Here is a 288358-nt window from a genome sequence, read left to right on the forward strand (position 1 = left end):
TTTGGTAGTAAAGCAGTGGGAGCTGGTGTCATTTGTAAAGTACCTGAATAAAGGCAGATCTTTGGCAGATTTGTAGGTAGGGGTCTGTTCAGATGGACAGCAATTGTCCCCGGCATATAATGCTTGGGATCCAGCGCGTCATAACTGAGATGAATGGGAGCATTCATCAAACTACATTTACCATGAATTGTCTTTGTTTGGTGAAGCACCGTAGTCGATTGAGTTTTCAATTGCTTTCATGGTTATATTGAACTCTCTAGTGCTCAGAAACGCGATACAATGGCGATAAACAATGTTAACAGGTTTTCTGGGCAGTAATAGAAAAGCATTTCATCATGAGGAAATGAGCTGCCGGGAGCCGTCTGTCTGAGCCATACCCCCTGATGAATCACACATGGCAGTGACGAAACCGGTAGGGAGAAGCCTAGCATGAAGACCTACGAGGTTGAGACAGAGCACAGAGGAGGGAGGTAGTTGAACAGAGAACCAGCTACCATGGTGGTAAGCCTGGGAGACTGCACAGGGTGGAGCAAAGTATTTTATTTAACAGTACTGTGCACTGAGAGCTTTTGCTTCATACTGAGGTATAAATCTTTGAAGAGTCATCATCTGAGAACTGCTGGGAGGTTACAGTGAACACATTTTGGGTATGTATTTGCATGTCGTGATTGCGTATGCTGAAGAGATCCAGTTGAGGCGCGGGAAGCCTATTGAATACCCCATCTGCTTGAGCTAATTACTGTAATGGTAGTCTAGCCAAATAGAGGAGTCCACAACTTCATGGGGTGAGAGTATTTCGTCCTACCTTGGTGGAGAACTAGAACGTTAGATATAGTGGTGCTCGCAATGGCTCAATTACGATTACGCAAAATTTTGCGTAATTTTTCACAATTACGCATTGAGTAATTGCGATTCTGTTACATACAGCATGCTATATTTTGTGAATCGTAATTACGCCTGTAATTACACAATTACGCAATATTCACATAATTTCACCCATGTACTGCGCATGCACGGCTATTAGTTAAATTTTCAATGCGAAAAATGCGTTCATATGCAGAAAAAAATTGCATTCATTAGCCAGTATACTGCACATGCGTGGCTTTTATTTACAATTTCAATGGGAAAAATGCATTCATATGTGGAAAAAATTGTGTTCATCAGTTAGTATAATGCACACGTGCGGCTATTATTCAAAATCTCAATGTGAAAAACCAGTTCATAAGTGTAAAAAACGATTGCATCCAAAATCACATTTAAATTACACGAACATGCGAAATTACAGTTAGCGATTATGTTTACATGTGAAATTTCCACAAATTTCACATTACGATGTGTAATTACGCATAGGCGTAATTCCTGCTCACCACTAGTTAGACGTGGAACGCTAGGATGATACTGTCTGAACTCGTCCTAACTGACCAGTTAGCACAAAGTAACGGCATGGCTTAACGCTCCTTGTTTGCCAGCCCTTAACTACCTAACGACCGCGTCACGCCAATGGGCGTGACCGTGGCGGCAGCCCCAGGAACGCCTAACGCCAATTGGCGTCAAGTACTGGGGCCGGCTAATCTTCTGCTTGGGGGGCGGAGCTCTGCCACGCCTTCAGTCTCTGAGCTGCAATTGCCCCTCGAGGGAAAGCCGTCTTTCTGCTGAGTACAGCGCTGCGATCTGCAGCAGCGCTGTACTGGGGACAGCCGTGTGACACGGGAGGGAGGGGTTTAAAAAAAACAGTAAATATTTTTTTGTAAAATAACAAATACTTATAATAAAAAATAAACACCGGGGGGGGGGAGTTGGTGATCAGATCCCACCAACCGAGAGCTCTGTTGGTGGGGAGAAAAAGGGAGGAGGGGGAGTCACTAGTGTGGTGTGTTGCATACCTCCCAACATTTTGAGATGAGGAAAAGTAACACTCAAGCCATACCCTTGCCACACCCCTGATCACGCCCCCACCACGCCTCTAGTCGCGCATACCATAAAAATTTCATAAGAAAAATAGGTTGTTTTATAGTTCAAACCACACTGGTCCTTTCTATCCTGGTTCATTTTCCTTCATATTAACATTTAAAAATTTTTTTTTTTTTTTTTTTTTATTATTAACTCAGATGCACACCACATGCAGAAAGCTTGTCAGCTAGAGGCTCATCAGCCTTAAGTGGCTGTGTGCCATTGCTGGGTAATGCTATCATCATCGTTCGGTTCCATTTTTTTGTAGCGCTTATAAATTTCTATATAAACTAAATAGATCGTTTAACTACCCTTTCAGTGCCCAATCCTTCCCTCTGCAGCATGACTGCACTATTTCAATTGTCCCAGCTTGCTAACCTTCAGACGATGGGCAGAGGTTCTAGCTTCCGCATGTACGTATGCACATTCAACCCTCATCCATTCAACTCTTAGGCCTAGTGCACACCAGAGCGGTTCAGCTGCGGTTTGCGATCCGCTTGCGGGTGCGTATCCGCTAGGGTAATGTATTTCAACACGTCGCTCTGCACACCAGAGCGGGAGGCATTTTGCAGAAACGCATACTCCCGGGCTGCTGCAGATTTTGGATTGCGGATGCGTTTCTGCCTCAATGTTAAGTAAAGGAAAAACGCAAACCGCTCTGAAAAACGTCTGTTCAGAGCGGATTTGCCGGCGTTTTTGTTACAGAAGCTGTTCAGTAACAGCTTTACTGTAACAATATATGAAATGTACTACACCAAAACCGCTACACAAAACCGCAAAATGCTAGCTGAAACGCTACAGAAAAATAAGAAAAAGCGTTTCAAAATCTGCTAGCATTTTGCGGATCTGCTAGCGGTTTTTGGTGTGCACCAGGCCATAGTCCACAATCTTCCCACTCAGACTCACAAACACACAAAAACATACCGAAGCGCAATATATCCTGTTACCAGTCTCCCCCGCAGATTATCCACCCGGCTCTGTCTACCTTTATCCCCAAAATGTGTGTATATTTATATTTTATTTATATACCTTTCTGTAATTTCTTGCCAGGTCTTACTGTACGGACTTGCCCATTCACATCCACCACAAACCATTTTGTCTTCCTTCGTATCTTGAACTACAGAGGTACTGCCACCACATAGCTGGTCCATTCTGCAGACCCATTCATCCAAGCTTGGGGGGGTTGATTCTTTCCACTTATCTACTATCATTTTTTGGCAACCTTGGTACCTACTTCTTTAATTAAAATACTACTTTACACCCACCCGTGTCAGCAAATCCAAAAATAGCTTCTTCTGCAGATAGATCGAAGGTATCTCCTAGTAATTCTCTACAAAAATGGCAAAAATTAACATTTTAAAATTAGTAATACAGTATATCAACTTAAAGGATGGGAATAAACTTTAGAGTCAATCAAACACATTTTTTAGTATAGAAATATATATATTTACATAGAAAGAGGGACAAAGTCCTGAAAGAGGGACAAATGAGGAGGGAAGGGGGACAGAGGGACAGGGCTCCGAAAGAGGGACAGTTGAGAGCTATGGTGTTGTGCGGCCCTGCAGCTTGGCCTTAAAGCTGCAGTGGCCAATTTAACTAAAAGTAGCCTGGTCTTTAGGGGGGTTTAGCATTGTGGTCCTCAAGAGGTTAAACAGATCAAAGCCGACAAGCAAGAGTGCTCACCACTCACACACTCATAGGCCATAGTGACTACAGGACATCAATCGATGTGGAAATTATCAGCTGTGTCTAAACAACAACAGCAACAACAACTAGGTAATCATACCATTAACTCCCACATAAGAGTACCGACTTTCAATCCGCCCATCTGAGCGCATCCCTCACCTCTGGGCTCTGGGCGTACAAAACCTATATTTACATCTCTGCTAATGGCTGAGATGAAGTCGTCTCCCCATAGAAGTGGCTATGTAAGACAGCGGTAGCTACTCTTTCTATAGAACTCATCTATATATGTAATTACACAGTTGTTCCTTGTGTGTCTGTTTTTCGCTGCAGGAAAATGATTACATTGGAGCAAACATGCACAGAAGCGGGCAGACCATCTCAGAATGTATTGTGTAAGGCTATTACTGAGAGAGGCGGCTCAGGCTGCATGTAGCGCTGTGGGCTCAGAATGGAGTGAATGTAAGCTCTCAGATCAGTGAGAGCTCTGATAATGTTATGCTTCTGTGCTGTTAGGCTGTTGCATAATAATGCCAATGCAGTCATTATCATCAACACGTCGCTCTCTTCTTCAATGTGTTAGTGAGCTGACATGTCTTAAAGAGAACCCGAGGTGGGTTCTAAGAATCCTATTAGCACACAGAGGCTGGGTCTGCATATAATGCCCAGCCTGTGTTGCCCCCCCAGGCACCCTCTACGCTCTGCTGTGCCTCCACTCTGTGTGTCGCTAGCACATCGTTTTATTTATGGGGGCACAGCAGAGCGCAGAGGGGGCCTGGGGGGGGGAGCAGTATAGCAACAGAGGCTGGGTATTATATGCAGACCCAGCCTCTGTGTGCTAATAGGATTCTTAGAACCAACCTCGGGTTCTCTTTAAGGTGCCCATACATCAGGCGACTTTGGCGGCCGATCGACTCACCAATTCGATTATCCCTGCCAAGTGCAGGCCCGATTGACGGTACGACCAATTTTGGGGCGAAATTGGTCACATTAGTCAATTGCGTCTGGTGCAAGATATCGGGCCAAAGTTGGTTGCTAGGGTGTGTGGCGGTATGGCGGCCGATTTCGGAATGAGCGACAAAATGATGAAACCCCACCACTGCTGCCGTAATGTATAAATGTGCCCCCACCTGTGTGTGCATTATAATTACCTGTCCTGTGGCAGCCTACAACGCAGTGTCGGTAACCTCCGGGCAGCCTCCGTGCATGCCACTTGCGCATAGTGTCTAACATTGGCGCATAGCGCCGTCTGACATCAGATGCTGTGTACCAGTGGGGTGTTCAGAGGCCGCCCGGGGGTAACGGACACCGCGTTGTAGGCTGCCACAGGACTGGTAATGTATAAATGCACACACGGGGGGCACATTTATCCATTGGGGGCAGCGGTGGGGCGGACACAGCTGATTCCATTATGATTTTATGCTGAAAACAGACGGGAATCGGCCTGCAGTATATGGGCAGCTTCGACGAACAGACACATTTATCTCTAAACAGATTTGATTAGAGATAAATGTGTCACTTTGTCGAATCTGCCCATAATCGCCTGATGTATAGGCACCTTACAAGGACCACTATCACAAAAAAAAACATTTTTAAAGGACAACTGTAGTGAGAAGAATATGGAGGCTGCCATATTTATTTCCAGTTAAACAATACCAGTTGCCTGGCAGCCCTGCTGGTCTATTTGGCTGCAGTAGTGTCTGAATCACAGCAGAAACAAGCATGCAGGTAACCTTGTCAGATCTGACAATAGTGTCAGAAACACCTTATATGCTGCATGCTTGTTCAGGGGCTATGTCTAGAAGCATTAGAGGCAGAGGATCAGCAGAATAGCCAGGCAATGTGTACTGTTTAAAAGGAAATAAATATGGCAGCCTCCATATCACTCTTACTTCAGGTGTCCTTTAAAGCAAACCTGTAGCGAAAATAAACTTATGAGATAATGAATTGTATGTGTAGTACAGCTAACAAGTAGAACATTAGTAGCAAAGGAAAAGAGTCCAGTACAGGAAGAGTTAAAAGACTTCACTTGTTATTTTTGCAAAACAGCTTCTCTGAGCTCTCTTTCCCAATGGGTCCAATACAGTCCTGTTTTCTGAAGCACTTAAACAGCAAAAGAGGCGCTCCAGTATGAATAAAATTGGATTAAAAACCAATACAATGAGAAAAAAACGAGGTAGCTTCTGTCACACGCCCCCTAGTGGCCGGACCGCACAATGCCTTCCAATCGGTTTCAGCACACAGACCATCCAGTCTCATGGATGCAATCCATGAGCTGAAACCGCTGGAATTTTGGCAGCAGACCAGAAGGAGGCGTGCAATCTATTAAACACAAAATACTAGGCTGCCACCATCTCTTTTTGATGGGAAGAGAAGCCCCAATCTGCCTGATACTAATACCTGCAAATAGAACAGTTAACACACACCCTGTTCTGACTAATAACAATTCTCAGTAGCGGATCTTCAGAAGCTAGAATGTGGCTGAATAGCAGGTTTGCCAAAAGATAAATTACTTTTAGAAGTATTTTATTATAAATGCAATATAAATAATTAATATGTACAGAAAATCATTAAGATCAACAACTATAGAGACAATAGTAGCGCAGTATAAGCATAAAAATGGAAGAAATAAACGGATACTTAAGGTCAGGTGCAAATATGTCCTTTCTGGGAAAACACATAAAGTTTCCGGAACAAAGTTCAAACGAATATGGCTGCTGCTCGGTCCTCAGAGCCTTCGTGAAGATGGAATTTGGAGGCCCCCTCCTCTCTGCCTGAAGCTTGGTTTTATTGAAGCTAGTTTTGGGGTAGGACCAAGCCCGCCCCCATCTGGTTGACAACCAACCACAATCCATGTCCTCAGAGAGAGATTTAGGTTTAAATTTATATACCGCTGTCATTTGGAAACGATAAATGCCACATTTGCGCTGATAACAAATTAATACATAGTGGATCCGGGGGATCATACAGAGATCAAGAATCACGTGTCTAGCCCAAGTGGTTGCACCAAAATTAATAACTCGGCTTAGGAATGAGCTAGGAATTTCGACGATATCTTAAAACATGTGCAATTTCAACTGCGTCTAAATGTGTTATTTTCGTAGAGATAGTTAGTGGCATTCTGCTACAATCTTACCAAAAAATGACTGGCTATATTTCCACTTTGTGCTGTCCATACTACAAAGTCGTGCTGTGTCACTGCCGGGATGTCTGTGGGACTGTAGTTTCTGACTAGGCCCCCTACTGTGTTTATCCTGTCCAGAAAAGAAGTCAGCAACATTTTACCATTTGGGCTTGCTGATCCCTGAAGGAACTCCTTTTGAACCAGGTAATTAAAACAAACATACTTTATCAGAGGGCCAACCTATCTCATGGAAAGAAGCTCTGCCAGCAGCTATGAGAGCCAGAGACCTCAGGCTCACAGTCTACTTTACCTAAACATAAGATTTTGATCTGGCACGTCAACAACAATCAGTGCAGCAAACCGATTGCAATGGCGTTTTCTTTTCTCACAGCTCTTCCGTGACAGCTTCCCTCAATGAAGAGATCTTTGCGTGAACAAAGAAATGCTTACTAAGCACAGGCAACGCGTTTCACGGGTCTAAGCCCTACTGCAGGTAAGTTCAAAGGGTTATTATTTCTGTTTTGTTTTATAATTTAAAAGACAGAGTTTGCTTTTAAAACTGCAACTGTGACAGTATGGTGCAATGTTATTAAAAAAAAAAAAAAAACTATAACTAAAAATAAAAATATGAGATTCTTTTCTTTGCTACTAATGTTATATTTCTTATCTACACATACAGTTCATTCACAGGCGTTTCTAGTCTTTTTGTCACACCAGGCAAGAAGTTCTGTGTCACCCTCCACCTTAAAAAAACTCCACACACTAGAGAATATAAACCATGTGCCGTATAGGGTGGATGTATAATACAGGGAGTCCCTGAGATACAAACAACCCCCCGATCCTGTCGCATTTCGTTGCACACCCTCTTCCTGCACTTCCCAAGCTTAGTGTATAAATGCAGAGTATAGTGCAGCAAAAGCTGCGCTCTCACCTCTCAGCTGGAGTCCAGTGCTGTGCTTCCTCCTGTTCACTCGCCACTTGCCCTAGTGCCCAGCATCAAGGAGAGCCAGCACTAGAGGAAGCAGAAGACAGACATGATGCTCATATAGGCACAGCACTGGACTCCAGAGGGGAGGTTAGAGCACAGCTTCTGCTGTGCTATACTCTGCCTTTACACACTGGAGTGGGGGAGAGCAGGAGGAGGACAGGAACAGATAGTGGGACAAGGGTACAGAGGGAGGCACAAAGGGGGACAGAAGGAGGCACAGTGGGAGGCACAGAGGGACGCACACAAAGCCAGATCATTTACAAGGTAACTTAGGCAGGTGCCTAGAGCTTGAAGAGAGTCTAAGGGCCTGTTTTATGCTAACCCCCAACAAATCTTGGCAAAAAAGCTAGGTGGCCATCAAGTGTGGGGCTAAAGTCGTTGCTTGCCTAGGGCACCATTTCACTTTAATCAATCTCTGGACGCACAGGGGGCAGAGGTGGCACGGGCAGACTGAAGGTGGCACAAGGAGACAGAAGGAGGCACAAAGTGAAACAAGGATGCACAGAGGGACACACAGGGGGGGCGGAGGTAGCACAGGGGGACTGAAGGTGGCACAAGGAGACAGAAGGATTAAAAACACCTGTGGGGGTGTGGCTTCATTCGGGAGGAGAGGCTTTGTTTGGGGGCAGGGCTTAGTTCAGGGGGGCTTAATCATGGAGATGGCACCCTCCAGGACCAATGGCACTCCAGACAGTGGCCTGTAATGCCTATGCCTAAAAATGCCCCTGAGTTCCTTGTATCATCATTTTTTTTCACTTCAGGTTTGCTTTAAATGCTTACATTTAAAATTTACATTTGTCCCAGGGAAATGCGCTATAAATTACATTTTTCCTATGTAGTTGTCACTTACAGAAGGTAATAAAAAATCTCACTGGTTTTGGATTAGTCCATGTCCTCATGGGGACTCTCAGGGTTTCTCTTTTTTAAAAGCACTTACTGAAAGGTAGTTGGTCAGTTCATCTACCAAAAAAAATAAAAAATGTGTAAATGAGCTGGCTGGCATCTTTTTGTAGATCCTTTCCATGGAGAGATTCAGCAAAGAATGAAGGAAATACTGTACTAAGAATCCCCCGTGAAATGTAGTAGTGAGTCCAAAACCTGTCAGATCTGTCAAATTTATACTACCTACCAGTGGCGTAGCTAAGGAGCTGTGAGCCCTGATGCAAGTTTGACAATAGGGCCCCCCAAGCACTCTATACATAACCATTTATACGGCGCACCAAAACCTGCCAATGGCAACCACAGTGTGAGAGGTGCAAGAGGGGATGGGGAACAGCTTGTTAATGGTTACTACTCATCAAAGTATCTATAGAAGTGATTATTATGAGCACAGGACCAATATAGAGCTAATACTGCAGTTGAGGGAGGGCCCTTCGGGGTCCCTCTGGCCCAAGGGCCCCGATGCGGTCGCAACCTTTGCACCCCCTATTGCTACGCCACTGCTACCTACTTTAAAGAGGCACTGTAGTGAAAATAACCTAATTAATAAAATTGCTTTATTTTAGTCAGAGTTTGCCCATTGTAAAACCTTTCCTCTCCCTGATTTACATTCTTAAATGTATCACTGGTGGTGACATCTTTAGTTCTGCCAGATAATCTGTACGGAATGTTTGTTACTGAGAGTTCTATGCAATGAGGGAGATATTCTTTCCTTGTTAGTTGGAAACAGACGTTATTTCCCACAATGCAACGGGGTTCATAAACCACAAACTGCAGTGTTCTCCCCAGAAATTTTTTCAAGCTGGGTGGCATGAAAAAGTAGCCAGGTGGGGCAAGATGAGAGAATGCAGGGCCAGTGCTTCTGTACGCAACTCTGCTCACAGCATAGGAAGAGGTGAGCGGATGACAGCCGGATGGTCACCAAAATTAGCCGGGTGGAGCACCCGGCAAAAAGGGCCTGGGGGGACACTGAACTGTCTGGACAAGCACCACAATATCAGCCAGAGTGACTTCTCTGATGCTTTATCTGAGAAAAGGTAAAGATTTCTGGTGGAAAAGGGGGTATCGGCTACTGATTGAAATGAAGTTCAATCCTTAGTTAAAGTTCCTCTTTAAGCACACCTGAACTGACAAAAAAATGTGAGGTGGCCATACCTGGGGCTTCTTCTATGCCCATAAAAACTCCATGGCCCCTCAGCTTCACCAGTCTTCTCTCCTTTGTGCAGCTTTTTCTCCAGACACACCCCGTTCCTTCCTGAAGGGCACATGCTCTGTCCACTTCAAGCAGACTCCCCCACAGCTGTGTGCAGAATATTCAGCTGGGAGTGTGATGGGAATTCTTACAATTGTTTCTGGACCACGCATGCCCATAATGCTCCCAGTAATGGCTACTGAGCACGGCCAACAGGAGGCATGATCGAAGAGGGTGTGCAGAGAGGACAGAGCATGCACCCTTCCTCCGACTGGGTTCAGTCATAGATTTGAATGAGGGGTACAGCACCAAGATGGAAGAGAGGCTGGAAAAGCTGAGGGTCCATAGTAGTATTTGGGGACAAGGCTAAGGATGCCTGAGAATGTCCAAAAATGTATTTGACTGTTGGTCAAATAATTTCACCAGGAAGACAGCGGTGGAACGAGAAAATGGAGAGAGGACCGGGGAGGCTCTGCGGGATCCAGAGCCTTCCCTCTAATCTGGTGAGTATCTAAGCCCTTTTCTTTAGGTCACGTCAGGTTTGCTTTAATTTCCCTAATACAATGTAGGGCCAGTCTGAGGCCTGCCAGGATGTTTTGGGGGCGGTAACAGAAGAAACTCACGTGGGAATAGAACCCAAGAACTCTAAAGATCTAAGTCACAACGTGTGCCCATCCACTCAACTGCGCCAGTCAATAATGAAGGTTGCTAGGATTGCATTTTTACTGTTGTTCTGATGTTCCTGTACAGAATTAGTGTCCACTTTAACACTTTAGCAGCAGCCAAACGTTTTCCTTCCACTGGAGAAGTGTGACTTCCACAGCTTGGCAGGTTCGGCAGGGTATGCAGAGTGAGCGGCAGGGAGCTTTCATAATTACCTGTCCAGACTGCTGGATCGTCTTCTTCTTCCTCCACCGTGGCAATGTAATCCTGACATGTCTTCTCTGTTCAGAGCACATGTGATTGGGATCTAGTTTTAGTATTTAGACAATGTCAGCATTACAGTGCTACCCAATGGTGGAAGAGGGGTGATAGAAGAGTCTCTTCCATCACCCCTCTTCGGGTGGCTTCTTTGATGCTGACACAGTCTCCTGGATCCCGATCACATGTTGTGTCATGTGATCAGGACCCAGAAGACCTGTTGGAAGGTCAGAGCACCGGTGGAGGAAGAGAAGAAGCTGTACGGAACAGGTAAATATAACTGCTCCCTGCCCCCCACTCATTTGGCTGCACTAGGCAGCGAGACAAGATATGCCAACAGAGGTTTACAATTCACCTGCAGCTTTCAAACAAAATAATTTTTTTGAAGCTGCTAATGGGTTTATGGGGAGGATCAAACGAGTACATACAAAAAGGATAATAATTCTGAAATATGTTCAATACAATTTGATGGATAGAGATTGCAGCTTTGATGCTATACCTTTCTCTATCCTCTCCTTCCAGATAACCCAGAGGATTCGCTTCTTATCTGGCTCCTGCATCGAGAGGTCCTCTGCAATTATCTGTGCATTAGACTTGTCATCTGTCATCCACCCCTCTCCCCTCCCCTCTAACTTGATCGGAAATTGTGGCTTCCCCAGCATCTCTAGTTCACAGGTCAGGAAGAGACGTTTCATAAACTGAAGTGACCGAGATTAATCAAACTCAGCCAGTGCTGTGACTGGCAGATATCAGATTGTGAACAAATTGGCTGCTGGCCTTAATGTGTCACCCTCAAGCTGCATGCAATAAAAGGTCAGGAGAAACCGTTAATCTGATCTGTAGAAACTCATCACTGCCACAGAATCATTCCTTTCCTCAACAGCCTATTATGGCTACTACTGAACCGCCTCATTCAGCCATTATATTGAAAAAATAATTATATATATATATATATATATATATATATATATATATATATATATATATATATATATATATATATATATATATATATATATATATACAGTGGAGGAAATAATTATTTGACCCCTCACTGATTTTGTAAGTTTGTCCAATGACAAAGAAATGAAAAGTCTCAGAACAGTATCATTTAAATGGTAGGTTTATTTTAACAGTGGCAGATAGCACATCAAAAGGAAAATCGAAAAAAATAACCTTAAATAAAAGTTAGCAACTGATTTGCATTTCATTGAGTGAAATAAGTTTTTGAACCCCTACCAACCATTAAGAATTCTGGCTCCCACAGAGTGGTTAGACACTTCAACTCAATTAGTCACCCTCATTATGGACACCTGTCTTAACTAGTCACCTGTATAAAAGACACTTGTCCACAGAATCAATCAATCAAGCAGACTCCAAACTCTCCAACATGGGAAAGACCAAAGAGCTGTCCAAGGATGTCAGAGACAAAATTGTAGACCTGCACAAGGCTGGAATGGGCTACAAAACCATTAGCAAGAAGCTGGGAGAGAAGGTGACAACTGTTGGTGCGATTGTTCGAAAATGGAAGGAGCACAAAATGACCATCAATCGACCTCGCTCTGGGGCTCCACGCAAGATCTCACCTCGTGGGGTGTCAATGGTTCTGAGAAAGGTGAAAAAGCATCCTAGAACTACACGGGAGGAGTTAGTGAATGACCTCAAATTAGCAGGGACCACAGTCACCAAGAAAACCATTGGAAACACATTACACCGCAATGGATTAAAATCCTGCAGGGCTCACAAGGTCCCCCTGCTCAAGAAGGCACATGTGCAGGCCCGTCTGAAGTTTGCCAATGAACACCTGAATGATTCTGTGAGTGACTGGGAGAAGGTGCTGTGGTCTGATGAGACCAAAATAGAGCTCTTTGGCATTAACTCAACTCGCTGTGTTTGGAGGAAGAAAAATGCTGCCTATGACCCCCAAAACACCGTCCCCACCGTCAAGCATGGGGGTGGAAACATTTTGCTTTGGGGGTGTTTTTCTTCTAAGGGCACAGGACAACTTAATCGCATTAACGGGAAAATGGACGGAGCCATGTATCGTAAAATCCTGAACGACAACCTCCTTCCCTCTGCCAGGAAACTGAAAATGGGTCGTGGATGGGTGTTCCAGCACGACAATGACCCAAAACATACAGCAAAGGCAACAAAGGAGTGGCTCAAGAAGAAGCACATTAAGGTCATGGAGTGGCCTAGTCAGTCTCCGGACCTTAATCCAATAGAAAACCTATGGAGGGAGCTCAAGCTCAAAGTTGCACAGAGACAGCCTCGAAACCTTAGGGATTTAGAGATGATCTGCAAAGAGGAGTGGACCAACATTCCTCCTAAAATGTGTGCAAACTTGGTCATCAATTACAAGAAACGTTTGACCTCTGTGCTTGCAAACAAGGGGTTTTCCACTAAGTATTAAGTCTTTTATTGTTAGAGGGTTCAAAAACTTATTTCACTCAATGAAATGCAAATCAGTTGCTATCTTTTATTGAAGGTTATTTTTTCGATTTTCCTTTTGATGTGCTATCTGCCACTGTTAAAGTAAACCTACCATTGAAATGATACTGTTCTGAGACTTTTCATTTCTTTGTCATTGGACAAACTTACAAAATCAGTGAGGGATCAAATAATTATTTCCTCCACTGTATATATATATATATATATATATATATATATATACAGGCCCCCTTGAAGTTTTTCACATTTTATCATATTACTGCCGTAAAAATGAATCGATTTCATTGGAATTCCACATGAAAGACCAACACAAAGTGGTGTACATGTGAGAAGTGGAACGAAACTCATACATGATTCCAAACATTTTTTACAAATATATAACTGCAAAGTGGGGTGTGCGTAATTATTCGGCCCCCTGAGTCAATAATTTGTAGAACCACCTTTTGCTGCAATTACAGCTGCCACTCTTTTAGGGTATGTCTCTACCAGCTTTGCATATCTAGAGACTGAAATCCTTGCCCATTCTTCTTTGCAAAACAGCTCCAGCTCAGTCAGATTAGATGGACAGCATTTGTGAACAGCAGTTTTCAGATCTTGCCACAGATTCTCGATTGGATTTAGATCTGGACTTTGACTGGGCCATTCTAACACATAGATATGTTTTGTTTTAAACCATTCCATTGTTGCCCTGGCTTTATGTTTAGGGTCATTGTCCTGCTAGAAGGTGAACCTCCGCCTCAGTCTCAAGTCTTTTGCAGTCTCCAGAAGGTTTTCTTCCAAGTTTGCCCTGTATTTGGCTCCATCCATCTCCCCATCAACTCTGACCAGCTTCCCTGTCCCTGCTGAAGAGATGCACCCCCCGATCATGATGCTGCCACCACCATATTTGACAGTGGGGATGGTGTGTTCAGAGTGATGTGCAGTGTTAGTTTTTCGCCACACATAGCGTTTTGCATTTTGGCCAAAAAGTTCCATTTTGGTCTCATCTGACCAGAGCACCTTCTTCCACATGGTTGCTGTGTCCCCCACAAGGCTTGTGGCAAACTGCAAATGGGACTTCTTATGCTTTTCTATTAACAATGGCTTTCTTCTTGACACTCTTCCATAAAGGCCAACTTTGTACAGTGCACGACTAATAGTTGTCCTATGGACATATTCCCCCACCTGAGCTGTAGATCTCTGCAACTCGTCCAGAGTCACCATGGGCCTCTTGACTGCATTTCTGATCAGCGCTCTCCTTGTTCGGCCTGTGAGTTTAGGTGGACGGCCTTGTCTTGGTAGGTTTACAGTAGGGCCGTACTCCTTCCATTTCTGAATGATCGCTTGAACAGTGCTCCGTGGGATGTTCAAGGCTTTGGAAATCTTTTTGTAGCCTAAGCCTGCTTTAAATTTCTCAATAACTTGATCCCTGACCTGTCTTGTGTGTTCTTTAGACTTCACGGTGTTGTTGCTCCCAATATTCTCTTAGACAACCTCTGAGGCCCTCACAGAGCAGCTGTATTTGTACTGACATTAGATAACACACAGGTGCACTCTATTTAGTCATTAGCACTCATCAGGCAATGTCTATAGGCAACTGACTGCACTCAGATCAAAGGGGGCCAAATAATTATGCACACACCACTTTGCAGTTATTTATTTGTAAATATTTTTTGGAATCATGTATGATTTTCGTTCCACTTCTCATGTGTACACCACTTTGTGTTGGTTTTTCATGTGGAATTCCAATAAAATTGATTCATGTTTGTGGCAGTAATATGACAAAATGTGGAAAACTTCAAGGGGGCCGAATACTTTTGCAACCCACTGTATATATATATATATATATATATATATACATATATATATATATATATATATATATATATATATATATATATATATATATACAGTATACACACACACACACACACACACACACACACATATATATATATATATATATATATATAGTGATGTGAAAAACTATTTGCCCCCTTCCTGATTTCTTATTCTTTTGCATGTTTGTCACACTTAAATGTTTCTGCTCATCAAAAACCGTAAACTATTGCAGAATTGTTGTAATTCAGCTTTATTCAAGGGTTTTCTAGCATGAACCGCCTTTTTAAGGTCATGCCACAACATCTCAATAGGATTCAGGTCAGGACTTTGACTCGGCCACTCCAAAGTCTTCATTTTGTTTTTCTTCAGCCATTCAGAGGTGGATTTGCTGGTGTGTTTCGGGTCATTGTCCTGCTGCAGCACCCAAGATCGTTTCAGCTTGAGTTGATGAACAGATGGCCGGATATTCTCCTTCAGGATTTTTTGGTAGACAGTAGAATTCATGGTTCCATCTATTACAGCAAGCCTTCCAGGTCCTGAAGCAGCAAAACAACCCCAGACCATTACACTACCACCAGCATATTTTGCTTTATGGTCCTTGACATTAATAATTTGTATTTTCCCAGTAAAATGAAACAAATCTGATTGGCTGTGGCTCCGCCCCCTTTTCTGATTTGAACTCCAGTGACCCAATGACCAACTGTACCAGGTTTGAGGCTTGTGCCATTAACAGGGCAAGCATGGCAGCAATTTTTATATTCCCCTTAAAAAACAACAGGTGAATTTTGATTAGCTTTTTTAGGCTCAACCCACTTTTCTGAATATTAATCCCAGTCACCCAGTAACCAACTGTGCAAAGTTTGAGAATCCTTCCATTAACAGTGAAGAAGGGCTGCAGTTTACATTTTCCCAGGATAATCTGTTTTTGACTCCACCCACTTTTTGTAATCTTGACACACAATGACCAAGTTTGTGAACTTTCGGTTCCTGGTATCAAAATGGTGTGGATGGAAGCATTTTAACCAGCAAAGAAATCTGATTGGCTGTTTGTGGCTCCACCCCTTTAGAGATGTTGAACCCCAGTCACTTAATGACTGACTGTAGCAGGTTTGAGGCCTCTGCCATTAACAGTGTAAGAATGGCAGCAGTTTCAATATTCCCCTTGAAAATCAATAGGTGAATTTTGATTGGCTGTTGTAGGCTCCACCTACTTTTCTGAGCATTAATCCCAGTCACTCAGTGACCAACTGTGTTAAGGTTGAGAACCCTGCCATTAACAGAGTAAGAATGGCTGCAGTTTATATTTTCCCATGTAACTTAAAGTCACTCAATGACCAAGTTTATGAGCTTAGGGGTCCTTGGCATCAATAAGTTGCAATTTCCCATTGAAATTAAACAAATCTGATTGACTGGTTGTGGCCCGCCCAGTTTTCAGAATTTAAACCCCAGTCTTCCAGTGATTGGCTGTACCAGATTTAAGGTCTCTGTCCTTAAAAGTGTAAGAAGAGCAGCAGCAATGTAACTACTCCCCTTAAAAATCAATAGGTGAGTTTTGATTGGCTGTTGTAGGCTCCACCCACTTTCCTGAGTATTAATCCCAGTCATCCAGTGACCAACTGTGTCAAGTTTGAGAACCCTGAAAAATAACGGAATGGCTGAAATCAATCTAACAAATCTGATTGGCTGTTTATGGCTCCACCCCCTTTTGGACCCCAGTCACCCAATGACTGTTTTAGATTTGAGGCCTCTGGCATTAACAGTGTCAGAATGGTAGCAATGTAAATATTCCCCTTGAAAATCAATAGATGAATTTTGATTGGATGCTGTAAGCTCCACCCACATTTGTGAATATCAATCCCAGTCACTCAGTGACCAACTATGTCAAGTTTGAGAACTCTGCCATTAACAGTGTAAGAATAGCTGCAGTTTATATTTTCCTATGTAAAAAGTTAGTTGTTTTTGGCTCCGCCCACTATTTCTAACCTTGAGATACTGTCACTCAATGACCAAGTGTATGAGCTTTGAGGTCCTTGTCATCAATAAGTTTCAATTTCCCACTGAAATTAAACAAATCTGATTGGCTGTTTGTGGCCTGCCCACTTTTCAGAACTGAAAAGGGGCGGGCCAGTGACTGACTGTGCCAGATTTGAGGCCTCTGCCATTAAGAGTGTATGAAGGGCAGCAATGTAAACAATCCCAGTCACCCAGTGACCAACTGTGCCAAGTTTGAGAACACTGCCATTAACAGTGTAAGAATGTTTGCAGTTTATATTTTCCCATGTAAAAAAATGTAGTTATTGGCGCCACCCACTTTTTCTAACCTTGACATACAATCATTCAATTACCAAGTTTATGAGCTTTCGGGTCAATAATTTGTATATTCCCATTGAAATTAAACAAATCTAATTGGCTGTGTGTGGCTCCGCCCCCTTTCTGAATTTGCACCCCAGTTACCTAGTGACCAACTGTACCAGGTTTGAGGCACCTGCTATTAACAGTGTAAGAACGGCAGGAATTTAAATATTCCCCTTGAAAATCAACAGATGAATTTTGATTAGGTGTTGTAGGCTCCACCCATTTTCCTGAATATTAATTCCAGTCACCCAGTGACCAACTATGCAAAGTTTGAGAACCCTGCCATTAACAGTGTAAGAATGTCTGCAGTTTATATTTTCCTAGTGAAATTTGTTTTTGGCTCCGCCCACTTTTTGTAACCTTGACACACAGTCACTCAATGACCAAATTTGTGAGCTTTCAGGCATCAAAAATGTGTAAATGGAAGAGGTTTATCCACCAAGGAAATATGATTGGCTGTTTATGGCTCCGCCCCTTTAGTGAATTTGGACCCCAGTTACCCAATGACCGACTGTAGCAAGTTTGAAGCCTCTGCCATTAACAGTGTAAGCATGGCTGCAGTTTAAATATTCCCCTTAAAAATCAATAGGAAAATTTTAATTGGCTGTTTTCGGCTACACCCACTTTCTTGAATCTTAATCCCATTTACCCAGTGACCAAGTGTGCCAAGTTTGACAACCCTGCAATTAACAGTCTAAGAATTGCTGCAGTGTACATTTTCCCATTAAAAATGAATGGCTGGAATTTGATTGGCTGTTTTATGCTCCACCCACTTTTCCTGGATTTGTAACCTTGGTCACCAAGTGACAAACTGTGCCAAGTGTGGGGACTCTGGCTTGATTACTGTGAGAATGGCAGCCTTTTACATTTTTCCATTGACATGAATGGGTGAAATCTGATTTGCTGTTTGTAGCTCCGCCCAGGTAAGCAGGGGTGGGGGCGCGAGAACCTTAGAGCGTATCATCCCAGCTAGCAAAGGTAGCAAGGGATCTGTATACCAAGTTTCGTTTAAATCGGTCAAGCCGTTTTCGAATGATCGCGGCACATACATACAGTACATACATACATACATACATACACATACATACACACACATCTGATTTTATATATATATATATATATATATATATATATATATATATATATATATATATATATATATATATATATATATATAAAATTTAGAAAGTAAGCCCATTTGCTTTTATCTGCAAGGCAAGCTATTCTTTCTGTGTAATTTAACTTGTATCTGTCAGATTGACCTCTTCGTCTTCCAGCATATCTTGTTCTGTAACTGCAGAATACTGGTAACTGTTTGTTCAGGAGCATTAACATGAAGCCCCTCCCCCAATTCCTCTAACCCACAGATGAGGACTTAATGCTACTACACCGAAGGCATTTTGAATCTTGTAAAAAAAAGATATAATAAATGCATAGGAAGTGATTATGTAGAGAAACAACCCTAAATTATAGTGTGTGTATGTAAAATAAAATGAAGTGTTTCCCTCTAATCTAAAGTGAAAATAAAAAAATCAGTTTAACTTACCCGGGGCTTCTTGCAGCCTTATGCAGTCATCCTGTGCCCACGACGAGTGCCTCTGGCAAGCAGCAACACCATGCGCCTCTTCACCACGCTCTCACTGCTGGGAGAATTCTGTGGATCACAAAAATCTCAAAAATCTTGCAGAGTATGAACTTTGAGCGCGGTCATTTTGATTTATTCTAGAGTTCTGTGGATGATCAGTATATGAAAATCGCTACTGCGCATGTGCAGAGCGCCCCCGGCAGCGGGAACGCAGTAGCCTCCGACTGGCCGCACCGGCCAGCTTTGAGGGGGTCGCCACTGCTTGATGGAGGGACTCTGATGGACAGTGCTGGCACAGAATGTTTCCAGGGGGCTGCAATAGGCACCAGTAAGTTAAACTGATGTTTTATTTTGACTTCAGTAACCCTTTAATTGATTAATTGAAAATGGCCGTAACTTTCTGGATGTATGACAGATAGGTAGATGGGCAGCACAGTGTTGTAGTGGTTAGCACTCTTGCCTTGAAGCGCTGGGGCCCTGGTTCAAATCCCAGCCAGGGAACTGTCTGCACAGAGTTTGTATGTTCTCCCTGTGGGTTTCCTCTGGACGATCCGGTTTCCTCCAATATCCCCAAATCTTACAGTTAAGTTCATTGGCTTACCCCAAAATTGGCATTCAGACTACAATGAATATATAACTATGGTAGGGATTAGATTGTGAGCCGCTCCAAGCATTGATTATGAAAGAAGGGGTTGCCATCAGTCTGAATTTGGCCCACAGGTTGATTGGCAGTACATCAGGGGTAAGTGCAGAGGTCTTGAAAAAAAAACGGCCAGCTGCACATTATCAATAAAAGCCTTTGAAACATATGAAATGCTTATAATTACACGTCAATACACCACAGAAACAACTGACAATAATATCTAAAAACAAAGAAGCCAAAAACTTTGTGAACATCAATTTTTATGTCAATCTCAAAACTTTTGGCCAGCACTGTAAAGCTGAGTAACTGCAAACAACTTTTATTCTTAAAACATTCCTATTCCACAAAACAGTTTTTAAAAGTGGTATGAAGTTCAGCATTTCTTCTTTTGTCCTTAAAGTGGACCTGAACTCTTGCACAGGACAGAAGGAAAACATAGAAATGCACCCTTTATGTATTTAGATAATTTAGCCTCTCTAATCCTGCCTCATCTGTGCACAAGTTGCAATTTGATCCCTTCCTTGGCATACATTTGAAAAAGTCACACGCTAATTAAGGCGTGACGTTAAAGGGATACTGTAGGGGGGTCAGGGGAAAATGAGTTGAACTTACCCGGGGCTTCTAATGGTCCCCCGCAGGCATTCTGTGTTGGCGCAGCCACTCACTGATGCTCCGGCCCCGCCTCCGGTTCACTTCTGGAATTTCAGACCTTAAAGTCTGAAAACCACTGCGCCTGTGTTGCCGTGTCCTCGATCCCGCTGATGTCATCAAGAGTGCACAGCGCAGGCCCAGTATGGTCTGTGTCTGCGCAGTACACTCCTGGTGACATCAGCGGGAGCGAGGACACGGGCGTGCAGGCGCAGTGGTTTTCTGACTTTAAAGTCAGAAATTCCAGAAGTGAACTGGAGGCGGGGCCGGAGCATCGGTGAGTGGCTGCGCCAACACAGGATGTCTGCGGGGGACCATTAGAAGCCCCGAGTAAGTTCAGCTCATTTTCCCCCGACCCCCCTACAGTATCCCTTTAAATAATGATACTACTAGCAATATAACAATTTAAGCTCAACGTTAATTAACAAAAAAAGATACAAAAACAGTAAATAACAATTTAATTGCAGTATTACATTATCTGTACATTTACCAATAATGTTGAACCTATAACCTAACTTCTCCCTACTCTCACACAGAACCCTCCCCTGGTGGTGCCTAACCCTAAGACTCCCCCCTGGTGGTGCCTAACCCTAAGACCACCCTGGTGGTGCCTAACCTTAAGACCCCCCACAGGTGCCTAACTCTAAGACCCCCAAGGTGGTACCCCCCTGATCCCCACTAACAAAAATACGATAAATGTCAATTTAATTGCAGCCGTCCGCTAAATAGCTTTCTTTATTACGATAAATGCTTCAGCTGAACTCAAGCAGAAAGTGCGCAATGGAAGACCCATTCTCACTTATTACATGATAATATATAAATACAGCAGCTACAGCATGTAATAAATTACAATGGCAGCTTTCAGAGCAGATAAACTGTACTTTGGGAACTTGTAATTTGTAAGTGGACAATAATACTTGTGCACAAAAGCAAATATGGTAATTGTATGGGTAATAAGAAGTAGGAAAAACACATTTTTATTGACTGTTAGAGCCCGTTCACACTTTTAATCTCCAAATGCCGGCGATTACTTTGCGGGAGTGATTTTCCCGCGATTAACGCAGAAAAATCACTGGACACTGCGGCGGTTTTGGAGCGATCATAATCGCGGAACGCTAATCGCCGGCAAACCGCTGCATGCGGAATTAAGAACACTTCCGATGGCTACAATATGTAGCGTTTTTTTACAAAACCGCTACCAGTTTGCCCTGAGCATGAATCGCGCTATTCACGCTCAGGTGTGAATGGGTCCTTACAGTATGTCAGAGTTGAGCCCCTGTTTGGAAAGTGCTTCTTCAGTATAGGAGCTGTCCAGGAGTTGTGGTGCTGAACTGCAGCCCTGCAGAGATTTCCCAGCACCTCCTACAGTCGCCATAAAAAGATCCCAAACTACAATACTCCTGATAACTGACTCTTAAACTGTAACAAATAACCAAAACCAATCAGCTTCCTCATCACAGCCTGAAGAGATTTATCTCTGTGTACCGAAGCAAGCTTAAACAGCAAAACTAAGATTCTTTTTTTGTAAAGGAAATCAGCGTTTCAAGCTCCACACTGCAATCACAGATAACATGCAGCTGTTGTTGCTGCTCAGATTGCTGATGTTGTCACGAATTTTCTACATGAATTCAGATAATTGAAGGGAAGTGTTTTTGTGCACAGACTGTATGACATGTCATGACTGTCTCATCCTGCTGTCTCTATGCATTATATATATATATATATATATATATATATATATATATATATATATATACATACATATATATATACAATTTGTGTCTGTGCCATAACATATAACTGTCCATAACATATGACTGTCAATAACATATACAGTGGGGTGCGAAAGTTTGGGCAAAGTTGTTAATCATCATGATTTTCCCGTATAAATCGTTGGTTGTTGCAATAAAAAATGTCAGTTAAATATACCATATAGGAGACAAACACAGTGATATCTGAGAAGTGAAATGAAGTTTATTGCATTTACAGAAAAATTAGGCAGGTGCATACATTTGGGCACTGTTGTCATTTTATTGATTCCAAAACCATTAGAACTAATTATTGGAACTCCAATTGGCTTGGTAAGCTCAGTGACCCCTGACCTACATACACAGGTGAATCCAATTATGAGAAAGAGTATTTAAGGGGGTCAATTGTAAGCTTCCCTCCTCTTTCAAATTTCTCTGAAGAGTAGCAACATGGGGGTCTCAAAACAACTCTCAAATGACCTGAAGACAAAGATTGCTCACCATCATGGTTTAGGGGAAGGATACGGAATGCTGTCTCGGAGATTTCAGCTGTCTGTTTCCACAGTTAGGAACATATTGAGGAAATGGAAGACCACAGGCTCAGTTCAAGTTAAGGCTCGATGTGGCAGACCAAGAAAAATCTTGGATAAACAGAAGAATGGTGAGAACAGTAAGAGTCAACCCACAGACCAGCACCAAAGACCTACAACATCATCTTGCTGCAGATGGAGTCACTGTGCATCATTCAACCATTCAGCGCACTTTACACGAGATGCTGTATGCATCTGCCCACAGCACAAACAGAGCCGCTTGAGGTATCCTAAAGCACATTTGGACAAGCCAGCTTCATTTTGGAATAAGGTGCTGTGGACTGTGCTGAAATAAAAATTGAGTTATTTTGGCATAAGAAGGGGCGTTATGCATGGAGGAAAAACAAGACAACATTTCAAGAAAAACAACTGCTATCTACAGTAAAATATGGTGGTGGTTCCATCATTCTTTGGGGCTGTGTGGCAAGTGCAGGGACTGGGAATCTTGTCAAAGTTGAGGGACGCATGGATTCCACTCAGTATCAGCAGATTCTGGAGACCAATGTCCAGGAATCAGTGACAAAGCTGAAGCTGCGTCAGGGCTGGATCTTTCAACAAGACAACAGGTATACTGCAGCTCACAGCACTGCTCCCTTTCTTTCCCTGCTACAGTTCACTTTGGATGCAGCAGCAGCGTGTGTACAGAGCATGGAGCAGCAGCATGTGTACAGAGCAGGGAGCAGCAGTGTGTGTGCCGAGCATGGAGCAGCAGTGTGTGTACAGAGCATGGAGTAGCTCTGGCGAACTTAACAGTGTCAGGCATGAGCACAGCCCTGTGCCCCTGCTGTGTGAATGCTTCACTTTCCCCTTCATTACCAATATCGGCTGTCCTCATTATTATCTGTATCCAAACTGCTCCTGATTGATCCCGTTGTCGGTCAGTCGGACAGGAAATAGCATTATGTGTACCCAGCATGATGTCCTACCATTATACTGTATTGTGCGTGGCTAAGAGAGACCTTTAACTACTTGCCGACTGCGTGATGCCGATGGGCGTGGCCGGCGGCAGCCCCAGGACCACCTAACGCAGATTGGCGTAAAGTCCTGGGGCTCTGTTTTGCAGGAGATTGCGCGCGCATCTCCTGCTTGGTGGGCGGAGTCGAGCTCCGCCTTTAATCTCCGAGCAGCGATTGCCGTGTAATTAACATGTACAGCGCTGCGATCTACAGCAGGGCTGTACAGGGGACAGCCGTATGAGACGGCTGTCCTCCTGGGGGACTCAGATGCGATCCGCTGTGATAGGCTGAAGGTTATCACAGCCGATCGCTGTGATAGGCAAACGGGGGGAGGGTAATTTACATAAGAAAAAAAAACATTTAATAAAAAAACACACAGTAAATATTTATTTAAAAAAAAGAAAACAAGCCTGGGGGTGATCAGACCCCACCAACAGAGAGCTCTGTTGGTGGGGGGAGAAGGGTGGGGGGAATCACTTGTGTGCTGTGTCATGCGGCTCTGTAGCTTGGCCTTAAAGCTGCAGTGGCCTATTAAACACAAAATGGCCTGGTCTTTAAGGGGGGGGGGGGGGGGTGTTAAGCCTGTGGTCCTGAAGAGGTTAAGGAATTCCCCCCCCCCCTTGAAAATCCTGGGTTTGCTGAAGGAGGAGCACGCTGGCCAGACAGGCAAGTGGTGACTGCACATTGATGAGGCTAGCAGTCTACAAAGGCTCCAGGGGAGCACTTTCAGCTTGGAGGAGGGACCTGGAACCAGCCCCGCTGTGATGCAATATTCAACCTATAAGACACACAGACATCCCCCCCCCCACTTTTTTTTTGTTTGGGTGGGGGTAAGCAAAAAATATGGCATCCACAGCACACTTACAGACCAGCACAATTCCTCTTCTTGGTGTAACAAACGTTGCATTGCTTTAAAACTGGAGAAACTGCAGGGTTGCAAAGAGAAGTGTGAAATTTTATTTCCTGCTTTGTGCAGAGCCGGTTCAACCTCAGATGGGGCCCTGGGGGAAAGGTAATCCCCCCCCCACTATAGCAAAGCTAAGACTAAGCCCCCCCCCCACGCACACACACCAAATTCAGATTCTGAGTGCTGCCAGGCCCTCCATGCTGCTGGACCCCCCCCCATCCCGATTGCCCCCATTAACGCTACTCTACTCCCCAGGCCCCTGTATGATCATACAACTCACCTGTCATGGCGCACTATTCCCCATCTTCTTCCTGCTCCCTGACTCTGCTCAGTGACCATAGCTCCCAACTGTTGATCTTCCGGAGGGACAGTCACTCTTTAGGAACCCTGTCCCTTTGTCTCTCTTTCTCTCTCATTTGCCCCTCTTTCAGGACTGATGTACAGATCTGTGTAAATATGTGTATTTTTCTATTGAAAAAATGTGTTTTATTGAATATAAACTTTTCCCCCTTCCTTTAAATTGATATATTTATTATTTTCAAATGTTAATATGAACAAAAATGAACCAGGATAGAAAGGACTAGTGTGGTTTGAGTTATAAAACAACATATTCTTATTATGAAATCTTTATGGTATGTGTGACTAGGGGTGTGTCGGGGCATGATTAGGGTTGTGGCAGGGGCGTGGCTTAAGTGTCCCTCATTCTTATCTCAAAAAGTTGGAAGGTATGTCAGTGACTGGCGAATGTTATTGCATGATGACATGCAACGTGTCATAGAGAAGGGACAGCCAGCGGGGATGAAGACAGAAAGCATGGACAGAGCAAATACCCAGGCCAGGTGAGTTGCAATGCTGATCAGGAGGGAGGCTATTGGAAAAGAGGGGGTCCAGCAGCGCCGGGAGCCCCACAGCGCTCGAGAGTCCTGCAGTAATTGCACGCTTTTGCCCCAATGGTTGCGCCGGCCCTAACTCGTATCTTCATCCAGACATTGAAATATAACATATTCAGCAACATTCAAAATAGCTGATGCAGTGATGACAAGTTATATAGATTTCAAAGTGGTGTCACTGTTTAAACATAAAGTCCTAAAATACCCCCTTCTTTATAGAAAAAAATAAAAAATTAGCAGCAACTACCGGTATCTTGCTTTTCTCACTGCTTATGAGAAGCTTAAAGATTCATTATGAAGCGTCTCTTAACCACGGCATAAAAGTTATCAGCCACAGAAGCCTTCAAACGTTTCTGAGGACATTTATCTAGTCAGAGAGAAGTTTCCTCTTGAGTCTCGCACGCTGTGTGTTTGTGGGTAAGTCTGATAAGAGCTGCATTCCAGCGTTGTGTGAGATCGGCGCACTTGTGTGTGGAGAGGGCTGGGATGGAGTTGGCGAGATAGAAATTCCCTTTCATCCCCTCAGAACTTTGTTAGCAGGATTCTGGTCCGGTGGTGGCCCGGCCTGAGGTTAGCGACTGCCCCAGGAGCTTATTAAGATTGGAACATGTCGTTAAAATTCATGAATCGAGAATATGATCCTGGCTATGCCATTAGCATACGGATAAGAAGACATCTAAGCTAAAAATACGCACAGTCGCTGCACGGCTGTAATCCTCATTAGGCAAAAGGTAACTCTTGGGAACTTTAATATTCCCCTATAATTAATTAAACTTAAATTACACCTTTGTTACAATAATGCTATGACATGTGTCAGTGGTGCGCAAGTCATTTTGTAACTTGATGTTATGGAAAATGACCATTATCTTTCTATTTCGCTATGCAGCCCACTGTGCATGTAAATGCCTGGGCACTCAAAGAGGTTATTTTTTCAGGCAGGAAGTTATACGATTTAGTACTTTCACCACTCCCCTTCTCTCCCCCAGTAATTCTCCTCTTCCATCATGAGTAATAAACTGCACAGATCAGGAAATCTTATAATTATGCAGGAGCATCAGCTGCACTAATCAGAAAACTGACATATTGTTGCCCATTCGTCTTGTTGCAGATTTTGTCAGCATTGAGTTTGGCTAGTTGGCAATGGCCAATTCAAGAATAGGACTTCTATATCCCCCTTGTCCTAACCACAGCAGTAACCCATACACTATAGCTAAACATGCTCATAGACTACGGTATACTGTACATTTTGCTTTTTTTTTAATTTATTTAAAATCAATCGATTTTCTTGATTGATTCTGCTTATTTGGTTAACTACACGCCCAGAACTGCTGATATATATTCATCATTATTATTAATATTATTAAGAAGAGGAAGATGGGACGTTTTGAGGTTTAGAGTAAACTGTGTAAAAAAATGAACCTAAAAAGTTGACAGCTCATCAGAGGCTTAAAAATGAATCGCTTGATTCTTCTCCCTGAGTCTGTGTGGGTTTCCTCTGGGGACATTCTGATTTCCTCCTACATCTTAAAAACATACAGCTAAGAGAAATTGGCTTCCCCCTAAAGACTGGCTCTGGACTATGATGGACATATGACTATAGGAGGGATTAGACTGTGAGCTCTTCTGAGGGAATGTTAGTGACATGACTCCTGCGTAAGATGTTGGCGCTATATAAATGCTAAATAATAATAATAATAATATTACTTATGGTTTGAAAAATCAAACCAAAATATGGGAAAAAAATAGATCAATTTTCTTGATTAAAAAAAAAAGTTTTTCTTTTCAAGCAATACTTTTTATTGAAAAACGAAACAAAAACAGGAAAATGTAATGTTTTGGTTGAATTGTGCATGGCAACCTTTATACTAACCTTCCACCAATCAGTTATGTCTGTCTCCCAAAGTAGATACAATCTCAATAAAAAAGATGCCTAATTATGATATAATAAAACCCGTGTCTCTGCATCCTGTGTCTGTCTATGCGTTTGCGCTACTGCGCATGTGCCGCAGGGACACCCTTTGGACAGGGAGCAGGACAGCCAGGGGGTGGCCGGGCGGGCGTGGGTGTGCGCGGCGGAGCGTGCACACATGCTGGCAGGTGGCGGCGGTGATGGACCTAGCCCGTTTTAAGGTCACCAGTTATGATATAATAATTTAAGCCTAAAAACTGGGAAATAATTGATCAGTACCAGCAGATGGTATACAAATATGCAATATTATCAAGATTCTGCAGGATAAAACTAAAGGATTTTGACAGCATGGCTATATGGGAAGGTATCATATATTTTGGACTATAAGACGCACTTAGGTTTAGAGTACAAAAACTAGGGGGGGGGGGGAGGAATACTAAACCTGTTGTGTCCATGGTGCAGGGGCGTCTTATGGATCCTTTTCCACCAATTATTATGTTCCCCTTGTACCTCCTTTGTACCCCGTGTGTCCACCTCTGTCCTTCTTTTCCCCCTTGTGTCCTCCTCTTCCCCCTTGTATCCTCCTCAGTCCTCTTGTGTCCTCCTCTGTTCCCCTGTGTTCTTCTCTGCCCCCCCCCTCTCCTTTAGGTGTTGTCCTCTGCCCCCCTGCATCCTTATTTGACTGTGTAATCTTCTGCCCCAGCTTCCTCCTCTGGTCCCCCTGTGTCCTGTCCTCCTCTGCCCGGTGTATGTGTCCCTTCTTGCCCCCTGTGACTGTCCTTCCTTGCCCCCGTGTCCATCCTCTTCCTTGTCATTGGCACCAGTCATTGGGGTAAAACACTTGCTCCAATAACGGAGCTGTGGTTCCGCCTCCGAGACCATCGGCTCCAATTATAAACAGAACCGGAGCAGTGCTCAGCGGTTTGCAGGTTTGGGGCAGCGCCACCCACCTGATTCATCGATTGCTTTCCTAAAATGCACCACTTGAGAAGCATGTATGATCATTATGGGTGATTTCAACCAAGCTGACCTACACTCCGAGATGCCACGCTACTTACGGCACATCAAGTGCACCAACAGGAACCAGAACATGCTAAACCACTGCTACACCATCCTCAAGGGTGCCTACAAGGCTGCCCCACTAGCTGCCCTCGGCAATTCTGATCATTGTCTCATCCATCTGATCCTCACCTACATAAGGTACCTTGAGACTTCCAAACCAGTTCTCAAGACAATCAAGAATAGTTGACAGAAGGGGAAAAAAAACAAGCCTGTGACTGCACCGACTGGTCGGCCCTGGTACCACCAAATGGCAAGCTGGATGAATGGGTAGAAAATGTCAAAAACCAACATCAATGTCTGTGCTGCAACGTGCATTCCATCAAAGTGCTATAGACTGTTTGCCAACAACAAGCCCTGGTTCAACAATACGTTATGTCTGCTACATAGAGCCAAAGAGGCAGCCCACAAGAGCATTACCCTAGAAGAGTACATGAAGGCCAAAAATACCCTCAACTGAGAGCTGAAAAAAGAAAGTTCTCCAACAAACTGTGGATGAGCCTCAGCTAGAACAACTCACAAGAAGTTTTGAAGGGTCCTAAAACAGCCACGAACTTTAAAAGCCCTCTCAACATATAACTCCCAGCATTAAGCTAGCAAAAACCTAAACAGGCACTGCTGCAGGTTTGAGGACAACCAAGCAAAGATTGCGACGACACAGAGGTGGAATAGTATTTAACACCGCCGTGGATTTGAGTGTCAACAGGGTGAGCCTTCATTCGGCTCACCCTGTTGCCAGCTCACCGTATGTATACATACGCTACCTGGGGACTTTTGTTGGTTGCCTGTCGAAGCAAAAGGTAAAATATGTTGCTCACAAAAAAGAGGGGAAAGAGCACAAACCAGTATATGCTGCTCAAAAACTGCACTTTATTAAATGATCATTAAAACACACACACTTAATGTACTGAGATGTCAGGAAATAACCTGACATTAAATAGTACTGTGAAATACAGTACAAAGTGCTGCAAACTATGAGGACAGTAGGAAGAGTCCCTTTAAAGAAGCTTGTTTCCCTGTATGGGGATCTACCTCTATAAAGAGCTGGTTGCTGATGCTCATCAATAACACCAATACCTATATCTATAATTAGATGGTAATATACGGGAATTTGGGCATGGCTTTATGCAAATCAATTATAAGGCCGCCTGCCCACCCCTAAGGCCGGTGAAAAGGATCTGACACCCTTGGTGACGCCCTAACCGCATCCCCGTGAGGAAACCAGGAAAGATATGTCCTGGAGGTCATAACCACTCACAGAGGGCAGAAAAAGCGTGACCAATGTGGTCAGTCATCAACCTCACAGCAACCAACAGGAGAGAAGAGAAATCACCCAGATAATAAACCATGTACTGTCCATTTGATCAGGGATATTGAGGACACCCTATCCTAAAACTTCGTTTTAAGGGCCCTGTAATAAGCAGACTTCAGTAGTTTATTTGGGTAGCCTCTAGTTTTTAGTCTCAACCTCAGGTCCATAGCCTCCTTTTTAAAAATATCGGTGTTACTACAGTTTCTTCTTAATCGTAAAAATTGTCCTATGGGGACTGCAGACTTCTGAGAAGTTAAGTGAGCACTTTGGTAGTGCAAGAGAGTATTACCTGCCGTGCTTTTTCTGAAAGTAGAGGTTGTGATGCTATCACCCTCACGCCTGATCCTAACATCCAAAAATTCCAGTTCACTAGAACTTGACTTGTAGGTCAAGAAAATATTGTAGGTATTTTTATTTAGACGAGATATAAAATCCTGTAGATCTTCGAGGGCCCCAGTCCAAAGTAAGAATACATCGTCCACATAGTGTAGCCAGAGGGCGGCATGCTCCCGATACGCCCGATCCACATAGACCACCTCCTCCTCCCATGCGCCCAGGTGGATTCTTTCAGATTACTCAACAATTTGTGCTCCAGTGTGGTTTTGGCATTATAATTTCTAGCAGGCGGCATCCACGTATAACATAATGTCTACCGGCTCTATTGCATTCTATGAATTGCTTAATGTAGATCATATTGGTCACACCCTTTATCCTCTGTGAGTGGTTATAACCTTTACATCCATTTAATCATCTGGTTTCCTCACAGTTTAGGATAGGGTGTCCTCAATATCCCTGATCAAATGGACAGTACATGGTTTATTATCTGGGTGATTCCTCTTCTCTCCTGTTGGTTGCTGTGAGGTTGATGACTGACCACATTGGTCACGCTTTTTCTGCCCTCTGTGAGTGGTTATGACCTCCAGGACATATCTTTCCTGGATTCCTCACGGGGATGCGGTTAGGGCGTCACCAAGGGTGTCAGATCCTTTTCACCGGCCTTAGGGGTGGGCAGGCGGCCTTATAATTAATTGGCATATAGCCATGCCCAAATTCCCGTATATTACCATCTAATTATAGATATAGGTATTGGTGTTATTGATGAGCATCAGCAACCAGCTCTTTATAGAGGTAGATCTCCATACAGGAAAACAAGCTTCTTTAAAGGGACTCTTCCTACTGTCCTCATAGTTTGCAGCACTTTGTACTGTATTTCACAGTACTATTTAATGTCAGGTTATTTCCTGACATCTCAGTACATTAACCACTTGAAGACTGCAGTGCTAAACCCCCCTAAAGACCAGGCCATTTTTTACAATTCAGACTACTGCAGTTATAACTGTTTATTGCTCGGTTATACAACTTACCACCCAAACAAATTTTACCTCCTTTTCTTGTCACTAATACAGCTTTCTTTTGGTGCTATTTAATTGCTGCTGCGATTTGTACTTTTTATTATATTCATCAAAAAAGACATGAATTTTGTCAAAAAAATGTTTTTTTTAACTTTCTGTGCTGACATTTTTCAAATAAAGTAAAATTTCTGTATACATGCAGCGCGAAAAATGTGGACAAACATGTTTTTGATTAAAAAAACCCCATTCAGCCTATATTGATTGGTTTGGGTAAAAGTTATAGCGTTTACAAACTATGGTGCAAAAAGTGAATTTTCCCATTTTCCAGCATCTCTGATTTTTCTGACAACCTGTCATGTTTCATGAGGGGCTAGAATTCCAGGATAGTATAAATACCCCCCAAATGACCCCATTTTGGAAAGAAGACATCCCAAAGTATTCACTGAGAGGCATGGTGAGTTCATAGAAGATTTTATTTTTTGTCACAAGTTAGCGGAAAATGACACTTTGTGACAAAAAAAATAATAATAAAAAGTTTCCATTTCTGCTAACTTGTGACAAAAAAAAAATGAAATCTGCCACAGACTCACCATGCCCCTCTCTGAATACTTTGGGATGTCTACTTTCCAAAATGGGGTCATTTGTGGGGTGTGTTTACTGTCCTGGCATTTTGGGGGTGCTAAATTGTAAGCACCCCTGTAAAGCCTAAAGGTGCTCATTGGACTTTGGGCCCCTTAGCGCACCTAGGCTGCAAAAAAGTGTCACACATGTGGTATCGCCGTACTCAGGAGAAATAGTATAATGTGTTTTGGGGTGTATTTTTACACATACCCATGCTGGGTGGGAGAAATATCTCTGTAAATGAGATTTTTTAGATTTTTTTTACACACAACTGTCCATTTACAAAGATATTTCTCCCACCCAGCATAGGTATGTGTAAAAATACACCCCAAAACACATTGTACTACTTCTCCCGAGTACAGCGATACCACATGTGTGGCACTTTTTTGCACCCTAACTGCGCTAAGGGGCCCAAAGTCCAATGAGTACCTTTATGATTTCACAGGTCATTTTGAGAAATTTCGTTTCATGACTACTCCTCACGGTTTAGGGCCCCTAAAATGCCAGGACAGTATAGGAATCCCACAAATGACCACATTTTAGAAAGAAGACACCCCAAGGTATTCAGTTAGGAGTATGGTGAGTTCATAGAAGATTTTATTTTTTGTCACTAGTTAGAGGAAAATGACACTTTGTGAAAAAAACAATAAAAATCAATTTCCGCTAACTTGTGACAAAAAAATAAAATCTTCTATGAACTCACCATACTCCTAACTGAATACCTTGGGGTGTCTTCTGCCTAAAATGGGGTAATTTGTGGGGTTCCTATACTGTCCTGGCATTTTAGGGGCCCTAAACCGTGAGGAGTAGTCTTGAAACCAAATTTCTCAAAATGACCTGTGAAATCCTAAAGGTACTCATTAGACTTTGGGCCCCTTAGCGCAGTTAGGGTGCAAAAAAGTGCCACACATGTGGTATCCCCATACTCAGGAGAAGTAGTATAATGTGTTTTGCGGTGTATTTTTACACATACCCATGCTGGGTGGGAGAAATATATCTGTAAATGGACAATTGTGTGTAAAAAATGGAAAAAGTTGTCATTTACAGAGATATTTCTCCCACCCAGCATGGGTATGTGTGAAAAGACACCCCAAAACACATTATACTACTTCTCCTGAGTACGGGGATACCACATGTGTGACACCTTCTTGCAGCCTAGCTGTGCAAAGGGGCCCACAGTCTAATGAGTTTCACAGGTCAATTTTACTCATTTGTTTTCCAGACTACACCTCACGGTTTTGGGCCCCTAAAATGCCAGGGAAGTAGAGGAACCCCACAAGTGATCCCATTTTGGAAAGAAGACACCCCAAGTTATTCCATGAGGGGTATGATGAGTTCATAGAATATTTTATTTTTTGACACAAGTTAGTGGAAATGGATTTTTTAGTTTTTTTTCTCACAAAGTGTCATTTTCCACTAACTTGTGACAAAAAATAAAATATTCTATGAACTCACCATACCCCTCATGGAATAACTTGGGGTGTCTTCTTTCCAAAATGGGGTCACTTGTGGGGTTCCTATACTGCCTTGGCATTTTAGGGGCCCTAAATTGTGAGGAGTAGTCTGGAAACCAAATAATTAAAATTGACCTGTGAAATTCTAAAGGTACTCATTGGACTTTGGGCCCCTTTGCACAGCTAGGCTGCAAAAAAGTGTCACACGTGTGGTATCGCTGTACTCAGGAATAATAGTATAATGTGTTTTGGGGTGTATTTCACACATAACCAATCCTGTGTGTGAGAAATATCTCTGTAAATGACAATTTTTCCCATTTTTTTACACTAAATTGTCATTTACAGAGATATTTCTCCCACCCAGCATGGGTATGTGTGGAAAGACACCCCAAAACACATTATACTACTACTCATGAGAATGGCAATACCACATATGTGACACTTTTTTGCAGGCTAGCTGCGCAAACTTGCCCAAAGTCCAATGAGCACCTTTAGGCTTTACAAGGGTGCTCACAATTTAGGCCCCCACCAAACAATTCCAGGACAGTAAAACACCCCAGAAATGACCCCATTTTGGAAAGAAGAGACCCCAAGGTATTCCACGAGGGGCATACTGAGTTCATATAAAATTTTATTTTTTGTCATAAGTTAGCGGAAAATGACACTTTGTGGGAAAAAAATAAAAAAATCCATTTCTGCTAATTTATGACAAAAAATAAAATCTTCTATGAACTCACCATGCCCCTCAGCGAATACCTTGGGGTGTCTTCTTTCTAAAATGGGGTCACTTGTGGGGGTCTATCCTGGCATTTTAGCGTCTCCACAATCATTACATGTATGGCCAGTATTAGGAGTTTCTGCTATACTCCTTATATTGGGCATACGGGTGATGCACTTTTTTCTCCATAAAAGGAAAAATGAACGGCAAAGATTCTCACATTCGCATTGATCAATGTGGATGAAAAAATATCTGCCGAAATATGTGAAAAAAGGGGGGGCATGGCGTTTGCCAGGACATAGGAGCACCGCCCACAAAATTTTCCAAACCCACTTTGCTCCTATGCCCTGGCAAACCAGATTAATCCATTCACATCGATCGATGTGGATGAAAAAAACCTTTGCCAGTTTTGATACAAAGTGCTTGCCAAAGCATAGGAGCTCCAACACCACCCCTCAGCTCATATGCCTTGACAAACGTATCTTACTGCGGAGGAGAAATCTCGTCCTGCAGCGCTGCATGCACCGACTTGTGTGTAATCTGACAGACGCGCAATGCTTCTGTCAGGATGCACCATCAGTGCTGCAGCTGGTTGGTCGATCAGTCGTTCGCTCGGTCCACCTGGAAGGGTAAAGGATGGAAAAAGAGAGAGAAAAAAACATACAAAAAAAAAAACAAGCAAGCAGCAATGCAAGAAATTCATTAACATTAACATTCGTAAACTTTATTAAACCTTTTTAACCAAACAATAACATTTGGAACTTTTGCTTACCTGTTTTTTTGTTTGTTTGTTTTTAACTTACCTTCCGAGGACAAACTTCTCCTTCCCCATGGGACAGTGTGCAAAGCGCACAGAGATGTAGCGAAGTACACTATGCACTTTGTCCCAAGTGAAAGGAGAGGTTTCTGGCAGCCCTGTGTATTTGGGTCTCTCAAAAGCAGATGTCTGGTTTCACACACAGGAATCGCGCAGTAGCGTAGGTATGCACTAGCTTTAAGTCAACCACTTCCGGCGTAAGGGGGGACCGCAAAGTGGGACTTTCGCTAGGCAATATGCTGCAACCATCACTCCAATGTATTTGGGTCTCTCAAAAGCAGATGTCTGGTTTCACACACAGGAGCCGCGCAGTAGCGTAGGTATGCACTAGCTTTAAGTCAACCACTTCCGGCGTAAGGGGGGACCGCAAAGTGGGACTTTCGCTAGGCAATATGCTGCAACACATCGCTCCAGTGTGAAAGAGCCTTGAGAGACTACTACTGTGTCTCACGTTCCCTACTCCAATAGCGAATGTGTTCGTGGAACTTTTCAAAACACTCCCCTATGCATAGGGCAGGCTGGTCAGGACAGTAGGGACAATAAAAAGTGGTGTCACGCCTCATTCCATTCCTCTTACAGACACGACAATGTTTTCTTGGGGTGCGTTGACCTTTGGTACTCGGAAAGACATAAGCATAGTGTCTTTCATGTAGCCGGCTAACTACATCAGGGGGATTGGCCACGGCCCCTCCTGGATACAGGAGTTCCGAAATGATCTCTTCCTGAAATTTAAGGAAGGATCCTGTTCTCCCAGCCTTACTGTAGAGAACAAAGCTGTTGTACATTGCCAATTGAATCAAGTAAATAGCCACTTTCTTATACCAGGCGGCTGGTACTTCGGGAAACTAAATAGGGAGCCAACATCTGGTCATTGAAGTCCACCCCTCCCATGTTTAAATTATAGTCGTGGACGGCGAGGGGTTTCTCAACAACCTCAGTTGCTCGCTGAATTTGGACTGTCGTGTCTCCGTGAATGGTCGACAGAAGGTAAACGTCCCTCTTGTCCTTCCATTTCACTGCAAGAAGGTCGTCATTACACAAGGCAGCCCTCTCCCCCCGTGCAAGTCGGGTAGCAGTGAGATATTGGGGGAAGCCCCGGCGACTAGGCCGCACGGTGCCACAGCAAGGAATTCCGAGTATCTTCAAATGCTGATAGAGGGCCACACTTGTGTAGTAGTTGTCCACATAGAGATGGTACCCCTTGTGGAATAAGGGTGACACCAAGTCCCACACAATCTTGCCACTGCACCCCAGGTAGTCAGGGCATCCGACCGGCTCCAATTTTGTGTCTTTGCCCTCATAGACCCTAAAGCGATATGTATAGCCTGTGGCCCTTTCACAGAGCTTATACAGCTTGACCCCATACCGGGGCGCGCTTGGTTGGGATGTACTGCTTAATGCCAAGGCGCCCGGTAAAATGTACAAGGGACTCATCTATACAGATGTTCTGTTCAGGGGTGTAAGCATCTGCAAATTTGGATGACAGGTGGTCTATGAGGGGCCGAAATTTGTGGAGCCGGTCATAGTCAGCGTGGCCTCTTTCATGACAGGTTGTATCATCATTAAAGTGCAGGAAGCGCAGGATGTCCTCAAAACGTGACCTGGACATGGCAGCAGAGTACATGGGCATGTGATGTATTGGGTGCGTAGACCAATAGGACCGCAATACATTTTTTTTAGTTAGACCCATGTTAAGGAGAAGGCCCAAAAAGATTTTAAATTCGAAAACTGTGACCTGTTTCCACCGAAAAGGCTGGGCATGGGAGCTGTTCGGATTGGCGGTGATAAATTGTGTGGCCTTACGGTTGGTCTCTGCCACGACTAAGTCGTAGAGATCCTCGGTGAAGATCAGATGAAAAGCGTCTAGGGCCGATCCTAGATGATCTGTCTCCACCTGGACTCCAGACTGGGCGGTGAAAGGGGGCACTACGGGTGCGGCGGAATTAGGGAACTTCCAATGAGGGTTTGCCAGCACCTCTGGGAGCCTAGGGGTACTACGGGCCCGTGTTTCTGGTGGCTGCGACTGGGGTCTTACTGCACGTACCACCGAACCAGTTTCAACTGCCATGCTGGTGCTCGCCACTTCACCAGGGTCTACGGCAGTACTGCTTTCAAGTCCAGGATGTGCTGCGCTGTTGGTGCATGCCTCACCATCAAAATCTGGATCAGCGCTAGCACCACTCTGCTGGCCTTGAGGTTGATCCTGCGCAACCTGTGGTCCACTGACATGGGGTCGGGAACGCCTGGCGCTAGCAGGGACCACAACCTCGTCATCAGAACTATCGGTCAGAGAGTCACTGTCCTCTACAGGTTCATATTCTGAGCCGGATTCATCGGATGAGAAGTCCCAATCACTCTCACCCGACTCGGCCATAATACTGTAGGCCTCTTGCAGGGAATACATCTTTTTTGCCATTTTGGGCTGCTAAATTTAGGGGGTATTCCTCTGAGACCACCCAGGAAAAAATGCACCTGTCTAGCAAATGGGAGTATTTGTTAAGTAAAGAGCTGCGATCGCTCAGTTTTGATTTAAAAAAAAAAAAATCAAAACTGATCTTTATAGCGTCGCAGCTATTGTGTTTTTTTGCAGTGATCAGAAAACAAAAATTTCTTTCACTTGGTGGGGAGGGCTGAACGCAAGTGCGGCAGAACGATCAGGCCTGATCGGGCAAACACTGCGTTTTTAGTGGAGCTTCTCTAAGGTGACCCTAACGTACTTATATAGATCTGACTGTGATCAGTACTGATCACTTACAGATACTATATAGTACCAATGCAGATTAGCGACAGTGATGACGCTAATCAGCGACTTATAGTGATTGCGGTGTAGTGGGCTGGGCGCTAACTACCTAACAAAAGGGGCCTAGCTAACTCACTGGCCAAAAAAACAGTGCACAGGCAATAGATGTCACTCAGACCTCGATCAGAGCTGTGACAGGCGACCAGATATCAATCACAGTGCCGCTGTCAGATTCCAACAAATGTAAACAGCAATTGGAATCACAGGGAAATCACAGATGATCAAAAACCAATCACTAATCAATCAATCAGATGTCAAAAATCAGTACACAGACAATAGATGTCACTCAGATCTCACTCAGACCTCGATCAGAGCTGTGACAGGTGACCAGATATCAATCACAGTGCCACTGTAAGATGCCAACCAATGTAAACGGCAATTGAAATCTCAGGCAATCAGATGATCAAATACCAATCACTAATCAATCAATCAATCGTCAAAAATCAGTGCACAGACAATAGATGTCACTCAGACCTCGATCAGAGCTGTGACAGGCGACCAGATATCAATCACAGCGCCGCTGTCAGATGCCAACCAATGTAAACAACAATTGAAATCTCAGGCAATCACAGATGATCAAATACCAATCACTAATCAATCAATCAATCAGATGTCAAAAATCAGTGCACAGACAATAGATCTCACTCAGACCTCGATCAGAGCTGTGACAGGCGACCAGATATCAATCACAGTGCCGCTGTCAGATGCCAACCAATGTATACAGCAATTGAAAACACAGGGCAATCACAGGTGATCAATAATCACAACGCAATCAATCAATCAATCAGAAGTCAAAAAACTGTGCACAGGCAATGATGTCACTCACATGCCACACAGACCTCGATCAGAGCTGTGACAGGCGACCAGATGACACTCAGACCTCAGTCAGACGCCTTGGCAGGGCCAGTGAGGGGGGGTAGTGGGGGTGATCAGAGGCGATCGGGTGGGGGATCGAGCGGGGAAACGTGTGTGGCTTACTGAGCAGGGCTGCCGTCCTCTCTCTTGGTGGTCCGGGCGCGCTGTGACCAGAAGAGGAGGAGGCAGCCAGTATAATACACGTTGTTTACATAACAACGTGTATTATACACTTGGGATAGGGCTATTTGAAAGATCGCAGCCCGCCGGCGCTGCTAATTGGCCGGCGGGCTGATGACACAGGGGGGCCGCAAGTTATGCCGGGCGATGTGCGCGCGCCAGCGCGCGCGATCGCCCGCATTTCTGTTTGACAGGACCTTCCGCCAATCGGCGTTAGGCGGTCCTGGGGCTGCCGCCGCGGCCACGCCTGCTGGCGTGACGCGGGCGGCAGCTGGTTAAGTGTGTGTGTTTTAATGATCATTTAATAAAGTGCAGTTTTTGAGCAGCATATACTGGTTTGTGCTCTTTCCCCTCTTTTTTTGTAAGTATTCTATTTTACCAGTGCTGGTACCTGCGCATAGATTACACACTTACTATTATTGTTCTATATTCATTGTTTTCTAAAATATGTTGCTCTACTGCGCCTGCTCTACATGTAGGCACAGGAGCCATTGACTTTCCTGCTGTTATATCACACTTGTGGATGTGGGCATTTGGAATAAAGCACCCATATAAGAAACTGCTATACATCTGATGTTTATTTATTATTCAGTTATGACTGCAGTAGCAGCAGGGCAAATGATCCCTCTTAACAACATAAACTAAAAAGTACACTGATGTCTCCCTGTCGGGGATCAGGAGCTGATTCCCTTGGGCGACATTGCTGTAGTGTGCCCGAGACGAACCTAAAGGAAAAAAATAGATACTTACCTAAGAGGAGGGAAGTCTCTAGACCCTGCAGAGGCTTCCCACATCCTCCTGGCCCCCCCTGTTTCTATGCACAGACCCCCAGAACATATAAGATATGTTATCGTGGCCATGTTCCTCTTCAGGCACCTATGCAAGTAAAGCTGCTGGTCCAGAAGATCCAGCGGCTTCCCTCTTAGGTAACCTATTCACGTATCCCCTGAGGATACAAGTTTTGCAATCTTCTTAGGTATCTTTTTTTTTCTTTTTAATAGCACACCACCTCAGGTTCTCTTTAAAGAGAATCTGTATTCTAATATTCTTACACTAAAAAGCATACCATTCTATTCCTTATTTTCTCCTGTGCCCCTCTGTGCTGTTTCTGCCACTCTCTGCTGCAATCCTGGCTTGTAATTAACAGTTTTAGGCAGTGTTTACAAACAAACTAACCAGCTTGTGATAGGCTCACATAAACAGAGTGTGTGAGTCATACAGAGTGTGCAGGGGGCCTGCAGAGGGTGTGTATCGCTTCTATCCAATCACAAGCAGCCCTGCACATTCCACTCATTTAAGCCTTAGCCCAACAGACACGACAGAGGAAAGGAGATAAGATTTATTACAGAGACAGTGCAATTAGGAAAGGCTGCAGTAAGCCAGAGCACATTAGAACATGCATAGGAACTTATAGGATAGAAGAACTAAGGCTGAAAAATTTGTTACAGAGTCTCTTTAAGGAAGAACCTCAGAGCCCCATAACTGCAATAGTACTTTACACATATAAAGAAAGCAAGAACATCAAAAGAAAATTTCACCCAAGGCCTCCCACCTGGTCTATGAAGAGGCCTTCTCTGTAGTTTTCATGACTGTCCAGTCAGCTGCTGGTTGATTTTAGTCTCTGAACAGAAGCTATTCTCCTATGAGGCATTCTATGTAACTAGTCAAACACAACTTCTACACACATTCATTGCTGTTTACGCAACACAAGCTCCTCCTGTGGGCATGCCCTCATCCTTTCAGTTCTAAAGGCGCGTACACACGCCTGATTTTATTCAAATGAAGGGTCGTCAGATCCGCCCACGGGGCGGTCATTCTGACGACAGTTTCCCCGAGTGTACAGTCTGTCGGCAGGATGATAAGGCTGGTTTTAACTGATCCACCGAGCGGATCAGTTAAAACCAGCCTTATCAGCCTGCCGACAGACTGTACACACGGGGATACTGTCGTCAGAGCGGCTGCCCCACGGACAGGTCTGACGACCCATCGTTTGAAGAAATCAGTCGTGTGTACGCGCCTTAATAGCTGCAATGCAAGTATCTTTGTAGGAGTAACGTGGAACCTGGGGTGAGACACTCATTCAATGGCTGTAGTAATTTTTTTTAAAACATGTAAATTACAGTTCTATATAATATAGGACTTGGGAGTGACCATGAATTGGACAGAGTACTTTAAGGTTTATTCTGGGACTAATTTGTTTAACGCAGTGCTTTGAGGAGGGAAATGTTTCTACTTTAAAGAAGCTGAACGGGATAATTTTTACTTTGAACTATGTAAAAGTAGACCGGCGTTCGCTCATCTGTCAGAAAGTCCTTGAGATAAGTAATCAAATATTGATATAATTATATTTTGTAATAACTAAAGCTCTGCTAATCAACTCCGGGACATCTGAGTGGCTACAAGTGGCCGCTGGAACACAGCGAATCACTTTGATCATTTTCAGTCTATAGAACATGGCACAATAGGGTGGCGACCTTATCCCTTTCACTGCTGAAGAATCTGCCGGCATAAAGGCTCGATTTGAAAAGGAAATGTAATCAGAGGAACTCTGGGTCTATCCGGGACACATTTTCACAGATTTCTTGCTTGAAGTCCTGAATAGTTGGTGGATCATCTATTGTCCCCTTCCTCTTTGTTTCACAGAGGATAATCATAGCTAAGTCTTGCTTGTTTCAATATGAGGAAATGTGAACATTTTTCAATCCTGAAAGGGAGATGTAATTATCAGCGAATGAACAGACTGAGGCGGGGGAGGCTGAAAGCAGCTGAATCCAACAAGGATGTGTTACAAAAATGGCTTGTAGGTCATTTCTAACTGCATTCAGTGGGGGTGTAGCAACAGCCCCCACAACCCCCGATGCCTTTGGGGTGTGCAAAGCTAAGTGGGCACCGGCAGGCCTGGATCTACATCACTGAAGCTTATAGGCACAGGTGTCCTGGCACCTTAGACCAAACCTACAAACCCCAGCTGAACCACACTGCAAGTGTGCAGGCTGTCCCAGCTGTCACTTCTCCCTTACTTCCCTTGCCCGTCATAGGTAGCTACAGGTACCCTTTAGCATTAGATAGTCAGAGGTACTCACAGTATTAACTAGCTAGTAGCTTTCATTTAAGCTCTGCTCTGGACTTTGCATAGTAAAGGACGCCGGGAGGCACTCGGGGACGGGAGTGGGCCGCCTTACCATCATCAGGCGCCTGTAGGCATGTGCCTACAGTGCCTAATAGTAAATCCAGCCATCAGATTTGTACTTTTTTATCACCCAAGGCCCACTATCACCACCAGCCGCCCCCTGACCAGACCAATACACTCCTTCGTGGACTGTCATTCAAGGAGTTCAAAGGGGAAGAATTTGCTTTTTTTTTACTTACCTGGGGCTTCTTCCAGCCCCTAGAAGTGTCTGCAACCCACACCGCAGCTGCAGTCTTCTCCAGTATCCCACTGCCAGGCTGTCCTATTTGCATGTGCGAGAGCACATACACGCTGTGAGCATGCTCACGTCACCAGGAGTGTTGTGCGCATGCCCCGTTGCATGCGCAGAAGCTACCGACCCAAATGGAGTTGGCGATCCATTACAGCCTGAAAGCAGGGCGCTGAAGAAGGCTGCAGCTGTGGTGAGGGGCATGGACACTTCTAGGCCTAGAAGAAGCCCCAGGTAGGTAAAAAGCAAATGCTTGGTTTACCTCGAAACTCCTTTAAATCCGGTGCTTCGTTCACATGCAGCAACAAAGCAGTGCACAATGAGCAGGGAAGCTCAAATCCGAATTAAGGTGAAACCCGGAGAGTTGCTATCCGGATTTCACCCAGATACCTGTGCGGGGTGGGCGGGGTGGTCAAGCTTACCTGTCTGACGTCTTCTTCGGTCCGTCCCTCAGCACCTCCCACGATGTGGTCCACGCGCATCACGTGACTACAAACACTTCCTCCTTCAACCCGGAAGGAGGAAGTGTTTGTACTCACGTGACCACCACGTGGAATGCATCGTGGGAGGCGCCGAGGGTCGGACAGAAGAAGACGTCAGACAGGTAAGCTTGACCACCCCGCACAGGTAGCTGGGTGAAATCCGGATAGCAACTCTCCGGGTTTCACCCAAATTCAGATTTGAGCATAGCTAACAATGAGTATAGTGTGAACCCTTATTGCCCTGCGCTCTGTGCGGACTCCTTCCCCAGTGTGGCGTGAAAAGTTTTGCCCATTCTTGAATGTTGTAGTGCCGATCCACCTACCGATATGTAGGCATTCCTAAGTAGTGATGATCGCAATCTTATGATTACATAAAACTTCATGTAAAATTTTGCAATTATGGTCACAGTTGATTATGATTTAGAAATTCATTTGTCATTTTGTGCCGAATTTAGAGGTTAATAGCAAAGCCCCGATATATACATCTTCACCAAAATTAACTCTTTCAGGCAGCAAAATAAAGCAAGTAAAACTGCCTGGTTATGAATATGTTTTGCACTATATATACTCATGTTTATTTCATCCTGTCACAAGTCACCTCAGGTACACTTTAAAGTGACACTGAAGCGATAAAAAAAACTTATGATATAATGAATTGTATGTGTAGTATTATTAATTGGACATTAGTAGCAAAGAAAGTTATATACCTTTTTTTTTAATAACATTGCATCATTCTCTCATATTTGCAATTACAATTAAACTATGAAACAGAGCAGAGCTAATGACCCTTTGAACTCCCCCGCAGTAAAACCTTTTCTGAAGCTGCCTTTCACTGTTTCTTAAATGTATAAGTGCTTCAGAAAAAAGGACGGTCTCTGACCCAAGTTGGGTCGGAGAGCTCAGAGAAGCTCTTTTGCATAGATATCTGATTCTTTTAACTCTTCCTGTACTGGAAACAATATGAGACTCTCTTCTTTGCTAAATATGCTCTATTTCTTAGCTGTACTACACATACAATGCATTATTTTATAAGTTTATTTTCACTTCCGATTCCCTTAAATGAAGATAATATGAATATTTGAACAATAATCTGCTGGATTTCAGCGTGACACAGAACGGCAGTGCTCAGCTCTGCCCCACTTATGTGTCTGAATCTACACAGTTACGCTCCACTCACCACCTGACATTTCTGCCGCCACACAGGGGCTTAATCATGAATACAAACTATGCGAGAGTTTGGAAAGAATCTCCTTTCGTGGCTGGCGAGTACACATCGTTAAGCCGCGAAGAGAGGCGTAGAGGGAACCAACAGCACAGCGTTCTCCTGATGTACGAGCCTACTGCTGCACTTGTCTCCTGGCCCCGGGAATTCTACATCCAGGAACGCAATGTACCACTGGGCAATCACACGGCTCATTAAAACAAATTCACCTGGAGAGTTTTGTGAAAAGTAATCTAAAACAAATCTTAAAATATCAGAGGTTTTGTTTCTCCTTTCAGATACCATAACAGAGGAGAAAAATGAACTGCAGCAATGCTGAATATCAGAGCAGCGTTCGATTCTGCTGTGAGCTGTGCAGCTACAACAACAACAGCAAATAACAATTGTAAAGCGCTTTTCTCCCGTAGGACTCAAAGCGCATAAAAGCATGGCTCAAACCAGTATCTGGTGGATTGGTAAATTGTGGTACAGAGGAAGAATTCTACAAGTCCGTAAATGCCAGGCTAAACAGGTGGCTTTCCAGTCTGGATTTGCATAACTCCAGGGATGGGGCTATCTTTACTGAGTGTGGAAGGGAATTCCAAAGGGTAGGGGGAGCATGACAGAAAGCTCAGTCTCCAAAGGTTTTGAGGTGCACTCTGGGAGTGACCAAGTTTATGGAACCTGCTGATCTGAGGTTGTGAGAGGTGTGGTGCAGTTTCAGCAAGTCTTTCGTGTATCCAGGACCCAAATCATGTAGGGACTTAAATGTCAACAGTCCAATCTTGAAGCGTATTCTCCATTTTACAGATAGCCAGTGCAGTGAGCAAAGTATCCTTGTTTGGGAGGCCGTTATAGAAAGCATTGCAGTAGTCCAGCCGTGATGATGGCATGAACTAGGGTTGGAAGATCCTCTGGGGGAATGAGATGTTTAATTTTTACAATGTTCCTCAGATGAAAGGAATATTTGACTACAGCCGAGATTTGGTCTCTGCAGCGAAATTCCCCATCGATTAGAACACCAAGGCTGCGCACACGGTCGGAGCTGTTTATGTCGGAATACCCAATCCTGATTGGTGTTGATTTACAATAGAGCTGTTTGGATGCCAGGCCCTGGCCTTGGACAACAAGGACCTGTTTTGTCTGCATTCAGTTTCAACCACTTGTCATTTATCCACTCTTGTAGCCCTGATAAGCAGGTATTTATTTTTGGAGTTGGGTCTGTTCCACTAGGTTTGAAGGACATAGCTGTGTGTCATCGGTATAGTGGTGCGTCAGGCCATGTTGTTGGATAATTATACCAAGTGGTAGCATGTAGATTCAAATAGCAGAATATCTTGTCCTACAAAGTCACTGGACCTGACAGGGACCAGGGTGGGACAATTGGAGCGGCCATTAGTTTTGGTGGGAGCGTAAGTTAGTAGTGCATGCTACAGCAGTAGCATGTCTACTTTGAAAATTGTACTTGCGCTGTCACACTAAGCTATGCTGCTTGCAGGGCAGCTTAGTGAATCAACCCCTACTGAGTTGTCTGTGAGCCAGATGTAGCCATCAAAAGAGCCACATATGGCCCCCGAGCCATAGGTTCCCTACCCCTGTTGTAGAGGGTCCAAGATGTTGTTGGCTGAGAGCCTGGCTTCAACACTGCCATTTCCAATACTCCACCCGGCTGAATAGATACAGGCATCTGCTGTCACCCCTGTTACTGAGTACCTGTACCATGTGGCATCCAGATGCTTGCATGATATATCAGGAGATATTTGCAGAGAGGTGCCGACAAAAGAATAATATATGCTAAAAACAGTTAAAAAAAGGGAGGTAGTGGTGGACTTAACTCCCCAAAACAACACAATTTTGTTGGTTTCAGACAAAAATGTTCTTTATTTGTCTACTTCACAATGAAATGCGTTTCGCAGGTGTGACCCGTTTCATCAGGCAGCTATGGGAGTAATTGAGAGACATAAAACAAATCATCTAAGGATACAGCCATAATTACCAGTACATGTTTTATTTTTTTTAAATGATTATTTAGACCACTGTATGTATACACATTGAGATTATTATTAGCTTAATACTAGCAATGAATGGTAATACTAGAATGTATGCTCAGCCAAGCATTTTTATGTCTCTCAGTTACTCTCATATCTGCCTGATGAAGCGGGTCACACCTGTGATATGGTTTTGCATCATGGAGTAGTCAAATAAAACCAATTTTTGTCTGAAACTGACAAAATGGAATGTTCTTTTGGGGAGGTAAGTTCACCAATACCTCCTTTTCTAGACAGTTTTTAGCATATTCTATCCTTTTGTTGGCACCTCTGTTTAAATATCTCGTTATATTTTGGTCCACCCTTGGTCAGGATGGATTTTAGCATAGGCCACAAAGGCCATGGCCTAGGGCGCCACAAGAGCGAGCGCAGATTGAGGGCAGTGGGCATGTACGCCTTACCTAACCTGTCAAAACATTTGCAAGCTCTGCTGCTCGCATTGGTCGCAAGTACCCAACTGCAGTTTGCAGTACTATCTCCTGTCGGCTCAGCTGTGCATTGCCAGTGTGTTGTGTGTACACAGATCACACACAGCAGCGGCGGGCAGTGTGTCGTCACTCTCCAATTCCTGTTCCCTTTGTCACAGCTTACCATTCAGCTCTCAGACAATGAGGCTGTTTTCACACTGAGTTAGCGATGCGGTGCGTCGCGCCCAATGCTCCGCATCGCAACACTGAAAACAGGCCTTCATGGAATACCGCGTTAGTACACGGTATTCCCCGTCTGGCATTTGGTCAAGCAGGAAGTGACACGCTTGCAGTCACTTCCTGCTTCAGGTATGCGGAAGTGCACGGAAGCGTATGCGTGTAGTAACTTTGTCGCACAGACAGGTAAATAGGGCGCTGGGCATTTAGGTGCCGCCATAGACTGTAGTGTGAATAACAGCTATAGTGGCGCTCAGAGGGTAATTTCGGCGCTGGCACAAAACAGTGCAATTCAGCTGCCAGCAAGAGTTCACGGCGGCCTGGAGGGGGAATAGTAATCTACGCCGTCGGGAAATTCGCAAGAGGAGAGTGAGCCATTTTTCAGCTTCACCCTGTGCCCAATTTTCCCGGTGCCCTTTTTATATGTAAACGTAGGTTAGTTCTAGGCTTAGAGATCACTGTACATTTTTTTTTTTTTTTTTTTTTTTTGCTCAATTAGACATTTGATCAGAGAAAAAAATCTGATCGATTGTAAACTGAAGTGGATTTACGTATTTTCGATCGTAGTTACGAACAAAACACTGAATTGCAATGTTGGTTTTTGATCGGTTGTAATGTTGATTGTAATATCATTTGTACAGATTATTGAAAGTAAACTTATAGCTGGGCCACCTTTAGACTTAGATAGCGGTAGGTTGGCATTAGGATAAGAAGGCCAGTTCTAGCTACAATGAGGCCATAACGCAAAAGTAACTTGGTGGGCCCCCCTGACAATCAAATCACTCCCAGGGCCCCTCAGCCATCTGCCAGATCCAATTCGATCCTCTCTCCCGTCACACAATATCATTGGGTGTTAGGACATCGTATGTCCTCTAAAAAGAATTTTTGGGGTTCCCATCATTCACCTCCATTTTTTCCCCTATACAGCATAAACACAGTATCCCCGCTGTCATGGGTCACGAGAGCTGGAGGGGCACCTTGGGAGCCCCACCAGACTCTGGGGGCCCTGGGGCAATTGCCCCCTTTGCCTCTATGGAAGCGCGGGCCCTGGGGGTTAGTGTTAAGAGTAGTTAGAGGGTGGGTTAGTGCAAGAGGAAGGTTCGGTAAAGTGATAAAAGAATATCGGAAAAGATACCAATATTTTATTATCATATTTAGCCAGCTCCCAATAGTAGAACAGCTTTGCCACGTCTACTTGCAGTTCACCTGGTACCCACATTTCCCCATTGCCCTTTCTTGATGTTTGCGGTGGTTTGGGATGTGGTAGTATGAGAGATTCATACCATGAATGTGCGTCCGACAGATCTTCAGAACTTGGGTGATGCAATCAGGTCAGCGTGAACGATAATCTTTAGATTCTGACGTAAATTCCCATAAATAGGTTAGATGTCGGAACTGGGTGAGTATAAATACTAAAATGCTCCTCATCTTATATTTAGTGATGACTCGTAGAGTCCTGTAGTAGAAAATAGCAAAGGAGATGATGTGGGTTTTTAGGATGACAAAGAGGGTAGCAATAGTTACTGCCAGAACTACCATGACGCGACCTGAAGCAATTATTTCAGAGCGGCACTCCCAAGAGGCTGCAAACTGATACGGGTCCTATGAAAGTTAAACCTTCCCTCTCTCAGTCTACAGCAATGTTCTGCTGACTTCATGTACGAAGTTACAGGCAAAGCAGTAGATTTTGTAGACTATCCCTATTCAGCCAGCCCTCTGAAGACATTCCTTAGAAGCATTCACACACAAGCTAGTGATCTTATGGTGTCTCATTATGGACTCAGTAGAGAGGGTAAGATCAATCTGTATTACATGTCTGGGGATCAGAGTGATCGGATCTGTCTGGAATCGAAAGAAAATATTGACCAATGAATGGGAACCTTCATAAATATAAACACTAGGAACTATCAGAAAATGTTCATTTGATTTATGGAAGTATACTAAAATAAAATAAAATCTAAAAAAACAAGTACAGGCAGGGGTATAGATCAGTGCTGATTAGTAGTCAGATACATGTAGATATTGCAGGGTGTTAATGGCTCAGTCAGTTCAAAGATAAACATTTATTCTCAATCTAATTGAACTTCTTGCTTTCTCCTGCTAATTGATTCTGTTTTGGTTACTAAACTGCTGTGAATGTGTAAAACATACGGTATCTGGGATATCCTTTGGTTTTAAAGGGATACTGTAGGGGGGTCGGGGGAAAATGAGCTGAACTAACCGGGGGCGTCTAATGGTCCCCCGCAGACATCCTGTGTTGGCGCAGCCACTCACCGATGCTCCGGCCCCGCCTCCAGTTCACTTCTGGAATTTCTGACTTTAAAGTCAGAAAACCACTGCGCCTGCACGCCCGTGTCCTCGCTCCCGCTGATGTCACCAGGAGTGTACTGCGCAGACACAGACCATACCGGGCCTGCGCTGTGCGCTCTTGATGACATCAGTGGGATCGAGGACACGGCAACGCAGGCGCTGTGGTTTTCTGACTTTAAAGTCAGAAATTCCAGAAGTAAACTGGAGGCAGGGGCCGGAGCATTGGTGAGTGGCTGCGCCAACACAGGATGTCTGCGGGGGACCATTAGAAGCCCCGGGTAAGTTCAGCTCATTTTCCCCTGACCCCCCTACAGTATCCCTTTAAGACAGATCAATTTCTGACTTTCTGCAACCCCCCCACACACACACAATGATGAGCAACAGGCACACTTGCCCACTGAACACCAATGACGGCTAGGTGCGGTGACTACACTCTGGTTGGGTGGATGATATTTAGCATGCTGGGGTAACTTTTACATATGGGGCGAATTCGGTGTGTTATATGTAGAGTAATTATTACATTTCAAAATGTGTGGGTGCAGGATGGGGGGGGGAGGGACATCCTCACAATGTTCGCTGCCGGCTGTCACGGTCAGTTACCTGTCCAGGGAGGCGGCTGGTACACACGGATGTCAGCAGGCGTCCTGGAGCGTCTCGTCCAGTCTCTATGCGTGGGGGCCTGGCAAATTGCGCGTACGCGTGTTATGTAAGCGCTGGTAGTGCTGTTGTATTGCAGCTAGTGTGAGTGTTACTCCCGTGATGTGACTTTAAGTCTGATGTTCTGGATTCTGACCCTTTTACACCAGTTACTCCTGTTTCCACTCCAGGGATACCGGGTGACAAGTTGCGAGGGTTGCTGCCCTCAGCTCTTCGGTCTCCACTGCTACAGGTAGGGGACACCGGCGGCAAAAAGTCTAGACCTGGCCCTGGCAATAGTATAGCAGACAAGATAAGCTGCATGCTTGTTTCAGTTGTGTGATTTAGAGCCTCCTGATCAGAAATATTAGCAGGACTGGCAGGCAACTGGTATTGTTTAAAAGGAAATAAATATGGAAGCTTCCATAGGTCTCACACCTCATAATCCTTTTAAAAGGAAATAAATATCGCAGCATCTATACCTCTCTCACTTTAGCAAGACTTTCCCGGAACCTCATAGTCTTAGATTTGTATTCTAAGGTTGAAATCTACCTTTAGAATTTTGACTGTTATGTAAGGCCTCGTTCACATCATCAAACGCAGATGGCCGTGCGGTCAGAACGCAAGCCATCCGCGTTTCTCTGCATTGCGTGGCTGATCCCATTCACTTAAAGTAAATGGGTCAGCCGCGCGCTTTGTAAAAAATGCGTGCAGCATGTGTTTGTGCACTGCACTGGTCCGCAACGCATGCGGTGTGAACATCAGACAGTGCAGTCTATGCACTTTCTGATGTCGTGCGTGTCTGCCTCCTGCACGCGTTCCCGAAATCCGGGCAGCAACGCATGTAGTGTGAACAGGGCCTTATTTACCTCCGCAACAAATTTTAAACCAGAAACTTTTTTTTTATCAGTTTCCTGCACTCAGATGCGTTTCTCAGCCTCACAGGAGTTCTATAACCCTAATTAGTTATCAGCGATTGTTTAGCTACAGTTCCACTGCAGTCGGGCTGTTTTGCAGAGCGCTGGATTTTTAAATCTTGTGGCAGGACCGAAATAAAAAGGAACCTAGGTTGGTTCTAAATAGGACTGGGACTGTACATAAATGTTCATCTCATTGTGTCACTTCAGGTAACCTGTAATTCCCAGTCAGAATTCTACACAAAAAAGCAGGTTCTGGACAATATTTTAACATTCTGCACCAAAAAGTTTAATAGGCCTAAATTGTGAATGTTTTTGTAATTTAAGGCTCAATCCAAATACCCTTTGTGAAATTGTCCCTTTAAACAGCAGCTGTTGTGACATATCCACTGGAAATGATGGTGACATAGGTGATTATCATCCTTGACCACGGTAACGATGCTATTAAACCACTAAAAAGAGAGGTCCTGGAGCCAACGTACTGTCACAGGTTTGGCTGCTGAGTCCATGTGCCAAAAAAAATTAAATTTTAATACCTGTCTACCCACATAACCTAGTGACTAGTCATAGCTAAGCAACTCTGAAAAAAATATAAATATCTGTGAAGCAATGTCATCTTCCTTGCTCTGCTCCTGCACAAGGTGTTCTGTAAAATCACAAGTAGGAGGTGGGTGGAGACATCATTTGTGAGGGTGGCAGGACAGGGGCTTAATGTTAGCTGCTTCTTCATGGCACTAATTTTGTTATTCAGTCACTTTAAGGCATTTCTCAGCTCTCCCTCTCCTCCTATGATCTGCCGTTTTCTGCATATCACGGGTTGGACACCATCAGCGGGTTTGGAGTGTCATTCGAGCTGTTGGTGTAGCCTAGTTTCTTCAGGTCCTTTGTCACCACATTGAAGGAAAGTGTCAGAAATCCTTGTGAGCGAACTCTTGTGACTGTAACAACACAGAAACACAATGTACTCAATGAGTAATCAGCGATACTTAAAGCATTCTCCCATTTTACCTAAGAGAGAGAAAAAAAACAATCATATCAAATTACCTCTATTTAGTTCAAGTGTTTGAAGTGCTCCTAAACTCAAAACTGAGGAAGCCTAGCTCTGAAGCCAATCATGCTGATTAGGTAAGACAGAACATTTATATTGTGCTTTTCTCCTGGTGGTCTCAATGCGCCAGAGCTGCAGCCACTAGGGTGCGCTCCACGGGAGGACAGAAGCATTAGGGATATGGCATTTATATAACTTGAACGGGGTGAGTAACAGCTTTTGGGATTAAGGGAAACTCCGAAGGGACACAATGAAAACTGCTTTAACTTTTGTAAGCACAATTATCATTTACAGAAAAACTCCACCCAGGGTGGAGGTGAGTGGAGGTATCTTAGTCATACTTAGGGCCATTTTCCACTAATGGCATTTTGCGATCCAATCCTGACCGCAGAACACTAGGTACAAAAAGAGAATGGAAACTGCAGCAACTGTTTCCCTTAGTGCAATCTGCTTGCAGCACGATTTTTTCCTGAGCGCTCTCGACGTCCTGCCTCATTTTTCACTTTGTATAGGAGCCCAGCAAAATCACATAGCAATTGCATTGCTAGACTTGCTCTCTGCTTTGCAAATAAATGTTTTTACACACGGGAATGCTTACAAATTGAACGAGGAAGGAAAGGGCGGGCACAAATCATAACATAGGCTTAACCACTTAACGACCGCCTAACGCCGATAGGCGTCGGCAGGTCTTAAGTGGATTTCCATGGACATGGAACGGCCGCTCGAGCGGTCTTTCCATGTCAGTTCACAGAGGGTGTCTCCGTGAACAGTGTGCGAGCCGCTGATCGCAGCCCGCACGTGTAATGTAAACACGCGGGGAAGAAATCCCCGCTGTTTACATCAATACGGCGCTGTGGTGCAGCAGCGCCCTCCCTAAGGCAGATCGCCGATCCCCGGCCCCTGATTGGCCGGGGATCGCCGCATACTGATAGGCCGGCATCTATCCTAGGCTGCGCAGGACAGATATCAGTCCTGCGCAGCCCATTGAATGAGGGAGAGGGAGGGAACGGGCGAGAGGGCGAAAAACACTACGGCGGGGGGTTTTGAAGAGCCCCCCGCTAAGCAAATACAGCCGGCGGCGATCAGACCCCCAGCAGGACATCCCCCTAGTGGGGAAAAAAAGGGGGGGGGGGAAGTCTGATCGCTCTGCCTTACATACGATCTGCGCTGCGGGCTGGAGAGCCCACGCAGCACAGATCAGACAAAACAACCCTGGTCCTTAAGTGGTAGGACATCCGAGGTGAAAATAAACTGATGAGAAAAACAATTGTATCTATCCTCTGTCTCCTAAAAATGACTTTTTTAGATATCCCACAGTTTTAATATACAGGGTGGGCCATTTGTATGGATACACCTTAATAAAATGGGGAAGGTTTAACTTCCGGTTTGTGGCACATTAGTATATGTGAGGGGGGAAACTTTTCAAGATGGGTGGTGACCATGGCGGCCATTTTGAAGTCGGCTATTTTGAATCCAACTTTTGTTTTTTCAATAGGAAGAGGGTCATGTGACACATCAAACTTTCACAAGAAAAACAATGGTGTGCTTGGTTTTAACATATCTTTATTCTTCCATGAGTTATTTACAAGTGTCTCTTTGTTTCCAGCCATTGACATGTCGCCGAGGTTGACATGTGAGGAGCGGATAGAAATTGTGTTGATGTCTGGTGAACGCAGTAACCGGGTCATTGCAGCAGATTTAAATGCAAGACACCCTAGGAGACCACTCATCTCCCATGCTACAGTTAGCAAACTGCTTGCTAAGTTTTGTGAAACTGGTTCAGTGTTGGATTTGCCAAAATGCGGACACATGAAATCTGTCACTAATGAAGTAACATCAGTGGCTATCCCAGCTTCATTCAGCAAGAGCCCACAGCGTAGCACTTACCGCATGTCACTGGAGAGTGACATTAGTCGAACATCCCTTCGGATATTCGCTACTCACAAATTACACCCTTACAAACTCCAGCTACTGCAGCATCTCAACGAGGATGACCCAGATCGGCACACTGAATTTGCAGAATGGGCAAAACAAAAATGTAACAGGACCCTCAGTTTACGCAGAAGATTTTGTTCAGTGATGAGGCAAACTTTTATGTGAATGGTGACGTTAACAAACAAAACCACCGCTATTGGTCTGACACTAACCCACATTGGATAGATCCCTCCAAGACAGTTGGAACAAAAAAATTGATGGTATGGTGTGGTATATGGGGTACAAAGATAGTGGGGCCATCCTTCATCAATGGAAACCTCAAGGCCACTGGATATGCAAAATTGCTCCATGATGATGTGTTTCCCTCTTTATGCACTGAAGCTGGCATGTTCCCTGAGCAAGATGGTGCACCACCACATTATGGGTGTCAGGTCCGAGCATTCCTAGATGAACAGTTTCCTGGAAAGTGGATTGGTCGTCGTGGGCCAGTTGAATGGCCCCCAAGGTCTCCCGATCTGACCCCCTTAGACTTTTATCTTTGGGGTCATATGAATGCAATTGTCTATGCTGTGAAGATACGAGATGTGCAGCACCTGAAACTACAGATACTGGAAGCCCGTGCTAGCATTTCTCCTGTGGTGTTGCTATCAGTGTGTGAAGAGTGGGAGAAGAGGGTTGCATTGACAATCCAACACAATGGGCAGCACCTTGAACACATTTTATAAGTGGTCAGAAACGTGTAAATAACTCATGAAAGAATAAAGTTATGTTAAAACCAAGCACACCATTGTTTTTCTTGTGACATTCCCAATAAGTTTGATGTGTCACATGACCCCCTCACATATAATAATGTGCCACAAACAGGAGGTTAATATCACCAACCATTCCCATTTTATTAAGGTGTTTCCATATAAATGGCCCACCCTGTATATTTTAAATCTAGTTTTTAAGTATTTACTGTTTGATTTTCTCTGCTCAACTACACTTTCATTGAAGTATGCCAGAGCTCAAATCTATACATTTTTGACACTTTTTCTCTTTCCTGCTCTCAGAAGCCATTTACTGACAGGAAAGTGTTTTATGGCTGTAATTACTTATCAGTGAGGGTTACAGTATAGTCTGACCCAGTCCCGCCCTGGACAGAAACTGTCACTTGCATTCCTGATGTGTATCTTTTTCAGACAGAGAAAGAAAAAAAGGAACACAGCCTAGTTATTTGTGTGCTTGGCACTGTTCAAACACACGCCTATCTCATCATGTTGCATGTCCCCTCACTCCATACATATTACACATTAAAAACAAAACATATCTCCCAACTTTTTGAGATGAGAAAGAGGGACATTTAAGCCATGCCCCTGCCACACCCCCATCACACCCCTAGTCACGCATACTATAAAGATTTCATAAGAAAAATATGTTTTATAATTCAAACCACACTGGTCCTTTCTATTCTGGTTCAATTTCCTTCATATTAACATTTTAAAATTAGCAATATATCAATTTAAAGGCTGGGAATAAAGTGTAGCGTCAAACACATGTTTTAGTAGAGAAATACATATATTTACATAGAAAGAGGGACAAAGTCCTGAAAGAGGGACAAATGAGGAGGAAAGAGGGACAGAGGGACAGGGCTCCCAAAACTTGTCCCTCCAAAAGATGGTCAAGTTGGGAGCTATGAAAAAAATGTAATCTCAGAGTACAGAAAAATAACATTAGAACTAAACATGGGAATATTCTAACATAGTGACATAAAATGTTTTCACAGATTTGCTCTAGCTATCAGGATTTGGACACACAATCACTTTAAATTAGCCAAATGATATGTAATACATCCAGTAATTAAATCATGCCACACTGGCATGTTCCTTAGCCACGTTATGTCTCTTGAGAGATCTTCTATTAGAAGGCAATGGAGTCTATTTTAATAACAATTAGCACTGAGGAAGAGCAGACGGCAATGCATAAGCGGATAAATGTGTCTTGGATCTCTGAGCGCAGCAAACGAATGTGACAAACGATACGCACATGTCGCAGCAGATGTTCCCCGATCTCCACCATGACTGCGCAGCGGAGTGCCAAGCCACCATTGCCTTCTCTTATGTAATCGCTGGTGTCTTGTGATGTCATCTGTCACATGCTGCGTCCTCCTACTGCTCGCTTACGTTACTCTCTTTCTGGGCTGTCACTGTAGATGGGTGTAAATGAAAATTACACAACCCGGGGAGTGTGTGCTGTTACCTTCCTGTGAAAGCGTCTTGTAAGGATAATCAGCAGTTCTGCAGATCCAAACAGTAATATCAAATTTAAAGGGGCACTATGGCGAAAAATTGTAAAATTTAAAATATGTGCAAACATATACAAATAAAAAGGACATTTTTTCCAGAGTAAAATGAGCCATAAATTACTTTTCTCCTATGTTGCTGTCACTTACAGTAGGTTGTAGAAATTTGACAGAAGTGACAAGTTTTGGACTAGCCCATCTCTTCATAGGGGATTCTCGGCATGGCTTTTATTCTTTATAAAGATATTCCCTAAATAGGGTTTAAACAATTATACTATCCGGCTTCCCTGCTCGCTACACAGTTTTTTGGCAGTTGGACAGAGCAACTGCCATTCACTAAGAGCTTTTGAAAATAAATAAATTCCCCCCATGAAGAGATAGACTAGTCCAAAACCTGTCGCATCTGTCAGATTTCTACTACCTACTGTAAGTGACAGCAACATAGGAGAAAGGTAATTTATGGCTCATTTTACTCTGGAAAAAATGTCCTTTTTATTTGTATATGTTTGCACATATTTTAAATTTTACAATTTTTCGCCATAGTGCCCCTTTAAATTTGATATTACTGTTTGGATCTGCAGTCTACTTCTTATTTGTATGTGTTTGCACATATTTTAAATTTAATTTTTTTTGCCATAGTGCCCCTTTAAAGCGGAACTGAAGAAAGTTTTTTGGCAATAATTTGATAATTTGGGTATGTACCTTTAAAGCTCACATACCTCTGCGCAGTTTATGTATCTTTTTTTGTGGCTCTCTCAGTCCCAAATTTTTGCCGTTAAAATCATTGACATATAAGTCGATGCTGAGATCAAGCAGAAGAGCTTGTGTTCTTCTACCTGCGTGACCTCTATTCAGTGTTGCCAACTCATCCCTTTAATTACTGACACATCTAAGTTATACAGGTTCTGGGGCGATTTGCACATAATCAGTGCCTTAACTGCATCTACCTATCCACAAAACCTGTATAATTCATATGTGTCAGTAATTAAAGGGATGAGTTGGTAACACTGCCTCTATTCCTTGCCTCTGTCCAAGTCTCCACCCTTTCTCCGCCCCACCGCAGCCAATCCGTGCTCATTGATTCTGCTCTTTGTCACCAGAACGAGCAGGAGAGGGAGAGGACAAACTGCGCGAGAAGACAAACTGAGCATGTTCAGTGCTGCAGTCCTCTCGTGTGCGTTATCTGGAGCAAGTGAACGCGTACTAGTGACGCGCAATGACCCGGAAGTATTTTGGTATCGCGGCCATCTTGCCTGGATCCCGGAAGCCTAAAAACAATTAAAAATCCTGCGATTGCGGCGGCGGGGAGCGGCGAAAATTAAATGAACGTGTATAGGGAGACAAGGAGAAGCTGGTGGTGTGCTTTTTATTAATATTTCACACAATATTTCAGTTCCGCTTTAAGTTGTTCCTGTAAACATGGAAGTTGGCCCCGCCCCTTTCAGCTACAACACTTACCCATTGGTGGCTAGCTTCCTTGTCCAACAAAGGAGCCCAGGATCACAATCGGCAATCTTCAGCTTCCCATTGCGATCGGCGTTTCTCATCCCCGCAAGGGGACATGAAGATGCGGCGGCTAGGCGAGCCTGGACGCCGCATGCGGCTTCTAGGGCTGGCTGAAACGACGCGGTAAATGGGGATCGGAACGCCGCGTTTGCGCGATCGACGGTAAGTGCGTGATGCTAAAGCTCCCATTCATTTGAATGGGGGCGTTTAGCCAATGAGTCCCGAATGCTTGGCAGTAAACGCCGCCAAGCATCCGTGTGATCCAGCCCTTAAAGAGCTTCTCTGAGCTAGTTGACATAATTGGTTAAAATCAGTGCTGTTTTGTGAAAAGGTTAAACAGCAAAGAAACAGTGAGATCGTTTGAACTTCCCTGCAGTTAAACTTTCTCTCAAAGGGAGCTCTGCTTTGTTTTACAGCTTAAAATATACAGTGTGGATTTTAAATGGCAAATGTGAAAGTCTACTACAATGTTGTCAATAAAGCTATACAACTGGGCCAGGAAAACAATTATATTAAAGTGGCTCTCCCCGGAACATCCCTTGGAAGTGATCCAATTTGAGAAAGTGTTGTACTCCCATCGGAAATGCCCCCAAAAATGTGGAAGAATTTGGCAGAACCGGCTTGACTCCCAGAGCACTATCTAAACTTTGTGGTACTACACGCAACTCGCACCAATTAGCTAATCCTTAATTTTTTCCGTAATTTTCTCTTTCCCTTCTTCTCCTTAGGTTTGGTCACAGGTTTTAACAGTTATGATAGCCATGACTGGGCCCAATTAAAGACTGGAATACAATACTTATGCAACAGGGTGCCTCCTGATATCATGTTTATATTTGAGGACTATACTGTCATACTTAGCAATCTGACTATTATAATACATGTCTAAATATTCTGTACCCATCCATGCTATATTGTATGATGAATATTAAGTGGCCAGTTGGTATGTTGCCTCTGTTCACTCCTGTTGCAATTATCATTCTTTGTTTACTCATGAATAAAACGGTTTAAAAAAAAAAGCAAAAAAAGCTATACAACTGAAAAATAAAAATGAAACAATTTTCTTTGCTACTAATGTTCTATTTATGATCAATACTACACATACAATGCATTATCTCATAAGTTTAGTTTCAATTCAGATTTGCTTTAAGTCTTTAACTTAAAGGACAACTGAAGTGAGAAGAATCTGAAGACTGCCATGTTTATTTCCTTTTAAACAATACCAGTTTCCTGGCAGTCCTGCGGATCTATTTGGCTGCAGTAGTGTCTGAATCACACCAGAAACAAGCATGCAGCTAATTTTGTCAGATCTGTCAATAATGTCAGAAACATCTGATCTGCTGCATGCTTGTTCAGGGGCTATGGCTAAACGTAATAGAGGCAGAGGATCAGCAGGACAGCCAGGTAACTGGTATTGTTTAAAGGAGAACTGTAGAGAGAGGTGTATGGAGGTTGCCATACTTATTTCCATTTAAGCTATACCAGTTACCTGGCTATCCTGCGGATCCTCTGCCTCTAATACTTTCAGCCATAAACCCCGAACAAGCATGAAGCAGATCAGGTTTTTCTGACAGATATGACAAGCTATGCTTGTTTCTGGTGTGATTCAGGCACTACCGCAGCCAAATAGATCAGCAGGCTGCCAGGCAACTGGTATTGCTTAAAAGGAAATAAATATGGCAACCTCCATATACCTCTCACTACAGTTCTCCTTTAAAAGGATGGAAGCCTCCATATCCCTCTTGCTTCAGTCATCCTTTAACCATTTGAGGACCGCAGACTTAAACCCCCCCCTCCCAGTGACCAGGACATTTTTTTTTAGTAAAATGGCCACTGCAGCTTTAAAGAGAACCTAAGCTAACAAGGATGTGGATTTTTCCTTTTAAAATAATACCAGTTGCCGGACTCTCCTGCTGATCCTGTGTCTCTAATACCTTCAGCCACAGCCCCTGAACAAGCATGCAGATCAGGTGCTCTGACCAGGGATGGGCCCAAATCCGAATTTGGGTGAATCCGGATAGTTGCTATCCGGATTTCACCCAGTTACCTAAGCAGGGTGGGCGGGGTCAAGCTTTCCTATCTGACGTCTTCTTCAGTTCGTCCCTTGGCGCCTCCCACGTGGCGGTCCACGCGCGTCACGTGATTACAAACACTTCCTCCTTCAACCCGGTAGGAGGAAGTGTTTGTAATCACGTGACGCGCGTGATGCTTAAAAGCGCACCTGAACTCAAAACTTCCTCTCTGCTCTAAAAGATACGCAATAGCATAATAACCTATAAGAAAAACATTTCTTTGTTACAGCTGATACAAAATGTACAATAAATCTGCAGTATGTCTACTTCCTGCTTTCATTGAAGCAGACATATTGTTAAAGAGACTCTGAAGCCTCCAAAAAATGAGGTTATTGTCCCACCTAAAACGCCACATCCCCGCAGCTGGAAACTAAATTAATCACCCCTAACTCCAGGGGCAAAAATCCACGACTTTCTTGGTTGTGGATTTTGCTGCCCTAAGGAGGCAGAGCTTTGGGCTGTAGCTCTGCCTCCATGCGCGTCAATCTGCGCTGATCGCCGCCGTCTTCTGAAAGAATGCCAACTCACTGCTAGATCCACTGCAATCTGGATTTCGGCCTGCCCACTCAACCGAAACGGCCCTCACCAAAGTGGTAAATGACCTTGCCTTAGCTAAAGCTGAAGGTAAATACTCCATTCTCCTCCTCCTTGACCTTTCAGCAGCTTTTGACACAGTAGATCATCCCCTACTCCTCCAGTCCATGGGCATTTACGACCTCGCCCTGACCTGGCTTTCATCCAACCTCTTCAACCGCTCCTTCACAACTTCCTTCAATGAGTCCTCATCCACCCCCAACCACCTCTCGGTGGGAGTCCCCCTAGGCCCGATCCTTGGCCCCCTACTGTTCTCCCTTTACACATCCTCCATTGGCAAGGTTATCTCCTCCATGGGTTTTAACCATCATCTGTATGCAGATGACACCCTCCACACCCCTGACATATCCCCCACTACCATGGGGTCTCCTCCTCCTGCCTATCAGCCATCTCCTTCTGGATGTCAGCTAGGTTCCTGAAACTAAATCTAGACAAAACTGAATTTATGATCTTCCCACCCCGGCAATCCCTGAATCTCCCAGATGCGCATGTCACTGTTAACCACACTACCATTCGCTCTACCGCTCAAGCCCGCTGTCTGGGTGTCACCTTGGACTCCGCACTCTCCTTCACTCCCCACATCCAAAACCTCACAAAGTCCTGCAACTTCCACCTTCGTAACATCTGCAAGATCCGCCCTTTCCTGACCTCTGCCACCACCAAACTCCTCATCCATGCCCTCATAATTTCCCGCCTTGACTACTGCAATGCCCTTCTGTCTGGTCTCCCTATGACCCGAATTGCCCGCTGCAGTCCATCATGAATGCGCCAGCCAGAATTATCCACTCCTCCCATCGCTCCCCCAGGGCGGCTCCCCTCCGTGAATCCCTCCACTGGCTTCCTATCCAGTCCAGAATCAAATTCAAGATACTGTATCTGACCTACAAATCCGTCCTTAAAACCTGTCCAACCTACATTTATTCAGAGGTACACACCTAGCCGCTCACTCCGCTCCTCCAATGAACTTCGCCTGACCGCCCCCCGCATCACCCAGTCCCATGCAAGCCTCCAGGACTTCTCAAGAGCTGCTCCAACACTATGGAACTCCCTACCTCCACCCGTTAGAGCAGCCCCCTCCGTCAACATCTTCAAGAAGGCCCTCAAAACTCACCTTTTCACTCTGGCCTACCACCCCTCATAAGTGCTCCAAACCCACAGCTGAATTCTGGACCCCTACCTTTCGTGTCCCTACCTCTCCCTCTAGATTGTAAGCCTTTGGGCAGGGTCCTCCTCCTTTTTTGTCCTACCTGATCATGCACCTCCATTACTGTGCACCCATGCTATGCATTTGAGTGAATCAAACTAATCTTCATGCTCCCATCCCGTGGCTGACTAAGCATTACCTTGTACTCATACTGTGCGATCTGGTTTTTCTTGTATTCCTGTATTGTCATATTGCTGTATGTCACCCATAAATATTGTCTGTAACCTAAACTAATGTCCAGTGCTGCGTAATAAGTTAGCACTTTATAAATACAATAAATAAATAAATAGGGGCGGCGATCAGCGCAGACGGACACGAGTAGAGGCAGAGCTACAGACCAAAGCTCTGCCTCTACACGGAAGGAGCGCCAAATCAGCCCCAGGGAGTTTGGGGTGATTAATCAAGTTTTCAGCCACGGGCATGTGGCGTTTCAGGTGGAAAATTATGTTAAAGAAGTTTTTAAAGTAAAAACCTAATTTTTTGGGAGACTTCAGAGTTTCTTTAACATTTCATGCTTTCAAATGAGCTTATCTGTGTGGCAGTCAGCTGTCCTGGGGTGAGATCAAATGACAACTAGTGATTAGACACAGATGAGGGGGTATTAGAAAGGCTAAACTCTCTACATACATACAGGGTGCATTTCTCCATGTTTTCCTTCTGTCCTGTGCAAAAGTCCGGGTCCCATATTTACTGCCTCTGACTGAAGCCAATCCTGAAGTAATTTCCTCCCTTACTCTTTTTTTTTTGTTCCCTAGAAACTGCACTGTTAAAGGGACTCCAAGCAGTGCAGTAACTATGGAAAGATGCATCCTATGTCTTTTACTTTTCGTTTTTTTTGCGATCGAAATCGCGGCCGCCATCTTGGATTCCTTATTCAGCATTTATTATGCAGGACGACACTTTCCCCAGTGTCGGCAGCTCCATTTAGCACAATGCAATGAAATATAAGGAACCCAGGGGGATATAATTACAAACATCATGCTGGTAGGTGTGAGGATATAATTAATTTTTGTGGGTATGCTTAAAGGCATACCCACAGGCACTGCTCGGAGTCCCTTTAAATCTAGCTTGCTTTATAAACACATTTGAGTACAGCACAGATAGTATTTCAGCAGCTTCTGCAGAGGGGTGTATTTCCCTTCTCAGCCTCAAGTCACACAGAACTGCTCTCAGCCACTCAGTGAGAAGCAGGAAAGTGGGATGGGAGATAACAAGCTTCCCTTTCTTTGGCAATGTACCAAAATAGAGCAAGGCTGACTGAGATAAGATTCATTACAGCAGAAACTTGTATGATTATATTCAAATGCTTGCAATGCAGACTGCATGTAGACTACATAATAAACACAGAGCAGAGAGTAAATAAAAAATAAAACAAAAAAACTCTTTCTGCAGCTTAGTGCTACACAGGATTAGGAAACAATTTGTGCCAGGAGTTGAGAAGTGATGGCTTTACTTTAAAATAAGTATTTACTGAATGCGGCTGATTTTTTTAGTACTGTGCAGTTACCTAGGGCAACCAATCAGCATTCTTGTTTCCTTCAGCTGAAACCTGATTGGTTGCCATGAGCAACTGCATAATTTTGATAAATCTCGCCAACTCCACATTGCCTTCAGGATATGATGATGAGAATAAACACTCCTAACAGTCGGTGATGGACGAGACACCCCGTCTGACTCCACAATGTTTACTTATATAGATGGATGCCTGTGCCAGTCCGCTGGACTGAATGCTCTGCTTAATAAGTCCATTACTCCTTGTGGCGGCATTCAGCATATGCAGAGGGTAAGTGCGCCGCCTTCAATCTCTCAGCAGCTCTCTAACTGAAGTTGGAAATAAATAATAAAGACAAAGAACACAGCTTGCTAGCTCTACGCGTTGTAATTAACTGCTGGTTTCATTCAGCTCCCGCCTTCATCATCATAATAGGCTCACGTACTGTGCTGTGCTAATAATGGATTAGGGGCGCTAATAAAGTTCATTCCGTAATGTTCATAGGATGCCCTGAATTTTATCAGGATGACCTTGTTGGCTGCACAATGTGACCAGGAGATAATTGGAATCCAATTTTATTTAAAGCAGATCTGAATAAAGGGTATCTACAGTATCAATCTAGCGACTTGGTGGCCTATTCACCATCCGATTGGATAATTATTATCGAATCAGATGAAAATCGGTGCTGCCAAGTGCATGCCCAATTGACGATGCAACCAATTTCAGGCTGAGTATGTTGATGGGACATGCTGCAAGATGTCGGGCTGTCGTGGTCTGTTGGGTGCGCGGTGGTAACGGCGAGTGATATCTGGACGAGTGCGAATGTGAAGAGACCCCCGACGCTGTTCCCCCTAATATTCAATGTGCCCCCCTGCTGCCCAGTGCACTATGCATATGCCCATGTCACTCCAGCAACCACGCGGGGATGTGTATGGATTGAGGTTGGAGCCCGGAGCCAGCGGCAGACACGGACACGTAACATATAGCGCACTGGCCATCAGGAAGGCACATTGAAAATTAGGGGGGGGGAGGGGGGGAGCGTTGGGCCGTTGAGGTGGCCAATGGGGCATTACAAGGCTGATTCTGAATCGATTTTAGTATGACATTGGTCGGGAATCAGCCTGTGTTGTATGAGCAGGCAACAGATCTCTCTCCAATCAGATTCCATCAGAGAGAGATTTCTCTCTTGGTCGATCTGCCTCGTGGTAGCCGCCAGGTGGTTCATGCAGAGCATTGCACACAGCGGGCGTTCTCACTCATCTCCCTGGCGGCCATTCCTCTTCCTGTCGGGAGGTTCATGCAGAGCATTGCGCACAGCACGTGTTCTCAATCACCTCCCTGGCGGCCATTCCTCATCCTGTCGGGAGGTTCATGCAGAGCACTGCGCACAGCACGCGTTCTCACTCACCTCCCTGGCGGCCATTCCTCATCCTGTCGGGAGGTTCATGCAGAGCACTGCGCACAGCACGCGTTCTCACTCATCTCCCTGGCGGCCATTCCTCTTCCTGTCGGGAGGTTCATGCAGAGCATTGCGCACAGCACGTGTTCTCACTCACCTCCCTGGCGGCCATTCCTCTTCCTGTCTGGAGGTTCATGCAGAGCACTGCGCACAGCAGGCGTTCTCACTCATCTCCCTGGCGGCCATTCCTCTTCCTGTCGGGAGGTTCATGCAGAGCACTGCGCACAGCACGCGTTCTCACTCATCTCCCTGGCGGCCATTCCTCTTCCTGTCGGGAGGTTCATGCAGAGCATTGCGCACAGCACGCGTTCTCACTCACCTCCCTGGCGGCCATTCCTCATCCTGTCCATGAAGGCTCTGCATTTCACTGGTGAGATCGCTGACTGTTGTCATGACAACTGGCTATCTCACTGTAGGGTTATAGCGCCACCCGGAGGATAGAGGGAGAACTGCAGCGCTGGAGCCCAGGGAGGTGAGAGAGCTGGGGCTGCTGCAGAGACTTTACTAATTTTTCTGAGTTTAAAACCATTTTTCTTCGCATTTTTAAAATTGATTTTCTCAAAAACTACATCTTTTTGATCTTTTTGAAAAATTCTGTTTTTGACTTCTCCACTATTCTCCTTAACCTCCTGAGCGTTACGCCGCTCAGGAGGGTTATGCAGCCGACAGTCCCCCAGTATAATTGTAAGTGATCGCATAGCTGTAATAGCTTCAGCTAGCACTAGGCTAGCTAGCAGTGGTAGTCGGCATCCTTAGATTACGTTTGATCCTCCCCCGATCGCCGCTAAATACATTACCCAGCCTGGATCCAGCGATCACGCAGCCTCCGCGGACAGCTCCGCTCTTCTCTATGGGGAGGATCGAACATGATGTCGGCGACGTCGTGACATCATGCGCAGACCCGATCCTCCCCATAGAGAAGAGTGGAGATGTCCGGGGAGGCTGCGCGATCGCTGGATCCAGGCTGGGTAATGTATTTAGCGGCGATCGGGGGGATCAAAAGCAATCGAGGGATGCTGGACCACCACTGCTAGCTAGCCTAGTGCTAGCTGAAGCTATTACAGCTATGCAATTACTTAAAATTATACTGGGGGACTCCTGGGCACAGCCGGCGGTATGCCCGACAGTCAGGCATACCGCTAAGGAGGTTAAAGATAACCTACAAGTCAAAAAAAAAAAAAATGAGATTAACTCACCTGGGGCTTCCCTCAGCCCCTTGCAGACGATCGGTGCCCTCGCAGCTCCGGTCCGATGCTTCTGGACCCGCCGGCGAGCACTTCCGGTTTCGCCGTCACCAGCCGACAGGCATGGGAACGTGAGTGACTGTTCGCGTTTGATTGTTCGCGTTCCCAGCGTTCCCAGATTGTTCGCGATTGATTGTTCGCGTTCCCAGCCTGTATATCGCCCCCTATGCTGCTATTGCGACCTCCTGGCCGCAATAGCAGCATAGGGGGCGATATACAGGCTGGGAACGCGAACAATCACTCGCGTTCCCATGCCCGGTGACAGCCAAACCGGAAGTGCTCGCCGGCGGGTCCTGAGCCATCGGAGCGGAGCTGCGAGGGCACCGATCGTCTGCAGGGGGCTGAGGGAAGCCCCAGGTGAGTTAATCTCATTTTTTTTTTGCCTTTAGGTTCACTTTAACATATGTAGCAATATTGATGACAATAGTATTTATGGGGGCTTTGCTATTCACCGCTAAAATCGTCATAAATTTACGTGAAAATTATGCAAAAGTGAGTTGGCATGCAGAATAATGCAGTGTCAAAGGACCCTAAGGCCCGTTTCACACTGATAATTTTGTGGTAAATGGATCACCTGTCGAGCAGATCAGTTTTCACCCTGTTTCCTTTCCACTACTTCCGTTCCGTTTCCTCGCCCCCTACCCCCCCCCCCCCCTCCCCCCCCCCTCTCAGGAAATCTTTCTATTTTAAATGGTACGTTGCTTCACTAGTTTCTTCCGGCGTCCGGAAAAATTGGTGCTGCAAGAAAGTTGTGGTCCGTTCTGCGGAACGTACGGGATGGATCCGTACAAACTGACGCATGTGAATGGTCCCTTAGGTTAACATTGGATCTGTTCACAATCCGTTCTGTTTGTACATTATACGGTCTGTTCAGTTCACGGACCGTATTTTATCGCCAGTGTGAAAGGTGCCTTATTGTGAGAAGTAGGTAAAATAGGCCTCTCATTTTGATAGTTATGGGTAAACTGTTTTATTGTTTAAATAATGTATTGTAATAATAAATAAAGATTGTTTAAAAACAAAAAAAAAGCATTTAACCCTTGCCGTACTCTCACTAGCTGGTGGATTACATTTGCTAGCCCAGCTTTCACATGCTTTGTGCAGTCACATTGCTGCAGGTTACACTTTCAAAACTACAGCCCGCTAATATTTCAGGAGCTCTGTCTGCACCCCCGCCTGCTTCCCATCCCAACAACACGATAGTGCAACACAGCAGCCTACCCACTCAGCCTGCTATTACAGTAATTCACCCATCTGGGCTGCTTCAGCTCATGTGGCAATTTTAGCTCTATACTGAGAAGGAAACATTTAGGCAATGTGCTTAGTAAGGTGGTAGATTGAACTGTTGGCCTTTAAATGCAGAACAAACTCTTTCTGTGGAAAGCATAACATGGGAGTAAACCTTGCTATGGTTTCCTTCCTAACTCCGCCATAGTGATGAGGAGGGAACATGCAGCTCTAAGACATGTACGCAGTGACAGGCTCTCAGATCTGAACATGATCCCAGAATGGAAAATATGAATAACCTCTAGAACAGGGCCGTGCCATCTGTGCCTCGATACCGCCCTCAGCACTGTCTGCTGCATGATAAAAAGCTGCTCGTGTGACGCAGTTCATCATAAACACCTAGCTCTGCCAGCCCGGAAGCACACCGCCTGCTGCTACGCCTTACCTTCTCGCCCATCACCCTGAGCCACAACCTTGGGGTCCGTGAATTCTGGCCGCCGTCCAGTCAACCAGCTGTAAAGAGAAAACAACTGTAATGTACGAAGCTGGTTTTGTAATAAAAAAAATTGCAACAAATATAATTACTATATAAATAGACCTCCTCCATAGCTCCCAACTGTCCCTCTTTCGGAGGGACAGTCCCTCTTTTGGGACCAAATCCCTCTGTCCCTACTTCTTAAGGTGGCCACACACGATCCAATAAAATGATCCGATTTTACAGCAATTGGATACAAATAATCCTATTTTCTGAAACCAGCTAACTTTATCGGGGAGGAAGGTGGCAAGTAGACATTTAGGTTGGCCTGCGACTAGGTCCCAGTGTTCAATTTCTGCCCACTTTACATTTGAGTTTGACACCCCTGGTCCATGGCTAAGAGGATTAGAGGCAAGAGGATCAGCAGAATAGCCAGGCAACTGGTAGTGTATAAAAGGAAATAAATATGGCAGCCTCCATATCTCGTTACAGTCGTCCTTTAAGACCAGTGTCCTTGTGCTGCCATGTCGTCATGTACGGGCTGGCACCTATCACTGGTGTTTCTATGCAGGGCAACAAACATACCAATTAAACCAAATAGCATTTAAAGTGAACCTTAAGTGTGAAAAATAAATTGAGTTTTACTCACCTGGGGCTTACCTCAGCCCCCTGCAGCTGATCGGTGCCCACGACGAGTCGCTCTGATGCTCCGGGTCCCGCTGGCGGCCACTTCCGGTTTCGCCGTCAGGACCCGTCAGGCTGGGGAACACGGCTGATACTACGCGTTCCCAGCCAAAATAGCACCCCTATGCGGCCACTTCCGGTTTCGCCGTCAGGACCCGTCAGGCTGGGGAACGCGGCTGATACTACGTGTTCCCAGCCAAAATAGCACCCCTATGCGGCATGGCTGCATAGTGGTGCTATTTTGGCTGGGAACGGGTAGTATCAGCCATGTTCCCCAGCCTCACGGGTCCTGACGGCGAAACCGGAAGTGGCCGCCAACGGGACCCGGAGCATCAGAGCGACTCGCCGTGGGCACCGATCAGCTGCAGGGGACTGAGGTAAGCCCCAGGTGAGTAAAACTCAATTTATTTTTCACAATTAAGGTTCACTTTAAAGAGACACTGTAATGAAAAAACCCCACCTGGGGGATACTTACCTCGGGAGGAGGAAGCCTCTGGACCCTAATGAGGCTTCCCCCGTCCTCCTCTCTCCCTCTGTTCCAGCGCTGGCTGCTTTGAAACTATTTACCTTCCCGGCTCCAGTCGCCTGCGCAGTAGAGTGAACCCGATCCAGCTCGGCTATTTCTGCCTGAGCCCGAAACGGAAAGCTGCTACTGCACCTGCGCTGGACCGCGGTAGGTCAATATTTACCTCCCCGGTATTCGGGGGCTTCAAGTGCTGCAACAGAGTAGGACGGGGGAAGCCTCATTAGGATCCAGAGGCTTCCCCCTCCCCATTTAAGTACCCTCCAGGTGGGTTGTTTTCATTACAGATTTTCTTTCATTCTAGATCATATATGTCAAACTCCGGCCCGCTGCCCAAATCTGGCCCTCAGAGCCATTAAATTTGGCCCTCAAGTGGTTTCCACACTTTGCATAATGTTTGTCCCACTCTAGACCATTAGGGAAGCTATATGGGAGGTGAAGCCCTAGAACAGTGATCTGCAAACTTGGCTCTCCAGCTGTTAAGGAGCTACAAGTCCCACAATGCATTGCGGGAGACCGACAGCCACAGAAATGATTCATATAGGCAAATGCATTGTTGGACTTGTAGTTACTTAACAGCTGGAGAGCCAAGTTTGCAGATCACTGCCCTAGAACACCAGGGAAGCCACATGGAGGATTTATGGGAATAGCACTAAATACTTGGGAAGCCATATGGGGGGGGGGGGGAGTGGGGGCCTCTAGACACCAGTGAACTGTATGGGGGAGGGAAGGGACTACTAGACACCAGGAAACTGTATAGAGGAATAACCACTAGACACCAGTGAACTGTATAGAGGAGGGAGGACCACTAGACACCAGAGAACTGTATAGGGGAGGGAGGAGGACCACTAGACACCAGGGAACTGTATAGGGGAGGGAGGACCACTAGACACCAGGGAACTGTATAGGGGAGGGAGGAGGACCATTAGACACCAGGGAACTCTATAGGGGTTGGAGGGAGCCATTAAACATGTGGGAACTTTATAAGGGAGGAGGGTGGCCAGTAGACATTGAGGTTTGCCTGCAACTGGGTCCCAGTGTACTATTTCGGCCCACTTTGTTTTTAAATTTGACACGCCGGTTCTAGATTGTAAAATGTACATTTCATTTAAAATGAAATAGAATGACATTAATAGTCACCATATACTACAGTATAGAGCTTACTGGCATCTCCCAATGCACTTGATTTACTACAGGGCTTGTAGAGAGATAAAGTGTAGAGAAACCGAGAGCCCAATATAGTGTAGTATGTTAAGCATAAATGAAGTAAAGTTTATCGTGAGAAAATTATACTCACAAACATGGGTTACCACACAGGCAACCACTGTATAGGCAGGTGAGGAGATTAGACCTGTCCTCACTCAGGGATAAGAAGTCGCTCTCTGTAGATGCGAAAGGGGGTAGATCACCCCTCCACCAGGGGTGGACACGGTATAGCAGTAGGAGAACAGAGGCGCCAGCAGGATAAAAGTGGATAAAAACTTTAAAATTTGCTGGGAGGAAGCGGTGGTCTTACCTCCATAAAGCAGACACGAAAGACTGTCTGAATAGTAGTTACATTTATTACTTAGTACCCCAAAACAGTGCAACGCGTTTCGCAGGCCCAGCCCGCTTCATCAGGCAATAAAAATGGGGACAAGACAGAATTTCAGCAATAGCAGGTGTAGCGCCTCAGTCTGAGTGACCGTAGTATACATTTCAACATCAATCTGCAGTTGCTTCAACTTTTTTTTCTTTTAGCAATCTTACTGGAAACCATGGCAACAGTGTGAAATATTCCCAGTGCTTTTAAATGTAGTTAGCCACACTGAAAATAATTAACATATCTCAACCAATTAGGTGTGTATCGCTTTCAGATTTATTCTCAAAGATACTTGACTGTCTGAGGTAGGGCGTCGGTCAGTCAACTATTTTACCTTTTTTCATCAATAAAATTTACCAATTTCTAAAGGCTTTAAAAGAGATATGTTAGCTTTGAAGTTAGATGGTCTGTTAAACCGTTAGTGGGATAAAGGGAACTAGAGCCAAGCAACTATTTAAAGAGGAACTCTAGTGAAAATAAAGTCATAAAAAAAAGTGCTTCATTTTTACAATAATTATGTATACATTATTTAGTCAGTGTTTGCCCATTGTAAAATCTTTCCTCACCCTCACCCTGATTTACATTCTGACATTTATCACCTGGTGACATTTTTACTGTTGGCAGATGATGTCAGTGGAAGGAGATGCTGCTTTATTTTTTGGCAGTTGTAAACAGCTGTTATTTCCCACAATGTAACAAGGCTCCCACAGTGTGATGTCAGAACCATGGTCCTGACATCACACTTTGGGAGGGGTTTCACCACAATATCAGCCATACAGAGCCCCCTAGTGATCCGATTGTGAAAAGAAAAAGATCTCTCATGGGAAAGGGGGTATCCGCTACTGATTGGGATGAAGTTCAATTCTCGGTTACGGTTTCTCTTTAAAATATACAGATGATGTACCTGCAAATGAATATTACAGACTTACTTCGCTGTCAGTTCTTCTAAGAAGATCACTATTTGCTTCTAACAATGATTCCTTCCAGTTCTGACAAGATTTTGTCAGAATTGAAACAGTTGCTGTCAGTTATTATATATCAGTTGCTCTTAGGTACAATTGAAGGAAGCTTGTTATCTCCCCTTCCACCTTCCTGCTCCTCACTGATTGGTTGAGGGCAGTTCAGTGTGACATGAGGTTGAGAAGGGAAGTACACTTCATCCCCCTGCAGAAGCTGCTGAAATCTGATCTATGCTGTGCTCACATGTGTTTACAAAGCAAGCTAGATATGACAGTGCAGTTTCTAGGAGGGGGAAAAAAAAAAAAAGTAAGGCCCGTTTCACATCTGCATTCAAAAACGGTTTGCCTCCCGGATTGGAATGGATTCTGTACAAACGGAACGGATGCAATGTTAACCTATGGAACCGTTCACATGCGTACGTTTGAATGGATTCGTTCTGGACGATCCGCTGAACGGACCACAAGTTTGCTGCAGTATCTAATTTTCCGGACTGCTGAGCCCAGCGAACCGGGAACAGAAGATGAAGCCCTGCATTGGGGGCAATGGGAGAACGGAACATTTCTTCACACTAGTGAAGAAACAGGCCATTAAGGGCAAAATCCACTAGGGGTGGAGGTCTGGGGGGACGCGAACCAGGCCGTGCCTGAGTAGCTGGGCAGGTGAGGGAGGGTGCAGCAGCCCATCCGGCGGGTGAGGGAGGGTTTAAACTTACCAAGATTTCTGTCTTCTTTATTGCAGCCAGACGGTCATTCGGCTCACCCTGCACCAAAACAAACTCAGCGCCAAAGTGCCCTGCACATCTGGAGAGGGCAATTTTTGGCTCAGGTGTTGCGTAGGGGGGAAGTTGGATTTAGGCAACCAATGGGAGGAGAAACACAGGAACCAGTGACAAAAAGAATATCACAAGAGGGTGAACTGCATAGCCATATTCTGAGATTGAAAATACACTGTAATGTTCTAAGCTTTTTGATTACATTCGTTATCAAGTAGACTACGGACGGCACAAGGTTAAGTTCTAAGTTTTCTGCTCCTCCAAAACTTAAAACTAAGGATCAATCATGAGACTATTCTGTTGGCTAATCAGGAGGCCAGTCTTACATCTTGAGTTACAATAGAAATGATTAGAGCAGCAGGAGCATCATGCGGGTATTGTGGCAGGAAGCACTTGTGACGGGGGCTCTGTCTGTATCGTCAGCATTGTGCTTTCTGCTTACTAGGTGCAGAAGACAATCGTTCATTTACGTTAACCTGTTGGCAGGGCCGGGACTTAGGTTTCACAGCGCCCTGAGTGTAACCAGATTTTGGTGCGTCCCCCCCATTCATCCTCTTTGCGCGCACGCACACACAAACACACCCATGTGCAAGATCCCCTTTAGTGTATATAGGCAGATCCCCCCTTTATTGCAAATAGGCAGATTCCCCCTTCAGTGTATATAGGCAGATCCCCCCCCCCCTTAGTGTACATAGGCAGATCCCCTTTTAGTGTATATAGGCAGATCCCCCCTTTATTGCAAATAGGCAGATTCCCCCTTCAGTGTATATAGGCAGATCCCCCTTTAGTGTATATAGGCAGATCCCCCTTTAGTGTATATAGGCAGATCCCCCCTTTATTGCAAATAGGGAGATTCCCCCTTTATTGTATATAGGCAGATCCCCCTTTAGTGTACATAGGCAGATCCCCCCTTTAGTGTATATAGGCAGATCCTCCCCCCCCCCTTAGTGTACATAGGCAGATCCCCCCTTTAGTGTATATAGCCAGATCCCCCCCCCCCCTTAGTGTACATAGGCAGATCCCCCCTTTAGTGTATATAGGCAGATCCCCCCCCCCCCCCCTTAGTGTACATAGGCAGATCCCCCCTTTAGTGTATATAGCCAGATTCCCCCCCCCCCCCTTAGTGTACATAGGCAGATCCCTCCTTTAGTGTATATAGGCAGACTCCCCCCCCCCTCCCCCTTTAGTGTACATAAGCAGATACTCCCCTTTAGTGTATATAGGCATATCCCCTGTTAGTATATACTGTATAGGCAGTTCCCCCTTTTAGTGTATATACTGTAGCTAGGCAGATAAATAGTGTATAGTATACAAGCAGATCCCCTTTAGCGTACATAGGCACCCCCCTACACACACTTCCCCAGCCGGGAGGCAGTTGGGGAATCTTACTTTTCTGCTTGTAGCTGGGGACAGAAGATGGCCAGGAGACAGGAGTGACAAGCAGGTCTCTTTCAGATTAGTACGCAGTGCAGACATCGCCTGTGAGCGAGGGGCGGTGCTACTGGCACACACGGCTCACACAGACTCAGCAAGAGGCAGCAGCAGGTCCCTGGAGCCTTCACCCCCAGCAGCACCAGGGGGCAGAGCTACCACTCGCAGCAGCCACAGACTGACCCGGAGCCCACAGCCGCAGCCAGTTGAATGCACATCACGTGTGCCCCCCTGGAAGCTGGCGCCCTGAGCAACCGATCCGGTCTCTCAGGTCAAAGGCCGGCCATGCCTGTCGGGTCACAAAACCAGATCAGACCAAGAAAACTTTCATAGTACATAGTTTGGTTGGAAAAAGACATTTGTCCATCAAGTCCAACCAGACTGTATATGTGCAGTACCCGGTCATGCCCTCAAATACCTGATGGTATTTGCAGGCATGGATCTTCAACACGAGGTGAAAAATGGATCTTCAACACGAGGTGAAAATAGACTGGTGAAATAAACAATATCTATCTATCCTCCTAAAAAGGCCCTTTTTTTTTTTTTTTTTTTTTTTTTTTTTAGATATCCCGCAGTTGTATTTTATTTTTAAATCTACTTTTACAGTTTTTACTGTTTCATTGTCTCTGCTCAATGGCACATGCATTCAAGTATGCCGGAGCTAAAATCTATCAACTACTGCCCTTTTCATTTCTTTCCTGTGCTCGGAAACCATTTTCTGCCAGGAAAGTGTTTTATGGCTGTAAATCCTTATCAACGAGGGTTACACTATAGTCCGACTCAGTCCCGACCTAGACAAAAACTGTCACTTGCATACCTGATTTTTAACTCTTTTAGGCAAAGAATGAAAAAATAAAAGGAACACAGCAGTTATTGGTCTGCTTAGCACTGTACATACACATGTCTATCTCATTATGTCACACGTCACCTCTTGTATATCTTATGCTGGGTACACATGATATGTTTTTCCGCTCGATTTTCCACCCGATCGTTTTTTCCGCTCGATCCTGCACTCTGTTCTCTTATCTTCCGCTTGTTTTTCTTAACTTTTTTAGATTCACTTCGATGAGAAATCGAGCGCAGAATCGATCGGAAGGAATATCAGACATGACAGGAATTATCTATCGAGCGGAAAAACGTATTGTGTGCACCCAGCATTAAAACAGAGGTAAGCCCAACTCCTTCCAGTGCTAAGCCCCTGCCTTATTCATTTATTTATCTAATGTGTGACAGTTAGCTGCTGCCGTTTACCAGAGGGTAACACACACCATTGCCTGGAACAGCTCTGTGGCAGCAGAGGATAAGGGCACCTTCACGGTGCTATTAAAGAGGCACTGTAGTGACATATAGTAGAGCGCAGTAAATTATTCAGGAAACCCATTTTTACAGTAATATTCCTTGTTTCAGCACATCAGAAACACTTACTATAGCTACAGTATATATTGCTGTGTATTGGTGTATATAGACCTGCCCTTCCAATGATGCTTAGCCTAGGCCATTTAGCTATTTAGAAACAAACAGTCCGCAGAGATGACAGGACTAAAGATGTCACTATCTGTGACAAATTTCAGAATGTAAATCAAAGAGAGGAAGCACTTCATAAAGAGCAGAGTGTACTATTCACTTGTGAACAGTACACAGGAAGTGTAGTGTATCTGTTATTTACTCCCCCTTTGTGAATGAATTTCGTCATCTCACTGATACCAGTTATCATTCATTACAGGCACTGTGATCGGTTTTGGGAACAGCTGTTCCCATTCACTGATCACGGACCGGTGGGATTGCGACAGAAACAATCGGGAGTGTGCTGGTGATCGCGAGTGGACACGTAAACAATCAAATACGCATGACAGTTTCTGTCTGGGTCGCGACTGGGTCAGACTATAGCATAACCCTCACTGATAAGTAATTACAGACATAAAACACTTTCCTGTCAGTAAATGGCTTCTGAGAGCAGGAAAGAGATAAAAGGGTCAATATTTCATAGATTTGAGCTCTGACATACTTCAATGAAGTAAAAAAACTAGATTTAAATATATAAAATAAAACGGTGGGATATCTAAAAAGTCATTTCTAAGAGACTAAGGATAGATATAATTGTTTTTCTCATCAGTTTATTTTCACCTCGGATGTCCTTTAAGGGAAAGATTCAGAGTCAAATAATCAAAATCACTGCAAAGTGCAGAAAGTTTCTTCTTCTGTATTCTTGGGCCTCACATGCATGAGCTGGAATCCAATAAAAGGAGATGTGCTTACATCATTTCCCATATTGGTGACATAGGAATGATAAAGCAGCAGCAGTGCGTCAGCTTCTGCATTCCGCTCGGTAGATCGGAAAATATCATCAAGCAGTCAGCCTGCTGCTGTATTCAGCGTGAAGTAAGTAATTACCTCAGTGAATTGTTATCGGCTTGTTCAGCTTGCTGGCAGGAGAGTACGTTGAAGATATGTGGTAAATTATTCTCTTCGTGTCCTATGGACGGCTGCTGCCACCACATAACCAGAGGACACAGCGCAGCACGCCCGCCGCGGGGGTCTCTGTCACACAAAGGCTCGGCTGTAGCCTGCAGGCAGCTTCTGGGAGGCCTGCATTAATGTGTGCGGACGTAATGGCAGCTGACTGAAATCCTCACACTAAAAGAGGTGTTTAAAGATGTTAAAGAAGAAAAAGCAGCGTGAGCTTACTTTTATGGATCTTTTATACTAACGTGAAGCCACATTGCAGGCTTAATAATGAGCTTCTCTCCTCACTAACCTGAGAGGAGGGGGGGGGGAGAATTCATACTTACCTGGAGCTTCCTCCAGCCCCATGATCACCATTGCCTCCCACGCCATCCTCTCAGGTGCCTCTGCTTGCCAGGGGCATAGCTATGGGTGGGCAAGGGGGAACATATGCCCCGGGCGCAGCACTGTAAGGGCGCTCAGCACAGCTGCTGCACCCCCAATGCATGTGAGAGGCAGCTTGCTTGCTGGCTGCCCGAAGCAGCAGCAGCAGCAGAAAAAGCGGGCACAACTGTCTATATAAACAGGAAGAAGGTAAGCAAATCTGGCTATATAAACAGGAGGAAGGGGGGCACATCTGGCTATCTAAATGGGGGAAGGGGGGCACATCTGTCTATCTATGGGGGGAAGGGGACACATGTGGCTAGCTAAACAGCATTTGTCCCATCTGTCTCCACCCATGACCACGCCCACATTCTGATGCATGTCCACGCCCATTTTGTCCAGGTGGTAGGGGGGGGGGGGGGGGGGGGGCACAAAAATTGTCTTTGACCCCGGGCGCTGAAAACCATAGCTACGCCTCTGCTGTTTGCCTGCTACCGGCCCCGGTAATCTGCCTTGAGTCGCATCAGTCAGGCTCTTCTGCACATGTGAGCGTCCGACGCGCTGACATCGCTGGGAGCATTTTGCATCTGTGCCGGTAGCACTGCAGGAGTGACGTGGACGTGGTGCACACGTAGCCGTGCATGTGCAGAAGACTGACTGACGGAGGATAACGAACGGGAGAACGGCGAGGGAGGCAACGGTGGTTATAGGGCTGGAGGTAGCCCCAGGCATGTTTTAATTCCTTTGGTGGTGGTGGTGGTGGGGGGGGGGGGGGGGCTAGTGAGTACATTTGCTGCTGTGGGTCAGGGGGGCCCCAGGCTACTTTTGCCCTGGGGCCCTGTTGTTGCCTGAACCAACCCTAAAGGCTGAACATATTTTTATGACATCTATTGCTTTATTTATTCTGTATTTATATAGTGCTGACATCTTCTGCAGCACAGAGCACTTTTCGCTGGACATGCTGAATCACTTATATTACAGGGACCCTGAAGCTACAGCCTCTGCTTCCTTTTGTGGAGGGGCAACTGTTTTACAAATGCCTCGACCAAATCAATCATTTTAAGCATATCCATTGTACCAGACCCTGAATTTCCAACATAAAAATGACTACATTTCAGACCTCCAGCCTTGTGGAATGGAGAAATACAGCATATGAAAACCTGTCAAAATACATTTGTATTAAATTCATTTATTGATGAGCTGGTGCTGTCTGTGGAATCTACTAAGGGTCAATGGGTGGCATTGAAGTGACTGAGGGGGGCCATTATAGAGAATTGTGCTTTTTAAGTGCAGTTTTTTTTTTAAGTGGAATTGTCAGCCATAAAATCAAATTCAATTTACCCACTGCTCTGTGTTTATTATGCACTCTACAACCTGACCCTGCATTGCAATATAATCATAAAAGTGTGTGCTGTAATGAATCTTATCTCTCGGTCAGCCTGGCTCTATTTGGTACATTGCAGAGGAAAGGGAAGCTTGTTATCTCCCCTCCCACATTCCTGCTCCACACTGATTGGCTGCGGGCAGTTTAGTGTGACAAGATGCTGAGAAGGGAAATACACCTCACCCCCCAACAGAAGCTGCTGAAATACAATCTATGCTGTGCTCAAATGTGTTTACAAAGCAAGCTAGTTACGGCAGTGCAGTTTGTAGGAGAAAAAATAGAGTAAGGGAGGAAATTACATTGGGATTGGCTTCAGTCGGAGGCAGTAAAGGTGGAAAAACAATTTTCTCTTTATTTACTACATAAAATTCACTTAAATCAAAACATGGACAGTACAACAAGTGTTTATCTACTTATATATGTGTTTTTTTCCTGGGATAGTATGGCTGTCCCTGCTGCTTGCAGTAACCAATTATTTTGTGCAAAATGCCATTCGCAACACGTTTCAAATCTTGCCACAAATATATTGCTTTCACCAAGAAAAAGCAGTGTTAATAATGTGCTTTCAGCTCTGCAGATTGCCATGGAACTACAATCATAAAAGGCTATTACTTGTGGTATGTAGACAAGCTACAATCCCGGCATAAAACAGCCACTGCTAGATGGAGGAAGCAGACCAACCACCAGCAACAACCTCTATTTAGTCTAACGGGCAGAAAATGCACTGTTCCTTACTGTCGCTAATGCAGTCACTAGTGCTGCTCGGATACCCCTTTTCAAAATCCGGATTGGATTCGGATCCGGATACCCAGATATCCGTTCCGGGTCGGATATCCGAGTTCATACTTTTCTGATACGAATCCGAATCGGATATCCGACCTCAGTATCCGGGCAGATTCGGATATCTGGATAGAAAAACCGGAAGTGGCCTTTAAATTGCTTCAAAAACGGTTTTTAGGGTAAATGAGGCATGTAGCATCATTATTTTTTAAAGGGAAAGACTAATTGATGATGTGGGGACTTAAAATCCCCCCCCCCCCAAAAAAAATGGCTGTCAATTAACATCAGGACTAGGTTACAGACAGCGGTCGTGCAGCCCACATTGTGTCCAAAGTCCAACCGCACATCTGGGACATGGCAGTTTTCAGCCCAGACACCTCAAAAAAAATTACGCAGCAATTGTGTTTTGGGTTAAATATAGGTGGTATCAGCACAGCAGCAGTGGCCTGTGGCACCCTGGCGGTAGGAGCAGCAAACGCAGCAGAAGCAGGGTAATGCAGCAGCAGCAGGTGTAACGTCTGCCAGGAGCATGCCGGACTTGGCAGTGGCATGTGGCACTTTGCACGTGGCACTTGACACTTTGCACGTGGCACTTTGCATGTGGCAGGTGGCACTGTGCAAAGTGCAAAGTGCCACGTGCAAAGTGCCGAGTGACAGTCAGACAGAAGAGGAGAAGACACTAGTGCACACTGTCACACTGGCACTGCTCACAGCACAGTAGTTCTGTAGTAAGCTAACACAGTAGTACTACTACTCTAACAACTACTAGCACTGACTGCAGTACTACAGTACTAACTACACAATAACACAGTAATCCTATTCCCTAACCTATACTGTAGCTAAGGCTAGCTGGCCTGGTCTGTGCACAGCACACACACAGACACATAGCAGCTGCAGCAGCCCTGCAGCACGCACTATGACTGTCACTCACTGAATGAAATCAAGCTAGCTGGCTGCTACCTAATTAACAATAGTGTAGTGATAGTGAAGGGGTTAATCACAGAACAGCTTTAGGTTTATCACTGTATACAGCACTTGCTAGGCCTGCCGCACTGGAGCATGTCTCTCAGTGAGCATTCACAAGCAAGGACGAGCTTTCTCATCATGGCAGCCCTCCTTATTATACAGGGGGACCTGGTCAGGGTTCCCTTCTGTGATTGAGTACCAGGGCTTAGGCTGGGAGCCCTCTGATTGGCTCAATAAAGTCAGATGGGGCAGGCCAGGGTTCCCTTCTGTGATTCGTTGCTAGGGCTTCTGCTGGGAGCCCCTGGGAGCCCTCTGATTGGCTCAATGACATCAGGGACGTCATCTCCTATCTCCATAGTTGTATTTTTGTGGATATCCGCATTGCCTGCCAACTATCCGCAGATAGCTATCCGGATTTGGGCTCAGGTATCCGAAATCCGAATCCGGTTGGATAGCTGAAAAAAGTTCGGATATCCGGGCTACCCGGATATCCGGAATCTGGGTTAGCAGCATTGGCAGTCACAAATATTCCAATTGGACAGCTTTCAATGTGGCCTGACCGCTTACTAAGAGCATATTATTACATGTAATCTTTTATTTCATTAGGACTTACAGTTATTATTCTGCACCCCGATTATTCCTTTTAGGACACTAAAATCAGGAAAAGTGGCCTTTTAGCTTTACCTCAGCTGACTCCACTTGAAAGAGAGTGGGGCTCATCTTTACAGATGGTCAGTTTTTCCTACATAAACTCTCCTGGACTAAGCCTCCCTGGAGAAGAGCGTCACTGAATTGTACAGGAACAGAGTGTACGAGAGGAATCGGCGCGGGAGACTTGGGCGCAGGATACAGCCAGTATATGGCTGATCCTGCTGCTGCACATGTCCCGGCCGTATTGAATACTATTCCCCCTCCAGGCCGCCATGGATGGTGGGGAATGAAATAGTTTGGCTTCCAGCAATTGCTGGTGGACGAATTATTGTATTTTAAAAGTAACTTCAGCTCTGTCTTCTGACGACGCTGAAGTTACTCCCTGTGCGCTGCCATAGCTGTAACTCCTATTACGGCCTACGGTGGCGCCGGCTGCGCCCAAGTCTCCTGCGATGTATTCACTGCGTTGGAGGAACAGATCTCACTTCTACTTCTTGTGTAGGCCGATATAGGTCAGAAACTGACCAGGGACAGCCAATTACAGGCTTATAAACTGTCACATGGTCAGATTGGTAACACACTACTTCATGTATAATTCTTAAAGTTAACCTGAACCAATTTTTTTCATTTCTGACTAGATCTATTCAGACTTGTCTCTCCAGAAGCTGAAAGCCTCAGGGCCCTTTTCCACTACATCAGTTGCTGTCAGTTTTATCTGAAAGAACAACTGATGTTCAAGGTAATGTCCATGTTTCCCTATGGCTCAAGTTATATTACTACTGATTAACATAGTGCTGATCCGAAAGTTGTTACAGGGTCATTGCCATTTTGGAGGACAGTGTATTCCATCAATCACAGTGGGCAAACAGGACGCAGGAGAGGAGAAAGAAATTGATGAGTAGACTACACGGGAGGCAAGTATGACGTGTGTATGGTTATTTTGAATTTTCATTTCAGTTCAGGCATGCTTTAAAGTGGACCTGAATTAAAAAAATATAGTACTAAAACATAAAACTTGATAAATATTAGTATTCTAAAGAAAATTAATAGTGTTATTTAACTTTTCAGATGATGTAATTTTTATGTCTGCAATCTGGCAGCTCCTCCCTCCAGCCCATCCTTCCTGAATATGCCTATTAGCTGTGGCAGTGTATTCCTACACAAGTGTTTGTCTCCCTGACCATATTTCTCTTTTACACAAAAAATAAAAGCAGGAGAGGGGTTCCAGGGAGGTTTCACTGTGATCTGTCCAGGGCACTGCTACATGAGTCATCTGTATATCCCCCTGGAATCCTCTCCTTCCTTTCCAGGAGCTTCAGCAGAAATACAGAGAAATACAGAGAGAGAAAGAGGCTCATCAGCTCCCAGCATGCCTAGCATTGCAACTGGTACCTTGCCTTGGCAGCGTGTCACAAGAGGAGTGGCTACATACATAAATAAATAAATGATAAGATGCCTTATTATTAAATATTTTTTTCAAAAAACTTGAAGGACTACTGTAGGGGGAAAAAAATAGTTGAACTTACCTGGGGTTTCTAATGGTCCCCCGCAGACGTCCTGTAGCCGCGCAGCTACTCCCCGATGCTCCAGACCCCGCCTCCGTTTGACTTCTGGAATTTCCGACTTTAAAGTCGGAAAACCACCGCGCCTGCGCGGCCATGTCCTCGCTCCCGCTGATGTCACCAGAAGTGTACTGCACAGGCACAGACCGTACTGGGCCTGTGCAGTACGCTCCTGGTGACTTCAGCGGGAGTGCAGCTACGCAGGCGCAGTGGTTTTCCGACTTTAAAGTCAGAAACTCCATAAAAAAACCAGAGGCGGGATCTGGAGCATCGGTGAGTGGCTGTGCGGGGACAGCATGTCTGCGGGGGACCATTAGAAGTCCCGGGTAAGTTCAACTCTTTTTTCCCCCTACCCCCTACAGTAGTCCTTTAAATACATCCATAGCTATAAATACCAATACGGGAACAATGGTAGTAAATGTTAAAAGTACTTCCACTTTAAGGGGAATACTGTACATGTAGGAGATATTAATCACCTCTACTTGAGTTCTTCTCCCCAACCAACACAAGGACCTACATAAGTGGAATGACATAATATGCTGGGCATACACGGTGCGATAATGCGCCGGTATCGAGCCAGCGGCTCGATGCCGGCCTGTCGCCGCTCGTCTGCGCATATTGATCGGGTGCGGAATCGAGCGGGCGGGGATCGAGCAGGGTCATCGGACCTGCTGAATATTATCAGCTCCCGGCATCAGCTGCTCGATACACGGTACAGAAACGTACCGTGTATCCCCAGCAATAGAGAACAGTCGCTCAAGGAGAAGTCAGGGAGAGGAGTCCTCATACTGTGTGGTAATACTGAACAGCATACCCTCATGCTGGGGATACACGGTACGTTTCTGTACCGTGTATCGAGCAGCTGATGCCGGGAGCTGATAATATTCAGCAGGTCCGATGACCCCGCTCGATCCCCGCTGGCAGACAATGGCGGGGAATCGAGCAGCTGATAAGGAGCGCCGGCGGGAACGAGCGGGGATCGATCCGCGCGCACACACGGACGCGCTGGCTCGATACCGGCGCATAATCGCGCCGTGTATGTCCAGCATCAGGAGTTTAAAAAGGAACTATAACCAAGGATCGAACTTCATCCCAATCAAATGCCAATAACACTTTTCCCATAAGAAACCTTTACCTTTTCTCAAATAGATCATCCGGGGGGTCTGTATGGCTGATATTGTGGCGATAGAAAGCTATAGCTCCAAAGACTTTGAGGTGCACTCTGGGAGTGACCAAGTTTATGGATCCTACTGATCTGAGGTTGTATGAGGTGTGGTGCAGTTTCAGCAAGTCCTTCATGTATCCAGGGCCCAAATTGTGTAGGGTTTTGATTGCCTACAGTCCAAAGGTCTATATTCTGACTACATTGGAATCTGATCAATCTGATTATCCGGGTTTGTGAATTTTACTTTACTATGGAACAGACAATTTTTTTTAGCCTTCTGGTTTCAAAGGCCATTAAAGCAGAAACCACTTATAGAATCAGCAGCGATTCACAAGTATGGCTTGGTAGATGGAAGCTGCCGCTGCTGGAGCAATGGGGAGGATCAAGACATACAAAGCCCGATACTGATGTGATCTCCTAATGATAAGCTGCCATCTCTGAGTTTTCACTGTAATTGTGGGCAAAGAAAAGAGAAGACTGCGGATGCGAGAACTGATTCCCCATAAATAGCAATATTATACTGTATAACTAATAATGTCGGATAGGGGGAAAAAAGCAGCCGATTGCTTTTGAAGTCCAACTCCAGACACGATTCTAAGTATGGTAAATCAATCAGCAGCTCAGTGAGCACAGAACTCAAATGTTGCTTTTTTATTTGATGCTAAAAATCTTGCAGTGAAAATGTGGTCACCCCACACAGGACAATGCAACCCAAGTGGACTACCCCAGTAGATGACACCAGAGAAGGATTTACATAAAATGAGGCCCTAGGCAAGGAAGTAATAAGGAAGTCATTGTGGGTGCCCTTTTTGATCTTTTGAATGTTGAGGTGGGATATAGGGCAGAGAAGCTAGCATTTGAGCCCCTTGACACCCACTAGGCCCCAGGCACTACGTACATTCGCAAAGCCCATCCTTTGCAAAGTCCGTCTTGTTGTGCGTTGGGATATGCTTTGTGATACACCTGCATTGAATTCAGCTGTAATTTGTTGTGTTGTCACCCTTCTGTTGCTGCAGACTATGCGTGTTACTTGCCTATCGCCTTTTCGTTCACTAGTCTTTTTCGACCAGAATAGTCCTTATAGCTTGAAGGTTTTTTTTTTCCCAACTGCACCTCTCTAAACAGCTGAGATACTGTTGGGTGATAAAATCCTAAGAGTCGTAGTTTCCGAGATGCTAGCACCAGCTCTTCTTGCACCGATGATCATCCCACGTTCAAAGTCACTTAAGTCTTTCGTCTTACCCATTTTGACATTAACTTCTGTGATAACTACGTTGTCCAAAGTAGAGCGTTCCTTATATAAGCCACTCTGCGTTGTTATGTCACTCTATGTCACTGACGGACTGGTTTACTTTCAAATAAGGGGTGTCAGATAGAAAATAAATGTTGTCAGTCCTGCTGCTGACATGACACTGCATGGTTTATGATGGACTCAATATGACATATCATAGCATATCAGCCATCATAAGAAGACATGGCACTGAAGACGGCTGGGAAGAAGCTCATCCATGATACTGATGCTGCTGAGACAAATGTATTTACTCTGAGCTGGTGCTGGCTCCCAGGCCTATCAGCTGTGGGACAGTTCTCCAGGCCTAGTCATCCATAGGAGAGGTCTTCAAGCCTAGCAATTAGTGGGATAGGGGACCATGTCTGGTAATTAGCTATAAGTGACACAATTCTCCTGCTTTAGGATGTATATAAATGACGCAGCTACTTTGGCCTAGTAATTAGCAGTGAGTAACATGGGGCGCTCTGTCTGTCTTGATAAATGACTCAGGTACTCAGGCCTAGTAAACAGCAATGCATGATGCAGGTACTCAGACCCAGAAATTAGCAGTAAATTACTCAAGTACTCGAGTTTCAGAAATAAATAACAGTCACTCAGGCCTAGTAATTAGCAATGTGTGGCAGATAGTCTGATCGAGCTAGTAATTAATAATTGACGCAGGTACGCAAGCCTAGTAATTAGTGATGTAACACAGCTTCCTGCAATAACAGCAGCTAAGCAATCAGCCACTGGTCTGAGGAACGAGGACAGGCAGCAGGACAGACAGGTCCTTAGCCTATTATCTCGTCTCCTGAGTTTTCTCCCAGAAGATCATTTTTCCGTTTCTAAATTTTTTATTGAGAATATTTAAAAAAAGAAGCATAAAGTAGAAATACTGAACACTATACAAATGTATAAACAGAGCGGTTCTAGATGTGCACAGCACCTCACGCAGTGAGGCGGTTGTACAGGCATACAAATGGATACCAGCAGCAACAAGGCAACATATACCAGTATCCGAGTAGGAAATCATGGTCAGGCAAATTATAAATCAACTTAAACACGGTCAAACAAGCAGTAAGGGTGGACATTGTAGGAAAGATCATGAGTACCACAAGTTCTAGAACTCCTGAAGTGCGACTTCTGGGAGACAACAAAAGCGCTCCAGAGTCACACCAGGAGAATTGGGTGGAGACCCAGAATTATGGGAAACAAAGGTCAAGAGAGACCAAGGTAAGTAAGGGATGAAAGAGGAAGTGAGCAAGAAAGAAGAGAGAGAAAGACAAGAAGGAGGTTTCACGAAAGTCCGCCCACCAGGAGATCATTTTTCATCTCATCCAGAAAACAATTTTTCAATACTTGCCAATTGTAAAAGTACTAAAAAGTAAGTAAACATGTGGGTTAAAATGTCTACTTGGAGAAAACTCATGAGAAAGGTTAATAGGATATGGTCAGGGGTGGCCTTACCCTGAAGCAGACTGAATCACCGGATTCAGGAGTAGAAGACTGATCAGAGCCCCTGATGAGTACGTAGTACAAAATGCGTTGGGAGGAGCCTAAAGACGTGGACTGTTGTCAGCAAATGGATTTTACATGCTTGTTTTAAAGTGGAACATGTGAGTGCACTACTTTTAAATGTATATTAAAGTGAAGTTTTTACACTATGGAGATTCCCTTTAGTCATAAGGCTGGTCTGTTGTGGTGGAAAGAGATTGCTGTATAAACAGTGCATCAAGCCTGGAAAGCTGAGGAGGTGCAGTAGCCTGGATTAAATACAAATGCTGTTGTTGCTGTCTTATATCTTATAACCTTGACAGCATAAGGATCAGGTTAGAGGCTAAGTGTACCTGTGTGTGAAGCAGTGGTTTGGTGGAGGATCGTGACGTGAAGGTGTTCAATCACTTGTTACAAAACCTGCATGCTGTCTATGATGAGGCAGTCACTACAAAGGGTGAGGAGCTGCGATTCTCGTTGGTGTGGTGGGATCCCACAGAATATGAAGCTACATGTGTTTGTGCTGTGACATTATTTTACAGTCACACTATGTTTGTTTTTTATTCTGTTTTTTATCTTTATATTTGATGGAGTAAACTGATACACAGAAGATCAAAAAGCTTGAAGCAGAATTGAATGAGAGTGCAGTATCAAAGGGACTGGTATATTGATACACTTTATGTTTGGTGATTAGGACTGTGATACATTAATAGCTGGACTTTTATGCGGCGGCTAAATTGCATGTATACACAATATTTGTTTGTACACTATAGAGCGCACTAGTCATTGTTTATTTATTCAACAGCACTGCATATGTACAGTGTTGGGTCCCGAAGCTGTCACCCTAGCTACGGGCGGCAGTCATTACAGGTGTCAACTAATCTTGGGGCTAAGTATAGGTAACACAAGGGGTTAATTAGTTAGGTAGGTGTTAATATTTTACTTGGGAGGAGGGGGAGAGAAACACTTAATTATGTAATGGGGCACTGTCACTTTAATACCTTTTCATTCACTGTAAATAAATGCAGGACATGAATTTCATGTCCTGGAATGCACAGCAGGGCCAAATTAGGACTTGAAATTCATGTCCTGAAATCTAAAGTGGTTAAATATGCACTGCTCTTTGCTTGCCCAACCTCCTTGCCATGTGCCATTCTGCCCTCTGGTATCCTTGTGCATGAGTGTATGCAGGGGGCGTTGCTAGCCCCAAAGATCAGTGGCACATGCCACGGATCTATTCTGGGGTATCCTGGATATCCCCCAGGCAGAGTAGAGCCACCACACCACCCAGCATGCCCCACAGAAGCACCACAACACCCAGCATGGCATTACATAGCACCCAGAATAGCACCACAACACCCAGCATTGGCATAACAGCATTCAGTGTGCCCCACAGAGGCACCATAGCACCCAGCATGGCACCACAACACCCAGCATTGGCATAACAGCATTCAGTGTGCACCATAGAGGCACCATAGCACCCAGCATGACACCATAGCACCCAGCATGGCACCACAGCACACAGCAATGGGAGTATGCTGGGTGCTATGGTGCCTCTATGTGGCCATATTGGGTGTAGCGATGCCATGCTAGATGCTGTGATGCCTTATGGGGGCATGCAGGGAGCTGTGATTCTTCTATGGGGACATGCTGGAAGTTGTGGTACTTCAATGGGAGGCCTGTGGGAGCATGGGAGAGGGTCCACTTGAAAGTCAGGGAATGCTGTCTAGTTATGCAACTCTGCCTAGTCATGTTGAAGTGACACTGCCTATTTATGTGATATGCTGCATTTTTGTTTTGTATTAATGGAGACGGGAGCTTCATCCAAATTTTGCTGGGCAGGCCTACTTAGACCGCTGTTAAGTTCATGTAAATTTTGCTCCACCCGTTGCCACACCCACATTCTGGTGTATGGCCACACCCATCTTTCAGCTGGAGTGCCCAAAAATGTCCCGGATGTCCTGGATCCTAGCAACGCCCCTGAGTGTATGGAAAGCTTTGGGTCTTCACTCTCCAAGACAGGAACACATAAGTGTAACGGTTGGGTGTAGCAACTCAGATGTCTGATTATATGGTGATCTGCAGAATCACCAATAATGCAGACGCTATACCTGATTATGTGGTGATCTGCAGAATCACCAATAATACTAGTATAGCTAAAAGGGTGCTAGAGTGTAGTGCTTGGTGTAACCGTAACTTTATTAGTTTTGCAAGACCTTACCAGAGGGGCTGGTAAGGTACTATAAATACACAGACTGTAACTAAATGATTTAGCGAGACCTCACCAGAGGGGCTGGCGAGGTACTATCAGTACACTGATAGTATAATAGCGTGCAAGCCACAGCAAGCTGGAAATACAGATACTAAAGCGATAGAATCTCCCGGAGAGCGAGTGACTCAGACTGTACTGCAGCCTAGTGATCACCTGAGGAGCAGGTGATACAACAATACTGTAACTAATGATCACCTGAGGAGCAGGTGATTAAGGCTGTACTGCAGGCTAGTAAACACCTGAGGAGCAGGTGATACAAACAATACTGTAACTAACGATCACCTGAGGAGCAGGTGATTAAGGCTGTACTGCAGGCTAGTAAACACCTGAGGAGCAGGTGATACAAACAATACTGTAACTAATGATCACCTGAGGAGTAAGCGATTCAGACTGTATTGCAGCCTAGGAGCAGGAGCAATCGGTCACTCGCAAATAACTTCACCAGAGGAGCTGGTGAAGCTAACGCCTCACCAGTGGCGAGGGCCCACTGATGAGTAGACAGGCAAGGGTTGGTAACAGAGAGGAAAGTATCAGAGCAGAATCGTAAGGCAGAAGAGTAGTCGGTAATCGGGCAGAGGTTCAGCAACGTAGGCAGATAGGCAGAGGTACAGAATCGATAAGCTTAGAGCAGAGTCAGGGTATAGCCAGAGTCAAACAGAATATCAATCACAATATAAATCATCTCCTAGTCTAGGTGTGAAGTCCTTGGTTTCAACACCTGGGATCTAGTCTAAGGTCTGAGCGCTAACACAAGAAGTATTCACGACAGCAGACAGTGTCTAAATGAAGCCCGGAGGCTTAAGAAGCAGAGGCCCCTGCACTCAGCCAATCCTGGGCGCCGTGAGTCTCCTCTGAGGTCAGCTGACCAGCCGGTCAGCTGACGAGCCTCCTCCGCGCGAGACGGTGACCTCTCGAGAAAGTAAACGTTCCGTCCTCAGTGTCCTAGACGCCGAGAGGACGGGCGGCGGGATGGAGGCAGCTGCGGCGGCGGTGCTGTTCGCCGCAGCTGCCCCGTCCGTTACAATAAGTTTCCCAATGTTCTACGCTCTATAAGGAAAAGTACCTGCCCTTAAACAGCACCCAGTAAGTTAATTTACAGCTGAAAATTATACACTTAGCTGAATAGTGCTGCAAAATACTGCTAAAACAGCAGAGACAGCAGTGATAGGTCAGCTTAAAGAGACACTGAAGTCTCCTTTTTTACCTTATTTTCTTATTCAGCCTTCTTCAGCATTAAATTTTAAGCTGAATCGCCACATTCCTGTGGCAGAACGAGTGATTTATAGCCCTGAAATTGCCCAGCAAAGTTCCAGGGCTTGCATTATTCTGCTTCCTGGTAGAGGCAGAGCTGTGCGCAGTAGCTCTGCCCCTCCCCCAGTCTAGCTCTGCCTCTCCCCCAGTCAATCTCCACCGATCTCCGCCTCTCCCCGCCCCTCTTAAGTCTTTCTTTCACTGAGAGGGGCGGGTAGAGGCAGAGATCGGCGGAGATTGACTGGATAAGAGGCAGAGCTACTGTGCACAGCTCTGCCTCTACCAGGCAGCAAAATCTATGACTTGCAAAGTTGTGGAACTTTACTGGACAATTTCAGGGCTATAAATAACTTGTTCTGCCGCAGGGATGCAGCGATTCAGCTTAGAATTTAATGCTGAATAAGGCTGTATAAGAAAATAAGGTAAAAAACGAGACCTCAGTGTCTCTTTAAGAGGACAGACAGAGCCTTGTCAGACTTCATAATTTGCAATAACAGGTTAAAATAGGCAGATAAACTTTTAAAATCCAATAAGAAATTACTTGTTAAGATTACCTATCATGTTTAGCATTTACAGTCAGGTATAGGAGAAATGTGATATGCAAAAAAAAAAAAGAATATTTCTGCTGGTTTCCATCTTTACTGTTTCCCTGTGATGCCAAAAGTGACATCACTGCTGCCCTTTATTTTCTTTTTTTCAACTCAGCTCATTGTTAACATTACCCCTCTACTGCCACAGCTTACTGTCCCTTCCACAGCAAACATCACCTAGACAACAAGCATCCATCAGTGTGCAAACTCCTGAAAGAAAGGGGGAAAGGGATTCAATTACCTTCTGGTCACAGTGTCCTTATATTATGTGAAATAGGAAGCTTTCTATTATTTGCACGCTGAGATAAGCTTGTTACTGTAGCAAAACACCCACTTTCCACAATCCTGCTGGCACAGCACAGTTCCTGTTGTTAGGCAAAGGCACCCATACAAGGTACAAAGAAAAAAAATATTTGAGGGACATATAGAGACTTATTTAAAAAAGAAAAAATGGGGGTGGAGGAGGGGGGTTACATATAGGTTTGGGGCACTAACTATTTTTTACCTTTTTTTTGGGGGGGGGGGGGGATGTTATAAGTAAGAACTTCACACAGGCAGATCATCAGAGGCGGACTCTAGAGATAATAATGACTGCATATACCCTCTGCCCAAGACCAAGGTTACCCTGTCATGAGTGAGACACGAAGGTTGCCCTAACTGACTTGCTCAAACTGTGAGTTTCCAGCTATAAGAGGTGCTGTACCTGGCTTTTGAAATCCTTCGGCACTTTATTTGGCCTAAGGAAGTGAGCAGAGACCCACGAGAAGCGTTGCTGTGTTTATTATAAATTAATTATATGAATACTAGCTGATGGCCCGGCATTGCCCGGGTATGTATTTGGATGGTGTTGGCTCCACCTACTTTTTCTAACCCTAACACACAATTACTCAATGACCTAGTTTGTGAGCTTTGCGGTCTTTGGCATCAATAATTTGCATTGAAATGAAACAAATCTGATTGGCTGTGGCCCCACCCCCTTTTCTGAATTTGAACCCCAGTCACCCAATGACCAACTGTACCCAGTGTGAGGCTTGAGCCATTAAGAGTGCAAGACTGGCAGCAATTAAATATTCTACTTGAAAATCAATAGGTGAATTTTTATTGTTTTTTGTAGGCTCCATCCACTTTTCTATTCTGTGTTTGCACATCGCAACTTTTCACAAAAGTAGATGTAAAATGCTGAATGAATATTACATCCACATAGATTATAAACTCACATGATCAGTGAGTTCCAATGAGATCTAAAGCTAAGATCGCACTTGGTTCCTGGTCATGCTCCGATCTCTAGAATAGAAAAAAATCTTCTTTCAGAGACAAATGGCATATAAAAAAATTGAAATGGGCAAATTATTAAAAGCAGGCAATCAAAGCAGGTCCTGCAGAGTTATAAATTGTCGGCGTTTAAAAGTTAACTCGAGGAACTATGACAATCTTTTAGCAGAAACTGGGTATATTATAGGTTGTCCAACCTGTACAGCAGCGCACACAATGCACATGATTGTCGCAAAGCCAAACCTGCTGCTGGGAGACCGAGGTGACCGAGGTCTGGGAATACAACTACAGGATGTAATGTTCTATATGAGAGGGGGAAATTGGACTCGTGGGGTCAGACACTTGTGTGCAGACTTGTTTGATGAAAGTGGTCGCCTATTAGCGGTTATTATTTGCACAACTGGGATTAAAGGGAAGGTTCAGGGAGGGTATTGAAAAAATAAAAATCAATTTCCACTTACCTGGGGCTTCCTCCAGCCCGTGGCTCCCGGTGGTCTCCGGTGGCCGACCCGACCTGGCCAGGCCGGCTGCCAGGTCGGGCTCTTCTGCGCTCCAAGGCCCAGCACTTCTGCGTCCCACGCGGGCGCGCTGACGTCATCGGACGTCCTCCGGGCTGTACTGCGCACTCCTACACGTCGAACTAACCTACATCCCTTAGACTTTTACTATCCCTTCCCCTCCCCCAACCCTCCTGGTATACGTTTGATAGTGGATGTAGGCAAATTCGACGTGTAGGTTATCACGTCGGAACACCGGCCTGGCCAGGTCGGGTCGGCCACCGGAGACCACCGGGAAGCCCCAGGTAAGTGGAAATTGATTTTTATTTTTTCAATACCCTCCCTGAACCTTCCCTTTAAGCAGTTCACTGTCCTCTTCCACAGAGCGGAAGGCTTCATAAACGCCTCGATTAACCCGTTACGAAGATCAGGAAGAAATTAAACTTAATAAAAACTAACTTTCTATTTGCTCACCTAGACACGTTTTGTGTTGTAGTTAAAGTGTGCCTGAACTCTTGCACAAGACAGAAGGTAAACAGAGAGATATGCACCCTGTTTGTATTTAGAGAGTTTAGCCTGTCTAATTCCACCTCATCTGTGATTAAGCACAAGATGTCATTTGATCGCTCAGCTGTGGCAGCTGACTGCCACGGCAGAGAAGCTAATTGATAAACACAGGATGTTAACCCTATGTCTGCTTCCATGTAAGCAGGAAGTAGACACACAGCAGATTTATTGCAGGATTTGTATAAGCTGTAACAAAGAAATGTTTTTCTTTAAAGGTTATTATGCTGTTGCATATCTTTTAGAGCAGAGAAGAAGTTCTGAGTTCAGGTCCGACATTTTCAGCCTTATTTCTTCTATCCTATGAGTTCCTATACCTGTTCTAATGTGGTCCGTCTTACTGCAGCCTTTCCTAGTTGCACAGTGGCTGTATTATCTCTGTTATATAATCTAATCTTCTTTCCTCTGACGGCTTTGTCGGGCTCAGGCACTCAGGCTGGAATGTGCAGCTCTGCTTGTGATAGGATAGAAGCTATACACACCCTCTCCACGCCCCCTGCAGGCTGTGTGAGTCACAGACTGAGCTTCTCTGAGCCTATCACATGCTGTTAGCAGTCATGTCTTTTGAATAGAATGGTAGGCTTTTTATTGTAAGAATTTTAGAGTACGGATTCTTTTTAACAAAACAAATGGATGGCTGATGTTCAAAGGTCTATTAATAACGTCATGCGACATAACTTATGTTTGACTGGCTGCAAATATTTTCTCTGAAGTGGAACTGGGAAAGTATGGTTTCAGTAGCAATGTTCCCTCCACACCTATTACCTGACACTGCTGATACTGTATTATGGGTTGATTCACAAAGCTTACTTATTTTTCATCTTAACTGTAGGTAGCCATACATAAAGCAATGTATGGGCAGATGCGACCAAGAGACAAATCTCTCTCTAATCGAATCGGATAAGAGAGAGATCCGTCAGCTGCCCATACACCGCAGGCCGATTCCCGACAAATTTCATGCTGAAATCGATCTGGAATCTGCTTTGTGCACCACATCTGCCGCCCCGACGCTGGCCCCTTATGAAAAAAGTCCCCCTGTTGCCCAGCGTAAGGTATACATTACCTTGTCCCCTGCCGGTTTCCGGGATTCCTCCTCTGCACACACGATGATGTCACACCCGCGCCCTTACTAGAAAACCATGTGGGGGGCGCGTGTATGGACAGCAGAGTGCACACGGAGCAGCGGAGGGACAAACAGAGGCCATGGAAGGACAAGCGGAGAGGTGATGTATACCTTAAACTGGGCACCGGGGGGACATTTTTCATTAGGTGGGACAGCGCCGGGGGTTTCTTTGATCGTCGCGAAATTGCACACCATTCCGGCCGCGCACCCGATTGAGAAAGTTGGCCATACATCTTGCAGCATGCGTGATTGACAATGCAACCAATTTATTAGTCTCGGGAGTCTTTTAAAGGGAATGTCCAGGCAGGTAAAAAAAAAAAAAAGACATTTACAGTACATACTCGGGGCTTCCTCCAGCCCCTTGAAGGCAACATGTCCCTCGCAGCAGCTCCGCCCCCAGCCGCCGGCACGGGGTCCCCGCCGCTGCAGAGGCTGGCCTCGCGAAGTTGTCCTCTACTGCTCCTGCGGGATCGCCGCTGTCAATCACTTGCACGTGGTGTGGAGTGTACTGCGCCTGCCCCAGGTTACGTCAATACAGTCGAGAGACAAATTAGGTTATCAGTAGGGGAACATATTGGTTACATTCCCCATATCCCATTTACTGTATTTGTTATATTCCCCTACTTTGCCGCGTGCAGGGAGAGCAGTCTCTCGGCTATTCCCCGCCCCCAGCATAGCAATGCCGAAACCATACGTATGCAGATAACAGGGGGAAAACATGTAAGTGATAAAGTCACCCAGCCTTCAGATTCTGAACAGAAAGATGCTTCTTTAACTCAAGAGCAGCTCCAGCGTAAAAAGATATTTGTTTTAAGCAGGATTCTCAGCCATAAAATCAAATTCCATTTACCCGCTGCTCTGTGTTTATTATGTAGTCTACATCCTGAACCTGCATTGCTAGCATTCCAATATAAGCATAAATGCTGTAAAGCATCTTATCTCAGTCAGTCTGGTTCTATTCTGGTACATTGCCAGGGAGAAGGAAGCTTGTTATCTCCCCTCCTAAATTCCTGCTCCTCACTGATTGGCTGAGGGCAGTTCAAAACATTGTGACAGGAGGCTGAGAAGAGAAATACTCCTCACCCCTCTGCAGAAGCTGCTGAAATACAAAGCAAGTTACATTTAACAGTGCAGTGCATTAACAGTGCAGTTTTTAGTACAGAGCTCTGTGAGGAGAAGAGCTGGCAATGCAGACACCATTTCAGGCAGGAGAAAAAATAAAATTAAGGGAGGAAATGACACCAGGATTGGCTTCAGTCAGAGGTAGTAAAGATGGAAAATGCTTGGAACAGTTTTCTGTTTATTTGCCTATATAGAATTCACTAAACTCAAAATGTGGAAAGTACAATACATATGTTATGTAAATAGAACAAGTATTTATCTACTTACTGTATATGTGTTGTTTTCCTGGGATAGTATAGCGGTCCCTGCAGCTTTAAAACAATATTGCATTTACAGCAATGAGTTGTGGTACATGCGTGTCGGTATGAGTGTTTGTCTTTTATTTACCTTTCAAGAAAGTAGGCTGAATTCAGAGAGAAGGTTAACAAGTATTATTCACATAGATAACAGCCCTCATTTTTTAACACTTGATGTTCTGGAAAACAGACAATTAATACTTAAGTCTGAGAAAACAAATGACTTACTCACCCGAGGCTCCCCTCAGCCTCCTGCAGCTGAACGGTGCCCTCCGATACACCTGGACTCGTCGGCGGCCATTTCCGGTTTGGCCGTCACCGGCCGACAGGCTGGGAACGCGGCTGATTATCCGCGTCCCCGGCCGCAATAGCGCCCTCTATAATGCTATTGCGGCCGGGAACACGGACAATTAGCCGCGTTCCCAGCCTGTCGGCCGGTGACGGCCAAACCGGAAGTCGCCGCCGGCGAGTCCAGGTGTATCGGAGGGACACGGCGAGGGCACCGTTCAGCTGCAGGAGGCTGAGGGGAGCCTCGGGTGAGTAAAAGTAATTTTTTTTTCCAGACGATTTTCTGGCCGACCGATTGATCAAAATCGATCGATCGATTGCAAATTGGTTGGCCAATCGACCGATCGACGGCCGATTTCGATGGATTTCCATCGAACTGGCAGGGTGGAAAATCTGGGTCGATCTGATGAGATTGCTTATCATTTTGCATTGGCCCTAATGGAAATCTGAAGGCAAAAAAATCCCATCAGATCGAATTCCAATAGATTTCAAAATGAAATCTATTGGAATTCTATCCTGGTAAAAAATGTTCTAAAAACGCATCAGATAGATCATCAGATGGATTTCTTATGTATCTGCTGCTAATCTGACGAGTGTATGGGCACCTTTACTTTGTACGACTAGTACTATACTGTATGTATCTTCAGGTCACTTCAGGTATGCTCTTTTTCACCACAAAGGAAAAACCAAAGACTTGTAATAAGTATTCTGGAATGGGAAACAGGAAATCAGGGCGCAGGAGACCTTGCGGAAAAAAGGGTGCCGCCATAAGCGCCCATTTCTAAAAGCCACACTTTGCAGCAAAGTAGGGGAATTTGGGTGCACGGAGACACCCAATATTATCACGGGCACGGAGGCATACCGATATGTAAATTGCGCCATTGCAATTTACGCCCGCTATGCAATGCTGCAATCTGCAGACCGACATTCACAAAGTAGGTTAAATGTTTTACTGTCTCTAATCAGTGGCAGCTTATTAAGTGTCTCAGAGTGAAAATACATGAACACTATTGACCTTGTCCTATCTCTCCCCTGTCCTCAGAAGTTGTGTTTTGCCAGGAAAACATTTATGGCTGTACTTTGCTTATCAGTGATGTTTACTACTGTATACTCCCGACAATTTACCGACAAGACAGAAGCTGTCACTTCCATGCCTAGTAATTAACTCTTTCAGGCAGCATAACAAAGGAAGTAAAACAGCCTGGTTATTAATCTGTTTTGCACTGTACATACACATGTTTATCTCATGTCACATGGCACCAGGCATGCCCTGCAAAACAAATGGACACATACAGGGATTAATAGTGTTGAGCTGAGGATGGAGCTGAACTTTAACTTTGACTACAAACTTATGGCGGGTGGGATGAGCTGCTAGAGCCCAGGAAAGGCATTTCTCATCTCTGTGCATCGTGAAGCAGTTGGAGCGCTTGCTGCCACTGGCAACGTTAAAATGTAACGCCGCGCTGCTACAGAAGAAACGGCATTTGTTGGAGTAGATACAAAGCCTGGCGGGGCGTACACCTCGTTCTGGGGAAAATTGACAATTATAGAGTTCTGACTGGCAGGGAGGCGGGAATCGGGCGCCTGCGTGGGCGTACGGCTAACCTGCAGCTATTACCGAGACGCTGGGAATCGCGCGTGTCCGAAAACAACAAAAGCAAAGGATGAAAGGCAAGGCTGATGTAAATGAAGAATGAATGGTCTGGAGAAATAAAGAAAAAAGGGAAGAAAATGAAAAAGTGAATCACCTAAACTTAATGAGGCCTGCTTTATGTTTTCAGCCCAGATCCCGCTGGTGAAAACAAGAAAGGGAGGAGCTAAACAGCGGCAAAACTTCACACAGGCAGATCATCAGAGGCGGACCCCAGAGATAATAACTGCTTATACCCGCTGCCCAAGACTAAGGTTAACTTGTCATGAGTGAGACACGAAGGTTGCCCATACTGACCTGCTCAAACCGCGAGTTTCCAGCTATAAGAGGTGCTGTACCGGGCTTTTGAAGCCCTTCGGCATTTTATTTGGCCTGAGGAAGTGAACAGAGACCCACAAAACGCGTTGCTTTGTTTACTGTAAATTCGTTATATTAACCTTTTCCAGACCGCCCGTAAATCCTACACCACACTTGTGGCCGTCTAAGCCTGATGCGGCATAGGATTTACACCACCTGCCGTTTCCGCTCCCGACGCAATCATGCGCACCCAAGAAGGGAGATTAAGCTGTCATATGACAGCTGACATCTCCCCTCAGTGATCAGAAGCCATCGCGATCAGCTCCTGATCATGTGATCACCGGCGGATCGTAGTAATCACTATTAGAGCAGCGGCGGTAGGAGGGGAAGAAGAGGATCCACTCACCTTCCTGACGTTCCTCCGGCGATCGGCGCTACCCTCCGCTCTGGCCGGCATACCCGCTCGCTCTGGCATAAGTGAAGGGTCCCGGCTTGATGGCATCATCAAGCTGCGACCCAGGACTGAGCGGTCCAGAGCAGAGGGATCCACAGCTGCTCATCGCTAGAGCCTGGGAAGTGACTAATGGCTGCCTGGAATACGGGGACACCTGGCCATACTGGGGACACCATACCTTGCTTAGCCGTACCAGGGATCCGGCTGCCTGACCCTCCCAAACGCTCTCCAGTTTTAGACGCACCCCCCCCCCCCCCACCCAAGGTAAGTAGCTTTTTTTCCCCTACAGGTTTACTTTAAAGCGGAACTGAATGCAGAACTTCCTCTCTGCTCTAACAGAAAAGCAACACCAATTTGTAACCCGAGTTGATCTTATTAGGGATGTTGGCAGACTTTCTCATGTTCTTTTATCTACTTGGGATACGTTTCAACCTGACTGGGATGGGTGGAATGAGCATAGATCTCAGGAACAGGGTGATGGACCCTGATCGCCCGCATCCCCTTTTACTGAATGGGGTGTTACTCTGTTAATCTGTGGATTATCATGCTGTATTCTTGGATGGATTAGTGGGAGGGAAGATGCCTGGAGTTTTGTTGTTGGGTTATGTTTCTTGGTTGTAAAATATTTTATTTATGTACTCTGAGGGTTTACCTTCTAGCCTATCATTTGGCTCTTATACTCTATTATCTCCCGCCTAATGCTTGTATATGTCTGGTTGATAGCATCTAGGAGATACTGATGTTGATACTTTGTATGAAGTGCATATTTATACTATTGTGTTTATATCTTTCAATAAAGCCCTTTTAAACACTAAAAGATAAGCAACAGCCTAATAACCTTTAAAGAAATTATTTCTTTGTTACAGCCGATACAAATCCTGCTATAAAATGTGCAGTGTGTCTACTTTCTGCTTTCATGGGAGCAGACATAGGGTTAACATCCTGAGCATGATTCACAAAAGTGTGATAACTCAGTTATCACGCCTAAAACTTTGCACGTGCAAACTACTTAGCACCCTAGTTTGCACGTACAAAGCCTTGAAATCAATGGAGCTTCGCCCGCACAGTAAAATAGAGTAAGTTAATGTAATTATGAATGGTGGTTACATTAACATGTGCGGTACTGTAAAGCGGCACGCGCAAAGTCTTACGTGCGCCGCATAATGAAGTATATACAGTAATAATCAATGTTTTACATTGCGCTCGCATGATCTGCACTGACTTCGCATGCTAACTATCATTATCACGGGAAGTCAGTGCAGTTCACGGTACTTAGTACGCGAAGCGTTTGCGTGCAAAACTTTACGTGCACAAACTCTTACGCGCATGTTAGCACGTGCAAAGTGGCTTTTCACTGGCGTGCTAACACTTTGCACGTTTTAGTGACTCAAGCCCCCTGTGTTTACAAATTTAGCTGCCCTGCAGAGGCAGCCAGGGGACACAGCTGAGAGATCAAATGACACTATGGATTATTCACAGATAAGGAGGAAGCAGACAGGCTAAACTATCTAAATACATACAGAGTGCATTTCTCTATGTTTTCCTTCTGTCCTGTGGAAGAGTTCAGGCCCAATTTAAAGCGGATCTGTAATTAAAAAAAATATCCCTCTGTGGGATACTTACCTCGGGAGAGTGAAGCCTCTGGATCCTAATGAGACTTTCCCCGTCCTACTGCATCCCTCCGTTAGACTTCCCGGGTCCCCTGAAGTGCAGCGAGGTAAATATTTACCTATCGCGATCCTGCACAGGCACACTAGCCGCTCTTCCTTCTGGTTAAGGCAAAAATAACCGAACCCGATCGATCCGCTCCACTGCGCAGGTGCGAGTCCTTTTGTGCCGGTGCAGTAGAGTGGATACAATTGGGATCGGCCATTTCCGCCTTACCCAAATGAAGAGCCGCTACTGCGCCTGCGCTGGATCCCGGAAAGGTAAATAAAGCCTCTCGTCAGGCTTGTCGGGGGAGGATTCCAGGAGGATTTGTGGAAGACAGCGCTGGATTCCTCGCAGCTACAGAGGACGGGGAAGCCTTATTAGGACCCTAAGGCCTCCCCCTCCCAAGGTAAGTATCCCCCAGAGGGCTTTTTTTAAAGTACAGAGTCTCTTTAAGCTTAGCTGTATTGTATTTTGCAGAGGGTGGTGATAGGTGGTGATGAAGCACTATGGGCCAGGACAAAACAACTGTCTGAAAATAAATAAATAATAACAGTCTATTTACTGCGCCAGATTCTTGGCAGAGGGGGTAGTTATCGGTGCCTCGGCCAAGTTTCATCTAGCGTTGTGTAAAAGGCTTAAGAGTGACTTGAGGATTATGTGATCCATTCCTTACAGAAGTATACAGTACGCCATATAATTCCTCTTCACCTGGCAGACTGCAGACACACACAGCAGAGCGATGCAGGTACCGGACTGAGAACAGCCAGCTAATATCACGCTTCTGCCTTTTCCCTCTCACAGCTGAAAACAAAGAGGTTTCTTCATGGCATTTGGAGCAAGCCCTTCACTGCCTTCACCCACGCAATCTAAATATCATGCTTGTTCTGTAATAACTAGCGGATCAACCTGCTAACCCGGCGTCAGCTGCAATATTACACAGTCCTGCAGAGATTTTCCAGGTTATTCGAAAAACAAAATGTGTATGGTGCTGTGTAAACACACATCTGTGACATTTCGCATGTGTTTATTTGCTAGAAACTAAAAAAACTTGACTAAGTGTCAAGTAATCTCTGTATCTATGCAGACAATCCCTAGCTGGATGTACAGGGCCTGGGCGAGCAGCACAACTCTCCAGACTCATGGCAGAGAAGTCAGTTTTGTTCGACCAGCGTATGGCCACTTTAGCGGTGTCTGAGGGCCAGATTTATCAAAGCATTACCAACAGTTTTTTTCTTCTAAAACTGTTCTAACCAGCAGAGGAACTGTTCTGCATGATAAGAAGAAACTTCTCAAATCCTACGTAATACCGGCAATTTAGAGTGGATTTCTAGAGCTGCACTACAGTTAAAAAAATTGCAAATCCATCCCTAAACTGCTGCAGATTGGAGTGCTGCATAGCAGTTCTCCAGATAGTGCAGCAGTGCAGGCTAGATGTGATTTGTGAAGTGCTCTCCCCCCCTCATCCCCCCCCCCCCTCACTCAGAGCTTGTTGACAGCAGATGTGTTGGTTACCTCAGCAACAGTAATTTCCCTCACACACTGCACTGCCTGAGAGACCTTCCTAACTCCTCCTATTCCTAACAGTTTAAGAAGGAATCTGCACTATCTAGTGATTTCTTAGGATGCCTGAGACAGTTCTGCACGGATTTCTAAACACCTACTAATATTTGGTCTCAGACACTCTTGATAAATGTCCCCCTGAGTTACAACCCTATAACTACAGAAAAGTCCCCGTTATCTGGAACTCAGGCAACCGGAAGTCTCAACTAGCCAGCATGCCTGAGGGGATTATGGGGACTGCTTTTGGGGGGGTATGCTGGCCATAAAATACCCACCAAGCCTCCAGCATCGTCTTCTATCCTTCCTGTAGCTCCTAGCGGCTCTCCGGTGTGTAATGTGACCCAACGTGGGAATGCGGACGACACGGGAAAGCCGCCAGGAGCCTGCTTGGAGCTAAAGGATGTCACTGGAGGCTCCATGAGTATTTTATCCTGGGGGGAGGAGGGGTGGAGGTTTGTGCTTTCTCGGTTGGTTGCTCAGGCAACCGACAAGCACATGTATCCGGCATCAGTCGATCCCCCGCAGGTGCCGGATACTAGGGACTTTGCTGTAGCTTGAAGCAAGTGGCTACAGACTTGAATTAGGATTCCTAATCTGCATACCAGTACGGCTGAGGGAGCAATTTGTGAGTCATTAGCTGCAGTGGATCAACATAACTGTCACACTGGTAGGTAATAAAGACGGCTTTCTCCATATTCCTCTCTATACATGTTGCCTTTAGGTTACTTCATGCAGAGGCGTATCTAGAGGGGTGCCATGGGTGCCACAGCACCATGGGCGCCATCTCTGCTCCTGTACAGCGCTGCCATGCCTGCATCCCCATGCTTGCCCCTGTGCTGCACCCCCATGCCTGTCACTATGCCTCGCCGTCACTCAGACCTCAGATCAGATTTGTTCTGTTATCTGGGGAACATGGCTGCTTAACATATGTAGGGTGCACATGGTTTAGTGTTAGAAAAGAGGACACAGAGAGAATAGAGATATTTCCAAAAAAGTAACTTCACCAATATTCCAAGCCAAAAAACACAGGCAACCCTAACACATGTACGTGAGAAAGGATGCTGTTTTTAGAGGGGAAGAAGGCTCTGACCAGGAGAGGGGGGGGGGGGGGGGGGGGGCGCAATTTCAGTGTTTGCCATAGGCTCTATATTACTCAGACATGCTCCTGACTTCACATAATTGAGACTGAATGGGCAGCTGGTCATAAACCTATTTCATATCGCTGTCATTGAAATTCTTGCTATAGTACAATCTCCCTGTATTGCAATTCAATCACTAGAAAGGTCTTAAATGAAATTGAAAACTGTAAAGCAATCTAAATAAGCAACACAAGCAGGTACCGTATATATAAATGTATATGTTATTCTTACTGAAGCTACTCATTTGTACCGCTGATGGAGAATTCTTAGTGAAAGGAATGGCGAAAGGTTGCCTATTATGTAATAAACCAAGATGTTATCTTACATCAAGATTCCTGCAATCTACGCCAATTGTTTCTGGTGTTATTGAAATGCACTGACCGGAACCCTGGCTGATATTACCTCTGATTCAGAATAGATGACAGAGTTATTGAATATCCTTTCCCATTACTGCATACAGTATGTGGGCTGTACAACGGACACATGAGAAAATATAAATAAGCAGAGATAATATACCAGCAGGCCATGGAAGGGAAGGCCATGTCCCACTATTTGCAATAAGGATGTTACTGTATTCACAGTTAGGGCCGGTTTCCAGTGCTTGGAGTGATGCGAGCATGCATCCAGATCACTTAACCACTTCCTGAGCGCCCATAGGCGTTAGAAAGTGGCCACACGAATGTATGTATGTACGTATGCACCCGCCGGTGTACTGCGATCGTGTCTGTTTTGCACTGAAAAATGCAAAAAACTGAAATTAAAATGTCCGTTTGCAGGAAGTGGTTAATCTGCAGCATACCGCCCACAATTGCACCACAGTGCGATACTGAAAGCAAACAATTCAATGTTCAGGCAGCGTTTCCCCGCCGGACTCACCTACAGGGTAACGCTGCCGATTTGAAGCAGATTCGGGCCACATTTGGCCCTAGTGGAAACGGGCCCTTACAACAGTTGTGTGGCCCCCTCCACCACTTTTTCAGTCTGGTGTGACTGTCGTTACTTAGCTACGGGATGCTGCCCCCCCCCCCCCATCCATATGGGATCCGCTAGCTTCCCCAGGAGAAATCACGGCTGTACATCCTTTTGAAGTTCCCAGAGAAGTCATGCATCTCTAATGCATGCTGGGAGATGATAGTCTGTGGATGGGCAGTAGTGACACAGTCTTTTCAATGCTGTCTGCCCACAGGTTCCATGCTATTTTAGTTGGAAAAGGAAGAATTTGAGATTGGACCTGATTTAGACCAACTTTGCCAAGGATTTTATGGATGCGTGATAGATTGACAAATTGTTTTAAACCTGAATAAATTGTATGTAACATATTCAATGTATTCAATCAATATATAGCAAACTTTATTATTTGCTTGTATAAACAACAAAGAGGATAGAATTATGAAAGATCGTGTGTATATGTATATTGAAAAAACTAGATGGAAATAGTATGGTATGTAATGTGAAAATAATATACTGTATATGGAAAAGTGATTGTTAGGTAGAATGATAATAAAATATAACTGCAATGTATTGTACTAAGTTTAGTTATTTATTTTAATTAATAAACTGAAATCAATGAGTGGTTGCAAAAAAAAAAAATGTGTTAAATGAGGTTTTAAAGGGAACCTGAAGTGAGAGGGATATGGAGCGCGACATTTATTTCCTTTTAAGCAATACCAGTTGCCTGGCTGTCCTACTGATCCTCTGCCTCTAATACATGTAGCCATAGACCCTGAACAAGCATGCAGATCAGATGCTTCTAAATGAAGTCTGACTGAAATAGCCACATGCTTGTTCCAGGTGTGCGATTCAAAGATTACTGTAGCCAAAGAGCTCACCAGGACAACCAGGCATCTGGTATTGTTTAACCACCTAAGCCTATCTGGACGAGTATTTTTGTCCAGATAGGTACCGCGAAAGGCAAGCTGGACGAGTATTCTTGCGGCGGTGCACGCACCCATGCATGTGACAGTCCCCCCGAGCGGCGGTATTTCCGTGTCGGCGGTTGGGGAAGGTGAGCAAGGCTTCCCTAAACCAATCACAGTGCCTGTAATGAATGGACATGACCCCATTCAGGGGCCATGTCCATTCATAATAAAGAACGTTAAAGAGACTCTGTAACAAAATTTTGAGCCTTATTTATTCTATCCTATAAGTTCCTATACCTGTTCTAATGTGCTCTGGCATACTGCAGCCTTTTCTAGTTGCACTGTCTCTGTAATAAATCTTATCTTCTTTCCTCTGTTGGCTCTTGTCGGGCTCAGGCTGGAATGTGTGGAATGCGCAGCACTGCTTGTGATAGGCAGAAGCTTTACACACCCTCTCCAAGCTCTGCATGAGTCGCACAGTAAGCTGTTCTCAGCCTATCACACTCTGGTTAGCAGCCATGTCTTTTGTTTGTAAACACTGCCTAAAACTGGCAATTACAAGCCAGGATTGCAGCAGGGAGTTGCAGAAACAGCACAGAGGGGCCCAGGAGAACATAATGAATAGAATGGTATGCTTTTTATTGTAAGAATTTTAGAGTACAGATTCTCTTTAATGAACGTGTGTAAAAAAAAACAAAAAACAAACACAAAAAAATTAAACACTTCCTGGTAAACCAGGGAGGGTTTATATCGCCATCTAGGGGCGAAAAGTTAAATTACACACACCACAGATTTTTAATAAAAAAAAATAATACATATGCACAGAGGGAGATACTGGCTGCTTGGCAGTTGGAAACAGCTGTTATTTCCCACAATGCATCAAGCCTTACAGACAGGAAACTGTCAGCACCTTGGTCATGACATGACACTGTGGGAGGGGTTTCACCACAATATCAGTTATACAGACCCCCCTGATGATCTTTTCGAGAAAAAATTAAGATTTCTCATGGAAAGGGAAGTATCAGCTACTGATTGGGATGGAGTTCAATCCTAAATTACAGTTCCTCTTTAAATTCTTCCTCAGCATACAAATATTGACCCTTGTTTTGGTGAGTAAATCTGCTGTGGAATATGTAAACAGTAACAAGCTGTTGGATGGAGGTAAATGAAAATGGCAATAAGAAGTCAGTTCAAGCGTCTGTAGGAGTCTTAAATGGAGTCATTTCTGAGCAGCCAGAATAACAATGTTTTATTCATAAGTAGGCACCTGCAAAATATTCATGCTGCTATTCATCACTTGTTGTGGGCCGCTTCTGTGAGGAGGTGCTGGGGCCATTCTGCTATAAGTGGGGCCATTCTGCTTGTCGGGCAGTCAGGGTGAGTAAACAGCGCACAGGACATGATTGCCACAGAAGAAAGCGCTGCTGTACTCTACACATATCACAGAGTAATTGTGGCAGAATACATAAATGGCTGAAGGCAAATTAATGGCGTCAACAGCTATTACTGGTATTCAGTGTGATTGCCAGCCTAGGAGGGGCATAGGGAGGTACAGGAAGCAAAAAGAAAAGATGCACAACAATCTGTGAAGGAGATGGAAATGCATGCTATATTATCAGGTATCAGTCAGCACACTGACAAGGGCATTTCTTTGGTACTCACAAACTCTATAGACTCTAAAGGTGGCCATACATCAGATGACCATCTGATTCGACTATTATAATCAAACAGATGAAAAACGGTGCCGACAAGAGCATGACTGATCGACGATGCAACCGATTGGACATGCTGCAAACGCGATGGAACCTTCGACACTGTCCACCTCAGTGTGAAATATGACCCGTGTGTAATACTTTACCTGTCAGTGTCCGCTGCAGGCTCCATGTTCCGTCCACATGCAGGCGCTCCACATGGTTGCTGGCGTATAGGTAGGCGCAGGTGACATCACACATGCGCCAGTGGCAGACACCAACAAAGTATTCACACATGGGGCACATTTAACATTAGGGGGAACAGCGTTGGGGGTTATGAGGTGGCGGATGCGGCGCCATAATGCCGATTCCTAAGAGCTTTCATGCAAAATCGATCGGGAATCGGCCTGCAGTGTATGGGCAGGCAACAATTCTCTCTCCAGTCAGTGAGAGATCTGTGTCCTGATCGATCTGTCCATACATCGTCTGATGTATGGGCACCTTAAAGGGAACCTTAACTGAGAGGGGTATGGATGTTTCCTTTTAAACAATACCAGTTGCTTGTCAGTTCTGCTGACCGGGGCGTACCTACAAAGCCCAGGGCCCCCCTGCAAAAAAAAAGTCCCGAACGCCCCCCCCGTGACGGCAGGGGTCGCATCCCCTATTGTTAGTGCCTGCTGATCTCTGTGGCTGAATCACACACCTGACACACACAGTCTGACTTCAGTCAGAGCACCTGATCTGCATGCTTTTTGAGGGGCTGTGGCTAAAAGTATTAGAGGCACAGGATCAGCAGGAGAGTCAGTCAACTGGTATTATTTTAAAAGGAAAAATCCATATCCTTCTCAGTTTAGGTTCCCTTTAAATCCACCTGTTATAAGTGATAAAGAACACCCACAGTCTCCAGTCAGGGCGTTTATCCATTGCACTACAGGTCCTGCTTTGCAAACTCCATGGTTAATTATGCATACGTAACTGTATGTAATCATGAGGATGGGTTCACACAAGCGCCGGATCTAGTTACAATGTCCCCTCCCCCCCACCAAGCAAAATTACCCTGAGGGCCCCCATGACCCCTACCCCCATGGCATTAGGGTCCCCTTTGCTGATTTCAAATTCCCCTACTAACCCCCAGAGCTGGCTGCCGCCCCCCCTCCATGTCTCTCCCAAACTTTATAGGTGTCCCACAGCAGAGTTTTGGCAGCATAGCAACTCACCTGTCCCGGCTGGTGCGCTCCTCCATTAGTCTGTGGCTCCCTGCACTCCGTCTTCCTCCTCACAGGGGAGCCTTTCTTCCGTGGCCTGGCCCATGTTATTACATACTAGTAGACCCAAGCCCGTTTAAAAACAGGGCTCTAGGTCTTATTTTTTGGCCGCCGCTGCCAGTGTGCATGCGCGCCCGCCTTGCTCGCAGCCACCGAGCGTGCGCCTACCGCGCACGCGCCCGCCCACCTCGCTCCCTGGTCCTGTCCAGCTGTCCGTTACTGCGCACATGCGCAGTAACAAAAAACCTGGGACACAGGGACAGCTGCTGGACGCAGCGACAGTTAGGGTTTATTATAGAGGATTGACATGCGCCAGGTCACTGAGAAGATGTGGCCAGCAGGGATGAAGATTGCACAGACTAATGGAGGCGCACACTGGCCGGGATGGGCGAATCCAGGGCCGGCGCTGCCATAGAGGCAAAGACAGGGGGCCTCCAATTCAGCTTGCCCCAGAGCCCCTTGAACCGGCCCGGGCAAGTCGTTATGTTGCCAAAAACTGCACAGGGGACCACTATAAAGAGAAAGGGTGGGGGGGGGGGGGGCGTAGTGCTTGGGGGCCAGATTTACCATAAGGCGCCTGATGATGGAAAGGTGGCTCACTCCCTTCCCTGAGTGCCACCTCTAGCTACGTATACTGATTGTACCTCTGGCTACCTAATACTAAAGGGCACCTGTCGCTACCTACGCTGGGCAATGGAAGTAAGAGAGGAGTGACAGCTGGGACAGCCAGCACACTTGCGGTGCGGTTCGGCAGGGGTTTGTAGGTTCGGGGAGGGTGAAGTCTAGGGTGCCAGGACATCTGTGCCTATAGGCTCCTGTGAGGTAAATCCGGCCCTGGCCTAAGCAATCACTAGGAGGGCGGAGTTACATATGAATATGCAGCAATATAAAGATATAGGAAGTGTTCTGGTGCTGAAGCCAGGATGATTAATGTGAGAGTGGGTATCCTGAATAACGTAGTACATTCTACAATTTGCAGTGCAACTTTAAGCTTAGTATTTAGCACTTGGTATCATTTTGCATCAGTATCTTCTGCATAAAAATCTTGTACCAAAGCTGAAGAAGAAGGGATGCTAAAATTGCAGGCAGGTACAGTGGATGGGGCTGCTCAGCTGCGGTTTCTTGGCTCAGCATTAGCATGCATTTCTGGCTGAAAGGGGGTGGGGCACAGACAGGGCTCCACAGGGAGACTGTAGCCTACAGCTATGGAAGTCTGTGAATCAGGAATGGGAGGAATGGGCACAGACACACATGCCTATACAGGTAGCTGTAACCCCCCAGCATATGTGTGTAAGGGCACAGACACACATGCCTATACTGGTAGCCGTAACCCGCCAGCATATATGTGTAAGGGCACAGACGCACATGCCTATACTGGTAGCCGTAACCCGCCAGCATATGTGTGTAAGGGCACAGACACACATGCCTATACTGGTAGCTGTAACTCGCCAGCTATGTGTGTAAGGGCACAGGCACACGTGCCTATACTGGTAGCCGTAACCCGCCAGCATATATGTGTAAGGGCACAGACGCACATGCCTATACTGGTAGCCGTAACCCGCCAGCATGTGTGTGTAAGGGCACAGACACACATGCCTATACTGGTAGCTGTAACCCACCAGCATATGTGTGTAAGGGCACAGGCACACATGCCTATACTGGTAGCCGTAACCCGCCAGCATATATGTGTAAGGGCACAGACACACATACCTATACTGGTAGCTGAAACCCGCCAGCATATGTGTGTAAGGGCACAGACACACATACCTATACTGGTAGCTGTAACCCGCCAGCATATGTGTGTAAGGGCACAGACATACATACCTATACTGGTAGCTGTAACCCGCTAGCATATTTGTGTAAGGGCACAGGCACACATATCTATACTGGTAGCTGTAACCCGCCAGCATATGTGTGTAAGGGCACAGGCACACGTGCCTATACTGGTAGCCATAACCCACCAGCTATGTGTGTAAGGGCACAGACACACGTGCCTATACTGGTAGCTGTAACCTGCCAGCATATGTGTGTAAGGGCACAGACACACATGCCTATACTGGTAGCTGTAACCCCCCAGTATATGTGTGTAAGGGCACAGACACACATGCCTATACTGTTAGCCGTAACCCACCAGCTATGTGTGTAAGGGCACAGGCACACGTGCCTATACTGGTAGCCTTAATCCGCCAGCATATGTGTGTAAGGGCACAGACACACATACCTATACTGGTAGCTGTAACCCCCCAGCATATGTGTGTAAGGGCACATACACATGTGCCTATACTGGTAACTGTAACCTGCCAGCATATGTGTGTAAGGGCACAGACACACATGCCTAGACTGGTAGCTGTAACCTGCCAGCATATGTGTGTAAGGGCACAGACACACCTGCCTATACTGGTAGCTGTAACCCCCCAGCATATGTGTGTAAGGGCACAGGCACACGTGCATATACTGGTAGCCATAACCCACCAGCTATGTGTGTAAGGGCACAGACACACATGCCTATACTGGTAGCTGTAACCCGCCAGCATATGTGTGTAAGGGCACAGACATACATACCTATACTGGTAGCTGTAACCCGCCAGCTATGTATGTAAGGGCACAGACACACGTGCCTATACTGGTAACTATAACCTGCCAGCATATGTGTGTAAGGGCACAGACACACATGCCTATACTGGTAGCTGTAACCCGCCAGCTGTGTGTGTAAGGGCACAGGCACACGTGCCTATACTGGTAGCCATAACCCACCAGCTATGTGTGTAAGGGCACAGACACACGTGCCTATACTGGTAGGTGTAACCCGCCAGCATATGTGTGTAAGGGCACAGGCACACATGCCTATACTGATAGCTGTAACCCCCCAGCATATGTGTGTAAGAGCACAGGCACACATGCCTATACTGATAGCTGTAATCTCCCAGCATATGTGTGTAAGGGCACAGACACACGTGCCTATACTGTTAGCCGTAACCCACCAGCTATGTGTGTAAGGGCACAGACACACATGCCTATACTGGTAACTGTAACCTGCCACCATATGTGTGTAAGGGCACAGACACACATGACTATACTGAAAGCTGTAACCAGTCAGCATATGTGTAAGGGCACAGACACACATGCCTATACTGGTAGCTGTAACCTGCCAGCATATGTGTGTAAGGGCACAGACACAAATGCCTATACTGGTAGCTGTAACCCGCCAGCTATGTGTGTAAGGGCACAGGCACACATGCCTATACTGGTAGCCGTAACCCCCCCAGCATATGTGTGTAAGGGCACAGATACGCGTGCCTATACAGGTAGCTGTAACCCCCCAGCATATGTGTGTAAGGGCACAGACACATGTGCCTATACTGGTAACTGTAACCTGCCAGCATATGTGTGTAAGGGCACAGACACACGTGCCTAGACTGGTAGCTGTAACCTGCCAGCATATGTGTGTAAGGGCACAGACACACCTGCCTATACTGGTAGCTGTAACCCCCCAGCATATGTGTGTAAGGGCACAGGCACACGTGCCTATACTGGTAGCCATAACCCACCAGCTATGTGTGTAAGGGCACAGACACACATGCCTATACTGGTAACTGTAACCTGCCACCATATGTGTGTAAGGGCACAGACACACATGCCTATACTGATAGCTGTAACCAGTCAGCATATGTGTAAGGGCACAGACACACAAGCCTATACTGGTAGCCGTAACCCGCCAGCATATGTGTGTAAGGGCACAGACACACATGCCTATACTGGTAACTGTAACCTGTCAGTATATGTGTGTAAGGGCACAGACACACATGCCTATACTGGTAGCTGTAACCTCCCAGCATATGTGTGTAAGGGCACAGACACACGTGCCTATACTGTTAGCCGTAACCCACCAGCTATGTGTGTAAGGGCACAGACACACATGCCTATACTGGTAGCTGTAACCTGCCAGCATATGTGTGTAAGGGCACAGACACACGTGCCTATACTGGTAGCCGTAACCCACCAGCTATGTGTGTAAGGGCACAGACACACATGCCTATACTGGTAGCTGTAACCTGCCAGCATATGTGTGTAAGGGCACAGACACACGTGCCTATACTGGTAGCTGTAACCCCCCAGCATATGTGCGTAAGGGCACAGACACACGTGCCTATACTGATAGCTGTAACCCGCCACCATATGTGTGTAAGGGCACAGACACACATGCCTATACTGGTAACTGTAACCTGCCAGTATATGTTTGTAAGGGCACAGACACACATACCTATACTGGTAGCTGTAACCCACCAGCATATGTGTGTAAGGGCACAGACACACATGCCTATACTGGTAACTGTAACCTGCCAGCATATGTGTGTAAGGGCACAGACACACATGCCTATACTGGTAACTGTAACCTGCCAGCATGTGTGTGTAAGGGCACAGGCACACATGCCTATAGTGGTAACTGTAACCCCCCAGCATATGTGTGTAAGGGCACAGACACACATGCCTATACTGGTAACTGTAACCTGCCAGCATGTGTGTGTGTAAGGGCACAGACACACATACCTATACTGGTAACTGTAACCTGCCAGCATATGTGTGTAAGGGCACAGACACACATGCCTATACTGGTAACTGTAACCTGCCAGCATGTGTGTGTGTAAGGGCACAGACACACATACCTATACTGGTAACTGTAACCTGCCAGCATATGTGTGTAAGGGCACAGACACACATGCCTATACTGGTAACTGTAACCTGCCAGCATGTGTGTGTAAGGGCACAGACACACATGTTTATACTGGTAACTGTAACCTGCCAGTATATGTGTGTAAGGACACAGACACACATGCCTATACTGCCAGCTCTAACCCGCCAGCATGTGTGTGTAAGGGCACAGACATACGTGCCTATACTGGTAGCTGTAACTCGCCAGCTATGTGTGTGTAAGGGCACAGACACACGTGCCTATACTGGTAGCTGTAACTCGCCAGCTATGTGTGTGTAAGGGCACAGACACACGTGCCTATACTGGTAACTGTAACCCCCCAGCATATGTGTGTAAGGGCACAGACACACGTGCCTAGACTGGTAACTGTAACCCACCAGCTATGTGTGTGTAAGGGCACAGACACACGTGCCTATACTGGTAGCTGTAACTCGCCAGCTATGTGTGTGTAAGGGCACAGACACACATGCCTATACTGATAGCTGTAACCCCCCAGCATATGTGTGTAAGGGCACAGACACACGTGCCTATACTGGTAGCTGTAACTCGCCAGCTATGTGTGTGTAAGGGCACAGGCACACATGCCTATACTGGTAACTGTAACCCCCCAGCATATGTGTGTAAGGGCACAGACACACATGCCTATACTGGTTGCTGTAACCCCCCAGCATATGTGTGTAAAATTGATTTAGTTACTAGCTCATCATATGTTGCAAAGCTACACTTTTATTTATGTTTATGAAAGTCTTTGTGTACATGTATCAGAGTGCAAGGGGTTAAATGAAAATCTATTGCTGATTGGGCCACACCTCTTTAGCATTTTCTTCAGTCTGATCAGGTTAATCTACTTTCACTGTTCAATAAGCATAACAAAGGTCGGTCAGTGACCAAGCTGTAGTGTTTCCCTGCACTGGAGCAAAGTGAGGTCACGGGGCTGGCTAGTCTGTCTTGCCTAGATCTATTGGCCTTGATTCACTTAGCTGTGTTAGTACAAGCAGCGTAAAATAAAATCAGTCTACACGTGGTACTGTTCCGTAGCTTGTGCTCTTAAGTTATGCATGCTCCTTGTAATTTCTGTAAAATATGATGCAGGCACACTTGCCAGCCAATCCCTATTATCTCCCTTTCACATCCAGTCACGTGGATGACTGCAATATACCCTCCAGCAGGGCTGCTACCAGAAATTTTGGGGCCCCTCATACATCTTCAGGCCTGGGCCCCCCGTCCCTGGTTGCTGTGCCCACCCACTAGCCACCCCACCCCCGTGTCCATGCGTGATGTGCGCTACGGCAAAAAATGTGCATGGCTCCGACGCTGAAGAAAGCGGCATGCACAGCGTGATGTTGCAAAAAGTGGGTGTGACCATGGCATGTTGTGGGTGGAGCCAAATAATATCAAAATACAGGTAGTCCCCAGTTAACAAATGAGATAGGGACTTGTAGGTCTGTTCTTATCCTTTATCCATTCTCTTTTGTCCGCCTCTTTTCTTCCTGTGCCTCTTCTGCCCCCCTCTGTCTCACCTCAGTTTGTGCCTCTTTGTGTCCCTCTGTGTGACCTCATGTTCCCGTCTCATCTCTTTTCTCCCTGTGCATCTTCTGTCCTCCTCTGTTCCCCCTGTGCCTCTTTTATCCCCTTGTGTTACCTCTTGTCCCCTTCTGTCTCAGCTCGTCCCCCTGCCCTAGCCAGGTATAGGTGCCCACAGTATAGGTATCCAGGCATAGGTGTCCCCAGTATATGTAGCCAGGTATAGGTGCCCCAGTACAGGTATCCAGGCATAGGTGCCCCAGTATAGGTAGCCAGGTATAGGTTCCCCCATTATAAGTAGCCAGCTATAGGTGGTGCCCCAGTATAGGTAGCCAAGTATAGGTGGTGCCCCAGTATAGTTAGCCAGGTATAGGTGGTCCCCCAGTATAGGTAGCTAGGGTATAGGTGGTTCCAGTCCCAGTATAGGTAGCCAGGTATAGGTGCTGGGCCAGTATAGGTAGCCTGTAGCCAGATATAGGTGGTAGAAAGCGTGCTCACTCATCTGCTCCCCACGTCCAAGCGCTGATGTCACTCTTCTCTCAGTGCTGGAATGCGGTGTGCTGGTTAGTGAGCCACAGGCCCACAGCCAGCACATGCTGACCTTCTAGCACTTTGGGGGGGCCCAGGGCCCCCAGAAGCCCTGGGCCCCTCACTGCAGTGTCAGTTGCCCCCCCCCCCCCCCTGATGGCTGCCCTGCCCTCCAGCGGAGATTCACTCTCATGATTCAAAGATCACGATTTCATTATCATCTCATGGTCTTTAAATCATGAGATTGGATGTCTGCTTTTAGATCAATGGCAATGGCTGTAGTGTGTAAACATTGCATGGCTCACCCACGGGATTGTCAGAGCCAACGGGAATGTACCCAGAACTTTATGACCACTGTGATTGGTATAGCTAAACGTCAATCATGTTGCTGGTGTGTGTTGCTATGACCCCCTTGTACCCGCCCACAGTGCTTTCGTCACCTATTTTAAAGGGACTCTCTCATGCCGACGAGCATCTGTCATGGGCATGCCTTTAAGACTCCGACCAGTACTGCAAAGTACTTAAAAGGAAACCTAAGCGAGAAAAATTATTTAAAATAAACACACGATGTAGCTGCAAATGAATATTACATACTTACCTCACCATTTTCTTCTTACAGTGATCCCTTCCAGTTCTGGCACTATTTTGTCAGAAATGAAATATACCAGTTGCCGTCAGTTATTTATCAGCAGCTGTCAGTTACAACTGAATGTGCAAGGTAATGTCCATGTTTGCCTATGGCTCAAGTGGGTGATATTACAGTTTAGCAGTGTGCTGACCAGGAAGCTGTTATGGGGTAATGGCCATTTTTAAAATGGAGGACAGAGAAATCCATTGATCACAGTGGACAAATGGGACGCAGGAGAGGAGAAAGAGATTGAGGAGTAGACTACACAGGAGGCAAGTATGACCTGTGTATGGTTATTTTGACTTTCTATTTTCAGTTCAGGTTCTCTTTAAAGATGAGAACCTGCTCTCCTCTTTCATTTGATGCCTGAATCGCTGTTCTATACCAAGTTTTCATTCGATTTCAATTTAAAAATCACAGCTGCCATCTCGGCTATGTTATAACTTCTGGGTCACCCCTGTCTTCTCTGTTAGAGAAGTGCATCACTGAATGAAGCAGGAAGAGGAAGTGACACGCATGGCCATTGCAAGAGGCTCCTCCAGAGGGGTCATAGCACGACTTTGTTGGAAGTGGTCTGGCTTAAAGGCATGCCCATGAGAGGTGCTCGGAGTCCCTTTAAGTCAAGCCGGATGTGTGACTTGTAATTGGCAAAGGATACAGTCAGTCAAAGCTCACCCTTTTAACAGGCCGTTCTGGAGCAGGAAGGTGGTCGGCTGGAGGATATACATTGCAGTCATCCATGTGACTGGGAGATAACGGTGATTGGGTGGCTATTGCGCCTACATCATATCGCGCAGAAATGACGCGTAACTTAAGAGCGCACGCTATGCAACAGTACCACGGGTAGCATGGGCACGCTGATTTTATCTCGCATAGCTTGTACTAACGCTGCTTAGTGAATCAAGACCATTGGCATTGAATCCCAGGACTGGCAGTGGTGTAAGATAAACCTTTTAGTAACACACTTTACATATTTGCCTGGAGTTGAATTTTGACAGCAGTTCGGGTCTGTTTTTGCAGCTCACATTGATTTCATATTTAACAAACCGTTGGCTATAAGACAAGAACTGCAGGAGGTATGGAGGAGTTCTGGCTAAAATAAGTTCCCTGCAAGACAATCAATAAGCACATGATGACCAGTAAATAGAAGTATTTTCAGAAATAAGATTTCATTTTGCCTCAGGATGCAAAGAAATGTCAGAATATTAAACCGCTAATAAAAAAAATAATGTGTATGGTCAGGTTTTACTTTTCCTTGGACATCTCTTCCGGGTGGGCCTAAGAGGGACACTTAAGCCCCCCCCCCCCCCCCCCCCACAACACACCCCTAGTCACACAAACCATAAAGATTTAACGCAAAAAATACTGTATACTCTGGCGTAGAAGACTACTTTTTAACCCTTGAAAATCATCTGAAAAGTCAGGGGTGTCGTCTCTGATGTCGGGTGATACTCCCTATCCTGTTGACGCAGGCGCACATGTGAGAGATCTGAGAGGCAGAGAAGGAGGTAAATAGGATAAAAGGGCGGGCCAGAAGGGTGAAAGAGGCTTGTTTTATGGGCACAGCGCAATCTATTCTTCCATACAGCTCTGATAAACAGGTAGAAAACGAGAGCTGACCAATCCGCTTAGGGAGAGGGAAAGTTGACCAATCTAACAAGTCAATCTCCTATATACTGTTATATACTGGGTACCACATACAGTACAGCACCAGTATTCGTTCATACATAGCACCAGTTTATGATTTTTTTAAACTTATATTTGGTGTGCGTTGGAAGAGGGGTAGTCTTATACGGCAAGTATATCCCAAACTCTATATTTTACCTGGAAAAGTTGGGGGGTCGTCTTATAAGCCCAGTCATCCTATACACCGGAATAGTTATGTAGTTCTATAATTCAAATCACACTGGTTCTTTCTATCCTGGTCCACTGTCCTTCATATTAACATTTAAAAATCCTATACAATGAAACCTCACTGTCCCTTCGTCATCCTTTCCCTGTCTGTGTGTCCGTGTTTTTTTGTACTCCGCATGTGCGCAGTACAGACAACCGTTGGGACAGGAGGACGGGCCAGGGAGCCGAATGGATGGGCAGGTGCGTGCTCGCACTGACTGGCGGCAGTGGCGGCGTGAAGAGACCTAGAGCCCATTTTTAAATGGGCTTAGGTCAGCTAGTAAAAAATATATTATTAATTTAAAAAAGATGGGAATAAAATTTAGAGTCAAAAACATCTTTCAAGAGAAAAACACATATAGTTACACAGATCTGTACATCAGTCCCAAAAGAGGGTCCAATGAGGAAGAAAGAGGGACAGAAGGACAGGGTTGCCGAAGAGGGACTGTCCCTCCAAAAGTTGGGAACTATGCCAACTTCCTCCAATTTACATCACACATCTTACTCCAAAACCACCACCACACTTACCACATCCTCACAATCCTACAGTACATGAGAGAGAGAGAGAGAGAGAGAGAGAGAGAGAGAGAGAGAGAGAGAGAGAGAGAGAGAGAGAGAGAGAGAGAGAGAGAGAGAGAGAGAGAGAGAGAGCCTACTTCCATGAGGCATCAGGGACCCGATGTTGCTTCAACAATGGCAGTTGTGAGGTGCAACACTGTGTGCTGGGGGATAAAGCATGGAGCGGTTGAGGGAGAGGGTGGGGCCGGTCTACTAGTCAAGCTACTTACAGTTGATGTTAATGGAAGTTATGGCCTGTGGAACAGGGGTGACAGCCAGATAACCAGAAAGCCAGGCTGATGCTATGAGAAGCATGACCCATTCAGCTATACCACTACCAAAGAGTTGAGGAATCACGTTTATAGGGGAAGGGGGAGGGGGGGGGAGAAGAGGGCAGGAAGTGGGGAATAGTGATGGTTGTAATCTGCTGATTTTGATCACATGAAATGTAATAAAATCTTGCAATGACAGCCACATGTAATTACGATTTGCAAATTCAATCAATTTCACGTAATCTATTCAAAATTCTCTCCTGCAAGGGATGCCCCTTTCCCTGTTACTCTACCGACAAGCTGCTTGTCGGTCGATTTAAATGGGGTCACAGCAGGGCGCAGGTGGGGGGCTGAGGGAGGTTCAGAGGGAACACAGAGGTATGGCATGGTGCAGGAAACATGCCTCTGTGTCCCATTTGCATCCCAGGCCCCCATGCCGCCTCGGGTAAACTTTAAAGCGAACCCAAGCCAAAGCTTGGCTTCAAAATGAGTTATTACCCTGCAGAGGGAATCCTCAGGATCCTGTCGAGGCTTCCCTCGGTGGTCCACAGTCCCCCTGTTGCTGTGTGTGGCCCCCCTCCACGACGTGGCCACGCAGCTCCTCTTCCATGCATTTAGAAGCTCGAGCCTGCCCACGCATGTGCAGTAGCATGGAGCCTGCTGTTTTATGCTACTGCGCATGCGTGGGCAGGCTCGGGCATCTACTTCATGGCCATGAATGCAGAAGCGGAGCCGCGCGGTCCCGAGAGGATTAGCTACAAAGCATTGTCGCTAATCTTCGGGGAGGGGACGCGCTTACCGACGTGGACAGCACACAACCAAGGGGAGTCTCAATAGGATCCTGAGGCTTCCCTCTCATTAGGTAAGTATCTGATTTTGCACCCCGAGCTGCAGGTCCAGTACACTTTAAGCAGTCCATCTGTAAGCCCAGCTACAAAAATGTATCTTTGCTCAACATAAATGGAATGATGTGACTTTCAGTCGAATGAAAGACATGATCTTACCTTGTGAATTTCTGAAGCTTGGACGTGGATTCTGGAACAAACATGGGGATTGTCTTTTTATGTCTGGGGGGGAAAAAGCACAACAAATAAATGAATATTACAAAATAGGCAGGAGAGGAAACAGAACGCATATCAATGAGAAGCCCCACAGAGCGTGTGAAGCAGTGAAGATTTAATACACGTTTTTCGAAAACTGACCAAACTCTGCAAAGGCTTCTGGGAAACTGTGATTACATGGTAAAGGGCGGAGGTGTGTGCAAATCTGTTTCCAAGAAGCAATTACTTCAGAATATGGAGATGCTGGTTACGTATTGCCTAGGGAGTAACGTAATCTCCTTCCTACCCATTTCTGTTCAACAGGGAAAAAAATGATGCATAAGATCAAACACATACGTAATGACGATCTTCCACAAAGGAATACAGTTCATGAAATAAAGGTCTTGTAGACATCTACGTTTTTCCTCTAATAATAAGTTAGATTATATGTTCTCAGCCAGTGTTGTGTGGACCCCAAGTGGCTCGCACACAGGTCCAGGGTGTGATAAAGTAAATAGCAGTTGAGTTAATTGACTATGGATAGGAGACTTTGGTTCCTCAGATGGCCAATACCATTTTTTCCACTTGAAATCTATAAAAAAAAAACCTTGAAGACTGATGGGTTAGCTATATTACAGTTAATTGGATGAAAAGGATATCTGTCCCCCACATTCAACCTTCCCTTGGCATTTGTCCGGTTTTGTTGCCTCACAACTTGAAATTAAAAATGGATTGCTTGAGAGTTTCACTATTTCATTGACACAACAGCCCTACCACTTTAAAGATATGTTATTTGGTTTATTGTGAATCAAACAAGTAGGGCAAAATAACGAAAAATGTCAGCGTGCATAACTATTTACCCCCCTAAAGTCAGTACTTTGCGGAACAAACTTTTGTGGCAATTACAGCTACAAGTTACTTTGGCAGGGGCGTAACTATAGGGGATGCAACCCCCTCAGCCACGATTATTTTCTGGTGAAATGCTGCCCACTTTACGTTTATTTTCTGCTGAAATGCTGCCCACTTTACGTTTATTTTCTGGTGAAATGCTGCCCACTTTACGTTTATTTTCTGGTGAAATGCTGCCCACTTTACGTTTATTTTCTGCTGAAATGCTGCCCACTTTACTTTTATTTTCTGCTGAAATGCTGCCCACTTTACTTTTATTTTCTGCTGAAATGCTGCCCACTTTACGTTTATTTTCTGCTGAAATGCTGCCCACTTTACGTTTATTTTCTGCTGAAATGCTGCCCACTTTACGTTTATTTTCTGGTGAAATGCTGCCCACTTTACGTTTATTTTCTGGTGAAATGCTGCCCACTTTACGTTTATTTTCTGGTGAAATGCTGCCCACTTTACGTTTATTTTCTGGTGAAATGCTGTCCACTTTACGTTTATTTTCTGGTGAAATGCTGCCCACTTTACGTTTATTTTCTGCTGAAATGCTGCCCACTTTACGTTTATTTTCTGCTGAAATGCTGCCCACTTTACGTTTATTTTCTGGTGAAATGATGCCCACTTTACGTTTATTTTCTGGTGAAATGCTGCCCACTTTACGTTTATTTTCTGGTGAAATGCTGCCCACTTTACGTTTATTTTCTGGTGAAATGCTGTCCACTTTACGTTTATTTTCTGGTGAAATGCTGCCCACTTTACGTTTATTTTCTGCTGAAATGCTGCCCACTTTACGTTTATTTTCTGGTGAAATGCTGCCTACTTTACGTTTATTTTCTGGTGAAATGACGGCCACTTTACTTTTATTTTCTGGTGAAATGACGCCTACTTTAGGTTTATTTTCTGGTGAAATGCTGCCCACTTTACGTTTATTTTCTGGTAAAATGACGCCCACTTTACTTTTATTTTCTGGTGAAATGATGCCCACTTTACTTTTATTTTCTGGTGAAACATTGCTGCATTACGATTATATTATGGTGAAACGCTGCCCCATTACAATTATTTTCTAGTGAGACGCAGCCCCATTACAATTATTTGGCACCTATGGGGGGGGGGGGGAGTGGGGGCATCCAAACTTTCGCAGGGGGGGTCCAGTGATTTCTAATTGCATATACAGTCCATATACAAGATAACTGGGTTTTAAATGAACAATCAACATTTATTCTTCAGTATTCAATGTTCTTCTAGATTGCGGACAGGTAACCACAAGAACCACATACAGGACTCCACATCAAAACAAAGGACTGCCTGACACGCGTTTCACGGCCAAAGACCGCTTCCTCAGAAGCACACAGTACATACACATATCAAATGTTGGTTCACAGGTAATATCGCATCGCAATCTGTAAAAACAGTAAGTCCGCTCTCCTAAACAAAACCCTGGACGCATCCATGGATGCGTCCTAGCGTCCAGGGCTTCGTTTAGGAGAGCGATCAGCAATCTTCAAGTCTGACCACACATTCTCTTTTGGATTGAGTAGCATGCTTCAGGTTATTGTCTTACTGGAAAGTAAACCTCTCAAATCACTGGCAGACTGACAAATGTTGTGTTCAAGAATACCCCTGTATTTAACATCATCCACCTTTCCATTAACCCAGACCAGTTTCCCATTCCCTGCTGCTGAAAACCATCCCAACAGCATGATGCTGCCACCATGTTTCACTGTGGCGATGGTGTTATTAGTGCGATGGGATGTGTTGTGTTTGAAGCAGACATTGCATTTTCCTTGGTGGCCAAAAAGTTAAGCATTTTGTCTTGTCTGACCAGAGCACCTTCTTCCATACATGCCTTTTGGCAAACTAAAAACGTGCTTTCTTGTTTTTATCGTGAATGTTTTTTTTTCAGTCACAAAAAGTGCATAGAGTAATTTGGTCACGGGCTTTCCTGTGGAGGATTCTTGTACACGTCAAAGAAGAAACAGGTGACTGGCACTCAATGTGTCCTGGAAAAGCACTTGGAATAATTTTACCGAGCCGACTGTGCTCTCTACCTGGTGAGAGTATCACAATTGTAAACTTCAGAAAAAAAGCAGGTCCAGCACCAGTCGTCGATGCTTCAGTGAGAATATTTATTCCAATAGGTACAATAAGGATACATGAGGGTACAAAAGGACGGCCTGACAGCCGTTTCGCATGTCCCCCTGCTTAGTCAGAGGCCAAAAAGAGCCAGCATTCCCCCAGATGTGTAGGATCTTTCCTCCCTGTGGAATGAATGTGTCATTGCAGTACATCCAGGAAAGCTGTAAAGCAGGGGTGTCCATACTTTCTTGGCTCGTCATTTATCTCGGGCACCTATGCCGGCACCCTTTTTTCCACAAGGGCTCCTGTGTCCTTTTTTTCTAGCACTACTATAGCATAATGAAATCCCTGCAGCTGTGGGCATGACTACACTAAAATGCACAAATCTTGCACTGACTGAACAGGGAGACAAGTGATGAAAATTTAGACCGGCAGTATAAACAGTGGGCTGTTGCCATGGTTGCGAGTAAGCAGCATTCAGCAAATCTCGTACCAGACTAACTGGAAAGGTCACGTTAATCACATTATATTACAGAACCCTGTTGTGTTAAAGGAATAATTGTTACAAAAGCTACACATAAGAATTCTGGAACGATCAACAGAAGATTAAGGGCCAGTTCAGACGGACTGCTCCTGGCATTTTTCCCTGTCGTTTAATGCTAGGGATCCAGTGCATTATATATAGAATTAAGGGGGAGGGGGCGCGTTCATCTCGCAGGGTTTAAAGTTGTTTGCCATCGTTTAGTGAAGCAATTGGTTGACAGAGTTTTCCCGGATGCTACATGCAGTCGTGTGCATTCCATTTATCATCGCGCTCCCCTAATCTTCTAAACGTGACAGGACAACAAACAACCATAAATGCCGTTAAATGCTTTTCTGGGCAGTAACAAAAAAAGTTTGATTAAAACGAGCTGCCGGGAGCTGTTTGTCTGAACCGACCCTTAGGAGATGGAATGGGAAGAAGAGGAACAGTTTTGCTTGGAACATGGGTACAAATGAGAAAGCATTGGAGTCACATGAAGCATGATGTGGAATGCAACTCCGTGACTCTCCGATGGAGATGGTGCTGAACTGCTTTGGATGGTATTATTTGGGTTTCTGAATAAGGAAACCTAGATTCGAACAACAACAGAACTAGTGACTACAGGGAGGGCAGAATTATTAGGCAAATTAATATTTTGACCACATCATCCTCTTTATGCATGTTGTCTTACTCCAAGCTGTATAGTCTCGAAAGCCTACTACCAATTAAGCATATTAGGTGATATGCATCTCTGTAATGAGAAGGGGTGTGGTCTAATGACATCAACACCCTATATCAGGTGTGCATAATTATTAGGGAACTTCCTTTCCTTTGGCAAAATGGGTCAAAAGAAGGACTTGACAGGCTCAGAAAAGTCAAAAATAGTGAGATATCTTGCAGAGGGATGCAGCACTCTTAAAATTGCAAAGCTTCTGAAGCGTGATCATCGAACAATCAAGCATTTCATTCAAAATAGTCAACAGGGTCGCAAGAAGCGTGTGGAAAAACCAAGGCGCAAAATAACTGCCCATGAACGGAGAAAGGTCAAGCGTGCAGCTGCCAAGATGCCACTTGCCACCAGTTTGACCATATTTCAGAGCTGCAACATCACTGGAGTGCCAAAAACACAAGGTGTGCAATACTCAGAGACATGGCCAAGGTAAGAAAGGCTGAAAGACGACCACCACTGAACAAGACACACAAGCTGAAATGTCAAGAGTGGGTTTTATAAGGTTTTATGGACTGATGAGATGAGAGTGAGTCTTGATGGGCCAGATGGATGGGCCCGTGGCTAGATTGGTAAAGTTTAAATATAATTGGGAGTATGTTCTTTTTTGAAAAAAAGGAAAAGACTGAAAACCTTATCGTCCTTTTAGGGGTCATCCACTCCACCCTTTCACAAGACTTTGTACACTATAGAAAGGACCGTAGAAAAGATTCATGCAGGATCTTCAGGTACAAAAATATCAAAACTTTATTGACACAAAAATAGATAAACTATTAAAATATCTCTGTAGGAGGTTCCTTGTAGATATTTCCAGCACAGAATTCAGATATACATATAGACTTAATTGTAGACTTAATGCATTTTATGGGAAAGGCAACGACACGTTCGTTGCGGGTGTACAAGACCCTTCATCAGGCCAAACTGCAGAAAGTACTATCTACAAAAAAGCATAGAATAAACGTACATTAATAACATTAATATAATGTATATAGTGATACCGGCACCTCACAGAGAAAGAAGCCCATAAGTGAACAGAGTGACAAAGTGTATTCACTATCTGAATTCTGTGCTGGAAATATCTACAAGGAACCTCCTACAGAGATATTTTAATAGTTTATCTATTTTTGTGTCAATAAAGTTTTGATAGATTGGTAAAGGGCAGAGAGCTCCAGTCCAACTCAGATGCCAGCAAGGTGGAAGTGGAGTACTGGTGTGGGCTGGTATCATCAAAGATGAGCTTGTGGGGCCTTTTCGGGTTGAGGATGGAGTCAAGCTCAACTCCCGTCCTACTGCCAGTTTCTGGAAGACACCTTCTTCAAGCAGTGGTCCAGGAAGAAATCTGCATCCTTCAAGAAAAACATGATTTTCATGCAGGACAATGCTCCATCACACGCGTCCAAGTACTCCACAGCGTGGCTGGCAAGAAAGGGTATAAAAGAAGAAAAACTAATGACATGGCCTCCTTGTTCACCTGATCTGAACCCCATTGAGAACCCCCATTGAGAACCTGTGGTCCATCATAAAATGTGAGATTTACAAGGAGGGAAAACAGTACACTTCTCTGAACAGTGTCTGGGAGGCTGTGGTTGCTGCTGCACGCAATGTTGATGGTGAACAGATCAAAACACTGACAGAATTCATGGATGGCAGGCCTTTGAGTGTCCTTGCAAAGAAAGGTGGCTATATTGGTCACTGATTTGTTTTTGAATGTCAGAAATGTATATTTGTGAATGTTGAGATGATATATTGGTTTCACTGGTAAAAAAAAATAAATTGAAATGGGTATATATTTGTTTTTTGTTAAGTTGCCTAATAATTATGCACATTAATAGTCACCTGCACACACAGATATCCCCCTAAAATAGCTAAAACTAAAAACAAACTAAAAACTACTTTCAAAAATATTCAGCTTTGATATTAATGAGTTTTTTTAGGTTCATTGAGAACATGGTTGTTGTTCAATAATAAAATTATTCCTCAAAAATACAACTTGCCTAATAATTCTGCACTCCCTGTATGTCCATGGCTATCTGGGTACTCTGGATTACGGCAGCTTAAAGAGAATCTGTACTCTAATATTCTTACAATAAAAAGCATACCATTCTATTCATTATTTTCTCCTGTGCCCCTCTGTGCTGTTTCTGCCACTCTCTGCTGCAATCCTGGCTTGTAATTAACAGTTTTAGGCAGTGTTTACAAACTAACCAGCTTCTAATAGGCTCAGCTAAGCATAGTGTATGAGTCATTCAGAGTATGCAGGGGGCCTGCAGAGGGTGTGTATCGCTTCTACCAATCACAAGCAACCCTGCACATTCCACACAATCAAGCTTTAGCCCGACAAACAGGACAGAGGAAAGATACATTGATTTATTACAGAGACAGTGCAGTTAGGAAAGACTGCAGTAAGCCAGAGCAGATTAGAACAGGCATAGGAACTTATAGGATAGAAGAACTAAGGCTGAAAAATTTGTTACAGAGTCTCTTTAAGACAGAACCAGTCTGGCATTACATGCAATTATTGGATCTACAGGTTACCAAGTTACTCTGACAAAACAGGGCTCTTTTTTTCAGGGACATTAAAGGACAACTGAAGTGAGAGGAATACAGCGGTTGCCATATTTTATTTTTAAAGGAAAACCGAGGAGACATGTGACATGATGAGATAGACATGTGTATGTACAGTGCCAAGCACACAAATAACTAAGCTGTGTTCCTTTTTTTCTTTCTCTGCCTGAAAGAGTTAAACATCAGGTATCCATTTTTTTTTTTTTTTTTTAAATTTTACAGACAATCAGCATTTTCCGTTACATAACGGGGCCCGAGCTATATAAAATCAGCTTCATCAGCATGCTCTTTTGCTTGGGCCAATTTTGCATCATAGTCTGCTTAAATGTTTAATTATAAATATTCATATTTTGGACCATTTAGTACATGCGCTTTTACAAATAAAAACAAACAAAAAAAACAAACAAAACAAAACAGCAACAAAAAACAAACAGACAAACTCAGACAAACCAAAAAAAAAGAAAAAAAAAAAAAAGACAAAAACAGCCACAGATTAAACAGTGGAGTAATATTCTATCTACACGTAGTAAGCTCTGGATATCTCACTCATAGCAAAAAATAATTATCCCTCATAGGCTATTTCTCTAGGATGGAAAACCATAATCTGTAGAAATTTACGGGGGAATCCGATTGGTCGTCCAATATATCTGTATCATTATTTTCTTCCATTCTTAAATAAAAAGAAATCTTATTCCTCCATTCATTCAAACCAGGCGTAGATATAGTTTTCCATTGTTCTGCAATTATTTTTCGCGCAACCAACAATGCAAAATTCACAAGTTTCCACATAGAGTCATCTTCTATACCATTGCCTACACCTTTGCCACAACCAAATAATGGCATAAATATATTGGCGTCGAGATTAAGATCAAAATGTTCATTAATGTAGTAAAAAATGCAATTCCAAAACTGTTGAATCCTTGGACAGTAGTACCACATATGTAAATAATTAGGTGCAGGATCACTACATCTCCAACAAAGATTTTCAGAGTTTTGCCCTCCTTTTATAAATCTACCTGGAGTCTGATACCACTGCATCACAAGTTTGTATTGGATTAATTGGCAGGCGGGTAATTTTGAAAATATGTTTCCATTCTTGATCACTTATCGGTGTCTTAAGGTCGCGCTCCCACCTATTAAAAATAGGTGGACGCACAACTTCATCCCTCTTTTGAAGAATATCATAGATCTTAGAAACCACTTTAGGGGGAACTATCCTCTTCATAAACAAGGCTTCTAATTCATTTGATGAGGATCTTATCTCACCAAATTCTTTTTTTAAACTGCCCAATATTCTTCGTGAAACTTGAATAGCCCCCTCTGCCATATTTGAATCAAACAATTGAGTCAGCTCACCAAGAGTGGACCACTCTGACAGACCTAGTCTGGACAACCAGACCTTATCCCTGAATTGCGGTATTCCTAAACTTTGCAGGGATATAATTGGAGACAGCCTCCTGACACCCTTTTTGGGTCTAATATAGTTATAGAGCGCAAGTATAGTTGGTCTTATTAAGGGATGAAAAATACGTTTGGAAAATGTAAATAATATTTTAGGGTTCCAAGAGGATACAATGTTATTATCAATCCATCCTAGCTCCAATTTGGACCATATATTGGTCGGATCATCCAGTCGCCAAGACAAGACCCTACTCAGATGGACAGCTAGGTAATAATTGTATAGATCAGGAGCACCTAATCCTCCATGATGTTTATCCTTAGTTAAAGTTCTGTAACAAATTCTAGCTTTTTTTTTATGCCATATAAATTCCTGAAATAATCTGTGGCAGTCTTTAAACCACAGTTTTGGAACAAAAATCGGCAAATTCTGGAATAGGAACATCATTCTGGGTGTGATCATCATCTGGATGATAGCAACCCTACCTATACTGTTAAAACAGGGTCGATCCCAGTTGTTTAAAAGGTTTCTGCACTCAGTAATCATACTCCCGTAATTAAGATGAAAAAGATTATTCAGATTTTTATCAATCTTTATACCAAGATATTTCATAAACTTATTATTCCAGCCCACACTATATCTACAACTTATAAGTTCCTTTGTTGCAAGGGTACAATTTAAATCCAAAACTAAGGTTTTTTCAGAATTGATCTCGAATCCTGATATCTTGCCAAAATTCAGAACATGCTCCATGGCACTAGGAAAAGAATTACTCGGATCAGTAAGTAACAACATTAAGTCGTCAGCGTATGCCAGAACTTTAACTTTCATGTGGTTCTGGACCAGTCCATGGATCATGTCATCCCTCTGAAACATCAGGTATCCATGTGACAGTTTCTGTCCGGGTCGGGACTGGGTCAGACTATAGCATAACCCTCACTGATAAGTAATTACAGCCATAAAATACTTTCCTGTCAGTAAATAGGTCCCGAGAGCAGGAAAGAGATAAAAAGGGTCAATAATTAATAGATTTGAGCTCTGACATACTGTACTTCAATGAAGTAAAAAACTAGATTTAACCATTTACCGCCATCCTAACGTATTAAAACGTCATGCTTACCGCTATTAACAGCAACATGACGTTTTAATACGTCGCGCATTCCCGCCGCTGCTACCGCCGTGTGTCCGCCGCTACCGCCGCCATTACCGTCGGGATCCCGTGCTGGGTGATTGGGGAAGAGGACCGAACAGTCCTCTACCCAATCGCAGTGCCTGGAGTGAATGGACGTGACCGCAAACAGCGGCTACGTCCATTCACATAAACAGGAAATGTAACAGTTTAATAAAGTGTGTAAAAAAAAAAAAAAAAAAAGTGTACACGTCCTATGAGTGTTCACTAGCGCCATCTTGTGGCCAAAAAGTATATTACACCTACAAAATACATACATTTTCAAGTATATACACATCATTAATAAAATTACACTTCCAACCCTCCCCCCCAAAAAAAACACTTGTAAAAAAAAAAAATCAGCTTAAAAAAAATAAATAAATAGTTGCCTTAGGGACTCAGCTTTTTTTATTCTATATTTTATGGGGGAAAATTAATTTTAATTTATTACATAGGGGCTTGTAATTATGGCCAGAACAAACAGAAAAATAACCACTTATATTTCAAAATAATATACTGTCGCCATACATTGTGGTAGGGACATAATCTAAACGGTTTAATTATTGGGACCACTGGGCAAATAAAACGTGTTTGTTTTATCCACAGGAGAATGTTTAATTTTAAAACTATAAAGGCTGAACACTGAGAAATAATGATTTTTTTTCTTTTTTTTCTGTTTTTCTCATTAAAATGCATTTAGAATAAAAAAATTCTTAGCAAAATGTACTATCCACAGAAAGCCTAATTGGTGGCGAAAAAAACGAGGTATAGATCATTTTCTTGTGATAAGTAGTAATAAAGTTATTAGGGAATAAAAGGGAGGAGCGCTGACAACTGAAAATTGCTCTGGTCCGTTAGGATAAAAACCCTTGGAGGTGAACTGGTTAAATATAAAATAAAACTGTGGGATATCTAAAAAAAAAAAAAGTCATTTCTAGGAGACCGAGGATTGATACAATTATTTTTCTCATCAGTTTATTTTCACCTCGGATGTCCTTTAAATAATACTAGTAGCCCAGCATTCTGCTGATTTTTCATGTCCGAATCACACACCTGAAAGAAGCATGCCGCAAATCCAGTCAAAGTAAAATCAATCTGATCCGCATGGTCATTCAGGGTCTCTGACTGAAAGTAGTCAGCAGGATAGCCAGGCAATTTGCATTGCTTGATGCCCCTTGCACTCTTGAAAAAAAACGTAAAAGTAAAGGAAAAGGGGGTTTGGGGGGCATGTGCAACAAATATCAGTCAACTCGTTAGCAAAGTGAAAAAGTATAAATACAAACTTGGTACTCTTCCCTGCTACAAGAGACCTGCAAGTCTAGAGACTTGAACAGTTCACGCGACACAATTCAACAAGATGGAAGTACCCAAATTGACACAATGCAGTCGCAAAGGCTGCAGTGCACCTTACCGCCCGGATCATGCAGAAATGCAAGTCAATGGGTGAGGCAGGCAGTGTGCATGACGGGAATCCCAGTGACATACTTCCTGCCGGACAGGGAGTGCGTCAATAACCAGGGGGCGGGCCTATGCATATGACCCTGTCGCTACACCATGGCGCAGGGTTGTATGAAGCTTAATTTCTGCAGTACGATGCGGTGTGAGCACTGCAAGCTTCTAGAGTGAAACCACCCTAAAAGGAAATACATAGTCAGCCTCCATATCTCTCTGGGCCCTTTCACACTGGTGCAGTGCGGTATCCGGTATGGCATTTTGCCGTAGCCTAACAGTAGGGCAATAAAAGACTATGGGGTAGCTGATATTGCATGCAGTGCGGCATGTGTTTTTTTTTTAAATGCCGCCGCGAGTTTTCCGCGTCAAGTATATTTTAGCAATACACTTCCGCGCACGTGACCGCTTCAGCCACAGGAAGTGGGCTGAAAAAAATAAAAAAAAAAGTAGACTACCTTATCAGGGGGTTGAGCAGATCAAGTAGCGCAAAAACCGCCGCTCCCTGACGCTCCTGTAGGCCGCACTGGCCCACTATCACTCTCGTGACCTGTAGGTCACGACGCTGCAAGGAGAAAGACTGTCTCTCTCGCAGCGTGCAGGGGGCGTGGTCAGGGAGAGAGAGAGCTGTCCAATAGCAGCTCTGGCAACCCTGAAGAACGCCCTTGGCGGGCGTTTTGAACAGGCAATCCCTCTTCCTGAGTTTACCTCTGAGATAGCGACAAACATTGTCGCTAATCTCGGGGATCTATAGTGCGGCGGTGGGGGGGGGGGGGGGGGCAGAGGGAGGCAGTGTGAGGACACCGAGGCATGTCATGAGGCAGAGAACATTCCTCTGTGTCCCATCTGACCACCCGAAGATCTACCTCCTGTTTGTTTCATTAAAATTCCTGGTCGTTTCAGTGTGAAAATGGTTAATATGAATGTGTGCATATCTAGAAAGACTGCCAGATTCCATTCAGTTACAGATTCATGTCATGTATCCCCTCCTAAATTATATGCAGCAGCCACAGAATAATCTTCTGTATTCAAAAGTACCTTTTGTACCCTATAAGTGGATCAGAAAATAAACACAACACTTCACATAAATTAGTAGGGCACTTGACAATATTACCAAATCAAATGGTTATTTGGAGGAAAAATGTTCCCTTTTGCGAGTAGTGAGATAAAAATAAACCCCAAGCCAAAACTTGCATAGCTGCTTTTCCTGGGTCAGTCTGTGCTAATTGCTGTCATCAGATAATCAAGACACACAGAGGACGTGTATCTCCGGAATTACATAAACCCGGCTTGGCTAACATAACAAGGGTTATTAAAGGACCACTCCAGCAAAAAAAAAAAGAATGCAGTTAAAATCTAACAGAACTGACAGGTTTTAGACAGGTCCATCTCATGGGAGATTCTCTGGGTTTTCTCTGTTTTCAAAAGGATTTCCTGAGCAGCAGTTGCTAAGTCTAACTGACAAAATAGTGTATACAAGAGTGGAGAGGCTGGCCGGTTTCTTACTATTTTGGCACTTAAACTTCCCCTCCTTCGGGGCAGGTAACTACTTCCCTGCATTTTCCCATATCTCATGAGCATGTATTATTTTAAAACTGTAATGGCCGAAAACTGAGAAAGAATGAATTTTTCAATTTGTTTTCTTATTTTTCTGTTAAAACACAGTTAGATTAAAATAATTCTTAGCAAAAAAGTGCCCCACAAAGAAAGCCTAATTGGTGGCAAAAAAAAACCAAGATATAGATTGTTTTGTTGTGATAAGTAGTAATAAAGTTATAGGCAAATGAATGGAAGGAGCACTGACAGGTGAAAATTGCTCTGTTTTTTTAACGGGGTAAAACCCTTGGAGGTGAAGTGGTTAAACTGCTGTTTAGGAAATTTTTTGTAAACATAGAAAACCCTGAAAATCCCCAATGAGGAGATGGACTAGTCCAAAACCTGTCGGTTCTGCCAGATTTTAACTGCTTTCTTTTTTCAATGAAGTGGTCCTTTAAGGGAGAACTATAGTAAAATTAGTATAACTTTATTTTATTTTTTTAAAAATACTTTTAGATACATTTAAAAAAACATGCATGACACTAAATAGAGTTTTGTCATAATTCAGGTCAATGTGCTAATTACTGGGGCTCTCTTTTTCCTAACTGGCTTGCAACAAGACAGGGACGATTTTAGGCACAGGCAACCCAGGCAGTTGACTATGGCACCATCTGTAGGAGGGGCACCAAACATCACCATTCTGTTTGGAACTATTCTGCACATCTGCTAGTCACATTGTTGAGGAATGTTATGGAACTAAAGGCAACAACACCTAACCAGCCCAGTTATTTGTCAACGCTGCAAAGGGTACCTGGAACAAATAGAACAGTGACGTCATTTGCAGATTCCAAGTAGCATAGGAGGGTGGTGGCGACATTTTGTTATCTTGCCTAGGGCAACAAAATGGCCAAAAACAGGACTGGTGGAAAGCTACTTCCTTTCCTGGTGAGGTCAAATAGAGCTGTTGTAGTACAGATCTCTCTCCTTCCCAATCCTTTAAAGAGGAACTCCAGCCTAAACAAACATACTATCATTAAGGTACATTAGTTATGTTAATTAAAATAGATAGGTAATATAATCGCTTACCCACCCTGTTTTAAAAGAACAGGCAAATGTTTGATTTCATGAGGGCAGCCATCTTTTTGGTTGAAAGGAGGTGACAGGGAGCATGAGACACAGTTCCAACTGTCCTGTGTGCTGATCACCCCTCCCAGTTGCTAGGCAACGTGAACAACAACATAGGAATTCCCATCATGCTTTGCACAGCATCAGGGAAAAAAAGCCTGGGCAGTTTTCTTTGATGGGGCGGAGCTTAGCTAAAAATGCAGCTACAAATGATGCTTTGGTAAGAAAAAAAAAAGTTCTGATGCTGTGAAACTGTTAAAGAAACACCAAGCCTTTTTTAGTTCTGCTGAGTAGATTTTTAGTCCGGAGGTTCACTTTAAAGAGCAAATTCAGTCTAAGGCCAGAAACCCACTAGGAGCGATTTCTAATCGCTAGTGATTTGAAAAAGCTCTTGCTAAAGCAATGCTATGGAGGATTTGTATAAAATCACATCGCTCAATTGGGATCACACACATAGAATTACATTAGCAAGAGTTTTCAAATCACAAAACGCTAAGAAAACCGTTCTTGCACACTGCACGCGATACCGATTCAGATTCCGCTTTTTAATCAGTTTTTACATCCGATTCAGATTCTGATTTGCAGTGTGCAGGGAGCAAACTGCAAATCAGAATCTGAATCGGATGTAAAAACTGATTAAAAAGCGAAATCTGAATCGGAATCGCGTGCAGTGTGCAAGAGGCCTCAGTGGGTTTCTGGCCTAAAATTGCACATTTAATAGTTAATCTTCTACCACAAAGTTATAATAACCTCTGCCAGGTCTCATTCTTCTAAACCTCTCCCCGAGTCCAGTGTCCGTCAGCACGTAGCCTCGTCCCCTTGCAGAAGAGCAGCATGTTTATGCTATGGTACGTTTCTGCAAGGGACGGAGCTACACACCAGAAGTTAGCGGACAGTGGGCTCAGGTAGAGATTTGGAAGAAAAAGACCCAGCAGGTTGTTATAATTGTATGGTAAAAGACTAACAATTTAATGTGTCATTTAGGCTGATTTTGCTCTTTAACTGTGAGGCTGTAAAAGTTGTGTCGCCATAGACTTACACGACTTCAGGTTCATCGCACAGCGACGGTAATGTAGGTATGCGCTCACGTCGGGATTGTGGCAATCACATCCCTTCAGCCGCAAAGTGCTGGTGTGAAAGGCCCCATAGACTTCCACTGGTGTAGCATTTGCCTGTAGTGAAACCAAGCCAACACAATGCGCCGGTCTGAAAGGCCCCATAGTCTTCCACTGGTGTACCATTGGCCTGCGGTGAAAACAGGACAACGCAACGCACCAGTGTGAAAGGGCCGTCAAAGAAAAATAAATCGGTTTCTGAAGGGTGCTGCATTCACAGAGTTGGTCATGCCATGTTGCCGGGGACTATAAATCACAGGATATACTGTATAAATCACAAGACAGACTGGAAAGTATTCAATGAATCCTAATGGTACCGGGTCACAGGTATACGTTATATTGCACCGCAGGGTTTATCTGCCAGCCTTCAGTCCAGGTTCCAGCAACGAGCAGTATTTCATTAGAGCACGTTTTAGCCCGCTGGTGTCCAGAGATGCTGATAGGAGGAGCTGATAAACGCTGGTTTGTTTGGAGTCTGGAGAACAGGGCTCTCGGGGTCAGGATTCAGGGCTGTCACATCTCCTCTCCAGATAGCGAGCAGCTACGGCAAGCCGTCTCTGGGCAGCAGGAGCCGGCCATATTTACTCTATCTGGCCATGTCAAGTGTGATTAATCGGCTGAATTACGGCAGTGAGTATTGGGCTCCGGGAGGTAATCTTTTATATGAAAGCAGAAGATTCTTCTGGCTCAAGACTTTGCAAACAATGAGTCATCTCGCCAACTCGCTGAGTCTGACAGAGCATTTAACCCTTCCGAAGCACTGAGGCACATCTCAGAAGAAGTGAGATCAACCCTATTCTGAGTCCTCCTTTATTACCTGGACATATGCAGCTTCGCAACAATACCAAGCATGCACTGATGTGATGCTGCATGCCACAATGCAATAATATGGATGAGCAGCAGACAGCCTGTGTGAACCGTCTGCTGTTAGTCAGGGCTGGATTTCTGGAAAGGCCTCACAGGCCCGGGCCATGGGCAGCTGCAGCCCAAGGGGGGCAGCTGGACATGAAAGAGGGGCTGCTACATACAAAAGATGAAAATCGAGAGCAACACATGCAAAAGTGAAACTGGTGCCCAAGGGAGCTGCTCATGAAAGAGAGTGGCTGATGTACATGGATATCACACATGGAATGGGAGCTGCTGCACAAGAAAGGGGAACCACAACATACTTGGCCTAGGGCCACAAAAAAAAAAATCTGGTCTTGCTGTTAGCTTAAAGCAGTTTACAACCTCCACCTATACCATATCTGACTATATAAAAATTGATAAAAATACGCGAAATAATAGACGGTCATGTAATTGTAGTCAACGCAGTTTTTAAAGGGGAACTGAAGCAAGAGGTATACGGAGGCTGCCATATTTGTTTCCTTTTAATCAATACTAGTTGCCTGGCAGCCCTGCTGGTCTATTTCTCTGTAGTATCTGAACAACACCAGAAACAAGCATGCTGCTAGTCTGGTCAGATCTGACTTTAAAGAGACACTGAAGCGAAAAAAAATGATGATATTATGATTTGTATGTGTAGTACAGCTAAGAAAGAAGAAAACATTAAAGAGACACTGAAGCGAGACTAAATCTCGCTTCAGCTCTCATATATAGCAGGGGCACGTGTGCCCCTGCTAAATTGCCGCTATCCCGCGGCTAAACGAGGGTCCCTGACCCCCCAACCCACCCCCCGCAAACCTTGGTCGGAAATCTGGTCGCAGATTAGCCCTTCCTAGAGGCAGGGGTAACGGCTGCAGCCGTGCCTCACAGCGCGTCTATCAGACGAGCATCGCCGCCTCTCCCCCGCCCCTCTCAGTGAAGGAAGACTGAGAGGGGCGGGGGAGAGGCGGAGATACGCGCTGACAGACGCGCGTGGGGCAGGGCTGCGGCGGTTAGCCCTGCCCCAACCAGGAAGCGCTCCCCCGCATTACGGAGGGGATTTGGGGGGACAGGGACCCCCGTTAAGCCGCGGGATAGCGGCGTTTTTATATATGAGGTCTGAAGCGAGATCTATTCTCGCTTCAGACTCTCTTTAAGATCAGATATATCAGTCTAATTGTTTCCAGTACAGGAAGAGTTAAGAAACTCTAGTTGTTATATCTATGCAAAAAAGCCATAAGCTCTACGACTTTCAAAGTCGTGGAGAGGGCTGTTTTCTGACTTTTATTATCTCAACTGTAAGTGAACTAATTACTTTTTCTCTGCCAGAGAAGAGGTCATTAGTTCACAGACTGCTCTGAAAGAATCATTTTGAATGCTGAGTGTTGTGTAATCTGCACATATTATAGAATGATGCAATGTTAGAAAAAACACTGTATACCTGAAAATAAAAATATGAGAATATTTTCTTTGCTGCTAATCTTCTAGTAATTATTCATAGTACACAACCAATTCACTATATCATATATATTTTTTTCGCATTAGTGTCTCTTTAAAGTCTGAAACACCTGATCTGCTGCATGCTTGTTCAGGGGCTATGGCTAATAGTATTAGAGGCAGAGGATCAGCAGGGCTGCCAGGCAACTGGTATTGATTAAAAGGAAATAAATATGGCAGCCTCCGTATACCTCTTACTTCAGTTCCCCTTTAAAGAGAATCTGAAGCAGATTTTTTTTTAGCTCTTATTGTTGTGCAGGCATCTTCAGCATTAAAATCCAGGTTGTTTCGCCACATCCAGGTGGCAGAACGAGTATTATTTCCCCCAGAAAGCCTCTAAATAGATTCCACGAGTTTTCAGGTCGCACATTTTGCTGCCCAGAAGAGGAAGAGCTGTGCGCTGTAGCTCTGCCTCCAGTCCAGTCAATCTCCGCCTCTCCCCACCCGTCTCAGTGAAAGAAGACTGAGAGGGGCGGGTAGAGGCAGAGATCAGCGGAGATTGACTGGTGAAGAGGTAGAGCTACTGAGCACAGCTCTGCCTCTACCAGGAAGAAAAATTCTGTGATCGTAAAATCTATTTAGGTCATTTCTGGGGGACAAGATACACGTTCTGCTGCAGAGATGCAGCGAAACAACCTGGATTTCAATGCTGAAGATGCCTGCACAACAATAAGAGCTAAAAAAAACCCCTCCGCTTCAGATTCTCTTTAAATAATACGAGGTTCATCCAGCGGGTAAAAGCTGTTTGCTTTTATCTGCCACACAAGGTATTCTTTATGTGTGATGTCAAGTTAATCTCTTCTCTCCGTGCACCGCCTTTCTCATGACTGCAGAATGTCAGTAACTGTTTGTTCAGCAGCATTTACAGGAAGTCCCCATATTTATTTACGGTTGTTGAAGGAGGGGTGTCCCCTGCACCTACCTATTACTGTGCCTTCTAGCTAATTACCTGTAACCCCTTTTTTTGTAGTTCCTTTGTGCCCACTCTTATGCCTCCTGTTCCCCCTTTTAAAGGGAACCTTAACTTAAAAAAGTTTTACTTACCCGGGGCATCTACCAGCCCCCTGCAGCCTTCAAGAAGTACATTTTTATGCGTTACAACAAAATTTTATGCATTACACCAGTAACGCGTAAACATGTACTTGTTGATATCTGCAATAGCCTGCTGGGCGGCCTGGACGAGCTCAGCTCGTCCAGTACCGCCGGAGCCTGCCGCTCAGGCCCTGCTGGGCCGATTTGGCTCAAATAAAAAGCAGCACACGCAGCCGGCACTTTGCCAGCCGCGTGTGCTGCCTGATCGCCGCCGCTCTGCGCGATCCGCCGCGAGCAGCGGCGAAAGAGGGTCCCCCCAGCCGCCTGAGCCCAGCGTAGCCGGAACAAAAAGTTCCGGCCAGCGCTAAGGGCTGGATCGGAGGCGGCTGACGTCAGGACGTCGATGACGTCACTCCGCTCGTCGCTATGGCGACGATGTAAGCAAAACAAGGAAGGCTGCTCATTGCGGCCTTCCTTGTTTATTCTGGGCGCCGGAGGCGATCGGAAGAACGCCTCCGGAGCGCCCTCTAGTGGGCTTTCATGCAGCCAACTTTCAGTTGGCTGCATGAAATAGTTTTTTTTTCATTAAAAAAAAACCCTCCCGCAGCCTCCCTGGCGATCTTAATAGAACGCCAGGCAGGATAGTTTCCTGCACCAGCGGGAAATGCGTAAAAACGTACGCATGGCGGCCGGCCAAATCCCAGTCGGCAAAAAACGAAACTAGCTGGCAGCGGGGAACCAGAGGAGCCATGAGTGACTGCGAGGGCACAGGATGGCTGCAGGGGGCTGGTAGATGCCCCAGGTATGTAAAACTCATTTTTTTTAGAGTTAAAGTGGACCCAAATTAAAAATACAAGACTTCAGAAATAAAATCTATTTTCTAAATTATAATAATAAATAGCAGCGTTTTTTCAGCGGCATGATGACAAATATAAAATATTTTACATTTATTGGAGGAACCCCTCCCTTCCTCTCATATTGCCGGGACAGAATCCGGCAGACTGGTGGAGCAGGTGGCAGGGCTGTGGAGTCGGTCCAAAAATCCACCGACTCCGACTCCTCAGTTTAGGATTCCACCGACTCCGACTCCTCAACTCCGACTCCTCTAATTTGCATATTACAATTTTGTTGATTAAAAGTATGTAACATGAAATTCGTCTCTTAACTGCCAACGCTTAGGAATTTTACAAGACAACTGAAGTGAGAAGGATATGTAGACTACTATATTTATTCCCTTTAGACTAAAACGAGTCCTTGGTAAGAGTACTTGTAAAAGGTACAAACCGGAACAAAGAACATCTATCAGGCCCTAGGCAATGTAAGTGTGGGTACATGTAAGAATGATGTGCAGGTACTCTGCAGGGAAATAAGGAGATTCTTCCTCTATTACACATTCTTCATGCACAATCTGAACAAGGTTTATGGGTGACAGACAACACCTCTGTGTTCAATGTGCACAGCATTCTCAGTGGATTCCCTGCAGCTCTGTGGGGAGTGCATATGTAGAGTATAGTACTACTGTGTAACAAAGTAAACCTGAGACAGATGAAATTAAAGTTTTATACATACCTGGGGCTTCCTCCAGCCGCCTTCAGGATAATCAGTCCCTCGTTGTCCTCCTCCACCACCTGGATCTTCTGCTATGAGTCCAGGTACTTGAGCCAGTCAGGCGTAGTGCGCATGCACACACTCCGCCGCCAGGAGCATACTACACCTGTGCAGCACTATTGCGCAGGTGCAGAATGTTCCTGGCTGTGGGAGCGGCATGCGTCCGGACAGCGCTGACTGGCTGAATTACCAGGACTCATAGCAGAAGACCCGGGTGGTGGAGGACAGCGAGGGACTGATTAGCCTGAAGGGGGCTGGAGGAAGCCCCAGGTATGTATAAAACTTTACTTTTCATCCGTCTCAGTTACCCTTTAATTTGTAGTCACCAAACCAAATTTTAACAACATATCAAATTATTTGATTTCATCAGCAAAGGGAGTGCATACATTTGCATAAATCAGCATCAATGCAGAATTATTTCCATCTCATTGACCATCTCTATTAGTGACACAGCTACACATCAGGCTTTATTCTTACAGCATAGATGTTATTTAGTATATATAACAGATTCCTGTGTACACATCATATATACAGTCACAATCAGATATGTATATCTGACCTTAAAAATACGGGGACTGCTTTATTGAAGCAGCACAAGTAACTAATTTTGATTGGTTTATTTCATTTTTGTGGACTGAGCACAGCTATTACTGTATATATACACATTATTTTTAATGACTATTAAATAGAACATTTTATCATATTTTCTATTTTAATTACAGTTACAAATTCATTAGGAGTCGGAGTCGGTGCATTTTTTCCCGACTCCGACTCCAGGCACCCAAAATTGCCCGACTCCACGACTCCGGCTCCACAGCCCTGGCAGGTGGTGTCCGGCAATGGAGGAATTGCTAATGGCTGCCTCCTGTATAAACCTAGTTATGGAAAGAGAAGGGTGAAAAGCATACACTGAAATGCTCATAGGTTTGAAGCAGTGTTTATTTATCTTTGTATGTGTCAGAGTGGCGCAACTAAATATTTTGAATAAAACAATTGTTTGGTTTGGGTCCGCTTTAAAGTTCCCTTTAAGCACAATTCAGCCATAAGATGTGCTGTCCCTCACAGTTGCATGTGAGGCATCTCTGTTTGTCCATCAGCTTTCCTCTATTTGGGGGATGTGGTGACGTCACCATCTCACCGGGGATGCTACTAGCTGGCAGCAGAGCACAGCTTGCTTTTTTACCTATGCATGCTGCTCTGTAAAGGTGACCATATATCTCTCGACCATCCGAATACATAAATCTTATTACCACCAAGAGCATGCCCGATTAACAATGCAATCAATTTCGGTCCAAAATTGGTCGCATGTATCGATCGGACATGCTGCAAGATATCGGGCCATCATGGTTGATCAGGTGCACAGTGGTAACAGTGAATGATATCGGGACGAACGACGAAACTATCGGCCCTGTTCTCCCTAGTCTATAAAATGTCCTGTCTATTACCTGTCCTACGTCACCCACCGCACGGTGCCCATCCGTGTTCCGCCTCTTACATCTGTGCCGCACATGTTGATGGCGTATAGCAGGTGGCGCATGTGTGACGTCACATGCACTAAACACCAGCGGCGTATGAAGCCCAAATGGAGGAGTGGGAAGACGGATGGGCATCGTGCCGTGAGCAACACTGGGGTCACATAAATACACTAGTGAGGCAGCTTGAGGCGGTGGATGCGGACGATTCCCGAGAGATTTGCTGAAATCGATTGGGAGTGAGACTGAGAGATCGCTCTCTAATCAGATTCGAGCAGAGAGAGATTTGTCTCTTGGTGGAATCTGCCCATCATCACTAGATGTATAGCTACCTTAAAGGGAAGGTCCACGGAGTTGGTTAAAAAAATAAAAATACTAATCCACTTACCTGGGGCTTCCTCCAGCCTGTGGCAGGCAGGACGTGCCCTTGATGCCGCTCCAGAGGCTCCCAGTCTTCTCCGGTGGCTCACCCGACCTGGCCAGGCCGGCTTCTTGGTCGGGCTTCTCCTTGCGCTCCAACGTGCATCTCACACGGTCGCACTGACGTCACCGGACGTCCTACGCATTGTACTGCGCAGGCGCAGAACTACTGCGTCTGCGCAGTACAGCCTGGAGGACGTCTGATGATGTCAGCGCGACCGCGTGAGACGCACTTTGGAGCGCACAAGAGCCCGACCTGGAAGCCGGCCTGGCCAGGTCAGGTGAGCCACTGGAGAAGACCGGGAGCCTTCGGAGTGCCATCGAGGGCGCGTCCTGCCTGCCACGGGCTGGAGGAAGCCCCAGGTAAGTGGATTAGTATTTTTATTTTTTTAACTAACTCCGTAAACCCTCCCTTTAAAGAGAAACCATGAAAAAGAATTGAACTTCATCCCAATCGGTAGCTGATACCGTGTTTCCCCGAATCTAAGACCTCCCCTTAACATAATCCCTAGTATAAATTTCGAGTGTACTCGAAATATAAGACATCCCCTTAAAATAAGACAGGGAGCCAGGCGGGGACATGGTCGGCGCTGGGATCCTGCTCCGTTCGGTCACCTAAGCCCCTCCCCCCCACTCGGCCGCTCGCCTGCTTTACCTTCTCTCTGTCCCCACTCCTTGCCCCATCCAAAAGCCGGATCCCCTAAAGTTTATGCCCGGCATAATTGAAAACGGCAGATCAGCGGTGAAAGGCTGCTCATGTAGCCCAGTAACAGCACTGCCCTGTAAGGAAGTAAACATAGATAACTTCCTGTATACGGTAGCGCTTACTGAACTGCATTAGCTGCCTTCACCGCTGATCTGTGGTTTGAATTTTGCCGGGCATAAACCTCAGGGGGATCAGACTTTCTCAAGGAGGGGCCAGGAGCGGGGACAGAGAGAAGGTAACGCAAGCAGGCGGGTGGGTGTGTTATGGAGGGGGACTCTAGCTGCACACAGTGGAACTCGGCCTACATGCAAGGGGGACTCTGGCCTACATGCAAGGGGGACTCTGGCCTACATGCAAGGGGGACTATGCCTATACACACAGGGGGACTATGCCTATACACACAGGGGGACTATGCCTATACACACAGGGGGACTATGCCTATACACACAGGGGGACTATGCCTATACACACAGGGGGACTATGCCTATACACACAGGGGGACTATGCCTATACACACAGGGGGACTCTGCCTATGCACACAGGGGGACTCTGCCTATGCACACAGGGGGACTCTGGCCTACATGCAAGGGGGACTCTGGCCTACATGCAAGGGGGACTCTGGCCTACATGCAAGGGGGACTATGCCTATACACACAGGGGGACTATGCCTATACACACAGGGGGACTATGCCTATGCACACAGGGGGACTATGCCTATGCACACAGGGGGACTATGCCTATGCACACAGGGGGACTATGCCTATGCACACAGGGGGACTCTGGCCACAGGGGGACTCTGGCCACAGGGGGACTCTGGCCACAGGGGGACTCTGGCCGCACACAGGGGGACTATGCCTATACACACAGGGGGACTATGCCTATACACACAGGGGGACTATGCCTATACACACAGGGGGACTATGCCTATACACACAGGGGGACTATGCCTATACACACAGGGGGACTATGCCTATACACACAGGGGGACTATGCCTATACACACAGGGGGACTATGCCTATGCACACAGGGGGACTATGCCTATACACACAGGGGGACTATGCCTATACACACAGGGGGACTATGCCTATGCACACAGGGGGACTATGCCTATGCACACAGGGGGACTATGCCTATGCACACAGGGGGACTATGCCTATGCACACAGGGGGACTATGCCTATGCACACAGGGGGACTATGCCTATGCACACAGGGGGACTATGCCTATGCACACAGGGGGACTATGCCTATGCACACAGGGGGACTATGCCTATGCACACAGGGGGACTATGCCTATGCACACAGGGGGACTATGCCTATGCACACAGGGGGACTCTGGCCGCACACAGGGGGACTCTGGCCGCACACAGGGGGACTCTGGCCGCACACAGGGGGACTCTGGCCGCACACAGGGGGACTCTGGCCGCACACAGGGGGACTCTGGCCGCACACAGGGGGACTCTGGCCGCACACAGGGGGACTCTGGCTAAATACTAAAGGGGGATCTGGCTACTCCTACAAAATATAAGACCTCCCTGAAAATAAGCCCTAGCACATATTTTGAAAGAAAAAAATATATAAGACAGTGTCTTATTTTCAGGGAAACACGGTATACCCCTTTTCCCATGTGAAATATTTTCCTTTTCACAAATGGATCATCAGGGGGCGCTGTATGGCTGATATTGTGGTGAAACCCCTCCCACAGGAAACTGTCAGGACTATGGTCCTGGCAGTTTCCTGTCTGTGAACCAAAAAAACAAGCAGCAGCTATTTCCAGTGACATCACCTGCCAGCAGTAAAAATGTCACCATGTGATAAATGTCAGAATGTGAAGCAGGGAGAGGAAAGATTTTACAATGGGCAAACACGGACTAAGGGCTCGTTTCCACTATTGCGGTGCAGAATCGCCTGGATTCCACCGCTGATGAAATAGCATGCGTTTTTGCCGCGAATTCGCATGCGAATTCGCATAGGTGAGGGTATATGCGAATTTAACCATGTCACTGCCTGTTTGAAGTTACATTGGTACCTATGCGAATTCGCATGAAAATTCGCATACCATAGCCGCATGCGAATTCCCTATTAAATACATTAGCGGCGATTCGCATGCATTCCACTCGCAGGCGAATTCGTTGGCTCTTTTGTGCGTTTTTTAAACGCTGAAAAAAAACGCACCTCAACAACGCTACAGTGGAAACAGGCCCATCCACTTGCATTACATATGCGAATCCGCATGCGTTGGACGCATGCGGATTCGCGATAGTGGAAACGAGCCCTAAATCATTTATACATAATTATTGTAAAAATGAAGCACTTTTTTTTATTACATTATTTTCACTGGAGTTCCTCTTTAACCACTTTACACCCAGCGGTACGGATTTCTCCGTCCCTTTTTCCACCCTGTTACCACCAAGGGACGGAGAAATCCGTACCTGACGCCGCTCCCGCTGCTGTCCAAGCTCCCGCTCGCTCGTCCGCGTGCCTGCCGCTCGTGCACACCGCCGCCCGCTCGCCCGGAGATCAATGAACGGGAAAAACCTTTCTGATGAGTCATGAGTGACGAAACATGTAAGGCGGGGTCTAGACGCGGAAGAGACAAGTACAAACACGCGGACGACGGCGTCACCCAGGGCAGGAGAGAACACCGAGCGCGCGGCGGTGCGGACTCTGCAGATACATTGGGGTGCGCCTATGCCAACCGGCCAACTGTACGGGGGAGAGCCCGTGGGAGAATACTCTATGCTTTTGATGACATCTTTTAATCTGTAAGTGCAATGGAATTTTACATTTTTTATTAAAGAAACAGTATCACACTATTTGAGGCATTTGTTTCATTGAGGTACTAAGGGAACAAAAGATACCTATATATAGGTGAAGAGGTCTGACATAATGCCAGAGTGGTGGGGGACGACCCGGGAACTGTCCCAAGGCTCCATCTGACCTATCAGCAGGTCATAACACACCGTGAGTGTATCTCACTGGGGTGTGGTGAAGGCTTTACTGTCCAAAAAGCCCACTCTTGGGAAGTGATATAAAGAATAGTGGGAACTGTGAAGGAGGAGTGTACTTGTAATATCCAGGGACGAGAGGACCTATGAACTGTCTGAACTGTTTGCTTTGTGCTTCCTTAAAAAACTTAAAGGACTCATGAACTGTACATGTTGACAGCGTTTGGGGTGGTTTGAAATATTACATGATTTGAACGTTGGGGGCTGCTTAATTGTCTTATAATGGATTGCACATGTATTGAATGGTTCTGTAGTGGGCTGTTTTTACATATTGGATGGTGAATTGTGGGGACATCCATTTGTGTCAAAGGGGGCAGTAAAAGCATTGCCCATAAGAGCAGGACCACACTAAGAGCGCCAACCTCTGTATGTATAAAAGAAAAAACCTTTCCCGTTTGTTGATCTAAGCCCCCCGCAATGATCAGCTGCTTCTACGAGAAGCAGCGCGATCATTGTAAAAAAGAAAGTTGCCCAGCCTCCCTGAACTTCCTGCAAGCGTACTTCCTGTACGCTTGCAGGTCGCATAAACAAAAACTCACTGTGGCCATCTTGTGGCCAAATAGTAAAACTACACCCTAAAGCATTTTTTATATACAAATACATTAGTTATACATAAAAAAATTAACTCATTACCTCCTACACTCCCTAACTTTTTTTTGGGGGGGGGGGAATTAAAAAAAAATACAATTAAAAAAAATACATAAATAGTTACCTTAGGGACTGAACTTTTTAAATATTTAGGTCAAAAGGGTATACCACTGATACTTTATAAACTATGGGCTTGTAATTAGGGATGGATGCAAAACTGAAGAAAAATGCACCTTTATTTCCAAATAAAATATTGGCGCCAAACATTGTGATAGGGACATAATTTAAACGGTTTTATAACCGGGACAAATGGGCAAATACATTTCATAGGTTTTAATTACAGTAGCATGCATTATTTAAAAACTATAAAGGCCCAAAACTGAAAAATAATAAATTTTTCCCACATTTTTTCCTATTTTCCCATTAAAACAAATTTAGAATAAAATAATTCTTGGCATAATGTCCCACCTAAAGAAAGCCTAATTGGTGGCGAAAAAAACAAGATATAGTTCATTTCATTGTGATAAGTAATGATAAAGTTATAGACGAATGAATGGAAGGAGCGCTGAAAGGTGAAAATTGCTCTGGTGCTCAAGGGGTAAAACCCCTCAGTGGTGAAGTGGTTAAGTCCCCATCAATAAGCAAGAGTGAACTATAACTGAGATGCTTGTAACCCAGGGACTCCCTGTACTGCACCTTATGGTCCTTCTGTAGCACTTGTCCAGACAGAAGCAAAGAACAAGCTGTTTACCTGAAACAAGGCTAAGAACCTGTGTAGAAAGATTTTTTTGTTATCTGATTTTAACGTGTCAATTTTTCCCTCACTTCCTGTAGCAGTACTAATTCATCAGGACAGTCCTGTCAGAGTAGAGAAAACTCTCTATTGAAGTATAACAACCACCTACCTTCCTGGAGTAAATGGGAGGTGCACTGCGCCATATCCTCTGACCACATCATTCCCAAAGGCGTCAGGACCGTAGACACTGACCACAATCTGCGGCCCTGAAAAACAAAATGGAGGCCTTCAATCCAGTTGTATCTGGGCCTTTTTACACTATACCATTCTTCACGCGTTTTACGAACCCATTTATTTTAAAAAATGCATTGCATGCCGTTTTTCAATTTTAAACCAGTTTTTCACACCTATGCGCCTGCATTTTAAAAAGCTCAAAGTGCTGCATTGGTTCAGGAAGCTGAACACGTAACTGTGATTGATAGTGGGTGGTAAAGCAAGCGCACATTATTTTTATTATTCTTGATGTATAAAGCACCAACATATTCCGTGGCGCTGTACAAAGTAAGAAACAGACATGAGGTACCACAAATAATACAGACCATGGTATACCCCAATATATCAAATACGAAATTGGTACAAAATACAGAATTGGTAATTACAGTGACAAAATTAATATGAATAAATCTGTAACAAATTCCGAGACACAAGCCTACAGTGATTTATGATAAATCTGGCCCTGTTCTATTTACACACGTGCGCAGGCAAATACACAAATGGCCTCAATTCACTAAGCAGTTTAGACCAGTCTATTGATGGTTTTTAGTCTACTGATGGTTTGGTGCATTTTAGACCTGGTCTAAAACATTCAGTAATTAGGTCAGTAAAGAAGGGAAAATGATCAAAAGATGCAATTCACAAAGGCAAACAAAGTAACTACGTCCACTTTTTCTGACAGAGATTAGACCAGCTGATTTCTGTCGGTAAAATAATTCTGTGAGGTATTTTAGATGTGAGGATGGAACCTTTTAAATTTATTATGCAGGAGTGTAATTGTATTCAGAGGAGAGCTCATCAGAGCAGAAGGATGTCCGTCACTAGTTTGTGAATTGCATAATTTGATCATTTCCCCTGCTTTACCCACCTAATTACCAAATGTTTTAGACTAGGTCTAAAAACAGATCTAAAACATTCAGTAATTATTAGTGAATTCCCTCTTGATGAAACTGATGTACACCAAACCATCAGTAGACTAAAAACCATCAGACGACTAGTCTAAACTGCTTAGTGAATTGAAGCCATATGTAAAACAAGCGGGAAACAAAGTAAAAACAAGCCTTAATGCATTCAAAATGTGAAAAAAAAAAAAACTTTATTCAGTTTGTGAAAACTAAGCACCATATGGACCACGCAATACATCACAATTATAAACCAATGAACTCACACTGAACGGATGGTGATGGTCTCCTTGGTAAGGTATCGCATCTCAGAGGTGCACACATACAGCCATGCATAACATACATACTGCATATATGTCATTTAGCATATGCTCCTGAATAAGAAAACTCTCTGAGGATATAATTGGCATAGCCAGAGACCACAGCTTCTATTATACCCATCACTAATTTCATGTCACAGTAGTTGAATAATAAAGAGTGCAGGGAAAAGATGGAAAAACGTCAGGTGACTGAGCTGTACCGGAGACGGGAAGAATTAACTTCAAAACTGGCTACCTAATGAAAACTGCACGCTTCTGCCATTTGCCGATGCTGTGGCTGATCGTGCTGCCCTAAGGATTACGCTGCCCCACATGAGCAGTACGATCCTGTGCTGCCACATATTCCATCAGCTGCTATGCTAATGATTATTACATCTCCGCAGCCATGACACCTACACACAAAATTTTAAGCCGCCGGGAAATATGGGCACAGGGTAAAGCTGAAAAACGGCTCACCCTGCTCCTGCAAAAGTCGCAGCGGCGTTAATTACTATTCCCCATCCAGACCGCAATGGACTCAGGGAATAAGATGTAATTTGGTTGCCATCTACTGCTAGCGGCTAAATTACCCTGTTTTTTAAGTAATTTGGGCTCCGTCTTTTGACAGCACAGCGCCCAAATTGCTGTCTGAGCGCCACTATAGCCGTAACTCCTATTACGGCGCCAAAATGACTGCTTTAAGAGAGGGGACCACCCGTGATATGGTATTTGAACTTGACAAGCAGCTGCAATTTGGCACAGCGGTATCTTGGAGTGGGGTCCCCTCTCTGCCCTCAAAATTTTGTGTGTATAGGAGGTGTAGAGTTTAAAGAGTTGGGGGTAATTCTATAAGGGCCCTCCCACGCTGGAAATCATGATCGCAATCATATCGCGGTGCAATATCTATTTTCTTTTACTGCCAAGTGCGCCTTTCACCTCAATTTACGGGTGCAGCATGCGTGATTGCGGTTACTGACTTCAAAAGCAGTGGGTACTTTTTTCAAATAGAAAATCACATTGCAAATTGCCTCGTTCTGCGTTTGCTATGCGATTTACATGCACTTCCATTGACTTGACATGAACACGAACGTGGCATAACTGCAGCAAACCTGCAGCAGGCACTGCGATTGTGTTCAGTTGAAAATTATTTCACCAGTGTCCTTGCAATCGGAGAAAAACGCACACAGATCAAAGAGCATGCAGTGTGGAAGGGCCTTTAGAGATCACACTGAGCATGCATGTGACATAGCATAGGGCAGCATGATCATAGATTGCACCGGCAGCCAAATAGAAAGATGTGTCTGGTCATCCGTTGGCCTTACCAGGAGCATTTTCCCTGCCCCATACTAAAATATGACAGTGATGTATGTTTCATGTGCTTATACCTCTAATATAGTAACGTAAAGGGCCCATTTTCACTGCAGTTGAATTGCGGCGTTACCCCGCATGCAAATTTGGAGGCGGAACTGCAGCATATTGAAATCAATAGGTTACTTCGGAATTGCATTCAGGGTAAAAAAAAAATACTGCCGGCCAGTTTTCCACACATCAGTTGCGTATTGCCACAGCCAAAGCGTCAGCACAGCCAAAGTCAGCAACAGGCAAGTTAAAATCTGACAGAACCGACAGGTTTTGGAATTTTCAATTTCCTCGTGGGGGATCTGCATTGTTTTCTTTGTTTAAAAAAGCATTTCTTGAACAGCAATTGGATTGTCTAATTAGTAGGGAGGCTGGCTGCCATCTTACTATTTTGGCAATTAGACTTAGCAACTGTCAACCAGTACGCCTAAATCCCTCTTCAAGTTTGAGGTCCCCATCTCTATCCCGTTTAGGACCCATTTCCACTAGCTGTGAATTTGCATCGCATCAAAACGGACAATGCATGTCAATGGAGTAGTTTCCATTGTATGTGAATAGTGTGATGCGACAAGGAAAAATAATCAGATGTATACTGCAGATATCCACAGCATGCATCAGATTCCCCTTGGCATACATGTCTAACTCTGGCCCGCGGGCCTGCAGAGCCGTCAAATTTGACCCCCAAGTTTCCCCACTTTGCATTAGGTTTGGTCCACTCTAAACCACCAGAGAAGCTATATTGGAGGTGAAGCCTTAGATCACCAGGGAAGATATATTGGAGGTGAAGTCTAAGGCCTAGTGCACACCGAGCGGTTTTTGGAGCGATCCGCCGGCCGCATCCGCCTGGAAAAACGCTTGGCTAATGTATTGCAATAGGATGGTGCACACCGGCGGTTTGAGGTTTTTGCCAAGCCGCAAACGCGCCTCCTGCTGCACGTTTGCGGTTTTCGGAAGAGTTTCGTCCTCAATGTAAAGTATAGGAAAAACGCAAACCGTTCTGAAAAACGCTACTTCAGAGCGGTTTGCCAGGCGTTTTTGTTACAGAAGCTGTTCAGTAACAGCTTTTACTGTAACAATATGTGTAATCTGCTACCCAAAAATGCACCCAAAACCGCTAGGTATGTTTAGAAAACCTCTCTAAACATACCTAGAATCGCTCTGAAATCAGCTCCAAAAACCGCTAGCGTTTTGTGGATCTGCTAGCGGTTTTGGTGTGCACTGGGCCTTAGATCAACAGGGAAGCAATATGTTGATGGTAGAGAGAAAGCAGAGACACCAGGGACCTTTATAGGGGAGTGAGCGGGGGAACTTGACACAAGGGAACAGTATGGGGTGACATTAGATACCAAGGGACTGGGGGGAGGGCACAGGAGGCTATGGAACTTTATAAGTGAGGGAGGTGGCCATTAGAGGTTGGTCCGTGACTTGGTATTCAGTTTCGGCCCCCTTTTTGTATTTGACTTTGACACCCCTAGGCAATAACAGACGGCCGCAACCGGACTTCAAGAACACAACTGGAAGTCACCTGCGGCTATATGTGGCACGATGCGACCGCAATGGAAAGGGGCTCTTATTTTGTATGGTTAGAGACTGTTGGTAATACCAAGATGCAAAACTTTCAATTTTTCAACATTAAAGGGGCTTGTGTTAAAAAAAATAGCTCCTAACATCAATTCGTCTCTTCTACACAGCTGATCTGCATCATTAAATCAGCTGTTCCTGACAGGGATGCGACGGGCTGGCTGTTCCCTGCTCTCTGCTATCAGCCTTCTGTCTCTCTCTGCCACAGCTGATTTATAACCACACACTACAGAGCCATGCTGTTGCAGCAGACTTCTCACGTGTAGTTATAAAGTAACTAAATAAACAGGCTGCTAATTAGTTAGTTACTTATGGCCCATACTCACGGGCAGCAAATGTTGCCTGTCGCCAGCACACGTGAGCGTGTGGGCGACAGCTCCTCGCCAGGTCCCTCCGCGTACACACGCGGAAGAGGGACCAGCGGCATGACGGAAGCTGTCGCCGACGTTCCTCCTCCCCCCGCCGGAAGCTCTGTGTACCTCAATGGAGGTTGCTGTCGCTAGTCCGCGTACTCACGCGGACTAGCGACAGCTGCGGCGGAGTTGCGGCGGCGACTGTCGCCAGGCGATTGAACTTTTCAATCGCCTGGCGACATCATCGACGGGCGACAGTTCGGGGTGCGCACCTGTTGCGGGCGACAGTTCAGGGTGCGCGCGGCCCATACTCACGGGCGACCTGTCGCCGCAACACGCGCGCGCCGCGTGTTGAGGCGACAAAAGTCCCTCGTGAGTATGGGCCATTAGCTAGTTACTTTTATAGCTACATGTGAGAAGCCTGCAACAACATGGCTCTGTAGTGTAGTTATAAATCAGCTGTGGCAGAGATAGACAGATCCCTGTCAGGAACAGCTGATTTAATGATGCAGATCAGCTATGTAGAAGATAAGAATTTGTGTTAGGGCCCTTTTCCACCAGCGCGTTTGCGCTGGCTGAATCGCAAAAACGCAAACCGCTAGCGATTTTACAATCGCTACGGTCTGCTTTTTAACATAGGAATCGCGGTAGGTCATTTCCACTACCGCGATTCGTTTTTGCCGGGAACGCGAACGCGCGGCGGAGCGATAATTGCCGCGATTTTGCTATGCAGTGCATAGCATAGCAAAATCGCGGCCGCGAACGTCGGGGAATCGCCGGTAATTGCGATTCAGCAATCGCTAGCGTTCAGCGTGAACGCTAGCGATTGCTAGTGGAAAAAGGCCCTTAAAGTGAACTAAGCAGCTCCTGGCTTCAAATAGCTGCAAGGGCTGCCATTGTTCAGAAGCTCAACCCCTGCTGTTTTACAACTAGCATTGTCCAGACTAGGTGTGAAATTCTTCAACTGTAACTGATGTTTTCTGTTTGAAGTACAATGGGGGTTTGTTTGTGGTCAGTTAAAGGGATCCAAGCAGCTCTTGGCTTCAAATAGCTGCAAGGGCTGCCATTGTTCAGAAGCTCAACCCCTGCTGTTTTACAACTGCTGTTATCCAGGCTAGGTGAGAAATTCTTAAACTGTAACTGATGTTTTCTAAATACAAAATAGAGGAGCGCAAGATATACAGTTAAAAAGTTTCCTTCTTTTTATTTTACTTTATTATGTTCTCAATAGAACCAAATGTAAAAAGATACATATATATGCGCACATACATACAACCACATATATCTACTGATGCCTATACGGTCAAGAGCGCATACCAAAAATAGAATAAATAGCAATCCACCATACATTCATTCAATCACATCCACATTCATGTCAAGCCCTCTGATGACCCTTCGGGGAAAAGAAAAAATGTAAAAAAGTAGATAAAAATCCTGAGAAAATATATATATATATATATATATATATATATATATATATATATATATATATATATATATATATATATATATATATATATATATATGAGAGCAATTGCACTTTCCAAGGTATAAAAAGCAGTAAAACTCGTTCCAATAAAAAGTACTCAAAGAATTTTCACATGCATAGGAATCTTATCCTCTCGTATAATGCCCGTGGCAATACCACATCTGTATCAGGATGAAGTCCTTTCCATAAGGTCAGACCTCACACTAGAGCTTTTGAAATCACAAGTCCTATGTACGGAAGCTCCTCACAGTAAGTGAGCCTGTTTGCCCAGTTACTTACGTATCCCCAGGTAGAACCAGTCCCTCACGACCAGAAGATTGTCCTCACAGGGGTCCGTGTCTATACTGAAGCGGCTTCTGACTCACCCACGCTGCCCGCAGTGTACGCAGCCGTGTTACAAACCTCCGCGTGTCGGCTGGTTGAGGAGTCTGACGTCACTTCCGTGCGTTCCAGCCGCTTCCACTTCCTGTAGAACTGCGCTTCAGCTACCTGTGTCTCACACAGTAACTCTTCTCTACATGGAATCCTCCACACAGCGTTATGGCATGAAGCTGTACTTGCAGGTTCCCAGATAGCGAGATTCCAATTGATTAAAGGGGCGCCCCACTCAATCAAAAATCGACATGTTTCGACATCTACGGATGTCTTTCTCAAGATTGTTGGAATAAAGCATACCTTTACTTCCTCTTCCTTTATAGTCCATGATTCCTCCCCATCCTGCTCTCTCTTAAAGTGGTAGTCCTCAAAAATTGCAATTTCACTATATACATTAAAACGGGTGTGATTACATGCCCCAAGGGTCAACAGTCCCCTCCAGGTCACCAGACTCCACCAACCTATCTACCACATGCATATCACCAATACCATTTACTTAAAAAATCCAAACAGTTCCATTTCTTCATTTAGGCCTTTGGGGGCCAGTGTATCCAGGTTAAATATCCAATTACTTTCCCGCCTCGACATTTTAGCAATATAATCACCCCCCCTCAGGTCCCTATGGACCACCTCTAATCCAAAGAAGATGATATTCCTCACTTCACAGTTATGCATAATCTTAAAGTGTTTTGATAGGGGGTGGTCTTCCCAACCCTTCTTAATATTATTAATGTGTTCTCCCGTTCTCTTAAATAATTCCCTTTTAGTTCTCCCTATATATTTTTTCCCACACGGGCACACCAGGCAGTAAATAACCCCCCTCGTATCACAAGTGATTAGATCCCTTATCACAAACTCTTCATGGGCCCCCTTGACCTTAGTAATCCGTTTATATCCCTTTGTATTTCTACACCCCACACACCTCCCACATCTAGCAAAACCCCCATCCCTCATTCTTTTCCCAGTGGTCAAACTACCTGCCGCCATAGCCACTTTCAACCCTACATTGCCTGGTCTCCTATATATAAAAGAGGGGTGATTAGGCAATACCTCATTCAAAATTTTGTCCTCCCTCAATATGGACCAATGTTTCTTAATAATACTTCTAACTGCACTGCTCTGAGAGCAGAACTTCAAATTGAGTTTTAAAGAATGATCTTCCAGGTCTCTCTTAGTACCCTTGGTCAGAAGGTCCTGCCGTTGTATCAAATCTACCTCTTGTTTCGCCTTTTCAATTATTTCAACCCCATACCCCTTTGCTCTAAACTTGCCAGTTAACACTTCCACCTCCTTCTTATATTCCACATCCTCCGTGCAGTTCCTCTTTAAACGTATAAATTGTCCCTTCGGGACATTGTTTAACCAGGATGGTAGGTGACAACTAGTGGCCAAAATATAGCCGTTGACATCAGTAGGCTTCACATATGTACGGGTCAGAATATTATTATTCTTGATATATACATTTAAGTCCAAAAAATTAACTTGTTGATGACTGTATTCCGTTGTAAATTTAAGACCCCAATCATTAATACCTATATTATTCAAAAAATCACCCAAAGCAGACTCCGTGCCACCCCAGACGAACAGGACGTCATCAATAAACCTTTTCCAGAGAACCAGGTCCGCGCCAGGGCCCTCCGGTCCAAATACATGGGAATCCTCCCAGTGGGCCATAAAGAGGTTAGCATACCCCGGCGCGAACCTGCTTCCCATGGCCGTCCCGCTCGTCTGGAGGTAGCACCTCCCCTCATACTGAAAATAGTTATGGGTTAAAATATAGTGGATCGCGTCCAAAATAAAAAAATCTCTGTTCTTTCCTTAGGGAGGGGTCCTGTCCAAGAAAAAAAATCAACGGCCTTTAAGCCTCTCTCATGCTCAATAATAGTATAGAGGGAGGTGACATCCAAAGTGCCCAAAAACTATCCCTCACACCACTTTACTTCACTTAATAAGTTAAGGACATGTCTGGAGTCCTCCAGGAAGGCCGGAGTCCTCCTTACATACTTTTGCAGAAAGGTGTCCACATATTTAGATAGGTTCGATGTATATGTGAAGCCTACTGATGTCAACGGCTATATTTTGGCCACTAGTTGTCACTTACCATCCTGGTTAAACAATGTCCCGAAGGGACAATTTATACGTTTAAAGAGGAACTGCACAGAGGATGTGGAATATAAGAAGGAGGTGGAAGTGTTAACTGGCAAGTTTAGAGCAAAGGGGTATGGGGTTGAAATAATTGAAAAGGCGAAACAAGAGGTAGATTTGATACAACGGCAGGACCTTCTGACCAAGGGTCTTAAGAGAGACCTGGAAGATCATTCTTTAAAACTCAATTTGAAGTTCTGCTCTCAGAGCAGTGCAGTTAGAAGTATTATTAAGAAACATTGGTCCATATTGAGGGAGGACAAAATTTTGAATGAGGTATTGCCTAATCACCCCTCTTTTATATATAGGAGACCAGGCAATGTAGGGTTGAAAGTGGCTATGGCGGCAGGTAGTTTGACCACTGGGAAAAGAATGAGGGATGGGGGTTTTGCTAGATGTGGGAGGTGTGTGGGGTGTAGAAATACAAAGGGATATAAACGGATTACTAAGGTCAAGGGGGCCCATGAAGAGTTTGTGATAAGGGATCTAATCACTTGTGATACGAGGGGGGTTATTTACTGCCTGGTGTGCCCGTGTGGGAAAAAATATATAGGGAGAACTAAAAGGGAATTATTTAAGAGAACGGGAGAACACATTAATAATATTAAGAAGGGTTGGGAAGACCACCCCCTATCAAAACACTTTAAGATTATGCATAACTGTGAAGTGAGGAATATCATCTTCTTTGGATTAGAGGTGGTCCATAGGGACCTGAGGGGGGGTGATTATATTGCTAAAATGTCGAGGCGGGAAAGTAATTGGATATTTAACCTGGATACACTGGCCCCCAAAGGCCTAAATGAAGAAATGGAACTGTTTGGATTTTTTAAGTAAATGGTATTGGTGATATGCATGTGGTAGATAGGTTGGTGGAGTCTGGTGACCTGGAGGGGACTGTTGACCCTTGGGGCATGTAATCACACCCGTTTTAATGTATATAGTGAAATTGCAATTTTTGAGGACTACCACTTTAAGAGAGAGCAGGATGGGGAGGAATCATGGACTATAAAGGAAGAGGAAGTACCGGTATGCTTTATTCCAACAATCTTGAGAAAGACATCCGTAGATGTCGAAACATGTCGATTTTTGATTGAGTGGGGCGCCCCTTTAATCAATTGGAATCTCGCTATCTGGGAACCTGCAAGTACAGCTTCATGCCATAACGCTGTGTGGAGGATTCCATGTAGAGAAGAGTTACTGTGTGAGGCACAGGTAGCTGAAGCGCAGTTCTACAGGAAGTGGAAGCGGCTGGAACGCACGGAAGTGACGTCAGACTCCTCAACCAGCCGACACGCGGAGGTTTGTAACACGGCTGCGTACACTGCGGGCAGCGTGGGTGAGTCAGAAGCCGCTTCAGTATAGACACGGACCCCTGTGAGGACAATCTTCTGGTCGTTAGGGACTGGTTCTATCTGGGGATACGTAAGTAACTGGGCAAACAGGCTCACTTACTGTGAGGAGCTTCCGTACATAGGACTTGTGATTTCAAAAGCTCTAGTGTGAGGTCTGACCTTATGGAAAGGACTTCATCCTGATACAGATGTGGTATTGCCACGGGCATTATACGAGAGGATAAGATTCCTATGCATGTGAAAATTCTTTGAGTACTTTTTATTGGAACGAGTTTTACTGCTTTTTATACCTTGGAAAGTGCAATTGCTCTCATATATATATATATATATATATATATATATATATATATATATATATATATATATATATATATATACACACACACACACATTTTCTCAGGATTTTTATCTACTTTTTTACATTTTTTCTTTTCCCCGAAGGGTCATCAGAGGGATGTGATTGAATGAATGTGGATGTGATTGAATGAATGTATGGTGGATTGCTATTTATTCTATTTTTGGTATGTGCTCTTGACCGTATAGGCATCAGTAGATATATGTGGTTGTATGTATGTGCGCATATATATGTATCTTTTTACATTTGGTTCTATTGAGAACATAATAAAGTAAAATAAAAAGAAGGAAACTTTTTAACCGTATATCTTGCGCTCCTCTATTTTGTATTTAGATTGACTTGACCCTTTTGTGGGGGTAGGAGGTACCCCCACAGTGTGAGGTAGCAGCAGGAAGCAATTTGTATCCCTCTTTTTTTGAGATATATACACATTTTGTAAATATACAGCGCCCCTTAGTTTTTCTTTTTATAACTGATGTTTTCTGTTTGAAGTACACTGGGGGTTTGTTTGTGGTCAATTAAGACTAAAGAGGTAATTTCTTATCTGTTTTCACCATCTCCTGCTCAGGGACCGCAGGTCTTTTGCGGATGGACAAAGTGGCTAATTTAACCCTTAGAAGTAAAAAAATGAGGTAAAATTAAAGTTTTTTTTAACAATAAACCACATTTTTAGAATGCATTTTTAATTTGCTATAGAGCTGCCCTGGGTGTTAAAAATGATGCTCGGTTCACTTTAAGAGCTATATATTTTTTTTTTTTTTTTTTTAGCACAAGCTCTACGGAGCAATTCATGCTATCCCTATTAAATAACTGATGGTAGGGATAATGGAACAGCATGTTATTTTTGCCATAGTGCCTCTTTAAATTTCACCTGCCGTTTACTTTCCCATATAGCCATCGTGTCTAGATCCTTCTGCAATATGTCACTATCCTCCTATGGTTGATAATTCTGCACAACTTTGTATCATCTGCAAAAATAGCAACATTATTTTCTACTTCTACTAGGTCCTTTTAATTAAAACTTGTAGGACATGAGAATGCTTCTTCCATTAGTAATGTATATGTACGTAACGCGGAGATAACCGTTACATATGCAATGTGCGTTCTGAACAAGAGCAATACTATCAAGCGAGTGGATGATATCCCTTTTCACAATACCCACTAGAAGCCTTTTTCTAATGGGAATCTCGCTGCTGATGGCGGCACTTATAAAGAGCACAGCAGGCGCACCGCAGCCTCAGCAAGATGTGAAGCGCATGCTACAATAGCTGGATAAACAGAACGGAAGGATTGCGGCGTACAACAAAGTCTGGCGTCCAGTGCTGATAAGTGCATACAGAAGAAAGCAGCTGCTTTATTGTAGACATAGAAGAAGATGTGACCTGCGAGTACGGCTTTGCATGAAATCAATGTCGTGCTGCCGCAAGACATATTATAATTAATCAGTAAGACGCGGTGGGATCGCAAGGGAAGGCGTAAAACAAGCACAGAAGTTCTGCTTTCCATGATGTATGTTCTTTACATCTCTGCCTGTAGGGAGACCATGATGAGGCCTTCGCTACCAGCTGACAAGGTTATTCATCCAGAAATGTACACAGGAGAAGGCAGTTTACTAGCAGTGAGCTTTCTAGCACTCCGTGATATAGATCCTTCCCATATCACCTCACTGGGATTACAATTCCCTTCTGCTATAGTATGAAAGTAATACTAAAAAACCATAACATCTGTAAGTTTGTAGAGTTTCCCAAAGCTTTCTATTACTGATGACTATTTCTCAAAATGATCAATTGCCCTTGAAAACCACAAGTTAGAGGCGACCTTTACAAAGAAAATACTTACAAGCAGTTTAGAAAAAGATAGGCAGTGTTGGAAAAAGTTTTATGCAAGCACTTTAAAATGGTCAACGGGTTTTGCAGGGGTTTACCCACTTCCTCAGATTATTCAAACAACAGTGCCTTGCAACTTTGCTAGCAAGGCGTGAGCACCTCAATTGAGGCTTAGGATCTCATGCTTATTAGCAACGTTGCAAGTTGTCTGATTGTTGTTGTCTGATTGACCCGAGGAAGATGGTAAAACTCCACAAAACACGTTGGCCATTTAAAAGTGTTTAACGAAAACTCTGACTGGCTGTGCTCTGCAGATCAGAGTAATGGCAAGTACTGCTCGGTGAATTATTATTGCCTTTCCATGTGCGTTTATTATCAATGAGATGCTAAACATTTTACCGTCCGTTGTGTTGTGGGGCAAGCAATCAACATACAAGTGTAATTATTAAGAAAAGGGGAGGGGGGTTGCGCATCCCTAAAAACATGCTGCAATTGACTGGTTAATCGCTCAGGCACGCACCACCTCTATTAGGCTGAAAATGCATGTCCTTCGTCCAAACAAATGCTACATTTATTATACTATGGAGGAACTTTAGCTTCCACTATAGTTTGCATGCAAAGTATAATATACTGGACACTTGCACCACGGTGAGGTAAACCTCCGGGCAAGTGGCCTAACCTAAGTTAAAAATCATATCTGTATAACCTTGGGAGCAGCTAAGCAAAAATGTGTAACTTACATTTTAATGGACAGCGAGGAGAGGGCCAGCGCATACCACAACAGGCTGCATCTGAAATGACCAACAGCTCACATGTGCAGCACCTCTAATAAGCTATCTGCACACTTTGCATTTAAATCAGATGCAAATCATATGTATAACTACTATTACTTACCATGCAAACAGGAAACTCGGGAATACGCGCTGGGAGCAGCTAACCTGGTAGTACCAGCCCGTATTCCTGAGTTTCCTGTGTGCATGGTAATTGTAGTTATGCATATGATTTGATTCTGATTTGAATGCAAAGTGTGCAGATAGCTTATTAGAGGTGCTGCACATGTGAGCTGTTGGTCATTTCAGATGCAGCCTGTTGTGGTATGCGCTCACCCTCTCCTCGCCATCATACAAGTGTGCCGGCAGGACATGGGAGGGAGGGAGGTGATTAAAAGGGGGGCGGGGGGACTGAGCAGTGACGAGAATAAAAATGCTGGCACTTGTCCAGTCTTGCTAAGATACAATGGCCTCAATTCACTAAGATCATGCTGGAGATAATAAGGCAAGAGAAAACTTACCTCCACATAAGAGAGAGTTATCTAATCTCTTCATTCCTTAAGTTACCTCCTCTGTAGTTAAGTAACCTGCTCTGTAGTTATTTTACCTCCTCTGTAGTTATTTTCACATGCAGTTAATAAACAGCCTGTCTTTAGGAGTTATTTTAAGGATTGAAGAGTTAACTTAAAGAGAACCCGAGGTGGGTTTGAAGAATATTATCTGCATACAGAGGCTGGATCTGCCTATACAGCCCAGCCTCGGTTGCTATCCCAAACCCCCCTAAGGTCCCCCTGCACTCTGCAATCCCTCATAAATCACAGCCACGCTGCTGACAAACAGCTTGTCAGAGCTGGCTGTGTTTATCTCTATAGTGTCAGTCTGCTGCTCTCCCCGCCTCCTGCAGAACTCCAGTCCCCGCCTGCATCCCTTCCCTCCCTGCTGATTGGAGGGAAGGGACAGGGGCAGGGACCGGAGCTATGCAGGAGGCGGGGGAGCAGCTGAGACTGACACTACAGATGTAAACACAGCCTCACAGCACGGCTGTGATTTATGAGGGATTGCAGAGTGCAGGGGGACCTTAGGGGGGTTTGGGATAGCAACAGAGGCTGGGCTGTATAGGCAGATCCAGCCTCTGTATGCAGATAACATTCTTTAAACACACCTCGGGTTCTCTTTAAAGACAGAAGAGTTAACTTTAGGTTTGCCTGAGGTAAAATGTTTCCTGAATACTACATGCCTTATCACCATGGTAACAACTCTAGAAGAGTTATTAAAGACAGGAGATAAGCTTAGTGAATTGAGGCCTTTGTGTGATACATCACAGGAAACGTGTCCTAGCAGAAAATGTAAAAAAATGGGAACCTCTGCAAGAATGAGAACCCGAGTGAACCCAAGGCAACCCTGAAGTCAAAAAATAGATACTTACCTAAGAAAAGGAGAGCCCCTGGATCCTCTAGAGGCTTCCAGCGTTCTCCTCCCGACCACTGCTGCTGCCTGGGACCCTCCTGAAGATCTTGAATGTGCTCCTCTTCATGCATGAGTGCGGCTGTGCTGTACCCACGTGAGAACGGCCGTGCCTGCGCAGCAGCACAGAGACGCTCGTGCACGTCAGCTTACAGCTGTACCGGGGCAGGCACCATGGTCAGGGTGAGCTGAGGCTCTGGAGAGAAGTGCCTGTATGAGCATGCAGGTGTGAGCAGCGCTGTAAGGCTGTGTGTGCCAGAATGGGTGACTGAGGGCTGGTTGTTGTCACCTGTAATGCTACAGACAACTGATGCGGAGTGCATGTGAATGAATTTTCCCTGTTCCCCTATTGGTCTAAAATGATCAATGCGTTGTAACTGAAAGCCTTTTCACCACGCACTGCCTGCAGCATTCTTGTGTGCGTTGTGGACCAAGTACATAGGAAAGTGGATGAAAACGCACAGCAAGGGAAAGGGAAAGCACAGGACAACTGATTGGTTATAAGTATAAGTTGTTATCAGCTGCCAGTGTAAACCCAGCCTGTTAAAGGTGCACTGTAGCGAAAATCAGGCTACTAGGATAACCCTGGTAGCATGTACCCAATATTAGGCGTGCACGTTACTAAGCGTTTTTTTAATGTGACTTAAAAGGTTAGGGAGCATATTTAGAGACCCTGCCTGTCGTATTCCAAGCTATGCGACGTGTGCTACCCTCTCTGCTGACTCAGGCTGTGGTGTAACAGCTATTTCTTTTTTGCTCTCTCCCTGCTGTACGTGAGATGCAGGCTGTTCAGCGAGTGCTGTGGAAGATCGTAGCACTGGAAGCAGAAGGAGCCGAGCCCGGTAAACAAGTCATTTATCTTGCTAATTTCTTTCGTTACGATCTTCCACAACACTCTAATGTCCCGTACAGCTTAGCAGGAAGAGAGGATAGAAGAGCTATGATGGCACAGCCCGAGTCATCAGAGAAGGACAGGCAGGATCATTGCATATGCTCTCTATAACTTTTCAAGCACACATTTAAAAAAAATAAATGCTCGTAATATTAGGTACATACTACCAGGGTTGTGCCAGTAGCCTAATTTTCTCTATAGTGCCCCTATAGGTGGCAAAAAAAAGCTGAGAGCCAACTTCATCCTGGGTGCTCCTAAATTCAGCAAATATATTTAAACAACACCAGCTGCCTGGAAGTCCTGCTGGTCTTTTTGGCTGCAGTAGTGTCCGAATCACACCCAGAAACAAGCATGCATCTTGTCACATCTGACAATACTATCAGAAACACCTCATTTGTTGCATAGTTGTTCATGATCTATGGCTAAAAGTATTATAGGCAGGGGATACGCAGGACAGCCAGGTAACTGGTATTGTTTAAAAGGAAATAAATATGGCAGCCTCCATATCCCTCTCGTTACAGTTGTCCTTTAAAGTGGACCTGAACTCTAGCACAGCACAGAAGGAAAATAGAGAAATACACCCTGTATGTATTTAGAGAGTTCAGCCTGTCTAGTTCCCCCTCATCTGAGATTAATCACAACTGTAATTTGATCTCTCAGCTGTGTCAGCTCACTGCCTCAGTAGAGCAGCTAATTTGCAAACATGGGATGTTAACCCTATGTCTGCTTCCATGAAAGCAGGAAGTAGACGTACTGCAGGATTTGTATCAGCTGTAACAAATGTTTTTCTTTAAAGGTTATTATGCTGTTGCTTATCTTTAGAGCTGAGAGGATTTCAGGTCCACTTTAAAATAATCTAACCCAGCACTGACAGATTACACATGTTTCTCCATTCCTCTCTAAACTGTAAATCAGAGCATTCAAGAGCTGAGCTGGTTAATAAAGTTGACATTTCTTGAATATAATTTGAAGCTCAACCATTATGCACGTAGATAGCAATTTCTATAATGACCATACAAAATCAATTGCTTGGAGTTCTGGAAACTAACCAAGGGGCTCCACCTAGTGGATCATCAGGTGAATGATATGTTACGAGTGCAGTTCCCTAGCTTACATACGCATACTGTACACCACTTGTCTCAGGTTCCCTTTAAGAAGGCAAACATATTTAACAACTGCGCTTCTAGCAGAGTAAACTGGGTACTGTTGAAAAGGTTATAAGGAAGAGTCATTTGAGCTCATGGTCAAATTTAGGAAAATCTTAGCTGGCTGCAATTTGAAATGGAAAGATGATTTTTAATAACCTTAAATAGGAAAAAGAATTATTAAAGGAAACATTAGGGCATTAAAAGAACATGAGATCTACTTACCTGGGGCTTCCAGGCGACAGGAGTGCGATCGCGACTGGTCCCGCACTCGCACAAGCGAAAAGGATTAAAGGGGTTCTCTGGGGGGGGGGAATAAAAGCTGACACTTACTTGGGGCTTCTATCAGCCCCCTGTAGCTGTCATGTCCAGCGCCATCCTCCTCCGATCAACCGTTCCCGGCACTGGGCAATTATTCGTCTAACAAAACAAATAATGCGCGATCTCCCTCGCATCATTGAGAGCTTACTGCGCAGGTCAAAGTTTTCTTGTACTGCGCAGTAAGCTTCCGATGACGCGCGCGGCCACGTCTGCGCAGTGGCACGAGATGCCGCGGTAGACCGGGGCCGGTGGCGGGAAACGGCGGATCGTTGGAGGACGGCATGGGACATTACAGCTGCAGGGGGCCGGTAGAAGCCCCAGGTGACTGTTTTTATTACACACACACACACACACACACACACACGCACGCACGCACGCACGCACGCACGCACGCACGCACGCCTTTAACCACTTGACCACTGAAGGCTTTTTACCCCTTTAGGATCAGAGCAATTTTCACCTGTCAGCACTCCTCCCATTCTTTCGCCAATAACTTAATTACAACTAATCACAACAACTTGATCTATATCTTGTTTTTTTCGCCAACAATTAGGCTTTCTTTGGGAGGTACATTATGCTAAGAATTATTTAATTCTATACACATGGAAAAATGGAAAAAATTCATTATTTCTCAGTTTTCGGCCATTATAGTGTTAAAATAAAACATTCTACTGTGGATATAATCCACACATTTTATTTGCCCATTTGTCCCGGTTATTGCAACGTTTAAGAAATTTCCCTAGTACAACATATGACGCCAATATTTTATTTGGAAATAAAGGTGCATTTTTTTCAGTTTTGCGTCCATCACTAATTATAAGTCAGCAAATTAAAAAAAAATAAATCACAGTTATATACCCTCTTCACATACCTATTAAAAAAGTTCAGTCCCTAAGGCAACTATTTATGTAAATATATATATATATATATATATATATATATATATATATATATATATATATATATATATATATATACACACACACACAACAGGAGTTCCTATTTAAAGAGAATCTGTATTGTTAAAATCGCACAAAAGTAAACATACCAGTGCGTTAGGGGACATCTCCTATTACCCTCTGTCACAATTTCGCTGCTCCCCGCCGCATTAAAAGTGGTTAAAAACAGTTTTAAAAAGTTTGTTTATAAACAAACAACATGGCCACCAAAACAGGAAGTAGGTTGATGTACAGTATGTCCACACATAGAAAATACATCCATACACAAGCAGGCTGTATACAGCCTTCCTTTTGAATCTCAAGAGATCATTTGTGTGTTTCTTTCCCCCTGCAGCTATCTTCCACTGAAGTGTCAGGCTGTTTCTTCCTGCAGAGTGCAGACAGCTGTGCCTGTATGTAATTCCTCAGTATGTGAAAGCCTAGCCAGCTCAGAGGAGGATTTATCCAGCTTGTAAAAGATAATAGAGCAGAGAGAAGCTGCACTAATCTAAATAAAACACAGGCAGTGTGCAGAGAGGGGCCTGGAGGGGGGAGATGCATCACAGAACCACAACACTGAAGAACTTGGCAGCCTTCCAGACACAGACTGACAAGTCTGACAAGAGAGAGATAAGTTGATTTATTACAGAGATGGTGATAGTAGAACGTGCTGCAGTAAGCCAGAACACATTAGAATAGCTTTTGGAACTTGTAGGATGGAAGAAAACCGAATGAAATTTTTGTTACGGAGTCTCTTTAAAGATAAAATCGGGCACTAGACAAGATAGCAGTTTTTGCCTACCCCTGATGGTCACCTGGGTATTTTTTAGTAAGATTTGGTGGGGGCTTGCATCCACCAGGCCTCTAGACACTCTCCAGGCCCTAGGCAACAGCCTAGGTTTGCCTTGTGGATGATCCCGCTCTAGCTAGGAAGTATGGTCCACGGAAAAAGGTTAAAGTTTGTGTTTATTGAGGTTACAGCTAAATGCATTCTGAGAATGGATGTATGGCTGTAGTGTGGTTGTCTTTTTCAGGCTAAAGTGGGTAGGCTTGCTGCGTCAGCATCTACGGCTTCACAATCTAGTGTCACTTGCTCACTTTTCCATCCCGGAGCCACGCAGATATGTTGTACTCAATTATTTCCCACACTGTAAAAGAGTTTAATGACCCAATTAGGCGTAAAAAGGTTTTTCACCAGCATAAGAGGTTACATGCTGACATTACTCTACTCCAAGGGACCCATTCTGCCTCTGAGCAGTCCTCAGAATATTAGGATAAAAGATTCTGAATGGTTTATTTTACTACTTATATTGATTAGTAATAAACTCTCAGAGAAAGCTTGGATTAAGGATGCTGGCAGGTGGGATGTCGCTGTAAAAGTCGTACTGGGTGGGGAATCTGCTGCGAATGCCGGGTTTACGCCTCCAATTCAGGCTAATTTCAAGTACGGTATTTGCACATTTCTGTTGCTGTTCAGCTTGAAAGGCTTACTGATATAATTTGGGGATTTTAATTCAGTGTTTAAAGAGGAACTGTAACCAAGCATTAAACATCATTCCACCCAGTAGCTGGGCGTTTTTCTCCGGGGAGAGGGGAGGCAGGGCCAGACACCGGAAGTCGGGTGATACGCAGTCTTCAGGACGGCTTTGCGGGACAAGACAGCGCAGGTAACTATAACTTTCTTTTACAGGGAGGCTGCAGGATTTTTAAGTTAGTCTAGAGATCTGCTTTAAAGAGGAGCTGTCAGCCATACTATCTCAGAAAAAACACATATATAAGTAGATAAATACTTGCTCTACTTACATAAAACATGTATTGCAATGTCCACGTTTTGATTTTAGTGATTTTTCTACAGTAAAAGAAAAAAAAAAAGAGAAAATCCTTCCTTAGCTTTTCCCTTTTAAGTGTAGCTATTCTGAAGCCAATCCTGATGTAACTTCCTCCCTTACTCTCCTCTGCCTGATTTGGTATGCATAGTCCGCCCTTCACTATAGAAAGTGCATTGCCTCAGCATGAGAAATATTGGCCAATCAGAGAGGAACAGAGGTGTGGGAGGGGAAAACAGGAGGGAAAGAGGAGTCAGCCAATCAGGCTGCATTAGTTAAGTCTGAGGGGAAGTAGAGAAGCAAAAAAGGACAACTCAGCATGCCCTGCAACTTCCTTTTTGTGTACCAAATTTTCTGTGTACCAAATAAGAGACAGGTAAACTGAGGAATGATCATTTATCAATAAGAAAAGTAATAGTGGTTTTAACTTTTGGATTGCCTGGTATTACATGTTTACCAGATAAAAATAAAGAATTGATTTTTTATTTTATGCCCAACAGTTACACTTTAAAAAGAGGGAAGCCTCTGGACCCTTCAGAGCTTTCCCATGCTACTAGGCCACTATGTTTAAACTCTTGCCTGATGAAGCGGTATCTGAACCATAAAATGTGTTGAGTGTAGATAAACGTTTCTGAAGTGTAAAGCCCCAGATAAGACTCACTTCTCCTTACAAGATATACAAGAGCCGAAATACATTACTGCAGATCTACTTACCTGGGGCTTCCTCCAGCCCCTACAACCCTGTGTCCCTCACCACAGCTCCACTCTCAGCCACTCTTCTGGGGTCCACTCCAGAGGGAATGCGGACCCAGCAGGCTCGGCAGCTTTTGCACATGCGTTCGCTACGCAGAATGTTCCTGGCCACAGAAGCCCAACCTGCAAGTGGCACTTGCACAAAGGGGGTCCCAGAAGAGTGGCTGAGAGCAGAGCTGCAGCGAGGGTTACTGAGGCTTCTAGGGGCTGGAGAAAGCCCCAGGTAAGCAGATCGGCAGTAAACATCGGCAGTAAACCGCAGCTCTGCAGTGAGTATAGCGCAGTACAGGCCGACCTCCAGGTCGGCCTGATGTCATTGCTGGGGACCGAGAGGCAGCGGCGGCGAACGGCTCACCACAGAGCTGCGCCGAGGGACATGCTGGGAGCTTGGGGCTGGGTGAAGCCCCGGGTAAGTAGCCCTTATTTTACTTACTATTGCCTGATAACTCCTTTAAACTAAGGCTTGGTTCACATTTGCCCCCAGACCACACGCGGCCAGCGGGAGCTGATAGTGTAGTGTCCGCTCCGATGGTCCACTGTGGTCAGGCTGTAGCCAGGGCTAGATACGTGCCTCCATAGGCTATATGGGGAATGCATTCGCCTAGCCCGGGATTACCGTGGACTGCAGAGACGTGCGGTCCACTTACCGCAATGGATCCCACAGATACGTTGCAGACTGACTGTGTGAACAGCTCTTATATATAAAATAGGAGCCGTTCACTGTCAGTTTTGCGAAGAGCGAAAAAACTGACAACTGGACCATCACTACTCAGAAGTGATGCATCATGGGAAACCAGAGTTGCTCACTTAAAGAACTATTGCAAATACGTTCTGTTTTACGGGATACCAGAGACCAAATTAATGAGAAACGGGGGTAAGCAGGCATGTATGGTGAGCTGTCCTGATGCTCACCGCTCCCCCCGTTCTCCATTCTGCCCCTCCAATCCTCCTAAATGCCCTCCGGCACCCTCTTTCTGGTCGGCAGGGTATCACTGCACCTGCGCTGGGACGGCTGCACTCGTCCTACAGTGTACTATTGCGTCTGGGAGCAGCACAGGTGCAGTGATACGCTGCTAACCAGGAAGAGGGTGCCGGAGGGCATTTAGGAGGATCGGAGGGGCAGATTGGAGAACAGGGGGAGGGATGAGCATCAGGACAGCTCATCATGCATGCCCCCTCATTTCTCATATTAATTTGGGCTCTGGTATCCTTTAAGGAGGCAAATTACACTGAGCATAATACAAATGTACCATACTTACATCCATATGGGTTAGTGCTTTTGAAGGTTATTTCAATGGGAAAGTTCCACACAATGTTCTGCTGCAGATGTCTATTCTTAGAAGCAATCTGAGATATTCCTTCTTCCACCCCCTAAAAAAGACATTTACATTTCAAAATGTGTTTATGCACCATAACAAATAAAACAAACAGCAATAAATAGATTGCTATGGAGTCTAAAGTCAAACTGCTCCTGCACTCCATTGCGGCTGCCCGGGACCCTCTTGTAAATTGCGACCACGTGCCTCTTCATGCACGAGCGCAGTTGTGCTGCCCTGGGGCAGGTGTGGCTACGCCTGCCGGACGAGCGGCTCCAGCTTAGGGCCCCTTTACACTTAATCAGTTGCTCTCAGTTAAAACCGAAAGAAAACTGATTTTCAAAGTAATGCCCATGTTTTCCTATGGCACCTTTCACACTTAACGCGTTTTAACTGAAATCTTTGTCACAATGCACTGCTATGGAAAAAACGCGTACTACCGCATACCGACGCGTACTAACGCACACTAACAGATTAAGTGTAAAAGGGGCCTTACTGTGTAGGCTCGGCTGGACTCGTGTAAGTGCAGTGTACCGTGCTTATGCATGAAGAGGAGTGGGGCCACGTAACATATCTGAGAAGCTCTCGTCAGAAATGTTCCAGGGTTCATGCGCGCCAACGGATTGGGCCAGGAGTATGTGGAAAGCTTCTTCTGGAGGATCCAGAGACTTCCCTCTTCTTAGAAAAGTATGTTTTTAATGTATATATTTTTCACCTCTGGTACACTTTAAACGAAAAGAAAATGGTACTTTAGTGACATCTAGTGGTTGAAATACAAACATGCATGTTCATGGACATTCGGTACGCATCAGTGGTGATTAAAATGAACTTTCCTACCAAACAAATCTCCACTGCCTCAGGGAGGGAGTCAAAGAGGAAGTTTACTGAAAATACCTTAACCTCTTGATGACCAGCTAACGCCGATTGGCGTAAACTGGTCGTCTGCGGGTTTCCATGGTTCGAGCGGCCTTTCCATGTCCATTCACGGAGGGTGTCTCCGTGAACAGCCAGAGAGCCGCCGATCGCGGCTCGCCGGCAAAATGTAAACACGCGGGGAAGAAATCCCCGCTGTTTACATCATACGGCGCTGCTGTGCAGCAGCGCCGTAAGGCAGATCGGCGATCCCCGGCCTCTGATTGGCCGGGGATCGCCGGCATATGATAGGCTGAAGCCTATCCTACAATGCGCAGGACGGATATCCGTCAAGCCGGCGGTGATCAGACCCCCCCAGCAGGACATCCCCCTAGTGGGGAAAAAAGGGGGTAAGTCTGATCGCCCTGGCATAATCCTGATCTGTGCTGCGGGCTGGAGAGCCCACGCAGCACAGATCAGACAGAAATCCCCTGGTCGTCAAGTGGTTAATAAATAAAATAGGTTATATTTTTTTTACAAAATTACTTTAAAAACCATTTAGTAAGTATTTGTCCACTGTAAAATCTTTCCTCACCCTTATTTTCATTCTTCAAGGGAAGGTGCGATATAAAAAAAATATAAGATCTACTTACTTGGGGATTCCTCCAGCCCCTGGCAGCCTATGTGTCCCTCGCCACAGCTCCGCTTCCAGCCGGTGCCCCAGAGTCCCCTCTGTAAGTAGATCTGTTGCAGGCATCTTCTGTGCCGTTGGGAGCCCGCGCCGCTCGAGCTCACGTGGCTTGGAGCATTCTGAACGCTCCAGAGAAGATGACGACTTGGCGAGGGTGGCATCTGCAACGTAGAGGACCTCGGGCCACCGGCTGGAAGCAGAGCTGCGGCGAGGGACACATAGGCTACCAGGGGCTGGAGGAAGCCCCAGGTAAGTAGATTTTTTTTTTTTACCTCGCTCCTTCCCTTTAAGGTACACTTGAAGTGTGAGAGTCATACGGTGGCTGCCATATTTATTTCCTTTTAACCTCTTGCAGACTGGACGGCTCTGGCTGCTTTAAGACCAGAGCTGTCCGAGCCCTGTGATTGCTGCGATTGGCTCACAGCAATCATGGGTCAGGAGCCAATGACATGTGTGACAGCGAGCGGGTGCAGCGACACGGACATGATTTAGAACGGTGACAGTGATATAAAGGATGACATATTTATTTTAAAACAGTGCAGATGTCCTGATTGTCCTGCCCTACCTCAACAACAGAATTAATAAGCCAATTGTGCTGGCTCAGAACACATAGATTTCCCTTTGGCGCAGTGCCCATGTAAGATTCCAGCAGTTGTTAGCCACCAATGAGAGACCTTGTTTCGTTTAACAGCTGAACTGGGTAACTCTTCCATGTTAGCTCCTGTTGATCAGTCCCAGCGAGTGCTGTGTATTCCATAGTCCAGTGTTTCGCAAACCTGTCCTCGTTACCCCCCAACAGTGCATGTTTTGCAGGAAACCTCACCTATGCACAGGTGGGGTAATTAGTGTCTCAGCTAGGTGGATTTCATGTAGCTGAGACACTAATTACCCCACCTGTGGTGAGGATGCCTGGAAAACATGCATCATTGGGGAGTCATAAGGACAGGTTTGAGAAACACTGCGTCCCTTTCTGTCACAGAGCAATATACCCCCCTCTCCTGCTTAGGACAGGCCAAACATTGTGTCTGCAGGATGAGATTTAGATATTAGTAAAATTCACATGAAATAAACAAATAGGAGAGAGGAATGTATTTAGAGTAAATCTCTTGTGAAAGCCAGTAATGCTAATGACTATCTCGGGGCTGGCTGTCTTTTATTGACATAATCCTTTTGGCGCATCTCTTGGGAAAATGTTCACTACGACCCAGTGCACACCAAAACCACTAGCAGACCCTCAAAACGCTAGTGGTTTTTGGAGCAGATTTCAGAGCGATTGTAGGCATGTTTAGAGACGTTTTGGTACTTATCCGTTAGCCGGGCGCATCCTCTAGGTGGCGACAAAACTCCACCAGAGTTACATCTTTCCCTACTATCCATGTCGGCCTGGAGGGGGAATAGTAATTAGCGCCACCTGCCGGATGCGCCCGGCTAACGGATAAGTACCGACGTTTTCTAAACATGCCTAGCGTTTTTGGAGTGCTTTTGTGTAGCAGATTACAAATATTGTTACAGTAAAAGCTGTTACTGAACAGCTTCTGTAACAAAAACGCCTGGAAAACTGCTCTGATCTAGCGTTTTCCAGAGCGGTTTGCGTTTTTCCTATACTTTACATAGAGGCAGAAACGCTTCTGCAAACCGCAAGCGTGCAGCAGGAGGGGTGTGCACCATCCCATTGAAATACATTAGCCAAGCGTTTTCACTGGCGGAAGCGGTTGGCGGGTCGCTGCTAAAACCGCTCAGTGTGCACTGGGCCTACGTTACAGATTACTTTTCCCATTTATCTATTCCTGTTTCTAAAGAGGCGCTGGTGCTTTGAATGTGCGGAGGATTGAGAAGGGATAAATGCTTATATACTGTTTATATATATAACTGTATACGCATATGTATATTCCTCCCGTACTCTTTCTTCTCCTAGAAACTGCACTATCATATTTAGCTTGCTTTGTAAACACAAGTGAGCACAGCATTGATCGTATTTCAGCAGCTTCTGCGGAGGGGTGAGGTGTATTTCCCTTCTCAGCCTCCTGTCACACTGCACTGCCCTCAGCTAATCTGTGAGAAGCAGATATATAGATCTATCTATCTATCTATCTATCTATCTATCTATCTATCGAACCCGACCGGCCTTACCCAGCTAGAAGCATCTCATCCTGGATAGGAGCTTCTTGCTAATCCAATAAGAGATTTCACACTGCTAAGGAGGTAATAGAGCCTGTTTTAATAAAGAACGCTCTCAGCTAATACTGTGCCTTGCTTAACCACTTCAGTACCAGCAGCCTCTGCCCCCTTAAGGACCAGAGGCTGCTGGTACAGTAAAACGCCGCTTCACAATGAATTGCCGTAAAAATCCGCCGCTCTGTCCCTGCCGCAGGCTCCTCTCCCTGGCGTCTCTATGACAGCAGAGCGCTGTGCGCCAGTCAGAAGCAGCTTTCATTGGCTCCTGACCCTGTCAATCAATGTAAGCCAATGGGATTGGCTTACAGTGATGACAGGGCCAGGAGCCAATGAAAACGGCTCCTGACCTGCTCACAGAGCTCTGCTGTCATAGAGACAGCGGGGCGAGCGAATTGCGGCAGGGACTGAGCGGCGACAGCGTCAGGGACGCGCGATGAATGCAACGTAGAGTCTACGTCCAGTCACGGCCGCAGCACCACCTGCTGGACGTAGATTCGTACTGCGTTGGACCAGGAAAGATTAAAGTGGGATTGTCAGCCACAAAATCAAATTCCATTTACCCACTGCTTAGTGCTTATTATGTAGTCTACATGCAGCCTGCATTCCAATATAATCATAAATGTTTCTGCTGCAATGAATCCTATCAGTCAGCCTGGCTCGATTCTGGTGAATTGAAGAGGAGAGGGAAGCTTGTTATCTTCCCTCCCACTTTCCTACTCCTCACTGATTAGCTGAGGGCAGTTCAGTGTGACAGGAGGCTGAGAAGGGAAATACACCTAACCCCTCAATATGACAGTGCAGTTTCTAGGAGAAGAAAAAGAGTACGGGAGGAAATTACATCAGAATTGTCTTCAGAGGCAGTAAAGAGGGAAAATACCTGGAACAGTTTTCTCTTTACTTACTATATACAATTTACTGAAATCAAAATGTGGACAGCATAATATATATGTTATGTAAGTAGAGCAAGTATTTATCTTTTTATATATATGTGTGTTTTGCTCCTGGGATAGTATGGCTGACCCTGTTGCTTTAAAGAGAAACTCCAACCAAGAATTGAACTTTATCCCAATCAGTAGCTGATACCCCTTTTTACATGAGAAATATATTGCTTTTCACAAACAGACCATCAGGGGGCGCTGTATGACTGATTTTGTGTTGAAACCCCTCCCACAAGAAGCTTTGGGACCGCGGTACTTTTGGCAGTTTGTTACAATGTAACAAGGTTCACAGACAGGAATTAGCTGTTTACAGCTGTCTCTAACAGCCAAAACAGCTAGCAGCAGCTACATAACCTGCCCACGGTAAAAATGTCACCATGTAATACATGTCAGAATGTAAATCGGGGAGAGGAAAGATTTTACGAGCAAACACTGACTAAATCATTTATACATAATTATTGTAAAAATGAAGCAATATCAAATAAAGATTTCAAAGGTGGGAGAGTGGCGGATGTGTTGTGGAAGGGCATTCCAGAGGAGGGGTGAGGCACGTGAGAAGTCTTGTACACGTGAATGTGAGGAGGTAATTGTAAAAGAAGAGGATAGAAGAAGCTTGTGTGCAGATCTGAGATTGCGGTTGGGTTTGTATCTGGAGACTAGAGAGGAGATGTACAGGGGAGAGAGATTGTGGAGAGTTTTATAGGTTAGGGTTAAGAGTTTGTAAACAGCAATTTCCTGTCTGTGAACATTGTTACATTGTGGCAGTTTGCCCAGAGTACTGCGGTCCCAGAGCTTCTTGTGGGAGGGATTTCAGCACAAAATCAGTCATACAGCGCCCCCTGATGGTCTGTTTGTGAAAAGCATTATATTTCTCATGTAAAAGGGGGTATCAGCTACTGATTGGGATAAAGTTCAATTTTAGGTTGAAGTTTCTCTTTAAAGAAGGACCCATGGGATCTTAAATTGTGGCTGGAAAAAAATAAATCTTTAAAATAAATCTGTAGTCTCCGGGAGAGACAAAGATACTTACCTATGTACAGAGAATAGTACAGAGGCTTACTGTGTCCTCTTCTCTACCGCTGCACAGCATCAAGGAGCTGCTTGTGGAAGAGTGGCTTCAGCTTACTGCGCCTGTGCGAGTACAGCCACGCCTGCACAGTAGCATGGAGCTGCTTGTGGAGGTGTGGCTTCAGCTTACTGCGCCTGTGCGAGTACAGCCACGCCTGCACAGTAGCATGGAGCTGCTTGTGGAGGTGTGGCTTCAGCTTACTGCTCCTGTGCGAGTACAGCCACCCCTGCACAGTAGAATGGAGCTGCTTGTGGTGGTGTGGCTTCAGCTTACTGCTCCTGTGCCAGTACAGCCACGCCTGCACAATAGCATGGAGCTGCTTGTGGAGGAGTGGCTTCAGCTTACTGCACCTGAGTAGAGCCACGCCTGCACAGTAGCATGGAGCTGCTTGTGGAGGTGTGGCTTTAGCTTACTGCGCCTGTGCAAGTACAACCCCGCCTGCACAACAACATGGAGCTGCTTGTAGAGGAGTGGCTTCAGCTTACTGCGCCTGTGCGAATACAGCCACGCCTGCCCAGTAGCATGGAGCTGCTTGTGGAGGAGTTGCTTCAGCTTACTGCTCCTGAGTGAGTACAGCCACGTCTGCACAGTAGCATGGTGCTGCTTGTGGAGGAGTGGCTTTAGCTTACTGCTCCTGTGCGAGTACAGCCACGCCTGCACAGTAACATGGAGTTGCTTGTGGAGAAGTGGCTTCAGCTTACTAGGCATGTGCGAGTACAGCCACGCCTGCACAACAACATGGAGCTGCTTGTGGAGGTGTGGCTTCAGCTTACTGCTCCTGTGCGAGTACAGCCACGCCTGTACATTAGCATGGAGCTGCTTGTGGAGGTGTGGCTTCAGCTTACTGCACCTGGGCGAGTACAGCCACGCCTGTACATTAGCATGGAGCTGCTTGTGGAGGTGTGGCTTCAGCTTACTGCACCTGGGCGAGTACAGCCACGCCTGCAAAGTAGCATGGAGCTGCTTGTGGAGGTGTGGCTTCAGCTTACTGCACCTGTGCGAGTACAGCCACGCCTACACAGTAACATGGAGCTGCTTGTGAAGGTGTGGCTTGTTTGAACTACTGAGGATCGCTGAATTGATTGGAGTCAAAAGTGCAATATCCACCTGTATATGGAGGTGGGCTGCATCTGGTGAGCAGTGTGGCATGCAAATTGGTGTAGTAACACGGTCAACGGGTGGTGTGCACGATGGGAGTGTGTCTAGCACTTGAATAGCCTTATTTGAACTTTACTACTCTATGTGGAGCTTTTTTTCGTTTTATAGGAACAAGTGAATATAGTGACATGCTTAAGACCCACCTGAAAAGCTGAGGTGGTATCAATCTGGTGAGCAACTAGTGAGAGGGGACGAGGGATAAGTGTATGACACCGGGGGAGCACAAGACACTGGTGTTAATTGGGGGCACAGAACTTGAACAATACTGCCCTATGTGGAGTGTGTTTTTTATTACAGGATTGGAGAGCGCAGCAGTACAAGTGAACTATATGGCCCAGTGACTGGATTTTTTCTGCAGCGATCCCATTAACTGTTGATTGTAAACGGACTGGTAATCACTGTATGAACTTTGTGGCGCGGTATTACACAATTTGAAGAGGTAAAGGTTAGGAGCGGAGTTGGAGGTTAGCGTTAGGCGTTAAAATGGGGAAAATTCAGGGTCAGAACTGAAGACCAAGAGGAAGTATGATAGGATATCACTGAAAAGGTCATTTCGGCAATATCCTGCGCCATAAAGAAATAGAGACAGTAAAAAATGTACAAGAAGTAGCAACTTGAGCGTCTGGAAGTTAAAAATTACATCAAATTAGACATGCTCATCAAGTTCAGTCCTAAATGCATCTGTCTGCCTCTGTCTAAGCTGAATATTACATAGCAAAGTCCCCAGTTTCTGCACCAGCAGAGATCCCCTGTTGCACAGCGCTGTGTGTGTGTGTGTGCGCACGTGGGAAAAGGATGAAGGGGGGGCACAAAAAAAATCAGGTTTCGCTCAGAGCGCTGTGAAACCTAAGGCCGGCCCTGCCGGTAATGTCATAAAAAAGTGTTTTACTTACCTGGGGCATCTACCAGCCCCCTGCAGCTATCCTGTGCCCGCGTCAGTCCTCTACGATGCCCCAGTCCCCCGCTGTGGCTCAGTTTCTGTTCCTTGGCGCCCGCTGCTTTTCTTGTACTGCGCCTAGTAGGACGCTCCTGGCGACGGGAGCCCGACTGAGGAAGCGCGCGGCCACAGAGGACATCAACTTGTAGGTGAGCGAAAACAAAACTTAGCCACGGCGGAAGACGGGAGGATCATCGAGTACCAACATGGGCACAGGACAGCTGCAGGGGGCTGATAGAAGACCCAGGTAATTGAAACTCTTTTTTAATGACAATACATGTTTCCTTTAACCTCCCTGGAGGTAAGCCCGACCTACGGTTAGCTAACTACGGTTAGCTAACCTACGGTCGGGCTAGCCGCCACAGGGGATCACATGGCCCCGGGAGGATTTTTTTATAAAAAGTGTTGTATATTGTTAAGCTAGCACATCGCTAGCTAACCATGCGCCCAAAGTCCTCCGGTCCTCTCCGATCGCCGCCGTAATATGCACCCCCCAGGGATCCCGCGATGGCGCAGCCTCCCAATCAGCTCCAGGCTTCGCTATGGGGAGGATCGGGACTACGCATGACGTCATGTCCGATCGTCGCCATAGCGACGAGTGAAGCTCATTGGTGAAGCTGCGTCTCTCGTGGGATCGCAGACGGGTAAATATTGCCAGGGGCGATCGGGGGATCAGAGAGGTGCCTAAGGACTTGGGGCACATAGTTAGCTAGCCTAGTGCTAGCTAACAAATAAAAAACATTTTTTATTTTTAAAAAATCCGCAGACGCAGCCACTGCAACTGTGTACCGCCAGGGAGGTTAAGTACCTAATACTTACCGAGCCTCCAGCCACGTCTTTAAACCTTCCTGTAGCTCCCGACGGCTATCTGCTGTCCCTGTACGGCTCACGGCGGGTCACCGGATGCCGGAAAACTGCTAGGAGCTACAGGAAGGTTAAAAAATGGTGCTGGAGGCTCGGTTAGTATTTTAATCCCTGCTAATACCCCAAAACACAGTCCCTGTTATCCCCTCAGGCCTGCCGGTTAGTTGAGACTTCCAGTTGACCGAGTTCCAGATAACGGGGACTTTGCCGTATAATGCTGAATCAAGAAAACTTATCTGAACTGATTTTTTTTAAATAAAAACATATGAAAATAAAGAATGCTCTCTTCTGTTCTTGATTGTTACTCTTACAAAAAAAAATGAAGTAGCTTCTGAAGTGAAATATACTGAGGCAATGAATAGAGAGATAAAAATAAATAACATGTAAACTTCTTACTGCAGCAAGGGAGATAAATAGGAAAAAATGCATTGATACTAAATTGATCTTTTTACATTCCAAGCATGCTGAAAGCATCCCGGCCTGTAAGCTAGGGCACACAAGAAAAACTTGATAGAATATTGGCGATGTGGCAAATTTATAGCTGAAAATGTATTTTGCTTTTACATTCACAGGGCATATCAAAACGATTCCCCTCCCTACCAAAGGGTACTGGAAATAGAGTGTTTGTTTTAAAAAAAAAAATTATAAAATAAAGTTTGTTTACATCACCCAATGCCCCGTGGGTGATTTATTTATTTATTGTATTTATAAAGCGCCAACATATTATGCAGCGCTGGACATTAGTTTTGGTTACAGACAATATTAAGGGGTGACATACAGCAAAATGACAATACCTGAATACAAGAAAGACCAGATCATGCAGCACAGCATGAGTACAAGGTAATGCTTAGTCACTGGAGGAGAGCATAGAGATTAGGCAAGTTAGGTTCACTCAGATGCATAGCATGGGTTCACAGTAATGGAGGTGCATGAACAGGTAGGACACAAAAGGAGGAGGACCAAAGGCTTACAATTTAGAGTGAGAGGTAAGGACAGGGTAGGGGACCAGAGTTCAGCTGTGGGTTTAGAGCACTTGTGAGGGTAGGCCAGAGTGAAAAGGTGAGTTTTGAGGGCCTTCTTGAAGATGTTGAAGGAGGGGGCTGCCCTAATGGGTGGAGGTAGGGAGTTCCATAGTGTTGGAGCAGCTCTTGAGAAGTCCTGGAGGCGTGCATAAGACTGGGTGATGCGGGGGGCGGTTAGGCAAAGTTCATTGGAAGAGCGGAGTGAGTGGCTAGGTGTGTACCTCTGAGTAAGATCGGAAATGTAGGTTGGACAGGTTTTGTGGACAGATTTGTAGGTCAGACACAGTATCTTGAATCTGATTCTGGACTGAATAGGAAGCAAGTGGAGGGATTCAAGGAGGGGATCCGCCGTGGTGGAGCGATGGGAGCAGTGGATAATTCTGGCTGCCGCATTCATGATGGACTGCAGTGGAGCTGTTCGGGTTATAGGGAGACCAGACAGAAGGGCATTGCAGTAGTCAAGGCGGGAAGTTATGAGGGCATGGATGAGTTTGGTGGTAGCAGAGGTCAGGAAAGGGTGAATCTTACAGATGTTACGAAGGTGGAAGTTGCAGGACTTTGTGAGGTTTTGGATGTGGGGAGTGAAGGAGAGTGCGGAGTCAAGGGTGACACCCAGACAGCGGGCTTGAGAGGTAGGGCGAATGGTAGTGTGGTTAACAGTGACATGCACATCTGGGAGGTTCATGGATGGTCGGGGTGGGAAGATCATAAATTCCAGTTTGTCTAGATTTAGTTTCAGGAACCTAGCGGACATCCAGGAGGAGATGACTGATAGGCAGGAGGAGACCTTGTCCATGGTAGTGGTGGATATGTCAGGGGTGTGGAGGTAGATCTGGGTGTCATCTGCATACAGATGATAGTTAAAACCCATGGAGGAGATCACCTTGGCAATGGAGGATGTGTATAGGGTGAACAGTAGGGGGCCAAGGACAGAGCCTTGGGGGACTCCCACCGAGAGGTGGTTGGGGGTTGACGAGGATGTAGGCTTATAGGAATTAGATTGTCTTGTGTGTAGCAATTCATGGGGCTATGTGACCAGTTTGATCAGGTGCAGAGCAATAACAATAGCATCTGCGACCCAGGAGTCAGCGGGATCCTCTCTGAGACCCATAGCAGAAATGCTAGCGTTGCGTAGAACGCTGCGTTTTTTGCCGCTAATGGAAGTCTATGGGCCACAGGAACAAACGCTTGATAGACGCATGAAAAATGCACATAATGAAAGACAATGGGAACACAATGATATGCATTTTTCATGGGTTTTTATATGTGTTTTTCCTAAAAAAAATATTTTTTGTGTACTGTATTTCCGCTTCCTGTTGTCTTCCTAGTGATTTGCATAAATGGAAATATAAAAACCCATGGAAAACGCATACAAAATGCACGAAAAACGCATCACAAACGCACCAAAAACACAGTTAAAACGCACAAAAAACGCACTCAACATTTACACAAAACATGACATAAAACGCAGCCTTTCATGTTATGTCATATGTGAACCCAGCCTCAAGGTAGGCCCCTAACAAATTTTAGCGAAGAACCGTTTGAGCGATCGGAAACAAAATGTCATAATATATTGATTGACACCATCAAGAAACCAATCTGTCCATTACAATCAATTAGAAAAAAAAGTTTTACCGATTGACAAAACTGACGTTGAACGATAATTTTTAGATTTGTTCGCAGTCAATGGTACATTTCATGAGTATGAGTCACACACAACAAACCTAATTCCTAAACAGAAGAGAAACTTACAGTGGTTGGTGCCCAGTCATGCCCATAAACAAAGCAGTACTTGCAGTAAAGTTCATCAAACTCAGGAAACTAGAGTGGAGAAAAAAAAAGCATGAAAAATGTGAAAACAGATTTTTAAACCCTGCTCAGCTTCTATAGTGCAATCACCTCAACTTCCTCTGCACCTCAGTGATACCACCACATATGGTCTGTCTCATTTATGCCCCAGTGTGATACCACTATTATACATGCCTACCTCAACTATACCCCATCCCATACCCTGTATCGCCAGTGTCATACCACATCCTATGTCAGTCTCCCCTGCATCCCCTATACCAGTCTCACCTGTTTCCCCGCTGTTATAACCCTTCCCATGCCAGTATCCCGTGTCATACCACTTCCTATGCCTGTCTCCCCTTGTCACCCAGTGTCATACCTCATCCCATGCCAGTCTCTCCTGTATCCCTAATGTCACAGCCCTTCCCATGCCAGTCTCTGCTGTATCCCCAGTGTCATACCTCATCCCATGCCAGTCTCTCCTGTATCCCTAATGTCATACCCCTTCCCATGCCAGTCTCCCCTGTATCCCCAGTATCATACCCCTTACCATGCCAGTCTCTGCTGTATCCCCAGTGTCATAGCCCTTCCCATGCCAGTCTCCCCTGTATCCACCAGTGTCATACCTCATCCCATGCCAGTCTCCCCTGTATCCCCAGTGTCACACCCCTTCCCATGCCAGTCTCTGCTGTATCCCCAGTGTCATAGCCCTTCCCATGCCAGTCTCCCCTGTATCCACCAGTGTCATACCTCATCCCATGCCAGTCTCTCCTGTATCCCTTATGTCATAGCCATTCCCATGCCAGTCTCCTCTGTATCCCCAGTGTCATAGCCCTTCCCATGCCAGTCTCCCCTGTATCCCAAGTGTCATACCTCATCCCATGCCAGTCTCCCCTGTATCCACCAGTGTCAAACCCCTTCCCATGCCAGTCTCCTCTGTATACCCAGTGTCATAGCCCTTCCCATACCAGTCTCCCCTGTATCCCTAGTGTCATAGCCCTTCCCATGCCAGTCTCCTCTGTATCCCCAGTGTCATAGCCCTTCCCATGCCAGTCTCCCCTGTATCCCAAGTGTCATACCTCATCCCATGCCAGTCTCCCCTGTATCCACCAGTGTCAAACCCCTTCCCATGCCAGTCTCCTCTGTATCCCCAGTGTCATAGCCCTTCCCATACCAGTCTCCCCTGTATCCCTAGTGTCATAGCCCTTCCCATGCCAGTCTCCCCTGTATCCCCAGTGTCATACCCCTTCCCATGCCATTCTCCCCTGTATCCCCAGTGTCATACCCCATCCCATGTCAGTCTACCCTGTATCCACCAGTGTCATACCCCTTCCCATGCCAGTCTCCCCTGTATCCCCAGTGTCATACATCATCCCATGCCAGTCTCTCCTGTATCCCCAGTGTCATACCTCATCCCATGCCAGTCTCTCCTGTATCCCCAGTGTCATACTCCTTCCCATGCCAGTGTCATACCACATCCCATGCCAGTCTCCCCTGTATCCCTAGTGTCATAGCCCTTCCCATGCCAGTCTCCCCTGTATCCCCAGTGTCTCCCCCCTTCCCATGCCAGTCTCCCCTGTATTCCCAGTGTCATACCTCATCCCATGCCAGTCTCCCCTGTATCCACCAGTGTCATACCTCATCCCATGCCAGTCTCCCCTGTATCCACCAGTGTCATACCTCATCCCATGCCAGTCTCCCCTGTATCCCCAGTGTCATACCTCATCCCATGCCAGTCTCCCTTGTATCCACCAGTGTCATACCCCTTCCCATGCCAGTCTCCCCTGTATCCCCAGTGTCATACCCCTTCCCATGTCAGTCTCCCCTGTATCCACCAGTGTCATACCTCATCCCATGCCAGTCTCCCCTGTATCCCCAGTGTCATACCTCATCCCATGCCAGTCTCCCTTGTATCCACCAGTGTCATACCCCTTCCCATGCCAGTCTCCCCTGTATCCCCAGTGTCATACCCCTTCCCATGTCAGTCTCCCCTGTATCCACCAGTGTCATACCTCATCCCATGCCAGTCTCCCCTGTATCCCCAGTGTCATACCTCATCCCATGCCAGTCTCCCCTGTATCCACCAGTGTCATACCCCTTCCCATGCCAGTCTCCCCTGTATCCCCAGTGTCATACCCCTTCCCATGCCAGTCTCCCCTGTATCCCCAGTGTCATACCCCTTCCCATGCCAGTCTCCCCTGTATCCCCAGTGTCATACCTCATCCCATGCCAGTCTCTCCTGTATTCCCAGTGTCATACATCATCCCATGCCAGTCTCTCCTGTATTCCCAGAGTCAAACCCCTTCCCATGCCAGTCTCCCCTGTATCCCCAGTGTCATACCCCTTCCTATGCCAGTCTCGCCTGTATCCCCAGTGTCATACCCCTTCCCATGCCAGTCTCCCCTGTATCCCCAGTGTCAAACCCCTTCCCATGCCAGTCTCCCCTGTATCCCCAGTGTCATACCCCTTCCCATGCCAGTCTCCCCTATAACCCCAGTGTCCTACCCTTCCCATGCCAGTCTCCCCTGTATCCCCAGTGTCATACCCCTTCCCATGTCAGTCCCCCCTGTATTCCCAGTGTCATACCTCATCCCACGCCAGTCTCCCCTGTATCCACCAGTGTCATACCCCTTCCCATGTCAGTCTCCCCTGTATCCACCAGTGTCATACATCATCCCATGCCAGTCTCTCCTGTATTCAGATACCTCATCCCATGCCAGTCTCCCCTGTATCCCTAGTGTCATAGCCCTTCCCATGCCAGTCTCCCCTGTATCCCCAGTGTCATACCCCTTCCCATACCAGTCTCTCCTGTATCCCCAGTGTCATACCCCTTCCCATGCCAGTCTCCCCTGTATTCCCAGTGTCATACCTCATCCCATGCCAGTCTCCCCTGTATCCACCAGTGTCATACCCCTTCCCATGTCAGTCTCCCCTGTATCCACCAGTGTCATACCTCATCCCATGCCAGTCTCCATTTATCCACCAGTGTCATACCTCATCCCATGCCAGTCTCTCCTGTATCCCCAGTGTCATACCCCTTCCCATGCCAGTCTCCCATGTATCCCCAGTGTCATACCCCATCCCATGCCAGTCTCCCCTGTATCCCCAGTGTCATACCCCTTCCCATGCCAGTCTCCCCTGTATCCCCAGTGTCATACCCCTTCCCATACCAGTCTCCTCTGTATCCCCAGTGTCATATCTTATGTCAGTCTCCCCTGTATCCCCAGTGTCATAGCTCATCCCATGCCAGTCTCTCCTGTATCCCTAATGTCAAAGCCCTTCTCATGCCAGTCTCTCCTGTATCCCCAGTGTCATAGCTCATCCCATGCCAGTCTCTCCTGTATCCCTAATGTCAAAGCCCTTCTCATGCCAGTCTCTCCTGTATCCCCAGTGTCACAACTCATCCCATGCCAGTCTCCCCAGTGCCATGCCCATACCAGTCTCCCCTGGTCACCCAGTGTCATACTCCATGCCAGTCTTCCCTGAAACCCCCTACCCTTGCCGATCTCCTTTGTACCCCAATCGTTATTCTTCTACCCCTGCAGGCCTCCCCTGTACAGCTAGTATCATGCCTCTCCCCTGCCAGTAGTCCCGCTATCCCCAGCGTGTGCATCTCCCAGTAGTAGGCCTCACCTCGGCGCTCTCAATCTGCCCGGTGACATTGAGCAGAAAGACGCTGCTGATGGCGGCCATGAGTCCCGGGGATTCGGATTATACAGGCCACACGACCACCTCGCACATACAGCCCGCTGCTGGTTGCTAAGGGACGCACAGAGCCTGGCAACCAGATAGCTACGGCGAGCCTGAGGAACAATATTCCTTTCATTGCGAATCCTTCCACAGCTGAGAGTGTTGTGACGTCAGTCGCGGGGGAAACTGCAAGCATGGCTGGCTGTTCATCATTGAATGGGAGCGGTTGATGTACTCTGAGCTGCTCATGGAATGCCCAGGTCACACTGACGAGTAGGCTGTTACCCTGGAGGTAGGGACTGTGCCTATGGATAGTGTGTTGTCAGTTTGAGCTATCTTACAGTCACTTGTGTAGAGATAAATAAGATGCAGCAGAATTCCAGCTAACATGCATATGTATTGCTGATTGTATGCAGCTTGACACTGGATGGACCAGTGATAAAGTACAGGTCAGGTACGTAGGGGAGTAAAACAGAATAGTTAGATTCTTACCTCAGTATCACTGCTCCAGCCCTGGTTTGGTGAAAGATTTTGCAAGTTTATAAGATTTGCAACCGGTTGAAATAGTTAATATAACTATCATAAAGTGCAACCTAACCATTGACTTAAAAAAGCAGAACGGAATAATAGGGAGGAAAAAAAAAATTCACTTATCTGGGGCTGCTGTCAGCCCCCTGCAGCTGACGTGTGCACACAAAGTTACCACACAATCCTCTGTTCCCACGCTGAGGCTCACTTTCACTTCACGCGGTGGAAGTTGACGTCCATTGCGCCTGAGCGGCCCTGGCAACGTGTATGAATCATACCCGTTCCCGTGGCTAGGAAGGCTCTGCACAGGTGCAGTGCGACAATCTCTACTCCCGGCGACGGGAGCGTGAAAGAGGACGTGCGTGGCCAGGGTCGCGCAGGCACAGTGCACTCCAACTGCGTAAAGTGCGGCGGGTAGCGGCGGCGATCGGGTAGTGCACGCAGCTAGCAAAGTGTAACAAAAAAAAAAAATTATGCAAATCGGCCCACCAGGGGCCAAGAAATCCTCCGCGGCGGCTTACCCCGAACTCAGTTCGGGATTACGCCAAGGAGGCTAAAGCTATTATCAGAAAATGCAACCCAACCTAACCCTATTCTAACACAGAACCTTCCTCTGCTGGGCAACTAATAACCCCCCCTCCCTGGAGGGAACTAATAACACCAACAACCCCTAGGAAGAAATAACAGTTTAAACGTAGACACTGACGGTTGCAAATAGTTACAGGTGAGATTCCTCAGAGAAGCAGCTCATGCACATTTATGTACGGTCCGTTTGCACTGCACTGCAAGTTGCAAAATCTAATGGGTTGTAATATCTATGACCACACCGGGACCCTCTCAGCGTATTTGACAAGGGCTTGATAAATAGATTCATGTGGTGCAGGTGCGCTTCAGTCCATGTGCACATACAGCCACAAAACCACGCAATAGCTCAGAGTGGCTTGTGCACAAGCAGTTTGCAGAAACATACAGGTTCACTTTAACTTCCTGTCCAGTTTGGTTGGCTCAATTCCAAGCTGCACATGATTTGCATTACATTTGCATGCAAGCTTGAATTATTATGATCTTGCTGGGCATCCAGTCATGCTTGGTCGCCGGGATAACACATAAGTACCGAATGTTGGCATTATGGGTTATATGTACCATTGTACAACTTACCAAACTTTATCATGTGTAGACTTAGTATTTCTATCTGCTAAGATGGTAGACCTGGTTTAAAACATTAACATAACGCCTACAGGAATATAAGATCATGTCCCTATTAGCAGTGGATTTAAAAATTAGGTATTAAGATCACCGTAGTATGAACTAGAGGTGGGACGACAAATCCGTTGAATCCCTAGAATATTTACAAAGATTTGGGATTCTAATCCTGCTGTCCATTTCCGCAAATCAAATTTGGCAAATCCTGTGGCAGAGGGGTGAAGTTATCTCACCTCTTTGGGATACACAAACGGCCAATCTTCTTCCTCCTAGGCGTCAAGTATCATGAGGCGTAGAAACTGCCCTGCAAAACAGTGAAGTGTTAAGGTGCGTACACACATGCGACTATAGTCGTTTGTAACGATCGTTCCCCGATATTTACCAACGACGATCGTTACAAAAAACGAACCACCGACTATTAAGGAAAACGACGAACGAGCCAAATCGCTACCAAAGAAAGTTCTGTCTCGGCGGATTTTAACCAACGACAATCGTTTGCAAAAGTAGTACATCGTTGGAAACGGTCGGTCGTACTAGGCTTGACATGCGCATTTCACTATTTCTCTGTGAAACTTCTCATTTTTATACGCAGGCGCAATAGTTGCTTTACGTGATGTAACGTTCGTTCTAACGATCAGATCGTTACACACCTTTTAAAACTATCTTTACTTAGGTCGTTCTTTCATCAATTAAAAGTTTGGTCGTCGTTCTCAACGAACGATCGTTGTCGCATGTGTGTACGTAGCATAAAAGAGAGACCTGCTTCTTGAAATGCCGGAGAAGTAATGTATACTTCATTGTAAAGAGGTGGTGTCAATATATATTAAGGGGGCACTACATAGGCAAATGGCGGGGGGAGGATTTACAGTTGCCCAGAATCCCCCCTCAGACCAGGGCGGTGCAGTGTCTGAGGACAGCCACAAGTTGAGACACCAGAACATCTGCAGGTGTCCTGCAGGATCTAAACAGCTCCTGATCGATCCCGTTGTCAATCGAGAGCACACCGAGCATTTAGGAAATAATTGTCAGATCCTGTCGGTCAGATGGGAAATTGCATTATGTGTACCCAGCATGATGTCCTACCATATTATTATACTGTATTGTGCGTGGCTGAGGGAGACCTTCAGGAAACCCCCCCCCCCCCCTGAAAATCCTGGGTTTGCCCCTGCACTATATAGAAAGGTAATCTAATGGTGGCCATACATGGTACAATTTTGCAGTTTTTTTCGATTAGATAATTTAGTTTGGTTATTCCGTTAGATCGAAAAAAACGATTTTTCCGACATGTCCAATCAGATTTTTCTCGAAAAAACGGGATAATTGTTCGAATTTCTTGATCGAAAAAAAAATATTTTCAACTTTCATTCGATTATTTAGATCGAATAAACGGGAAAATTGAACGTTCTTATTGTATCGTGTATGGGCACCATAACACAGATCGAAGAATTACTAATATAAAGGACTCAAAAGATTTGATGATCAATACATTTGAGAACCTTTTAGGATCTAGATTCGAGAAAATTTGAGATTTGTCTCATTTATAGTATGAACAGTATCTAAACAATAGATGCAAAACCTGATCTCAAAGGGAACGTGAAACGGGGAGTTTAAAAAATTATACTTACCTGGGGCTTCCTCCAGGCTGATCACTGCCTCCCCATCCTCTTTCGCCGCCTGCATTTTCCACGGTTCAGGCCAGAAAATTCTTCTGTTTGGAATGTGCGGCGCGCCCATTTTGTGCTCCCGTCGCCGGCCACAGCAGTGCGCGTGACCAACTGGCCCTGACTGGAGGACATTCTGGGGTGAATTGTGGAAGATCCAGGCGGCGCAGGAGGACAGTAAGGGAGCGATCTGCCGATTTAACTGAGGGCTCTTTCACATTAGGGCAGATTTTCTGCGTTTCAATGCAAAGGGTAAAGTTTGCGTTACCCAAGGTGAAATGAAAGTCCATAGACTTTCATTTTAGCTTTCACATATAACGCAGCCTTTTTGTGTGTTGCGTTACACTGCACCCAGGCGCAGTTTTTCGGCCGATGCTAGCTTTATGCGTTACAATGTTAGTCAATGTAAAACGCACACTATGCGCGTTTTTAATCCGTTAACGCAGGCAATCAGTCCCAGAATGCAACAGAGGAACAATGTAGAAAGTTGAAAACTAAAAGAAAAAAAAAATTACCTGCGTTTTTCTATGTGCTGTAACGCATTGAAAACGGATTAAAAACGCACACTCACTGCAGTGCAACGCATATCAAAACGCATTAAAACGCATACAACAAAACGTATGCTTTGAGCGTTCTCCAACGCAAGCTCTGATGTGAAAGAGCCCTGAAAGATAAAGTGCTTGTTCATTGATGGGCAGATAGCTTAGAGTTGGACTATCAATTGTGTGGGTTTAAAAACCTGTTTAGAGGGGAAGATTTATCAAGGCACATTTATCCTTTCAGAGGCCGACAGGGCAGCAATGTCACTTGTAGGAGTATTTGTTCTGTAAAACCTCTGGAAAATACATTTCTTGGCAAAAAGCACTTAAAGAGACACTGACGCGAAAAAAATACATGATATAATGAATTGGTTGTGTACTATGAATAATTACTAGAAGATTAGCAGCAAAGAAAATATTCTCATATTTTTATTTTCAGGTATATAGTGTTTTTTCTAACATTGCATCACTCTCTAATATGTGCAGATTACACAACACTCAGCATTTAAAATGAGTCTTTCAGAGCAGTCTGTGAAGTAATGACCTCTCCTCTAGCAGAGGAAAAGTAAACAGTTCAATTACAGTTGAGATAATAAAAGTCAGATAACAGCCCTCTCCACGACTAAGTTAGTCGGAGAGCTTAATAGCTTTTTTGCATAGAGATAACAACTGGAGTTTCTCAACTCTTCCTGTACTGGAAACAATTAGACTGATGTATCTGATCTTAATGTTTTTTTTCTTAGCTGTACTACACATACAAATCATAATATCATCATTTTTTTTTCACTTCAGTGTCTCTTTAAAGGGAACCTAAACTGAGAGGGCTATGGATGTTTCCTTTTAAACAATACCAGTTGCCTGTCAGTCCTTCTGATCTCTTAGGGCCTGTTCAGACTATGTGCGTTCCTAGCCGTTTTTTCCAGAACGTGTACAGGCAGATTTTCCGCATAGAAACAGCTACCAATGTTTTCTAATGGCCTCGTTCACATGTATGCGTATGAGACGCATACGTTTCTCATCCGCATTGCTGCACGCAGTTCTGTGCATCACGCATAGAAACGGACGCAACGAAAGTCTATGGACGCATATCAAAAACGCGTACTATTGCGTTTTTAGCGTACGTTTCCCTCTGCGGTTCCCATAATTCTTTTTTCTCCCCCGGGTAACGTGTGTGCAAAACGCAATAGAAAACGCATTAGAACGCAAGAAAAACGCATGCGTTTTTCAACTTGCGTTTCTTTTAATTTATACGCGTTCTACAAACGCTGACAGTCTGAACAGGCCCTTAGGCTGCAGTAGTGGCTGAATCACACACTTGAAACTAGCATGCAGCTAATCCAGTCTGACTTCAGTCAGAGCACCTGATCTGCATGCTTGTTCAGGGGCTGTGGCTAAAAGTATTAGAGACACAGGATCAGCAGGAGAGTCAGGCAACTGGTATTATTTTAAAAGGAAAAATCCATATCCTTCACAGTTTAGGTTCCCTTTAAAGAGAGTCTGAAGCGAGAATAGATCTCGCTTCAGACCTCATATATAGCAGGGGCACATGTGCCCCTGCTAAAACGCCACTATAGCGCGGCTTAATGGGGGTCCCTGTCCCCCCAAACCCCCTCCGTGCAGCGGGGGAGCGCTTCCTGGTTTGGGCAGGGCTAACCGCCGCAGCCCTGCCCCATGCGCGTCTGTCAGAAGCGTATCTCCGCCTCTCCCCCGCCCCTCTCAGTCTTCCTTCACTGAGAGGGGCGGGGGAGAGGCGGCGATGCGCGTCTGATAGACGCGCTGGGAGGCGGGGCTGCAGCCGTTAGCCCTGCCTCCAGGAAGAGAGACAGCCAGCGACCATTTTCCGACCATCTTTTGCGGGGGGTGGGTTGGGGGTGAAGGGACCCCCGTTAAGCCGCGGGATAGCGGCGTTTTAGCAGGGGCATACGTGCCCCTGCTATATATAAGACCTGAAGCGAGATTTAGTCTCGCTTCAGTGTCTCTTTAAGTTAGTGTTGATAAAACAGACAGACTCAGCCTAGAAATTTGCTTTGAGAAGCAATGAAACATTCAAACAAGGAAAGTTGTATTTATATTGGCCAGAGATAACAAAATATCAGCTAAAATTAGATATATCAATACTTCCGACCATGACACAGTGACGCCCCTGACGCAGATAAAAAAAATGTATTTAAAGGACCATTATCTCAAAAAAATTGTAAAATACAGAAAAACACAAACTGAGGCCTGGTGCACACCAAAAACTGCTAGCAGATCCGCAAAACGCTAGCGGTTTTTGAAAAGCTTTTTCTTATTTTTATGAAGCGTTTCAGCTAGCGTTTTTTGTGTAGCAGATTTCATATATTGTTACAGTAAAGCTGTTACTGAACAGCTTCTGTAACAAAAACGCCTGGAAAACTGCTCTGAACTGGCGTTTTTTAAAGCGGTTTGCGGTTTTCCTATACTTTACATTGGAGTTACTTTACATTTCGTTATTTTAAAAGCACTGAGGGCTGGTGCTCACCGAGCGGGGTTTGTCGCGTTTTTACAGCCGCTTGCGGCTGTGGAAACGCGCGGGTAATGTATTTCAATGGGCTGGTGCACACCAGAGCGGGAGGCGTTTTTCAGAAACGCATACTCCGGGGCTGCAGCATTTTTTGGATTTCAGAGACGTTTCTGCCTCCAATGTTAAGTATAGGAAAAACGCAAACCGCTCTGAAAAACGCCAGATCATGGGTTTTGCAGGCGTTTTTGTTACAGAAGCTGTTCAGTAATAGCTTTACTGTAACAATATATGAAATCTGCTACACAAAAAACACTACCCAAAACCGCAAAAAGCTAGCTGAAACGCTTCAGAATAATAGGAAAAAGCGTTTCAAAAACCGCTAGCGTTTTGCAGATCTGCTAGCGGTTTTTGGTGTGCACTGAGCCTCGGTGAATGGCAGTTGCTCAGTCCAACTGCCAGGATAGTGTGCAAGCAGGTGGAGGGCGGCCTGCATCTTTTTATAGATCCTATCCAGGAATTGATTTAGTAAGAAACAAATAAAATGCTGAGAATCCCCCACGAAGAGATGCACTAATCAAGAACGTGTCAATTCCATCAGATATCTACTGTAAGTGACAGCAACATAGGAGAAAAGTAATTTGTGGCTCATTTTACTATGGAAGAAATATACTTACTTGTATGTGTTTACATGTATCTTCAATTTTACACATGTTCGTGATAGTGGTGCTTGAGCCAGTGCTATAATGATCTGTATGAATCAAAGTATCAAATATTTCCCAGAACGTCATTCGGACAGCACACCTGGATGAGACCTGTCTCCCTCCCCCACCGTGGACAGGAACTGAAAAAGAAACAATTTGCATAAGCAATAGGCAGCAGTATAAGAGGCAACCACTTACTTCTCTACCTCAGTTTAGTTTCCTGTCCCCGGACGGAGCAGAGGAGAGGTCTCCAGGAGTGCTATCCGTGTCTGAAGGCAGGGGCAACGTGGTCCAGGACTCCCAGAGGAGCTGCGCAGTGAGCAGTGGGGAGTCCTGCAGCGTATGGGAGGCTTCTCCGTAGGTGGCAGCGGACTTATGCGCACATGCGCGCGCATGAAAGAGTTCACTTCCGGGTAACCCGGAAGTAGTCAGAGCGATGGCGTCCCCGCCTGATCTGAGGTCTGCAGCGGCAGGGGCCGCGGCGGAGGAAAGCGATTCAGCGCAAGACGCTGAAGAGATTCAAAGCCAGCATGGGCTGTGATTAATTATGCGGCAGGGGCCGCGGCGGTGAGGACGAATCAGCATGCAGCTGATTCACAAAGGTATGTGCAGCTAATTAGATTAATTAAGCAGCAGGGGCTGCAACAATTGGTTTCAGCTGGGTCGGTTGGAATGTATATAGCTGGATGCTATGTCCATGATTCACTTGCTGTTTGTGATCATGGAGGACGCTTCAGGGTCAGCTCCTTTGCAGTCTGCTAAGTCTGGCCAGGACCCCTCTCTGGCAAGTAGATGTAGTACTGGGATACTCCTGCTTGTTTTGATGTGTGTATATGAGAGCCATCAGTAATGGATTGTTTCTTGTTTGTGTTTTTTTTTTATAGCCCAAAAAACATGACAAGACTGATAAAACTGATAAAGCTGAAAAGTCTGAGAGATCATCCACTCAAACCAGTCAGCATGGTTCTAGCAAGTCTGAGAGAAAATGTGCTATTTGTAGTAATCGTTTATCTTCATCCTCTTCTAAAAAGTTATGTCAGTACTGCACTGAAAAGGTGGTTAAGGACGAATCACCTGTTATATTTAAAGATTTAATGGGCTGGATGCGGGCGGAAATGTCCACTGCTATAAAGGAGATAAAGGAGTCTGCTATTGCTTCTACTTCAGCTGTTCCTTTTGATTTACAGGGAGCTAGCATTGAAATGGATACAATGACTTCCGTTCCTACTCCTACATCACCAGTATTGACAGTATCTCAGCCGATACCTCCTGGGTCTAAGAGACAAAGGAAGGAGAATAATTTGGAAGATTCAGATTTGTCTGAGGGGGAAATTTCTGACTTTGAGGAAATATCTGAAGGAGAGGATGAATCAATAAGAGCTGATAGACCAAAATTTGCCTTTTCCACAGATTTAATGAAGGATTTATTGATGGAAATGTATGAAACCATGGGCATAAGGAGTGAACAGAAATCTCTGACACCCTTGGATGAGATGTATAATACCTTGGCGGATCCTCAGTCTCAATTTATCCCAGTTCATTCTACCCTAAAGGGTATGATTAAGAAAGAATGGGATAACCCTGAGAAACGGGCCTTCTGGCCGAGATCCTTATCTAAGCGATACCCTTTTTCCCCCGAGGATCAATTATATTGGGGTACTCCGCCTAGGTTGGACCCATCTTTTTCAAGGGTGTCGAGAAAAACAGATCTGTTATTTGAGGATTTTGGAAATTTAAAGGATCCAATTGATAAAAAGATGGACAATCTGTTACGCAGAGCATGGGAATCCTCATCCTTGACCTTTAAGCCAGCGGTGGCCTCTACAGCAGTTAGCAGGTCATTAAAGACATGGTTATTGGAAATGCAAACTAAGATCGCTAATGGGGTTCCACGAGAAGAGATACTCAATGACTTCCCAAAAGTTTTAAATGCCTCAAATTATATGATAGATGCCTCAGACGATACAGTTAAACTTACAGCTAGAACCACTGCTTTGATAAACTCGGCCAGAAGAGGAGTATGGGTGAAGACTTGGAATGGTGATAATTCTTCCAAATCGAAACTGTGTGGTGTCCCATGTGAAGGGGCTCTCCTCTTTGGTTCTAAACTAGATGATACACTGGATAGAACAGCAGATACAAAAAAGAACTTTCCTGTTAAGAGAAGGCAGTTCCAATATAAACGGCCATTTCGTCCCTCTACCAGAACAGAGCAGGATCCAAGGTCATCCAAAGGCAAACGCTGGGCTCCCTACAGGCCTCAGAGGTCAAAGCCTAACTTTACTCCCGCCAAAAGACCAGATAAGCAATGACGCCATGATTCCGGTGGGGGGGAGAATTGCAAATTTTTACGAGGTTTGGCTTCCACACTTCTCAAACCAGTGGTTGCTAAAAATCATTCTAGAGGGTTATCAAATCGACTTCAGTCTTCCTCCTCCTCGAAATTTTTGCATTACTCTCCGCCCACTGGATCAAAGGAAGGATCTGGCCTTACAGTCAGAAGTTCTTTCTCTTCTAAAGAAGAGGGTTATACGAGAGGTACCAAGGTGCCAGAAAGAGAAAGGTTACTATTCACCAGTATTTCTGGTAAAGAAACCAGAGGGAAAATTTCGATTTATTCTGAACCTAAAGATTCTAAATCAAAGTGTAAGATACAGACGATTCAGGATGGACAATATAAAATCTGTGATTCATCTTTTACAGAAAAACGACTTTCTTGCCTCCCTAGATCTAAAGGATGCATACCTCCACTTGCCCATACATCCGACATCACAGCAATACCTGAGATTTGCCGTTCAGATAGAGAAGGAGGTAAGACATTTTCAGTTTATTGCTCTTCCTTTTGGGCTGTCCTCAGCCCCATGGCTCTTTACCAAGGTGATGTCTGAGGTTCTTGTTAAGCTTAGACTAAAGAAGATTAACATAGTTGGTTATTTAGACGATTTTTTGATTTGGGGTCCATCGGCAGATTCAGTAAGACACCAGATGTGTTTAGCCCTAGATTTCCTCCAAGATCTTGGTTGGCTGATAAACTGGGACAAATCTTCCCTGATCCCATCTCAGGTTATAGAATTTTTAGGATTTAACATTGATACTAGACAGGAAAAGCTCTACCTGCCAAGTAGGAAAATGTCTGCAATTCTAAACATTGTTTTTTCATTTCAGAAAACAAGGACTATGTCTCTCAGAAAGGCCATGGCAGTTATGGGGATCCTGACGGCCTCATTTCCTGCAGTTTAGTGATGACAATTCCATGCAAGATTCCTACAATTATGGATACTCAGATCATGGAACAAAAGCCTTGCGGTCTTAGACAAAAAGATCCTCATCCCTCACAACATAAGGGTGTCCCTTTTGTGGTGGTTGAACCAGTCTCATCTAACCCCAGGTCGTCTATGGAATTATCCGCAACAAAAGATAATTACAACAGATGCCAGTGTATGGGGCTGGGGGGCCCACCTGGATTCCCTTCCAGCACAAGGACAGTGGTCTGTACAGATGAGTTCAAATTCATCAAACAGCAGAGAACTGGAAGCGGTATGGAGAGCCTTACAACACTTCAGCAGTCAGATCAAAGACTCTCATGTCAGGATAAGATCCGACAACAGGTCTGTGGTGGCTTTTATAAACAAACAGGGAGGCACAAAGAGTCAGAAGTTGTGGAGCCAGACGGCAAGGATTATGTTCTGGTCGGAAAACAACATCAGGTCATTGACAGCGGTTCACCTAAAGGGGACGTCAAACGAGGTAGCGGATTATCTCAGCCGAACAAAACTGGATCAGAACGAATGGTCTCTCAATTCAGAAATATTTCAGACAATTGTTTCAAAGTGGGGAAATCCAGAGTTGGACTTATTCGCAAGGAGGGGGAATACGAAGTGCCCGAACTTTTGTGCCCTATATCCAGTAGATGTCCCTTGGGCAGTAGATGCTTTCACAATAGATTGGGGGAGTTTGAGAATGTATGCGTTTCCTCCAATTCCACTTCTTTCTCGAGTGTTAAAGAAGATTATCCAGGACAGAGCGAGGGTCATACTAATTGCCCCTTTTTGGCCCAAACGACCATGGTTCACGTTGCTTCAGTCTCTAGCAATATCAGAGCCGATAATCTTGCCGCTTACTCCGGACCTGATATCCCAGGGCCCAGTTTGGCATCCGGATCTGAGTTTACTACACCTCTCAGCTTGGAATCTGAGTGGAAGATCCTAAAGTCCAAGGGTTTCTCAGACGAACTTTCTGAGACTTTACTTAACAGTAGGAAGAAAATAACTAGGGTAATTTATCAGAAAGCGTGGAGAGTATTTAATAATTGGTGTACTGAGAGATCATGTAATAGAGATTCTCTCAGATCTGTGTTGGAATTTTTACAGTGCGGTTTCAAGAAAGGCCTCAGTATTAGTACACTAAAGGTTCAAGTCTCAGCACTAAGTGTGTTTCTAGAGAGAAAGCTAGCACAGAACGATTTTATAATTCGTTTTTTTCAGGCTTTAAAGAGATTGAAACCTGCAGTAAGACCAAGAATACCTTCCTGGGATCTGAATGTTGTTTTGCAGGGCCTGTGTGACACTCCATTTGAACCCTTATCTCAGGTCTCAAACAAGTTCCTGACATTGAAGACCGTGTTTCTCCTGGCAATAACTACAGCAAGGAGAATAAGTGAACTACAGGCATTATCAATAAGGGAACCTTACTGTGTTATCTCAGAAGACAGGATAACATTACGTCCAGACGCAACTTTTCTACCTAAGGTGGTTTCTTCATTTCACAGGAACCAGGAGATCTACATTCCCTCTTTTTGTGATAACCCCTCAAATGATAAGGAGAAAAGACTGCATTTTCTGGATGTTAGAAGATGTTTATTAACTTATTTGGAAAGAACCAAGTCCTGGAGAAGATCTGATGCGATCTTTGTTCTATTTTCAGGCAAGACAAGAGGAAATAAAGCCTCAAAGACAACCTTGGCACGTTGGATCAAACAGGCAATTGCTTTATCATATCAGTCACAGGGAAGGACATTAGGTTCTTCCATCAAGGCTCATTCCACAAGAGGCATTTCAACATCATGGGCAGAGAGGGCAGGCGCTTCTATTGATCAGATATGCAGAGCTGCAACTTGGTCAAGTAAAAACACCTTCGTGAAACATTACCGACTGGATGTATCTGCGAGCACAGATTTGTCCTTTGGAAGGAAGGTTTTGCAAGCAGTAGTCCCACCCTAAGCCTGATCTCTAGTATATCGTCTCATCCAGGGGTGCTGTCCGAATGACGTTCTGGGAAAGACAACTTTACTTACGGTAACGTCTTTTCCAGTAGTCAAGAGGACAGCACCCCTACAACCCGCCCTTATGGGTGGAAGGATTTAAGGTTTGTATGAGCATTATTTTTATGGTCCGTGTCATCTTGTTTATTAAACTGAGGTAGAGAAGTAAGTGGTTGCCTCTTATACTGCTGCCTATTGCTTATGCAAATTGTTTCTTTTTCAGTTCCTGTCCACGGTGGGGGAGGGAGACAGGTCTCATCCAGGGGTGCTGTCCTCTTGACTACTGGAAAAGACGTTACCGTAAGTAAAGTTGTCTTTTGTGATTAGGTCATCCAATACTTTGACAGCGTTTACTTCCTTATGCTATATATGCAACAGTGGAACCTTTTGAACGAGGACATTCCAAAAGGAGCTTTTCAAAATACAAGCAACCGATAGGCAGATATCAATAGCATACAGATTTTACCAACAATAGGCAAATATAAGTGACGTGCAGGTACTACCAGTGATAGGCAGGCATCAATAACCTGCAGATATCAATGATATGCAGATATTTTTGGCAAGCACATTATATCAATTAAAGATAATAAATACCAATGGCTGGCATATCGTTTTAGGTAGTTTCTAGTGGCAGGCAGTTAGGGGTTAGTAGTTTCTAGTGACCAGTATATTCTCATAACTGGTTGGTAATGATAGTTATATTCTAGTGGTGAGTACATAATGATCAGTAGATACCATTGCCAAGCTTTTAATTTTTGCTAGAATCTAGTGGTAGTGTAACGATCGGTGTAACACAGAGAGGGTCTGATTACCGGTGATCTGCAGTATCACCGATAATGCAGAATATACCCGATTATTGATGATCTGCAGTATCACCGATAATCAGATATATCTTCTAACCTCTGGACACCTGAGATATGAGAGTGTTTGGTGCAACAGTAAATACTTTGAGGAAAGCACCCATGGGATGGGTGCTAGACAGTAGGGGTTACTGTTATGGATACGCTTCCTTCCACAGGCCTGATGCTCCCCAAGGGGCGGAGCCAGGCTGAGGTAGTGGGAAGGACAGAACGTGAGTGACACCAAGGAGAAGTGTCACTGACAGATCTGTGAACTATCTCCTAACAGGAGAGAGAGTTCTCGAGGTCGGACAAGCCAGGTCGTTAACACACGGACAGATACAGTACAGAGACAGTAGGCAAGTTCACACTCCAGGGACAAGCCGAGAATTGGCAACAGAGGATCAGAAAGGCAAAGGTACAAAATCAGAGATCAGGAGAATGGTCAGGAATGCAGAAAGTCATAACAGATAATCAACAATGCCTAGACTTGAGTGTGAGCTCCAAGATTCTCACACTCCAGGAACTAAACTAGATAGTACAAATAATACAGATGGTACAGATTTCCTAGACTAAAGTGTGAGTTCCGAGGCCGTCAACACCTTGGAAACTGGTCTAGATAACATTACAGATAATAACAGAATTCCTAGGCTAAGGTGTGAGCTCCGTGATCATAAACACCTACGAAACTGTCTAATGGCCCATACTCACGGGCTACAATTGTCGCCGCAACACGCGGCGCGCGCGTGTTGCGGCGACAGGTCGCCCGTGAGTATGCGGCGTTGCACGCGCGCGCACCCTGAACTGTCGCCCGTCGCTGATGTCGCCAGGCGATTGAAAGTTTCAATCGCATGTCGACAGTCGCCGCCGCAACTCCGCCTCAACTGTCGCTAGTCCGCGTGAGTACGCGGACTAGCGACAGCAACCTCCATGAAGTATACGGAGCTTCCGGCGGGGGGAGGAGGAACGTCGGCGACAGCTTCCGTCGCACCGCTGGTCCCTGTTCCGCGTGTGTACGCGGAGGGACCTGGCGACGAGCTGTCGCTGGCCTGTCGCGCACAGGCTCACGTGTGCTGGCGACAGGCCACTTTTGCAGCCTGTGAGTATGGGCCATAATAAACACAGATACTGACAAGGTCTGAGTGCTACCACGTAGTGATCGCAACGCCAGACACCAGATGAATGACCAGCATCCAGTATATATACACTAGCGCTCTCCAGCGCCTCCCCTAAGTGCTGGACCAATGAAGGTTGCTGAAATTGTCAGCTGACCAGCTTGGTCAGCTGACCCCCTTCTGACTGCCATAAAGGCCCTGCCTCTCTGCACGCGCGCGTGTCCTCCTAAACCAGTGTGGACTATCAGTCCCAGCCACACCAATCATGTGTTGTAATGTTTCTGCTGTGTTGGATGCGGAATCCGCGCACCGCTGTCCGTGCGTGCGGCGTTTTCTCGGCATTCCGCATTACTGAGAGGCGCAGGCCTATGCGTGCAACTTGCCGCTTTGGACGCGGAATCCGCCGCCCTGTTGTCAGAGCATGCAGCGGTTTCTCCGCGCTCCGACTGCGTGCCTACTGCCATGTTGAACGCGGAATCAGCCGCCTCACCTTGAGTAATGGCGGCGGCTTTTCCACGTTTTCTCACAGTACCCCCCTCCACAGAGGAGTGGACTCCGGACAACTCCTACCAGGCTTCTCAGAATATCGAGTGTGGAACTCCCTTCTTAATTTGTCCGCATGCATGCGACACTCAGGTACCCATGTTCTCTCCTCTATACCATACCCTTTCCAGTGAACCAGATATTGTAGTGAGTTCTGCACTACTCGTGAATCTAAAATTTTCTCTACTTCATACTCAGGTTGGTCGTCTACCATCACAGGAGGAGGAAGATTGGTACCCACGTGGACTGCTGGCTTAAGCAGAGATACATGAAAAGATCTTACACCACGCATGCTAGCAGGAAGATCAATGGCATAAGTAACATTGTTGATCTTCCTTGTCACAGAAAAAGGGCCCACAAACCTGGGACCTAACTTGGCCGAGGGTTTTTTCAGGGTCAAATGACGAGTGGATACCCAGACCAGATCTCCTGGTCGGAACTTCCACTCTAAGGATCGTTTCTTGTCAGCTTGACCTTTCTGACTTTGAAAAGCCTTTTCCAAATTGCTTTTCACGATCCCCCAAATGGTTTTGAACGACTTTTGCCAAGCCTCCAGAGCTGGAAACGGAGTGGAGGCTACTGGCAATGGGGAAAATTTGGGCAACTTCCCAGTCACCACCTGGAACGGAGAAAACCCAGAAGAAGCGCTTTTCAGATTATTGTGCGCAAATTCCGCATATGGCAAGAACTTAACCCAATCAGTTTGTGCTTCTGCAACATAACCCCTAAAAAATTGTTCCAATGACTGATTAACCCTCTCCGTCTGACCATTGGTCTGTGGGTGGTAGCCTGACGAAAATGACAGTTCCATGCCCATTTGATGACAAAATGCCCTCCAAAATCTAGAGACAAATTGGATTCCCCGATCTGACACGATGTTTTCCGGAATGCCATGAAGTCGGAAAACGTGAACGATGAAAAGATCGGCCAACTCCTGGGCCGAGGGGAGTCCCTTTTAAGGGCACAAAATGGGCCATTTTACTGAAACGGTCGACTACCACCCAAATGACCGACATGCCTTCAGACCTAGGAAGTTCACCTACAAAATCCATGGACAGATGAGTCCATGGTTCACTCGGGGTGGGCAAAGGCTGCAACGTTCCCACAGGTGCCAGACGGGAGGGTTTACTTTTAGCACACACTGCACACTCTCTGACATACTCCTTGCAGTCTGTTGCCAAAGAAGGCCACCAAGCACATCTAGCAATCAAGTCTTGTGTTCTGGAGGCCCCTGGATGTCCAGCATTCTTGTGTGAATGAAACATCTGTAACACCTGAAGACGAAAAGGCAGTGGCACAAACATAACCCCTTCAGACTTTCCCTCAGGGACATCCTGCTGGAAGGGACCTAAAGTCTCCGTCCAGTTTTTCCAAGTCTCTGTAGCTCCCAGTACTACCTTCTGCGGAACAATGGGTTCAGGTTCTGAGGGCTGTGCTGTCTCTGGCTCAAAACATCTGGACAAGGCATCTGCCTTAATGCTTTTACTACCAGGAGTGTACGTAATTACAAATCTAAATCTCGAGAAAAACAGTGAGCACCGAGCCTGACGAGGACTCAATCTCTTAGCCCCCTCAATGTATTCCAAATTCTTGTGATCCGTGTAGACTGTAATCGTATGCTCAGCTCCTTCAACCAATGACGCCATTCTTCAAAGGCCAACTTAATGGCTAGAAGCTCCCTGTTACCTATATCATAGATTTTCTCTGCTGGAGAGAACCTCCGAGAAAAATAGGCACACGGGTGCAATCTACCCTGCAACCCAGAGTGTTGAGACAGCACAGCCCCTACTCTAACCTCTGAGGCGTCAACCTCTACAAAATCAGAGATCAGGAGAATGGTCAGAAATGCAGAAAGTCATAACAGATAATCAACAATGCCTAGACTTGAGTGTGAGCTCCAAGATTCTCACACTCCAGGAACTAAACTAGATAGTACAAATAATACAGATGGCACAGATTTCCTAGACTAAGGTGTGAGTTCCGAGGCCGTCAACACCTTGGAAACTGGTCTAGATAACAATACAGATAATAACAGAATTCCTAGGCTAAGGTGTGAGCTCCGTGATCATCAACACCTACGAAACTGTCTAATAAACACAGATACTGACAAGGTCTGAGTGCTACCACATAGTGATCGCAACGCCAGACACCAGATGAATGACCAGCACCCAGTATATATACACTAGCGCTCTCCAGCGCCTCCCCTAAGTGCTGGACCAATGAAGGTTGCTGAAATTGTCAGCTGACCTGCTTGGTCAGCTGACCCCCTTCTGACTGCCATAAAGGCCCTGCCTCTCTGCGTGCGCGTCCTCCTAAACCAGTGTGGACTATCAGTCCCAGCCACACCAGTCATGTGTTGTAATGTTTCTGCTGTGTTGGATACGGAATCCGCCGCACCGCTGTCCGTGCGTGCGGCGTTTTCTCCGCATTACTGAGAGGCGCAGGCCTATGCGTGCAACTTGCCGCTTTGGACGCGGAATCCGCCGCCCTGTTGTCAGAGAATGCGGCGGTTTCTCCGCGCTCCGACTGCGTGCCAACTGCCATGTTGAACGCGGAATCAGCCGCCTCACCTTGAGTAATGGCGGCGGCTTTTCCGTGTTTTCTCACAGGTAGGCTGGTAGTGATCAGTAGATTCTAGTGACGGATAGTTAGGTGACAAGGAGTTACAGACATGGGGCTGACAAGTAATAGGTTCCTACCTGCCTAAAAGAAGAAATTATCTGGCCACTACTCAAGAAACAATTCTTAGGGCTCAGGCACACTATACACGCTTTTTGGCCATCAGAGCTTTCTGAGAGCTTTTTAAAAAACTCTTCCATTGATTAACATTAAAATCGCGGTAAAATCGTCCGTGGTAAAATCATGTGATTTTACCGCAATCACAATTTTACCACAATTTAAATTTAAGTCAATGGGAGCATTTAAAAAAAAAAAACTCTCAGAAAACTTTGATGGCCAAAAAGTGCTCAGAAAAACTCTTTTATAGCGTGCCTGAGCCCTTAGGCCCCAGATATTTTGAGCAGCTACAGACTTGTCTTCAACCTCTCCTTTCTGGAGAAAATTATTGAAAAGGCTGTGTATTTCCAACTTCTAGCCAGGCTCTCAAGGAACAACATCTTGCCCCCCCCCCCCCCCTTTAATCTAGCTTCAAGAAGCACCACAGCTGTGAAACAATTATTGTCCAGATTTGCAACGATCTGCTCATGGCAATAGACAGAGGCCATTGTTCCATTCTGATACTGCTTGATCTCTGTGGCTTTTGGTACAGTTGACCATGAAATCTTGCTGTAACAGGCTGCAAGAGTACTGTGGCATTGATGGTTTAGTCATGCAATGGTTCTCTTCCTTCCTGACCCGCAGAACACAAAGGGTAGCCTTGAGGCCTTTCCAGTTAAATCCTGTACCACTAAAATACGGCATGCCCCAGGGCTCAATACTATCCCCTTTGTTTTTTACCATATACATGCTGCCACTTGGTAATATCCAAAAACACAGTCTGACAAACTACTACTATGCTGATGACACCCAGCTATATTTGTCATTCAAACCTGAAATGACAGACCACATTTAAAATAATAAACACTTGCTTAGCTGAGCTGCAGCAGTAGTTTTGGATGGTTCTGAATCTTTGCTGCGAGGAAGATTAGCAGTGTCAGTAGGAGTTCAGTCTGAACCAAGCTGCAATTGGCTCTAAGTTACTGTAAATGCTTAGGTGCAGTGGGTGCAGTAGATACTAAATAACAGTAGGTATTGAGGTACAGTAGACACTATTTGATAAGGTGCAAAGGCATAGTCCCCAACAGTCCCGATTTGGGCGGGACTGTCCCGGGCTCCGCCCCCTCATCCCGGATCCCGCCCACTCCTCCTTAAGTCCCGTTTTAGCAGATACACTAGGTGCCCTTCGGATAATTACATTGCTCTGCCTCAATCCCCATAACTGCTGTCTCTCTTCCTGCTCTGGAGACAGTCTGATGATCTCACACACACACTTGTGGCTTGCTTGAAGCTAATTGGCTGTGTGGACTGACACTGAGCTCCGTCTAGCTCCGCCCATTTTTTCAGAGATCCAGCAAAGCACATAATGCAGACAGAGAGAGGAAGCAGGAAGCTGAAACCTGCTGGGAGGAGGCAAGTGAATCAGTGCAGCTGCCTGGCATGGTCCTTGTCACAGTGACTGCACAATGCAGGAGAGATCCTGCATAACGTATTACATCCTGGAGTTCCTTGCTACACAACTGATAAGTGTTCTGTCCCTCTCCAGTGTCCCCTCCCTGCCATGCTGTGTTAGGGTTGCCAGGTCGGCTGATGGAGAAAACCGGACAGGGGGTGGAGTTAGGGGCGGAGTCAAAAGCGCACTTTTATGTAGAGTGGGGCTAAGCAATGGGCTTTTTAAAAAAAAAATTTATAGTATTTATATCACACTGACATCTTCTGCAGCACATTACAGAGTACATAGCCATGTCACTAACTGTCCTCACCAGTAGTACTGGTCCAGTGCACATAAGACAGTTTTTCACCAGTAACTGCACATAAGAGACAACTTTTCACCAGTAAATGCACATTATAAGAGACACCTTTTCGCCAGTAAATGCACATAATAAGAGACAGCTTTTCCCCAGTAAATGCACAAGAGACAGCTTTTCACCAGTAAATGCACATAATAAGACACAGCTTTTCACCAGTAAATGCACATAATAAGACACAGCTTTTCACCAGTAAATGCACATAATAAGACACAGCTTTTCACCAGTAAATGCACATAAGAGACAGCTTTTCACCAGTAAATGCACAAAAGAGACAGCTTTTCACCAGTAAATGCACAAAAGAGACAGCTTTTCACCACTAAATGCACATAATGACAAACAGCGAGTGTTCCCAGTATATGTAGCCAGGGATATATGTGCCCAGTATATGTAGCCAGGGGGTATATATGTCCCAGTATATGTAGGCAGGGGTGTAAATGTCCCAGTATATGTAGGCAGGGGTATATATGTCCCAGTATATGTAGCCAGGGGGTATATGTGCCCAGAATAGGTAGCCAGGGGGTATATGTGCCCAGAATAGGTAGCCAGGGGCTATATGTGCCCAGAATAGGTAGCCAGGGGCTATATGTGCCCAGAATAGGTAGCCAGGGGCTATATGTGCCCGGAATAGGTAGCCAGGGGCTATATGTGCCCGGAATAGGTAGCCAGGGGGTATATGTGCCCGGAATAGGTAGCCAGTCGGTATATTGCCCGGAATAGGTAGCCAGGGGGTATATGTGCCCGGAATAGGTAGCCAGGGGGTATATGTGCCCGGAATAGGTAGCCAGGGGGTATATGTGCCCGGAATAGGTAGCCAGGGGCTATATGTGCCCGGAATAGGTAGCCAGGGGCTATATGTGCCCGGAATAGGTAGCCAGGGGCTATATGTGCCCGGAATAGGTAGCCAGGGGGTATATGTGCCCGGAATAGGTAGCCAGGGGCTATATGTGCCCGGAATAGGTAGCCAGGGGCGGGGGGAAGGGGGGCAATCTCCCCCCCTTCTTCCCTCACCTTAGGGTGCCGTCTCTCTCCCCCGCTGTCTCCTCCAATATTGATGTGCAGGCTGGCGGGTGGCTGCGGGCGGAACTTACCTCTGTGTCGCAGGCGCCGGAAGTTCGGGTCCCGCAGCCGCTGAGTTTCGACTCAAAAAAGATCCGGATCAAAGATCCGAATCATTCATGAGCCGGACAACACTATTCAGACTGATAGTGTTGTCCGGCTCATGAATGAGATTCTCAGCGGCTGCGGGACCCGAACTTCCGGCGCTGGAGCGACACAGAGGTAAGTTCCGCCTGCAGCCACTCGCCAGCCCTGCACATCCATATTGGAGGAGACAGCGGGGGAGAGAGAGCACCCTAAGGTGAGGGAAGGGGGGGGGAGATTGCCCCCCTTCTCCACCGCTGCTCCCAGCTCTCTCTCTGCTGCGCTGTTCTCCTCCTGCGCTGCGGGGGGGGCTCTAAAACCGGACAACTTAATTGTCCGGTTTAGCATGTTTTTTTACACTGGACGCAGCGCACAAAAACCGGACTGTCCGGTGTAAAACCGGACACCTGGCAACCCTATGCTGTGTGTCCCTCTCCAGTGTCCCCTCTCTGCCATGCTGTGTGTCCCTCTCAGTGTCCCCCCTCTGCCATGCTGTGTGTCCCTCTCCAGTGTCCCCTCTCTGCCATGCTGTGTGTCCCTCTCCAGTGTCCTCTCCCTGCCATGCTGAGTGTCCCTCTCCAGTGTCCCCTCTCTGCCATGCTGTGTGTCCCTCTGTGTCCCCTCTCTGCCATGCTGTGTGTCCCTCTCCAGTGTCCCCTCTCTGCCATGCTGTGTGTCCCTCTCCAGTGTCCTCTCCCTGCCATGCTGTGTGTCCACCAATCCAGTGTCCCCTGCCCTGCCATGCTGTGTGTCCCTCTGTGTCCCCTCCCTGCCATGCTGTGTCCCTCTCAGTGTCCCCTCCCTGCCATGCTGTGTGTCCACCAATCCAGTGTCCCCTGCCCTGCCATGCTGTGTGTCTTTCTCCAGTGCCCCCTGCCATGCTGTGAGTCCCCCTCTCCAGTGTCCCCTGCCCTGCTGTTTCCTCCTCTTCAGTGTCCCCTGCCCTGCCATGCTGTGTGTCCCCATCTCCAGTGTCCCCTGCCCTGCTGTGTCTTCCTCTCCAGTGTCCCCTGCCCTGCTATGCTGTGTCCCCATCTCCAGTGTCCCCTGCCCTGCTGTGTCTTCCTCTCCAGTGTCCCCTGCCCTGCCATGCTGTGTGTCCCCCTCTCCAGTGTCCCCTGCCCTGCTGTGTCTTCCTCTCCAGTGTCTCCTGCCATGTGTCCCCCTCTCCAGTGTCCCCAGCCATGCTGTGTGTCCCCCCCTCCAGTGTCCCCTGCCCTGTGGTGTCTTCCTCTCCAGTGTCCCCTGCCATGCTGTGTCCCCATCTCCAGTGTCCCCTGCCATGCTGTGTGTCCCCCTCTCCAGTGTCCCCTGCCCTGCTGTGTCTTCCTCTCCAGTGTCCCCTGCCCTGCCATGCTGTGTGTCCCCCTCTCCAGTGTCCCCTGCCCTGCTGTGTCTTCCTCTCCAGTGTCCCCTGCCATGTGTCCCCCTCTCCAGTGTCCCCAGCCATGCTGTGTGTCCCCCCCTCCAGTGTCCCCTGCCCTGTGGTGTCTTCCTCTCCAGTGTCCCCTGCCATGCTGTGTCCCCATCTCCAGTGTCCCCTGCCCTGCTGTGTGTCCCAATCTCCAGTGTCCCCTGCCCTGCTGTGTCTTCCTTTCCAGTGTCCCCTGCCATGCTGTGTGTCCCCCTCTCCAGTGTCCCCTGCCCTGCTGTGTCTTCCTCTCCAGTGTCCCCTTCCCTGCTGTGTGTCCCCCTCTCCAGTGTCCCCTGCCCTGCTGTGTGTCCCCCTCTCCAGTGTCCCCTGCCATGCTGTGTGTCCCCTGCCATGCTGTGTCTCCACTGCCATGCTGTGTGTCCCCCTCTCCCATATCTCCCAACTGTCCATCTTTGGGAGCCCTGTCGCTCTTTCCTCCTCGTTTGTCCCTCTCACAGAACTGATGAACAGACCTACTGAAAAATGTGTTAAATTGACTCTAAACTTTATACTCATCCTTTAAACTCATATATTTCTTATTTCCATGTGTTATGAAGGAAAATGAACCAGGATAAAAAGGACCAGTGTAGTTTAAATTATAAAATGACATACTTTTCTTATGAAATCTTTATGGTATGCGTGACTAGGGCTGTGATGGGGGCGTGATTAGGGGTGTGGCAGGGGTGTGGCTTAAGTGTCCCTCTTTCTCATCTCAAAATGTTGGGAGGTATGCAAAGGGAGGAAAGGGGCAGTAAGTGCTAAGGTACTGTGGGTACCAAGGTCCAGTGGGTGCTATGGTGTAATGGGAGCCCCCTAGTGGCCGGACCGCACAATGCCTTCCAATCTGTTTCAGCACACAGACCATGCAAACTGTGGTCGCAATCGGTGCGCAGAAACCACTAGAATTTTGACAGCAGACAGACCAGAGGGAGGCGTGCGATCTGTTAAACACAAAATACCAGGCTGCCACCATCTCTGTTACCATGGGACAGAGAATCCCACTGACTGGCTGACTCTAGACCTGCAAATAAAAACGGTTAAAACACACTCTAGTTTATCTAGCTATCAACAGTAGTAGCGACTCTTCAGAAGCTAGGGTTCAGTTTGTGCGGCTGAATAGCAGGGGTAGCTGAACAAATAAAATGACTTTTTTTAGTCGTTTTATTATTAATGCAATATAAAAAATTAATATATACAGAAAATCATTAAAATCAACAATTATGGAGACAATCGTAGCGCAGTATAAAAAATAAAAAAGGGAAGACAATACGGGTACTTAAAGAGACACTGTAACATCAAAAAGATCCCCTGGGGGGTACTCACCTCGGGTGGGGGAAGCCTCCGGATCCTAATGAGGCTTCCCACGCCGTCCTCTGTCCCACGGGGGTCTCGCCGCAGCCCTCCGAACAGCCGGCGACTGTGCCGACTGTCAGTTCAATATTTACCTTTGCTGGCTCCAGCGGGGGCGCTGTGGCGACTTTCGGCACGGAAATAGACGGAAATACCCGATCTCCGTCGGCTCCGCTCTACTGCGCAGGCGCCGGAAACTTGCGCCTGCGCAGTAGAGCAGACCCGGCGATCGGGTATTTCCGCCTACTTCGGCGCCGACAGCCGTCAGAGCGCCTGCGCAGGAGCCAGAAAGGTAAATATTACGTCACAGCTGCACGGAGGGCTACAGCGAGACCCCCGAGGGATGCAGGACGGCGTGGGAAGCCTCATTAGGATCCGGAGGCTTCCCCCACCCGAGGTGAGTACCCCCCAGGGGCCGTTTTGTCGTTACAGTTCCTCTTTAAGTTCATGTGGAAATATTTCTTTTCTAGGAAAACACGTGCAGTTCTTTGTTTCAGTTCAGGAGCCAAAGTTCAGACAAGATGGCCGCTACTCTTCCTCAAAGCAGCGGCATGCTCCCATGAAGATGGAGTTTGGAGGAAAAATAGAGGAGTCCCTGGAGAGCACTTTTGAATAATCAACACTTTTGGGTGGGGTCTCAGGTTCAGCCCAGGAGCTGGACAGGGTGCGGTTCACCTCCTGGGTGGGTTTCTGGTGCCCACCAAATATGAAATTTTTCATGTCTCGGCTTACGCTTCCTGCACACACATAACAGTCACAGATTCATATTCTTCAGAATATGACCGTTCACATGACATCAAACTTGGGTGCTTTCGCATGCTCGGTTACAAAGTAGCGGAATACCTCAGGTTCTGGGTATGTCAGTAGCCTCAATTTAATATTAAAATATTCACCAGATCCGGACCAGCGGAATGAGATAACTTTCATACCTCTCATATGAACAGTATGCCTTTATACAGGCTAAAAATTATATACAGCATTCATTTTCTCTCTGCTTCCGACAGAGTCGAGCAGTCTGGCCTCCTGCGGAGGTTATCCTGTCTCTTCAAAAGGCAGTAACACTTGCCATTTGGGCTTACTGCTGGAGAGCTTTCACACTTCGGTGTCACTGGTCCAGGAAGGGACTTCTTTTGATCAAGTTAATTTAAACAAACATGCCTTCACTGGTCAACAAACTTACTTCATGAAAAGAGTTCCTCTAGCAGCTATAGGTCCGTACACACGCCGGACTGGAGGCAACGACGGGTCCGTCGTCACCTCCCGCTGGGTGGGCGTTCCAACGACTGTCCGGTGTGTGTACGCACTGTCGGCGGACTGATACGGCTGTTTCTGAGCGATCCGCCAGTGCGTACACACGCCGGACAGTCGTTGGAACGCCCACCCAGCGGGAGGTGACGACGGACCCGTCGTTGCCTCCAGTCCGGCGTGTGTACGGACCTTATGAAACCAGAGACTCCCAGGCTCACAGTCTGCTGTGACGAACATTACGGAAAGTCGTGCGCAATCGCCAACGACTTGCGTAATGGTCCAGCCCATTACTGTCAGTCCTGTGTAGATTAAAACAAATGTCTGTCTTTTCCCTCTCTTCTCTTAAAAGCAGAGTACATTAACTTCCCCCATATCCTGTGTCAGGTCAGCAAGGCATGTCACACGTGGCCCGACCTCCAGGGGAGAGCCATTTGCTGCACAGTTCATGTCCCAGAAGCTAGATCCAACCAGTAAGATAAGAGATTCCCTCTAAACTTGTAGACTCAAACAAAGGAAACTTTAATGTATTTGTATTTCAAAATAGGCTTGTCACAGAAAGATAAAAATTACATTTTCGGATACCCATAAGCCAGTTCTGTAATTCCACGAATTACAATTTTCCAACTGTCAGGAGTCAGTACGGAGACTGCTTTATTCAGCCTGCGTAGAGCGAATGTGATAGAATAGGCATGTGTAGCCTCATTTGATACAGGGTCGCAGGCCGCTTATGAATATAGCCTCGGATTTGCGATGCGACAATCTGGGGCGGAGTCACACAGATTATTAATAAATGGTACATTTTCTTGCTCTGAGTCTGGGGGTGGCAACCTTGCTTTGCTGCCAGGAAATAACCCCGCATTCCCTCCACCTAGTTTGGAGGTAACCCAGCCCCAATTCTAAGATTGTATAAATATGGGGCCAGCAGAGCCCGCCCCTGTCCTTCGTCATTTCAGCTGCTAAAGAATAGCTGGGAGCATGCGTTCCACGGAGGGGCCGACGCATGCATTTTTCCAAAGACTCTTAATGCTCATTTAAACTGCACTGAACTCTTTTTCTTCATTCTCCAAATAGACTGCTCAGCCTTAACTAGGTAAGAACTTTCTAATTTGATCCCTTTTTATTTTTAAAGAGAATCTGTACTCTAATATTCTTACACTAAAAAGCATACCATTCTATTCCTTATTTTCTCCTGTGCCCCTCTGTGCTGTTTCTGCCACTCCCTGCTGCAATCCTGGCTTGTAATTAACAGTTTTAGGCAGTGTTTACAAACAAACTAACCAGCTTGTAATAGGCTCACATAAACAGAGTGTGTGAGTCATACAAAGAGGGTGCAGGGGGCCTGCAGAGGGTGTGTATCGCTTCTAACCAATCACAAGCAGCCCTGCACATTCCACACACTCAAGCTTTAGCCCGACAGACACGACAGAGGAAAGTAGATAAGATTTATTACAGAGACAGTGCAATTAGGAAAAGCTGCAGTAAGCCAGAGCACATTAGAACAGGCATAGGAACTTATAGGATAGAAGAAATAAGACTGAAAAAGTTGTTACAGAGTCTCTTTAAGGCTTGTGTATATGTTAATTGGTGTATATAACTGTATGTAATGCATTTTTGTTATTAAACGTTTTACAAATCGTTTAGCGGTTATGACCTGTTGCTGAACATAAACAATCGTACCTATTCTCCTGAAACCGCTACCCTGTGTTTAATAGAAGTGTACATTTATAACCCGTATGCGTGAATCTGGCTCAGATGTTCAGATCTGACCCAGATTCCTGCATACTGCAAAGGGTTAACACAGCGTTCTCAAAGTGTTAGCATAATTACAGTAGCGGGCTGTGTAACCCACTTGGTGGCAGATCTTTGAATTGTATGTGTGTGGTGAATCCTTTGGCGTCCGAACGCTCCCTCCATTAGTCAGTTCATCAAACTGCGAAGTCAGGTTTACGCTTCGTGATGGGCAAAATGACAGTGTGAGAGGATTTCTGACTCTGATCAATTGACCCGCCCGCAGACCGGCCTTGCGGTCTGTGACATCTGCTACCCCCCTAGACATACAATCTTGATCGGGCAACGCAATGACAATCGGTGCAGAAAACCGGTTGCGTTTTCTGGTCTCACGGCTCTTCCGTGACAGGTCCGATGGTGCAATGACTGCTACAGTGCAGGGGTTGCAAAAGTGCAGTGGGTGCTAAGGTGCAATGGTCGTTTAGGCATTGTGAGATCCCAAGTTGCTTTGGATGCCAAAGCCCAATGGGTGCGAAGGTGCCAATGAGTGCAGTGGGTGCGCAAAGTATTCCCTGCAAAGGACCTATACAAAGATTCCAGCCTGCCTACTTTTATGCCACCATCACGTTAGTTAGCCTGTGCCTTTGCTGGCCAGGAAGTGGTTAAAAAAAATATCTCCAGACGCCCCATGAGGTCCAAAGCCAGTTGGTCAGAGGTTTGGAGATGTCAGTTTAACCCTCTTGCCAGTATGATTCTTTCTGGATTTTACGGTCTAAAAGCAGTTTTTTTTGCACCCTCTCAGACCCTAAAACCTGGAAAATATCACGCTGCCAGGGAGATCTGCAGCAGTTCTGCAATCACTCACCTCCCTGGCTCCAACGCTGCAGTTATGCCTCCATCCTCGGGGTGGTGCTGCAATTGTAAAGTGTAATTGGCGGCTGTCGTCACGACGACTGCCGGCGATCTCACCAACAGGAAACAGAGCCCCGGAGGAGAGGAAGAATTGCGGCCGACGTCGGGATCCCCCGAGAGGTATGTAAAACTGCGCGCTATACTCTGCACAGACGTCACGGCGGCTACCCCGAGCAGAGGTCGGGATTACCTCTCTGAGCTGCGGTTTTCCTCCCTGACCCTAGCTCAGGATTACCGCCAAGGAGGTTATTAATAGCTGCTGTAACTGACAGCTACATAGGAAATCATTCATTTACAGTGCATTTTAAAAATGTACCTCTTATTTTTATGTATACACATGTATTGTACATTTTACAGTTTTTTTTGTTTGTTTGTTGTTTTTTTTTTTTTTTCCCGGTGATGGTCCTTTAACCACTTCACCACTGAGGGGTTTTACCCCTTGAACACCAGAGCAATTTTCACCTTTCAGCGCTCCTTCCATTCATTCGTCTATAACTTTATTATTACTTATCACATTGAAATGAACTATATCTTGGTTTTTTTCGCCACCAATTAGACTTTCTTTAGGTGGGACATTTAGCCAAGAATTATTTTATTCTAAGTGTGTTTTAATGGGAAAATAGGAAAAAATGTGGGAAAAAAATATTTTTCAGTTTTCGGCCATTATAGTTTTTAAATAATGCATGCTACTGTAATTAAAACCCATGAAATGTATTTGCCCATTTGTCCCGGTTATAGAACCGTTTAAATTATGTCCCTATCACAATGTTTAGTGTGAATATTTTATTTGGAAATAAAGTGCATTTTTTTCAGTTTTGCATCCATCCCTAATTACAAGCCCGTAGTTTATAAAGTAACAGTGTTATACCCTCTTGACATAAATATTTAAAAATTTCAGTCCCTAAGGTAACAATTTTTTTTTTTTTTTTAATTGTATTTTTTTTTTTTATTACAAAAAAAAATAAAAAATTGGGGAGTGTGGGAGGTAATGAGTTAATTTATTGTGCAAAACGAATCTATTTGTATATGTAAAATGCTTTAGGGTGTAGTTTTTACTATTTGGCCACAAGATGGCCACAGTGAGTTTGTTTACATGCGACCTGAAAGCGTCCAGAAGGACTCTTACAGGAAGCACTACGAGGCTGGGCAAATCACAATGATCGTGCTGTTTCTCATAGAAGCAGCAGATCATTGCGGGGGCTTAGATCAATGAACGTGAATGGATTTTCCCGTTCATTGATCTCTGGGCGAGCGGCGGCGTGCGCAGGCGGCGGCGTGCACGAGCGGTGGGAGCCCGGACAGCGGCGGTAGCGCGGGAGGTACGGATTTCTCCGTCCCTTGGTTTTTTAGGGGGGGGAGGGACGGAGAAATTCGTACCGCGGGGGGTAAAGTGGTTAAAGTGTGACTGTCGGGCATAAAACCAAAAATCAATTCTTTATCTCTCTTGTAAACAAGTAATAGGAATGCTAACCAGGCAATTCAAACGTTAAAAATCACTCTTAATTGTCTTGTTGATAAATGATCATTCCCCAGTTTACCTGACTCTTACCTGCAGGGCATGCTGGGTGGTTTTTCTTTTTTGCTTCTTTACTTTCCTCTCAGACTTAACTAATGCAGCCTGATTGGCTGAAGCCTCCTTTCCCCCCGTTTTCCCCTCCCACACCTCTGTTCCTCTCTGATTGGCCAATATTTCTCATGCTGAGACAATGCATTTTCTATTGCAGAGCTGGGTGGGAGTGCCTGAAGACTGGAACAATGGCGGGCAATGCATGCACAAGCAGGAAGAGGAGAGTAAGGGAGGAAATGGCATTAGGATTGGTTTTAAGATAGACACAGTTAAAATGGAGAACCCGAAGAACAACTTTCTCTATTTTTACTATAGAAAAATCACTAAAATCAAAATGTGGAGAGTGCAATACATATGTAAGTAGAGCAAGTATTTATCTACTTATATGTGTGGGTTTTTTTCTGAGATAGTATGGCTGACAGCTTCACTTTAAATCTCCTCAGTAGTATGGAGATTATCTAAACCCTGGCAGCAAAATCTGCTTGCAACCTAAGAAAGTAAATGGTGAAATTATTATTATTATTATTTTTTTTTTTGGATGGTTCTGAATTTCTGCTGCGAGGGAGATTTGTTTCTGCAAAATTTCAGAGGCATGCAGGGCAGCAGTTGTAGGAGTGTTTGTTCCATAAATCCTCTGAGAAATACATTTCTTGGCAAAAAGCACTTAAGTTATTGTCATTAAAACGGACAGACGCAGCCAAGAAATCTGTTTTGAGAAGCAAGCAAACAAAATTTCATTTTGGAGACATAACTAAAAAACTTGTATCTTGATTGGCCAGAAATAAAAGAAAACACCACAACAATTGCCTGTATTAATACCCCTCTCTTTACTATAATATTTTTTCTGGATGGTGCATCAAACCATTCTGCAAAGATGTTTTCTCAGTCACATGACAAGAGTCTATTTCTGTTGATCGGTGTAAAAATAAATTGTAATGTTACATGCGACAACAAAACAATAATATAATTTCCTGCCTCCATACAATCTCCAAAAAAACGCCCTGTTTTCATACAAGTAATGGCTGGGACCTGCTAGAAATCGCAAGTCGCATTTTTGAATTTTGAGAGCAATGTTGCCACTAAAAAGAGATCGATTTCTGGAGTAATTTCAGGCGATGTGATTTTGGGCCCTGAAACCCTTGACTCAAATGGCTCCAGAAATGCTGCAGGCACTGCCTTTGTGAATTTGGCAAAACCTGGTAGTGGAAGCATGGCCATAGGCTTCCTTTAGCCTAGCGCTTTGGGAATCACTAGTGATTCCTCGAAAGCGCAAATCGCAGCCGAAAACACTCCAGTGGGCCCAGCCCTTGGGCCGGTTTCACACTGTAAACTGGCGGCAGCAATGCGGTGCGTCGCATTGCACCGCCAGAAACAGGCCTTCAGGAAATACAGCGTTACGATTCAATAAAAAATATAGCAATGGGGAACACCGCACATTGGACCATTGGGGATGCTGCAAAAACGTCACTTGTGTCTGCGCGGTAACGTGGCAGTATGAAAGTCTCCATAGACTTTCATTGCCCAGCGGTGGGGTGCTGTAGAAATACCGCACCACCTCAGTGTGAATGGGCCCTGAGACTCCTCCACACAATGTGCGCTGCAGTGTGCATAGAATCTGATACACAGGAACATCAGATACAGCATAACAGCATAACAGCATACGCAGCGTCTGATATACAGGAACATGAGACATGGCATATAGAGCAACAGCGTAGTGTCTGTCACACTTGAACATCAGACATAGACTAAACACAGAACATTTATAACATAGCATGGAAAGCAACATCTGATGCTTCCGACAACATGTTGCAGTGTGATCCAAGCTGTGAAGGGATGGGGCCAGTGTCACACGCATAGCCACCTGCTTCTCTTACTGAGAATAAGCCCTTACAATAGTTTTCCAAAGCTGCTCCTATCCTCTTGCAATATAACTTATCTCCACTAGATGTCACAATAACCTCACAATACTCGAACACTGTGTCAGATCTTATGCATTTATCTAAAGTATGACAAGGCTTTATAAGTAGAGTAAGGAACCCCAGAGCTCAGTTAGGCCTAGTTCACATTGTAAATCACCAGCGCTTCAAGCACTGGGCGATTTTATAAGCGCTTTTTTAAGTGCTTTCAGAGCGGTTTTCGCTTAGAAAAGTGTTTTTCTAAGCGCTTTTGTGAAGCAATGTTTTAAAGAGGATCTGTAACATGAAAAGATCCCCTGGGGGGTACTCACCTCGGGTGGGGGAAGCCTCCGGATCCTAATGAGGCTTCCCACGCCGTCCTCCATCCGTCAGGGGTCTCGCTGCAGCCCTCCGTGGAGTCCGTGCAGCGGTGACGTCAATATTTACCTTCCTGGCTCCTGCGCAGGCGCTCTGACGGCTGTCGGCTCCGAACTACACGGAAATACCCGATCGCCGTCGGGTCCGCTCTACTGCGCAGGCGCAAGTTTCCTGCGCCTGCGCAGTAGAGCGGACCCGAATGAGATTGGGTATTTCCGTGTAGTTCGGAACGGAAAGCCGCCACAGCGCCCCCGCTGGAGCCAGCAAAGGTAAATATTGAACTGACAGTCGGCACAGTCGCCGGCTGTTCGGAGGGCTGCGGCGAGACCCCCGTGGGACAGAGGACGGCGTGGGAAGCCTCATTAGGATCCGGAGGCTTCCCCCACCCGAGGTGAGTACCCCCCAGGGGATCTTTTTAATGTTACAGAGTCTCTTTAATCACTTCCTGATGTCAATCAGAAAGTGAACTCTTTGACCTGGAAATGAATAAATACAATGTATTTATTCATTAAAGCGCTCAGCAAATTGCTTAGCGATTTTGCTATATTTTGTATTGAATCGCAAATGCTCTGGAAATGGTGCAGGAGCCGCATTTGCGATTGGATAGAAAGCTCATCGCTTATGTGAGAACACTCACATGAGCTAACATTGCACAAGCGCTTTTAAGGCGATTTTTAAAATTGCCATCGCTTAAGAATAAGCGAAATCGCTTATAATGTGAACAAGTCCTTAACCAGAATTCTCAAGTAACCAGAAAAAAAATCCTGACCTTGTAGGATGCATTAAGCTACTTCTACACTTCTTTATACAGTAATAAACCTCTGTTACATTAAGTTGAAGTGTACCCGGGAAGATATGTGACATGAGATAAGCATGTGTATGTACAGTACAAAACATATTAATAACCAGGATTTTTTACTTGTTCTATTTTGATGCCTAAAAGAGTTAATTGTTTAGACATGGAAGTGACAGCTTCCGCCTTGTCGGTACCTTGTTGGGAATATAGTAAACATAATAGCCGTAATAGTTTTCCTGGCAGAATACAACTTTTGACGGCAGGGAGAGATAAAATACATGAACTATTATAGCACATTTGGCTATACTGGGGGGGGGGGGGTTAAAGGGGCACACCTGGCTATCCATAGGGGGTGGGGGAATAGATGGGTACATCTGGCTGTCTATTGGAGGGGGGAGAACAAAGGGGACACCTAGCTGAGAATGGGGGTGGGGTATAAAGGGGCATATCTGGCTTACAGGGGGGCACATCTCCCCTTTTTGTATAGGGGAGGGGCTAATAAGGGGTACATCTGGCTATCTATACTGGGGGAGATAAAAGGGGCACACTTGGCTATCTATGGGGGGATGGGGGAGTAAAGGGGCACACCTGGCTATCTGGAGGGGGGAGGGGCACATCTGGCTAACTACGGGGGTGGGAGCTAATAAATGGGCTTAGTTTTTTTAACATGTATGCCTTCAGCGTATTAGTTATTTCGGCAAATACAGCTTGTGATTATTGAAAAAGTGCAATGCAAATTTTTTTTTAAAAATACACCTTTTATTTACAAGTAATATATTGTTGTCATACATTGTACTAGGAACATAAATTAATTGTTGAAATAAACAGGACGCGTGGGCAAATAAAATGTGTGGGTTTGATCTACACTAAAACTTTTTATTTTCAAACTGTAACTGTTGAAAACTGAGAAATAACGACTTTTTCAGTTTTTATTCTCCTTATTCCTTTTAAAATGCATGCAAAATAAAATAATTCTTAGCAAAATGTACCACCCAAAGAAAGCCTCATTGGTGGGAAAAAACAAGGTATAGATCATTTATGTGTGATAAGGGCTGATAAAGTTATTGGCTAATGAATGGGAAGCATGTGAAATGTTGAAAATTGCTTGGGATTTTGAGGGGGGAAAAGCCCAGGGACACGAAGTGGTTAATGGGTCCCGCTGGCGGGGATTTTACTGTAGTAGTGTTTTTATATTTATTAGGCATTTATAATTTTCTTAATATTGGAATCCAGAGTTAATGTGACGATCAGCACAGAACTTGTCAATTAATTAAAGCGGAATATAACCCTGCATTTCAACTTTGCTCTAAAACATTATTTACAGTATATTATATGCAACCAGCATTTTTTTTTACTAGACTAGCATTGGAAGGGTTACACAGTGCTTTAAAGTTCCTGGAGATTTCTGCAGATGCATCCGAAGCTGACATAGATACATTTTGTTTACATAAATGTATCTAAGTGTTGAATGTGACTCAATCTCTCTGACTGAGAAGGAGCTGGAGGACAGCCAAAGAGTGTGTAACATTTCTCAATAGATACATTTAACTAAATAGAATGTAACAATCTGAACTTCTGCATATCTCTCCACGGAACTTTAAACCTCTGTGTTTAACCCTTCCAATGCTGGTCTAGTAAAAAAATGCTTTTTGCATATAATATGCTGTAAATAATGTTTTAGAGCAAAGTTGAAATGCAGGGTTATATTCCGCTTTAACAAAATAAATTAAATAATGGGTTACCAAATGTATTCATAAAGCTAGGAGACCAAGATGGTGCAACTCTGGACCCTGAAAATCTCTGAGCTTATTCTGTATGTTGATCAGTTCAGATCATAGAAGGGAGGGGGTGATGTACTGTGCCTGAAGTCTTGCAGTAAGGAACAAGTGAAATGAATTGCTGGTATCAAGCTAGTAGAATGTAATTAGTGGAGACACATGAGTGGGTGAATGTTCACCATTCTATGTCCAATTTGCATAGATCGGCCAACAGCCTCTACTTTAAAGCAGAATGAAACCCAGCAATTCTTCTTTGCTCTAAAACATTATTTACAGCATATTATATACTACCAGAATTTTTTTTTTGCTAGAACACCATTCAAAGGGTTAAACACAGGACAGAAAAGCTCAATGCTGGGAAAGCTGGACACATCTGAACTAGAGATAATGTTATCTTGTGTTTAATTGTATCAAGTGAGGAATGTAAACAAACCCTTCTCTGACACTGCAGCCTCTCCTGAACACAGACAGACAGTCAGAAAGCATTTCTGCTTATATTTCAAGATGGAAAAAAAAACAATTATAAATAAAATGCAAAGGCAGCTCTCAGAGCAAAAAAAAGTGTACTTTGGAAACTTGTAATTTCTAAATGAATAATAATACTTATGCTGAGAGAAGGGTAGGAGGCGCCAGTGGACTTATGACTGTAGGTTAAATAGTAATTAGAATAAAGTATTAGCTTTCCTACCTTATGACAGTAGGACTCATACGCACAGTAGTAGTTGGAATTTTTCAAGCTTTATTGGGGCACAAGTGACAACGCGTTTCGCGGTCGAGCCGCTTCCTCAGGTCTATAGGTGTGCCTTAGGATACAATATGGCCACAGTCAGAACAAACATACAGCTAAAACATTGTACAATAATATTCCAGTCAGTAGATAGTATTAAAAAACATCATAATATACAACCTCATAATACAACAATAGTGTATAAAAATCAAAGCTTAAGTCCTCATGGGAAAAAATACATGAATTAAAAACATGGCATGTGTCCCCACAGCGATATGCGAGCACATAGACGTATCCACGCGCCCGCACATGCATATACCTGCTGGACCACTGAGGCATGCCTGGGTAAACCTTAAATCCATACAGTATAAAAAATATATATTATAACTTTAGTCCGTGCACCTGGGTAGCCGTAGTGTGTATTATATCGGGCCCCAAAGAATATATGTACAGAATCAGGGAATCCCATTTTAGCAACCTGGGGATGGGGGAGAGGAAAACATATATGGGCCTTGGGAGGGACTAAGAAGTGCAAAAAGCAGAACCCACTAAGTAAACATGTAGTAGAAGGGGGGGAGAGAGGAGAGGAGAGCATGTAACTCCATGTGTAATGGCAAGTGTAGGGCAATCCCCAAATAGTGAGAGCTTACCTAAGGTGTCCACATGTAGGTCCTGGGCGCCATATGAGGCTGCACGTGCAGCGGCGCTGTATATAATACTTATGCACAATAGCAAATATGATAACTGTATGGCATAAAAAGTAGAAAAACATGTTCTTATTGAATATTATGTCAGAGTTTTATACTGCTTTAAGTACCAGGAAGTTCATTTGAATGGTTCCATAAAGGATTTTCATTAGTGAACAGTGAGGTGAGAGGATATAAATGGAGACAGACGTCTGGAAAATGTGGTGGTTTTCTTCTCCTCATGCAGTTCTGTGTCTAATTTGTCAAGTGGCGTAATCTGATGAAAAGTAAGTATGATTTAAAAAAAAGGTCTATATCCATTTAGCTAAAGAGGGATTGTCCTACACAAAATAAAATTCCATTTAAGAAAAAAACATGGTGCCTTGAGTGCGCTCCTGAATTCTCCTCCTCCCCATTCCCTAGACTTTACAGAGCAGCTGCAGCGGAGCTTCATGTTTTATTCTGGCGGTGGGGGAGGTCTTCCTCCCTCCGCTGTGGCTGCTCTGCAAAATGTGTAGGCTGTGGGGGCTAGAAGCAGAGTTCACACAAGGAACCTCTGCTCCTGCTGCTGCTTTGCTCACCCAGTACCGGGCTCCCTTAGCCCCCCCCCCCCCCTCCTGCAATGGCCGGGCTGGTGAGGTCTTCCAAGTTTCATTAAATCTGTATGCAAGCTGAAAAAATAGCATCTAATAGTCCATCTCTATGCAGTAGGGTAGTAGATTGTTTCCAAAGGATCTGTTATGGGAATTAAAGGACACCTGTAGTGAAAGGGATATGGTTGATGCTATATTTATTTCCTTTTACCAGTTGCCTGGCTGTCATGCTGAGCCTCTGCCTCTAATACTATTAGCCATAGACCCTGAACAAGCATGCAGCATGTCAAGTGTTTCTGACATTGTCAGATCTGACAAGATTAGCTGCATGCTTGTGTCTGGTGTAATTTAGGCACTACTGCAGCCAAATAGAACAGCAGGACAGCCAGGCAACTGGTAATGTTTAACAGGAAATAAATATGGCAGCTTTCATATCCCTCTCACTTCAGTTGTCCTTTAAAAGGAATATAGGCTCCAAGTCTGAAATTGGAGTGCTCAGTAACATTCCTTGTGGTGATATTTTTCCTCGTATTATTGAGGCTGATTCACAAAGTGTGTTGGAATGAGGGTGATGTAAGTTTGGGATAGAGGCAAAATTTAGTTTGAATTAGGGAAACTGAGCCATAACCAGGGTAGGTTCTCTCAGTAAGTTTTTATAATATGATCACTTGTTTTTGGTTGGAGGGGCATCATACATTATCCACAAATTCTGCAGAGAGAGAAAAAGCTGGATGCCTGGACCAACCATTGAGGGCATACAATGTCTAATGTGAGTCAAAACCTTTTGACCAAACTTAGAAAGCAATGTAGTGTACAAGATACAGAGGCGCCAAAATAATAAAAGGTAATTAACCACTTCCCAACTGAGGGGTTTTACCCCCTGACCACCAGAGCAATTTTCACCTTTTAGCGCTCCTTCCATTCATTCGTCTATAATTTTATCATTACTTATCGCAATGAAATGAACTATATCTTGTTTTTTTCGCCACCAATTAGGCTTTCTTTAGGTGGGACATTATGCCAAGAATAATTTTATTCTAAATGTGTTTTAATGGGAAAATAGGAAAAAATGTGGGAAAAAATGTATTATTTTTCAGTTTTCGGCCTTTATAGTTTTTAAATAATGCATGCTACTGTAATTAAAACCCATTAAATGTATATGCCTATTTATCTCGGTTATAAAACCGTTTAAATTATGTCCCTATCACAATGTTTGCCGCCAATATTTTAGTTGGAAATAAAGGTGCATTTTTTTCAGTTTTGCGTCCATCCCTAATTACAAGCCCATAGTTTATAAAGTAACAGTGTTATACCCTCTTGACATAAATAGTTAAAAAGTTCAGTCCCTAAGGTAACTATTTATGTATTTTTTTTAAATTGTAAATTTTTTTTTTTTTTTTAATTACAAAAAAAAAAAATTGGGGAGTGTGGGAGGTAAGGAGTTAATTTTTTGTGGAAAACAAGTTTATTTGTGTGTAAAAAATGGTTAGGGTGTAGTTTTACTATTTGGCCACAAGATGGCAACATTACAAATTAGTTTCAGGCGACCTGCAAGCGTCCTTCCGGACGCTTGCAGGAAGTAGAAAGAGGCTGGGACTTTGTTATTTTTCACAATGATCGCGCTGCTCAGCCGAGCGGCAGCAGATCATTGCGGGGCTGAGATCAACGAACGGGAATGGATTTTCCCGTTCGTTGATCTCTGGGCGAGCGGGCGGCGGCGTGTTTACTAGCGGCGGGCGGCGTGTTTACAAGCGGGAGCGCGGACAGCGGCGGGAGTGCGCAGAGTACGGATTTCTCCGTCCCTGGGGGTGAAAGGATGGAAAAAGGGGCGGAGAAATCCGTACGCGCGGGGGTAAAGTGGTTAAATGAACTTAAAAAACCAACTGGTTAAACAGAGGAGGCAGCGGTGGTCTTACCCCCTCCAAACAGACACAGGCAAGGACTGCGATTCAGACAGTCAACAGTTTATATACAGTAGGAGTCGCAGCATCTGTATTATATCAGCGAGCTCGGCGCCTCTCTACAGAGCTCGCTGATATAATACAGATGCTGTGACTCCTACTGTATTTTGCCTGAGGAAGCGGGATGTATGGCCCGTGAAACGCGTCGCATTGTTTTTCGGAGTTCGAAATAAATTGTTGACTGTCTGAATCGCAGTCCTTGCCTGTGTCTGTTTGGAGGGGGTGAGACCACCGCTGCCTCCTCTGTTTAACCAGTTGGTTTTTTAAGTTCATTTAATTACCTTTTATTCTTTTGGCGGCTCTGTATCTTGTACACTATATTGAGTCCACCCTGGGTGGAGGGTTGTTACCCTATTTTCCTGTCTACAGAGAGCGACTTTTTATTCCTGAGTGTGGTCAGGATTGTTCTCCCCACCTGCCTATACAGTGGTTGCCTATTGGTAACCCTGGCTTGTAAGTATCATTTTAACTTCTCATTTATTTGTTGTCCCCAAGACGCATTACACTATTGGGGCTCTTGGTGTCCCTCTGCTTTAGAAAACAATGTAGATGTATGGCGGCCTCAGCAGACCATGTATCTTAAAGGCCCCATGTTCAATATTTTTTTTTCTCCCAGGAGATAATGGGAATTATCTACCTAATAACCCTCTGGCACTTAACAATTGTAAAAATATTAAATAGTGAGTAAAAAAAAAAATATCAAACTGATTTTGAGCATTTCCTTGCTGGGGGTTTTAAAGGTATTTCATTAATACGGTGTCAAAACATCTGTGCGAAAACTCAGGAGAAAAGTTAAAGAGACTCTGAAGCGAGAATAAATCTCGCTTCAGAGCTCATGGTTAGCAGGGGCACGTGTGCTCCTGCTAAACCGCCGCTATAGCGCCGCTAAACGGGGGTCCCTTCACCCCCAAACCCCCCACTGCGACACTTGGTCGCAGACTTGATCGTTCCTGGAGGCAGGGCTAATGGCTGCAGCCCTGCCTCCAGTCGCGTCTGTCAGCGGCGCATCGCCGCCTCTCCCCCGCCCCTCTCAGTGAAGGAAGACTGAGAGGGGCGGGGGAGAGGCGGAGATATGCGCTGACAGACGCGCGTGGGGCAGGGCTGCGGCGCTTAGCCCTGCCCCAACCAGGTAGGGTGGAAAGTAGCCCACATAGCATTGTACTGCATCAAGCGATGTAATATTAGAAGTTTGGTAAGTACTTTAAAGATTACTGCTGAAATCTAAGCAATATTGAGAGAGCAATATCATAGAAAAAAAACACTTGCCATATAAGGCCATTACGTGTATGCTTAAAGAGACACTGAAGCAAAAAAAAATGATATAATGAATTGGTTGTGTAGTACGGATAATTATTAGAACAATAGTAGCAAAGAAAATATTCTCATCTTTTTATTTTAAGTTGTATAGTGTTTTTTATAACATTGCATCATTCTCAAATATTTGCAGTTTGCACACTACTCAGCATTCTAAATGATTTTATAGAGCAGGCCAGTGAATGTTTGAACTGTCCTCTGCAGAGAAAAAGAAAATACAGTGACTGCCAGTTGAGATAACAAGCTTCAGAAGACAGAGCTCTCTGCGATTTTGAAAGCCGTGGAGCTCAGTGGCTTTTTTGCATAGACAACTGGAGTTTCTTAACTTCCTGTACTGGAAACAATATTAGGCTCATGTCTCTGCTCCTTTTTATTTCTTAGCTGTACTACACATACAAATCATTATATCGTTTTTTTTTCAGCTTCAGTGTCTCTTTAAGCATGTGAGATTCACTGAAATTAGTCTTATGTCCTGATTGGCTACACTTAAGATTGCTGGCTGTGAGACTCATGCTTTGCACATAAAGCTGTGGCTGCCACGCTTGTGTATCCCCATGTACAACAAAACGGACTTTGGAAAGAATGGGCTTTAGCAGCAGGAGACCATCAATCGTGCCTTTGGTATCACAGACAAATAGGAAAAGCTGCCTCTTGTGGACCATTGCCACTCTGCTTGCGGTACAAAGTGGAAAGATCACTTCAAATCTTAAAAACGCCACCATCCAAACTGGCCCAACTTAGAGCTGCCATTATGTCAGCATGGGCCAACATTCCTTGGCAACAGTATCAGCATCTTGTTGAGTCCATGCCAAGTAGACTATCATCTGAGATCAGAGCTAAAAGTGGACCAACTCGATATTAGATGGTGTCTCTAATTTTTTGGGTGCTCAGTGTGTGTGTGTCTATATAAGCAGACGTCAACTTTGGATCAGTGAGCTGCAAAATAAGAAATGGAATTTGTGGCAGTCGCCTTATGCGATTAATGAGACAAGTTTCGAGAACTCATTAAAAAGAAGAAAACAAAAAGAGTTTTGCTGACATATGCTTTGTGGACATCTTCTAATTTGGTGTGAACGTACCTGCAGGACTAATGGGAAGCTTCTAGAGTAACATTGCTCACCGGCTCCCCCCTCTCCTCTCCTAGATCGGTTAAATGGCCTGTGCAAGCAGTAATTCTTTATGACTTGGCAAGCATCGCCTAATCCCGCCGCATGTGGGATTCACAGCAGAGACGAACATTTTATCACTGAATACTGAACCCACTTTCCTAAATAAATGCTTGTTTACTCTTTTTATTTTGTTTTTAAAGTGACACTGAACACACAGCAAAAAATTAGCAAGTTTATTGCTACAGTTTTAGAAGTGTGCTATGCCACCTGTGGCCTAGTATACTATCACTATTATACTATTTTGTATTTATATAGCTCTGACATCTACTAAAGCAGGGGCATAACAATCGCACCTGCAAGGGATGCAGGCACGGGGGACCAGTGGAGGGCGAAGCCAGGTAGGGGGCCAACCCAGGGCTGTTTTAAGGGGGAGGGCACAATGCAGGAAGGGCGGGCAGCAGGCACACAGTGGTAGGGAGGGGAGCCCAACTCTTTCCCCCTCCACTTTTCTCACCTTAGTGAGAAAGCCGGCGTTCCCGGCTCTCCCCCCCCCCCCCTCCGCCCCCCCGAAATAATAGCAGCAGCAGTCCGGGAACTCGCCTCTTCCATGTTCCAAGCGGAGATTGAGCTCTGCATGACTCCATCTTGTATGTCTCCAAATCCAATGACTTCACTTCCTGTCACCGGCTGTAGGAGACATTACTAGACGGCTGCATGCAGCAGAGCTACGTCGTTACCTGGAAGCAGGAAGAGGCGAGTTCCCCGATCCCGCTGTTGCTGCTATTATTTCTGGAGGGAGGAGCCAGGAATGCTGAAGGAGGGCCTGAGGTGAGGGAGGGAGTTGGCCCCCCCCTCCGCCCGCCGTGTACCCGCCGGACCTATGCCTGCCTGCCTACCTACACGGGGAGCACCTATACCTGACTAACCAATGCTGGAGCATGTATAGTTGGCTAACCTATACTGGTGGCGCTTATGCTTGGCCTGCAGAGGTATCCAGGTATAGGTGCCTGCAGTATAGGTAGCCAGGTTTAGGTGCCCCCTGTGATAATATAGCAGCTATTTGTGATATTGTATATAATACAGAAGCCATATTTTTTCATTTTATGTCTGCTGTGCATATGTTATGTCTGTTAGAAGCCATCTGGCTTTGGAAATAATTGTCATCTGAACACTGGGTAAATTAGGAAGCAATCTTGAAAGAGGTAATCTGCATTGAATAGACCAGTTAAGTTGAATAGCCCACCTGGCCATTGTGTGATATTTAGTCAGCCTCTAGCAAGGAAACTCTTAAGTAGACAATTACCCAACCAGTTGGGCTGGAAGTGTGTGCATCGCTTTGAAGTCTATACATGTAAACTGCTACCTGTTGGTCTAGACCAGGCATGGGCAAACTTGGCCCTCCAGCTGTTAAGGAACTACAAATCCCACAATGCATTGCAGGAGTCTGACAGCCACAGTCATGACTCATAAAGGCAAATGCATTGTGGGACTTGTACTTCCGTAACAGCTGGAGGGCCGAGTTTGCCCCTGCCTGGTCTAGACTCAGTCTAGGTGGGACAGGAAACCTTTGACATTTGCATATCACAGCCAGCCAGCCAGCCAGCCATCCAGCCAGCAAGGATATTACAAGAGATCTGTGCAAACCTTCTGAGGAAATTAAATTATATCTGGACTTGTACCCCCGGGATACGCTGCTTGCTATAAAAAATGAGCTTGAAAGACTCAGTTGTAGTTCCCAGGAGATAGCAAAGAAACTATAACTGCCCTGGTCCAACCAGCTTCTGCGTTATCCCGCAAACAACGTTCAGACCTTCATGCTGGTAACGTTTGATTCCCGTTTTTATTTTTGCAAACTGTCTTGTTGTGTGTCTTTGTAATGTTTACTTTTTTTGTAAATCTTTTGTATGTATTCCTTTCTGCACTGTTCCCCTTTTTGGAATATTAAATATTTATTTAACAAGCCTGACTTCTGATGTACTAACAGAGCTCATAGTCCTAGAGAGAGACTGCAGTGTAATTTGCGTTACAAGTTTAGTGCCTGATGGTGCCCTGCTACCGTGTGATTACCTTGTGTGTGGCGTTCCCGTATTTTGGCCTAAGCGCGAAGCTCACCCAAATACGAAAACGCTGGACTGAGTGCAGGCCACTCGACAGCAGAGTGGGAATTGTCAAAGTGTCTAGCAGCTGCTAGTGGTGGCAGAGTGAAGTGTAGTTGAGGGAGACAGCCTTGTGTTAGCTTGAATAAGGCTGCTTTCCCTCTCAATCTGGCTTAACCCCAGTCGGGAACCATCTCTGCAGGCTCGCCGTGGGGCCGGCTCCTGACACCCACAATATAGGTTAGCCAGCTATACAGTGCGCACAGGCTCAGTAGCGACTTTGCAAAGGGCTCCGGTGGAAATAGCAGAGCACCTTTGGGTCGCTCTACTGTGTAGACGGTTCACACCTGTATTAGAGGGGACTGATAGGGCTTTGCTATTTCTGCCGTAGCACAAGCAGGAAACCACTAGTGTCTTGCCCAGCCATGATGCCAAGTGAGGTGACTTCCTCAGGCGGCAGAAGTCTGGGGGCAGCACCAGGCAGAAACAGGAAGTGAAGAGTGCCTGGCCAACCTATACTGGGGGCAACTGTACCTGTTACTACCTATACTGAGGGTGTTTTTTAGGGGGGCTCACCATAGCTATAACGTGCGGTGCAAATTGTCAGGTGCTGCGCGGGAGAGGGGGGGGGGGGCGCTTCCTCACAAGTTTGCCTCAGGCAGCAATAAGTCTAGAACCGGCCCTAACTAGTGTGCCTGCGCACAACGCTAACAAACCTTTGTCAGTGGATCTTTAGGGGTCCCAGTGCTGGATCCCCTCTGGTGATGAAGACAAGGGCATCCTCATTAGGATCCATGGCTTCCTCCTCCCTCCCGGGGTAAGTACCTCCCAGGGGAGCTTTTTTTCATTATAGGTTTACTTTAAGTGTTGCCGCCATATGAATGACAGTATTCCTTGTTTCAGCACCACACTTATGAGCAGTAAATATAATTGCTGTAAGAACGCTTAAGACTGAGCCACTGTGCCCCCCCACTTAATTTATGAGATGCTATTCTACCTGTATACAGCTTATTTCTGGTGATCAGTCCATTGCAAAGGAAACAAATGGGATTCTCTAAGGATGTCCTAGCTAGCGTGGTTCTTCTCCTCTGTGCCCTGCAGTGACAGGTGTGTTATTCAGCCAATACTGCAGCTAATGAGATCAGCAGAACTGCCAGGCAACTGGTATAGCTTAAAAGGAAAAATCCACATCCCTCTCAGTTTAGGTTCCCTTTAAGTGTTGCCACCATATGAATGACAGTATTCCTTGTTTCAGCACCACACTTATGAGCAGTAAATATAATTGCTGTAAAAACGCGAAAGACTGAGCCACTGTGCCCCCCCACTTAATTTATGAGATGCTATTCTACCTGTACATAGCTTATTTCTGGTGATCAGTCCATTGCAAAGGAAACAAATGGGATTCTCTAAGGATGTCCTAGCTAGCGTGGTTCTTCTCCTCTGTGCCCTGCAGTGACAGGTGTGATGGATTCAGCACTCAGTCCTGTATCTCTCTTGCATATGATTAATAGCTGCAAGCTGGCAGATTTGCAATAGTGTGACTTGTATCGCTCTGCACGTGTCGAACTCTCAGCTGAAACCTACTGCATCCAGATTCACCTTCAAAACTTCTCTGTAATGAGGGATGGAGATCATTACTCTCCCAGGATCTGCGTGCTGCTGATAATCAGAGCAGGAAGTAGCTACAACGCCACAATCAGAACCAACGATCACATAGAGCATGTGTGCCCGGGGAGGACAGGCCCTGCGTGGTTCTGACGCTCTGACTGGCTCCGCTCCATGGAACTTAAAGATCTTTGAGGAGCTGATTGATGCTTTTATCTCAGGGTGGTCTGCTGTTGGCATTTCACTAATACAGATTTTCTTCATGCTAATTTTAATAAGCATCAGTGGATGCGAGGAAACAAGAAATGTTAAAATCGAAGCCCTATTTTTTGTTCTGATCTAATGGCGAATGAGACACTGATACATTTTTTTTTTAACTGTTCGTTAAAGAGGAACTTTAACGAAAGATAGTAGTAGGGGAAAAACTCAATACATTGCTAAGTGAGAAGTTAAAAAAGAGAAGATAGATCAAGAAATAGTTGATTCTCGCCGTGTACTTTGTTAATTTTGTTGGATCCACTGTGAGCCTGCAGGACCAGCATCTTTACTACTGGCAGACATAAAAAAAAGCACCAGCACCATTATCTATAAACACACCTACTAAGAACGTCATAGGCTAAAAGGTTGAGATATATATATATATATATATATATATATATATATATATATATATATATATATATATATATATATATATATATATATATATATATATATATATATATTTCTACCAGCTGATGGCACAGCGTTGCCCGGGTATGTATTTGGCTGGTTTTGGCTCTACCCACTTTTTTAACATAATTGCTTAAAGGGGCACTTAAGTCAAACAAAAAAAAATGAGTTTTACTCACCTAGAGCTTCCAATAGCCCCCTGCAGATGTCCGGTGCCCTCGCCGTCTCCCTCCGATCCTCCTGGCCCCGCCGGCAGCCACTTCCTGTTTCGGTGACAGGAGCTGACAGGCAGGGGACGCGAGTGATTCTTCGCGTTCCTGGCCACAATAGCGCCATCTATGCTACTATAGCATATATCATATACCATATAGCAGCATAGAGGGTGCTATTGTGTCTGGGAACGCGAAGAATCACTCGCGTCCCCAGCCTGTCAGCTCCTGTCACCGAAACAGGAAGTGGCTGCCGGCGGGGCCAGGAGGATCGGAGGGAGACGGCGAGGGCACCGGACAGCTGCAGGGGGCTATTGGAAGCCCCAGGTGAGTAAAACTCATTTTTTTTTGTTTGACTTAAGTGTCCCTTTAATGATCTACTTTGTGAGCTTTGCAGTCTGTGGCATCAATAATTTGCGTTGAACTGCAACAAATGTGAATGGCTGTTTGTGGCTTTACCCCTTTTCTGAATTTGAACCCCAGTCATCCAATGACCAACTGTTTGAGGCTTGTGTCATTAACAGTGCAAGAATGGCAGCAATTAAATATTGCCTTTGAAAAACAATAGATGAATTTTGATTGGCTTTTGTAGGCTCCACCCACTTTTCTGAATATAAATCCCAGTCACCCAGTGACCAACTGTGCAAAGTTTGAGAACCCTGCCAATAACAGTGTAAGAATAGCTGCAGTTTATATTTCACCAGTGAAATTAGTATTTGTCTCCACCCGCTTTTTGGTTATGGGGATAAAAAATATCCTATATGTTATTCCAGGTAATGTACTGTGTGTGTGCCAAATTTCATTCAAATCCGTTCAGCCATTGTTGCGTGATCGAGTAACAAACATCCAAACTTTCACATTTATAATATTAGTAAGAGGATCTCTCTTGGCAATTGGAAACAGTCGTTATTTGCCACAATGCAAAGAGGTTCACAGGCAGGAAACTGTCAGGGCCATGGTCATGACATCACACTGTGGGAGGGGTTTCACCTCATTATCAGCATACAGACCACCCCCTGAAGATCTATTTGAGGAAAGGTAAAGATTTCTCATGGAAAAGGGGGTATCGGCTACTCATTGGGATGAAGTTCAATCCTGGGTTAAAGTTCCTCTTTAAACTCAGAGCCCTATAGTGGTTGATATGTTTTTTTTTAACTGGTCGCTAAAACTCAAAAAAAAAAATTCCTAAAGGGGCCCATACACCTAGCGATCTTTCCGCCGATATACAGCAGATTCGATCACTGTGATCGAATCTGCTGTGAAATCGTTGCGCAAACGCTGACAGAACAATCGATTTCCGTCCAAAATCAATCGTTCCCGTCGATCGGTCCATGCGGAAGATTTCGCTCGATCGCCGGCGGGTCGGGAGTGCGTCAATAGCAGCGTTCGAATGTCCGACCGACACTAGCGGCAATACATTACCTGATCTGGTCGGCGCGAGTCTCCGCTGTCACCACTGCTCCTTCTCCGCTGGGTTCCGGACTGGCTGGCTTCACTTACTTCCTGTCCCGCCAGGAAGTTTAAACAGTAGAGCGCCCTCTACTGTTTAAACTTCCCCGGAGAGGAAGAAGTGAAGCCAGCCGGTCCGGAATCCAGCGGAGAAGTAGCAGCGGGGATATGCGCCGGCCGGATCAGGTAATTTATAGCTGGGGGGGGGGGGGGGGGGGGACAGTGGCAGCTTCACAGATGGTGAATCGATTTAATGCTGAAATCGATTCACAATCTGTTTGCAGTAAAGGCAGCCATACGATCCCTCTCTGATCAGATTCGATCAGAGAGGGATCTATCTGTTGGTCGATCTGATGGCAAATCGACCAGTGTATGGCTACCTTAAGGTCACTTGAAGGCATATTTACGCTTCACTGAAGCTAACTGATAACACGTTTCAGGACAAATTATCAGATTGAATAGAAGGTTCTCTGTTTTTCATACAGCAGAAACTTTTCTGCATTGTTTACAAAACTTAGCACAACTTAAAGGGGATTGTAACATCCTGGTGTTGTTCCTTTGCCTAACTGCGGGAACTGTGCAGTGCTAACAGGAGTGTGGAAAGTGATATTTTTATTTTTATTTTTAGCTACTGTAACAAGTTTATCTCAGCATGCAGATGAAAGCCAATAATATGTTTTAGCTATTTTTTGTTCCTGTTTAATGCTTTAGACCATAGATGAAATTTGAGTTTCATCCCACTTTAAAAGACATTAGCTTTATATGTTAAAACCCAGTTGCAGCCTAATATTTTTCATTAGTTGGTTCGATAACAAGGGAAAGGGAAGGTTATATCGTCTGCCAGGTTTTACTGTCCAATGGGGGAGATTTTCACTTACGGTATTTCCTGTTCCTTGGACTCCTGCTGACCTCCTGGGTATAAAAGAGAACAATGTTGCAGTAGGTGTCAGGCTGATCCAGGATTGGTGGGTGCTAAGTCATGGGAGGAGTCACCTCCAGTGACAGAACTGATTGATTCTGATACTGACCTTTAACAAAGGGGAATTTGGCTCCAAAACAATTGTAAACTTTACCGGGGGCATGCCAACCTGGCTACCTATACTTGGGGGCACCTATGGCTGGCTACCTATACTGCAGGCACCTATACCTGGCTACCTATACTGGGGGCACCTATGCCTGGCTACCTATACTGCGGGCACCTATGCCTGGCTACCTATACTGCGGGCACCTATTCTGGGGGCACCTATACCTAGCTACTTATACTGAGGGCACCTATACCTGGCTACCTATACTGCGGGCACCTATACCTGGCTACCTATACCCAGGGCACCTATGCCTGGCTACCTATACTGCGGGCACCTATACCTGGCTACCTATACTGGGGGCACCTACACCTGGCTACCTATACTGGGGGCACCTATGCCTGGCTACCTATACTGGGGGCACCTATGCCTGGCTACCTATACTGAGGGCACCTATGCCTGGCTACCTATACTGCGGGCACCTATACCTGGCTACCTATACTGCGGGCACCTATACCTGGCTACCTATACCGGGGGCACCTATGCCTGGCTACCTATATTGCGGGTACCTATACCTGGCTACCTATACTGGGGGCACCTATGCCTGGCAACCTATACTGTAGGCACCTACGCCTAGCTATCTATACTGGGGGCACCTATGCCTGGCTACCTATACTGGGGGCACCTATGCCTGGCTACCTATACTGGGGGCACCTATGCCTGGCTACCTATACTGGGGGCACCTATGAATTGAAAGTTGATTGGGAAAGTTTAAATCTTTATTGATCAGGAGACAGGAGCAGTAATGTGGGAGTTGACTGCCTCATAGCTCTGTACAGCATCAAACACCAGGACAATGCTAGCAGGTGCAGCGGGTTTATCAGTGTTCATTCAGATTCCATTAAAAATCTGATGTAAATTGGTGGATCAAAATGCTGTTCCAATGTGGATGGCTAGCATAGCGCTGACTTTACCCACTCTCCTAGGAAAAAGGATGAATTTGTTTTTTCTAACCCTGTTGGAGAGATTTATCTACTTTAGGACTGGCTGTCAGTTGCTAGGTAGGCGTGGCAGTGTATGGGATCTCTGTCTTCTTCCTTCCCTCCCTTGATGCGGATTGCATCACTGTAGTGGCCATGTGATTGAAAGAGGCGGAGTACGGAGCGCTGGGAAGGTGAGGAGGAGCAAGGAGGTAACAGGCTGCTGGTGGTAAGTGGCTAATCACCCATGGCCCCATTTTACCTTAAAAAAAAAAAAAAAGTTCAGTTCACCTTTAAGTACTCTTTAAAAAGAAAAAGGAGAAACCAGTATTGGCATTTTTTTTTTTCACTCTTCGCCAGCTATGTTACCAGGATAATCAGGACCTCCAGGGTTCAGCATCTACCCCTAATAAGCAAGGCCCGTTGGTTATACTGTAAATGCATGAATGATGAATGAAGGAGTTAAAGTGAGCTGGTTTCATGGGGACGTTCTGTTAAATTATTCAGGGAACGAGCTTGTAGACACATCAGACATGCCCATTAGTGTTGAGTGGAAACGTGTGATCTAATGGCTACACAGGAGCAGAGGGGATTGCACGCCGCTAAAGGGAATTTCAAATCCCAAACAGTCACGTGGTGGAAGTTTGCGAGCTAGGCCATGAGCGATTACTGGGATATTCATGAGAGTCTCGTGTTTGATGCCAACAAGAGTGTTTTCATGTAGATCACACGCACGCCACAAGAACTCTGTCTGCCCTCTGTCTGCGGCAGGCTGGCTTTCATCAATTCTGTAAACACAAACCAAGGTATTTAAAGTGGACCTCCGCTGAAAATTTCAAAGTGAAAAGAGACAGAATAACACTTATGATTGTTCCCCCTCGTTAATTTTTTTACCCAATGCAGCAAAAGCTGACTATTAGTTAGTGAAGCAGCAGAGAGGCATTGTGGCAGCTCTGGAATGCAACATACTGTGCACTGAACTATTCCTCTCTTCACCTCTCCTCTCTGAGATCGGCCGGATCAGAGATACAGGAAGAACCAGAGTTCCTCTCAGTGATAGGACGGCTCAGTGCCGCAGGTAGAAGTAAAGTACCTCTCAATGATAGGCCGGCTTAGTGGCACAGGTAGAAGCAGAGTTCCTCTCAGTGATAGGCCGGCTCAGTGGCGCAGGTAGAAGCAGAGTACCTCTCTATGATAGGCTGGCTCAGTGCCACAGGTAGAAGCAAAGTACCTCTCAATGATAGGCCGGCTCAGTGGCACAAGTAGAAGCAGAGTTCCTCTCAGTGATAGGTCGGCTCAGTGGCACAGGTAGAAGCAGAGTTCCTCTCAGTGATAGGTTGGGTCAGTGCCATAGGTAAAAGGAGAGTTCCTCTCTGTGATAGGCCGGCTCAGTGCCGCAGGTAGAAGTAAAGTACCTCTCAGTGATAGGTCGGCTCAGTGGCACAGGTAGAAGCAGAGTTCCTCTCAGTGATAGGTTGGGTCAGTGGCACAGGTAAAAGGAGAGTTCCTCTCTGTGATAGGCCGGCTCAGTGGCACTAGTAGAAGCAGAGCTCCTCTCTGTGATAAGCTGGCTCAGTGGCACAGGTAGAAGCAGAGTTCCTCTCTGTGATAGGCCGGCTCAGTGGCACAAGTAGAAGCAGAGCACCTCTCAATGGCATTGTGGCAGCTCTGGAATGCAACATACTATGCACTGCACTACTCCTCTCTTCACCACTCCTCTCTGAGATGGGCCGGATCAGTGACACAGGAAGAACCAGAGTTCCTCTCAGTGATAGGCCGGCTCAGTGGCACAGGTAGAAGCAGAGCACCTCTCAGTGGCACAGGTAGAAGCAGAGCACCTCTCAGTGATAGGCTGGCTCAGTGGCACAGGTAGAAGCAGAGCACCTCTCAGTGATAGGCCGGCTCAGTGGCACAGGTGAGAAGCAGAGTTCCGCTCAGTGATAGGCCGGCTCAGTGGCACAAGTAGAAGCAGAGTTCGTCTCAGTGATAGGTCGGCTCAGTGGCACAGGTAGAAGCAGAGTTCCTCTCAGAGATAGGTTGCGTCAGTGGCACAGGTAAAAGTAGAGTTCCTCTCTGTGATAGGCTGGCTCAGTGGCACAGGTGGGAGCAGGTTACCTCTCAGGCCACTCTGAGGCACCTACCTCCTACAGATGACACAATCTCTTAGCAGTATTTTTACAAAGGCAGAGAACGGCCATGGCATTTTTTTCAGAAGGGGTGTGGCTAACCATCAAAAACCTGGATTTTATGTCACAAGTTGTCCATTTTTAGACATTTTCTTTCTGCTACTCCAGGTTTGTCATCATTTGTGTTTTTGATCCTACGAAGGCCGAGGTCCTCACACATTTTTGACACAGCTCAAATTAATTGATGGGCCTGCATCAGGAAAGGTGTGGTCCATCAGGTAGAAAACATTCCTCTCTTTCTCAGTCCATCCTAAACACTTGCATGGATCTGGCCCTCCAGGCCTGGAGGTCGACACGTGTGCTACTCTGTTGTTTTTAATTTTGTACGGTAACGGGTTGAGTTATGAACGCACCGAGGATTTACCTACTCTTCTGCAGCTAGATTATTTACAGCATAAAACCTACTATCTCAAAAATAATTGTAGCAGAACAGCATTCAAACAGTTAAATACATCACTTTGTTCTTCAGTGGGAAGCTTCTGGCCACATCCCAAGAGGTGACAGCATTCTCTTTTGTTACATTCCTTTGTCAGATACATTTAGTAAACATTAGCAAACTGCTGAAACTGAGCTGTACTGAGCTGAGAAGCAGAAAGAGCTGAGAAGTGATCAGTAGATAGATTTTAATATATAAATGCAGCAGCTATCTTATAAGATGCAATGACAGCTTTCAGAGCAGATAAACCGTACTTTGGGAATTTGTAGACAGACAATATTACTTGTGCACAAAAGAAAATATAACGGTATGAGTAATAAAAAGTAGAAAAACCCATTTTTATTGAATGTTATGTCCAAATTTTATCCCATTTTAAGGTGTGTAAAAACTTTTGCCTGATGGTGCCCAAAGGGATCAGGACCCGATCCTCTTGGGCGACATCGCTGGGAGGGGCTGCGCAGATGCAAGAGAGCTGTGTAGCTGACAATGCGCTGTGTTGCTATGCGGGGGAAGGAGGAGAGACGTCATGCGGCTGGCGGGGGCGCGGTGTACACAATTAAGTTGACAGTCGCTCAGGTGAGTTGATCCACCTGACAGATCACTTGTGGGGGGCCGTCGGGGGCTGCCGTACACACACCTGACTATCAGCTGAGACTGTTGTTATCAGCTGATTCAGCGGACTTCAGTCATGCCTGTGTACAGGGCTTTGGCTTTGGACCTCCTATACATGCTATGCTCCTTATCTTATAAGGAAGGTGAGCTTCATAATTTACTTTTTATTCCTATGGGTGTGGCTAAATGTATGATGAATTGCTATTCTAGGATTGTCTATTGCTATAAAGGTGCCCGAGATGCGGATCCGAGATGAAAAACTAACTATAACAAGTAACTTGTCTATATATCTTATCTAAAGTTTTTTTATGCAACAAATCTAGCTGCAAACAGCTTCAACAGAATATGATGATTTCTTCCTGTGATACAATGACAGCAAAAAGAGAAAAAAAAAAAGATGCTGGGTCTCCACCTGGATTTAAGGCCTGTCGGCCTGTTTATTGCAAGTGTCACAGTGCAAAGCATTGTTGTGCTTTGCACTGTGACACTTGCAATAAATAGGCCAACAGGCCTTAAATCCAGGTGGAGACCCAGCATCTTTTCTTTTTGTTGAAGTTACCCTGTGGTGGATGAGAGGATAAGCTGGTCGACTCCCTGGTTCATTAGGTTTGGGTAGTAGTGTTGGGATTTCTCTATTTCGTTTGGATACAATGACAGCAGCCATGTTCTGCTTGTAAACATTACGCACAGGCAAGCTGATCTGCATCTCCAGCACTCAGCCTGTGAAAACCGAATTCCCCCTCCTCCTCCCTCCTCCCCTCTGCCTCTGAAATCTCTGGCTAGTAATACCTCCCCCTCCTCCTGCCCAGACTGAGCTCCCATGAGCCCTTGCTACTGTCTGAAAATGCCAAGGCACTCTGAAAAGCTGTGGGTGAGGTTTGTTTAGTTTATAGGGAATTAGAGTATTAAAACAAAAACAAAAAGTGTTTCGCTTGAGGAATGCCCTATAAACCATATGAAAGGAAGACAATTATGCAATGAGTAAATGTTTTTATCTCGGATCCACTTTAACGTTACGATTTTTACAATCAGAAGTATCCGGAAAGGTAATGATCAATTATTCACATTTACTGAACAATTCTTTCTTCAAATTTGATTATAAAATGCTACTTTCGGATCGATTTTATCCTATTTAGCATTCGACCAAAGAATCGTTCCTTATCAATTGCCTTCATAAACTGCAATCATTAAAACTGCATTGAAGGATCGCATTTAGAGAAAAATTAGTACTGTTAATGGGCACCTTAAGACCTCTCTCTGTATATTGTACGTGGTCTTCTTTTTTTTGCAAATCTTTATTTTTTTATTTGAGTCGGAAAAAAATATACAATCAATAATATAAAACAGTACAGCCACCAAAATATGCCGTTACAGATATAACTCAATGGCAACACCACAATACTGGGTGTATTCTCAGTAGCTAAAATCTTGGTGGTCCTGAAAATATTTCAGACCCAAATTTAATTTAAGAACTAACATAACACACACACCCCAATCACACAACAAATCAGAACAAAACAAAAAAAACAAAAACAAAAACAAAAAAAACAGTCCAATTGGATTATTCGACCAAATGCACAGCCTTCAGATCCTACTACATATTATCCTCCACCAGCTTCCCATGGTCTCCAATCAAAGTCGTTACCCCGAGCCTCTCCCTAAACTCCAACCAAGTTGCCCATTGACTATAAAACTTCCCCATCTTATTTTGTGCCGACATTACTAATTCCTCCATCCTCATTGTGTCATTTAGGGCTTCAGCCAGGTCTACTGCCCCCAGTTGGGCGTCAACTTTCCAATTTTTGGCTATCAGATATCTGACTGAGGACATCAAATGGCCAAGTATAGACCCCTTTGAGTTTTTTATTGGACCTGGAAACATTGAGAGTAACGCAATCTCTGGGGAGTGGGCTATATGACATAAGTTCATTTCCTCAAACCACTCGAAAGCTAGTCTCCATAGGTGAGAAATGCTATCGCACCCCCACCACATATGCAAATAATCCCCTACTTCTTTCCCACATCTCCAGCACATGTCCGAGCCCCCCTCTTGCCATTTTGAAATCTGAGCTGGGGTACGAAACCATCGGATCAGGAGCCTATAATTCCTTTCCTGTACTTTACTTGACCTCGATGCCCCATGCCTCAGTGCGTACGTGGTCTTCTTGTCTTGTTCTGTTTCTAATCTTGTATTTGATAAAACAAAATAAACAGATTTTGTTTAAAATGTTGTTGAATCCTCAAATTCGACAAAATTATCATATCAAAAAGTTGATCGGCCCGCAAAATCAAGCAATGTATGGATACCCTTAAGGTAGCCATACATCAGACGATAGATGGCCAGATGGGCAGATCGACCAAGAGACAAACCTCTCTGATCCAGTTTGATTACAGAGAGATCTGTCAGCTGCCCATACACAGGCTGGTTCTCGATCAATTTCAGAATTAAAGTTTTCGGGAATCGGCCTTGTGATTCCGCATCTGTGTCCCCCCCTTCGTGTAAAATGGGTCCCCCTGGGGGGAGAATACTCTACCTGTCTATGCCGGCCGCCACAATCCGCATACATGTGCCCCACATGGTTGCTGGTGTAGATGTGGGCGCGTGTATGCGGATTGCGGGGGGACCTCGGAGCCAGCAGCGGACAAGGACAGGTACGGTATACTGCATGGAGGGGGGCACATTTAACATTGGGGGGGACAGCACCAGGGGTTTCGTCACCCGTCCTAATATCGCTTGGCGTTACCGCCGCACACCTAATCTGCCATGACAACCCCGACATCTTGCAGCATATCCGTTCGATGCATGCAACCAATTTTGGTCACATTGTCGATCACGCATGCTCTTGGTGGCACAGATTTTCATCCGATTTGATAACTATGGAATTATCGGATGGTCGATCAGCCGCCAAGTCGATACATGTATGGCCACCTTTAGTGTGCAATTCTATATTGCAATTAGCCACTTGCTGATTCTAGTCTTTAAGAAGGAGCAGGTCAGTGCATTGCGGGTAGGTGCAGTTCTACCTGTTTAATTGCAATGCCGATGTCTAATTATGGTTTGCAGCTCCTCAGTGCTGTATTAGATTTCCCCGGGCCTGTCGCCATGAATTAGCCTCTATGAGAGCCCTTTCACACCAGCGTATGTTCCTGATCCGTGTATGCTGGTGTGATCATTGGTATGCTTGGGAGGGACGTGCTGTCTCATAGCCCTCCCTCTTCAGGGGTAGAATTAGCTGATGAATGGGGCTTGGGGAACGCCATCACTTCACATAATCAGGCTGCAGTGTTTGATGCCCGTTTGCCTAATTGAAAGCGAGAGCTATAGGTGCACCACGCCAGACTCCTGAGCCAGAGGCACGCTGATTAAGCCTGTAATTAAGCTATCAGGATAACAGGACGCGAATACTTGCAAAGCAACCACTTAACTTCAGATAAGGAGAAAGTGAATGACCTCTGGATGTGTTTGCGGATGGATGGCGCAGGAAAAGAATCGTTTTCAATATAGTTTAACTTTGATGGCTACTTTTCAAAGTGCTGCACGCACTGTACACACACCAGACCATGCATGTCAAACTCCAGCCCTCGGGCCAAATCTGGCCCTCAGGGCCATTAAATTTGGCCCTCAAGTGGTTTCCCCACTTTGCATTATGTATGACCCACTCTAGACCACCAGGGAAGCTATACTGGAGATGAAGCCCTAGAACACCAGGGAAGCCATATGGGGGAGATGGCGGAAATAACTAAACACTAGGGAACTGTATAGAGGAGGGTGGGGGCCTCTAGACACCAGGGGACTGTATAGAGGAGGAATGACCACTAGACATCAGGGAAATGTATAGGGGAGGGAGAGGACCACTAGACACCAGGGAACTGTATAGAGGAATTACCACTAGACACCAGGGAACTGTATAGGGGAGGGTGGGGCCTCTAGACACTAGGGAAATGTATAGGGGAGGGAGAGGACCACTAGACACCAGGGAACTGTAAAGAGGAATTACCACTAGACACCAGGGAACTGTATAGGGGAGGGTGGGGGCCTCTAGACACCAGGGAAATGTATTGGGGAGGGAGGACCACAAGACACCAGGGAACTGTATATGGGCTAGAGGGGGGCCGTTAGACACCTGGGAATTTTATAAGGGACGAAGATGGCCAGTAGACATTGAGGTTGGCCCTCGACTAGGTACCAGTGTACAGTTTCTGCCCACTTTATTTTTGAGGTTGACACCCCTGCACTAGACGAAACATGGGCGAGGCTGCCAATAACAGCTGCCTCTGCTGAGAATCCAGCGTTTGTACAGCGGCCTCCAATGCTCCCCTGAGCGCTGACCAATAGCGTTGTTCCTCCCATTCACCCCACCCACTGCGTGACGTCACTAGCGAGCCACTCTGTGGGCCCACCTCCCCCCGCATAGCAGTAGAGCATGTGGCTAACCTCCAGTTGCCTGGTCATTTTCCCAGCCGGGCGACAGGTCTTTGTACGTGTATACGAGGCTTTAGAATATATGCAGGGGCGTTGCTAGGATCCTAGGAGATCCGAGACACTACAGCCGGAAAAATGGGTGTGGCCATGCACTAGAATGTGGGTGTGGTCATGGGTGGAACCAAATTTAAATGAACTTAACAGCGGTCTAAGTAGGCCTGCCCAGCAAAATGTTGGATGAAGCCCCTCTCCCCATTAATAAAAAAATGTGTCACTTAAACATAACTATTCATAGTTACCTGGCGTCTGGTCTGGCTTTCTACTGGGCAGTTATCTGACAGTCCCCCCATAGCATTCCCTGACTTTCTACTGGACCCCCTCCCATGCTCCCATGGTCCTACCGTTGAGGCACCACAACTCCCAGCATGCCCTCATAGAAGAGCCACAGCAATCTGCATGCCCCCATAAAGGCATCACAGCGCCCAGCATGGCACCACAGTACCCAGTATGCTCACATAGAGGCACCACAGCACCTAGCATACCCCAGTATGCCTGTCATTTAGGCACCGCAGGTGTCTGACTATAATTTGTGCATTGGCATTGCAGTTCCCCATTTCACCAGTGGGTGGCATGTGACAGTATATGTCAGTTTCCCACCAGCAGTAGTGCTCATCCGGAATCCGGGTAACCCGGATATCCGACCATTTTTACGCTATCCGGATCAGATTCAAGATTCCGGATTTCTATAGAAATCCGGAGAGCTATCTGTGGATATTTGGCCGCATAACCCGGATATCCGGGATATCCGAATCCGAAATACTGTAACTAAGGTGATGACGTCAATCAGAGGGCTCCCAGCAGAAGCCCTAGCAACCAATCACAGAGGGGAACCCTGGCCAGCCCCACCTGACCTCATTGAGCCAATCAGAGGCCTCCCAGCCTAAACCCTGGCACCCAATCACAGAAAGGAACACTGGCCAGCCTCCCTGTATAATGAGAAGGGCTGCCATGATGAGACAGATCGTCCTGGCTTGCTGAATGCTCACTGAGAGACATGCTCCAGTGCTGGTGGCCTAGCAAGGGGGGGCTGTACACAGTTATAAACCTAAAGCTGTTCATTGATTAACCCCTTCACTACTCTATAGTAATTGTTAATTAGCTTGATTAATGTCTCATAGTGTGACAGTTAGGGTGTGTGCTGCACAGCTGCTGTGCTGCTGGGCCAAGGGCTGTACACAGTGATAAGCTCAGTGATTAAACCCCTTCACTATCACTACACTATTGTTAAATCATTAATGTGTTAGTGTGCACTAGTGTCTTCTCCTTCAGTTTGACTGTCAATCGGCACTTGCCATGTGTCACGTGGCACTTGCCAAGTGGCACTCTCTTCTTCTTCTTCTTCAGATAATTAATACTAATTTGGAATATGAGCATGTGTTTGACAACCTTACAGGAAGCACAAGGTGAAAGTTAAATAGGAACTCCAGTGAAAATAGTGCTTCATGTTTACAATAATCCTATATAATAAAACCTAACTGTCCCTGCGTCATCCGCCCGTCCGTGTGTCCGTGTTTTTTGGCTACTGCGCATGTGTAGCCGACAGGAGGAGGACGGTGCCAGGGGGGCAGGCAGCCGTTTGGTACGCGCTGCAGGGAGCGCATGAGTGCAGAAGACAGAGCTGAAGTTACATTTTAAAACACTATAATTCAGCCTTCAGCAATAGCTGGAAGCTGAATTATATCATTCCCCGCTATCCACGTGGACCTAGAGGGGGAATAGTAATTAACGTTGCCGGGACTTGTGCAGCAGCAGGATCAGCCATATACCGGCTGTATCCTGCACCCAAGTCTCCCGACGGCGATTACATATGTACACTGAGGGAGGGGTTTCACCACAATATCAGCCATGCAAAGCCCCCTCATGATCCATTTGAGAAAAGGAAATGATTTCTCATGGGAAAGGGGGTATCAGGAATCGTTTATTTCGCCAAGCATGACTGGGTCATGCATGGAATTGGGTTTGGCACAGTACATTTGGCTCAGAAGGGAGGAACAGAAAAATTTACACTTACACATGTCAGTAGCAGACGGTTACAATTACAATTACAAATGTCAGTAGCAGACGTTTACATTTGCTTTTCAGTTGCATTTACATTGTACGTTACATTTGTGTTTACAGATTTCATACCAGAGCAGCAGTTGGCTCTGTCCGTGACAGTTCTATATTGCATGGGGGTGCCCTGGTGGGGAGTATGTTGAGGGAGTTCAGGAGGCTGACAGCTGAGGGAAAGCAGGAATTACTATGCCTAGCCGTCTTTGTGGAGATGGCCCGAAGCCTTTGTCCCAGTGGCATCGGACTAAAGTAGCAGTGGCCCGGGTGAGAGGGGTCGTTAGCGATCTTCAGGGCCCTCGATCTTAGTCTTTTGTTGTGTAGGAGGGCAAGTGAGGGGAGAGGTCTCCCAATGACCCTCTCCGCCGCCCTGATGACCCTCTGAAGTGAGTGCCTGTCGCTGCCGGTTGCACCAGCGTACCAGACCAGAATGGATGAGCAGAGGATCGACTCAATGGTAGCGGAGTAGAAGTTGGTCAGAATCTCTTGGGTCATGCCAAACTTCCTCAGCTGGCGGAGGAAGTACAGTCTCTGCTGGGCTTTTCTCTGTATCGCGGTGATGTTGGGCCTCCAGGTGAGGTCACTGGAGATTGTGGTGCCCAGGAGGCGAGCGCAGGGTACTCTTGCCACCACCGTACCATCGATGTGAATTGGGGGTGGGGTTTTTGCAGTGTTTAGCACCAGCCTGTTCTCCTTGCACCAGAGGGAGATTCTCTCCACCTGCTGACAGTACTCCTGGATATTGTTCTTGGTGACAAGTCCAATGATAGTAGTATCATCGGCGAACTTGATGACCTTAACTGAGTCCGCCCTGGATTTGCATCTGTTTGTGTAAAGGGAGAACAGCAGTGGAGACAGGACACATCCTTGAGGTGCACCTGTGTTTGTGGTCATACTTCGTGATTTAATGTACCCCAGCCTGACGACTTGGGTCCTGTTGGGGAGAAAGTCTGTGATCCAGAGTCGTAGGCTTGGGTGCACTTCCAGTGCCTCTAGTTCTTCCTGCAGAATGCGTGGGCAGATGGTGTTGAACGCCGAGCTGAAGTCCAAGAGTAGGATTCTGGCGTACGTATCTGGTCTATCCAGGTGGTCATAGATAGATTCAAGACAGATGTTTGCTGCGTCGTCAGTGGACCTGTTTGCCCTATACGCGAACTGATAGGGATCCAGAAGGGGCAAGGTGGAGAGTTTGAGGTTGGATAGAACTGCTCGCTCCAGGGTTTTCATTATGACGGACGTGAGGGCCACTGGTCTAAAGTTGTTAAGCTCGGAAACTCCCTGTTTCTTAGGGACCGGGATGATGGTCGACCTCTTGAAGCAGGCGGGGACCTTTCCGTCCCTTAGTGACTTGGTGAAAATGGAGGAGAGGATGGGAGCAAGTTGCCTGGCGCAAGTTTTCAGGCAGGCTGGAGTCACGCCGTCAGGGCCGGGGGCTTTCCTGATGTTTAGTGTTGACAGGAGTTGCAGGACATCAGCCTCTCCCACCGCTGGGGAGGGGGTTGGGCTTGTGATGTTCTCCTCGGTGCGTGGAGGGGGAGTGAGAGGTTCCAGGTGCTCCCCCAATTCTTTTTGTCTCTCAAACCTGCAGTAGAACTTTCCGAGTTCTTCTGCTAGTTCTGGGCTGGGTGATGCGTGTTGAGGGGGGGGTATCGGCTACTGATTGGGATGAAGTTCATTTCTTGGTTACGGTTTCTCTGTTGATGAGATAAACAATTCTATCTATCATCCTTATCCTAAAAAATTACTTTTTTAGATATCCCATAGATTTATTTAATATTTAAATTTTAAGTTTTACTGTTTCATTGTCTCTGCTTCTCTGTGGGAGGTGGATGTGGGGGGCTGGAAAGTGTGGCTGTAAAAGGGCTCTTTTCCACTATGAAATGCGATCGCGATTCTGATCGCGATCGCAATCACGTTTCAATTTCCACCATGCGATTGCGATTGAGCTACTATACTCATTATAGTCCAGCTCAATCGCATACAAAACGCGGCAGGACGACGATTGCGCTTTGACCAAAATCGCATCGCAATCGGATCGCACTAATGGAAATTGCTGCTGCAGTTTCCATTAGTTTAATGTACCTTGCGATTTGCGATCAGAAGCAAATCGCAAATCGCAGGCTAGTGGAAAAAGGGCCTAAGGGCCTTTTTCCACTACCCTGCGATTTGCGATTTGCTTCTAATCGCAAATCGCAAGGTACATTAAACTAATGGAAACTGCAGCAGCAATTTCCATTAGTGCGATCCGATTGCGATGCGATTTTGGTCAAAGCGCAATCGTCGTCCTGCCGCGTTTTGTATGCGATTGAGCTGTACTATAATGAGTATAGTAGCTCAATCGCAATCGCATGGTGGAAATTGAAACGCGATTGCGATCGCGATCGGAATCGCAATCGCGATCGCATTTCATAGTGGAAAAGAGCCCTAACTGGGGCCCAGGCGTGTAGCACTATTCATCGGGCCCCAGACTCGCTCAGACCTCATACACCCATCCCCATCGGCAGCCTGTTCCTGGGCACTGTGGCAGGTGACATCTGGGACACCCCAGCAAATGGCTCTGGGTAGTTCCCCGGGTAAATGACCCTAACAATGCGCCTGCTCTGACAACCCCCCAGTAGTCATATGTGCCCTCTTCAAAGTATAGTAATCAGATATTTCCCCCTAATTAGCCCCCAGCACTGGATCACAGTGTTGTGGGGAGGATTTCATCCAGCGCACCCACTCACCTCCGCTGGGTTCCAGGCGATGCAGGTCCATCAGTCTCCTCTGCACTTCCTGCTTCTCACATCGGGCACTAACACTAAAAGCCCAAACGGACAAACCGGAAGTACAGAGCAGTGGCTCTCACTACAGATGAGACTGACGGACCTGCATCGCCTGGTGAGCAGCCCGAAATCCTCACACTGCGCTCCATAATACTGCGACAAAGCTAACAAAAGCATACTTACCTGGGGCTTCCTCCAGCCCCCTTTAGCCCTCGCCGTCCCCCCAGGCTGCTTCAGCCATGTGCATGCCCCCCTTGTGCTTTTGTAGCTGGGAGCATCCTGCGCCTAAACTCTGAGGTAGGGTACACACCTGACGCGTTTTTTGCACAGAAAAACAGAGAACTCCTTTTAATCAATGGGCTAGTTCACACTTAAAGCGGACCCAAACCAAACATTTTTTTAATTTAAAATATTTAGTTGCACCACTCTGACACATACAACGATAAATAAACACTCCTTCAAACCTATGATCATTTCAGTGCATGCTTTTCACCCTTCTCTTTTCATAGCTAGGGTTATACTGGGGGCAGCCATTAGCAATTCCTCCATTGCCGGACACCACCTACTCCACCAGTTTGCCGGAAAAATCCCGGCAATTTGAAAAGAAGGGAGGGGTTCCTCCAATTAATGTAAAATATTTTATATTTGTCGTCATGCAGCTGAAAAAAGGCTATTTATTATTATAATTTAGAAAATAGATGTTATTTCTGAAATCTTGTATTTTTAATTTGGATCCACTTTAATATGTTGTTCGCACGCAGAAAAAAAACTGCATGATGACGCTGTACATTTTGTCAGTTTTCTCTATCAATTGCATTAGCTGCTGTGAAAAATCGCACGCGTTTTCCAGCATTGAAACACACTTGGTGTGCAGAAAAAGTATGCAGAAAACCGTGCGCAGAAAACTGAAAGACAAGTGTGTTCCCTGCCTCAAACATACAGTATATATGCTACAGTTGCACTTGTAGATACATTCACCTCTGGCCACCTCAGTAAGGAAGGGGTTACAGCCTTTACCCTAAAGTTGCCATCAGTATTCTTTCCCATAAGTCATCTGTATCCCGCATCCCCCGGGGATCAGATCTCAGGCTGCTCTGTTGTGGAGAAGACAGACAAATCTATTAAGGTCACTTCCCATTCCCACAGAGAGGCTGAGCAAAGCTAACATCCCAAGCTATGAGCCTCTGCTTCTGTCCCAGGAGACTCCCCTCCATGACCAGCACATAAACTCTAGATAAGTCTGGCACTGGATTTAAAGCAACTGCAGGCAGACAGATGAAATGCAATGTCACAGAAGTGTTTTGTTTTTTTTCCCCTTATAATTCAGTCCAGTGTTGTGAGGTGTACAGTCCAGCCACACAGGACTGAGAGCTGAAGTAGATTTATGTCCTCCCTTCTACCCTCTGCAGCTAAGTAGTACTGCATGAGCAAGGTCCCTCCTCCAGCCTGCTGACTGGACAGTGCAGATCAGCAGTCATCTTATGAGTCCATCATTCTGCTTTACCACTGGTGAGGATCAGGGGCATATCAATAGGGGTTGCAGAGGTTGCGACCACATCGGGCCCCGAAGGGCCCTCCCTCAACTGCAGTATTATTGCTCTATTGGTCCTGTGCTCATAATAATTACTTCTATAGATACTTTGAATAGTGGTAATCCTTAACAAACTGCTCCCCATCCCCTTCTTGCACCTCTGACACTGTAGTTGCCATTGGCAGGTTTTGGTGCACCGTATCAATTGTTACATATAGAGTGTTTGGGGGGGCCCCAATGTAAAACTTGCATCGGGGCCCACATCTCCTTGACTACACCACTGGTGAAGATTGTTCAACTAACAGTACTGTGTAATGCAAAGAAGCTTGGTTGGCTCACAGGGCAATCCCAAAGTCGTTTATTTGGGCGCCGGGGGGCTGCCAGGTAAAATGGGCCCCACATAGACCACAAAGAAACCGGTGCCAGATAATCATTGCAATTAAAGTGTACCCGGGGGACACGAGGAGATAAACAGGTGTATGTAGAGGGCAAAACATATTAATATTAATAGCCAGGCTTTTTTACTTTATTTTGCTGCCTGAAAGAGTTAATTTTCTGGCATGGAAGTGATGGCTTCTGTCTTGTCGGGAAATATAGTAAATCTCACTGATAAGCACATTACAGCTATAAAAGTTTCCCAAGCAGAATACAACTTCTGAGTGCAGGGAAAAATAGGAAAAGGTCAATAGTCTATGTATTTTAACTCGGGGACACTTAATACGCTGCCACTGAGCAGAGACGGCAAAACATTCAAATCTACTTTGCAAATGTTTAAATATAAAATCATGGGATATCTAAAAACCTATTTTTATGAGTTGGAGGATAAGTACAATTGTTTATCTCACTCGTGGAGATAAGCGTGGATTCTGTGTCTTTCTTCTAATCGGGGATGTAACAGCCCACACGACCTCCACCATCACAGGGGGCCTGAGGTGTAAGGGGGCAAGAAGGGCAAAGTATTGGCATCATACACTACCTTCATCCAGTGGAGTGACAGGTCCTCACCAGGGCCGGCCTTAGGTTTCACAGCGCCCTGAGCGAAACCTGATTTTGGTGCCCCATCCCCTACATCTTCTTTGCGCCAGTGCGCACACACCTTTCAGGGCTATTAATAAAACAATCTGTGGGACAGTTAGGCCCCCCCCCAAATTGGATTGATAGTGCAGCACCGACAAATTGCACTGCACATTATAGCCAAGGTGACTCTCTCCCCCAAAAAATGCCCTCAGTATAGGATCTCATGTGTAGGTGCCTTCAATATAGGTGGCCAGACATATGTGCCCCCAGTATATGAAGTCAGGTGGTGTAGGTGCCCTCCCTCAGTATAGGCTGCCAGCTATAGGTGCCCCCAGTATAGGAAGTCAGGTGTAGGTGCACTCTGTATAGGTAACCTGGCATAGGTGCCCCCAGTATAGGAAGTCAGGTGTAGGGGCCCTCAGTATAGGTAGCCAAACATAGGTAGTATAGTTGTCACAGTAAAGATAGCTGGTATAGTTGCCCTCAGTATAGGCAGTATAGTTGCCCCCAGTATAGGTAGTATAATTGCCCCAATATAGGTAGCTATTATAGTTGCCCCCAGTATAGGTAGCATAGTTGCCCACAGTATAGGTAGCTAGTATAGTTGCCCTACTATAGGTAGTATAGTTGCCCCCAGTATAGGTAGTATAATTGCCCCCAGTATAGGTAGTATAGTTAAAGAGAACCCGAGGTGGGTTTGAAAAATATTATCTGCATACAGAGGCTGGATCTGCCTATACAGCCCAGCCTCTGTTGCTATCCCAAACCCCCCTAAGGTCCCCCTGCACTCTGCAATCCCTCATAAATCACAGCCACGCTGCTGACAAACAGCTTGTCAGAGCTGGCTGTGTTTATCTCTATAGTGTCAGTCTGCTGCTCTCCCCGCCTCCTGCAGAACTCCAGTCCCCGCCTGCATCCCTTCCCTCCGTGCTGATTGGAGGGAAGGGACGGGGGCAGGGACCGGAGCTATGCAGGAGGCGGGGGAGCAGCTGAGACTGACACTACAGATGTAAACACAGCCTCACAACATGGCTGTGATTTATGAGGGATTGCAGAGTTCAGGGGAACCTTAGTGGGGTTTGGGATAGCAACAGAGGCTGGGTTGTATAGGCAGATCCAGCCTCTGTATGCAGGTAACATTCTTTAAACACACCTCGGGTTCTCTTTAACCCCAGTATTGGTAGCTAGTATAGTTATCCCAGTATAGGTAGTATAATTGCCTCGTATAGGTAGCTAGTATAGTTGCCCCCAGTATAGGTAGTATAGTTGCCCCCATATAAGTAGCACAGTTTCCCCCAGTATAGATAATATAGTTGCCCCCAGTGTAGGCAGTAGATTTTCCCTCATATAGGTAGTATAGTTGCCACAAGTCCGCCCCCCCCCCCTCCCTTCTATGCTCCCCCTTCCAGATATTAGTGTCAGCGGCAGCCGGCAGGGGATGACTCACCTGACTTCTGGGTTCCAGCACGGACATCCCTCTTCTCTCCCTGCTTCCCCTCTATCGGTAGTTAAAGCAGGGCCACAAAAAAATGGGTGCCAGTGTCCACATTTTAATAACAAAAGGAGCGGAGGTGGGGAGAGAATGTCCTTTGCATGTGCGCCCTTGAGAGCTGGCGCTTTGAGCGACGGCTCCAGTCGCTCAGGTCAAAGGCGAGCCATAGTCCTCACTCCTCTCTTGGCTGTGGCCGCTGTACTGAGAATCTCCCTGCAGCTCCAGTTTCTCCGTGTCACGTGGCCTGCAGAGACTGGAGCTGCAGGGAGAGATAGACTGCACAGCAGTTGCAGCCAAGAGAGGAGTGAGGACCTGTTACTTTGCTGGATGAAGGTAATGTAGGATGCTGCTGCTGCTCTCCTTGCCACAGGGCCGGGCCACCTCATTTCCTGGCTCCTCCCGCTCTTCCCACTGATCTTGGCAGAAGGGGGGAGGGATTAAGCACCGGGTCCGGACTGAAGTTTTTAAAATTCAAGCCAGGAATTTAGTAGTTGTTTCCTGTTTGCCGAAGTGTTGGCCGGTTTTCCCAGCCCATTAGAAGGGAGGACATTTCTTACATGTTGTGCTCTGCTGTTTCCTCTGACTGTGGCTCATCTGACGGATAACAGGCTCAGGCTGGCAGCACTGCGCAAGCTACAAATAACTCCCCATTTTATTTATCTAATCCAACTCTGTCATTTCACACAAAATTACACGTAATGACATTAATGACTTAATTGCAGCTCATTAAGCCGGAAGAGCCCTGGATGTATTTCAGGACAGATCTGCCCATTGGGAAAATATTCCCAATTGTTTGCAGTGGATAATAGCCTTTGAAACGTCACATGGAACTACAGGAAAGTAAAGGAAGAAGCCCAACACAGAGCAAAGTTACAGCAGTAATAATGGTTTATGCAGGGCTGTGTCTGGGCATAGGCCAACTAGGCAGAGGCCTAGAGTGCCACATTATATCCAAGGGCACCATTGTATTTTATGCTGCACTTTTAAATTTCAATACGGAGTACCTCACAAAACTGACACATGCTATTTTGCCCACCATGGCTGTGCTGTCAGATTTGGAGTCCCGGCCCCGCTTGCACATCAGCACAAAGAGGTGCATGAGGGAGGAGAGGGCTACCTGGGGTATCAAATAGATCAGAAACAGCTCTAGGTCTGTTATGGAAAACAAAAGTTTGCTTTCTTAACCTCTTGCCGACCGCCTAACGCCGATTGGCGTGAAGTCCTGGGGCTCTGTTTTGCAGGAGATCGCACGCAGGCTGCGCGCACATCTCCTGCTTGGGGGGCGGAGCTCCGCCCCACCTTCAGTCTCCGAGCGGCTATTGCAGCTCGGGAGACTGTTAGACGGCATGATCGCCGTCTATTTACATGGTGCAGCGCTGCGATGAGCAGCAGCGCTGCACTGGGGACAGCCGTGTGACACGGCTGTCCCCCTGGGGGACAAGAGAGCGATCGGCTCTCATAGGCAGAAGCCTATGACAGCCGATCGCCATAATTGGCTTGCTGTGGGGAGGGAGGGTTGATGTTTAAAGAAACAGGGTTTTTTTTTTTATAAAAATAGAAACAACATTTATTAAACAAAAAAAATAAACATGGAGGGAGCGATCAGACCCCACCAACAGAGAGCTCTGTTGGTGGGGAGAAAAGGGGGGGGGGGGGGGAATCACTTGTGTGCAGTGTTGTGCGGCCCTGCAGCTTAACCTTAAAGCTGCAGTGGCCTATTTTACTAAAAATTGCCTGGTCACTAGGGGGGTTTAGCACTGCAGTCCTCAAGAGGTTAAAACAGAATGTGCGATAATTCAGGTTGGAGTGAGCTCCGAGATGTCTCCCAGTTCATCACTGCTGAATATATGTAGCCCCTTACACACTCCAAGTTCTGATTCGCCATGAGCTTGCTGGTTAGTCTGTAGCTCTAGGTCTATGTGAGTTGCATGCACTTACTAGTAGATTGATCTGGCAGATTTTTATCATGTCATCTGAATGTATCTATAATGTCAGGGGGTGTCAAACTTAATTACATAAGGGGCCAACATCTAAAACACAGTCTAAAGGCTCATGCACACGCTCAACAAAAGTCTTTGAAATGCACGATTATCAAACAGCTTGAAGAAGTTGGACAACTTTTGTCAAGTAAAAGACGTGCAAACGACAAGGCGTTATCACTAAAAAGAGGCGACTAATGACTGATAAGACGCAGCTTAAGCCAATCCAACAGTAAGATTGGCTTGAGCTGCGTTTTATCAGACGTTGGTCGCCTTTTATCAGTGATACGCCTTGTCGTTTGCACATCTTTTACTTGACAAAAGATGTCCAACTTCTTCAAGCTGTTTGATAATCGTGCATTTGAAAGACTTTTGTTGAGCGTGTGCATGAGCCTCAAGTCATAGGCCAAATTGTTTATTAGGATCTGATATTTATAGAGCAGTCTCAAGCTAAGTGGTGTAACTATAGCGACCATAATGACCTGCTTCTCCACTGCCTTCTGCAGCCCAGTGGAGCAGTGTAATATTTCCCTGCACCAGCGGTGCCTCGGGTCTTCTCTGGTTTCCTGAGAGCCACATGCTCTGTGCTACCATCCTCTGGCTCCCAATGCATGTCATGTGATCAGGAGTCAGAGGTATGCAGCACAGAGGGAGCAGCTGTCGGTAAGAACAGAAGAGACCCATGCAGCCCTGGAGCAGGTGAATATTATAGAATGAAAGAAAAGGTGTGTGTCTGTGTTTTATAAGCTACATGGAGGGGGGGAGGGGGGGGGGGGGGCGCTTGGATCCCAAGCGGAAGCCACATGCCAATCGTGCACATCCAAAGCTCTTGGTGGACCACAAAAAACGGCAATTGGAGCCGCATTCAGCCCACGGGCCTTGAGTTTGACACCTGTGTCCTAGATGGTTCTTAGTTGAGGCAGCCGATCTGGGTCACCTCTGCTGACCTAACATGTGTCCAGCAGCCAACGATCCCCAATGATGCGTCAACAAGAGACCTAGATTGCCAGGTAATCTCCTCTGAGATGCCTTGTCGCCAATCTTCTGGGGGGCTGCGCTAAGCAAAGGGAAGGGGCATCAGAGCACTGAGGGAAGCCTCAATAAGATCCTGAGGCTTCCCCCTCTTTAGGTAAATATCTAATTTAAACTAGTAATAGACTACTCTCTGGGGGATTGCTGGGCGTATATTGATGGGTTTGGCAACAGAAGTTTTTTTTTTTTTTTTTTTTCACCCCTTCCGAGCCCCAAAGTCCTTTTTATGCTTGAAGAAATAACACATTTCATGGCTAGCGGAACTTTTTTTTTTTTTTTTTTGTCTTGCAGAAGAGGAATAGCAGCTTTCTAGTTTTTCTTCTAATGGGATCCCTCTGACCTCCATTTTGCCCATTAGACTTGAGATCCTGCAGGTGATTGGTGGACAGGTTTGAGGGCTGCTGATAGTCTGACTCTGCGGTTATCTCACCAGAGCAGGCTTGTGTCAGTCTGACGGACCCTCCGCGTCTCTCGAGGACAGATAGCGGAGCCATGTTGGAATGTGTAACAATTCAATTTTATCCGTGTCACTTTTCTTATCATAGTGCTCAATTAACCGCTCTTCTCGTGTGACACTCGGCAGTCCGTGTCCTGCTCTGAATGTGATTGCTGCTAGGAATACTCATATACACATGCCAGAACATCTGTCAGTGCTGAATCTCAGGCAGAAAGTTTTCATTAAGAGTAAAATATCAGGACTATTACTGGACAGGCAAGACTTTCCTGTGCCCCACGTGCGTGTGCTGCCATCATGTGCCCCATAGAGCAAGAGCAGCCACGGTCCCCCATAGGAAGTGCAGCTATTACCTTATATACTCACATATAAGCCTAATTTTTCAGTACCAAAAATGTGCGGAAAAGTTACCCCTTCGGCATATATGCGAGTCGGAGCAGAACAGATGGTGGAGCAGGTTTTGTTACTGGCAGAGGAGTGTAAGGATTGTGCACTAGTGATCCTGCCTCTGCCAGCTGGGTCTCTGCTGTATCCGTGCCCCCTTCCCAATCCCCTGCAACATGGTGTGCAGAGTGCGCTACTCAATACTACCTGTGTCCCCTGACTTGTAGTTTGTGCAAGCAATGTGCCAGCCGTGCAATGATCACGTGTTCTTCCTGTGTGGCAATCGCTGTCTCATATCTAATGGCATTTTGAGACACAGTCATATTACCCTTGAAGCACATCTGGCTACGGGGAGAAGAAATGACTTGTACAGGTGGCACATCTGGCTTCTGTGGAGGGGGGCTATTCTGGGGAGGGAGCTTATACGTGAGTCAATCACTTTTTCCTGGTTTTTGAGGGAAAAATAGGTACCTCGGCTTACACACGGGTCGGCTTGTATGTGAGTGTATATACGGTATGTCACCACTATGACAAATGCTCCATGACAAGTTCAGCCAACAGGAGCAGCCGTTTTCTTTCACTAATAGCATCAAACTGAAACTTTTGGAATATCGGCAAAAAAGCAGAGGGTCTAATTTCTAGAGCTCAAATGTGTGAGGTACCAAATACCATAAGTTCTGATTAATAACTCTGAGGTAAATATAAAAAAAAAAACTACGGATGAAATGTTAGACTCAAAACAATAAGATGGGTGCTTACTTGGCTGAACTAAAGGAACAAGCACTTTGAGCACTTTGAGAAAACCTAACTTTCTTTCTTAGTTTCTAGAGATGGTTGAAGGTTGATCAACCCTAGAGATATTGCAAAAAAAAAAAAAGTTAGCTAATTTTTACTTAACGTGAACCTCCAGACTAAGAATCTACTCAGCAGCACTAAAAAGGCTTGGTGTATCTTTAACAGTTTCACAGCATCAGAACTTTGTTTTTATTACCCAAGCCTTAGCATGAGGCTTCACAGAAGAAAACTGCCCGGGCATTTTTCCCCTGATGCCGTGCAAAGCATGATGGCATTTTTGATGATGATGTTCTTGTTCTGTTGTTTTGGTGTAAATGTATGTATTTTTTTATTTGAGATTTGAAGCCTAGCGCCCAGCTGGGAGGAGTGATCAGGACAGTTGGAACTATCTCTCATGCTTCCTGTGACCTCCTTTCAACCAAAAAGATGGTTGCCTTCAATGAATCACAAACATTTGCCTCTTCTTTTAAAACAGGGTGGGTAATAGATTATATTACCTATCTATTTTAATTAACATAACTAATGTAACTGACAGTATGTTTGTTTACGGTGAAGTTCCCCTTTAAAGTTATATAATTTAAAAGAAGATTCCGCTCTACACCAACCTAACACATCTGAAATGTCAAAATTCCTTGAAAAGTATGTCTAAATTCATTGAGAAATAGACTATTATTGTGTGAAAGAAGCACAATGATTGGCAGGATCATCATTTTGAAGGAAGTTATTTTACTTCTCTAAGGTATTTGCACTTTAGAGTACAGGTGAAACTCGAAAAATTAGACTTGTGCAAAAGTCCATTTATTTCAGTAATTCAGCTTAAAAGGTGAAACTAAAGGTGGCCATACACGGTACAATTTTTTCATCCAATCTTACCATTTCTATGTAGTATAAGGGTAAATGAAGTGAATATATTGAAAGGATAATGTAGGCAGTTCCCTTATATTACATAGAAATGGTAAGATTGGATGAAAAAATTGTACCATGTATGGCCACCATAAGATATGAAATGGGAATCCTTTTCAGGTGTTTTGGATGAATTAGCTGATTAGAGTCTGACACTTTGAGCCTAGAATATTGAACATTTTCACAACATTCTAATGCTTTGAGATTTTGCGGTTCTCATAAGCTGTAAGCCAAAATCATCAATTAGAATAAATAAAGACTTGAAATATTTCACTTTGCATGTAATGAGTCTGTTTCATATAGAAGTTTCACCTTTTAAGTTGAATTACAAAAAAAAATAGCCTTTTGCGTGATATTCTAATTTTTTGAGTTTCACCTGTATGCTTGACATGCGTTTTCAACTAGAAAAGGGATTAAAGTTTTTGGTAATAGTTAGGTAACTTGGATTACGAAGGTTTATGCCCAAGTATGATATATCTAAGTCAACCCATGCATAAGGCACGTGAGTTTGGAGTTTACGTTTTGTTGCAGGGGGAACTTCGATGGGGAGAATCTGTGATTTTGAAATATTCACTTTATAGTATAAAACACTACCAAAGTCCAACAAGTCCTGATGGATCCTGAGTAGAGATGTTAGAGAACATAAACACAACATAGGCCAGAAATATAATTTGTATCACCTATTTGGATTCCGCTATGTCCGTTGGATCTTATTTTTTCAATGATCAGATTAAATATCCATGGGGATAGCAAGAATCACTGGCATGTCTTGTTGGCGATATCAGTCAGAGAACAATACATTTGTATATATCTTGACTGGAAGTAATGAGGATAATGCCAAAATAGCTTGTTTAAAGTATGTAGGAAGGTAAATGTATCTAGTACAGCTGCTTGAAAACCCCGGTGGACCTTGTTGAAGGTCTTCTCAGCGTCTAATGATAATGATAGTAGCAGAGAAGCACTTCTTTTCTCTCTGCATATTGGATTAGGTCCAGAAATCTCCTGGTAAATATCCCTTGCCTGACGGCCTTTTACAAAACCTACTTGGTCATATTTGATGAGACAAGGAAGAAAGGTCATCAATCTAGAAGCTAGGATATTTGTATATATTTTTAGATCTGAATTCAGTAATGAAAGTGGGTGGTAGTTGGCAGAGTCAGCTTTATCGATCCCTGGAGAACGATGACAAAAAATTGTACAATTTAAATACATACATATTAAATGTAGATTTCTCCCAGAGTGAAATGCACTATACCGGTAAATTGTTTTTCCCTTGTAGCTGTCATCTACAATAGGTAGTAAAACACTGACAGATCTGACAGGTTTTGGACTAGTCCATCTTGGGGGATTCTCATGTATTTCATTCTTTGCAAAAGCACTTACTAAACAGCATTTGTTCAGCCCAGCCGCCAAAATAGTGTGCAAATGAGTAAGGAGATGGGCCAGCATCGTATAATAGGTTGTTTATGGGCAGTGCTTTCATAAACAATAAAGGAAATACTGAGAATCCACCATGAGGAGATAGTCCATAATCTTTCAAATCTGTCTGCTTTTTATTACCTACAGTAAGTGATAGCGTCATAGGAAAAAGGTAATTTATAGTGCATTTTTCGTGGGGAGAGATGTACATTTTATATGCATTTAACATTTTTGTTGTTGTCCTTTTTAAAGCCTGTAGTGTTTCCTGAATGAATTGTGTAGTTGAGATAGCGCCATTAAAGGGAACTTAAACTGAGAAGGATATGTATCTTTCCTTTTAAAATAATACCAGTTGCCTCACCTGCTGATCCTGTGTCTCTAATACTTTTAGCCACAGCCCCTGAACAAGCATGCAGATCAGGTGTTCTGACTGAAGTCAGACTGGATTAGCTGCATGCTTGTTTCAGGTCTGTGATTCAGCCACTACTGCAGCCAAAGAGATCAGCAGGACTGCCAGGCAACTGGTATTGTTTAACCAGCGCTGCGTAATATGTTGGCGCTTTATAAATACAATAAATAATAATAATAACCACTTAGGGCCCGTTCACACCTATAATCGCAAAACGCCGGCGCTAGTGTTGCGGGAGTGATTTTCCCTCGATTATCGCGGAAAAATCACTGGACACTGCGGCGGTTTTGATGAGAAATTCTGTTAATTTTGCTTATCTTGCTTTTTTCAACTTTGCACTTTCATTTTGGCCAACTCCACTAACGTAAGTGCTTTGTGTGCTTTCCAAACAATTAATAACATGAATGTGTTGACATCTGTTATGTCATTTATCTGAACAGATCCTAAGAGGTTAGTTAGCAGATGATGTCTGGTGGATTGACCGCTGAGGACAGAGCTGTTCAGTCTCCAAGTGGAGGTATTTTGAATAAATGTTTATCTTTAGCACTATGGAATGAAGAACGTGGTCTGATCATCCGTGTGATGGGTTCAATTTGTGCAGCCAAAGTCTTTCCTAGAAGAGATTTATCAGCAAGAATTCTTAAGTACGTTTGGTGCATTTCTGAACAGAATAAGTAATCCCTTTACCTTGATTGCTGGATTGCTGTTTATGCACCTCCAGACATCAAAGAAGTCTTCATGCCTCAATAAGTGAATGCAAGTTATCTGTGTTGATCCTTTTAAGATGTTTATCCATCTAGTGATGTATGGGCAGATTCACCAAGAGATAGACCGCTACCTGATCGTATCTGATCAGAAATGGATATATCGCCTGCCCATACACTGCAGGATAATTCCCATCAGGAATTGGTCTAGTTCAGCCTTTCTCAACCTTTTTACCATGGAGGAACCCTGTAAATAACTTTTGGATCTCAAGGAACCCCTGCAAACTATTTTTTGGTCTCGAGGAACCCCTGCAAACTATTTTTTGGTCTCGAGGAACCCCTGCAAACTATTTTTTGGTCTCGAGGAACCCCTACATTTCTTTTTCAGGAGGCATGGTCTTTAAGTAGGCTAGGCTGCTAATTTCACTATCTCTTATTACACTGCCACTCATTATACTGTCTCCTGACTCCCCCAATTTAGTGCTTCTTGTTACAGTACCACCTATTATAGTGTGCTCTATTATACTTCCCCCACGATGGGGTAAAATGCCAAGGAACCCCTGCAGAGTCCTCAAGGAACCCTGGTTGAGAAAGCCTGGTCTAGTGCGATCACCACCGTCTCCTGCTTGACACCCTCCCGCCCCCCATCTCCTCAAGTGTAAATGGTGCCCATGTGCAGTGTAAGATCTCACCGGTCCTGCTGCCAAGACTCCCATGCTGCTCCACTGTCACCTCTGAGCACCACAACATGGCGCGTGTGCTGGGTGGGATATGCACCATGTGATGATGCGCCTGGTGCCGGCAGATGAGATATTACACTGCACACAGGCACTGGGGAGGTAGGGGACTGGACGTTTTTCTACGCTTGGGAGAACTGCGGTGGGGTGGGGGGGCTGTCGTGTTTGTTGTGATATTAAATGCCTTTACCGCCATGCATGAGATAGAGCACTTTCAAGCAAGATATGTCCAAGATGTCTGATCGACACATATGACCGGTTTGTATCATTAATCGGCAAGCTTGTTGTGCACCGATTTTTATCCGAACAAATGGTAAAAGGGGTCACTAAATCGGTAGATGTATGGGCACCTTTAGGATTGGTTGTGTTGACAGTGCTGCCTAAAATACAATTACAGTCAGCCAGTTACATTATTGGATTTTCCTATTGTATTGTATTTCTTATAAAGGTGGTTGGAGTAGGAACATATATCGTAACTTGACTAAAGTCGTGATGCTGTAATTGAACTTGGCCACTATTATGAGGTATTGGCCCTGCTGGTCTGAGAATTGCTGCAATAAATAAGAGGATACACTATGGCTAGTAGCTATCATAACTCCTCTCTTCTTTCTGGGGTTAGTGTGAGGGAAAGAGGGGTGAAAACACTCTAGTGTCGAAAAAAGTGGACCTGAACTCAGAACTTCCTTTTTTTGCTCTAAAAGATAAGCAGCAGCATAACCACCTTTAAAGAAAAACATTTATTGTTACAAATCCGGCTGTAAATCTGCAGTGTTTTTACTTCCTGTTTTCATGGAAGCAGACATAGTGTTGACTTCTTGTGTTTACAAATTAGCTGCTCTGCCTAGGCAGCCAGCTGACACAGCTGAGAGATCAAATTACATTGGTGATTAGTCATAGATGAGGGGGAATTACAGGCTAAACTCTCTAAATACATACAGGGTGGATTTCTCTGTTTTCCTTCTGTCCTGTGCAAGAGTTCAGGTCCACTTTAAAGGGAACCTAAACTGAGAAGGATGTGGATTTTTCCTTTTAAAATAATACCAGTTGTCTGACTCTCCTGCTGATCCTGTGTCTCTAATACTTTTAGCCAAAGCCCCTCAACAAGCATGCAGACCCCCCCCCCCCCCCCCCCCCAGACCAGGGTAATTATTGCTAAAATGGCCACTGCAGCTTTAACCACTTCCCGACCGCCGTATTGACAATTGGCGGCCGGGAAGTGCACCCCGCAAGGACCGCCGTATTGACAATTGGCGGCGGTCCTTGTAGGGGCATGGGCGGAGCGATCGCGTCATCAGTGACGCGATCCTCCGCCTCCGCCTGGCGCCGCTCACCCGCCGCAACATCCCGCCGGCTATACGGAAGCGCCGGCGGGATGTTAACCCCGCGATCGCCGCATACAAAGTGTATAATACACTTTGTAATGTTTACAAAGTGTATTATACAGGCTGTCTCCTGCCCTGGTGGTCCCAGTGTCCGAGGGACCACCAGGGCAGGCTGCAGCCACCCTAGTCTGCACCAAGCACACTGATTTCCCCCCCCCCCTGCCCCAGATCGCCCACAGCACCCATCAGACCCCCCCCTGCCCACCCCCCAGACCCCTGTTTGCACCCAATCACCCCCCTAATCACCCATCAATCACTCCCTGTCACTATCTGTCAACGCTATTTTTTTTTTTATCCCCCACCCTGCTCCCTGCCCCCTCCTGATCACCCCCCACCCCTCAGATTCTCCCCAGACCCCCAGACCACCCCCCCTGTTTACTGTATGCATCTATCTCCCTGATCACCTGTCAATCACCTGTCAATCACCTGTCAATCACCCATCAATCACCCGTCAATCACCCCCTGTCACTGCCACCCATCAGCCAGCCCCTAACCTGCCCCTTGCGGGCAATCTGATCACCCCCCCACACCAATAGATCGCCCGCAGATCCGACATCAGATCACCTCCCAAATCCATTGTTTACATCTATTCTCTCCTCTAAACACCCACTAATTACCCATCAATCACCCCCTATCACCACCTGTCACTTTTACCTATCAGATCAGACCCTAATCTGCCCCTTGCGGGCACCCAATCACCCGCCCACACGCTCAGATTGCCCTCTGACCCCCCCTTATCAATTCACCAGTGCATTAATTACATCTGTTCTTCCCTGTAATAACCCACTGATCACCTGTCAATCACCTGCCAATCACCTATCACCCATCAATCACCCCCTGTCACTGCCACCCATCAATCAGCCCCTAACCTGCCCCTTGCGGGCAATCTGATCACCCACCCACACCATTAGATCGCCCGCAAACCCGCCGTCAGATTACCTCCCAAATGTATTGTTTACATCTGTTATCTTCTCTAAACACCCACTAATTACCCATCAATCACCCATCAATCACCCCCTATTACCACCTGTCACTGTTACCTATCAGATCAGACCCTAATCTGCCCCTTGCGGGCACCCAATCACCCGCCCACACGCTCAGATTGCCCTCAGACCCCCCCCCCCTTATCAATTCGCCAGTGCATTAATTACATCTGTCCTTCCCTGTAATAACCCACTGATCACCTGTCAATCACCTGCCAATCACCTATCACCCATCAATCACCCCCTGTCACTGCCACCCAACAATCAGCCCCTAACCTGCCCCTTGCGGGCAATCTGATCACCCACCCACACCAAGAGATCGCCCGCAGATCCGAAATCAGATCACCTCCCAAATCCATTGTTTACATCTATTCTCTCCTCTAAACACCCACTAATTACCCATCAATCACCCCCTATCACCCCCTATCACCACCTATCACCACCTGTCACTGTTACCCATCAGATCAGACCCTAATCTGCCCCTTGCGGGCACCCAATCGCCCGCCTACACGCTCAGATTGCCCTCAGACCCCCCCCTTATCAATTCGCCAGTGCAATATTTACATCTGTTCTCCCCTGTAATAACCCACTGATTACCTGTCAATCACCTATCAATCACCCCCTGTCACTGCCACCCATCAATCACCCCCTGTCACTGCCACCCATCAATCACCCGCTGTCACTGCCACCCATCAATCAGCCCCTAACCTGCCCCTTGCGGGCAAACTGATCACCCACCCACACCAATAGATCGCCCGCAGATCCGACATCAGATCACCACCCAAGCGCAGTGTTTCCATCTATTCTCTACCCTAAACACCCACTAATTACCCATCAATCACCCCCTGTCACTGCTACCTATCAGATTAGACCCCTATCTGCCCCTAGGGCACTCAATCACCCGCCCACACCCTCAGAATGCCCTCAGACCCCAGCCCTGATCACCTCGCCAGTGCATTGCTTGCATCTATTCCCCCCTCTAATCACACCTTGAGACACCCATCAATCACCTCCTGTCACCCCCTAGCACACCTACCCATCAGATCAGGCCCCAATTTGCCCCGTGTGGGCTCCTGATCACTCGGCCAATCCCTCAGATCCCCCTCAGACCCCCTTCCGATCACCTCCCCAGTGCATTGATTGCATCTATTTTCCCCTCTAACCACCCCCTGAGACACCCATCAATCACCTCCTGTCACCCCCCTAGCACTCCTATCCATCAGATCAGGCCCAATACAACCTGTCATCTAAAAGGCCACCCTGCTTATGACCGGTTCCACAAAATTCGCCCCCTCATAGACCACCTGTCATCAAAATTTGCAGGTGCTTATACCCCTGAACAGTCATTTTGAGACATTTGGTTTCCAGACTACTCACGGTTTTGGGCCTGTAAAATGCCAGGGCGGTATAGGAACCCCACAAGTGACCCCATTTTAGAAAAAAAGACACCCCAAGGTATTCTGTTAGGTGTATGACGAGTTCATAGAAGATTTTATTTTTTGTCAAAAGTTAGCGGAAATTAATTTTTATTGGTTTTTTTTCACAAAGTGTCATTTTTCACTAACTTGTGACAAAAAATAAAATCTTCTATGAACTCGCCATACACCTAACGGAATACCTTGGGGTGTCTTCTTTCTAAAATGGGGTCACTTGTGGGGTTCCTATACTGCCCTGGCATTTTAGGGGCCCTAAACCGCGAGGAGTAGTCTAGAAAACAAATGCTTCAAAATGACCTGTGAATAGGACGTTGGGCCCCTTAGCGCACCTAGGCTGCAAAAAATTGTCACACATGTGGTACCGCCGTACTCAGGAAAAGTAGTATAATGTGTTTTGGGGTGTATTTTTACACATACCCATGCTGGATGGGAGAAATTTCTATGTAAATGGACAATTGTGTGTAAAAAAATCAAACAATTGTCATTTACAGAGATATTTCTCCCACTTAGCATGGGTATGTGTAAAAATACACCCCAAAACGCATTATACTACTTCTCCTGAGTACGGCGGTACCACATGTGTGGCACTTTTTTACACCTTAAGTACGCTAAGGGGCCCAAAGTCCAATGAGTACCTTTAGGATTTCACAGGTCATTTTGCGACATTTGGTTTCAAGACTACTCCTCACGGTTTAGGGCCCCTAAAATGCCAGGGCAGTATAGGAACCCCACAAATGACCCCATTCTAGAAAGAAGACACCCAAAGGTATTCCGTACGGAGTATGGTGAGTTTATAGAAGATTTTATTTTTTGTCACAAGTTAGCGGAAAATGACACTTTGTGAAAAAAAACTATTAAAATCAATTTCCGCTAACTTGTGACAAAAAAATAAAAACTTCTATGAACTCACCATACTCCTAACGGAATACCTTGGGGTGTCTTCTTTCTAAAATGGGGTCATTAGTGGGGTTCCTATACTGCCCTGGCATTTTAGGGGCCCTAAACCGTGAGGAGTAGTCTTGAAACAAAAATGACCTGTGAAATCCTAAAGGTACTCATTGGACTTTGGGCCCCTTAGTGCAGTTAGGGTGCAAAAAAGTGCCACACACGTGGTATCGCCGTACTCGGGAGAAGTAGTATAATGTGTTTTGGGGTGTATTTTTACACATACCCATGCTGGGTGGGAGAAATACCTCTGTAAATGACAATCTTTTGATTTTTTTACACACAATTGTCCATTTACAGAGGTATTTCTCCCACCCAGCATGGGTATGTGTAAAAATACACCCCAAAACACATTGTACTACTTCTCCCGAGTATGGCGATACCACATGTGTGGCACTTTTTTGCACCCTAACTGCGCTAAAGGGCCCAAAGTCCAATGAGTACCTTTAGAATTTCACAGGTCATTTTGAGAAATTTCGTTTCAAGACTACTCCTCACGGTTTAGGGCCCCTAAAATGCCAGGGCAGTATAGGAACCCCACAAATGACCCCATTTTAGAAAGAAGACACCCCAAGGTATTCCGTTAGGAGTATGGTGAGTTCATAGAAGATTTTATTTTTTTGTCAAAAGTTAGCGGAAATTGATTTTAATTGTGTTTTTTCACAAAGTGTCATTTTCCGCTAACTTTTGACAAAAAATAAAATCTTCTATGAACTCACCATACTCCTAACGGAATACCTTGGGGTGTCTTCTTTCTAAAATGGGGTCATTTGTGGGGTTCCTATACTGCCCTGGCATTTTAGGGGCCCTAAACCGTGAGGAGTAGTCTTGAAACGAAATTTCTCAAAATGACCTGTGAAATTCTAAAGGTACTCATTGGACTTTGGGCCCTTTAGCGCAGTTAGGGTGCAAAAAAGTGCCACACATGTGGTATCGCCGTACTCAGGAGAAGTAGTATAATGTGTTTTGTGGTGTATTTTTACACATACCCATGCTGAGTGGGAGAAAGATCTCTGTAAATGGACAATTGTGTGTAAAAAAAATTAACAAATTGTCATTTACAGAGATATTTCTCCCACCCAGCATGGGTATGTGTAAAAATACACCCCAAAACACATTATACTACTTCTCCTGAGTACGGCAATACCACATGTGTGGCACTTTTTTGCAGCCTAACTGCACTAAGGGGTCAAAAGTCCAATGAGCACCTTTAGGCTTTACAGGGGTGCTTACAATTTAGCACCCCCCAAAATGTCAGGACAGTAAACACACCCCACAAATGACCCCATTTTGGAAAGTAGACACTTCAAGGTATTCAGAGAGGGGCATGGTGAGTCCGTGGCAGATTTCATTTTTTTTTTTGTCGCAAGTTAGAAGAAATGGAAACTTTTTTTTTTTTTTTTTCACAAAGTGTCATTTTCCGCTTACTTGTGACAAAAAATAATATCTTCTATGAACTCACTATGCCTCTCAGTGAATACTTTGGGATGTCTTCTTTCCAAAATGGGGTCATTTGGGGGGTATTTATACTATCCTGGAATTCTAGCCCCTCATGAAACATGACAGAGGGTCAGAAAAGTCAGAGATGCTTGAAAATGGGAAAATTCACTTTTTGCACCATAGTTTGTAAACGCTATAACTTTTACCCAAACCAATAAATATACACTGAATGGGTTTTTTTTTTATCAAAAACATGTTTGTCCACATTTTTCGCGCTGCATGTATACAGAAATTTTACTTTATTTGAAAACTGTCAGCACAGAAAGTTAAAAAAATCATTTTTTTGGCAAAATTCATGTCTTTTTTGCTGAATATAATAAAAAGTAAAAATCGCAGGAGCAATCAAATAGCACTAAAAGAAAGCTTTATTAGTGACAAGAAAAGGAGCCAAAATTCATTTAGGTGGTAGGTTGTATGAGCGAGCAATAAACCGTGAAAGCTGCAGTGGTCTGAATGGAAAAAAAGTGGCCGGTCCTTAAGGGGTAGAAAGCCCTAGGTCCTCAAGTGGTTAAAGGGGACCTTAAGTCAGGCGAAAAAAATGAGCTTAACTCACCTGGGGCTTCCCTCCGCCCCTTGCAGCTGATCGGTGCCCTCGCAGCCCCGCTCCAATGCTCCTGGACCCGCCGGCGGCGACTTCCGGCTTCGCCGCCACTGGCCGACAGGCATGGGAACGCGAGTGATTCTTCGCATTCCCAGCCACAATAGCACCCCCTATGCTGCTATTGCGTCAAGAAGGCCGCAATAGCAGCATAGGGGGTGCTATTGTGGCTGGGAACACGAAGGATCACTTGCGTTCCCATGCCTGTCGGCCGGGGGCGGCGAAGCCGGAAGTCGCCGCCGGCGGGTCCAGGAGCATTGGAGCGGGGCTGCGAGGGCACCGATCAGCTGCAGGGGGCTGAGGGAAGCCCCAGGTGAGTTAAGCTCATTTTTTTCGCCTGACTTAAAGGATACCCGAACTGAAATGTGACATAATGAGATAGACACGTGTATGTGCAGCGCCTAGCACACAAATACCTGTGCTGTGTTCCTTTTGTTCTTTCTCTGCCTGAAAGAGTTAAATATCAGGTATGTAAGTGGCTGACTCAGTCCTGACTCAGACAGGAAGTGACTACAGTGTGACCCTCACTGATAAGAAATTCCCCCTTTTTACCTCTTTCTTGCTCTCAGAAGCCATTTTCTGCTAGGAAAGTGTTTTATAGTTGGAATTTCTTATCGGTGAGGGTCACACTGTAGTCACTTCCTGTCTGAGTCAGGACTGAGTCAGCCACTTGCATACCTGCTATTTAACTCTTTCAGGCAGAGAAATAAAAAAAGGAACACAGCCTAGTTATTTGTGTGCTAGGCACTGTACATACACATGTCTATCTCATTATGTCACATTTCAGTTCGGGTATCCTTTAAGTATCCCTTTAAGGCCAAGCTGCAGGGCCGCACAACACAGCACACAAGTGTTTTTCCCCCCCACCAACAGAGCTCTCTGTTGGTGGGAACTGATCGCTCCACAGTTGTTTATTTTATTTTTATTTTAATAAAAAAAATTTATTTATTTTTTTATATATTTTTTACCCTGCTCCCTCCCTCCCCGAGCCAGCCAATCAGGGTGATCAGCTGTCATAGGCTTTAGCCTATGACAGCCGATCACTGCCCAGCCTCAGGAGGGGACAACTGTGTCACACGGCTGTCCCCAGTACAGTGCTGCTGCTGATTGCAGCGCTGTACATGTAAATAGACAAATAGACGGCGATTACGCCGTCTAACAGTCTCCCAATTGCCGCTCGGAGACTGAAGGCAGGGCGGAGCACCCCCCCTGAGCAGGAGATGCGCACGCATCCTGTGCGCGATCTCCTGCAGGACTTGACGCCAATTGGTGTTAGGCGGTCTTGGGGCTGCCGCTGCGGTCACGCCCATTGGCATGAGGCGGTCTTAAAGTAGTTAAATCAAAACGGGTACCCGAACTCGACTCGCATTTCCGGTAACTCGCAGGTACCTGACCTGATGCCTTATGCAGGTCTAATTTTTCAGACCTGCACTCGACGCGCAACCCACTTTCTGGTGAATCGGGTACCCGCACCCGCAGACCAGCTACCCGCACCTAATCCGCAACCCAATTAAATCAAAACAAGTACCCAAACTTGACCAGCATTTCAGGTAACCCGCGGGTATCCGACCTGATGCAGGCCTCTACTTTAGGTCATATGACTGGATTTTTCGAACTAGAGCTTAGATACACAAGGCTCATTTAAATAAAAATGTAATATTTAGGTCTGTCTAAAGTTTAGCAGCAGTCGGTTGGAGTTCTTCTGCTATAAACTATAGTAAAGTGAGTGTTTACATCGGGGACGATCATTGATAGCGGAGATAGATGTCATCCTCATAGGATGAAGCACAAGTACAACTACTGAAGATAGACAATGCTGTGCTCATGGTATGTACTTGAGAGAGACAATGCTGTGCTCATGATATGTACTGAAGAGAGACAATGCTGTGCTCATAATACTGGGCCACAGCGGGATAATGACACTATAGATAGATCCTCCAGATGTGATAGGAGACAATAATGTCCTTTATCAGCATGCTATGTCACAGGGTAAGCTGACATGGAAAGCCTGCTGTGTTTAGATAAGAGAGAGCACAGCAAAGTCATCTCACTAATTACCGGGATTACAAAACTTCCACTTACTTTGATATGCACTAAAAGGTATCAGGAACTGTCTCTACAGTCAGCCATTCGCTTTTACAACAGCAATCTGGCCTGCCCACTGTGGTTTTATCCCTGGGCCAGTACTTACCATGTATGGGGCCCCCCTTTAAAAAATTATTGCATGGGGCCTCCTAGGTCCATAAGGTGCGTACACACGCACTACTGGTTAGAACGATGGGTCCGTCAGACCCACCCACTGGGCCGGCGTTCTCCCGACAGTAGTGTGTGTACAGTCTGTCAGACAGACTGATAAAGCTGTTTCTGAACGATCCGCTGAGCGGATCATTCAGAAACAGCCTTATCAGTCTGCTGATAGATTGTACACACGCACAATCTATTCACTTTTTTGGGTAGAAATTAAAAAAACCTAAAAAAAATTCTCACCACACGAAGATGCACATAAACACAAAAAACTTATTTTCAGCAAATACAAAATGTAAATCAAGCTGCGTACTTTGGGGTAAACCAAAGTCATTAGAACACGAGATAGTGTTTAGAAACAGTCAGTCAGACACCTACTTAAAGGAAACCTGTAACTAAAAAAAGTTCCCCTGGGGAGTACTCACCTCGGGTGGGGGAAGCCTCTGCATCCTATTTAGGTTTCCCCCGTCCTCTGTCCCACAGCGGTCTCGCTGTGCCCCTTCGAACAGCGGGGATGTAAATATTTACCTTCCTGGCTCCAGCGCAGGTGCAGTATCGGCTCTCCGCTCAGAGATAGGTGGAAATAGCCGATCGCTGTCGGGCCGCTCTACTGCGCAGGCGCAAGTCTCAAGTCTCCTGTGCCTGCGCAGTAGAGTGGACCCGACAGAGATCGGCTATTTACGTCTATTTCCATTCTGAGAGCCGCAACAGCGCCCCCACTGGAGCCAGGGAAGGTAAATATATCAAGCCTTGTCAGGTTTGTCGAGCCTGGATTGCGGGACACTTCGGGGGAGCCAGCGCTGGACTGCCTGCAGCTACAGTACAGTACATTGGGACCCTGAGGCTTCCTCCTCCCAAGGTGAGTACCCCCCCAGGGGATGCTTTTTGTTTGTTTGGTTTTTTTTGTTACAGAGTCTCTTTAAAGATCCATAGTGATATAGTCTATAGTGATATAGTCTATAGTGATAAATCTCTACTTTACTTGCAGATGGAGTTTAGGATTTGACTCTCCAAGCAACTCACCTGCTGCACTCCTAATATGCTACCCCCTGCACTGCACTGTAGATATTTCCGGTCTGATTGCTTCTGAAACGAGGTATGGACTGACTGGGGCAGAGACTGAGGAAACTGTGTAGGCCTACCAATTCCATCATCAAAGTGCTGGGACCTGTAACAAAAATTAAGACATTGCAACCAGTGTTTGTCATGTGCAGCCAGCAGAAGTGGACAGTGTAGAGTTCGCTGTAGTCTGGCTGGAGTCCGGGGCAGATGCACTCCCCCATAGGCCATATGGAGAATCCATCCACCTGCCCGGGATTATCACTAACTGCACAGAGGTGCGGCCAGCTTACTGCAATGGATCCCATGGATCCATTGCAGAGTGACAAATGTGAAAGGCTCCCATCGTGTTTACCCGAAATTAGGACATCCCCTTAAAGTAAGGCCTATCTAAGACCTACCCCTGAAATAAGCCCCAGTGGCTTTGGAAGTCCCGTCCCGTCTGTCTTACCCCACCGCCACTTTACCTCCTCATCAGCCCATCCTACAGAAAGACGCATCCCTGCTCTCCGCTGCCCGACACACCGGTAATTCAAGAGCAGATCAGCCGTGAACTTCTGATTCCCCCACCGCTGCTTATCCTCTGCTGGCCCCGTTCTCCATTGCCAGCCGTCATAATTCAAACCGCTGATCAGCGGTAAACTGCGGTGAAGGCAGCTCGTTACACTGTAACAGAGATGTCACTTCCTGTACACTGAAGTGCTGTTACAGTGTAACGAGCTGCCTTCACCGCAGTTTACCGCTGATCAGCGGTTTGAATTATGACGGCTGGCAATGGAGAACGGGGCCAGCAGAAGATAAAGCAGCGGTGGGGGGATCAGAAGGTTACCGCTGATCTGCTCTTGAATTACTGATATGTGGGGATGCGTTTTTATGGCGTATGGGGTCATGATGAGGTAACGTGGCGGTGGGGGAATGGGGATCTTGCTGCCCTAATATATGACCTCCCAGAAAATTAGACCTGGCACATATTTTGAAGGACAAAAAAATATATGAGAGTGTCTTATTTTTGGGGAAACACAGTATATATAAACTAGGAGCCGTTCACTGTCAGTTTTGCTATGCAGTAAAACAGCCAAAAAAATGTCAGTTTTACTGTCAAGTGGGAACACTGCCTAAGGCTCTGTTCCCACTTGAGCCTAGAATGGACATATTTGTCTGTTCTCCGCTCATTGTAAAACTGACAGTGAGCGGCTCCTATTTTATATATAGGAGCCATTCACACTTGTCACTCTGCAATGGATCTGTTGCACTAAGCGCACTTCTGTGCAGACTGATAATCCTAGGCAGGCAGATGCATTCTCCATATGGCCTATGGTGGTAACGCATCTGCCCCGGACTCCAGCCAGACCACAGCGAACCAACAGAGTGGACACTACACTGTCCACTCCCGCTGGCTGCATGTGATGCAAAGCAAGTGGGAACCGAGCCTCTATGAACCCAGCAAAAGAACAATTGCTTCATAGTCTATGCTCTTCTTTGTATCTAGATTTCTGAAGTGCAAAAAACCAAGGTCAACCCAGTATCCAATCCCTTTTTCGGTTAGTCTATGTGAGTGGAGCATAAACGGGAACCAGACAGAATCTCTCATGCAGTAAACTTTAGCAAAATGAGTCCTCAGTTCAGGGGTACTTTAACCACTTGAGGACCACAGTGGTAAACCCCCCTAAAGACCAGGCACATTTTTAATAAAATGGCCACTGCAGCTTTAAGGCCAATCTGCAGGGCTGTACAACACAGCACAGGAGTGATTTCCCCCCACCAACAGAGCTCTATGTTGGTGGGGTCTGATCGCCCCCCAGTGTTTATTTTAAATAAATATTTGTTAATATTTTTGTATTTTTTTTTTACTATTGTTTTTTAAATCCCTCTCACCCCCCAGCCAGCCAATAATGGCGATCGGCTGTCATAGGCTCCTGCCTATGAGAGCCGATCGCTCTCTTGTCCCCCGCGGGACAGCTGTGTCACACAGCTGTCCCCGGTACACCGCTGCTGCTGATCGCAGCACTGTACATGTAATTAGACAGCGATTTCTGCAATGGCAGCTTGGAGACTGAAGGCGGGTAGGAGCGCCGCCCCCGAGCAGATGTGCACGCAGGCTGCAAAATGCAGCCCCAGGACTTGACGCCGTGGCCACGCCCATTGGCGTTAGACAGTCCCCAGGAGCAGGCATGGGCGAATATTCGGATTCGGGTGAATCCGGATAGTTGCTATCCGGATTCACCCAGTAATGCTGTGCGGGCTGGGCGGGGGGGTCAAGCTTACCCTTCTGACGTCTTCTTTGTCCGTCCCTCGTCTCCTCCCAAGATGCGCTCCACTCGGCGCTCACGTGACTACAAACACTTTCTCCTTCAACCCGGAAGGAGGAAGTGTTTGTAGTCACGTGAGCGCCGGGTGGAACGCATCGTAGGAGGCGACGAGGGATGGACAAAGAAGACGTCAGAAGGGTAAGCTTGACCCCCTGCCCAGCATTACTGGGTGAATCCGGATAGCAACTATCTGGATTCACCCGAATCCGAATATTCGCCCATGCCTGCCCAGGAGGTTAATATTGCTTGATAAAAATGAGTGGTCTCCCATGTCAGGGGCATTGCTAGGATCATAAGAGACCAGGGGCACTTTGGGCACTCCAGCCGATAAAGGGGGGTGGCCATACACCAGAATGTGGGTGTGGTCATTGGTGGAGCCGAATTTACATAAACTTAACAGTGGTCTAAGTAAGCAAAATGTTTAATGAAGCACTCTCTCTCCATTAATTAAAAAAAAATGCAGCATATCAAATAAATAGGCACTTAAATATAACTGGGCAGAGTTACCATGTTTCTGTGCTGGCTGGTCTGGCTTTCTGCTGGGTGGGGCTGGCCTGCTGTTATCTGGCAGTCTCCCCCCCCCCCCCATAGCATTCCCTGACCTTCCAATGGACCCCCCCCCATGCTGCCACATGCCTCCTATTGAAACACCACAACAACCAGCATGCCCCCGTAGAAGAACTGTTCTCTGCATGCCCCTATAAAGGCATCACAGCACCCAGCATAGCACCACAGCACCCTGCATACCCTTGATTGATTCACCACAGCACCCAGCATGCCTCCCATTGAGGCACCACAGCTGACTCTGCCTGGGGGACATTCGGGGCACCCCAGAATAGATCCGGGGCCCGTGCCACTGATCTTTGGGGCTAGCAACGCCCCTGTCCCATGTGCTGTTTCCAGCAATATTGCAGTCTCAGGATGTAGGTTAGGGAGCTCATAAAGATGGTATAGCCACATGAGAGATGGGAAGGCAGGAAGATATGTATAGCCGTTTGCATGCTGTAGATTGATGAGGATCCTTCTTTGGTTCCAGTTCTCCTCCTTCATGTCCACTTACCTCACTCATGTTAAATTGTATGTATGTGAGATGGGCGGAACCTCAAATGCTATGTGAGATGGGCGGGACCTCATGGTATGTGAAATGGGAGGGACCTCAAATGGTGTGCTTGAATATGCCAGATTGTTTTTAATTAGACAATATTGTCTATTTTAACGGTATGCTGGAGTATACATTTAAAAAGGGCGCCAGGAAATTTAAAAAAAAAAAAAAAAGAAAAGAAAGGGCGCAGGGTTGAGCCAAAAAACATCTCGCCTTGCTATTGCAAATTTCCCCTTTGCATAGATTACCATTTCCCCTCCAGGCCGCCATGGATAGTGGGGGAAAGATGCAATTCCGCCGGCTGAGTTGCACTACTTTTTTTGTAATTTGGGGTTCCGGAGTCCAAATTACCCTCTGCGCGGCACTACAGCCATAATTCACATTACAGTCTATGGTGGCGTCCAAATGTCCAATGCCCTTTTTAGCTGTCTCGATGCTGGATTATTATATGGTGTATTATGAACAATTTTTGCAAAGCTACTATTAACAAAGTGTGATGGTAGCCAATGGGCTCTTAATTACTTACTTTATTTATTATATGAAGTGGGGCTATCCTGACCAAGCACCTCTGGGGGTGGCTTAGTTTGGGCGGTGGCTTAGTGTGTGTGGCAGCGTAGTGTGGGCGGTGGCTTAGTGTGCGTGGCAGCGTAGTGTGGGCGGTAGCTTAGTGTCTCAGGATGTAGGTTATGGAGCTTATAAAGACGGGTTAGCCACATGAGAAATGGGGAGGCAGGAAGATATGTATAGCAGTTTGCATGCTGTAGATGGCAGCGTAGTGTGGGCGGTGGCTTAGTGTGTGTGGCAGCGTAGTGTGGGCGGTGGCTTAGTGTGTGTGGCAGCGTAGTGTGGGCGGTGGCTTAGTGTCTCAGGATGTAGGTTGTGGAGCTTATAAAGATGGGTTAGCCACATGAGAGTTGGGGAGGCAGGAAGATATGTATAGCAGTTTGCATGCTGTAGATGTCAGCTAAGTGTGGGCGGTGGCTTAGTGTGCGTGGCAGCTAAGTGTGGGCGGTGGCTTAGTGTGCGTGGCAGCTAAGTGTGGGCGGTGGCTTAGTGTGCGTGGCAGCGTAGTGTAGGCGGTGGCTTAGTGTGCGTGGCAGCTAAGTGTGGGCGGTGGCTTAGTGTGCGTGGCAGCTTAGTGTGCGTGGCAGCTAAGTGTGGGCGGCAGCTTAGTGTGCGTGGCAGCTAAGTGTGGGCGGCAGCTTAGTGTGCGTGGCCGCGTAGTATGGAAGGCAGCTTAGTGTGCGTGGCCGCGTAGTGTGGAAGGCAGCTTAGTGTGCGTGGCCGCGTAGTGTGGAAGGCGGCTTAGTGTGCGTGGCAGCGTAGTGTGGGCGGTGGCTTAGTGTTGCGTGGCAGCGTAGTGTGGGCGGTGGCTTAGTGTGCGTGGCAGCATAGTGTGGGCGGTGGCTTAGTGTGCGTGGCAGCGTAGTGTGGGCGGTGGCTTAGTGTGCGTGGCAGCATAGTGTGGGCGGTGGCTTAGTGTGCGTGGCAGCGTAGTGTGGGCGGTGGCTTAGTGTGCGTGGCAGCTAAGTGTGGGTGGCAGCTTAGTGTGCGTGGCCGCGTAGTGCGGGCGGCAGCTTAGTGTGCGTGGCTGCGTAGTGTGGGCGGCAGCTTAGTGTGCGTGGCCGCGTAGTGTGGGCGGCAGCTTAGTGTGCGTGGCCGCGTAGTGTGGGCGGCAGCTTAGTGTGCGTGGCCGCCTAGTGTGGGCGGCAGCGTAGTGTGCGTGGCCACCTAGTGTGGGCGGCAGCGTAATGTGCGTGGCCGTGTAGTGTGGGCGGTGGCTTAGTGTGCGTGGCAGCGTAGTGTGGGCGGTGGCTTAGTGTGGGTGGCAGCTAAGTGTGGGTGGCAGCTTAGTGTGCGTGGCCGCGTAGTGCGGGCGGCAGCTTAGTGTGCGTGGCTGCGTAGTGTGGGCGGCAGCTTAGTGTGCGTGGCCGCGTAGTGTGGGCGGCAGCTTAGTGTGCGTGGCCGCGTAGTGTGGGCGGCAGCTTAGTGTGCGTGGCCGCGTAGTGTGGGCGGCAGCGTAGTGTGCGTGGCCGCCTAGTGTGGGCGGCAGCGTAGTGTGCGTGGCCGCCTAGTGTGGGCGGCAGCGTAGTGTGCGTGGCCGCGTAGTGTGGAAGGCAGCTTAGTGTGCGTGGCCGCGTAGTGTGGAAGGCAGCTAAGTGTGGGCGGCAGCGTAGTGTGCGTGGCCGTGTAGTGTGGAAGGTAGCTTAGTGTAATGGTTGTGTTGTGTGGTTCACGTGTGATTATTCTGAGAATGGGAGTTTCCTGGTTAAATCACAAGATTGCTTGGTACAATGTGGTATATTATTACAACTGTAATAATTATTACCCCTGTCGGCACACTCCCCTTTTTCACTTGCTGATCATTCCTTCTTTTTAATTCTCTGTGGCTTGGGAGTTCACCAGTGCATGGCTTGTCTTAGTTTCTGGATCAGACTGGCATATCCATGTCAAACACACAACATTTTATAAGAAATGTGAGAAAAATCTGCTGCTCGGGTGAAACATTGGATATTATTCCAGCAAAGCAAATTTAAACGGGTTTCTTTGATAACTGCCTACAGACCATGAATGACCGCTAATGATGCTTTCCTCAGCTGCTTTTAGAACCTTCTGTCAATGATGGAGAAATAACATCACACTGCTACGAGCACATGACTCACAGCACCCCCAGTCCTGTTGTTTAATAGCCACACCTTGTCTTTTGTTCTAAGAGACCACGCCTCATTCTTTAATTAGGTTGTCATCAATATAACCTTCTGGTTGTGGGTCGCATCCCCTTTTCTGAGACGCAAACCTCTTACCTTCTCCCTGGAAGGCTCCTAGTGCCCAATCTGTTTGCTGTGCCACTGTGACGGCAGCGGAGTTCTTTCAGCAGTGTCTAAAGGTGGCCATACATCAGGCAACTTCGATTATTATAATCTGATCGGATGCAAATCTGTGCTGCCAAAAGCATGCTTGATTGACAATGTGACCAGTTTCGGGCTGAGATGTAGGGATGAATTCCTCGATCGGGTGTATGACGGTAATTGCATGCGATATTGGGATGAGTGTCGAATGCTACAGAACTTGCGCTGTCCCCCCCCCCCCAATATAAAATATACATGCTTGGTGCAGTATACTTTACCTGTGAGTCGCTGACTCTGGGCTCCGTCTGTATAGACGCGCCCTACGTGGTTGCCGGCGTAATGTGGGCGCATGTGTGATATCACGCACGCCCACATATACGCTGACAACCATGTAGGGCAGAGGGAGCCAGAAGCCAGTGAAGGACAGGTAAAGTATTCTGCACCAGACATTTTACATGAGAAGTTTCATGCTGAAATTGATCGGGAATCAGCTTGTGGTGTATGGGCAGACAACAAATCTCTCTCCGATCAGAGAGAGATATGTCTCTTGGCCGATCTGCCCATATTCTGACGTATGGGCACCCTAAGGGGTCACCACATCCCTCTCCATTTGGTAATCTGCACTATGTGAAGGTAAGGGACATGACATTCATTGACTGGACTGTTCTCCCACAGGGTCAGTGACTGTGATTAAGGAGGCAGACAGCCCTGAAGATGCTGCAATCCTTATGGATTGCAGTATGAAGACACCTGCAAAGGAAAGAAAACCACAACATGGGGCCAACTGAAGCCTTTCTAAGGAGGTGAGTAACTGCTTTACTCCCAACAGGTTTTTCTATTGCCTACAGTAAAGGTACCCATACATCACTCAATGTATGGGCAGATCAGCCATGAGACAGACTTCTCTGATCACATGTGATCAGAGAGGGATCTGTTGCCTGCCCATACACCGCATACTGATTTCCGAAAGTTATTAAATCAGAAAGGGGCCTTTGCCGCCTAGCTGCACATTCCCCAAGTGTATGTATGTTCCCCGATAATTATGGCTCATGTCTCCACCGGAACAACTCCACCGTCAGCAAGAGTGCCTGTACCATGTGACATAGGCACATTTGTGACATCACAACATGTGTAGAGTCACGTGGTACCAAGGTGCTCGGATACCGGAGGAGGCCAGGAGTCGCGCCAGTGGAGAGGTGAACTCTTATATGCAGCATACAGGCATGGGGGACACAGATACACTTGGGGGGACATCAGCTGGGGGTCTGTCTGACGCACCTTATTGAGCCCTTGCAAATTATATATTCCTTGCATTTTTCTACTTATTTTGGCCTGAAGTCGATAGAAAAATCATTTCGGCCGTTCCTGTTGCGGTACCGATTCACTAAAATTATTCAATTGGATGGTAGATTGGCATGCAAAGTCTAGTAGTATAGGCACCTTTAGGGCTGGTTCATGCTATGAGTGTTTTGAGCTTTTTTTTTGTTAATCACTAGCATTCTCACATGAGCGATCAGCTTTTTTCCCAATTGCAAACGCAAGGCCTGCACCATTTTCTGGGTGATTGCGCTTCAATGCAAGGTATAGGAAAAATCACAAATCCCTTTAAAAGTGCTTTGAACAGCGATTTTGTGAGCGTTTTTAAGCAGATTTGCTTAAATATACATTCAGTTCCGGGTCAAAGAGTGCACTACCTGTTTGTTTGCAAAAAAGGCGCTTTGGCCTTGTTCCCATTGCGTTCCGATCCCGTGTCCGCTTGCCTTGGGAGTTTTTTGAGGCAATTTGTTTTTTCTTTCCAGTCGCTTGGGTGGGCGATGCTTTTTAGTAAAAAGCACTTTTTCTGAGCAGTTTTGTAATTCACTCCCTGATGCAAGTCAGGAAGTGAATGCTTTAACCCGGCAAAGAATACATACAATTAATTTATTCTTAAAAACGCTCACGCAGTCGCTGCACAAAGTGATTTTGTGAGCGTTTAGTGTTTTTTCCCCTATACTTTCCATTGAGGCAGAATTGCCTCAAAAATGGCCCATGCAGCGTTTCTCTGAGTGGATCAGAAACAAACCGCTCAGATGTGAACTCTGTCATAGAGAATCATTGCATAAGCGGTTTAGGGCGATTTTGAAAAAAGGACAAAAACGCCCTTAGTGTGAAAGAGCCCTTAGCGCTTGTAATTTGTAGTGTGAACTAGGCTTTACACTTTAAGCGAAATGATCTTTCAAACCTCTAGTGGTCTCCAGCAATACAACTACTAATGTAATAAGGGTGTGGGAGGAAATAACAAATATCTCTTTTGACTCTAGTTTTGTTCCATTGGCTCCTCCTTCAATGTGGACCACAGACACACCATTTCACAAATACATTATTTCTATTTTATTTATACTGCTGATATACAGATATCGTACAAGTCTTCATATGTCTGCACTTCTGTATACTGTGTCTCTGCACAATAAAAAAGTGCCAATTTAAAAATAGAAAAATCAGCCAAACGAAAGAAAAATAAACCTTAAAATAAAAACTCGAATCAATGTGATTGAGGCTATATGGGAATTTGTCTGCTTATTTCGTTTATAAAATCAAACAAATCAATTTTTTATTTTATTCAAACCCTCCGCACGTTTTATATAACCTGTGTGAAATCGCACCGCTTTATTGAAAACACTAACACCCAAAGGGGCTTTTTTTAGACCTGTCTATCCAGTGGTTCATCAACGTCACAAGCCCTGTACCCATAAAAGCTATAATGGTTTGTCTGTTACTTCTTCTGTTGTGTTAGAAGCATTGACTAGTGCAGAAGTTTTTAAAGGACTCTTAACAATTTCTTTGAAGTCTCTTGTCTTTTCTGAATTGTTGCTATGTAGATGGTCTACCGGTAGAAGTTCTAAAGCCCCGTTGTCTGGCCTGGAGTCCACTGAGATTGCAGGCAAAGAGGCAGGATGCCCGCTCTCCGATAAAAGTTCTGAGCAGCTGTTGGTGTCCGGCTGATCGAAAGAGTAGCCAGGAATGACCAAGTGTTCATTGCGACAAGTCGCTTGGTTTCGCCTCTCGCTTTTGGACGGCTGTTCTGCAGGCTGGCTGTCGGTAAGGTCTGAAGAGTCCCTGTAGGCTGTGGATTCACATGATGGTGTCCTCCTTCGTAACATCATGCTATTTTCGGAAGCTTTGGTACATGAAGCTGCGCCACTGTTTTCCTCCATGGGAGGATCTATAGAAATGCAAGGTGGGCTCATCTTCTTCTTTCTTCGGACCCCATTGATGTATTCTGGGTCAGAATGGATGAGGATGGAGGAATCATGCTTGTCACTGATGTACAGATCAAAGCAGGAGTCTCCAACGTCATCAGTGGAGGGGCAGATCTCGATCGAGTGCCTCCTTTGGTCTTCCGCCCATGTGGGCTTAGCTAAAAATCCTTGAGTATCAACACTGTAGAACTTCTTCAAGTCTTTGCTGCTGGTACCTGCCAGGCTGGCTGTGCTATTGCAGTTCTTTAGTTGATGTGGAGGAGATGACACTTGGGAGATGAATGGAGAGACGGAGAGGCTCCTGTGGTTGGATTGTCTTTGCCAGCCTTCGGCAGAGCTGTTGATGTGGCTGACCTCTTCATCGGCTGGGTCTGACGACTCCAATGTAGACTCATCCGGATTGGTGTTCTCACTGCTGCAGCTAGAAGGTCGGCTGGGAATACTGTGTTGGCTGTAGACGTGCTTGCATGTGCGGACACTGGAATGTCTGCGGTGGGAAGGTAGGTTGGGGGAAGGCTGGGGGGTTCCCTGCAGAGATTGAGGGGTACGGCAGAGCAGCGGTGGAGGAAGAGTACTTAATGAAGTTGTCCTCAATTTTCCATTCCTTAGTGGTTCAATCTGAAGGCTCTCCTTGGAGTCCAAATTTTGGAAGTCAACAGAGTCCATGCGAATTGCCTCCTAGGAGACAAGCATACATTAATAAGAAACACTATTCATTAAGCTAAAAGCAGAACTTGCATGCAATGTTTAACTAATTTCCTATCTTGGAAGATGTAACAACGGTGTTGTAATTTAAATCGTAAATTCAATTCCTTCCATGTTCTTGATAGATAAGTGTTAAGGCCCATACCCACTATGTGATTTTCACAGCTGACAACTGGCGATTTATTTGAGCGGCAAGCCACCGGTTTACGTGATCTCACAATGTGGGTACAGGCACACGATTACACAAACAACGGTTGGCGATGTGCAATGATAACGACCGTGATGTATGGATCATATCTTTAAGATCCCCTATGACTTCTGTGCAAAGTTCCGCAATTAATTGACTTCCAGGTGGAACTAGTCATGTGCTATCGCATGTTCCTGTGGGTAGGAAGATGGATCAAGGAACCTCAGGAGAGGTCGCTGTGAGGTTCCCCGATCCATCTTCAGGTGAATATTGAGCTTTAGTGCTACTGCTTTGTGTCACTCTACCTTTAGTGGCCACTAGGCATGGGCTCACAAGTACTTAAAAGGGGCACTATGGTGAAAAATTTTAAAATTTAAAATATGTGTAAACATAGACAAATAAGAAGTGTTTTTTCCAGAGTAAAATGAGCCATAAATTACTTTTCTCTTAAGTTGCTGTCACTTACAGTAGATAGTAGAAATCTGACAGAAGTGACAGGTTTTGGACTAGTCCACCTCTTCATAGGGGATTCTCAGCAAGGCTTTTATTCTTTATAAAGATATTCCCTAAAAGGATTTAAACAATGATGCTGGCCAGCTTCCCTGCTCACTACACAGTTTTTTGGCAATTGGACAGAGCAACTGCCATTCACTAAGTGCTTTTGAAAATAAATAAATCCCTGAGAATCCCCCATGAAGAGATGGACTAGTCCAAAACCTGTCAGATTTCTACTACCTACTGTAAGTGACGGCAACATAGGAGAAAAGTAATTTAAGGCTCATTTTACTCTGGAAAAAACTACTTCTTATTTGTTTGTTTGCACATATTTTAAATTTTAAAATGTTTCGCCATACTGCCCCTTTAAGAGTGGCTAAGCACTCGAATACATGATTTAAATGAAGCTTAATTGCCGCAGCTGTGCATCGAGGAAACAAGGGGTTATTTATTCAAAAGTCCGTCCTATATCGTGCACTCCAAATAGCTTGCACACATCCTATTGGACACATTGCAAGTCTCACTACCGCGCACTTCCTCCTTCCGGCTTCAAGCAGGAAGTGCGTGGTAGTGAGTCTTGCAACGCGTCCAACAGGACGCGTGCAAGCTATTTGGAGTGCACGATATAGGTCGGACTTCTAGGTAAATAACCCCTTGTTTTCCCGACGCACAGCGGCGGCAATTAAGCCTTATTTAAATCATCTATTCGAGTGCTTTGCCACGCATGAGTACTCGTTAGCCCATGCCTAGTGGCCATCTGGATATCAGCTACTCCTGTGAGGCTACACTCTAATATGAATACACTCCTAGAAAAAATCCTAAGCGATCGTGTCGGAGCAAGAGGGATCGATGGCCCATAGCGTTACGTTACATTAAGCAGTACAACACATGCAGGTTGATCAATGCTGAAATGTATCGTAATAGAGTTTGCCATGCATGGTAGGAATCTATCACTATCCAATTGAATTCCAATTGTATAGCATCGATTGGCTTGCCATATCGGGTCATGTGGCTGGTTCACAAAACTACTTATTAAACTGGTGCAATGGAGACAGTGTGGGGTGTATTCTGCAAATGGTGGTAAAATTCCTGTGCACAGAAAGCACACAGCAATTTTACCGGCACTCGTGAGGGGGGAGCGGGCACACGCTGTGATAGAACGGGACAGAGGAGGAGACACCATTTGGGTAGAACATGTACAAGACGCTCCTGTAACATGGCTGCACCAGGTTTAGTATATTTTTTTCCCCCTGGTTTTTGCCCTTTAACCACTTGAGGACCCACCCTTTACCCCCCCTTAAGGACCAGCGCTGGTTTGATTGATCTGTGCTGGGTGGGCTCTGCAGCCCCCAGCACAGATCAGGGTGCAGGCAGGGAGATCAGATTGCCCCCCTTTTTTCCCCCCTATGGGGATGATGTGCTGGGGGGGTCTGATCTCTCCTGCCTGCTGTGGGTGGCGGGGGGGGGCACCTCAAAGCCCCCCTCCGCGGCGAAATTCCCCCCTCCCTCTCCTACCTGCTGCCTCCCCCGGTGATCGGGGCTGCACAGGACGGCTATCCGTCCTGTGCAGCCAGTGACAGGACGTCCCCTGTCACATGGCGGCGATCCCCAGCCGCTGATTGGCCGGGGATCGCCGATCTGCCTTACGGCGCTGCTGCGCAGCAGCGCCGTACAAATGTAAACAAAGCGGATTATTTCCGCTTGTGTTTACATCTAGCCTGCGAGCCGCCATCGGCGGCCCGCAGGCTATTCACGGAGCCCCCCGCCGTGATTTGACAGGAAGCAGCCGCTCGTACGAGCGGCTGCTTCCTGATTAATTAGGCTGCAGCTGGAGACGCAGTACTGCGTCGCTGGTCCTGCAGCTGCCACTTTGCCGACGCACGTTATGAGTGTGCGGTCGGCAAGTGGTTAAACCTGGGTGCATCTTATATGGCCGAAAATACGGTATCTCCTTGCCCAACAGGCGTAGATTTACCAGCCTGCAATAATTGTAGAAATGTGAAGACCACAGTCCGTATACACAGGAAGGGTTAGCTACTAATACACGATACATAGAGAAACAGAGTAGATGGAAACAATTATGATAATATCCGCCAAATGGAACTAAGAGTCGTAGTTCAAGGAGGGAGAGGAGAACATCTGTGTACAAAAAATGTGTATGAAATTGTTCAAGAAACCTGGATTAATGGTGAACTATGAGTCCTAATTCCATTTGGCTGTTATCACCATAATACTTTCCACTCTTCTTTCCTACATTAGTCATTAAGTCTCCTCCCTGTCAGGGACGTTGCTAGGATTCCAGAAGATTCGAGGCACTCCTGGGCACCAAGAAAAAGAGAATGTGTGGCACACTTAACGTGCAATGGTGAAATGTGGCCATAGTCATGGGCAAGGCCCTATGTCCATGTACCAACCTAGCTGCAATGTAACTCAAATTCTAGGCCCTCCTAGTAAAACTTGAGATGACAACTGTCCTAAAGCTATTATTACTACACAAACATCCTTACCTTCTATGTAGTATGAGGACCAACAGACATTCAATACTATGACCAGACTGTGTAGCTAACCCCTTATACTACATGGAGGTGGTAAAATTCGCCCATCATTGGCCACTTATAATTAGGTGTGGTTTTGTATTCGGCTTTAAAAATAATCCATGGGGGACAGATGGGACACAGAGGAATGTTTTCTGCCCCCCATTGTCTGCCCCCTGAAATTAGTGAAAATATTTGTCACCATCTCGGAGGTACACAGGGGAGAGGGATTCCCTTTCCAAAACACCCACCAGGGGCGTTCCTGCAGGGTTTCCAGAGCTGCCATTGGGCAGCTCTCTCTCCCTGGCTGAGCCCCCGCCTTCCTGCAACAGAGACATAGTCCCTCCTTGCAGCGTTGTGACCAGCGCGGCCCACAGGAGCGGTGAGGAGCGGTGTTTTTCAGCTACCTGATCTGCTCAGCCCCCTGGATCAGGTAACCTACTCTCCTTAACCACTTGGCGACCGCACGCTTATACCGTGCGTCGGCAAAGTGGCAGCTGCAGGACCAGCGACGCAGTATTGCGTCGCCAGCTGCAGGCTGATTAATCAGGAAGCAGCCGCTCCGTGAATAGCCTGCGGGCCGCCGATGGCGGCTCGCAGGCTAAATGTAAACACAAGCGGAAATAATCCGCTTTGTTTACATTGTACGGTGCTGCTGCGCAGCAGCGCCGTAAGGCAGATCGGCGATCCCCGGCCAATCAGCGGCCGGGGATCGCCGACATGTGACGGGACAGCCTGTCACTGGCTGCACAGGACGGATAGCGTCCTGTGCAGCCCGGTCACCAGGGGGGGCCAGGTAGGAGAGGGAGGGGGAGGATTTCGCCGCGGAGGGGGGCTTTGAGGTGCCTCCCCCCCCGCAACACCCGGCAGGCAGGAGCGATCAGACCCCCCAGCACATCATCCCCCTAGTGGGGAAAAAAGAGGGGCGATCTGGTCGCTCTGCCTGCACCCTGATCTGTGCTGGGGGCTGCAGAGCCCACCCAGCACAGATCAGCTAAAACAGCGCTGGTCCTTAAGGGGGGGTCAAGGGTGGGTCCTCAAGTGGTTAAAGCGGAATATAACCCTGCATTTCAACTTTGCTCTAAAACATTATTTACAGCATATTCTATGCAAAAAGCATTTTTTTTACTAGACCAGCATTGGAAGGGTTAAAAACAGAGGTTTAAAGTTCCGTGGAGAGATATGCAGAAGTTCAGATTGTTACATTCTATTTAGTTAAATGTATCTATTGAGAAATGTTACACACTCTTTGGCTGTCCTCCAGCTCCTTCTCAGTCAGAGAGAGTGAGTCACATTCAACACTTAGATACATTTTGTTTACATAAATGTATCTATGTCAGCTTCGGATGCGTCTGCAGAAATCTCCAGGAACTTTAAAGCCCTGTGTAACCCTTCCAATGCTGGTCTAGTAAAAAAAAATGCTGGTTGCATATAATATACTGTAAATAATGTTTTAGAGCAAAGTTGAAATGCAGGGTCATATTCCACTTTAAAGGGAACCTAAACTGAGAGGGATATGGATGTTTCATTTTAAACAATATCAGTTGCCTGGCAGTCCTGCTGATTTCTTTGTCTGCAATAGTGGCTGATTCTCACACCTGAAACAAGCATGCAGCTAATCCAGTCTGACTTCAGTCAGAGCACCTGATCTGCATGCTTGTTTAGTGGCTGTGGCGAAAAGTATTATGCTACGTACACACATGCGACAACGATCGTTCGTTGAGAACGACGAACGAACTTTAAATTGATAAAAGAACAACCTAAGTAAAGATAGTTTTAAAAGGTGTGTAACGATCTGATCGTTAGAACGAACGTTACATCACATAAAGCAACTACTGCGCCTGCACATAAAAATGAGAAGTTTCACAGAGAAATAGTGACATGCGCATGTCAAGCCTAGTACGAACGACCGTTTCCAACAATGTACTACTTTTGCAAACGATCGTCGTTGGTTAAAATCCGCCGAGACAGAACTTTCTTTTGTAGCGATTTGGCTCGTTCGTCGTTTGCCTTAACCACTTGCCGACCGCGCACTCATAACGCGCGTCGGCAAAGTGGCAGCTGCAGGATCAGCGACGCAGTACTGCGTCGCCAGCTGCAGGCTGATTAATCAGGAAGCAGCCGCTCACGCGAGCGGCTGCTTCCTGTTAATTCACGGCGGGGGGCTCCGTGAATAGCCTGCGGGCCGCCGATGGCGGCTCGCAGGCTAAATGTAAACACAAGCGGAAATAATCCGCTTTGTTTACATTGTACGGCGCTGCTGCGCAGCAGCGCCGTAAGTCAGTTTGGCGATCCCCGGCCAATCAGCGGCCGGGGATTGCCGCCATGTGACAGGGGACAGCCTGTCACTGGCTGCACAGGACGGATAGCGGGGGGGGGGAGCAGGTAGGAGAGGGACTGGGGAATTTCGCTGCGGAGGGGGGCTTTGAGGTGCCCCCCCCGCCAGCCACACGCAGGCAGGAGAGATCGGACCCCCCCAGCACATCATCCCCCTAGTGGGGAAAAAAGGGGGGCAATCTGATCTCTCTGCCTGCTACATGATCTGTGCTGGGGGCTGCAGAGCCCACCCAGCACAGATCACTAAACACAGCGCTGGTCCTTAAGGGGGGGTAAAGGGTGGGTCATCAAGTGGTTAATAGTCGGTGGTTCGTTTTTTGTAACGATCGTCGTTGGTAAAGATCGGGGAACGATCGTTACAAACGACTATAGTCGCATGTGTGTACGCACCTTTAGAGACACCGGATCAGCAGAAGAGTCAGGCAACCGGTATTATTTCAAAAAGGAAAAATCCATATCTTAGTTTAGGTTTCCTCTCTGATGGATGCTAATCTTCAGAGTTTGTCTCGAGCCTCACATACACGCTCAACAAAAGTCTTTTATGCTGGGAATACACGGTTCGTTTTTGAGCCATTTAGATGGCTCAATAGATAATTTTCGACATGTCCAATCTCCCGCTCGATCATTTCGTCGCTCGATTTGAGATAGCAGTGAATGGAAAAAGATAAGAAAAACGAGTGGAAGATAAGAGAATCGACTGCAGAATTAAGCAGCGAAACGATCAAACAGGAGAATCGAGCGGCAAAAACGAGCCGTGTATGCCCAGCATTAAATGCACAATTATTAAACAACTTGAAGAAGTTGGACAACTTTTGTCAAGTCAAATATCCCTGATTAGAGGCGACCAGTGACTGATAAGACGCAGCTCAAGTCAATCCAACAGTTGGATTATCAGTCATTGGTCGCCTCCTATCAGTGATATTTTACTTGACAAAAGTTGTCCATGGCCTCAATTCATAAAACATTACCGCATGGTATATTTTTGTTAGTGGATTCATAAAATTTACCGCATGTTTACCGCATGCGGTAATGGTGCGGTAATGTAAACGTTGTTTGTGTCGGTAAAGTGAATGAAGTGTATTCATGTAAAAAAAAAAGGGGGGAGTAAGGAAGCGATAAATAACAGCTTGTTATCGCCAGCAAAGACCTGGCGAGTTTGCTCTACACAGTAGCATTTTAGGTGACAAATGGAGCCCTTGCAGCTTAATGTTATGGAATTTTTAAGGATACAGAGGAGGAAGGGTTAGAAATCGTACAGAGTTATATAATTTATAAGAATAATATATAATATAATAATTTATACAAAATAAGTCACGTGTCTAAAACTGCCCACTTCTACCCAGCATGCATCTTGTCATTGGGAAGTCAGCGGCACACTACCGCACTCAGCAAATTTTACCGACAGCTTTCCGCACCACACCGCACACTTACCGCCTGCTATCGCTCTCTGAATTTTTTTTTTATGAATTTACTGCAAAAACCTCATTTACGGCTAGCGGTAATTTCCCGCCCATCTCTGAACTACCGCACTCATTTTTATGAATTGAGGCCCAAGTAGTTTGATAATCGTGCATGTAAAATACTTTTGTTGAGCATGTGTCTGAGTCTTCATGCCTCATACTCACGGGCAACATTTCTGGCCTGTCGCTAGCACACGGGAGCGTGTGCGCGACAGGCCGGCGACAGCTCGTCGCCAGGTCCCTCCGCACACACACGGCGGAGGGACCTGGCAACTGACGCGAAGGAAGCTGTCGCTGAAGTTCCTCCCCCCGCCGGAAGCTCAGGAATACCCTGATGGTTGCTGTCACTAGTCCGCATACTCACGCGGACTAGCGACAGTTGCGGCGGAAACTGTCGCCGGGCGATTGACCGCGGCAATTGCCTGGCGACAGCAGCGATGAGCGACGGTTCGGGGTGCGCGCCCGTGCAACGCCTCATACTCACGGGCGACGTGTTGCGGCGACAATTGTAGCCCGTGAGTGTGTGCCATCAGATTTGTCTCAAATAGCCTGCAGCTGAAAACTGAGCCTAGCAAAGTTAGAAGCTGCTGAATTTGACTGGCTACAGTTCCAGGCAACATACTTTTGGTGCCAAACGTACTGAAAATGCGCAGGTCACTGATCTAATAATTGCAGCAGGTTTCATAAGTTTTTTTTTTTTTTTTTTTTTTTCATAGGCTTCAGTGGAAGATGATTGTATTAGTGTAACTATAAATTAGGTTTTATATAAACCTAAAGCCCCTCTGAGGCTCCTTTCCCACTAGATGCCGTGCCGGTCTGACGGACAAGCAAGGTAACATTAAACTCTATTGACTTTCATGTTATTGTTCACATTCGTTAAAGTGTTCCAGAGCATTACGTTGTAACTCCTCAGGGAGAATTGAATCGCATGACGCAATCGGTTTCCCATCGAGTGAATTAGAACTAGCGCCACTAATGCACGTCAAAGCTCAACTTTCCGCCATGCCATGTGTCAAAACGCATATATGAAATCGGATTAGCGAGTGGGAAAGAGCCCTGAGACAAGAACATTACTAGTGTTTAATGCGGTACCTGTCTATGCAGCAATCTGTTTAGACTTGGTGATCGGGAGGCTGAGCGGGAAGGTGGAATCTCCTCTGGATCGGCATGGCAGCTGGTAGATGGTAATATCTGGCAGTCCACCGGCACCTTCAGGGAATGGCTGCAGTCCACTGGTTGGGAATGGACTGATAACACAGATCCTGCAAGGAAGAGAAAAATCATCACTTATCTGACTGCTGTGTGGCCACCAGAGATACTCATTGGGATGCTGATAATTTTGGCTTGTATGCAAATTGTATGAGCTTGGAAGAGAATTTCATTGGTCTACTTCCAAGCTGCAGCCAATGTGCATAAAATGTGCCTGCAGGCAATGATTAGCATCTCATAGACTATGTCCTTTCAAGGCCTCTGAGAGATTTGAGGTGGACTTTGGCTGCAGGAAAGACTCAGGGTTGTCAAGTGAAAATTCCACCTAGACAAAAAAAAAGTACTGTATCTTCTGATAGCCCGGTAATAAATTTGGTTCCTCTTTAAAGCAAATGTTTAGTGAAATCTGGAGAGGGAAGGCTCTGGATCTCATAGAGCGTTCCCTGTGCTCTCTCGGGTGTCCGTGTGCCAATGATGGCTCCGGTTCAAAATTGCCGCCCTCAGAATCCCTTGAAAAACGTTGGGCGCACTTGTGCTCCCCGAGTGCTTCTAAGGCAGGCGGCTCCGTACGTGCAGTGAGCGCTTGTGCATGCACAGTTTGAAACCACCCATCTTCAGAAGCATTCGGGGATACAAGTGCTTCTGAAGCCTTCAGAGTATCCCCAAAGGCATATTCTAATAGAATACCTGCAACGGAATCAGAATCAGCTTCAAGATCCTATGTTTGGCCTACAAATCTATACACAAGTCTTGCCCGACCCACATGTCTGACCTGGTCAGCAGATACACACCTGGCCACCCTTTTTGCTCCTCAAACAACCTCCTCCTAACCACCCCACTCTTCTGCACTCCCATGCCCAACTACAGGACTTTACTAGAGCTGCCCCCATCCTGTGGAACTTTCTCCCACTGACCATCAGGCTTGCCCCCCTCCTTCAACACTCATCTCTTCGAGGAAGCCTACCTCACCTCAACGCTGCCCTAACTCTATCCTCTCGACGCAGCCCTCCTCTCGTGTCATCACCCCCTCCCTATAGATTGTAAGCTTTTGGCAGGGCCCTCTCTCCTTGTGTATCATACTTCCTTGCGCACTCTACCCAGAGTAATGAGTATGATCTGACATTGTATTATTACCTGTATTGTGCTGTCGGTCACCCATTATCATTGTCTGTAATCTCACATGTTGTATAGCACTGCGTAATATGTTGGCTCTATATAAATCCAACAAATAACAGGGTGACAGCGGTGCAACAAGGCCACTGAGCAAGGATAGCAAAGGCTCTATAGGATCCAGAACCTTACCTCTCCATAGGTATTACATTTTTTTTTCTCTTTGCTTTATCATCACTTTAACCACTTAAAGTGGATCTGAGATTAACTTTTACTCACTGCATAATTGTGTTCCTTTTCTTATTGTTTATAGGGCATTCCTCAAGCCAAACACTTTTTTGTTTTTGTCTTAATACTCTTAATTCCCTATAAACTAAAGAAACCACGCCCACAGGTTTTCAGAAAGCCAAGGCACTTTCAGACAGTAGGAAGGGCTCATGGGAGCTCAGTCTGGGCAGGAGGAGGGGGAGACATAGCTCCCAACTGTCCCTCTTTCGGAGGGACAGTCCCGCTTTCCTAGTCCTCACTTGTCCCTCTTTCAAGACGTTGTCCCTCTTTCTATGTAAATTTATATATTTCTCTACTAAAAATGTGTTTGATTGACTTTCAATTGATATATTACTAATTGTAAAAGGTTAAAATAAAAAAATGAACCAGGCTAGAGAGGACCAGTGTTGTTTGAATTATAAAACAACATATTTTTCTTATGAAATCTTTATGGTATGCGTGACTAGGGGTTGTGGCTTAAGTGTCCCTCTTTCTCATCTCAAAAAGTTGGGAGGTATGGGGGGAGGTATTACTAGCCAGAGATTTCAGAGGCAGAGGGGAGGAAGGAGAAGGAGGGGGATTAGTTTTTTTTGCTCAAGATGCAGATAAGCCTGCCTCTGTGTAATGTTTACAAACAACATTGCTGCTGTCATTGTATCACAGGAAGAAATAATCATATTCTATTAAAGTTGTTTGCAGCTAGATTTGCTGTGTAAACTATCTAAACTTTAGATAAGATAGACAAGTTACTTGTTATAGTTAGTTTTTCATCTCGGATCCACTTTAAAGAAAATTCGAGATAGTTAGCTGCAGTCAGGGAACCCTCACGATACTATTAAGACTTCACTCCACATTCTGTAAACCCCCTGCCGAGCACGAGCATATCTAAACTTTAGATATGATATATAGACAAGTTACTTGTTATAGTTAGTTTGTCATCTCGCATCCGCTTTAAGGACCACAGGCTTAAACCCCCCTAAAGACCAGGCCATTTTTTACAATTCAGCACTGCACAGCTTTAACGGTTTATTGCTCGGTCATACGACTTACCACCAAAACACATTTTACCTCCTTTTCTTGTCACTAATATAGCTTTCTTTTGGTGCTATTTGATTTCTGCTGCAATTTTTAGTTTTTATTATTATATTCATCAAAAAAGACAGGAATTTTGTCAAAAAAATATTAACTTTCTGTGGTAACATTTTTTTCAAATAAAGTAAAATTTCTATAAACTTTTTTGTCCAAATTTGTCGTGCTACATGTCTTTGATTAAAAAAAAAAATCCAATAAGTGTATATTTATTGGTTTGGGTAAAAGTTACAGCGTTTGCCAATTATGGTACAAAAAAGTGAATTTACGCAGTTTGAAGCAGCTCTGACTTTTCTGAGCACCTGTCATGATTCTTGAGGTGCTCGAATGCCAGGATAGTATAAATACCCCCCAAATTACCCCATTTTGCAAAGAAGACATCCCAAGGTATTTGCTGAGAGGCATGGTGAGTTCATAAAAGAGTTATTTTTTTTGTCACAAGGTAGCAGAAAATTACAATTTGTGACAAAAAAAAAAAAAGTGTTTCCATTTCTGCTAATTTGTGACAAAAAAATAAAATAAATTCTGCCACGGACTAACCATGCCTCTCAGTGAATACCTTGGGGTGTCTACTTTCCACAATTGGGTCACTTGTTGGGTACTTATACTGCCCTGGCATTTTGTAAAGCCTAAATGCGGTCATTGGACTTTAGGCCCCTTTGCGCAGCTAGGCAGCAAAAAAAGTGCCACACATGTGGTATCGCCGTACTCGGGAGAAGTAGTACAATGTGTTTTGGGGTGTCTTTTCACACATACCCATGCTGGGTGGGAGAAATATCTCTGTAAACTTTTTTTTTTTTTTTACACTAAATTGTCTATTTACAGAGATATTTCTCCCACTCAGCATGGGTATGTGTAAAAATACACCCCAAAACACATTATACTACTTCTCCTGAGTACGGCGATACCACATGTGTGACACTTTTTTTGCAGCCTATGTGTGCAAAGGGACCCAAAGTCCAATGAGTCACAGGTCAGTGGAAATTATTATTTTTCTCAGAAAGTGTCATTTTCCACTAACTTGTGACAAAAAATAAAATCTTCTATAAACTTGCCATACACCTAACGGAATACCTTGGGGTGTCTTCTTTCCAAAATGGGGTCACTTTTGGGGTTCCTATACTGCCCTGGCATTTTAGGGGCCCTAAACCGTGAGGTGTAGTCTGGAAACCAAACAAGTAAAAATGACCTGTGAAATCCTAAAGGTACTCATTGGACTTTGGCAAACACTGCGTTTTTAGTGGAGCCTACTCTAAGGTGACCATAATGCACTTCTATAGATCTGACTGCGATCAGTACTGATCACTTACAGATACTATATAGTACCAATGCTGATTAGCGACAGTGATGACGGGCAATCAGAGGCAATCAGATCAAAATCAGATAGCAATCGAAAACAATCAAATGAAATTAGAAACAGACAGAGGTCAATCAAAGCCAATCAAGAGGCTAATCAGATGTCAAACAACAGTGCACAGACTATCAGACATCAATCAAATGCCAATCAGATGCGTGACCGCCCGCAAACTACTGCTCCAGGACCTTACACCAATCGGCATTAAGCGGTCCCGAGGCTGCCGCCGTGGCAACGCCCATCGGCTTGACGCGGTCAGCAAGTGGTTAAGAGTAACTGTAATCATAATAACAATTAGTAAAATTGCTTTTTTTTTAACATTTTTTTAATTTACAATTTTTGGTCAGCGTGCATCGTGTACTGGCAGGTGATCTTTGCGGAATGTATATTTACAGAGAGTCAGGGAGGCTTACCGGATGCATTCACGAGTGATTACTCGTGATTCAAATGAGGTCTAATTGGTGCAGGTGTGCTGCGGGGATACAAGGGGTTATTTACCCATAATTCCACCGTCTGCCCTGCATTCCAAAGAGCTTGCACACATCCTATTGGTCGCGTTGCATGCCTCACGCCGACGTACTTCCTCCTTCCGGCTTGAAGGAGGAAGTGCACCATCGGAAGGCTTGCAACCCAGGGCGGACGGCGGAATTATGGGTAAATAACACCTTGTATCCCTGCCGTACACCTTTCACCAATTAAACCTTATTTGAATCACGAGTAATCACTGGTAAATGCATCCGTTGAGCATCCCTGCTGAGAGTTCTAAAGCCAGTACTAAAACATAGCTGGTCTCTGAAAAGAGGATTCCCCATAATAAACAAACTAGGATAAGTCTCAATGGCAGAGAAGGGCAACATCCTAATATACACCAATATAAAGCTATAGGAAGGGTTTATGATTTTGAAACAAATACATTTAACATATAAGTGGGTATCCTAAATAGCTTACTGCATTCTACTTTATGTTGTTACATTCTCTCTGTAACTGGCAGGTTGCTTGCATCATCAAACAATGTGCAGTGGCCACACAGTGTAAAGACCACAAGCAATCCAGCACAGGAGACTTGGGCGCAGCCGGCACCACCATAGGCCGTAATAGGAATTACAGCTATAGCAGCGTACAGTGAGTAACTTCTGTGCCGTCAGAAGACGGAGCTGATGTTACTTTTAAAACACTAATTCAGCCGCCAGCAATAGCTGGAAGCCAAATTACATCATTCCCCACTATATACATTGACCTGGAGAGGGAATTTAACGCCGCCGGGACTTGTGCAGGAGCTGGGTGAGCCGTATATCGGCTGTATCCTGTGCCCAAATCTCCCAGCGGTGATTTCCTTCTTACGCCAATGTGATGCCTAGCGATTCATTTTACAGCACTATGCATTCACGGTGTACTAAAAGTACTTTTATTCCTAGTGCAGGCTGATATTCCCAGGAATTCAATGTGTGTGAGTGTGTAGCTCTGCCCCTTTAGCACTACCACCCCACACTGGCAGTCCGCCCAGAACCGAATGAGCTGATTGCCATCTCTGTTGCTTACTACACCAGCGGTGATATACCCACTGATTAGGTGATCAATGTGACAGCTCTGCTTGTTTTTTTCCTATTTTTTTTTTCAATACTTCCACCAAATGCTTGTTTGATGATTACTATCAATTAAAAAAATGCCCAATTCGCCATAGTGCCTCTTTAAATAGCCATGTCAGTTTGTAAGTGAAGGCAACCCCCTTCAGATTCTGGCCAACCTTCAGTATGTATACATGAAAAAAATGGCACCCAGAAATGGCAAATGATAAATTCACTTATACTTAAATTTTACTGTCGTACTGTAGAATATATTATACTACTAATTTACTACAGCTAAACCTAACCCTATTCTCACACAGAACTGTCCTCCTACCCCCTAACCTTAACCAACCCCCGCATGGCTGACCGTAAAGTGGATCCGAGATGAACTTTTACTCATTACATAATTGTGCTTCTTTCCTATTGTTTATAGCAGTGGTTCCCAACCTTTTCCGGCCCGCGGCCCGGGGAACACTTTCTGACCCAATTTTTCTCCGGGGAACGGCGGGGGGGATTGGGTTGCGGGGGGGAAGGGGTCGGGCACGGGTGTTGCTGCATAGCTAGCATAGTTGCCCTAGTATAGGGAGTTTAGTTGCCCCAGTATGGCTAGTATAGTTACCCCAGTATAGTGCCCCAGTATAGCTAGTATAGTGCCCCAGTATAGCTAGAATAGTGCTCAGTATAGGTAGGTAGTGCCCAGTATAGTTCCCCAGTATAGCGCTCCAGTATAGTGCCGAGTATAGCCAGTATAGTGCCCAGTATAGCTAGTATAGTGCCCAGTATGGCTAGAATAGTGCTCAGTATAGCTAGTATAGTGCCCAGTATGGCTAGAATAGTGCCCAGTATGGCTAG

At 45.5% G+C, this 288358-nt stretch overlaps 2 protein-coding genes across 5 annotated transcripts in view; both read right to left on the minus strand.

Moving 5' to 3' along the window:
* Positions 1–50390: 50390 nt before the first annotated feature.
* Positions 50391–180256, minus strand: B9D1 (B9 domain containing 1). The gene is made up of 7 exons (XM_068244154.1): positions 180079–180256; positions 176410–176478; positions 164895–165006; positions 143387–143483; positions 116672–116734; positions 66630–66697; positions 50391–51063 (listed from the first exon to the last, which is right to left on the minus strand). Exons 1-7 carry the CDS (start codon positions 180136–180138, stop codon positions 50936–50938), a joined length of 597 nt encoding a protein of 198 aa, XP_068100255.1. The 5' UTR covers positions 180139–180256; the 3' UTR covers positions 50391–50935.
* A 92111-nt stretch (positions 180257–272367) lies between these two features.
* CACNA1H (calcium voltage-gated channel subunit alpha1 H) overlaps positions 272368–288358 on the minus strand; it is an 822232-nt gene continuing 806241 nt past the window's right edge. For all 4 annotated transcript variants that reach the window (XM_068244151.1, XM_068244150.1, XM_068244152.1 and 1 more), the window contains 2 exons: positions 282005–282174; positions 272368–273872 (listed from right to left, as the gene is read on the minus strand). In XM_068244151.1, coding sequence (XP_068100252.1) covers positions 272691–273872; positions 282005–282174 — 1352 coding nt within the window. In that variant the 3' untranslated portion in view covers positions 272368–272690. The remainder of the gene's footprint in view (positions 273873–282004; positions 282175–288358) is intronic.

Source organism: Hyperolius riggenbachi, chromosome 7, assembly GCF_040937935.1.
Source record: "Hyperolius riggenbachi isolate aHypRig1 chromosome 7, aHypRig1.pri, whole genome shotgun sequence".
NCBI lineage: Eukaryota > Metazoa > Chordata > Amphibia > Anura > Hyperoliidae > Hyperolius > Hyperolius riggenbachi.

Coding starts and splice junctions, on each gene's coding strand:
- B9D1 (XM_068244154.1), bottom strand. CDS start 180,138: ATGGCCGCCATCAGCAGCGTCTTTCTGCTCAATGTCACCGGGCAGATT. Junction 165,007..176,409: donor ATGACTGGGCACCAACCACT/GTAAGTTTCTCT, acceptor TGTCTTTTTTAG/GGGGTGGAAGAAGGAATATC. Junction 51,064..66,629: donor TCAGGGTGATGGGCGAGAAG/GTAAGGCGTAGC, acceptor GTGTTGTTACAG/TCACAAGAGTTCGCTCACAA.